This window comes from Hyaena hyaena, unplaced genomic scaffold, assembly GCF_003009895.1.
Source record: "Hyaena hyaena isolate Hyena2069 unplaced genomic scaffold, ASM300989v1 scaffold_1127, whole genome shotgun sequence".
Classification (NCBI taxonomy): Eukaryota; Metazoa; Chordata; class Mammalia; order Carnivora; family Hyaenidae; genus Hyaena; species Hyaena hyaena.
In genome coordinates, this window is record NW_024081762.1 from 286,884 (window position 1) to 516,597 (window position 229,714).

At 43.4% G+C, this 229,714-nt stretch overlaps 3 protein-coding genes and 1 long non-coding RNA gene across 7 annotated transcripts in view; 2 read left to right on the forward strand and 2 right to left on the reverse strand.

The window, feature by feature from the left end:
• Window positions 1-1,007: 1,007 nt before the first annotated feature.
• Window positions 1,008-112,506, reverse strand: ATP6V1H (ATPase H+ transporting V1 subunit H). Of its 2 annotated transcripts, XM_039222445.1 has the most exons (14): window positions 112,265-112,506; window positions 110,825-110,972; window positions 103,141-103,243; window positions 99,829-99,918; window positions 95,307-95,420; window positions 93,611-93,715; window positions 90,558-90,611; window positions 75,348-75,445; window positions 71,769-71,961; window positions 56,861-57,039; window positions 54,081-54,206; window positions 44,689-44,790; window positions 28,148-28,261; window positions 1,008-1,375 (listed from the first exon to the last, which is right to left on the reverse strand). In XM_039222445.1, the coding sequence occupies exons 2-14, from the start codon at window positions 110,935-110,937 to the stop codon at window positions 1,315-1,317; spliced, it is 1,452 nt and encodes a 483-aa protein (XP_039078376.1). In that variant the 5' UTR covers window positions 110,938-110,972; window positions 112,265-112,506; the 3' UTR covers window positions 1,008-1,314. The 2 variants fall into 2 exon arrangements, with proteins under 2 accessions (XP_039078376.1, XP_039078377.1); XM_039222446.1 differs by lacking the exon at window positions 90,558-90,611.
• A 16,150-nt stretch (window positions 112,507-128,656) lies between these two features.
• LOC120224218 lies at window positions 128,657-137,736 on the forward strand. Its single transcript, XR_005526497.1, has 2 exons — window positions 128,657-128,947; window positions 137,627-137,736. It is a non-coding gene; the product is annotated as an uncharacterized LOC120224218 (long non-coding RNA).
• Window positions 137,737-157,428: 19,692 nt separating this feature from the next.
• Window positions 157,429-209,052, forward strand: RGS20 (regulator of G protein signaling 20). Its single transcript, XM_039222441.1, has 5 exons — window positions 157,429-157,979; window positions 189,594-189,742; window positions 202,373-202,459; window positions 204,415-204,649; window positions 208,059-209,052. The coding sequence occupies exons 1-5, from the start codon at window positions 157,911-157,913 to the stop codon at window positions 208,245-208,247; spliced, it is 729 nt and encodes a 242-aa protein (XP_039078372.1). The 5' UTR covers window positions 157,429-157,910; the 3' UTR covers window positions 208,248-209,052.
• A 10,739-nt stretch (window positions 209,053-219,791) lies between these two features.
• TCEA1 (transcription elongation factor A1) overlaps window positions 219,792-229,714 on the reverse strand; it is a 43,225-nt gene continuing 33,302 nt past the window's right edge. For all 3 annotated transcript variants that reach the window (XM_039222442.1, XM_039222444.1, XM_039222443.1), the window contains exons 9-10: window positions 223,306-223,377; window positions 219,792-221,374 (exon numbers count right to left, since the gene is read on the reverse strand). In XM_039222442.1, the coding sequence (XP_039078373.1) occupies window positions 221,366-221,374; window positions 223,306-223,377 (81 nt within the window). In that variant the 3' untranslated portion in view covers window positions 219,792-221,365. The remainder of the gene's footprint in view (window positions 221,375-223,305; window positions 223,378-229,714) is intronic.

Sequence of the window (229,714 nt, forward strand, 5' to 3'; positions counted from 1 at the left end):
AAAAAAAAAAAAAAAAAAAAAAACTTTCAGTCAGGAAAAAACTGGTTTGATTCAGACTACCTATTTTCTTGGAAATATGAAGTCACATGAATTCACTAACCAAGAAAATCATCCTATTTTCCCATAGGATCTCTATGCTGAAAATAAAATAATATTCGATCTTTAAACAGGAGATGGATGCTATGAGTATCTTTCTACAAAAGAAAAAACCTACCAAAATAGTTTATTAGCCTTCCCACATTTACCAAACATCCTGGCATTCAGAGAATTGCTAGGAATACACAATGGAAATGAATGAAAAATGAGATGCAGAGAGAGATTTAAAGACAAAGGACCCAGATTTGGGGGAAGGAGGGCTGCTGAAGGTCTGTAGTTTCAGGGTAAAGAGGGTGGGAACAGAAATAAACATCCATTGGCAATATTTAAGCCAAAAATTTTTAAAGGAAAACAGACTTGTGGTACTAAAACCCAAGAATGAAAGTACAATGAAATATTCTAAAGCTAAAATCTAAAAGCTAAAGTTCTTCACAGGCAAATCTTTTGGACCACAGCATTATGTTAAAAATGTATTTAAAATTTTAAAGTTCTTTAAATATTAGTAGAGGATTGCTCCAATGTGTATGTGTGCATGGATGGATGGATGGATGGATGGGTGGATGGATCAACGGAAGGAAGGAAGGAAGGGAGGGAGGGAGGGAGGGAGGGAGGGAGGGAGGGAGGGAGGGGGATGGGTGCATGGATGGATGGACAGATGGGTAGATGGATGGGTGGGTGGATGGATGGACAGACAGATGGGGGATGGATGGATAGGTAGATGGACAGACGCATGATGAATCGGTAGATAGTAGGTAGGTGGATGGATGGATGGATGGATGGATGGGCTGACAGAAACACAAAAAAGTTCAAAACATTTACTTACCATTCACTACTTTACAACATTTCTCACAATTCGGCTGGGGAAATAGGTGATTTTTGTTAAAGTCCAAGTAAGGAACAAGAGAAAAACATTTTTGAAGTGAGAATCTTTCTTTAATAACTATACTCATTTCCAGAGAACAATAAATACAGAAATTACAAGCAGTATAGGTAACAGTAGTCTTTTCCTTAGCTACAGAAAGTACCTAGTTTTATACAACTTAGTGGGCAAACATGTTTAACGAAAATCAGCACTGGGGAAAAGCTACACAACAGAGGAAAATCACGAGAAAAATGAAAAATCATTTGTTCCTGACCCTAACGACTGAGCTTCGTACAGCAGGGGCTCTGTCCCAGGTAAAGCGGGCAGGCTGGAGACTGTGAGGCCAGACGGCGCGCTCAGCTTCGGGCGGCAGCAGTCTGAGGCTGCTCGGACTGGAGCTGTTTACCGAGATATTCCCTACAACAGCAGGAATAAAATAACAAGGTACATTAGAACTTAAATGCAAAGAATCTCTTTCAAAATCAAAGCACAATATTCAATGTCATCTCATTCCTTTAATATCTAAAAATTAGTAAAAGAGCTCCAGAAAACAAATCTTTTCCTAATTTGAAAAGTGCCCATACTGTCTGCTCTCTTTACCGTACACAAGTCATTAGCACACAGACAGGGCTGTGTGCACACTTACAAGGCACTGTCTACCTCCCTGTCTGGGTGAGAGTCTGGCTTACTGCTGTGCCACTTCTGCGATCTACAGAGTTCAAAGTCAACGGAAGGATAACTCCATGGAAGTGTGCTGATGCGTGAACAATTTCTTCATATGAGTGAGTACAAGTATCCACATCTGGGGATGAAAATACCGTCAAGACTCACAACTGTGACAGAGCCACTTTCTCGGCACCAACACAGTCTAGAACCTTCACAGAGACGGTCACGCTGAACCCTCAGAATCACCACAGGAGCAGAGAAGTGGTATTCTCATTTTATGGGGGGGAGGGGCGGGGGGGACTGCTGTGGCTCAGAGCAGTGGTTACTGGATTCTTTAGGTCACACTGTCCTTCAAGAAATGAACTGAACGCGCACCCACAGGAGGCGTGTGGTTAGCTCTTACTTACATACAGGCGTCACTGTTAATTCCAGGACAGAGGACAATTTCTCTCCTACATTCCTGTGAATGATGGGCCCAAGCTGTTGTGCTTGAGGAGAAGACATCTTGTAAAGAAGATTTAAAAGAGTCCCTGCTATGAAAAGGAGAGAGCAGGAGTTCTGGACAGAGACCTGGGCTCATGTTCTGGCTGCACCCCTCAGGGAGGCGCTGGTTCCAGAGGCTGTGGGGTACGGGCACCTGCTGGGCACAAGGCGCAGGCACACACAGGCCCAGTGTCATCTCCTCAACTCCTCGGCTAGCACCCAACCTCCCCTCGTCTAAGCACTTCCAGGAAACGACCTACGGGGCCACCAGCATCTAGCAGCAAACGTGAGCCGGCCGTTGTCCACGGAGGCACAGACGGGGAGGGAGGCGACCCAGGGGTTTTCCTGTGCTGCGTCCACCGTCACGGCCTTAGCCCAAAGCCATTGAAGATGTGAAGCAAGACTGAGCAAAAGCAGCAGCATTTAGCACGTGAGCCAGCGGGAGCTCAGCGGACTGCTGAAGGTGACATGTCAGGGCCCCCAGCGTCTCACGAAGGTGACATGGGATGGAACATACTATGGGGCCGACTGACCTCTCCTATGGCATGAAGATGCTTTATGTGCTTTTCTTCTCCTCACAGGAAAGCTCTTATCACAGACTTATCAACTGTGCGCGTCATACAAGACATGTAATATAGTCTCGTGTCAACTTGGAGCTGCCCTGACACGATGTGGGCAATGGGGGTCTTATTTTCAACCCACCGCAGGCCCACAGTTCTGTCCAAGTCATTCACGCAAGGGAAGACAGGGAAATCACCTATACATTTCCTTATGGTCACTGCCAGTGCCGCCGCTCTGGGGAGGCCTGCGGCCAGGACCATGTGGGGCTGTATGCATTTGCTGTGTTGTGCTGTGGGGGAGGGAGAGGTGAGGGGTACAATATAGTATTTATTACTCAACTTCCTGATCCTCTAGATTTTCCTGCGTATACCTGAGGAACGAAGCCTGAAAGTGGACATGCTTCCTTGGGCCTTCAAATATTCCAGTTTTAAAAGTGAGACTGTTTAGCATAAAGGGTCTGCAGAATATGCCACCCCAACATATGCCACTTTGGTGTCTTGTGGCTTTGAGCTGGAGACACTCGAAAACAGCAAGTGCAGGGAGAGGCTTTCTCTGAATTCCCCTTATGTCCCTAAACACATGCCCTCCAGAAGGAGCTCAACTGCCATAAGTCCCCTCCCCGGGAGTTTCAGCAACCAGGGAGGACCCACTTACGGGAGGACAGAAGTCCACATCACCCCAGACAGACCCCGTCGCAATCCATCATATCTTCCACCTGTTCCTCTCAGGGTCCGTCCGTCTTTCCTGAAAACCACTCATTCTCCCTAAGAGGCTTTCACCCCCACTCCTTTTTCCCTATCAAGATGGAAGTTAGTCCTGGATTTTAAAGCTACACCTTTAAGTTACCCATTTTTCCTGGGTATCTCTCACGTGTGCATGACATGTTAATCAACTGCTCTTCTCGCGGTAATCTGTTACTTATTACAGGGTCTCAGCTAAGAACTCAGAAAGGGAGAAGGGAAATTATTTTCCCTCCCTCTCTGAGAGTGATTCCTTAGAAAACATTTTAAAATATACCTAAAGATGCCAGGCCACCCTTCAATTATAGTAAGCTGTTGTTCCTTCAATAAAGGACCAATGTGAAGGACCACGTTCCAAATGTCAGTTCCAAGAGAAATGACAAGAGAACACAGCAAAGCCTTCCAGTGCCCAGTGCTCCGAACTGCCAAGTGGCCGCAGAGGGTCTGGTTGGCTCTGGTCACAAACAGAGGCCCCTCCCCTTTCAGAGACACGAAGGGTGCTTCATTCCCATCCCAGATTTAACTGACGTTTAGGGGAGAAGAGTGAATACTTGGAGGTGAAAAAGATAATGGATGTCTTCATTAAAAGGACATCACTGAAGTAAGGGTCAACGGAAGAGAGTAAAACAGCAAGAGAGGTTGTTCTGGCAGATAATTTAAAATCATGTCTGGGCACCCGGGTGACTCAGGACGTTGAGTGTCGAAGGTTCGACTTGAGCTCAGGTCACGATCGCATGGTTGGTGGGATGGAGCCCCGCGCTGGGCTCTGCACTGACAGCGTGGAGCCTGCTTGGGGTTCTCGCTCTTGCTCTCTCTCCACCGCTCTCCTGCTCGCACACTTGTGCTCTCTTGCTTTCTCCCAAAAGAAATAAACTAAAAAACTAAGTAAAAATAAGTAAAAGCATTCTCAACCATAGCTTCTTCCCAATGGTCTTCTTAGACCTGGTTTTTCCTGGTCAAGGCCTTTATGATGGATGACATGCTCTCATTTCTGTCACACACAAAGTGGCCCTGAGGCATTCCACCTTGGTGCCTGGAGTGCAGAACACTCAGGGCCTCCCCTGTGTCGCCAGCTAGGATTTATGCAATTTAAGATTTCGACGAAGGACGAGAACACATGAAGAGGTCAGCTGAGAACGTGCACAAGAAGAGCTCAGATGGAACTCGGCAAGCCTGCACTGTAGGTCACAAAATGCCAGAAGTCTAACAGGAGAAGAGCCAGACGGGACCCGTGGAAGGAAGAATTGAATCTCCTCCTCAGGCTTTCTTGAAATTACTGTTTGCAATGGCACACGAGTTGTTAAAATACCAGAGAGAGCTGAACTGAGGCTCAAGTGAAGAAGGTACTAACTGCAGAAAAGGGGGCCGCCTACACAAAGCTTTGGAGAACATCGCTCCTCTGAAGTCGGCGTGTGAAATGACATAGCCTCTTTCCCTGCGTCTAACGGTAACGTGTAGTCAATTAAAATATTCCCAAGACTCACCCAAGCCTGCCTCTGAACCCCCTGGGGCCCCAGCCAGGGAGAGTCCCCGCACCGAGTGCCTGGGGCTGGAAACACAGAACAGGGTGCTAGCCTCCACCCGTGATTCCGAGCCATCAGGGAAACCTGCTTGCTGGCGTGCCCACCCACTATTCTCTAGTCTCATGGCACCCCTGCGACACGCGCGTTATCTCCACTTACGAGGGAGGGAACGGGCCTCCGAAAACTTCCGTTAACATGCTGAGGGGCAAAGTGAGCAAATGCACCGGCCAGGGCTTTGATCCCTTTCTCTTTATACTGTGAAGCTGCCGGACCCCCAACCCAACAAGAGCCCTAAAAAGTACAAAAAGCAGTCACTGTTCCTCATTTTACAGATTAGAAAATAGTATAAGGATATGAATAATTTCTTCAGATTAAGGCACCATTACGGTCAGGCAAAAGGAAAAACAATTATGATTTTACTTCAAGGGACTATAATGTATCTATAACAAAGGATTTGAGAAGAATTATTTTAAATGAATTAATCAAAGCATTAAGTCATTCTATACATGAATATCAAGATAAGAATAAAAATCCAACTTATAATTCACTCAGAAAGTGCCCAATTTGTACAAGAAAGCCACAGGAGTTTGGCAATAAAAGCTTTGCTTTTACTACGTAGGAAGCAAAATCTGAGACGTGTGATTACTTTCTCCTCTTTAACTTCATCCACAACTTAAACCACTTGGGATTCCAAATCTCTGAAACTGAAAAAAAGGATCAGTCTGAAGACCTACTCCCTTTTAAAAAATCCAAGTACAAATTCGCTCACAATTAGAAAGACCAAATTCATTCTCCTGTCGATGGCCATAAAGGATCTACACTTGGGCATCTATCCTAATACTGAAAAAGGGCTTCCCAGTTCCTGAGAAGGCACCAGAGGCTTGAAAGTGGCAGTTTGGAGATGACATTAGGGACCTACATCCCGCTACCAGCAGCCAGTGTGCCAGGGAGCACCCACCTGGCGTGTAGTAACTCCTAGAAGCGAAAGGCCTTCACCATGTTACAACTGGGTGTCACACCTTCACTATATTCAGGGCTGTGTAAGCGGTCAAACATTTTTATTCTTTCTCTAGGACCATAGTTACAAAAAAGAAGGAAAAAACCATACCTGAAGACAACGACTGTGACATTCAACATGCTTTGCCCGTATAATTTAAACACATGGCACCTTCATCTATATAATTTGGTGCCAGAAAAAAAGTGAATTTTCTCCTGACAAACATATTAATCTATGAAACTACAATCTCCCTTATTTCCTTTCTCCCTTGGCTGCCAAAAGCTTAGTCGGAAATCCACTGTTACTGCCATTTTTGTGTTATTTTCTTTAGTCTCCTTTGGTGTATAAATTTTCATAATGAAAATGATAAAGGGCCTAGGATTCTATATATCACATGTTTCTGTAAGTTTATTAGAATAATTATTAAAACTACAACTTAATCATAGTTGTATTTCTCTTAACTTTTGCCGATCCTGTAGGAAAGTGACTGGGTATAACATAAATCCTTCTCTGGATGTATGGAAACAATTTTTTTGAAAATGTAAACTTTATATTGGCTTGCAACACAGATTTCTATTTGGTAAAGAGAAAAAAGTAGAATTTAAATATTCTGTACCAGTGTGTTTTTGTGTTTTTTTTTTAATACCTGTCACTACAGTTATGTTATTCTCCCAGCTTTTATTGCGATCATACACAAAGCAAATTCTGTTTTTATGAACTGATTTTCCTATGTAACTACTGAATTATGTAAAAATCACAGTGCCCTCTGCTATCTGCATCTAACTGACAGAGTTAGAAACAAAGAAACACAGGTAACCTCCAAACTTAAGAACATACAAACTGTTTCCGCAGTGCTTTAAAGATCTCAACGCAGGAATAGTGGTCATCGCAACATGTACCACTTCCTAGTGCCTGCTGTTTACCAATAGGCACTCCACTAACTGCTTGACATAGATTTTATTTATTCTCCACAATAATACTCATGAAAGCTCCAGATAAGCCCCATTTTTACAGAGAAGGAACTGGAGTTTAGCAATGAAAATGACACACTGTAATGTTAGACTGACTAGTTAGTGGCAGGAGGCTATCTGCACACAAGTCTATCTGATTTAAAAACTCGAGTCTTTTTTTTTTTTTTTAGTTTTTTTAATGTTTTATTCATTTTTGAGACAGAGAGACAGCGTGAGCAGGGGAGGGTCAGAGAGAGGGAGATACAGACTCGGAAGACAGGCTCCAGGCTCTGAGCCAGCTGTCAGCACTGAGCCTGACGTGGGGCTCGAACCCACGAACCATGAGATCATGACCTGAGCTGAAGTTGGATGCTTAGCCGACTGAGCCATCCGGGCGCCCCTAAAAACTTGAGTCTTGATCACTACATAATACCGCCTGGTAGTGCACTATTCTACCTCCTACTAGCTGAGGACATATTACTGTGTAGATGTGAGAACAAAAAGCTGAAGAACATCACAATGTGACTCCTCAACTTGTTTCTCAAATATATTTTCATGATCACTAGCCACTTCATTTTCTAATGGCCTCTAATTTCAAAGATTAATAGATTCACAATATCTCTAAAGAGGCCAGTGATTCTAAAAGTAGAACCTATTTATGTGAGTTCTGATCCTAAGAAACAAAAATGTACATTTTAAAAGCAATTGCATTAGAGTCTATTACAAAAGCAATTTAGGCAAAATTTGCAATAACAAAGTTATTTTTCACACAGGAATTCCAACAATTGAATCATCTTAAACTAGCTATAAAATCTAAATAACCAGAGTTTATCTCTAGCTTATTTTCAAGAAGACTCCCTCTTTACCTATTACCAGCACTTTATCATTAGGTCCACAGTGTCTTACGCACTTTCTCATTTTTCTAACGAACGGTCATGAGATGCAACGCATCGAGCTGCTCAAGGCATTGGCGGTGGCAGCAGACACATCTTTCATCTTTTCTTCAAATGCTTATTTATTTTTGAGAATGAGCATACACAGGCGAGCAGGGGAAAGGTAGGGAGAGAAAGGGGCAAAGGATCCTAAGCAAGCTCCATGCTGACAGTAGGGAGAGCCCGATGTGGGCTCGAACTCAAAAACCGTGAGCTCATGACCTGAGCCCAAGTCAGATGCTTAGTTGACTGAGCCACCCAGGCGTCCCCCTTTTATCTTTTTTTTTTTAAGGTTTGTTTTTATAGAACAGTTTTAGGTTCACAACGAAACTAAGAGGAAGGGACAGAGATGTTCTGTACACGCCCAGCCTGGACACATACACAGCCTCCCCCACTATCAACATCCCACGCTGAGCGGTACGTTTGTTATCATGGATGAAACTGCACTGACACATGATAGTCATCCCAAGTCCATTGTTCCCCTTGGGGTTATTCTTGGTGCTGTGCATTCTATGCCTTTCGATGAATGTGTAATGACACTTATCATCATCATCATAATAGTTATTTCACTGCCCTCGAAATCCTCTGTGCTCCAGCTATTAACCCCTCCCTCCTTTCTCACATAACTGATCTTTTTATGATCTCCATAGTTTTTCCTTTTCTAGATATTATAGGGCTGACTTAGACAGTATGTGGCCTTTTCAGACAGGCTTCTTTCACTTAGTAATACACATTTCAGGTTTCCTGAGGCCTTTTCATGGCTTGCAAGCTCATTTCTTTATCTGATAATAATGCATTGTCCGGAGGTACCACAGTTTGTCTATCCGTTCACCTACTGAAGGACACATTGGTAGCTTCCCAATTCGGGCACTTATGAATAAAGCTGCTGTAGCTCTCCCTGTGCAGGGCTCTGTGAGGACGTAAGTCTTCAACCCCCTTGGGGAAATACCAAGGTGTACAACTGCTGGATCATATGGTAAGAATATATTTAGTTTTCTACGAAAACCATCAAACAGTCTTCCAAAGTGGCTGGACTATTTTGCTTTCCTACCAACAACAGATGGGTGTTTGTTACCACACACCCGGGCCTGTGTTTGGTGTTGTCAGTGTTCCAGATTTTGACTAATAGGTGTGTAATGGCATCTCAGTTTTGTTTTAATTTTCACTTCCCTGATGACCTATGATGCACAGCATCTTTTCATATATTTATTTGCCATCAGTGTATTTTCTTTGGTGAGGGGTCTATTAAAGTCTTTGGCTCATTTTTTACTGAGGTTGTTTTCTTATTGTTGAGTTTCAAGAGTTCTTTGTACGTTACAGATAATAGTCTTTAGCAAATGTGCCTTTTGCAAATACTTTCTCCCAGTCTGTGGCTCATCTTCTAATTCTCTTGACGTTGTTTTTCACAGAGCATTAAGTTTTTAACTTAAGTCCAACTTCTCAATTATTTCTTTCACTGTATCTGAAAAGGCATCACCACGCCCAAGGTCATCTAGGTTTTCTCCTATGTTATCTTCAAGGAGTTTTATAGTTTTGCGTTTTACATTTAGGTCTACAATTCATTTTGAGTTAATTTTTGTGAAGGACGTAAGGTCTATGTCAGATTCATTTCTGCATGTGGGTGTCCAGTTGGTCTGGAACCATATGTTGAAGAGACTATCTTTGCTCCACTGTATTGTCTTTGCAATACAATGCCTTTGCAATCAGTTGCCTTTGCAACTGATCTTTGACAAAGATCAGTTGACAATATTTGTGGGGGTCTATTTCTAGATTCCCTATTCTGTTCCATTGCACTATCTGTCTATTCTTTCACCAATACTGCACTATCTTGAATAACGTAGCTTTATAGTTAAGTCTTAAAGTCACTAACATCAATCCTCTAACTTTGTCCTTCTCTTTCAATATGGTATTGGCTATTCTGGGCCTTTTGTTCTGCATATAAACTTTGGTATCCGTTTGTTGATGGCAAAATAACAAAATAACTTGTTAGGATTTTAATTTGGATTGCACTGAATCTATAGATCAAGCTGAATCTATAGATCAATCTACAGATCAAACCTTTTGTAGATGTCCCACAGCCCTTGGTTATTCTGTGGGTTTTTTTTGTTGTTGTTGTTTTTTTCAGTCTCTGTTCTCTTTTCTCTTTATGTTTAGGTTTTGGAGGTTTCTACTGATACTTCTTCGAGCTCAGAGGTTCTCTCCTCAGCCACATCCAGTCTACTAATAAGCCCATCAAAGGCATTCTTCATTTCTATTATAGTGTTTCTCAACTCCAGGATTTCTTTGTGGTTCTTAGGATCCCTGTCTGTCTGCTTACATCGCTCACCTGCTCCTGCATGCTACTTTATCCATTAGAGTCCTTGGCATAGTACTCATAGCTGTTTAAAATTCCCAGTCCAGGGGCGCCCGGGTGGCTTAGTCAGTTAAGCGTCCGACTTTCGCTCAGGTCATGATCTCGCTGTTTGTGGGTTCGAGCCCCACGTCGGGCTCTGTGCTGACTGCCAGCTCAGAGCCTGGAGCCTGTTTCAGTCTGTGACTCCCTCTCTCTCTGACCCTCCCCTGCTCACGCTGTCTCTCTCTCCCAGAAATAAAAACAAAAAAAACATTAAAATTCCCAGTCCAATCATCTCAGCATCACTGCCATGGCTGGTTCTGATGCTTACTTTGTCTCTTCAAACTGTGCCTTTTGCCTTTTGGTATGCCTTGTTGTAATTTCTTGAAAGTTGGACATGACGTACTAGGTGAAAAGAGCGTCTGTAAATAAACCTTTGGTGATGTGGTGGTAAGGTGAAGGAAGGTGAAGCAGTCTATCGTCCTGTGATTAGCTCTCGCTCTTTTAGTGAGCCATGGCCTCTGGACTATGAACTTCACAAGCGTTTCTCAAAGTTTCTTCTATCCCTTTGGGTGGGACAGGATGGCCAGAGTGAGCTACACAGGGTTGGCTACTTCCCTTCCCCAGGCCAGTTAGACTCATAGTATCCCAGCAGGTAAGGCCCTCGTTAGCCAGCTTCCCCTGAGGACGGGCCTTATGAAGAACAGAGTGCTCTGGCATATTTCAAGATGGTTCCCTTTCCTCTGCCCCTGTCAAAAGCTTGAGGGGATTTTTACAGCGGGACATTTTAGAGACAAAGGGGGCTGGTGGGATCCTGGTCTAACTTCCAGAGATTAACCTCAGTGTATGGTAAGGACTCACTATGACTGGGACTCCCTGGGGTTTTTAACTCTCAGACTTGCCCACACTGAGCCTCCTGAAATTCAGCACGGTCCGGGTTTTCCCACCCAGTGCTGATTCTCTCACTGGTTTCTCCTCCGGGTCTGCTCCAGGAGGCCCACGCTCCCGGAACGTGCCTGTGTCTCCAGCCTGGGAGCTGCTGTCAGCCCTTGGTCCTCCTCTCTCCTAAGGATCCGAGAACAGTTGTTGATTTTTCAGTCTGTTCAGCTTTTAACTTGTTTTAGGATGGAGGGGACCTTCTAAGCTCCTCCCATGCAGAACCAGAAATCATCCTAAATGACCACATTAGCTACAAATCTAGTGATGCACCACTTGGTGTGGGAGACATGTCTGTGTTGCTGCAGGGACTTTTAAGAAGAAAGGTTATTTTATATCAGTTATGGAAACAGCATATAAGCAAAGTCCATATTTAAGGATTATAGATTCCTTTTTCTTTAATTATATTTGAAATATTAAGACACTTAAGTGCATGAGAGTAGAGAGAACGTCAATTTACCTTCTTCGAATCTTAGGCCAGTGCTGGCATATTCTAAGATGTCAAGAACTGTTGAATGAAAAGGAGCTGAAGAATCCTACACCACAGCAAAATCAGAACCTGAAAAAGAATGCTTTTTTCTCCTAACAAGGAATGGTCTAGAACACCAGGTGAGATGAAGGGGCCAGCAGTGAAAGCTACCAAACACTTCATAATCTCAACCAGGTAATCACTAGCAGAATGCTCAAAATTTTAAATTATTTTGAATTTCAAATTAGAGTCTGCTTCTAACACAAGAAGGCTCAACTAAATCCGCAGTGAAGAAACATTTCAGAAGGCAAATTCAACGTTTTAATGTTATGTAGTGGAAAGTATGTTAAATTAGCTCTATAATTAAGCTTAAAAGATCTCCTAAACTTACAGAATTATACTTCAGAGAACCATTTCTCCATAATATATGCAAAAACTAAAATAAACCAAAACATGGGGGCCAGTTGTTCCTCCAATATGAATTTATAATCACCAGAAATGAATCTTAAAGCTATTTAGAGAATAAAGTAGATGATGCAAATCTGGAATTCAACATGCAAGGAGATACGAGGTTTTTGGTTCGCTTATCTGATTCTGTTCCGCACTAAGACGATCAACTCTAAACCCTGGGGGTCACTGGCCTCCTCCCTCTTATCTTCCCCTCACATCCAACTTATCACCAGGTTTTACAGATTCTATTCTCCCTAACCCCTGACATCCTCATGGTCTACCGACTGGTCTGCAGTCTCCTTACTGGTGTTTTTCCCTCCAACCTCCACATCCACCAGCCCCCATTGTCTCTAAAGGACACTGATTATTTTCACTAACCTCTGTAGTTTTCTACAGTCTTCAGGAAGGAGTTCAAAGGTAGCATAGCGAAGATGGCTTGTCATGACCTGGCCACTACCTATGTCTCCAACCACATTTCAGCTTCATAGCCAGACTCTGGGTGTCTGGAGCCACTGGTGACTCCCCCAGTGGGTCAGGATCTCTCTGACCTCAACCTATGTGCATACACGACTCTCCAACTGGAATCTTCCCACCCCCCCTCCTCCTCTCCCCCTCTCCCTTTACTAGTTACTGCCTCCTAATCTGCCAAGAGCTCCTATATCCCTTCTACCCAGGACCTTCCCAGACCCGGACTGGGCCCGCTCTCCACAGGGCCATACAGCCCCTCCCCACAGTGTTACAATGAAGCATGTACTTGTCACACCCTGCTACCAATCGTCATCATCAAACTTCTCTGTCAAAAACTAGTTTCCAAATTACAATGAATTTCATTTAAATAAATTGTATAACTGGCTACTTTTTGGGCCAATAAATCAGTAATAGTACTACTTCAATGGTTTTAATTCATAAACATTTCAAACATCAAAACATAAAAAGCACTGGCATGTGTATACCCTAAGAATGACCAAATATTAACTTTCAAGGAGTTACCGATAATTTTTCTGAAACTCTTAAGAGTGAAGAAGGGATTTTAAAAGAACATGAACCCCAAACATAATCACAGCCTCCTCAATGATCTATGCCAGTGGCGGTAAGTCATATGGGTCCCAAAACAACAATCAAAATCAAAGCGGATATTGATAATTTTAATATACAAGATTAGAGAGCAGATTTAACTTCTGGAAGAGAAACTTCAAATCGTTCTCCAGTATCCTTTTTCTCTCCTTCTTCCTCAATAACAGAACCGCTGAACTTTAGGAAGACGTGTGATTTTCGTAAAACCTTCATTTTCCAGTTCCTCTGTAGCCACATAACTGAGTACTGGTCAATAGGTGTATGGAGAAGTGTTGTGGGGGGGAGGTTCCAGGTGGCTTTTAGTTGCCTGGCCCGCCCACCACCACCCAGGACCACGAGGGCGAGAGCCACACTGCAGGAATGGCGAATGGCCGCATCGTGGGCTGGGTCCCTGTGTGCTCACAGTTCGGCACTGCCCAGCCCCGTCCTTTTGTGACAGACCGTTTAGAACAAACACCTGTTGTGTCTCAGGTACTGTTATTTTGGGTCTCTGTTACATCATTAGCTGAACTTATCCTTCCCATTGTTTCTCCTCTTGAATAAAAACCTGAGAATGTACGCTAGATACTAGATATACGCTGGCTTTACCATAAGGGTATGTGACTCGGGCAGTTAATCCGGCAGCTAAAATCTGCTAACAGCTAACCTACAAACTTAAATAAATCCAGACAGATGGCAGAACTCAGATCTTCTCCAAATATTGAAATTCTGAAACCCTCCTCAAGGTCCTGCTCCAACAGGTGGCAGCCTCTGACACCACTGCCACCGGACAGCCCAGCATGTGTGTACCGCCTTCCTCATTCTCACCCACGCGGAGATGAGCAGAAAGGCTGACTGAGACGTCAAGCCAGAACTCACAAAATAAGGTTTAACCACCAGCAAGATAGAACACCTCGAGCACCTGAGAAAAGAGCAAACTGTGACCTTGTAATGCTATTATCTATCCCACACGAGAAACTAGCACATGTTCAAGCCTAGGGAAGCAAAGAGACAGGAGAGTAGAAAACAAAAACAGCTGGGGGGGTTATAAAAAAAAAAAAAAAAGCCAGAATGTGATGACTTGCTTTTATTTTACCCTTTGTTAAGAGTTCTATGTTTCATGCTGAATGTTAATGATGCTTCTGAAAACAGTATTAGGAGCAAAGTGGTCTGAAGAGCATTAACTGCTGATAAATCATTTAGCAGAGAAAACACAAAGTGAAATTTTTCATTAGCAAACTGTAGAGCAAATCAAAATTCTGTTTTAAACATCACAGACCACAGCTTCTACTCAAAACTATGTCAAAAATCATTCTAGTAAATCATTCAGGTAAAAAAAACAGCAATGCACGGACCACCTGGGGGACTGAGTTGATTAAGCATCTGGCTTCGGCTCAGGTCGTGATCTCACAGTTCGTGGGTTCGAGCCCTGCGTCAGACTCTGTGCTGACAGCTCAGAGCCTGGATCCTGTTTCAGATTCTGTGTCTCCCTCTCTTTGACCCTCCCCTGCTCATACTGTCTCTCTCTCTCTCTCTCTCCCTCTCAGAAATACATAAAACATTAAAAAAATTTTTTTTAATAAATAAATTAAAAAACCCAGCAGTGCTCGCCAAGCTGCCTCTACATTACTGTTATGCTGCAAACGCGAACACTTCCGATAGTGAATATTCTGTTCTACAGGCAGACCTATACATTTGCTTTTTATATTTAATAATCAACCTATATGCCTAGAATTTATCATATTTGCTCTAATTTCACATGATAATAAGGTCAAATAATTTCTCCTAGTTATTTCCTCCAATTTGGGAGCACTGTGTTTTTGTTCTGAAGCTTCAACTTGAAAATTCATTTCAGGAAACTAATGGGTCTCTATTTGTCACAATATAAAAAGTCTATTCTTACGGCCCCCAATTTTTAAAGTATATATTTATTATCTTAAATCCAAGGTACTTAAATTTTTTTTATTTCTACAGAGATAACAAATCAACAAGATTATAGTAAGCCATGACTACCAAATTGTGAATACATACTATTCTACCATGGTATCTAGAGGAACCTCAGACTACTCTTGAGAGAACAAAGGTCCAAACAACTAACATATTCCGCTACCATGCAACAAATAACTGCTGTCTACTTGTTGGATATAGACAGCATCCAACTTGAAATCCTAAAGCATCCAAATAACAAGAGAAGTATGAGAAAACATTACTTCAAAGAGACTATAAATGGGGGGAAAAAAGGTGTTTTAAAAATGTATGCTGATAAATTATATAACACAAAACCTATATAGGTACTTGGGGGGAAGGAAAAACAGGCCTTGAAATGGCCAGGTTTTAAAAAGGACTACTTGTAAAAATACTTTTAAAAATTATTTTTATTTTTTTTAACTTTTTAAAAAAAATTTATTTCTGAGAGAGAGAGACAGTGTGAGCAGGGGAGGGTCAGAGAGAGAGAGACACACAGAATCCAAAACGGGCTCAAGGCTCTGAGCTGTCAGCACAGAGCCCGACGCAGGGCTCGAACCCATGAACCGTGAGATCATGACCTGAGCCGAAGTCGGATGCTTAACCGACTGAGCCACCCAGGCATCCCTTAAATTTTTTTTAACGTTTACTATTTATTTTTGAGAGAGGGAGAGCATGCAGGCAGGAGAGGACCAGAAAGTGGGAGACGGGACCCCAAGCAGGCTCTGCAAAGTGAGTACACAGCCCAACGCAGGGATCGAACTCAGGAACTGTGAGATCATCACCCAAGCTGAAATTAGGAGTCAGACGCTTAACTGGGTCACTCAAGCACCCCAACTACTTGTAAAAAACCTTTAATGGACATTTAATATAGGTTTTTAAATGACTCTATTTAATACGTTATACAATTCATTTTCTTGACTTTGCCATTAAACGGGCATAACAAATAAAATGATTAGCCAAAAGAGGAATCACCCACATGACTTCAGAGCCTAGATACCCCCAAGAGAAGCCAGAAGTGTTAACTTAATCTTTAAAGTTTGAAGGCTGTGATCAGAGCCATCTTTATTAAAATATTTATAACCCATATTCAGTCTACTGCTACAAAGATTTGGGAAGACACCCTTCCAGCAGCGACAGAATCATCGCCCTAAGCTTCCATCGAGTCGGGAAGTGAGGATAGAAATGCATCTCTTTCACCAACAAAGGGCCAGAAGCAGAAGACAGTGAGCAAATAAAGCAAAAGGAAAGGAAGGCCAGGCAGTCAAGCTCCTGGGGGCTGACCCACGAGTTCTGGCGAGTAGGAAAGGAGCATCTGACTGCTGGGCGAGAGGACCCACACCCCGCCAACCTTCCTGCACAGCAGGCAGCGAGTGGCAGGAACACGAGGAAAGACCGCTCTAATTACACGGGTCAGCAAGCAGACCTCGTCCCCAAAGCACTGAAATAATGGAGACAAAAAGGCCAGGGCCTGGAGAGGAGGGAAGTACTCCTTACTGACCGTGTTGACGGTCACTGACGCGGACAACGAGGAGGCAGAGAGGCGACAGAAGGGGGCTAGCGGTACAGCAACGTCATCGGAACACCAGGGCAAGGCGCTGTCAAATGTCTGGGTGCGAAGCGTGTGGTGGGCGGGGCGACGCACTCACTAGGCCCCCACGGACGCTCCACCCAGTAGCAGATGGAGTGACAACAAACTCGGAATCTGCAGTTACACAGACGCGTGTTCGAATCTAACTCCCGTAAATGGGAAAGTTGGGCAATCACGCAGCCATCCTTATGCACTGGACCTCATGTCTATAAAAGTGAGAACAGTGACGTCCATCTTGCAGAGAGATGTGTGAAGATTTGAGGACATATATGTATGTCCCTGGCTTCTGCCTCAAAAATGCCAATTCTCCACCATCTGTTATCTATACAGCACACCCAATAGCTGATAACAGTGCGGATACTCCAAACACTTTTAAAGAATTGTGTTGCTTCCGAGGGGCGCCTGGGTGGCTCAGCTGGTTGAGCCTCTGACTTTTGGTTTAGGCTCAGGTCACAGTCCAGGGTCATGGAATGGAACCACATGTCAGGCTCCGTGCTGAGCGTGAAGCCAGCTTGAGATTCTCTCTCTCTCACAGGGCGCCTGGCTGGCTCAGTCAGTGAAGCATCTGACTTTGGCTCAGGTCATGATCTCACGGTTTGGGAGGCTGAGCCCCACCACAAGCACTCTGCTGCCGGCACAGAGCAGGCTTTAAATCCTCCGTCCTCCCCTCTCCGCGCCTCCCCCATATGCATGCTCACTCGCACTCTCATAAAAAAACACTCTCTCTGTCTCTAAAATAAGAAATAAAAAGAATGGTGTTGCTTCCTAACCAGCACCTCACCCCACCCTCAAATTAAAAAGTCTGGAACATAAGTTAAATTTTTAGCTATGAGGAAAACACGTATTTGGCATAAACTGGATACCTACCCGCCCCAATTTACCAATTCAATAAACATTTATTTGCTAAACTGGTTCAGACAAGAGTTTTAATCTCAAGAAAGGGATACTGGCGGGGAGGTCTGACAATCCCGACCGAATTACCTTTCCAAGCACCAACTCCACCGGCCTCTTCAGGGCCTTCTATTCTTCCCTTTCTCCCGCTCTAACTGCCTCCCTGCATTTAAACCATTTTTACACCGAAACCAATGATGGTAACGAACAGTCAGGGTCTACCCCACTAAGCACTGTCCTCCCGCCTCCTCTCCTAAAGAAGCCTCTAGAAGGACAACCACGGTGACTTTCTTTTCTTCACCACCATCCCTGGGGCAATCTGCTCTTTGGAGGCCACCGAGGGCCCCAGTCCAGAGCCCAGTGGTGGACCCGCTGTCACATCCAAGGCAACCCTTCCTTCCTTCTCTTCCTGGGCCCCTCGCCACTCGTATTACACTGTCCACCACTGACTCAGTCCTGCTTGAAATACGCTCTCTTCAATCTGCTTCCCTAACAACATAGGTTCCTGGTTTTCTCCCAATGTTGTAGCCGTTTCTGCTGAGGATCTGTCCTTCACCCAGGCCCACCCTCCTTGTGTAAGATTCTACTCCTCTTCTGTCCATCCCTTATTTTGTCTCATTCTTTGACAGTGGTTCTTAACCTCCTTTTTATCACAGACCTCTTTGTGAATCTGACAAAAAGTATGGACTCTTCCCCCCAAAAATATCTGTAAACACAGTTGCAGAGAGCTAACGGAAACACCTCCTCGGTGAGGAGGCCCCACTCTACACGTGCTTTTTCTGAGTAATGTCACCAACTGCCATGACTCAGTCCCTTCACTACTGATTACTGAGCTCTATCACTCTCGCTCACATCTTGCTCTGGACTCCACAGCTGCACTTCTATCTTTTGGATTTCTCCTTGGATATAATGCAAAGACACTGAATTCACAGATCAAAAAAAAAAAATGCTTATTTATTTTTGAGAGACACAGACAGAGAGCACATGAGCTGGGCAGGGGCAGAGAGAGAGAGGGAGACACAGAATCGGAAGCAGGCTCCAGGCTCTGAGCTGTCAGCACAGAGCCTGATGCGGGTCTCGAACTCACAAATTATGAGATCATGACCTGAGATGAAGTCGGACACTTAACCGACTGAGCCCCCCAAGATTATTTTATCTAATAGCTTTACGATGCTATCATAGAAACGCTCTAGAAGAGATCAGAGATATGTCATTTTCAGAAAATAATAACTAACATAGGAAGCAGATATCAAGTCACAATTCTCTCAGGATCACCACCTGAAAAGAAACTTAGTGAACAGTACTTCGCTGCTAGAAGGCAGGGAGCACTGGATAGAAGACAAACCCCTCCTGGCTCAGGAGCTCTGGCATGTCGAGAGCTGGGCCGTCCTTCCTCCTCCAGAGTCCAGCGCAGCCCAAGAGAGATCCTCCACTGATTGCTGTATTATTTATTTCTTCTCCAGATTCAGTTTCCTACGCACTGATGGATACAGACTGCTGCCCTCAAAGGCATTGCACTGTAAAAAAATAAAACCCCACAGACTCCAGGGGGCTCGCTCGGTGGAATGTCCAGCTTCGGCTCAGGTCATCATCTCGTGTTCTGTGGAGTTCGAGGCCCCTCAATGGGCTCTGTGCTGACAGCATGGAGCCTAGAGCCTGATCTGGGATCTGTCTCCCTCTCTTTCTGCCCTTCCTCTGCTCATGCTCTCTCTCTCAAAAAAAAAAATTAAAAAAATAAAGTAAAATTCCAAAAGATACTCTGCAATTGTTTACAGCAATAATTGATTCTTGCAAGAAACACCAATGGATGCTAAAAAAGGAGTGAAAGTCTGGTGGTAAACACAACCAGTTATTTACGGCCTCCAAGCACCTCTGCACAGATTACTCATTATAAAGGGGGAAGAAGTTCATTGCAATAGAGAATACCACTTTAGGTACAAGTTAACACCACTAATGATAGGGCAAACATACTCAAGAGCTGCCTGATAAAAACACTAAGAAGGACGTGACATCATCTTCTTGGTGATGTTCCTGCCAAAATGCATACCCTGAAGCTAATCAGAAAGCAAGCAAGACAAACCAAAATTGAGGAACATTCTACAAAGCAAGTGGCCTGAGGGAAATCTTGCCATGTGTAGCAATGTGGATGAAACTCGAGGGTGTTATGCTGAGTGAAATAAGTCAGGCAGAGAAGGACAGGCACCGTATGTTTGCACGTATGGGAGAATTAGGAGGAATTTAACGGAGGACCATGCGGGAGGAGAAGGAGAAAAATAGTTGGGGAAAGGGAAGGAGGCAAACCATGAGAGACTCTTGAATGCTGAGAACAAACTGAGGACTGATGGATGGGGGGGAGGGGGGAGATGGGCATGGAGGAGGGCACTTGTGGGGATGAGCACTGGGTGTTATATGGAAACCAACTTGACAATAAACTATTTAAGAAAAAAATAAAAATAAAAACTAAAAACATTGTTGCTAAAAAAGACAAAGAAACACCAAAGAACTGTTCTAGATAAATGAGAGGAAAGAAACACAGTAACAAGATGCAGCACACGACCCTGGGCTGGACGCAACAGTATAAACAACAGACAAGGTAGTGTGAACATGAGTTACGTGATCGCAGTGCTCCACCGTGCTAAGGGCATGGAAGAAACCCAGTTCCTGGGAGTCGGGTGAAGTGTTTAGGCGAAGGGGTCATAATGTCACTTACTCTCAAATAGTTCAGAGAGACAGAGAGACAGAGAGAGAGAGAGAGAGAGAGAGAAAACATACAAACGCAGCCAAATGTCAACAAGAGGCAAAACTAGGTGAAACATATGTTATTTACACTGTTCCTGCAACATGTCAATAAATTCTTTCCAATTAAAAAGTTTAAAAGGAAAGAAAGGAAACGTGTTTTTCTTTCTTTCCCTACCTCCCTTCTCCTCTGCAACAGGAGGGTGAAAACTACATCCTAAAGACCGGGAGCAGGAGGCCGAACGAGGCCGGCTCTGTTACGACCTCGCTGAGCAGCTGCACCCGTTCCGGACTTCATGAGGATAAAGCCCTATGTGATAAAGAAAATCCTAGAAGGAGGAACACCGGTATTCAGATTACTGTGGTTGTGTTAAAACTCCCTGAAATACTAAACCAGGGCACGCGACTTCAAAGGCAGCCTTTCGGCGATCGGTCAGCCAGCCCCAGGCTCCAGGTTTCCGTGTGGTGCCACCGCTGGGCTCCCGGGGACCGCGCGCCGCCACAGCGCCCCGTGACATGCCCTCCCTACACTCCAGCCACAGCTCCAGCGACCAACCCCTTCTCCACCCTCCCGCCTCGGGACCACCTCCCCTCTGAAGGCCCACTTCCCCAGCTCCTCTGCCACCTACTCCTGCTTCCGTCACAGCCCTCAGGACATGCCCAGAACTGGGTGCCGTGCCAACATTTTCTGCTCCATGTCTGTTTCTGCACATATTCACTCATCTAAGAAGTATCTGTGTCCACGCCTAAATCAGAGACCAGGGTAACAATTACAGGGATAACCGTAAACACACCCTCAGCTGGAGAAGTAACTGGATACAAATAGAATAGCACAGTTTAACCAAATGCTAAGATGTTTCCCCATAAGATATTTCTGGGCTGTATAGCAAGGCAGGGAAAGCTGTCATCCAACACACTATTTTTATTCAGGAATCTGCACGCACCTGCCCTTGAGGAAAGTGGGGCAAGAAGCCTCTGAAGGTACAGAGAAGTCCAGGGAAATGTGCTAGAGCTCTGATAGTGTGCAGTTGTAAGAAAACTGATCTTTTAGGATCACCTCTGACCCCTGTACTAATAATGCTTTGGTAGCTTTTTCCTGAATTCACTTTTTTATTTTATTTTTATTTTATTTTTTTACAAATAGTTTATTGTCAAATTAGTTTCCACATAACACCCAGTGCTCATCCCCACAAGTGCCCTCCTCCATGCCCATCCCCCCCCCCCCCCCCCCCCCCCATCAGTCTTCAGTTTGTTTTCAGCATTCAAGAGTCTCTCATGGTTTGCCTCTCTCCCTTTCCCCCACCATTTCCCCCCTTCTTCTCCCCCTTGTTCCTCAGTTAAGTTCCTCCTAATCCTCCTATACGTGCAAACATATGGTAGCTGTCCTTCTCTGCCTGGCTTATTTCGCTCAGCATAACACCCTCAAGGTCCATCCATGTTGCTACACATGGCCAGATTTCATTGTTTCTCATTGCCATGTAGTATTCCATGGTATAGATAAACCACATCTTATTGATCCATTCATCCGTTGATGGACACTTAGGCTCTTTCCATGTTTTAGCTATTGTTGAGAGTGCTGCTATGAACATTGGGGTACATGTGCTCCTATACATCAGCATTTCTGTAACCTTTGGGTAAATTCCTGAATTCACTTTTAAATGTGCAAGTCAGGGTTGGTGATGAACATTATCTATATTCATGTGAGGGTAACATACATAGTAGGTACCTAATGCATCACTGCATAACTGTCTTAAAACATAAATTTAATAAAATGTAATTAAAGGATATTTACATGAAAATCTGTCATTGTTAAGATGACAAGCTTATCACCGTTTTTAAAGTCAATTCCTCAAAACTTCAATGGTGAGAAAACCCATCAATTCATTTCTGTTATCCATGAGATTCCGCCCCCACCATCAAAATGCAACATCTGGATGACATACTTAAAAGGAAACTAAGAAAATAATTCAAAAATTTAAACTTAGATAAATTTGCTTAAGCTTTAATTTTTTTATGTTTTATCTATGATTTTTGAGAGAGAGAAAGAGACAGAGGGTGAGCAGGAAACGGGCAGAGAGAGAAGGAGGCACAGAATCTGAAACAGGCTCCAGGCTCTGAGCTGTCAGCACAGAGCCCAATGCGGGGCTTGAGCCCATGAACTGTGAGATCATGATCTAAGACAAGTCAGATACTTAATCGACTGAGTCACCCAGGCGCCCCTATTATTAAATTAGTTTTTAGCATAATGTATTCTGTTTAGCTTTATTTGATTATTTCACATACACACACACAGCCCTTGAAATGACATGGTCATGTGACCACAAAAGTAACTGCCCCACACAGTGAAAGAGAGAGGAGAAAAAGCATTTACAAGCAAAGCAAGTTGGTGCATTTCTCTCTGCCTTCCCTTCTTAGACAAGACTTTTCTTTTGTCCGTGCTCAACTGACCCTTCAAACCCCAATCAGCTGTTTGCCTAAAAAGCTAATCCTAATCAAGCAAAACCACAATGTGAATTTGATCCACAGATACTTATACTAGTCTCATGCACTCATGTGTGAAACCTGCCTTTGATTTTAGACTTAATTATCAAGTACACCGACTCCACTCTCATTTTCAGTGGTTTTCTATTCTTTATTGTGTAAATACTTATTACTGACCTTTCCAAATGTGTATTTAGGCTGGTACTTTGCCACAACTTCAGATTTATGTCATGCTGGCATCTCCAAATCAATTGTCATTAAGCGGTACGCAGCGTCCGGATAAATGACTACAGCCTCAAAACAGCTCTATCTAACTAGCAAAGTAGAAGCAACTTCAGCTGGGAGACTGGAGCTGTTCTATTTAATGGTGAGACAATTGGCCATAGAAAATTCCTCTTTTCTCGGAACTGGTTTTGATATATTTTTTTACTTGAGTTCTACTTCTCTTCAAAAAATACACAAAACATATGATACAAAAGACATTTTCAAAGGTTCTTCCACCAAAACTGTTGTAAGAATGATATGGAAAATTCCAGCCACCCAAAGAGTGACGACAATTTTCTAATATTAGACCTGGAAAATATTAAATCTGGAAATGCTGTATGTTTATTAAAAATCACATGGAATATTTTGGTAACATGATAATTAATGCTAAAAGGCTAATGCACATAGGGGTTTTTTCCTTCAGTGCAGTTCACAAGTAGCTATTTTAATCACCGTATTTATGGCTATGTACTTACAGAATAACTAAAATATTCTATGCAGACATAAACAGCAGAGAATAAAGTAGTATGAGTCATGCACTTGGCTCGGCGAGTCCTCCGTTACGCTATTTACCTACACGTAAAATATCTAGGGAGAACACCACTCATAACTTATTATTCTGCTTTAAAAAGATTGAAAAATAATCCAGAAACAAATAGAAAATTCTACGCAAGATCCTCTACCTACAAAAGTCAGTGCTCCTATCCTGAGGTCCTGAGCTGCCCATATGCACATACTGTTGTGTCTTAATTAGAGACTGATTACATTTAAGATCATTCTGTAGGAGAAAAATGATATTTTATGATGTTAAGTTATAAAGTAGAACCTGAGGGTATATATACAAGTTCTACAGAGTGTGTTGTCACTGTTCATATACATTATGACAACTTTGTTAACATATGAATCCAGAGCTGCTCAAGGAACCCAGGGTGCACCAACAAATACACAGCGGATGCCGGAAGATCAGAGGGCGCACACCATTTAGGAGCAGGCTGGACGTGGGGCTGGCCCACTCAGGGGCCCCGGAACTGGGGGGACACAGTGTGCGCCAACCGTCCCGCTCCGCTCCAGCCCCCCTCTGCTCCCCATCCACATCAGTGAGGGCTTTTCGTAACCCATCATTCCATGTGAATGGAGGCGTCAAGGAGAAGGGGAGGAACATCAGCTATTCTGAGACCTGCAAAATTCATGATATAACTGTGAAATCAACCATAAAATTGTGAAAGAGAATTCAGTATTTTCATCCGATAGACAACTCTATACTCCCTAGTTACATAAACCTCAAATCCACCCCTACGTTATCAAAAACTTAATATGTAACTGACTCCCTAAAACAGAAGCAAAATCAAGACCTATAGACAGCCCAGTTCTACCATTTCACAAGTATCCAACTTATACTTAAATGTAACTTTAAACTTATGTTTCAGAAAAAAAAAATTCCCTGTAGCAAAAAATAAATATTACCTTTATTATATCTGAAATTACGACAGACTCATAAACAGAAGCTTTAGGAATAATGCAGTATTTAAAAAATCTAAAAATCATTTAGGGTAGAAAAGTACAAGAAGATCCAGAATGTGCTGGAAATCTCAGAGCGTGGTAAAACAGGCAGTCCAGAGAAGCCTACGAAAATGGCATGAGAGCCGCTGCCGCTGTCATTCAGCCAGACTTTTATTCTATTTTTATCTATGATTATATCTGAAATATTTTCAGCTCGTTTATTTCACTGTATAGTACTAACATAAATCATTTACAAAAACTCATTGAAATTAAATAAGATGCGAAGAGGAAACAGCCAACTGTTTTCCTGTTTGTCTTGGATGTGAAAATAAGCAATTCTGAGAAAATTTTGAATGATTCAATCAACAAACATCCTTAGCACACCAGTACCATATTTTTTGGGGGGAAAACACATCTACTTTAGGCAAGTTTCAGGCAGTCTCTACCAGCATGACTGAATAAAGACAAACTGAATCCCCACATAAAGATACAGATTCAAAATCCTTTCCACATTGGGAGACACACTTTGCAGCAGATTTACTTTCCGAACTGCATTCTATTTGATCTCATGTTAATCTGACATTCCAATAAACTGCTATATACTTGAGCAATTTTCATTCTGTAGCACAAAGAGCCATGGAAATATACATGTCACAACAAAATTTCTCTTCATCTGGCAAGTTCTTTAAAAAGAAAGTGTATGAAAGTATTGACATTAAGCTTCTCCATTAGAGGAGATTTACCATAATTAAAACAAAGCTAAAAGAGCTTAGCACATAATTAGGGGGAAAGGATATTCGCGCCTCAGCTAGTCCGAGATAGAGAGAGAATAAACCAGTTTCTAGCTACAAAAATGTTTACTTTTTCTCTTGTAATCATGCATTGGAAAATGTAACGAGAAACTAAATCAAGTTCCTAAACTTAAGGAAAATATTCCAGTTGCAAATGAGCCGTCATCAATGCATGAGCACTCAAAGAACAAAAATTCTCAACCAAAACATTTCCTTACCCTGGCAAAGAAAAAAGGTCTTCTTATCCCACACCCCTCTTTTCTTCAACATCAGAAATATTTATGAAATATTTATTGTTGGGTTTAGCTTTTTTTTTTTTTTTTTTTTTTTTTTACTAAGAACTATTAAAATGAAATTTCTTTAGGGGCGCCTTGGTGGCTCAGTCGGTTGAGCATCCGACTTCAGCTCAGATCATGATCTCAGTCTGTGAGTTCGAGCCCCGCATCAGGCTCTGTGCTGACAGCTCAGAGCCTAGAGCCTGCTTCTGATTCTGTGTCTCCCTCCCTTTCTGCCCCTCCCCCACTGCACTGTTTCTCTTTGTCTCTCAAAAATGAATAAACGCTAAAAAAGTTGTTTTTCTAATGAAATTTTTTTTATTAACAACACAGGAATTATACTTCGGCAACCCTAATACCAACAAAAAGGGAAAATAAAACTGTGTTTCACAGAAGACTAATGTGCTGGCTGCAGCAGCCTCGAACTCCACTAAATGCCAACATTCTTTAAACTAATTTCAAGAAAGAAGCACAAACCAAGAGATACAAAATTACTCAATAATTCATTTGTGTTGAAAACAGGGCTGTGAAATGAGGAGAGAAAACCAGACTGATATTCTGTTCTTCACTGACAGACTTGAAGTTTTTTCCTCCTGCTGAATATTAGATAAAAACCATTTCTTTTTTTTTTTTTTTAATGTTTTATTTATTTCTAGGAGAGAGAGACAGCGTGAGCAGGGGAGGGTCAGAGACAGATGGAGTCACAGACTGAAACAGACTCCAGGCTCCCAGCTGGCAGTCAGCACAGAGCCCGACGCGGGGCTCGAACCAACCGCGAGATCGTGACCTAAGCGAAAGTCGGAAAGTCGGACGCTTAACCGACTAAGCCACCCAGGCACCCCTAGATAAAAATCATTTCTGAGTGCCCTCTGCTCTGATCCCTTTCTTAGTGCACTGATGATACGAAGACAAGAATGCTTCCAGTCCATCAAGTGCCTTAGCACCAGCTCTGAAATCTATCCAAGGTCACGTACTACTTGTTTCTCAGTGTTCTGATCCCAGCCACTAGCCAGCTCTACTCTCAACCACAGCGAGAACCACTAAAACGGTTCTTTGCCTTCACACTTAACCCTCCACAATCCATTCACTAGAGAGTAGCCTCAGAGGTCTTTTTAAATCAAATCTTGTCATTCCCCCATTTAAAAACCTTTCCATGGCTTTCAACTCATAAGAGTCAAACGGTCACCTACAAGACCCTACATGACTGTTCCCTGGCGACCCCTCCTTGCCCATGGCTCTCCATGCTGGCTCTCCTACCACTCCCAAATGAGGGTCTCTGAGCTGGGCACGACCGACACCTCGGGCAGGATGCTTCTTGGTTGTGGGGGGCTGTCCGTGCCCTGCAAGGATGCTGAGCAGCACCCCGACCTCTACCAACTTGGTACCAGTAGCATCTGCACCCTCACTGTTTCCAGACAACCAAGTGTCTCCAGACCCTGCTTTTAGAGAAGCCACGGCCCCGTTCCCTCTCTTTCCCTCTACGCGAAATGCTTACCCCTAACACTTGGGCTGTATGGCTGCTTCCTCATCATTATGGGGTCAGCTGAGCTGTTTGGGCCTCTACGTAGAGAGGCCTTTTCTGCACATCCTGTGTAAAGCTGCACCTACTTCCATCATAGGTACAGCCCAGCATTTCACGTAAGAGGGAACAAAGTAGGGGCTCAAAAGAACCGTTGAAAGAATGCATACATGTCAGTATTTGTGAGAAAAGTACTTCAGCGGCAAGATCGTAATATTTAATATATGATCCCACAGCAGCTCCCTGATACTGTTTGTCTGCGACTCTCGAATGCACACCCACCAATGTACCATTGATTCTTGCCTCAGAACGTGCTGGTAGCATTACTGTCAGTAACAGGGAATGTGTACGTGTTCACAGCACCTTAACAGTCCAACACCAGAGCATCCTTCCAAATGCGGTGAACAGAGAGGTCCGTGAACTGCTCAGGAGAGCACTGGAAGCTCTAACACCCAACCCATAGCTCAACTTAGCCATGGCGAAGGGAACGGACAGGAAAGGCTCGCCGTTATATCTTAACAGTCACTCTTCAATTTATCTTAAGTGGGTACAAAAAGGTCAATAATTTTTATTTGAAAAATAAAAACAAATGAGGGAAACACATGACTTTGGTTACTCAAAGGCAAAAGGCTATAATGAATGAAAGGTGAGAGCCGAATCTTAGTTATCAACTGGCTTTTAGTGTTTTCACGTGCACTGGTGAAACTGTTCCGGTTAATCATATTCTAAATAGTTAAACCGTGTAAAATTGTAAAGTGTCTGATCAGTAATCCAACTGTATTCCCTTCAACTCCAAAAAAGACTGATTTGCTGAAGCCACAAATGTCCCTGTCATTGTTTCTGGAATCGTTTTTGTATTGATACCTTGAATACACGCTTTGATAACATCAACGCAGTTGCTCTTTTTAAAATGACGTCATTGCTCCCAATTACTGAAATAGATGTCTAGGTATTTCATCAAAGTTGCTGCCTTAAACAACTATCACTCATGAGAGGACGGACAGGAGAACGCTGGGGAGGGCAAGCGCAATCTCGCGGCCTGGTGCGCGGAGGGGAGGGGTGGGGAGGAAACGCCAGCACCTACCAGTTGTGCACCATGAGTTTCTGCACGGCCAGAAGCGCGTTGTAGCGAACCTGCTGGTCCTCATGGTGCATGTGGTTCATCACCAGCTGCTTCCCGCCAAGCTGTTCGATAACCCTGCGGAACAGAAGCCACTTGGTGAAGATGTGCAGTGACTAGTTTTTTTTTTTTAATGTTTTACTTATTTCTGAGAGAGAGAGAGAGAGAGGGAGGGAGGGAGGGAGGGAGGGAGGGAGGGAGATACAGAATCTGAAACAGGCTCCAGGCTCCAAGCTGTCAGCACAGAGCCTGACACGGGGCTCGAACCCATGAACTCTGAGATCATGACCTGAGCCGAAGTCGGATGCTTAACCGACTGAGCCCTCCAGGCGCCCCAGCAGTGACTAGTTCTAACTCATGCTGTTGGCCAGGAGAAGGCCCACATACCAGAGTGCCAAGGGAGCTTAAAGGGAAAAGTTACAATATGGTAAGTAAACCAACATGTATCTTTTTTTTTTAGTTTGTTTTCTGAATCACAGATTTAACATATTCAAAGATACTCTCTTTTAAATTCCCCCTGGTAGATTAGCTGTTCCTCTCATTTCCCGATCCAGGCACATATCTACCTGGTATCTTGGACTGCTGTATTCTCAGTTGCTGAGTGTTAAACTTCTTTCTGACCAGTATTTCTGGCTTGCTTAAAATCAGCATACTAAACGCCACCTAATGTCTGTAACAACATCAGATCACTCTCAGGTCCCCCGGCTGCCGTGCTGGAAGACAGGCTCAGATGCGGACGCAGGGAACACGGGGTTAAAAAACGCCTGGTAGAAGCCATGTTAATTTCCTGAGAAAGATTTGATTTTTAAGATATCTGCCCTTTCTTATAATGATGTGATATGCCACATGATCTCCTGGCCAGTGAAACAGGGGAGAAAATTCCTACCCTCAAGGGCACCGTGATGACTGACAACTGGCACTGCTTCCTGTCACTGTGTCCCCTAAGACCACGAAAACTCCAGTCACTACAGATGCAAAAGTGAAGTGAAAACGGCAATTTGCTTCATGAACGAAAGAGGTTCTCTGTTCTGCCGCAAGGGTACAAGGGTGTGGCTGTGGGGGGCGCTGTGGGGGCTCCCAGGCCCAGCGGGGGCGGGGCGGGGGGAGGGAGGAGACAGCAGCGCCACCACCACAGAGTCAGCCATAGCGCAGTAGGAACTCTGGCGACACAAGAGTCTTGAGGATCAGTGGATCAAGGTCAAGGGTGAGAGAGAGGCTTTTATCTGTATACCTTTTTATACTTTATTTTTAAAACATCTTTTTTGAAAAATAAATTGAAATGGGGGGGGGGAGAGTACAGTATAATTATAACCAAACATTAATTGAGTGCTTACCATGCGTCAGGTACTGGGCTTTTAAAACCTTACTTTATCTAACATCAGCTCTGCTCTTTCTCAGATTTGTTAACATTAAGTCATTTAATCTCGTAAATGCCTTCCTGGAAAACAAAGGGAACAAGGGTACCTCCTTTATGGTATGGTATTAAGCCCAAAGGCCACAAAGCCCCAGTCCCTGCAATATGGGGGACCCATGTCTGCTGCTATGATGATGATAACAGTGTTTGACAGTGAGGGTGATGGGGGCACAGGGCCGGCTCCCCTCAACCTATTCTCGCTGTAGTCAAAGTGATCTTCCCCAGTCTGAATCGTCACTTTCCCTGAAAAACAATAGTCAACTGGGCCTTCACAGTCTGAGCTGGAATTCCTGTCTGAGGGCCTCACAGAGTACAGTCACATATCTGTGCTCTCTGCACACTGACTCCCTTGACCTTCTTTCAGCTCCTTCAGCCACAGGGCCTTAGCACATGCTGTTTTCTCTCCCAGAAGCTTTCCCACTTCAGTAACACATAACTTCTACTCATCTTTCAGATCTTGCCTCAAGTGCCAGAGAAGCCTTCTCCCTCCCCACACAATCCCCCAAATACGCCCTCTACATGGTACTTTGTATCCTTCTTTCATTGTATTCATCTGAGTTGCAATTTTATACCTGAATGACTTTTTAAAATATTACATTTGTCTTCCTCATTATACAAGATCCATGAAAGCCTAAATACGCAGGGTTTTGCTTACCCTATATTCCCAAGGACTCAACACAGAATGCCCTCATGCCCTCATGAAATACCTATTAGCTATATTATTACATTTATTAATATGTACTACAATAATAACAATGTCTGTTACCACCTAGTTTATTTTTCTCCAAATGGCATCATTAAAGGACAAGGAAGCCTTCAAAAAACACAGGCTTTATTACAGCAAACTGCCTGGAGATGACCCTCCCTCCACTGCTCTGGCACCCTATTGCTAGAATTCCAAGTAACTGTAACAGCACTTACTATCGGCCAGCTATTCATCTCTGCACTTTCCATCATTCACTCTTCCGAGAGCTGTGAAGAGTCTAGGATGGCCAGCGGGATAAGCAATAGAGAACAAAAATGTAAAAGAAAAATACACAAGTCGAGAGGAACACTGAAGGAAAAGAGAGTCACGGTCCAGTGTGCCTCCTTCTCACATACGCTCAGACTTCTCCGCTGCCGCTACAAAATACGCGCCTGCCTATGCTGATGAGCTAACTAGACATCAGTTTACCTAACATCTTTGTAACCGTGTACATTTTTTGGAACTGCTGAAATGGATACGTACCCATGTATAATGTGATGATAGTAATACCAACTCCTTCTGCCTCGGCACCAACTGAGATGCCGAATCCACAGATACCAGACACTAAAGTGAAACTAAACTGTGAGACGACCTCACACACAGAATTTCCAAAGAACCCTAATGATTTTTAATCCCCTTAGGGATGAAATGCTATTTCTAACATGAAAGGAGCCAAGGAGGGGAAGGTTGACGTCTGAGTGTTCTGTGGAACGTGACGGGCCCCGAGGTAGGTCCCCGTCCTGCAGGAAAGAAAAAGGTGCTGATGGCTTCCAACCCCATGGCACGGACACCACACAGAGGCAGCCATATGTTCCCTGCGGTCCAGAGGACAATGGCCTGAGCCTGAGGGGCTGCAGTAACCCACAGCAGCAGGGAAGAGGACCGTGTCAGGACCGGCTGACATCCCCAGAGCCGGGGGTGCCGAGAAGCCTGAGCCGCGCCGTGAGCCCGATGAAGCACACAGTGGCTCGGCCCCGTCTACAGGAGCTGTGGGGGGTGGCCCAGAAAAGGTGCCTCCAATGAACCCAAAAAGTGCTCCCACGAGAAATGGTCAGCTTCAGACGCCCACCAGGGTGGGAGAAGAGAAAGCGGCCATCTGTCATAGCAAGTAAGAACAACGCTGCTTCTCCCCATCGCCTCCGCCTTCCCCATTCACCAGCCTCAGGAAGATGGAGGCAACACAGGCAAGCTTGGGGAAGCAGAGCCAGGAAGAGGAAGGACTGTGGGCCTGCACCCGCTGAGGGCATCACAGAGAAAAGAGAGACGCCCTCCTTGTGCATGAGTAGGGAGAAGAGCTGCTAAATGTCTTCAACCAAACCCTTTCTGTGATTTAAAATGATCACAGGGCTGTTATCTAGGCATGAGGGGAAAAGTACTGCAAGCCACCTAGGTTTTCATCCAAAGGCATGAAAAGATTATCATCACTGAATACATTTTAAAGGGGTTTTGGGACTAAATCTAAAGTTGTTCTTAGCGACAAACTGCCTATCCAGCTGTCCAATCTGCATCAGCACATATGAGCTCCTCTTGGGGGTTGTCAGGGCCGGCTTCTTTCTCCTGCTATTTAACGCTCACCCCTGTCTCCACCTGCCCTTGCCTACTCCTCTGAGGGGACTTCTGTGCTTGGTGAGTTTGGAAGCAGGACTCCAAGACACACTTGTCCACTGTCTCTTTTCTCTTCTGCTCTGGGCCAGTGCCCCTTGGGGTTAATGGGTTCAGTAACGGAAAGACACACCACAGTCTCCAAAACGGACTTTACCAGTGAATATTCTATTTTGGCCTCTATCTGTTACCTCCTTTGTCAAGTATCTCAAATAGTTTGGAATTCAGGCAAGCAGGATAGGAATTATTTATTGGGCCCCATCTGGACACCTCCAGCATGTAGAAAATACAGTCGACTCTCATTATTTATGGTAGCTGTGTTCTAGTAAAGTCACCATGAACACAGATTTAGTGAAATCTGGGGACTCCTGGGGAAATACAGGATTACGTTCCCGCCAGCCTCTGGTCACAACATTCTTATCAACTTATCGATACAAAGCCGTGTTTTACATGTTTCTATTTGAAGACAACTTATTTAACCGATGTTGTTGATTCATTAACATTGAACTCACAGCCAACAGCATTATAGCTCATGCCCGAATGAAGCTTATCTAATGTATGCACTTCCTCTGTGAGGCACATCACAGCCTTCCTCTACTCAGGAACACTGGAGAGAACCTCAGCACTGTGCTCGGGGGCCATTTTACACAGTGAAATCACCAACAAAAAGCACAAAAATGCAAAGTAAATGACACTAAACAAATCCCAAAAAAAGACACCGGCTTATAGCCCAAGAACTAAGATGACAAGGCAGAGTATAACCTTGTTTGAGTAGCTGTGTGTCCAGCAATTCAAATGTCCCTCTGCCCTGCACATGTCCACAAGTGATCTCGAAATCATGAGTATTAATTTGGGGACTATAAATAAATCTTAACAAATAGGCAAATTCACAAACATAGAATCTGTGAAAAATAAGGGTCAACTGTATATGAGTAAATATAATCTCAGAAAGCTGCCATATTATGTATAAAATATGATGGATTTAAAACAGAGATAACATACCATTTTTATACATGTCAGTCAGATTGCTAATACCTCACAGTTTGTACCTCATGTAATCCCACAACAAATGTGCTGCCTACCCCTCTACAAAGTGGTTGTTTGACATTTTAAACCCTTGCCCGTCTATACTATCTTCTCCTATTACCAGCAGCAAGTTTTGAAAACTTTTGCTTTTAATAATCTACATTTTTTATTGTTTATAGTATTCATATTATATAATATATAATATATTATATTAATTTTCAAACTATAAAGGTGACTGCCCTCCACTCCAGAAATTCCAACAGATCTCACAGAGGGATGGACAATCTCCACTCTACTGACCCTCACTGCTATAAAATACACATTTTTCTGTCTTCTGAATTTAATTGAAAAAAGACAGCGTACTTAAATGATTTGATTTAGAACTAGATCCAAGCACTCTGTTCATAAGCTATTGTCTAATAGGGAAAAACTTGCTAACTGTATTTCAAAACAAGTTGAGTCAACAGCATGTTAGGCTTTAAAGATTGAGAATACTATAATACGCGATTAACAAGCTCAGTGCTGGTTAAGAACTTTTAAGGAATGTACCAGCTGGTGGAACACAGAAATGTAACTGTAGAGTAATCTTTAAATATCCTAAAAAGTACAGCACTATTTTTGTGTGTTGTAAAGGTCTTTTTCCTCTTAATGTAGATCTGTAATATGTAATTCAGGCTTCCAGCAGCAGCGTGTGAGAACAGTGTCTTAGTCACATAAAATACCGATGAGGATTCTATTGCTTAATATTCAATTCACGGCTGATGAAATCATATCACATTACAACACATTATAACGTATTATAATCCCACAACATATTGCTAAAAATGGTTAAGTTACATGTATGATCCCGTTGACACACAAGTAGGCACTACCATGTCCATGTAACAACACACCCTCTAGAGTCTACAAGGTTAATAGCACAGAAATCATTGTTCTGTTCACTATTCTGTATTATTCTATTTTGTTCCCCTTAAGATTTTTAAAAACAAAAATAAGTCAGGAAAATATTTACCAGACTTCTAAATGGGCAAGCTCTTTCTAAGCATAAAAGTAGTGAAAGAAACCACAAAGGTTTTCACGGGATGTAAGCTCCATGACGCAATAATCAAAACAGTGCCCAGAGCAGACCAGATGGTCAATCAAACATTAATGCCGGGGCGCCCGGGTGGCTCAGTCGGTTAAACGTCTGACTTCAGCTCAGGTCGTGATCTCACAGTCTGTGGGTTCGAGCCCCATGTAGGGCTCTGTGCTGACAGTTCAGAGCCTGGAGCCTGCTTCTGATTCTGTGTCTCCCTCTCTCTCTCTAAAGAGCCCTCCTCCACTCGCACTCTTTCTGTCTCTCAAAAATAACCATTAAAAATTTAAAACAAAAAACATTAGTGCTTAGTGAATTAATGAATTTCAATATATGTTAACTGAAACATACATGATAAAAATCTTACAAACAATAATGTAAACAGCAAACTTTAAAAATCTCTGTCTTAAATGTAGCAACTAAATTCCCCGTAAATCACGTAAGTAATCAAAATACAAAGTGAAAAGCACCAGGTACCAGTCTCCCTGTGAGACTGTAAAGAGAAATGAATACATTCATTGCTGCTGGGAGGGCGGTAAAGACGCTATTCTCACATGCTGCTGCCCTACATTTAATAATGTTTTTAAAATCTCAGAAGTACTTATATACCTTCTCTCACGGGATGGATTTAAGGGGCCAGAACAAAGAAAATAATCAGAAAGGTTTACAAAGATGTTCACTGTGTTTTTACAATAATGGAAATCTGGGAACATATCAAATAGCCACTAGTAAGATTTGAGCAAACTGGAATACATTTATCTATAGGTAGCACTAATTTATATTTTTAAAAATTTGCAGATGAGAAATACTCAAAAAATGAATAAAAATAGGACATAAGAGATATTATAATCAACATTTTGGAAGAAAAAATGTATGCATAGAGGGGGAAAAAAACCCAAAAATAAATAAACCATTATTTTTACCTCAGAGCTGCAGTACTGTTTTTTCTTTATTACTCTTTTCCATATTTTTCAAGTTTTCTATAGTAAGAATGTTCCTATTCATGATGACTCTCATTTAAAAAAGATAAATTAATTGGGTTTTACCGATGAAAAGTTAATGGCACCATCAAAATAAGCTACTAAGTTTTATTTGTAAGAGCTACACTAGGCTCTGTACAAAAGGAAACAAAGACATGTACCTCATAAAAGGTGCGCATTTTAAAAGAATAAGGAATATTTTTGATAGTTCTTTCTCTCCACATTTACTATGCCCTACTTTGTGGTCAACAATATGCTTAGACAGACACAGTTCCCTTTTCACAGGTCACAGTCCGGTGGGGCGAGGGGACAGAACAGGTTATCTTCGCAGAAACTGAACCGTGCTTGAGAACAGATATATGTAAAGAAAAGTGGACAGATTTTTGTGTTTTAAAGGCAGTGCACTGGTTCTCCAGAAAAAAAAAGAGAAGAATTTTTCCATCAGTCAGTATTTTTACTTGAAAAGACAGAAACCTGACTGCCTGATTAGCACAGTGTGAGCATTTCCTGAAAGGCGACTGCAGCTTGGAAGTCTGGGGGCCACGCGTGAAGGCTTGTCCGGACTGAAACACAATCGAGCTGCCCGGCTAGTCAGCGGTCCGCCAAGGGCGTGGCTTGGCCAAGTGCACCAGGGGCTGCGGCGCAGCGCCGTAAGTTTCTTCTGCGAACACCCAGACACCGGGCGCTCCTGCCTCCCCTCCCCATGGGGCTTGGCCACCAACCCCCACACAGTTAAAAATCCACATATCATTTTTGATACCCCATAATTTAACTATTCTTAGCCTATGGTTGACTGGAAGTCTTACTAAATAACAAACAGATTTTCAAATTTAGCAGCAATAAAAACAAGAAAAGAAAGTGGGTAGACAAAGTGTGTATGATTCAAGCATTCTGTTATCAATACCTTGGTAAAAAGCCCACAGACAAAATCATTTCTGTAACTGACACCAGAGTTATCAGTAATTTAAACGTGAATTAGATTTTTTGAGTATTGATTTTTTTAATATTTATTTCAAATTGTGGGTGTGTAAACCCACTGACAATCTATTTATTACACTTGAGAAACACACCCATGTAGGAAGATGGGGGGATGACTTCACAGAGAGAAAATGCTACAATTTTTCAAGCAGATTCAAAGAGAATGAGAGTCTTCAAGGAACTATGTGATAAGAAGAAAATAATTTGAAAATATATCTCAAAGAAGGAGCAGAAGATTATATAGAAATGAAGTTACTCTGAGAGATACTGGTGAGGGGCTTCAAAAAAAGAATAAATATGCTAGCCCATGGGTCCATGTAAGCCACCGGAAGGAAAGAGAGAAACAGTAGCGTGCCAGAGTGTCAGGCAAAACAAAAACAAAAACAAGTGCTTCGGCACTGAGGACTGACACAGAGGATGACAGCAGCGATGTAGCCTGGACAAGGGGAAGCCTGGAGTGTGAGACAACCCTTCATCAGGGGAGAAAGTAGGGAAGGGAGAAAAGATGGGACGCGGCAGAACTGGATTATGTGAAGGCATCACAGGCTTCTGCTTAGCAGCAGATGTGATATAAAACAGTGTATCCATTAGACACATTTGAAACACTAGCTGATGATAACAACTCAGTACTGTAAGAAGGTAAGTTCCTAAATAAGCTTTTCACCACCGTTATGATTCTAGAATGAGGATATTTTATATACACAATGGACTACTACTTGGCAATGAGAATGAATGAAATCCTGCCATTGTAGCAACGTGGAGGAACTGAAGGGTGTTATGCTGAGTGAAATAAGTCAGGCAGAGAAAGACAGATACCATGTGTTTTCACTCATAGATGGATTTTGAGAAACGTAACAGAAGACCATGGGGGAAGGGAAGGGGGAAAAAAGTTACAGAGAGGGACTGTGGCAAACCATAAGAGACTCTTGGATACAATGAACGAACTAAGGGTTGGTGGGGGTGAAGGAGAGGGGAAAGTGGGTGATGGGCACTGAGGAGGCCACTTGTTGGGATGAGCACTGGGGTGTTGTATAGAATTCAATAAGACAATAAATTACAAGCAGCATATCAAAAGAATCATCCACCAAGATCAAGTGAGATTCATTCCTGGGTTACAGGGCTGGTTCAACTTCGCAAATCAATCAATGTGATACATCATATCAATAAAAGAAAAGATAAAAACCATATGATCCTGTCAATAGATGCAGAAAAAGCATCTGACAAAATACAGCATCCCTTCTTAATAAAGACTCTAGAGAAAGTTGGGATAGAAGGAACCTACTTAAACATCATCAAAGCCATCTATGAGAAGCCTTCAGCTAACATCATCCTCAACGGGGAAAAACGGAGAGCTTTCCCCCTGAGAACAGGAACACGACAGGGATGTCCACTCTCACCACTGTTGTTTAACATAGTGCTGGAAGTCCTAGCATCAGCCATCAGACAACAAAAGGAAATCAAAGGCATCAGAATTGGCAAAGAGGAAGTCAAACTTTCACTCTTCGCAGATGACATGATACTCTACATAGAAAACCCGACAGACTCCACCAGAAGCCTACTAGAACTGATCCAAGAATTCAGCCAAGTTGCAGGGTACAAAATCAACGTACAGAAATCGGTTGCATTTTTATACACCAATAATGAAGCAACAGAAAGAGAAATCAAGAAACTGATCCCATTCACAATTGCACAAAAAACCATAAAATACCTCGGAATAAACCTAACCAAGGATACAAGAGATCTGTATGATGAAAACTATAGAAAACTTATGAAGGAAATTGAAGAAGACACAAAGAAATGGAAAAACATTCCATGCTCATGGATAGGAAGAATAAATATAGTTAAGATGTCATTACTACCTAAAGCACTCTACACATTCAATGCAATTCCAATCAAAATTGCACCAGCATACTTCTCAAAACTAGAACAAACTATCCAAAAATTTGTATGGAACCACAAAAGACCCCGAATAGCCAAAGTAATACTGAAAAATAAAACCAAAACGGGAGGTATCACCATCCCAGACTTCAGCCTCTACTACAAAGCTGTCATCCTCAAGACAGTATGGTATTGGCACAAAAACAGACCCATAGACCAATGGAACAGAATTGAGAACTCAGAAGTGGACCCAAAAGTATACAGCCAACTGATCTTTGACAAAGCAGGAAAGAATATCCAATGGAAAAAAGACAGCCTTTTTAACAGATGGTGTTGGGAGAACTGGACAGCAACATGCAGAAGAATGAAACTAGATCATTTTCTCACACCATGCACAAAAATCAACTCAAAATGGATAAAGGACCTGAACGTGAGACAGGAAACTATCAACACCCTAGAGGAGAAAGCAGGAAACAACCTCCTTGACCTCCACCGCAGCAACTTCTTACTTGACACATCCCCAAAAGCAAGGGAATCAAGAGCAAAAATAAACTGTTGGGACCTCATCAAGATTAAAAGCTTCTGCACAGCCAAGGAAACAACCCAGAAAATTAATAGGCAACCAACGGAATGGGAAAAGATAGTTGCAAATGACATATCAGATAAAGGGTTAATATCCAGAATCTATAAGGAACTCACCAAACTACACGCCCGAAAAACAAACAACCCAGTGAAGAAATGGGCAGAAGACATGAACAGACACTTCTCCAAAGAGGACATCCAGATGGCCAACAGACACATGAAACGATGCTCAGCATCCCTCCTCATCAGGGAAATACAAATCAAAACCACACTGAGATACCACCTCACGCCAGTCAGAGTGGCTAAAATGAGCAAATCAGAGAACTCTAGATGCTGGCGAGGATGTGGAGAAACGGGCACCCTCCTACACTGTTGGTGGGAATGTAAACTGGTACAGCCCCTCTGGAAAACAGTGTGGAGGTTCCTCAGGAAACTAACAATAGAACTCCCTTATGACCCAGCAATAGCACTGCTAGGAATTTACCCAAGGGATACAGAAATGCTGAGGCATAGGAGCACATGTACCCCAATGTTCATAGCAGCACTCTCCACAATAGCTAAAACATGGAAAGAGCCTAAGTGTCCATCAACAGATGAATGGATCAAGAAGATGTGGTTTATCTATACCATGGAATACTACATGGCAATGAGAAACAATGAAATCTGGCCATGTGTAGCAACATGGATGGACCTTGAGGGTGTTATGCTGAGCGAAATAAGTCAGGCAGAGAAGGACAAATATCATATGTTTGCACGTATAGGAGGATTAGGAGGAACTTGACGGAGGAACAAGGGGGAGAAGAAGGGCGGAAATGGTGGGGGAAAGGGAGAGAGGCAAACCATGAGAGACTCTTGAATGCTGACAAAAACTGAGGACTGATGGATGTGGGGGGGAGGGGGGATGGGCATGGAGGAGGACACTTGTGGGGATGAGCACTGAGTGTTATGTGGAAACTAATTTGACAATAAACTATTTGTAAAAAAAAAAAAAAAGACAATAAATTACATTAAAAAAAGAACTTTCAGAATAAAAAGAAAATAATAATAATAATAAAAATAAAAAATAGAATGAGGCTATCTTATCTAGATTTGCTTTTTAGCTTCCCTTTCCAAAAGTACTATAAATAAGTCCAGTTACATATCTAGGAAAGATCCATCTATCATCTATTTTTCATGTTAAATATATCTTAGATGGGCTAGGGACCTTGGCTATTAGCTATATTTACATAAAAGTAAAATCTGTCTTTATTTTTATCTAAAGATCTTCAATTTTTTTCGTAATAAAATAGGCTATTTTAAAATGGTATTAATGTTAGATGGTTCTTAATGTCACAGTGTCAAGAACCACGAAAGATCTTGGCTTTTATCCCACTTGGCAAGCAAGTAAAGCTGCCACAGTTTCATAAATGCCGGTAGAGGACATGAGATCCCTGGGTCAGAGACTGATAGGTTGTCATTCAAGGTAAAGAGGTAGGAGGAATATAAGCACTTTGTGCTGCCTCCCCAAGCCACAATTTCCATAGGAAAACACGAAGAGAGCTAAATGAGCCCTGCACGCAGTGTAAAGAAGAGGAACTTTGAACTTAAGGAACCTAAACCTCTCATAATAGACAGTAAGCACCCTGCCCTTTGTTTGCAGGTATACATCTATTTGAAAAGGGCATTCAGTGCCTCAGTATGCAAGAAGGGCAAAAAGATGAGAGAAATGTTTCCCTACATATACCCTTATTTCTACATTCTCTTGCTTTCTGGCAAGTTTACCTGAATATGCCACTCCACGGGTCCCTGTGAATAATCTGGCTGCTGCAAGCGGAGATTAAATACATAGCACCAGAATAAAGTGACCTTGTAGTATTGATCTTATCCATGTCCCCCAAGGTCCTAGACCTAACCAACTGAAAATATACCATAAAACATCAGGGTCAACTTAAAATCCAATGGCTTTCCCCTTAAGTTTCTGTACTGACCTTCATAGTTGGCATTAATCAGGCACAAATGGATATATAAAGAATGTGCAGATTCTTCCTTGGCTCAAGAAGGAAGTCTCCAGGAATTCTGCCACCTAACTTGGCCAGTGAGTTGAAGCTAACTTGAGTGTCTTCCAGAGTTAGGGCGTATGGTATCACTGATCACTTCTTTTTGGGAAACTCCACTGAATCAGCAAAGGTAGCTCCTTTTAATAGAGATCTCCACATTCCTATGAGGACCACATGATCGACTGGTAGCGTTTCCTTAAATACTCAAAGGCTCCTTAGGACTACGCCTCATGTGTAAGCTTTGGGGAGGGAAGCAAGTTAATGCCTGGCCTTCACACAGGAAGTATAATACCAGAGGTATACTCATGGCCTCTGCAAAGAAAGTGTTTACATTTACAGTTGTTGGGCCCCCACGTGAGATCTTCATCCGTGGTGGTGGTGGTGAGGCAGGGCTGGGTGAGGGCAGACAAGCTGACAGCGCCCTCAGTGTGGCTTCCCAGATGGATGGTAAACCTGAGGCATCTCAGTTCAAGTCGAATAACTGAGTCCACACCTGGTTTCAGGAAAGACTGACCTACTTATCTATGGCACCAGATGGGTGATATTTATCTGCCCCTTGGAATGGCTGAGGGAGGCTTAGGGATAGACATGAAGAGCTACTGACAGGTATTTTGCCTGAGAGCTACAAAAGCTGTTATTGTCCCTTTGGTTTCCAATAGATTTCTCAGTAAGGTTAAGGGAATGGCCACCACATTGTGGCGATGCTCTCTGGAGGTAGATGGCAGATCGGCAGTCAATTAGACATAGAGTGTGCAACAGTTCACAGATCTTCATGAGGAGAGCTCTAGGGAAACCCCACTGACAAAGATTAATATTCTCCCTCCCCTGTATCTCTGGGGAATGAGATATTTTTCTGTTTGCAGGGGCTAAAGCTGTTACCCTTCCACTGCTACTCAATGTGTCCCAATCCAGCAGCTATAACTTCACCAATTTCCAGTCAGTGACTAAATGCATGCGAACCTCCGGTCTAGAAGGCTCAAGTGACAAGTAGGATGAGAGCATAGCTATAAAACTTGCAGAGACGGGCTATAGGAATGATGTCTGCAAGGAGGCTGGATAACACATCCTTCAAGCGTGTCTCCCCTCTTCAACAGCAATAACGTGGCATCCATCCATGGAAAAAGTGCCTTCATGGGAACTCTGGGATCCAGGTAGGGGCTGGGAAACCCTGCTGCACTCTCCAACTCAGGAAAGACACTTGGAGAAGGCGGGCTCACACCCAGACAGCTCACTCACTGGCTGTGGTCCTAGCTACAGACCCGGAAACGGCTCTGTACGCTGAGAATTCTGCTACAGTCCAGAAGGCTTCGGTTCTACCATCAACAAACTTTGCCAAGGGGCCTTGGAGGGGTCACACGTATGCATCCATCAGCTAACAGGCACGCCAACCTCAGTCCCGCTTGTGTGGATCTGAAATAGCCCTTAAACAGGCTTCAGGCCCTCTCTGCTGAGGTCTGGGAGCCGCGAGAAGGTAAGCCCAACAAACTGTCAGATTTTGAAAGGGCACTGTGACTGGTCTCCAGCCCACCCGGGCCAGTCCACAAACATTCGTGAGGGCACAGAGACCCAGCAGGAGACTGCAGGCTGCACCTTGTAAGTGGCTCTAACCCTACTACAAGGAGTCTGCCAGCAGGCCAGCCAGTCTCTGGCAGCCGGCAGGAGACATCTGGCAACGCTCCCAGGGATCCTGCAAAGGGCCCTATACTCAGCCCCAGCCCTCCCCAGCCAGTGCGTGAGCAGCACTGCTGGTCCAGCAAACCAGTGGGAGACACTCCCACCTGCACCCCAGAGATCCTGAGAGGGTCCTACACTAGGGTCGATTCCCTCCAAGCTGCAGTCACAAGCAGTCTTGCAGACACAGGGACCTGGTGGGGGGACACTCACACCGGTGTCTCGGGAGATGCTGACATGGTCCTAGACTCGGCGCCACGTCCTCCAGCCGAAGTCAGGGAGCGGTCCCACCCACCCGAGGGACCCTGGGGCGCAGATGCCCTTCTGTGTCTCCAAAGCCAAGTATGCATACTTCGGCCCCAACCAGGAATCCTGAAATAGTCCTGGAGCTCGGTGCCAGCCCCTCTCGGCCACGGCCCTGGGCCCATCCTGCCCACCCAGGGATCCTCAGTGACCAGGCGGCAGTCCTCCCTGGGGCTCGGCAGGAGGCACGCCCGTCCACACACCCAGTGAGAGGACAGCTGACGCAGGATGCAGCTGCGGAGGCTGAAACGGACCCTGTCCCGGCACTACCCTACTAAACAAGGTCCTGGACACACTCCCAGCCACCTGAAGACCAGACAGGAAACCAGGAACAAACCTGCCAACCATGGACCCCGCTGCAGACCCATCCCCCTGCATAACCCCCTCCAAGCCAGCACGAACATGCTTCCACAGGTAATCTCATCCATCAGCTCGGACGACAGAGAGGAGGCCATTATCTGCTGAAAATGGTCTTTAAAGTCTGGAAGAGGCATTAGCTCCTTCAAATGCACAAACATCAACGCAAGGCTACACAAACCATAAAGAATTAGGTAAATCTAACACTACTGAAGGCAACCAATAGTTTCAATCCCACAGAAATATGTATCTAAAATCTGCCTAACAAAGGATCAATACAATCATCTTACAGAAGCTTAATGAAGTGAAAGAGAACACAGACAGACCACTGAACAACATTAGAAAAATGACACATGGACAAATGACAACAAAGACATAGAAATTATAAACAGAAGCAAACAGCAGACCCGGAACCGAAGAATACAATGACAGAGCTGAAAACTACAACAGAGAGCTTTCCCACACAGACTTATGCACCTGCTGTCCGTAGGCCATCTGCTTCTGAAGTCCGCCGGAAATACAGTTCTATGTAAGACCAGGAGCAAGGGTTTGCTGGGCCAGAATGAGAACGTTCTGCAGCTCAAACACTTGAGTAATTCAGGAGCTACACTAAATAATTTTCTACTTTCCCTACAGTAGGTACCAATACCCGGAGTAGTTTCCTTATGCCACGTGCCTAATGTTCTTCTCTCATTCATCCTCCAGAAGAGCTTGGGGGTCTCTCCCCCTCCGCCGCCCCACTCTGTCTCTCCCAAAACATACAAATACACTTAAAAAATTTTTTTAGAAAAAAAAAAAAGACAAATATTTATGCACTACAAGAAAAAAGAGGGAGTTATGAAGTTAATTGTGGAATGTTAAAGGATGCAAATCACATCTCTGGTTCTTGTCAATTTTTGCTCACTTTGTAAGATGTTTTGGGCTTCAGGACACTGTTTTGTGATAAATAAGATAAATATGGTTATATGTCTCCTTATAGACAGCTTTGCTGACTACAAAATATTAACATTAACAGCAATGAAAGTAGCTAGTACTTACTGAGTACTTACCAGGTACCTAACAGTACTACTCTCATCACTGTACTGGGTTAGCTCATTCAGTCCTCACATCCGCCTCATGAGAAAGGAGTAGGACTCCATCCCAATTTGATAGATCAGGAAACCGATTCACAAGCAAAACAGCACTAATTCAAACCAAGGCTCAACACATCTCTGCTTTTCCAAATAGCATCAAACAGCCCTTGTTTACCATTAATGTTTTCTCCCTTGATATAATATTGGTACCTTACTTTCTTGCTTTCCCCCAAAATGCCTATCTTTTCTTTGTTACTGTATTTAAATGATTTTAAGTTATGTAGCCAGCACCATCTCCTCTGTAGAGCCTTATCTGTCTCATCCCACATGAATTCCTCTCTTTTCAATACTCTGAAATACAAAATTCTATTACCAAACATCTATTACAACTTTTCTTCACAGGTATAAATTTTCTTCAATACTGTGAATCTGCTAAGTTCAATATAATGTCTCATCATCTCTGCAACTACTGGTAGTAGTAGAAAAATAACCACCACACACAAAAGGGCCACTGAATTAAAATTACACAAACCAAAGAAGATCCTGAAGGTAAAATTTCTAACGTGAGCCCTGCTGGCCACGGCACAGTAGTATCATAGCTGTACGGATACTTTGATACTACCCATCTTTAACTCGGTTCATCAGAATTCCCCATATTATGGACATCTTGACCTCACTTACTCCATTAGCTCCTCTGCTAAACTAGTCTGTTACAAGGCAAGTACATTAGTTAGGATTTTATGTTGAGAGTTTCAGGAAACACGAGTTACTGGCTTTTCCCTTACCGTTTGCCCCGTGGATAATGCCGCACGTATTCTCCAACATCATGAGCAGCAACAGCTAAGACTTGTGGATCATCTGACACTTCCAGAAGTTTTGTCAAAATCCTGAAATAAAGTTAATCCAGAGAGATTGATTTCCAGTTCTCCCGTAGAGCACAACAGAGCACAGGTATAATGCAAGTGTCTCCGGAAAATAGGCATTTATAAATATAACGGTAATTTCTACAGATCTTACTATTATCTGTAACACATTACACATAAGAAGCTACATGTAAATTAACAGTTTTCCAGCTTTCATACATATGTAAAAGGTTACTTTCAGATTCACAATATATACTATACCTCACACCACTCCCAAATAATCAGGAACTCCCTCTCCTGCTCTCTCAAGAAAGACAACTAAAATGAGTTAATGGGATTTTAATACACAACTACCACTAAATTCTTGCCAATTATATTTTGAAAATTAAACACCTGTAAGCCTTTTGTTAGTATTAAGAAGTTACTTGAAGCCGTAATCAAGACGGAGCGTGCGCCCTGAGCACACATATCCTCCCTCTCTCCCTCCAAGTCTCACAAAGGACCTGAACTTGAACTTCACCAAACGGCCCAAATTCACAATCCTGGCTCCCTCGCTGTCCTACTACTTCCCGCACAGCAGCCACACAGGCCGAGTGACACCACCGCCAGAGCCTAACTGTGCTTGTGACAACGGGAGCCAACAGGACACAGAGAAGGCTCCCCTCTGCTGGGAGCTGGGGCCTTGACCTTGACTGCATAGTTCTGCCTCCTCCAGGACCTGGCCCGCATGTGTCCTCCTGACTGAAGGCAGACAGGATGCACCGCCCAGAATCCAATCCACTGGGAGATGCGGCCCATCTCACTTCAGAGTGAACTGAGGGGAGATCATTCAAGGCATCGATTATTTGAGCAATTGAAACTGCTCAAGGGCACAGAAACAAAAAGACAACTTCTCAACTCACCCCACAAATAGAGCATAAATGGGACAACCAATCAGAAGGAGTAATTTTTTAAGTCTTATTTATTTATTCTGAGACAGAGAGAGAGAGAGAGAGGGCCACAGAACTGTGAGATCATAACCTGAGCCTAAATCAAAGTCAGACACTCAAACGACTGAGCCAGACAGGTGCCCCAGAATGAGTAATTTTTTTAATGGGTAGGCAGAAGACGAACATATTTTTAAAAACTGCTTTTTGTTTTAAGATTGTACTTTTAAGTAATCGCTACATCCTGTTGGATGTAATACTAACAAGGCTAGAACTCATGGCCCTGAGATCAAGAGGCGCATGCTCTACCGACTGAGCCAGCCAGGCGCCCCCAAAACACTGCTTTCTAATATGCCAGCAATAGTCACTCACTTAGACAAAGATATATGAAAACCTTAAAGAATTAGTTAACTGAACCAGCAAAATACTGAAAAAATTATCTTTTCCGTTCTCAGCTCAAATATCACCCCTTGCTTAAGAGCCTCTGATCCCTTTAAGATAGTGTCCATCCCAGGGCACTATATATATATATATATATACATATATATATATATATATATAGTACCTTCCTCATCACCATCATTTTGTATCCCCGCTTCCCGATTCATTTTTCTTCACAAGACTCACCAGCCATGATATCATGCAGTTACCTGACTATTTGTTCAGTCCTTCTCTCTCGAATACAAGGGAAGCTTAAGGACAATAGGAACGTACTCTTATTTGCCACTGCATCTGCAACACCTACAACAGTAATGACGGTACAACGGGTGCTCCACAAACTCTTGCTGGGAAATGAATACATTTAAGTATGAAATGGTGATGCTGCCAATTGGGAAAGACAATTTGACAACTCCTAATGGCATTTAAAATACACGGAACCTTTGAGCCAGTAATTCTATTTCTAGGGCCCTAAGCCTCAGTAATATCACGTTTCCCTAAAAATGTCTCTGTACGCTAGAATAGAAACCGTCTAAGAGAAAGGGCCAGAGGGCAGAGGCCTCGTGCAAGAGTTAGGTTTTCCCTCCATTCCTTCCTCCACGCTGGCGGCTCTGTCCTCTGTAACGCTGGCTCCTTCGTGTACGAGCAGCTTCACATTCACCATTTTGTCTGATCCCTACAACAAGGGTCACTGGGTCTTCCTAAGTCACAGAGAGGTGAAAAACCAAGGCTCAGTGAAATAAAGTGCACCAATTAAAAAAAAAATAGAATTAAAATGCTTAAAAATAAGTCTTTTAGTAGACCTCAAGCCACAATAAGTGAAAAAGACAAGTCACAGACTAACATATACAAATAACTTTCTATAGAAAGATGCACTACGGGAAGTCCATGAACAAAAGAACATTCAGAGTGGGTCACCTGCTGACTGGTTACCACTGGGGAGGAACGTGAGATAGAACTGCAGTGAAGAAGCATTTCCACTTTACTTCTGCCTGCCCAGGCTGCTTGATGTGACTTAGAATTCAAAATTCAGAAAACACACACATTAAAAAAAAAGTTCCTAGGGCGCCTGGGTGGCTTAGTCGGTTAAGCGTCCGACTTTCGCTCAGGTCATGATCTCGCGGTTCGTGGGTTCGGGCCCCGCGTCGGGCTCTGTGCTGACTGCCAGCTCAGAGCCTGGAGCCTGTTTCAGTCTGTGACTCCCTCTCTCTCTGACCCTTCCCTGCTCACGCTGTCTCTCTCTCTCCTAGAAATAAATAAAAATATTTAAAAAAAAAATAATAAAAAATAAAAAAAATAAAAATAAAAAAAAAGTTCCTTTACTAAGATGTTACAGTCCCTTAGAATTGCTCATTTTAAAGTTGAAAATGTAAGTTGAGAATACTTAAGCCTAAAAAAGTTTTGATACCATTTAACTGTCTCTTTTGCAAACAAACTGCTTACAAAATACAAACCTTATTTCTTAAGATCTGTACTAGAAAACAACTTGAATCACAACTATCTTTGCTCATATCATTTGCAGTAAAACAAATACTCTACTTTGTTCAAAATCCGTACAAGTCTATGATGCTTGCATACTTTTTAAAAATTTTTATTTTTGACAGAGAGAGCGAGGGGGGAGGGGGAGGGAGCAGAAAGAGAGGAAGACACAGAATTGAAAGCAGGCTCCAGGTTCAGAGCTGTCAGCACAGAGCCCAACGTGGGGATCGAACCCATGAACTGTGAGATCATGACCTGAGAGGAAATCAGATGCCCAACTGACAGAGCCACCCAGGTGCCCCTAGAGCTTGCATACTTTAGTTTCTGGAATGCGTTTATTTGGTAATGTCTCCTAAGAGTGTGGCTCAACATTTCTATGCCTACCTTTTTCTATCATCATCTCAGCCTGTCAAATATCTAATTCTATGAGCAACAGGAAACACTAATAAAGAACCTCATTGTCAATCAGGGGATTATTTCATTAGGAAATAATTGCAGTCTTTTATCTTTCAAACTAAGATATCTGCATTTCCAAGTAATATAAGAGAAAGGATGAGCATTTATTTATTATACACATACATGTTCCAAACTCGGTGTAAGTGCACCCTCACAACAACCCATAAACGAGGGATGAGACCCGGAGAAGTTACAGAACCTGCCTCAGGACACGATCTATGTTGAAGCAGACCTGGACCACTACCTGTGACCTCAGTCCACACTGAGTACAACTGGACCCGACGCCAGGTCATTCAACTCAAGCACGTAGAAACCCACGAAGACATATACTCAATTTCCCATACATTTATTTTTTAATTTCAAGCTATGCCAACTTGCAAGGTATTCTAAAGTTAAGTTTCATTTAACTGAAACGTTTTAACAATTTCAAAATATGAGTGCTTTGATGTTAATCGTTTTTAAGTTTCATTATATTATTTTATAAAATAAGAAAATATTAACATAAGATTCCTTAAAGGCACAACAGAATATCTGTTCTGAATACTTGAACCAGAAGCTAGCACATTCCACCTGAAGTCCAAACCCAGCAGCTACGTTTTTGTTTATAAAGTTTTATTGGCACACAGTCCCTCTCCATGTAGCTGAGACATGCAGCTTAATACTCAAGCAGGGTCTGCAAACCAGCAACATCAGTATCAAACTTAGAAAGGCCTACAAAGACCCAACCCTGGGCCTGCTGGGTTAGAATACATATTTTAAAAAGATCTCCATTAACATTTGAAAACCACAGTTTCAGACTCAAAAAATGTTAGAAGGAATCAGAAACTTTCTAATCAAGTCTAGAAAGCATAAAAATGAATGTAATGGCTGTCCCTTAGAGTCATGCGGCCCACTGAAAATCTTCAGCAACAATGAAAATATCTCTAAATACTTCTAAATTGACGAAGTATGCTTTTCATTTCTATATTCAAGTCATCGATAAAACTTTTCAACAGAACAGGTCCAAACACAGAGGTTCTGTGGTAATCTAAGAGAGCTCCGCCAACTCCTCTCAGAATAGTGTTGTTAAGTCGGCAATAGATTCATCGTCAAGAGCCGAATCCACCTCCACATGAACCACAGGCAGGCGTCCTGCGAGACACTGCACTGGGCTCGAGAGGGCAACACATTACAGCTTTGGAGCTAGACCAAAGGTGAATTCTGGCTGACATATGCTAGAAATGGAATCTTGGAAAGCATCTGTTCAAATCCAGTGCAGAATTTACATTATTATTGTAACTGATCGCTCCACAAATTCACTCTTGTTCTCCTTCACAATGTTCTTCCTCAGTTTTAAAAACTTGTTTGCTCCCTTGGCTTTTTAATTAGCCTCCCTTCTTTGCTCCCTCCCTGTTTGCTCCCTTTGTTTTCAATTACCATCTGTGCAGTTTCTTGCATTTCAGAATATTTCCTTATTCAAAATACACACTTATTTCAAAATTATACCATAGAGATTCCAAAGTATTTTCTGTGTACCATTATACTCAAAACTGACAGAGAAAAAATGAACTTACATCGTATACTTGCTAAATTTGGAATTACCTGAAAAAATAGGTCAAAGCCTGATATATGTACAATTCTCCAGAGATAAAAGGAAGCCTAGTATTCACTGTGCTTTTCATTTTATTTTTTTAATGTTTATTTATTTTTGAGAGAGAAAGAGAGATACAGAGACAGAGCACAAGTAAGTGAGGAACAGAAAGGGAGGAAGACACAGAATCCGAAGCAGGCTCCAGGCTCCGAGCTGTCAGCACAGAGCCCGACGCAGGGCTGGAACCCACAAACTGTGAGATCATGACCTGAGCAAAGGTCGGACGCTAAACTGACTGAGCCCCCACCGTGCTTTTTAAATAATGGAATAGAGAATTCTTCTGTGTCCACGCCTCTCCTTGCCGAGCCTCCCCATGCAGAGAATTTAGAAAGATGAAAGCCAAAGCCAAACAATGGCTTCAAATTTCTCTAAAACTAAAGTACTACCTGTCATTGTTTCTGGTTATTCAGAAAAATCACGAAGGGTCATTAAAAGGTAAAGAGTAATTTGAAGGAAGCATAAAAATTAAAACCTCATTACAGAAAACAGAACGTGCGCTTCAAAAGGCTCTTTAAGTGTATCATCATAAAGATACATGTAATGCTTTAGTAATAATTTGTAAAAAGCTCCCCTCCATTATATTCAAGTTTTCCAAAAACCAGGTTTAAAAGACATTATTCAACCCCTTTTGTTGTTGTTAAAAACTTCAAAGTAGCACATCAAAGGCGAAAAGATAATCTACTTTCCCCCTATCTATTCTCAATCAGTCCTCCAACATCTATCAACCACTCGCTTTGCTTTGCCAAATGCTTAAATAAGCATTTTCAGTAATATATGGAAAATAAGTATAAACAACAGAGACAGGTGTGCCTAAAAATGCTCATTGGACACATGTATTTACCTCTCCTCCTTCTACATACCCCATTAAAATGAGAGTAAAAGAATTTTTTTTTCAAGCTTTTAAATTCCAGTTATTCCATATACAAGGTAGTATTAGTTTCAGGCGTAGAATTTAGAGATTCATCACTTAACATACAATGCGCAGTGCTTGTCACAAGTGCCCTCCTTAGTACCCGGCCCCCATTTAACCCATCCTCCCACCCATGGCCCCTCTGAAAGCCATCAGTTTGTTCTCTATAGTTCAGAGTATGTTTCTCGGTTTGCCTCTCTTATTTTTCCCCTATGTTCATTAAATTCCACAGGAATGAAATCCTATGGTATGTGTCTTTCTCTGACTGACTTATTTCACTTAGCATGATACTCTCTAGCTCCATCCACGTCATTACAAATGGCAAGATTTCAGTCTTTTTGATGGCTGAGTAATGGCCCACTGTGCGTGTGTATAAATACATTATACAAATATCATATCATCAGGATGGACATTTGGGCTCTTTACATAATTTGGCTCATGTAGTTGCTGCTGCTCTAGACATCAGGGTGCATGTATCCCCTCAAATTATTTTTGTATTCTTTGGGTAAATACCTAGTAGTGCAATTGCTGGATGGTAACGTAGTCCAAAACTTAAATGTAGGCAAGCTTGGTATGGCAGTGACTTTTTAGATACAACAACAAAGCACAATTTGTGAAAGGAAACACTGACAGGTTGGACTGCATCACGATTAAAAGCTCTTGCTCTGTGAGGCACAGTGATGAGCATGGAGAGACAAGCCAGAGATGGGGAGAAAATATTCGCAAAGCACGTATCTGATAAACGACTTCTATCCAAAATACATAAAGCGCTCTTAAAATTCAACAATAATAAAACTCAACTTAAAAATGGTTAAAAGATCCGAACAGACATCTCATCAAAGAAAACGGACAGATGGCAAGTAAGTAGACAAAAAGACGAGCAACACCACACGTCACTGGAAAGCACTGGAAAGTACTTGACTCTTAAGACGGCAGCGCCCTGGACGCTGACACCACCAGGTGCCAGCGGCGATGTGCAGTGCCCGCTGCTCTGATTCATTGTTCACGGGAGTGCAAACAAGCACAGCTGTCCTGAGACACGGTTTGGCACCTTCTTCTAAAACTAAACCTGAGTCTTAGCGAACAACCCAGCAATCACGCTCCCTTCAGATTTACCCAAGTGAGCTGAAAGCTCATGTCCACATAAAATCCTGTATGTGGATGTTTAGAGCGACTTTATCTACAGTAACGGCCAAAGCTGGGAAGCAAGCAAGGTGTCCTTCAACGCGGGAGCTGGGGTACAGCTGTACAATGTGATATTCAGCAGTAAAAAGAAAAGAGAAAGTAAAAAGAAATGGGCTACCCAGCCACACAAGAAACCACAAAGGAAGTTTAAAGGTGTAAATGTGCCAAGGAAAGCAGCCAGTCTGAAAAGGTTATATACTATTTAATTCCAACTCTATGACGCTGTGGAAAAGGCAAACTACAGGACAGAAACAGGTGGTTGCCAGAGGTTCAGGGAGAGGGGGAAGGGCAGAGTGAGCAGGTGGGACACGGGAAATTTTTAGGGCAGTGAGACTATTCTGCATGACACGGTAATAGGGGATATGGGGTATTGGTCAGAACTCACGGAACATACCACACAGAGCGAACTATACAACAGAAAAAGGGAACCCTGATGTAACATATAGACTTCAGTTAAAAATAATGTATAAATATTGGTTTGTCAGTTATGACAAATGTACCACACTAATGCAAGAGGTTAATAACGGGAAGAGAGAACATATGAAAACTCTCTGTACACTCCCCTCAATTTTTCTGTAAATCTAACATTATTCTAAAAATTAAAATCTATGGTGTGTGTGTGTGTGTGTGTGTGTGTGTGTGCATGCGCGCGCGTGCAGAGGGGAGAGAGAGAAATTCTTGCATTGTTTATAATAGCAAAATCTGGCAATAGTATTAAATATCCATAAGTGGGAGACTGATTCAATAAGATACAGGAATAAAAAAGAATAAAGTAGAAGACTCACATTTCTTCATTTCAAAACGTACTATAAAGTAAAAGTAATCATGACAGTGTGATACTCATATCAGGATTGTCATATAGATCAACAAAAGTGAATGTCCAAAAATAAACCCTTATGTCTACAGGTCAACTGAATTTCAATAAGGATATCAAGACAATTCAATAGGGAAAAATAGCCTTCTCAACAGATGTTACTGGGATAACTGGATAGCTATATGCAAAAGAATGAAGTTGGACCCTTACCTCACATTGTGTACAATAAAATTTGAAAGGATCAAAGACTTAGATGTGGGGCGCCTGGGTGGCTCCATCAATTAAGCATCCAACTTGGGCTCAAGTCATGATCTCACGGTTTGTGAGTTCGAGCCCCGAACTGAGCTCTCTGCTGACAGTTCAGGGCCTGAGGCTGCTTCAGATTCTGGGTCTCCCTCTCCCTCTCCCTCTCTCTCTCTCTTTCTCTCTCTCTGCCCCTCGCCCACTCACACTCTATCTCTCAAACATAAAAAAAAATTTTAAGACTTAAATGTAAGTGCTAAAACCATAAAAATATTACAGAATACACAGGAGTAAATATTCAGAACACTAGTTCTGGCAATGGATTCTTAGGCATGACACCAAAAGCATGAGAAACAAAATAAATAAATAAATTGGACTTTATCAAAATTTTAAAATGTGCTTCAAAGGACTCTATTAAGAAAGTGATAAGATAACCCAAAAAATGGGGCGCCGGGGTGGCTTAGTAGGTTGAGTGTCTGACTCTGGATTTCGGCTCAGGTCATGATCCTAGTGTCGGGGGTTTGAGCTCCAAGTTGGGCTCTGTGCTGACAGCTCAGGGCCTGGAGCTGCTTCAGATTCTGTGTGTGTCTCTCTCTCTGCCTCTCCCCCGCTCATGCTCTGTCTCTGTCAAAAATAAATAAACATTAAAAATGGTGTTGGTTCAATTAGATATCCACGTAATGAAAACAACTGTATCTTGATCCCTACTTTATACCTTACCCAAAACCAATTCTAGATGGAATAGAGATCTAGCTGTGAAAGGTTAAACAGTAAATCTTCCAGCAGATGACCTGGAAACACATCTTCATGACCCCATATAGGCAAAAACTTCTTAACCAGGACACTAAAAATAACACTAGCCATAAAGGAAAAAATTAATCCAATTGAGCTACATTAAAACTAAGAGTGAGATGGTAATGTGACTGAGTAGAAGAAAACAGGTGTGATGAACAGATAGAAGAACTCTTGTTCAGAATATGTATAGAGCCCCTATTTAAAAACACTTTTTTAAAGGCTTGAACAACCAGTTCTGAAAAAACAGATAGCCAAATGACAGATGAGAATATGAAAAGGTATTCAACCACATAAGGAAGGAAGGAGATACAAATTAAAATCATGAAATAACTAAAACTTTTTTATGATTTTTAAAAACTTCTTATCGTGAGTGATGAAGATAAGTTGGCAAGGACGTGGGACAGCCGGTGTGAAGAGCATGTAGTGAAATTGACTCACTTTAAAAGCTCGTAGTTCTTCTCGTTTAGCCGCACAGCGTTCTCCCTCCAGAATTTCTCAGACTTGTGCACAGGGCTCCACTCCAGTCTTCCAGACTTCAGTTCTGAGCTGTACTCATCAAAGGAGCTACAAAGCAAATGTTAAGGAACTCAAAGTTTAGAAACATCGAAGAGCTACTCCAAATTAAGCAATGCAAAACATTTTTACCATTTCAATTATACCTCAATAGGGAAAAAAAAAATTCTTCACTGATGACTGAACTGCAAAGCCTGGCAATCCTTTGTGCATTAACGACCTACCACTAAACAAAGTTCAAACAGCTTAAATGATCTTTAATAAGTCATGTGAAATTTATTCAAGGTCCTAATGTCCAAGACTCCTATCAAGTTGGAGTGCTCAAAATGAAATTAAAAGGAGCACTTGCTTGCAAAATCTTTATCCTAATAAATAAAGTATAATCGGTATAATATCTGATGATCTAGCAGTCTCCACCGTGCCACTTAAAATACTATATTTGCCACACCACTAGATGCACTCATGTGAATTTATATGAAAGTATGTTACTTAAATATAAAATAAAATAGCAAATTCTAATACTATAAATGTCACAAATCACTATATTGTATTATGCAACTAAAAATACACATATGGGCATGATATTGCACAATGTGATTACAATCACTGTGAAGGTAATCCTCTGATTAAATTAACACATTCTAGAATAATTAAAAACAAAAACCTCCATGCATATAGCAAACTGCGATGCAATCAAATTAAAAAATCCTTCTCTGTGTATCAAGTAACTTAATGATTCAAGGCTTCGTTCTATAAAAAAATGTTTAATGTTGTCAGCCAGCGGACAAACAGTAACAGGACATGGTTGGACATTCTTTCAAGTGAAATCTTAACAAAGATTCAGCCATTTAAATACTGATTGGTAATTAGTATATAACCAATATAAACAGAATTTTACTGGTTAAGTTGAACAGAGTGTCCTACTAAAGAAAGTAATCATTTAACATGAGGCCAATCTGTGTAAGAAGTAAACTAATACTGTTTAACATTAATTTCCTAAACCTTTAACAGCAAAAACAGACACAACGCTCTTTCACCTGTACTCATCACCCTACTGGCTTTCATGTAAATAGCAAAGCTTTTCAATTACCAAATTCAACCTGAAAAATCAAAAATAATAATAATTGGCTAATGTGGATTAAATAATTTAGAAAGCTAAGTATCATTACACTTACTCATTTTCTTAAATTTTTTTTAATGTTTTATTTATTTCTGAGAGAGAGGGAGAGACTGCGTGAGCAGGGGAGGGTCCGAGAGAGAGGGAGACACAGAATCCGAGCAGACTCCAGGCTCTGAGCTGCCAGCACAGAGCCCGATGTGGGGCTCAAACCCACGAACCGTAAGATCATGACCTGAGCCGGAGTCAGACGCTTAACCGACTGAGCCACCCAGGTGCCCCAACACTTACTCATTTTTAAAAGAGATCTTAAATCATGATTACAGAAGAACTGATAATAAATTTGTAAAAATGAACTTAATAAAATTTATAAGAACTGCCAAGTCTACTGCTGGCCAGACAACTTTATTACAATCCAGTTACTCATATTTGGAATTACAGAAAGACAAAACTCATTTGCCTCCCTCCACAAACTCCATTATAGACCACTGACATGGGTGATATATCCTCTCTCTCCAGAGGCACGTGGGCCTTGGGATTAAAAGCTGCACTGAATTATCTGGTAAATACATTTCTGGAACACATACACCATACAGAAGGCATTTGCTGGACACCTGAAACCTCACAATAAATCCTCCAAGGTTAGAATTATTATTGCTCTTTTATCAAAAGGAGAACAGAGACTTTGCAAAGTCAAGAAGCTTGTCAAGGCCACGTGTGGAGCAAGTAGCCAAACAATTCCAAGTGGGTTCAGCCTGGCTCCCAAACCCACACCACCCACACAGAAAGATCTACTTCTACGGCAGTAAGTCCCTCTTAAAAGTGTACCAATAGTTTAGAAACAAAGAATACATCGGTTAACGGGAAAGATCATCAATACATTATTCAACAAAAAAGAACAAGGTCCAGAAGCATATGCAGACCCCATCTGTGTATGCGTGTGTGTGTGTGTGCGCGCGCACGCATGTGTATGCGTGTGTGCGTGCACACATGTGCCAGGGGAGCAGGGCTAGGAGGGTTTTTTTGGAAGCAAACACAAAAAATGGGGGTGGGGACGACTGCGTGGAAGAGGTATAGAGTCCCTTCTAGAACTAAGTAAGGATTCTTTTTTTCCCCCCACTGGATTGTACGTCATTTGCATAATTTTTAATATCAAAAGTAAATAATACCAACAGGAACTTCAAAAAAGCATGGGGAAAAATATCCTCTTTCCATTTATGGCCAAACCTCCTCCACAAATTAAAAACAAGTAACTGCTTAAAAAGATTCTAAACCAGGGGGAGATTCTTAAGGGTTCCACAGTGACACAAGCACCCTGTGGGAGTGCAGCCAGTCAGATCTCAGCCAAGAGAACGCTAGGAACCTCCCATAAGAGAAGAGGTAACACACAGCTCTAACCAACTGTTACCATGGTGATGAGCCAGTTGTCCCCCGCCCCCCATACCCCAATTCTTAACAGAAGACATCATGCTTTAGTGAAATCCTTTGAGTTTATAGTTAGTAATAAATTTAGACTTTCTTAAAATACTAGTAAAGTCAAACAAGGCCCCATATACCCACCCTGTGAGAATTTTTTAAAATAACATACCTAAGGTCTTGGACGCTCTCACCAAGTTTTTCCAAAAGAAATTTTATATCTTCGCTGATATCTTCATCATCGTACTTCTGCTGTTCCAAGTTCTCCAACTGTTTCAGAACTTTGCACTGAATCATAGCCAGGGCATATTCTTGACGGGTTTCTCTTTCGGTCGATTTTTCCAGAAAGTTCTGAGTTAGACAAACACATGAGAAAACTGTGTAAGTCCCTATATGTGATACTCTTAGACCCCTGTGCCTCCTCTTGCGTGCTCTCTCCGCCTCTGCTCTCAGGTTAAGCGAAGGCTGTGTCACAAATCCTTACCTCTTGCCTGAGCACCTGTCGGCATCAAAAGCGTCCTTCTTACTCCTCGCTTCCTTCTTGGCTCAACTACACATTTAAAATGACTGAACCAGATGAGCTTCAAAACACTGATTTAATTTACAATTAAATCAATCACATCCTTTCTCACAGCCCTGCTCCTGAGCACACCCCTGTGAACTTGCCATCTGTTAGCACTGAGGGATAAGTTAGAGTACTTAGGGATACTAGGAAAGAATGTTTCTTCAAGTTTCTCTAGAGCTTCTCAGTCACTCTTCTTCCCCTTTCATCAACCTACACATGCACAAAGAGCAGTAATAAAAAAAAAATCTCTTGCTACTTATGAGAATACTTATGAAAAAAGCAAAGGAATCCTAAATATGCTCGATCCTTCAGCAATATGGGTTTGAACTGTGCAGGTCCACTCTTTCGCAGATTTTGTCAAGAATTATAGTACAGAACTGGAAGTATATTTTTATTCCTTATGATTTCCTTAATATTTTCTTTTTTCTAGCTTTCTTTATTGTAAGACTACAGTATATATAATATATATAACATACAAAGTGTGTGTTAACCGGCTGTTTGGTTTATCAGTAAGGCTATAGTCAACAGTATGCTATTCATAATGAAGTACTGGAGGAGTCCAAAGATATGCATGGATTTTCTGCACCACAGTGGGGTCAGCACCCTAACTCCTACACTGTTCAACTACATTTATAAAAATAAACTCTTCATTGGATTAACCAGTATTTCTAAGCAAAGACGATGTTCAGGCTTAGGGGCAGAAACAAACAAGCTCTCAAGAAAGCCACCTACACCAAAATGGTAAAGAATCTGTCAAATGCCTTCCCTACACACACACACACACACACACACACACACACACACACACACACAATACTGTAATGATAATTCCAAATCAACTATACCAAACTATGAGATTTTTGAATTTATTTTTGCAAGCAAATTATATTCCTATCATTATGCTAAATAAAGACATTAAGAGATTTAGCTTAGCATATAGAAATTAGAGAGCAATCCCTATCAAAATTCCAATGGCATTTATCAAACAAACAGAAAAAATAACCCTAAAATCTGTAGGGACCCATAAAAGACCCTGAATCACCAAAGCAATCTTGATAAAAAAAAGAACACAGCTGGAGGCATCACACTTCCTCTGTAACTGAACTACAAAGCTTTATTTATCAAAACAGCATGGCACCAGCATAAAACAGACACACAAACCAATGGAACAGAATAGAGAGCCCAGATATAAAAGCCCACATATATAGTCAACTAATATTTAACAAAGGAGCCAAGAATACTCAATGCAGGGGGCGCCTGCGTGGCTCAGTCAGTTAAGTGTCCAACTCTTGATTTCAGCTCAGGTCATAATCTGACAGTTTGTGAGATCAACCCCCATGTGGGGCTCCTCACTGACAGTGGGGGAGCCTGCTTAGGATTCTCTCTCTTCCCTGCCCCTCCCCTGCTCATGCATGTGTGCTCACTCTCTTTCTCTCAAAAATACATACATACATACATACATAAAAGAATACTCCATGCAGAAAGGACAGTCTTTTCAATAGATGGTGTTAAGAAACTGGATAACCACAAGTAGAAAAATGAGAATGAAGCCCTATCTTACACCACTCACAAAACTTAACTCAAAATGGATTAAAGACTTACACATACTAAAGTTGTCGAACTCCAAAAAAAAAAAAAAAAATTATATATATATATATAAGGAAAAAGTTCCCTGACCTTGGTCTTGGCAATGATCTTTTGTACATGACACCAAAGCATAGAGAAGAAAAGCAAAAGTTAGCAAGGGAGGGGTGACATCAAACTCAAAAGCTTCTTTCTGCACAGTAAAAATTAAATGAAATTATATTAAAACTCAAAAAAAAATTTTTAAATGAACAAAATAAAAAGTATCCTGTTGGTTGAGAGAAAATATTTGCAAAGTATGTATCTGATAAGGGATCAATATCCAAAATATATGAATATATGAGAATATATGAAGAACTCCTACAACTCAATAACCACCACAACCAAACCAAAAATGGGCAGAGGATCTGAACAGACATTTCTCCAAAGACATACAAATGACCAGCAGGTACATAAAAATACCAGTACGCATCAGAGAAATACAAATCAAAATCACAATGAAATATCACCTCCAAAAACAAAAGATAATAAGTGTTTTCAAGGTTATGGAGAGAAGAGCACACTTGTTCACTGTTGATGAGAATGTAAACTGGGGCAGCCGCGATGGAAAACACTATGAAGGTTCCTCAAAAAACTTGAAAATAGGGGCGCCTGGGTGGCTCAGTCAGTTAAGTGTCCAACTTCAGCTCACGTCATCATCTTGCAGTTCGTGAGTTTGAACCCCACATGGGCTCTGTGCTGACAGCTCGGAGCCTGGAGCCTGCTTTGGATTCTGTGTCACCCTCTCTCTCTGCCCCTCCCCTGCTTGCACTCTCTCTGTCTTTCAAAATATAAACATTAAAAAACATTAAAAAAAACAACAACTTGAAAATAGAACTATCATATGATTCAGCCATTCCACTGCTAGGTATTTATCCAAAGGAAATGAAAACAGAGTATCAGAGAGATTATGTGCACTCCCATGTTTACTGCAGCATTATTCACAACAGCCGTGACAGGAATATTCTAAGTGTTCAACAATGGACACCTGGATACGGCAAATGGGGTACACACACAATGGAATATTATTCAGCCAAAAGGAAAAGAAATCCTGCCATTTGTGTCAACATGGATAGACTTTCGGGGCATTATGCTAAGTGAAACGTCAGAGAAACACAAATGCTGCATGAACTCATTTACATGTGGAACCTTAAAAAAAACTAAAATAAAAAAACCCTCATAAATACAGAGAACAGATTGGTGGCTGCCAGATGCAGTGGAGGAGGCGTCGGCACAATGGGTGAAAGGGATCAAAAGGTGCAAATTTCCAGGTATAAAATAAATAAATCCTAAGAGCATGATGACTATAGTTAATAATACTCTATGCATATCTGAAAGGTGCTAGCAAAGTAGATCTTAAAAGTTCTAATCACAAGACAAAATTTGTAACTATGTGTGGTATGACGTTAATTAGACTTATTGAGGAGATCATTCACAATATATACAAATATTGAAGCATTATGTTGTACACCTAAAACTAGTAAAATGTTATATGTCAATTATATCTCGATTTTTTAAAAATAAAGGTAAACAAACAATGATCAGATACTGAAATTAATTAGTCACCAGCAGGCCTGTGGCAGAAGACACGCTAAAGCATGGGTGGGCAAACTTTCTAAAAAGGCCAAATAATAAATATTTCAGGCTTTGAGGGCTCCATCATAGCTATTCAATTCTGCCCTTATAATGCAAAAGCTGGCATACAAAAAACAAAAATCAAGCACAGCAGTGTTCCAACAAAGCTTTATTTACAAGAACCACTGGTCATAATTCGCCCATGAGCGACTACAGATTGCTGAGCCCTGAGCTGAAGGGAATTCTGCAGGTGACAGAAAGTGATTCTGCCAAATGGAAAGCTGAATCTTCAGGAGAGAAGGAAGAACGGCAGATAGGGTAAATAGTTGAACAAATACAAAAGACTATTTTTCCCTCTTTACTTCTATAATCCAAACAAGACTGTTTAAAGGAAAAGTTAGAACACTGTAATTTAGGGTTTTTTACATACGTAAATATATTTATATGTCAACTATAGAATAAAAAAGAGGGAATAGACCTGTATGACTGCAAGTTGTTACATTTCATATAACAGAGTGCAATGTTAACTTTAATGGGAAAAGTTAAGGATGTATATACTGTGATACCAAATCAAGCTCTAAGCAATAAACACTACAGGGGCGTCTGGGTGGCTCAGTCGCTTGACTGTCTGACTTCGGCTCAGGTCATGATCTCACGGTTTGTGGTTTTGAGCCCCGAGTCGGGCTCTATGCTGACAGCTCAGAGCCTGGAGCCTGCTTCAGATTCTGTGTCTCCCTCTCTCTCTGACCCTCCCCTACTCACACTCTTTCTCTCTCAGAAATAAATTTAAAAAAAAAAAAAAAAGAAAGAAAGAAACACTACAAAGAACAGTTAAAAGGTCAACAGAAAAATTAAAATGAAATTCTAAAGAGGATCCAATTAACTCAAGAGAAGGCAAGAATGAAAGAAAGAAGAACAAAAAACAGATAAGACAAACAGAAACAGTACAATGGTAGACCTAAATTCAACTATACCAATAATTATTTTAAACGCAAGTGAGCTGAGTACTCCAGTTAAGAGGCAGAGACTATTAAGATTAAAATTCAAGACCCAAGTACATGTGGTCTAAAAGAGACAGACTTTAAATACAAGACAGAGATAGGCCGAAACTAAAAGATGGAAAACCAGAAGCATAAGAAAGCTGGCGTGTCAAAAAGGGAGAAAAGAAACTAAAAGAAAAGACAAGAAAGCTGGCATGACTATATTAATCTCAAATAAAGTAGGTATCAAGACAAAAAGCATCACCAATAATAAAGGACATTTCACAATGATTCAAGGAAAATTTCCCATTATGTCGAGAAAATGTAACACATATAAATGTATGAATATCAGGGCTTCAAAATACATAAAGCAAAAATTGGCAAAACTAAGGGGAAAAATAGACAAATCCATAAATAACTGCTGAAGATTTTAACAACACCCACTCTTGGCAATTGGTAGAACCACTAAACAAAACATCAGTGCACAGAGGAACTACACTATTAACCACCCTGCTTTAATTTATATTTTACTGGCTGAAGCTCGAGAAGGGGAAAAACAGTTGGCGAGAGGGAGGGAGGCAAGCCATGAGAGACTCCTGAATGCTGAGAACAAACTGAGGGCAGATGGGGTGGGGGAGAGGGGAAGAGGGGTGACGGGCATGAAGGAGGGCACTTGTGGGGATGAGCATTGGGTGTTATATGGAAACCAACTTGACAATAAACTATTTAAGGAAAAAAATTTACATTTTACAGAACACTATACATCTGCAAAATATACATTCTTTTAAACCACACATGGCACATTCACTACGACACAAGTCTTATTTAAAACAAGTCTCAAATTTCAAAGAACTGAAACTTATTAGAATATGGTCCCTGACCACAGTGAAAACCAGTTAAAGACCTTAAGCTGGGGGCAGCCCTACATTCTGATAACCTCTTCCTTTATGATACTCCCCTTCTTCCTTTGCTTTTTTAAGACGTTACCTATTATTTCCCTAAGTTTTCTGTTACCTTTTCTAGTTATTTTTTGTACTACTATCTCTTCTAATTTTAGAAACATATTGAAACACGGGACTCAGTCAGTTAAGCATCCAACTTCGGCTCAGGTCATGATCTCGTGGTCCGTGAGTTCAAGCCCCGTGTCGGGCTCCCCGTGGTGAGCTCTGAGCCCCCTTCGGATTCTCTGTCTCCGTCTCTCTCCGCTCCTTCCTCACTCATGTTCACTCTCTCGCTCTCTCAAAAATAAAAATAAACATTAAAAATAATTTTAAAAAAGAAACATATGAAAACACATTTGTTCATATGATCCTTTGTAATTTTCACTATACATTTGCTGACTAAAGAATTAAACTTCATAATTAAGGTACTATCATAACCAGTGAGTTCAACTGTAACTTCAACAGAGTCAATATAATAACTTAGGACAGCACTCCTGTGTTCTTCAAACACCACCTCTCCCTCAATTCTCCAAGATAATAGAACTTTGGAACTTAGTCACACTTGATTCTCCCCTTTTCTTCACTCCTGTGTCAAATCAATGAGCCTTATTATTTTCCCTTCAAAACATTTTAATTTCATTTCCATTTCATTATAAAGAATGAAAGCGAATGAACGGATCATGAAATAAGAAACTGAATTTGCGGGACGCCTCAGTGGCTCAGCCAGTTAAGCGTCCAGCTCTTGATTTCAGCTTGGGTCACGGTCTGAACCCCATGTTGTGCTCTACACCGACAGCGAGGAGCCTGGTTGGGATTCTCTCTCTCCCTCTCCTTCTGCCCCTCCCTGGCTCATGTTCTCGCTATCTCTCAAAATAAATTAACATTAAAAAAAAAGGAAAGAAACTGAATTTGCCCAAACAAACCTACACAATCAGGCATCAGTGTACCCTTCAAAAGCCCTAAAACTCAGGGCACCTGGGGGGCTCAGTCAGTTGGCCAGCCGACTCTAGATTTCAGCTCAGGTCATGGTCACACAGTTGTGAGACTGAGCCCCGCGTCAGGGATTCTCTCCTTCTCCCTCAAGCATGCACGAATGTGCATGCTCTCTCTTTCTCAAAATAAACAAACATTTTTTTAAAAAAGCCCTAAAACCCAAGGGCATCTTCACCTCCACAAAATCAAAAGTGTAAATATCATCTTCACCATTGTCCAAGTAACAGTGGAGAGGTCTTGACTTCACTAAGAGCACGGTGGAGTTACGTGACAGTTCAGCTCTTTCCTTCACCAGAATTGCTGGCCTTGTGAAATTCTGTGTTCATGCAGTGCTTCTCAAACCATTGGTGAAGGCCAGTTATGTTGGTTTCTAACTTCCAGTCATGAACAAATACTTTTGTAAAATACAAAATTGAATTTCCAGAAAAATGAATTTTAAAAAAACATGTAAAATATAATCTCAAATTCTATATCATGAAATTTCCAGCCATGCAACTATTCTGTCCAGTTACTATACGCTTCTAAGTGCTTATTCTTCCATTCTATGCTTCCCTGTCACAGGCTGCTAACCACCAGTCCACAGCACTGTACTGACTCGCACACCACATTGGGAGTATCGCTGTATAAGGATGCACCCCAAGATTTAAAAATGCCTCGGGGCGCCTGGGTGGCTCAGTCGGTTGAACATCTGACTTCGGCTCAGGTCACGATCTCATAGCTCATGGGTTCAAGCCCTGCGTCGGGCTCTGTGCTGACCCCTCAAAGCCTAGAACCTGCTTTGGATTCTGTGTCTCCTTCTCTCCCTGCCCCTCCCCCACTCATGCTGTCTCTCTCTCTCTCTCTCTCAAAAATAAACATAAAAAAAAAATTTTTTAACACCTCAATCTTACTATATCTCATCAAACCTGGTATCTAATGAGTAACACGTAAGTTCCTGAGACAGGGAATGAGGTACGGACTTAGGAATACAATTTTTTGGTAGCAATACCTCCACGCCAAAGCTGTGGGTGGGACGGCACCCACACACTCAACCCAGGGTGGGCCTCACTGAAAGGGTCACAGCTCTAAACTGCCTGCACAGGAAGATAAGTAAAAATACAACTTATCTTATTATCTGACATGTTACGCAGACTATTGACTAAGCAGAGCCAAAAAGAGAAATAAAACTCACAACATATGTAAAACTCCAGGCAACAAATAAGATCTTCAGTGTCTTTCTCAGCTATTGCTCAAAACATACTCATTTATTTTAGGAACTAAAGATTGACAAATCAATTTAACCAATAGAATGACATTTGCAGAGCCCTCAAGTCCAGCACTTACTATGAATAAGTGAGATTGACATTTTCAAAAATAAAATTCACCAAGCCAAATGGAAAAAAAAAATAATTAGCAGCTGCTAGACTTTTTCAGCTCACAGCAGCTCAGCGAGCCTCTGAAAGTCTTCAGCACAAAAATGTCCTTCCTGAGTTTCAAGATGTGGGAAAAAATACAAGACTAGATCATCCTTGACCTCATCAGTGAATCTTTTTTAAAGGTTTTATGAATTTGAGAATGATAAAGAGAAAAGGACACATTAGTTTTTTACCTACTGATGGTCTAGGTCCAATGGCTTTACTATGTCATTTCTAATGACTTACTTTTAACTCAGTTGTGTACAGGAAAGTTGTGGATATCTAAAGATGTTCTTCTGATTTTTAGCCCTCCATATATTCCCCTAATGATGGTACTATCCCAAATTTAGCACAGCAGGATCTAAAAATCTAATACTTCAGCCAATAGATTGGGTCTATTTTACATAATCTGAAATCAAAATTAGACAACAGAAGCCCTGAAATTACCCTAGTAATTAGTTCCATGAGCTGTGGGTACAAAATTGACACTGTAAATATACTTCAAATAAGATTTTTTACATCTTGTTACATGTCAATAAAATACTCATGCTGCTTTTTAAATTTTTTTTTTTAATGTTTATTTTTTGAGAGAGACAGAGGCAGAGCATGAGCAGGGGAGGGGCAGAGAGAGAGGGAGACACAGAATCTAAAGCAGGCTCCAGGCTCTGAGCTGTCAGCACAGAGCCCTAGGCAGGACTCAAATTCATGAACTGTGACATCGTGACCTGAGCCGAAGTCGGACAGTTAACAGACTGAGCTCCCCAGGCGCCCCCATGCCGCTTCTTCTAAATCAAACAGGTCAGCACTGGATCTGTGCCCATGTTCAACACTAACTTAGCAAGAATGCAATTTACAGAGTTAGGGGATTTAAACAGGCAAACTGCTATCATTCTATGTTTTTCTAAACAGAAAAGGCAGGGAAATAAATACAACTTGTATATTTACCACTGCCAGGCTCCTGTGATCTCACTGAATCCTTACCTAATCTTGAAGAGAGTTAAGTATTACTACATTTCACACATGGAGAAATTTGCTCTAAGAGTTCAAGCCACTCTGCTGACAACCTAGTGCCAAATTCACACCTACATCCGTCCACTCCAGAGCATACCCTTTCTAATACACCATACTGAAAGGAAAATCAGCAAAAGAGCTACACTATTTTCCTTCTCTAATTTCCATAAAAAGCAGATAATTAACCTAGAGAACTCCCACACTAGGTTAAAATACACACACACACAAACAAGACAAAAAAAAAACAAAACAAAAAACGCTGAGAACCTCATTATGGCTCTTTAGTTCTTTGGGACTTTTTGAGCTTTTTGTGTTGTAAATATTCTTCATTGTGACTTCATGAAGTCACTCTGTAAAGATGAGCATTTAAATACAAAACGAAATCATGAGAAAAGGTATCTTATCTTATTCATCCTTCTATATACTCCATAACTTGTTAGTTGCCTATTAAATCACTGTTTTTAGTAAACATTTGATAGGTGAATAGATACTCCAGGAAAGAGACAGGGGAGTGGATTGGAGGAGAGGGAGGATCTTAAAGGCAGGATTCAACTAATGTCAACTAACATGTCTCTTCCATGACACAACAATATTAAAGATACCTGCTTCCAATGACACTTTTATTTTATACAATAATGATCTAAAATGAAAATACAGAGATCTATTCTACGAAACAACAGAACAGCTAAAATAAGACCCTGACTTAGAGCAGCTCTCTCTCCCACACCTATATTTTACCTTAAAGAAATGTTACCTTATTTAATTATCAGAAGAAATAATTCATGATAAATGTTTACAATCATCAACATTTGAAACAATAAATATTTTAACTAAAAAATGTAACATATAAAAAAGGATAGGCAGACATAAACTGAAAAATACTACTCACTTTCATGTTACTTAGACAACTGTTGACCCATTTCAGAGAAAAGAAAGTCATACAAAGAAAAATAATAATAATAACCCAAGACACCTTTCTGACACTGTAATTGCAAAGACATTGAGTCAAGGGTAGCTAGCTTTCCTAACAATTTAGCAATGCCAAATATATCTTATTTTCTAAAATGAGCTTTTCCATGACAAGTTCAGGGACAGCTTTCAATTTAGAAAAAAGTCCATGTACTATCAGAAAACTGGGACTCTCTCCCTGCGGTCTTGCTTTCCACAGTAAGTTCTGTTACATGGATTATTTTAATAAAATCCTAATACAATCAGTAATCTTAACATGCTCATGAAAACTAAATGTAGGACATCTTGGGGGAGTTCATTCTCAATGCAGAATTAGTTGCAAGCAGATATTTTCTCACAGAATTTTATTATCACACTTTTATGGGAGCAAGCAAAGCAGTCAAAAACTTTAAAAGGAATTTCTCAGTCCATAAAGAAACCCATAAAAAGATGAGTAAATTGAATACTACTATTCTACTCCTAGAGAAGGTTTTTCTACTTCTACTTTGGTGTTTTTGTTCGGTCCCTCATACAGTCACGAATACTTATTGACGGCCTAGTCCTTAGCCCACGTTTATTTTTCCAAAGGGCATTACCATATGAGCACGAAGCCTAGTGAGAGACGTGAGACAGATGGTGTTACTCTCACCAGACACACAGACAAAGCTGAAGCATGGAGAGGCTAAGCGAACTTCCCAAAGGCAGAGAGGCCGGCCCAAGAGCCCAGCAAACTTGACCTCCACGGTGCATGCGGGGCACACACACTACACCAACCTGAGTGTACCCACTCTTTATAGAAACTGAGGCCAAGTATCATCCGCCCAAAGTGTGAAGAGATGGTGCTCAGGACCCCTCCAGCCATTCAGGCGTCCGTGCCCACTGCAATCCATCCCGAGCTGCTTCCCCATGGAGGAAGGGAACAAACATCACAAGTTACAGGTATTTAAATAACCACAGGCTTCCAGATCTGAGAGTGAAACTATGTTGAATTTACTTTTTTTCTTAATATTTTTCCATAGCATCTTTCTTAACCATAAGACCGTATTGTTTTTTTAATGTTTTATTTATTTCTGAGAGAGAGAAAGAGAGAGAGAGAGAGACAGCATGAGCAGGGGAGGGTCAGAGAGAGAGGGAGACACAGAATCGGAAGCAGGCTCCAGGCTATGAGCTAGCCGTCAGCACAGAGCCCGACGCGGGGCTTGAACCCACGAACCGTGAGATCATGACCTGAGCTGAAGTCGGACGGTTAACCGACTGAGCCACCCAGGCGCCCCAAGACCGTATTATTTTTATAAACAGGGAAAAGATCACATTGTTTCCATTTGCCCTACAGGGCAGGTGCTTAATTTGGAATAGGGAGATTTCATAAAATAAAGATTCCTGTAACTACAGCAGACCTAGAGGAAGGAAATACAAGGAAGAAAATCAAAACAAAGACAAATCAAATAGGAGGAGCTTGAAGTCTTCCAAAAAAAATAAATATATTGAGTTGAAAAGATGTAATCCATATTCAACCAAAAAAACGAATAGGATTTAAAAGAGCAGTGAGCCCTGCCTCGCGTCCCTCAGAGCAGGCCCAGCACACGGTAAAGCGGCCCGAGCAGATCTGAGAGCCCTGTCCAGAGGCCCTGGGCTTCGGGACACCCCGGGGTACGAACACACGGCAGGGTGACTCAGAGCCAGGACAGCCAAAGGATGTGCTCTGGCCCCTGCAGTCCAGGGCCCAGGAGGGAACACAGAGCAGCAAAGCAAATGCTTCATTTTACAGAGGTCTGTTCCCTCGGAGAGCCCACGGCTGCACGTCAGGGCTGTATGTCCAAGAGCCAGACTCCGGGAGCCTGGGTGCCTCGGGTGGTCAAGCGACCGACTCTTGCTCTCGGCTCAGGACACCATCTCACTCACGGCTGTGAGATCGAGCCCAGTGTGGGGCTCCACACTGGGCACGGAGTCTCCTTAAGCGGTTTTCTCTCTCTCTCTGCCCCTCCTCTCCTTAAGCACACACACACTCTCTCTCTCACAGAAAAGAAAAAAAGAAGAAAAAAAGAGCCAGATTTATGTATTCCATTTATTAACATTCACTTCAGGGTGGGGGCAGGGGGCCATAAGTAATCTACAAGAACAAATTACTGGGGCACCTGGGTGGCTCTGTCAGTTAAGCATCTGACTTTGGTTCAGGTCATGATCTCACGGTTCGGGGGTTCGAGTCCCGCATCGGGCTCTGTGCTGACAGCTCAGAGCCTGGAGCCTGCTTCAGATTCTGTGTCTCCCTCTCTCTCTGACCCTCCCCTGCTCACACTGTCTCTCTCTCAGAAATAAAACATTAAAAAAAAAAAAAAAGAATTACTGACAAATCCAGAAGTCAGTTTCATTACATGCTAACATTTATCAAACTCTTTCCAACCTTGTACTAAAACACTCCTAGGCATCCTTCCAAAATCTTGTCAAGCCTTCTCCTCTCTGCAGCTTCTCCTAAAATTCCCTATTCTTACCCTCTACCTCTTTTATCTATTTTTTGAAAGGAGACTGTTGGAAGATCCTAATTCTCGAATTTTTCATCTTTACTAAGTAAATAAGAATACGATAATGAAACACTCAAGCAAAAGAAAAGGTACATTCAATTGAGCTACTAAAATACTTCAAAGTAGAGTCTCATTAACACAACCTACTCTGACTGGAGAACTGATTATTACCCTATCTGGACGAGACGGAAATCTCCCTTGACCGCTCACCTAAACAGTTTGCTAGAAAACCTAACGGCACAGCCTGTACGGGGAGGTGCCACACTAGCCTATTTCTTCTCAGAGTAGACTTCTCAGGGGCCACACAACAGTCTCAACATTAAAAATAATGCATCTTCAAACAGGGAATCAGAATTCCTCTCGCACATGACCAGTTCTCCTTTTCATGGATTCCCTTTCTTTTAATGCTAAAGATTCCCTAGAAAATGCACCCAGAAAGAAACACAGGAGACGACAAAGCAATTAAGGGGGTGGCTCTGGCCCCAGACGACACTCCCTGAAATGCCAATCCTGCTGCTTTCTAACTGAGGAACTAATGGCCATGTCCTGATTCCCTCATGTATAAGATAAAAATCATCATCGGGCCTATTGGATAACCATGAAGATTACATACAGCAACGCACGCCAATCACCCAATAAGCTGTAACATTTATTATCCTCAGCATCAAAGACAGGTGAGCAGGAGGGCTAAGGGCCCGAGTCATACTGCCTGAGGCCGACGTCCTGCTCTGCTCGGTCCTAGCTATTCCAGCAAAGTGCTTAACCACTTGTGGCCTAACGCCCACTGCATAGAGTTCCTGGGAGATTAAATGAGCGACACATTTAAAGCAATTCGAGGAGCCTGGGTGGCTCAGTCGGTTAAGCATCTGACTTCGACTCAGGTCATGATCTCACGGTTCATGGGTTCGAGCCCCGTGTAGGGCTCTGTGCTGACAGCTCAGAGCCTGGAGCCTGCTTTGGATTCTGTGTCTCCCTCTCTCTCTGACCCTCCCCTGCTCACGCTGTCTCTCTCAGAAATAAGGGCACTAAAAAAAATTCTTTTAAATAAACAAACAGTAAAACAAAACAAAACAAAACAAAACAAAAAGAACTATACCCAACAGAAATGTTCATCCAGTGGACAGACACGCAAAAGAAACTGGCCCATCCATGGGACACTGGTTAAAGAAACCACTTTACATCAACAGAGTAGAATATAGACATTAAAAAAATTACTGAAGAACTGCGTATGTGAAAATGAACACATATTCATTATACGTTGTCAAGAATAAAGCCATGGAACAGTATTTGTAATACGATGCCATTTTCTTTTTAAATACAAAACAAAATTACACACCTAATTATATATTTACCTCTATGTGCTTAGAAAAATCTGAAAGATGTTAGTAACTATGTTCGGCAAATGTAACATCTATGCTGTTTTTGAATGTTTGTAATACATCTGTACTGCTTTTTATTTCTGAGTTGTTGTGGTTTATTTAAAGAAAACAAAAGAGCAAATACTAGTTAAAAGCAGACTGTGAGCCAGTTAACTTGGATTTGCATGTCTAGCAGCAATGTGCCTTCTCTGTCTCACTATCCCCATTTGTGAAATGAGAAGACCAAAACTAATATGAATGATACCAATCTACTAACAGTAACAATGATCACCATGTTATAGGGCAGCAGGAAGCATTAAATGAGTTAACAGATGGAAAACCTTAGAAGGATGCATGGCACAGAGTAAGCTTGCTCTGAATGCCCATTATTACAACTCTTCAGTAGCATCCTTAGAAGACACTAGGGTTGGCCAACCTATCCCTCAGAAGCCCAATTAAACCCTAAGGCGACCGACAAGATAGTCCACACACAAGTACGGTAGCAAATGCACTGGGTCTGGGCCACCAGCCAATAACACTTTATTTCAGGGTGACAACTGCCTGGCAGCCTGAAGACCTGGGATTCAAATGCCAGCTCAGCTCTCCACCTTGTTCTCAACTCCCTCATCTGTTCGAGGGAGGGAGCTGACTTAAAAAACTGCCCAAATTCTAATATCCTAATAGGATAATTTTACTATACAAAACAGTAGACCTTTAGAGTTGCCTCAGACTTACTATACTGTTGGTCAACAGATCCAGAATCTGAACTACAACTCTATGGTGAAAATAAGGGCCCTTTAAGAGAGAAACTTTGTAACAATCTCTTGGAACACACCTCAACCAAAAAGGATTTCGTCAACATGAACATAATACAAGTAGATTTCCTACAGGCTTTTTATAACTCATACATTTTATCCATTTACGTGGTTTCTCCCTAATCCCAGCCTATTATACGGCGTTGCCTTAATCCCACAACATATATACACTGGTGGGATTTGCTTCTATGTTCACCAAGACCCAGTGGTTTCATAACTACATGGAGAATAATCAATTTTTTCCCACCAGCTAAAAGCCCTGAAATATACTCCATGGGGAAAATGCTTCACACGTACACACACACACACGCACGCACACACCAAAACAAAAACAACAACAACGTCATAAAACACTTACACGGAATGCTGCAAGAATGATTCTTGTCACCTTCTCTTTGACAGACTCTTGAAGGATGTCGGACAAGACAGGAATGATATTATAGCGTCGCAGGTGTTCACACATTTGAGGACTGAATGCCAGGAGCCATATTGAAAAAATCATTTGATACTGGAGTTGAAAGCCACACTTGCTACTCAAAACTCCCATTATGCTGAAAAGGGACACACATTAAGAAAACATTTACTACAATAGCACAACAACAAAGGAGAAATAATCGACTATTCTCTTTTTGCACTAATGGAACGAGCCTCTCCAAATTACGTCATTCTCTTTTCCACCAAAAAGAACAAGCAAGTTAGGTCCCTACTTACAGAGGGCCATTTCCAGCACAGCCTCACTTCGGTCTTTCCCTAAGGTCACAAGACTTCTGGACACCTGAGTGGCTTAGTCAGTGGTGTCCAGCTCCTGATACGGGCTTAGGGAACAATTGCAGGGTTGCAGGATCATGCCCCCCATCAGGCTCCATGCTGGGCATGGATCCTGCTTGGGATTCTCTCTCTCTCTCTCTCTCTCTCTCTCTCTCTCTCTCCCCCCCACCCGCCCCCATCTCCCCCACTCACACATGCTCACTCTCTCTCTCTAAAATTTAAAAAAAAATTTTTTAAAGATATCAGCATTCAGCAGCACTTGCTGCTGGGAAGCAGTAAGAAAGAAAACATAAATTTGCAATAATACAGCAGAGGAAATGGTAAGACAGACACAGGAAAGAAGCTAAAATCAAAAGGACTTGGTAACACAAATGGCTGTACATCTTGGTGAAGTTGGAAGGTATACCAAGATTTTGAATCTGAATAACCAAGAGGTTCGTTTATACCTTTTAAAATATTTAGGAAACTCATACAGAGAAAAGAGGATGATTTTGGAAAAAACCTGTCACGAGCCTGAACTGGACACATCCAATCTTTGAGTTGGGAGTAAAACCTCAGAAGCTTCTTTCATACTTATTTATTTATTTTGAGAGAGAGTGCGTGTGAGCAGGGGAGGGGTGGAGAGACAAGGAGAGAGAGGGAATCCCAAGCAGGCTCCACACTGTCAACCACAGAGGCCGAGGAACGGCTCAAACTCACAAACTGTGAGATCATGACCTGAGCTGAAATCAAAAGTCAGACAAGCTTAACCAACTGAGCCATCCAGGCGCCCCAAACCTCAGAAGCTTCTAATTCAGCCTCCTATTTTACTTATAAGAAAATTGGGAAAGCTATATGGAAATGAAAGACATTACATCAAGGAAAAGAACTAAGGAAACTTCCCCAGGAAATGCCTACATTTAAACAAGAAAGAAGAGAAACTATCAAATTAGATCATTAAAAAGTGACCAGAGGGGTTAAGGGGTTAAAACCCACAGAACATACAGCACAAAGACTGAACCCTTGGGCGTGATGCCAAGGACACACGGCCCAAGATAAACCTGAATACGGTACTTTAACAACCATTTGTTAAAAATCGATGTGGCAGATACAGTGTAGGAAAGGGACACATAATGGGGGGGACATTCTCGCTGCCGGGGCAAAAGGGCGCCGTGTGACCCCCACGGTAGGGAGAGAGCATGAGGAAGCCTAACATGGATTCCTCCAGACTCGGCCTGACCCACCGTGTCCCTAAAAATAAATCCCAGCCAGGACGACGACTACATGCGGGTCCCTCGAGTCCTTCTGCTGAGTCTCCTAAGGCTGTGTGAACACCAGAAATTCAAAGCATTCAGAATGTTTTACTTTCCATCCATAATGGCAATTACCTGAGGAAGGAGTTTCCTAATTATTAGACGAATCAGATGTTGAAACCACAGACAGACAGAATTCTATTCTGACGGTGATGGTAAAATGGGTCACATACGTGAAACCCCAAACTGTCAGTCTTCAAATGATTGCATCATAAATGCATTTGCTCAAACTGAAGAATCAGTAAGTGAAAATATATTTCTAAGGACAAAGACAGGAAATAGGGTATTCTCACTTATTTAGCTGCTCAACGTGAAAGGCTCCAATAGTACTTTGCAATAAGAGGCTGCACCATTCCATTTTGCTAAAAGGATGTGTGATAGTTTTCTTTCATCGTCTGGATGTTTGTGCACCAAAATTCACTTACTACGAAAAGATTTACCATGAAAAAATTCTTACAGAATTTCTAATGGTTGTTTTTCACTATTGCTTTACTCATCATTCTATTAACTTTCCATAAAATAACCAAATATATATTTTCAAAAACGTCCACGTGGCAGATTGTGATGACTACTTTTCCTGACATATTGAAGGTCAAATAAGTATAAAAAGACCAAAATTTTACATGTTAAAATAAGATTACTGACTTGTTAAGTGTCCCCCTCTTGATGTCCCCTCAGGTCAGATCTCGCAGTTCATGAGACTGAGCCCTGCATGGGGCTCCATGTGGAGAATGGAGCCTGCTTGGGATTCTCTCTCTCTCTCTGCCCCATCCAGACTGTGCTCCGTCTCCCCAAAAATAAATAAAAATTTTTTAAAAGAGATTACTAATTTATTGAGTCAATGGTAATTGAGTAGTTCATGACAATTCTACGCAACTCGTAAGGAAAGCCAGTTGAGGAAGCAGCCCGGCTAAGGGAGCCGCAAACACTGGCTGGGAAGGTCCCTTTGGCAGGCACATCCCTGCATGCAGATGAAGGCACCGGCCTAGGAGAGAATGATGACACAGTCAGGATGTCATTCAGTCAACTCTTCTTGCTCATCAACTAACCTTCTGTTGACAAACTAGCTTCCTGTATAGGTTTTCCAACAGATAAACAACATCTTCATCAACCAAAAAGAGTATTTAGTTTAAGAGCATGAGATTTTGGGGCGCCTGGGTGGCTCAGTCGGTTGAGCGTCCAACTTCGGCTCAGGTCGTGATCTCACAGTTCGTGGGTTCGAGCCCCATGCTGAGCTCTGTGCTGACAGCGTGGAGCCTGGATTCAGCTTTGGATTCTGTCTCCCTCCCTCTCTCTGCCCCTCACCCGCTCATGCGTGCTTTCCCTCTCTCTCTCAACAATAAACATTAAAAAGAGCATGAGATCTCTCATAATGAATAAATAAGTTGACTTTCTGGTAGTAAAAGAGAATTTTGTTTTGGTGTTGGGGGCAGTTCTCATATAAGTTATTTGCTAACCTGAGGGGGCTGCCCCTCAAAGTTTCTGAACCTGCCAATCAGGACCCCATGGAGAGCGGGCTAAGAATGGGTCATATTCATTTTTCTAGATACGACCTTTTCTTGTTGACTCTTGCCTGCATTTACCACAAGGTACTTTTATCATTGTTTTTCCTATTCTGAGTACATAGAATTTGTCCCGCCAAGCAGGAGGCTTTTAAGAGTCCCTAACCCCTTATGACAGCACAGACCAAGTGAGGGGAAGGGGGAGCCTTTCACTGAGTAGTTATTGACTTTCATGAGAGTTAGTATAATCCATTGTTGAACAGACATGAAAAAAAAATACTTCTTTTAGATGATTAAATGTATTAATTTCTTTGCAAATGTCAAGGAGAGACGCTTTCACATGCTGTTGTACGTTATGGGCGAAAGGGCACTCACCAGTTCACCCCGTCTGCCTCCACCCAGGCGAAGCGGTACTCGTTGACCCGGAGCATCAGCTGCAGACAGCCAGCGACGCACTGCACGTACTGAGAACTCTACGCAGAAGAAGCACATGGTTTCCAAGTTGAAAAGCATTTAAAGAGAAGAGATCATGCATATACAGAAAGTCGGGAGTTTTTGTTTTTGTTTTTTACTGGTTTCTTATCATTAGAAAATCCCAAAGTCCCTAGTATTTTTTCAAAATTCAGCCTTCAGTTCTGCTTTTCTCTCTGCCTCTCAGAAAACGCAGGTGATTTCCTCTGCCAAGTTAAACCTATATAGCTCAAGACTACTTAACACACAGGGAAGTCAAGGAACAAAGTCACTATATCCTTGATATGGCTTGATAGGTACTATCTTGCAATGTTTCATTCAGCCCTGAATGGAGGCATTATAGAGAAGTGACAGTACCGCTCTTCATAACTGTAGAAACATCAAAGAACAATAATAAAACTAAAAAGACAAAACTGTATGCTTTGAGATGGCGCTATATTTAAATGGCCGTGGGTGAGTCACTGAACCTTTCCAATACTCAATTTCTTTGTCCTTAATAAGGAAGACACCCCAAGCATCCCGAAGGGGTTCTGTTAGGATTAAGTAAAGTAATTCGTTTAGCATACAGCCAGGCATTGCAAAGAAACACAATAAATCGGAACTTAAAAAAAAAAAAAATTGGGTGCCTGGGTGGCTCAGTCAGTTAAGCATTCAACTTTGGCTCAGGTCATGATCTCATAGTTTGTGAGTTCAAGCCCCATATCAGGCTCCATGCTGCCAGCTCAGAGCCTAGAGCAGGCTTCAGATTCTGTCTCCCTCTCTCTCTCTTCCCATCTCCCATTCTCTCTCTCAAAAAGAAACAAAAACTTAAAAAAAAAAAACTATACAGCACAATAAGCAGTCTAAACATTTGAAAAAGGTGCTCTATAATTTTTAACAGCTATCAGTTCGATAGCACTGTTCTAGAGAAACTGTGGTTAAATATGGAACTTGAAATAAACAGGAATAACAGCCACAGAATAATGCAGGTACCTGCATTTTAGTAAAGCTAAGAGCAACACCTAGCCTGGGCTCTTCTCTAAATATTTACCTCCCGCCTCCTGCTTCCATCTATAAGAGAAAGCTTCTACAAGAGGAAGCTTCTGACTCTGTCCTTAAAGAACATGAATAAAGAACATGATAAAAAAGAAAGAAAAAAAGCTAAAAAGAAAAAGGAAAGAATCACGGATGTTATAGAAATTCACAAAGCCTAATACTAGGTGCTACTAGGCTCTGTGTTTTAATTCAAACAAAGTTCATTAGAACCTAACACTTCAAAGAAACTCCAGGCATTTGATTACAAAAACACATAAGTGCGTTTGGTGGAATTATCCAAAGTTATCAAGAAAAGGTTACCTTAGATTTTAAAAGTAGTGAACATAATTTCCCCAAAGCACAATATATCCATTCATATGATTTGCCTGAAAACTCAAAACATTAGCAGAAATGACCAAAAAAAAGAAACATGAATTTTCAGTTCTAAAAGAACCCTCCATAACGGGGGGAAAAAATGTCATTTTTCCAATTAAGTCAGCAGGTAGTAATCCTTTTTGAAAGAGGGATTCCATTTGTCTTGTCTAGAGAGCAAGCCTGAGCAAGGTTTCCACATATAATGAATAAAAATGCAACCCAGGGCAGTCTCCCCTTCCATTTATCATCAATTTTCTCTCAACACAAAAATTTCTTGGTTCACAGTAAGCTTTTTCTTCTGTCCTTTTTACTGTACCATGTTGAAATACATGATACATTTCAAATATGGATTCTTCACTGTCATACATCTTCCAGATTCACAGTGTAAATGTGCATAATTAAAGATCCTGGCTCTAAACTGTACTCACGCCTATTACACATAATGAGGGAGTCCAAATACCATCCCAGATGGGGCAAAGGCAATCCTAATAGGAAAGTACATTGCACTCCAGGCCTATTTCAAGAAATTAGAAAAAGCGCAAGTACAAAATCTAACAGCACACCTAAAGGACCTAGAGGCAGAGCAACAAGACCACCCTAAACCCAGTAGGAGAAGAGAAATAGTAAAAATCAGGGCAGAAAGAAACAAAATAGAAACCAAAATAAACAGTTAAACAGATCAATGAATCAGAGTTGGTTTTTTGAAAAAATAAACAAAACTGACAAACCTCTAGCCAGGCTTCTCAAAAAGAAAAGAGAGGGCACTCAAATACACAAAATCATGACTAAAAATGGACTTATTACAACCAACCCCTCAGAAATACAAGCAATTATCAGGGAATACTCTGAAAAATTATATGCCAACAAACTGGACAATTTGGAAGCAGCTCAGAGCCTGGAGCCTGTTTCGGTTTGTGACTCCCTCTCTCTCTGACCCTCCCCTGCTCATGCTGTCTCTCTCTCTCTCTCTCCTAGAAATAAAAAATAAATAAATAAATAAAAATTAAAAAAAAGAAATGGACAAATTCCTAAACACACACTCACTACCAAAATTCACACAGAAGAGATAGAAAATCTGAACAGACCCATATATAACTAGTGAAGAAACTGAATAAGTTATCAAAAATCTCCCAACAAATAAGAGCCCTGGGCCAGATGGCTTCCCTGGGGAATTCTACCAGACATTTAAAACAGAATTAATACCCATTCTTCTCAAGCTATTCCAAAAAATAGAAATCGAAGGAAAACTTCCAAACTCATTCTACAAAGCCAGCGTCACTTTGATTCGCAAGCCAGGCAGAGATACCGCAAAAAAAGAAAACTACAGGCCAATATCCTTGATGAATACAGATGCATAAATCCTCCACAAGATACTTGCAAATTGGATTCAACAGCACATAAGAAGAATTATCCACCATGATCAAGTGGGATTCATTCCTGGGTTACAGGGCTGGTTCAATATTTGCAAATCAATCGATGTGATATATCACATCAACAAAAGAAAAGATAAAAACCATATGATCCTGTCAATAGATGCAGAAAAAGTATTTGACAAAATACAGCATTCCTTTTTAATAAAGACCCTCGAGAAAGTCGGGATAGAAGGAACTTACTTAAATATCATAAAAGCCATCTATGACAAGCCGTCAGCTAACATCATCCTGAATGGGGAAAAACTGAGAGCTTTCCCCGAGATCAGGAACACGAGAGGGATGTCCACTCTCACTACTGTTGTTTAACATAGTGCCGGAAGTCCTAGCATCAGCCATCAGATGACAAAAAGAAATAAAAGGCATCAGAATTGGCAAAGAAGAAGTTAGACTCTTACCTTTCATAGACGACATGATACTCTACATAGGAAACCCAAGAGACTCCACCAGAAACCTACTAGAGCTGCTCCATGAATTCAGCAAAGTTGCAGGATCCAAAATCAATGTACAGAAATCGGTTGCATTTTTATACACCAACAATGAAGCAACAGAAAGAGAAATCAAGAAACTGATCCCATTCACAATTGCACAAAAAAAACATAAAATACCTAGGAATACACCTAACCAAAGATATAGGAGATCTGCAGGATGAAAACTATAGAAAACTTATGAAGGAAATTAAAGAAGACACAAAGAAATGGAAAAACATTCCATGCTCATGGATCGGAAGAATAAATACAGTTAAAATGTCATTACTACCCAAAGCCATCTACACAAGCAATGCAATCCCAATCAAAATTGCACCAGCATATTTCTCAAAACTAGAACTATCCTCAAATTTGTATGGAACCACAAAAGACCCCGAACAGCTGAAGTAATATTGAAGAAGAAAACCAAACAGGAGACATCACAATCCCAGACTTTAGCCTCTACTACAAAGCTGTCATCATCAAGACAGTATGGTATTGGCACAAAAACAGACACATAGACCAATGGAATAGAATACTCAGAATTGGACCCACAAATGTATGGCTAACTAATCTTTGACAAAGCAAGAAAGAGTATGGAAAACAGACAGCCTCTTTAACAGATGGTGCTGGGAGAACTGGACAGCAACATGCAGAAGAATGAAACTGGATCATGTCTCACACCATACACAAAAATAAAGTCAAAATGGATAAAGGACCTGAATGTGAGACAGGAAATCATCAAAACCCTAGAGGAGAAAGCAGGAAACAACCTCCTTGACCTCAGCCGCGGCAATTTCTTACTTGACACATCCCAAAGGCAAGAGAATCAAGAGCAAAAATGAACTATTGTGTTTTCATCAAGATTAAAAGCTTCTGCACGGCAAAGCTTCTGCATATAAAGAATAGGCAACTGATGGAATGGGAAAGATAGTTGCAAATGACATATCAGATAAAGGGCTAGTATCCAAAATATATGAGGAACTCACCAAACTCCATACCTGAAAAACAAATAATCATGTGAAGAAATGGACAGAAGACATGAACAGACACTTCTCCAAAGAGGACATCCAGATGGCCAACAGACACATGAAACGATGCTCAGGGTCCCTCCTCATCAGGGAAATACAAATCAAAACCACACTGAGATACCACCTCATGCCAGTCAGAGTGGCTAAAATCAGCAAATGAGAAGACTATAGATCCTGGCGAGGAAGTGGAGAAACGGGCACCCTCCTACACTGTCGGTGGGAATGTAAACTGGTCAACCCCTCGGGAAAACAGTGTGGAGGTTCCTAAAAAAATTAACAATAGAACTCCCCTATGACCCAGCAATACTACTGCTAGGAATTTACCCAAGGGATACAGGAGTGCTGATGCATAGCGGCACATGTACCCCAATGTTCATAGCAGCACTCTCAACAATAGCCAAATCATGGAAAGAGTCTAAATATCCATCAACTGACGAATGGATCAAGAAGATGTGGTTTATCTATACGATGGAATACTACACGGCAATGAGAGAGAATGAAATCTGGCCATGAGTAGCAAGATGGATGGAACTTGAGGATGTTATGCTGAGCGAAATAAGTCAGGCAGAGAAGGACAGATACCATATTTTTGCACGTATAGGTGGATTAGAAGGAACTTAACGGAGGTCCATGAGGGAGAAGAAGGGGGAAAATAGTGGGGGAGAGGGAGGGAAGCAAACCATGAGAGATTCTTGAATGCTGAGAACAAACTGAGTGGTGATGGAGGGTGGGGGAGAGGGGAAGGGGGTGATGGGCAGGGAGGAGAGCACTTGTGGGGATGAGCACTGGGTATAATATGGAAACCAACTTGACAATAAACTATTTTAAAAAACAAGTAAGTACCATCCCAGAAATCACTTTCAAAGTATATAGTAAAGGCAACACTGGCAAGTAATTGAATTATTGCCTTCAATTAAACAAAGTAAATTATATCACTTCCTTACATTTCACTTACATTGTCCTATTATGCACATGCATAAAAATTAGTCAACCATTTTTTGTAAATAAGCTTTCGATCAAGCCAATAAGTCACCATCTCTAATCCCAGACAAAGGTAATTCAATACTGCTAAAGAAAATCATACAATCCTGCAAAGCCACCATGCAATTCTAGGCTGTTCTCTCTGCCATGCACCAGTCACTCACACACTCACCACCACCCTGTCCTATGGTCTTCCATCACTCTCGGCAGTACGAGGAAATATATGGACCATCAGTGAGAGATTCACCAGCTGCCAACATCTCACCCCCCCAAATTGAACCACACTTAGAGCCATTCTTGCCTCGCTCTCACCTAGGAGATGGAAAGACTTCCTGTCCACGACCTTCAGCCCCAGCATCTGCATCCCACTATGCCCACACGATGCTTCGTCCAGCAGACCCCTCTCCTGCATCTTCCATCTCTCTGACTGGTGTCCTCTCTTCAGCCTCTAAATACACCCAATCCTTTCCCCCCTCAAAGTCCCTAAATCTTATACCAATCTCTGGATCCTTCTTCCTCCCCATACATAAAGGCTTCCTGAAAGAAGTACCACCAAATTTTTACTTCTTTTGTATCTTAGCACCCCACTAATAATGCCACATGCTAGGATTCCCAGTGACCTTAAAAGTTTCAACAGTTAGGGGCGCCTGGGTGGCTTAGTCAGTTAAGCGTATGACTTTCGCTTAGGTCATGATCTCGCGGTTCGCGGGTTCGGGCCCCGCGTTGGGCTCTGTGCTGACTGCCAGCTCAGAGCCTGGAGCCTGTTTCAGTCTGTGACTCCCTCTCTCTCTGACCCTCCCCTGCTCACGCTGTCTCTCTCTCTCTCTCTCTCTCTCCTAGAAATAAATAAAACATTTAAAAAAAAAAAAAAAGTTTCAACAGTTACTTTCACCTGACAACCAGACCTCTGCCTCCAACCACTGACTGAACAGCTCTCTTCCCACTCTCTTCTCTGTCTGAACCGACTTGTGTGACTATTAGGTGTCTGTGTGACACTGCAGACAGTTTCTGGGCATTGTAAGTTCTTTTTTGAAAAGAAAAATACAAATACGATAATACTTTAACTTTCACTTGTAATTTTCTCTTTCCATTTAATATTGTACTTAGAGATCTACTGCATTCTTAACCATTGATACAAAGATTTTAACCCCCCTGTGTTCTTTCAACTTGGAGGAAGTACTTGTTAATTCAACAATGTTTATTTGGTTGCTTATATTATCTGACAGACAGAAGGGACTCCACTTTATTTTCACATATGTTCACATTCTAAGTATTTGGACTTAGAATCCAACCAAAGATGAAGCCGCCCGTTTGCCCTTGAAGTTGTCGGAAACCACCTGACAGCTACCACCTCAGCTGCCTGCAGTCAGCAACGGGTAAGGGACTCAAGGCTGCCATCATTCTAAGTTCCCAACTACTCCCCCGAAATGCTCCACAAGTCTCTACCCAATATTCACTCAACAAATATTTACTGAGTGCCTTCTATGTTCCTGCACTGGATACACGACCATGAACAAGCAGACCGCAGTCCCTTCTATCAGGCAGCTTACAGTCTAATGCAGAAAGAGGAAACGTACAAACAGATACACACACACACACACACACAATTGTAGAGTGTACTGGAATCTGACAAATTCAAATACGACAAAAATACTGTTAAGAAAAGGAGATAGGAAATGAGAGAGGGAGACATCGGAATTCTCATACTTTGTTGATGGGTCTGTGTATTGACTTAGGACACCGACTGGCAGTACCTACAAAGTTCACACGCACCTTACAACCCAGCAGTTCCATTCTGTTAAACGGGATCTTTGGAGAGGGACTCGATGCTGAGACCAGGGGTGAACCCCAGGAAAGTAAAATAGCCAGGCATGCAGCAATGGGGGGAAGATCCAGTACATGGGACATGGTCCACAGACCACCCCCCTTCCCACGGCTGCCCTGTGCCACGTGACCCCCCTTCATATCCTTCAATGGCCTTCCCCCCACCATGGACAAGTTCTAAAGTGAACTTTGTTAGCTATGCGATCCCGAAGGCCCCGAGTGCCCCGGACCCGCCCTCCTTTTCCCCCCATTCTCCCCATCTCTCCTACCACACCATCAGCTCTCCCTCCCCTGCAATGTTCTCCACATGCTTCCCTACGCTGGGGGCCCGGGCCCAGCCCCCTGCTTCCTCAGGAGACCTGAGTAAACTGGCCCCAGATGAGATGACCCCCCCGCCCCTCCGTAACACTCTCCAAGGGCCTGTGCTCCTCTCTCACAAGCACTGCCACAGGCGCCTATGCAGCTTGTCTAGTGCTGTACTCCAGGGATAAAGGAGCCCTAGGGAGCCAGGAGTCCTGACCCAGCTGTTCGGTGCCACGCTTTTGGCACCACACACTCTACCTGGAGGCGCTCAATACGGGTTTCCTGATCTTTTTTTTAATTTATTTATTTTGAGAGAGAAAGAGAGAGAGAGCAGGGGAGAGGCAGAGAGAGAGGAAGATGGAGGATCCCAAGCAGGCTCCACACTGTCAGCACAGAGCCTGACATGGGGCTCAAGCTCACAAACCAGATCATGACCAGAGCCGAAGTCAAGTCAGATGCCTGACCGACCTAGCCACCCAGCTGCCCCAGTACAGATTTCTTGACTGAATGGACAAACAAGAAATACAAAGAGATGTCATATCTTACACAGACTCCAAAGGAACGTGGCTCTAACAGAGATGGCTCAGTAACTAAAAGTGTGGCCAAAATCTTATGCTGGTAAAAATCAATACTGCAGAAATATATACAACGTGGCACTATTATTCCATTTCTTTTTGGAGCCAAGACTGCATCTGTTTGGTAGTATGGATCTTATGTAATTGTCTACGATTTTCTTTAAATTTATCTCAATTTGAGAATTAATATAAATTTCTAGTCAATTCTGGCTGCACCTTATAAATGATCCTATTTTACTAGGAAATATTTATGGTAAAAGAGCGCACTTAGCCACATAATCGTTTCCATTTAAATTGCTAAAGTAGGGGTAGCTGGGTGGCTTAGTCAGTTAAGTTTGATTTTGGCTCAGGTCATGATCTCACAGTTAGTGGGATCAGGCCCACGTCGGGTTCTGCTTGGGGCTCTTTCTCTCCCTCTTTCACTAACCATCTGCTGTGTTCACTCTCTCTCTCAAAATAAACTCTAAAAAAACTGTCAAAAAAGAAATGGAGAATTTTTTTATATAAAGTTTATTAACACATGTATTTTTCAAAGCACTTTCAAACAAATTTAAAAAGGGCAATATTATGATACCAATTTTTCAGATGAGGCTTAAAAAGGTGATATAATTTGTTGAAATTAAAACAGTGAGTTAACCCTGGATGGGCACTGGGGGGCCACTCTCTTCACGCTTCGGCTAAAGTTCTCTGTGCTCCGGACATCCCGGGCTGAGAGCCGGCCACCACACACCCTCGCCCCACAGCAAACCTCACTGCAAGAGGAAAACTACGCTTACTTTGCAACACATTTAACAGAATATCACTTCCGTAAATTTTCCAGTGTCGCCGAGACGCAAATTTTCCTACACTGTGGGGGAATAATTACATCATAGGGAAAACAGCAACTGATGAAGTTCACCTTCGCGGCAAATATGCTCTCAGAGACCCATATTCTGCAGAACTACAAAGTAATTTGACAACTGAGGAATTACAAAGTAAACAGGCAACAAAAGATAAACATAAAAACTACAGTGATATTGTACCAAGTAAAACTAATGTTATAAAAATGCTTATTGATAAATTTTCTTTTTTTAAACTATTTCTTAAAATGTTTTATTTATTTCTGAGAGAGAGAGACAGCGTGAGCAGAGGAGGGTCAGAGAGAGAGGGAGATAAAGAATCTGAAGTAGGCTCCAGGCTCTGAGCTGGCTGTCAGCGCAGAGCTCGACGCGGGGCTCGGACCCACGAACCGTGAGATCATGACCTGAGCCGAAGTCAGACACTTAACCGACTGAGCCACCCAGGTGCCCCGATAAATTTTCAATATTCATCCTCGTAATGCTGGGATTTAAGTACAAACAAAATGAGAAAGAGCAAAGATAATATTCACTTAAATTCTGGAATCATGGACCCTTGAAACAACACATCTGTATTGCAGGAAAAAGCATCTGTCCCACAGATAGTAAAATGCACAATACAGCAGAACTGGTGAAGCACCACGCTGAACTTTCCGGACACATAATTGACTGAAATAAATTCCAGAACCCAGTTTTACATGAAATGGAGGACTGCTGATTTCAACAGTCCCAGAGGTACTTAATGTTCCATAAAAATCACATGAATCTTTTCTCATAGAACTAAAAAAATAAGTATGTGCACCTATGTGTGTGATTTTTTTTATTCCACCACAGACATTCGCTTCAAAAAAAAATTTAAAAACGCAAGACAATGTCAAATGAGGAAATGGAGCAACTGGAATTCTCATACTTTGTTGACAGATATGTAAACTGACTTAGAACACTGACTAGCAACATCTACTAAATTTACATACACTTTGCAACCCTGCAATTCCATTCTAGAATTAAGTATTCCAGACATAAGCAATTACATCTATCAAAAGACACGTACAAGAACGTTCACAGCAAGATTATTCACAATAGCCCAAAACTAGAAGTAACCCAAATATCCATTAACAAGAGAATAGAAAATATCCATTTAATAGATTCCTACATAGCAATAAAAAGAAGGAATTACTGCTAGGGGCACCTGGGTGGCTCAATCTGCTAAGCGTCCAACTCTTGATTTCAGGTTAGATACTGATTTCAGGGTCATGGGATCGAGCCCCACCACGGGCCCAGCACAGAGCCTGCTTGGGATTCTCTCTCTCTCTCTCTCTCTCTTTCTCTGCCCCTTCTCCACTCATTCGCTCTCTTCCTCTCCCTCTCTCAAAATAAGTAAACTTAAAAAAAAGAGAATGAATCACTGCTAAATGCAATATGAATGAGTTTCATTGGCACAATATTGGCAAGAGAATTCAGATACGGAAGAGTTCATACTGTATACAATCCCATTACAACAGAGTTCAAGATTAGGCAGAACTAGTCTATGGGAATAGGTTCCATGATAACCATAACCTTGGTAAGAGTTGAGCCAAAGGGAAGTATTGAGTATGCAGGCATGTGACACAGAAATTCATTTAGCTGAACATTTAAAATCTATGCATTTTACTTTGTGTAAGTTAAGACATAATTTAAAAAATAAAGAAAAAAAAGAAAAGAAAAAAAAACACAAAGGAAGGAAGGGAGAGGGGAGAGGCTTTGCCTATCAAGAGTTTTGCCAAATTATCTTTCGCAAATCACTTAAACTCTTCAAAACTGCTTTATCATCAATAAAGGGAAATACTAGCCCTAACAAATTAAAAGTGAAAAATCTGCTACTCAAATCTGAACTCAAGTCAGTTCTGACAAAACAACCGTAAGGTATATTTTTATTATCTCATATGCAGGAACTAAAATATATAAGCCCAAAAATTCTTTTGAAGTTGGCTTACTCAAAAAGATCTTCTAGTCAATACTCGCAAAATACCTAGATTAAATGCCTAAATTGAAATAATTTAGTCTTAGACTTCAGAGTTACCAAAAAAAGTAATTCACTATTAATTTATAAACTTCTCAATCTTCCTCAAGCTAATTTGCTTAGTCATCCAAGAGATTCCTTACTATGCAGAAAAATCATTATGAACTTGAGAAAATATTACTTTATAAATTACTGCCTTGTATACAACTTCCAAGAACGCATCTCATGTACAATATTAGATTACTTATTATTATCATTGCTATGCTTTGACAATGATTTGTAAAATAAAGTCCTGTACTGAAATACCTAACCACTTAATTTTCTTTTGTATTGCCAGAATATACTTCTGGATAATCCTTCCAAAAATACGATAAAAAAAAACAAAACTCACAGATTCTTATCTTTCCTCCGTAACGTTCGTTCTGTGCACATATTTTAATGATCCTCAATGTTTAAAATGTATTAATTTTGTGGCAAGAAGATAAAAGGCTATTGAACAATGAAAATCCTCCAAGAACTGCTTTAGGTGAAACTTACAGTTGACATCCTGTAATCCCTTGTGAATTACTCTGGGGCCTCACAGACTTGGGCTCACCAGCTACAGCAGACCAGGGTTCAGCAAGGGGCCTGACCTGTATGAATTACTGACACAGCCCACTCATTTCTGCTACATAGGAAGTACTTCTGATATACTTAACAACAAAGCAGGAAAGCACTAAACGAAGTACTCTACCTCTAGCATAAGACTAAAAAGTATCACGTGGGCACAGCATGAAGTTACAACAGTAAAGCCAATACATGAATATATGAATAATAAGGACATTAGAACTGCCACAGAAGACACTTTAAGAAATTTGGCCAGGGGCGCCTGGGTGGCTCAGTCAGTTAAGCGTCCGACTTCGGCTCAGGTCATGATCTCACGGTTCGTGGGTTCTAGCCTCATGTCGGGCTCTGTGCTGACTGCTAGCTCAGAGCCTGAAGCCTGCTTCAGATTCTATATCTCCCTCTCTCTCTGACCCTCCCCTGCTCACACTGTCCCTATCTCTCAGAAATAAATAAAACATTAAAAATTTTTTTTTAAAAATTTAGCCAAAAGCCAAAAAAAATCCCTAAATTTCATTTCTCTCATCCTAAAATACTGTAAATACGTGCTAAAACATACACAAATCTTGAAAACATTACACTAAGTGAAAGAAGCCAGTGACAGATACCCACATGCTATACACTTTCATTTTATAAAATGGCCAGAAGAGGCAGAAAGAGAGAGGCAGAAGGCAGACTGGTGGTTGCTAGAGGTGGGAGTGGGGAACCGGAATGAAGAATGACTGTTAAAGTACAGGGTTTCTTTCTGAGGTTTTACAAAGGTTATAAGATTAGATTGTGTTAATGGCTGCACAACTTTGTAAAGATACGAAAACCTACTGAACTGCGCAAATGGATGGATTTTATGGTAAGTGATATATATTTGGATAAAAAAATTCTAAAACCTTAATAAAATTGAAAATGCACTTTCTTACTTGTACTCGTCACATTTCGAGGGCTCAACAGCCACATGGTAGCCACCACAGTGGACAGTTCATCATCACTGAAAGTTCTGGTGGACAGAATGGACCCGGAACATTAAAAGGCAAGATGAATAGAAAATAAGGAGAACGTGTCCACTTCCTGAAGTTACTACTATCAATGAAACAACGTTCATCCAGCAATAACTAATGCTAACCTGGATCCACAGCAAAACAGCCAGAGATCAGGACACAAACGGGAAGTCACTTTGCTCCCTCACACACGGTGCAAGTGCAGGCACACAGAGGGAAAAGAAAACGAGCAAGCAAACACGAAATTCTCAGATTCTTTCTAGATCATGCAGTTCGGGACAGATCACAGCATATGTCTTTTTATCAGGGCATCAGCACAAATCAACTTCCACAGGCTGGACGGCTTCCTCAGAAGGACAGAAGACTGAGCACTCACTTCCAAGAACCAGTAAAGAAGTGAACAGTTTAAGGTAAGTACGTAAGATCTGATGTTGTTTATTATTCCCATATTCAGGCAAAAACAACATAATGCATTCTAAGGAATGCCATTTATGTAATGCCATTTAAATAAAACTGTTTGTAATAATCCACTTATAACTCAGCGTGATGCTTCCGTGGCCATTTAAAGAGAGAAGACTGAGATCATTCCTAGTTCATGGTTTCCAGTGTACACTTCTGTTTTATACTGACATCAAGTGGCAGGATCATGTAATGCAATTTCCCAAACTTTTTCTAGGCTCTGGGAAAACCTAAAAGGATTGTAAGATCCACTACCGATATTTTTACAAGTCCGAGCAGGCCCTGCAATGTGGAGAATGCCCCCAAACCCAATTCCCCTTCCACTGCCTCAAAAGGAATTCTCTCAGCAAGAAATTCCCTCCTCTGGGATTTCTGCCACTAAGTAGCTGGGTGACTTTGGGCAACATGCTTCTGCCATGCTGTGCAGCCTCACCATCCATACCTGCAAGGTGTGGCTCACAGCAAGGACACGGGAGATGTAAAATGAACAAAGCAGTACTGAACACACAGCTCAACAAACACTAGTTACCAATTCAGATTCCCCTATTGAGATGCCAGCAGCGGAGGAAAGCTTAACACCTTATGCTCCACTTACTAGTCTGCCTTCCAAGTTGATAGCCATCTGAAAAAGCAGGAACTTTCAGGAAGAGACAGCAAGTATGTTCAAGTGTGAAGGGTACAAAAGGGGAAAAAGGTCAAAATCAAGGGCCATCTTTTCCTCACTCACAACCACCCCGATGCTAACTGTGTGGGAGGCGTGTGTAGGAGCCTACCGCGTACACTGCTTCGACCAATGTGCTGCCAACTCAGGTAATTAGTTGTTCCCCCCGATACACTGGACAGAAAGGAACAAAATGAGAATGTCATGTCACTAGAGCTTGTCACTCACTACACAAGCTTTAACAACTCACAAACATGTTAACAACCACATAAGTTTGTAAGATCTACGATTCTGAAAACACCTCTTCTAAAAAAAAATACCAGTAAGTCTAACACATGAATTAAATAACTTTTCAAAAGTTCAAACTAGTAAAAATTCAGGTCACAAGCCTCTCGACGTAAACATGCGCTTACGGCTGAATATCTAGACTCATAACCTGGCACCTCCTTACCCCGCTCTGACCACGAGACTGCTCCTTGTGTTCTGATCATTCCAGAAGGCTCATAGCTATTTTCTGGCCTAACATGCTAGCTGTCAGATCCTTCAAGCCACGCCCCAAGAGAAGCCCTGCTCTTGGCTTTGAAACGGCTTCCACGGCCATCTCCAGGCTCAGAGCACACAAACACACAGGTTGCGTGCAGGTTACAACAGCGCAGCTCATTAGCGGGAACCTTGCACGGCTGCTACAGAGCCCCATGGAGGGACTGCAGGCAGGCTGCACACCCTGTCCTCCACCCGTGTTTCCCATTTCCCAGATTACTTCCAACAGATGAAGACAGATGCACCTCACCTACATCTCTAAGTTTCTTCTTCCCTTTCTCTCAACTCGCTCTAATCATGCCCACCCTTTCTCATCCACACTCACTACCTGTTCTTGAGCTATTCTGAGCGCCACCAAGATAAACTCTTCCCGAATGGGGAAGATAATTCTAATCCAGAAGGAAGCTTGGCGAGACAGGATTCATTTTAACCTTGAACCTTTTGGCTCTACAAAAATGTGGGGAGGGTTTGGCCAACAGAAACGGGGGGGGGGCAGGCGGGGGTTCCAGCCACCACGTAAGCCTACATAAAGCCTTGAGAAACACAGTGCAAGTAACGAGTTTTAACATCGTCAGTCTTAATGCCGTAACTGGACTGTTTTCAACTGCTTGACACACTGTTCTCGTATCTGTTAGACAGACATTGGATACGTTATCAGACAACTGAAGCTTGAAGAGAGTAACTTTACAATAATTCACTCCGGTTGAGCATCTGAATTCAGACTCTTGCTTTCATTCCCGGGTCTGGAATAAAGTAACCCAAAAAGAAGAGAAAGAGAGAAGAACAAGCCTCCAGTCTCCCAAGAGACCACAAATATTTATAACGGTGTGTGTGTGTGTGTGTGTGTGTGTACACACACACACACATATGGTTTTTACAACACTATAAATCTGATTGGAGGCGATATCGAATCCACAGACTGACATTTGCGGAACTAGAAGACATCTTTACATTTTTAAATAACTCAGAGTAACTTATGTCCCCGGTGTTAGGAGGCCAGTGAATGAAGAAGGAAAATACTTACATCACTTGAAGGCACTGTTCCTGTTTCACCAGCGACACCGCTACCACGCAGTTTCTATTATGAAATAAATAACTTATTACTTAGTTTTGTTTTTCATTTCTATCCTCATGTATTAGCTTATAAAAGGGGGCTAAGCAAATTTATCATTTTTTTTCTTAATCCTACTTAATGGAATATCGTCAACTAATAAAAAGCATGGGGATGCCATGAAATAGTCTAAATACTACACCCTCCCAAATAACTTAATAAATTAAAAATGGAACAACAATAAACTGAATAATACTGAGCACTAAGCTCCAACTAAATTTTGTAAGTGAAGCTGGTGCGAATTTCCAAGTCTCGGGACTTAATTACTGAACTGCTTTTCAGGTAAGATGACTGTCTTGAGCTGAACTGCCTACACTCTATTCTGTGGCAATGCTTTCAGAACAGGGGCCTAATAATGGGCAGGTACTGCACAGAACGTAAAATCAGAGTATCCACAGCAATGCCAGCAAGTTTATAATGACAATCAGAATTTCACATGTTATATAAGGTCTAAACGACTTACAGAAATGACTAAAGAAAAGAAAGAAAGTCAAAGGCTACAGGTGCAAGAGAAAAGGAGTAATGGATTTCTGAAAGGATATTTTTATTTAGTTTTATTCGCACTGATTTTATTTATTATGTACTAAGCGCCAGGCATGAGGCCCCCAACCCGTAGACAATGCTTAAACTACCAAAAAAGGAAAAGTTCCTAAATGTCACTAGAAAGTCAACCAAATACCCAAACTCGCAACTATTTTGGACTTTTGAAAATATATTTCTATTAAAATTATGACACTGTGGTCCTTTTTATGAGCAAGAAAACACTAACGATAGAGAAAAAGAGACCGTCCAGATACAGCACCATCACATGACATTCAAGCAAAGTAGCAAACAGAATCCCAAATAACCCTGTTTCGTTCTTTAAGCAAGTCAGTAATTTGATCCTGGTAGAAGGCTGTGGAAGAAGTGTCTGCCCCTGGCAAGAGAGACCACGCAGTTCAGACCCCAGCAGAAGCAGTGGCCAGGCTCGGAGAAGCAAAGCCAGATGGAGCCTGGGTTCTCTGAGGAGGTACCTCACAGCAGGACTTGCAAAGCAGAAATGCCATCCCGTAACCAAAGAAAGCCAAAGACTGGGTGATAAAAAAGATTGCACCAGAAAGATCAAGAAAAGCATTTATCTAATACCAAGAAGCTTAGTTCTAATGAAAACTGTTCTAGACACGGAAATATTTTGCTTCCACTAGCACATGATAAGGATGTTTCTTCAGTTCCTGGACACAGTTATACCCGTAATTGTTCCAGAAGCGACAAATCAGCTGTGAGGCACAATATAAATGTTACTTCTGTGAGGAAAAATCTCAGCTGAAGCAGCCCAAAATGTTAGTGGCAAACTGCTGTACACATGCTTTCCTACCAATTTTCATTTTCTGAATCCAGTTACAACAAAGCCTCACTGCCATTACTTACCATAAGGCTAACGCTAAAATGAATGAAGTATGTTCAAAGAAATAATTCCAAAAAAGAAAAAAAAAGGGGAGGAGGGGTGAGAGGAAGCTTAAGCATTCTGATCCCAAACGATACACACCTAGAAGATTTAAAACCTCATCTTCGCACACCTATTTTTCATGTTCTAAGTATGTGTTTGAAATACCTCACAAATTGGGTAAAATCTGCAAACTTGTGGCTCTTAGAAAAACACTTTTAAAAATTAATCCAAAACGACTAAAAATTTATGCTATTAATATAAAAAAGACTTAATCGTGTTTAAGACGCTCCAAAATATCCCCACCCAAATACAAAAGGCAATGAGACTTCCCCAAAAAGGCAAGCAACGATAAGACAAAAAATAAACCCAAGTAAAACGTCACAGTGTCTCTCTCTTCTGCCCCAAATTAGAATCTGTTAAAATATCACCTGAAATCTAAATTACAACTTTCCAAAACTTTTTTTCAGACAGACCCTTGTTTGTAACACTGCCGACACACTACCGGCATTACTTTCCTGGCCCCGTCCCTCACGGAAGGCGTCCCCACACCAGAATCGCCTTCTCTTCCCCCCTTTCTGCCCCACAGGACGCCTCCCCCTTCACTTCACTCCTCTTCTGAGGACCTTCCCAGTCTCGCTTGTCCCACTGACATTAGTCACCGGGAGCCTAAAGGAAAGAACCACTGACCCACAAGTGTCCTCTCGTTTGCCTGTTCTAGGGAACCAGGAAGACAAAACCAGAAAACCTGCATTTTCCCTGACATTCAAACAGCGAGCTACTTTCCTCCGTGGAGAAGCAGAGCTAGACAGATCCGAGAGCGACCAAGATAAGCAGGCTTCACATCTAACCTTAGGCCCACGGTGACACGGTAAATGTGGGAGGGTGCCGCAGTAATGGTCACCTCGCATCTTCCCCGGGGGCACCCAGAAGTCTGGTATGGACTCTTGGGCGAGACCAGGCGACTGGCTGGGCCCAAACCCAGCGCCACTTTGCTTATCGGTGTGACTGGCTGACAGCCTGGCCTGCCATGGTGCCCAGGACAACAGACACGATCCCAGCTACCAACTACCGAAGAGCTCTGCCCAGATCCAAGATGTCCCGCACAAATCGTGGAGGTCCGGGGTCCCAGGGCAGAAGCGGGCGCTGCACTGAAGGCTCTGGGCCCTGGAGCCCGCCTGCAGTCGGACTCCTGCGACCCTGTCCCTTGTCCCTCCTCACGAGCCTTACATGAGCAGCTCTCTGCAGCTGTGCCAGTCCTTTCGGGTTCCCCCGCCTGTGTGATCGTGGTGCCCCCCAGAAGGAAGGTCCCCCTCACCCACTGAAAAGCATGGATGGAAAGTCCCAAGTGGCAGCAATGACAGCAAGGTTTGAGCTGAAGCTGGTCAAAGAAAGAAAAAGGAAGGCAGACTACCACACCTGGGAGTAGTTGAAAATGACATTGTCTTAGTATAACTTTATTTACCGCTTACATAATGACGATAACAAGCTTTACACAGGTGTCACGTTCCTTTCAAAGATACTAAAAAAAAGCTTCTTTTACCTGTGAACTCAGCTGAGTTTTTATCCAATTGAAATAGTAATTTAAGTCACTGCCTTCCATCAGTTCTTTCCCCCAAGCCGCCAACTTTGCGATAATTCTCGCTGCCTGAAAAATAAGAAATGTTTCTGAATGCTATGTCGATTCTAAAAATCACATCACATACCTTAAAAAGCAGGACTCTTATAACCATTTCGCTACAAGATTTTTTTTTTAATACTCACCTCCTCCAAAATAAGTTTGTATTATAAAAATATATTTTGTGAGGGGCGCCTGGGTGGCTCAGTTGGTTAAGCGTCCGACTTCGGCTCAGGTCATGATCTCACAGTTCATGGGTTCGAGCCCCATGTCGGGCTCTGTGCTGACAGCCACCTCAGAGCCTGGAGCCTGCTTCGGATTCTGTGTTTCCCTCTCTCTCTGACCCTCCCCTGCTCATGCTGTCTCTATCTCTCTCTCAAAAATAAACAAAATTTATATAAAAATAAATAAATAAAACATTAAAAATATATACATATTTAATATATATATATTTAATATATATATATATATTTTGTGGGGCACCTGGATGGCTCAGTCAGTTGAGCATACAGCTCTTGGTTTCACCCAGGGTCCTGGGATCGAGCCCCTCGTCAGGCTCCATGCTGAGCATGGAGCGTGCTTAAGATTCTCCCCCGCTCCCCACCCCCCGCCTCTCTTCACCCCTTATACTCTCTGTAAACTAAAAAAAAAAACACAAAATGTTTTAACATATATATATTGCAATATAGTCAAAATATATTTTTAAATAGCTCCCTTAAGGTGAAATAGAATTAGTTGTGTTTTAAGAATTTCATGATGTTCCTTGTATTGAGTTTCAGAAAGAAAGTAAAAAAAAAAAGAAAAAGAAAATCGAGATTCATTATAGACCTGCAAAAATCAAAAGAATCTTTTTCTTTATTATTATTTTTTGAGACACTGAATAAATACTTGTAATGAATTTGTAGATGTTGATATTCAAAACTCTGCAAACTTTCAGCAAATCACTTGCCAGAGTTCCGAGCAATGTCTACAACAGACTGTCAGCTGCTATCTTCCTCATTCCAAGTCCTTTGTGAGTCCTCACACTTAAAAATCTGTATCTTGGGTATTAAAGATACCCTCAGGGCTCCTGGGTGGCTCAATCAGTTAAGTGTCTGCCTTCAGCTCAGGTCATGATCTCATTGTTTGTGAGTTCAAGCCCTGTATCAGAATCTATGCAGACAGCTCAGAGCCTGGAGCCTGCTTCCGATTCTGTGTCTCCCTCTCTCTGCCCCGCCACCATTCATGCTCTGTCTCTCTCTCTGTCTCAAAAATAAATTTAAAAAATAAACATTAAAAAAAAACAACTAAACAAAATTTAACTTCTATAGTAAAATACAGTTAATCCTATCACAATCAAAAGCTCTTTGCACATGCAATTACCAAAGGCTTTCAAGCTAACCAGCTCAACAAATACTCTACAAAACTGTAACTGTATCAGAGCCACCCCATCGCCTCTGTCTTCCCGACATCCCCAGATTCTAAACCTCTATAAGGAAACTTATGTTTTGTTTATGTTGCTTTGAAAACTCAACATCGCGGCCATTACCGCTCTCCTCAGGGAACTGGGAGGTTACGAAGTCATAAATAGTCCAAGTGTGTTTCTTCCCCAAATCAGAAATTTGATCAATTTAAAAGTTACCATATGAACAGTAAAGAGATCCTGGCGGTTCAGCATTGGCAGAAAGTAGGACCAGGCAGTGTTCTTGCTGCGTTTAGCATAGTCAAAGAAAATGCTGACCCGCTGGTGATTTTCCTGAAAACAGAGAAGAAAGGATATCACTAATCAGAATGCACCCTTCATTCTGTGTCCCATCAGTCAGTGTGTCTTCCCTGCCAGTTGCTATGAGGGGCCAGGGCTGGTGATGGGGCAGGCATAGACACTCTAACATCACCTTTAATTATCATCAGCACCCTGGAGTCAAGTGAGCCAAGCCAGCAGACCGCAGCCATGCCGGGAGAAGTGATCTAAGTGACGCTTCTTCTGAGCCTGCACCTTGGACCTGTGGTTCTCAATGTTGTCTCCACACTAATAAAATCAGGTTAGAGTATCATGACAGAAAAATCAGGGCACATAAAGAGAGCAAAAACAGCCTGGAACACTAGCAGACAGACACTGGATTTGAGGAACAATTAATTCTTAGCAAACTCTACCTCTCACCTAAGTCTTCTGTACATTTCACTGGCTGAAATACCCTTTCTGAGTCTGTGGTGCACAAAACACCACAAACAATTTTTAGACCACTTAATTCTTTTTATATACACTGGTTTTCATTTTGGTCTGTACGAATAGTTAACTATTTGAGGAACAGATGAGTATCTCCTTAAGTAACGAATCATTAGAGTTTAGAATACCAACTTCAAGATATGATGATGATTTTATCAAAGGACTCAAAATTTGGGTAAGTCATTAATTACTCCTTTAGTGGACTATTTCTCAAGTTAAAACTGTAATTATCACTGACACACAAATAAACAAAGTACCCTACATACCAAAAGAAGAGAAACTATTTTTTAAATTTTAAGTAAGTTTAAAACCCATCTTCCTTGACTAGTCCTTTGGGGTTTCAATTCCTGCTTTAAAAGGTATCTACCATTCATCACTGTTTCAGATAGTCAAGTTACAAACTTTTAAGAGAATATGGATAAAGCTCTTCTCAAAAGCATTTAAAAATTCCTGTTGATATCTGAGCACAAAAAAATCTTCATCTTCAAAATTATGTACCCAAAACTAAACATATGAGAAAAAACAAGCAATTCTGTCCAAAAGTATTCTATCTAGAAGTATTAAAAATGAAGTGACTGGTTAAAAATTGGATAACATTTATAATTACAGTATTTATTAAGCAGCCCAAGAATGATAAAGGTATGTGCAAATTTCTCAATGTTACTAAAATGCTACCAACAAATTTATAAAATATCTTTAATCAACCAGCCGAGGATAATGTCAGCTACCTAAGCCTGAGTCCGTCCACATATAACTTCATAAAAACAGGTCAACAAGAAATAAAACTATTCAAATGAAGATGTTCAACTTTAGATCCACCGTGATGCAAAAATGTGCAAGTCTGACACTGCCTCCTGTCGGCCAGGCTGTAGAGACACAGGTGTTCTCGTATATAGGGGGGACTTCAGAAGGGAATTACGTGGCAATATCTTAACACAACTACATGTGTAGTTCTTTCACCCAGCAATCCTATTTCTGGGCATTTACCATGATGTACATTCCTGACCACATGAAAATACATTTGCATAAGGTTATTTGTGGCTTCATTATTCCTAATTAAAAAATATTGTACAAAATGCTGGAACCACTTTAGCAAGGCTGCTTGGCGAGCTCTGTGACACCCCCCACGAACAATGAGCAGAAGAAAGAGACCAGAAAGCTGGCCAAGAAAAACAAAGGCCCGGTGAACAAATCTGAAGGCAGAGCCAAAAAGAAGTGGTCCAAAGGCAAGTTCGGGACATGCTCCAGAACCTTGTCTTGTCTGACATGTGACAGACCCTAAAGAAGCCCTAAGCTAAAAAGGTTACAACCCTGGTTGCTGCCTGAGACCGAAATCTGTGGTTCCCTGGCCAGGGAAGTCCGTCAAAGGCTCTTCATAAAGGACTTATTCACTGGTTTCAAAACAGAGCCCAAGTAATTTACACCAGAAACACCAAAGTCAGAGATGTCCCAGCTGCCTGACTCATGAGCAGGCCCAATACAATGTTTATTTTGAAAACTAAAACTTTAGGGGTGCCTGGGTGGCTCAGTCGAGCATCTGATTCTTGATTTTGGTTCAGGTCATGATCCCAGGGTTGTGGGATCAAGCTCTGCATCAGGCTTCACACTGAGAGTGGAGCCTGCTTGGGATTCTCTCTCTCCCTTTGTCTGTCTCCCACACTCTGCCCGTCTCCCCCACTCACTCGCTCTTTCTTAAAAAAATAAAAATGAATAAAATAATAAAAACTTAATTAAACCAAAATAAATATGTGTATGAGCCAACCTCAATGTCCATCACATCAGAGATGAAGTAAACCATAGTGCATCCACTCAAAGAGTACTATGATGCAGGGCACCTGGCTGGCTGTCAGAGGAGCGTGTGACTCTTGATCTTGAGGTTGAAAGTTTGAGCCACACTGGGTGTGGAGTTTACTTAAAAATAAAATCTTAAAAGAAAAAACAGCACTCTGTTGCTATCAAAAAAGAAAATGAGAAATATCTACGAGCTGACATGGAATGATTTCTGGCATATTCTGTTAGGTAAGATAAGCAAAATACAAGAGATTATATTTACTACATGTTTTCTATAACAGAGAGAAGCAACTATGGGATGCCTGTGGCTCAGTCAGTTAGGTGTCCAACTTTGGCTCAGGTCATAATCTTAATGGTTCATGGGTTCGAGCCCCACGTCAGGCTCTGTGCTGACAGCTCAGAGCCTAGAGCCTGCTTTGGATTCTTTGTCTTCTTCTCTCTCTCTCTCTCTCTCTCTGCCCCTCCCCCATGCTCATGCTCTCTCTCTCAAAAACAAACATTGAAAAAAAAAAGAAAGAGAAGGAAATAAAAATATATTACATGTATCTGACTATTTCTGCAGGCGGAAAAAACCCCAGGAAGGATAAACCAGAAATCTATGATGCTGGTTACCTAACGAGAGATAGGCGGGAATGCAGGGATGGGGGGTAAGGGTTCGGTGACATTTCTCTGATTATATCTTTTCCGTACAGTTTTGACTTCCAGAAACATGTTGGAATCATCAGAAATAATAAAAATCAATAAGAATGAGAAAAAAATAAGTACAATACCAAAAACCACAAGTGAATCTAACTGTATTTCAAGAAAAATAATGTAAGTACTTGAATACAACACTCTGAGTACACACTCTCGGCTGAAAGAAAAAGGATGCCAACACCGAACTCTAGGGAAAGGGCTCATTTTGCACAGCCGTATGGGTCAGCAATTCGGACACTCCTTTCCTTGTGCCATCGGGTGGAACAGACAAGTAAATACACAAAGGATAAGAGGAGCTCACAGGAGAGAGTTACGAGCATGGAAAGGGGAGGCTAGAATGAACTCTGGTGTTGACCCGAAATGAACCTGAAGAGAGTGTGAACTCCTGGTTTCCAGTTTACAGATGTCCGTACACAAAATGAGGTTATCTGTGTGCACACGCGTGTGTGCTGTGTACACGTATATACATATAAATAAAATCAAAGTGCACGCCAACTCAAGCCGCTCATTCTAGGTGCAACCCTATACAGTAACCAGGATAACAAAGGCAGACCCCGACGTTCCCCATTTTCCTGAACTTTACAGAAGGAAAAAGCGCTGAGAGAAACCGAGATCATTCTCAGCCCAGGATGGATGCTGACCCTCACCCGCGTTATAAAGTCAGTGCATTCCTATGGAGACATGAGGGCGCCTGGGTAGATAGCACCATTCTTCTTAACCTTCTTTCCTCCAGTAACAGTTAGTGCAGTGGCTGGCACATAGTCGGCCGTCAGTAAGTGTTTTTCTTTGTACACTGACAGAACAGAGGTCCGCACAAGCTGCCAGGCTGGCGCCACTCTTCCATCCTGAAGAAGGGGTCAGGCGCTGGATTCAGCGGCCCAGGCTGCCTGTCTCAAAAAGAACTGCTCTGTACACTGACAATTCCAATCCAGATTCGACTCCAGTGTAAGACACAAAAGTATGAATAATGGAGGCCCCTCCGTGTTCAGGGACCATAAAAACCCTAAACAGAAACTTTATGCAACTGGAAAAGTCTCAGATGATAGGCAAAATGTTCTGCAAAGAGACAAAATCTTTGAGGGGAAACACCTTGCCTACATTCAGGCCAAACCCCCAGTGCTTGGCACCGGCCGCGAACATGGCAGGGCCACTGAGATCTGTTCAGTGACTGAAAGAGAAGAAGCCACACTGCCGGGAAGTACGCTGAGCGTCTAGAAAGCCTCCAGTGATTTACCCACCATCGCTGGTGTTTAACAAAGGACTCAGGTATTATGAAAAAAATACAAAGTAATTACTGGACATCCTGAAAAACACCAACAATAGCCTGTGTGGGGGCATTCCCATCTTTAACACTATTAGCAAGTCCAACTTAGAAGAAATCCATTGTTGCTACTGTGCAGAATACAAGACAATGAAGTCACCAAATGGATGAAATGAAGACCATACACACCTGCAGCATATCATCCACCATAGTGAGTATATACTGAACCGTCTGCTCTTTGGAGATGTGAGTCATCAAATTTATAAATGTTTTGGCACACTGGAAAAGAAAAATGAAAGTAACATCAACTACTTTTTTCAACTACAAACACCACATTTTCATGGCATTTCAGGAAAATACTTCTCTTGCACAAATGATAATACAAAGACTATTAACTACAAAATTTCAACTATAGGAAATGTATACATTTTACAAATACTATGATAAAGTAGGGGAGGAACATACTATGACTTGCATCAGATTCCTGATCATTTTTAGTGAAAAATTGCAAAATGTTTAGTACGTTTAAATAGACCTAGCAACTCTAACTCTTGACGGCCCGTGATAACATAAAGATTAAGTTATGAAGACAACAAAAACTTATTTATTTTTGTTCTGTTTTTGCATTTACTGAGAAGCAAAACACTACAGCAACAAGAGTACTAGGGATTAAAATCAGAAGGCTATGACCTGTCTCCATCCTACATCTCACCATTATGTGACAATCTCTGGAATTCAACAAAAACTAGAGCCAAAAGTATGTTTCCTCACAGATTCCCCAGGATTGTTGTGAGAATCAGGCTGAGATGTGTACGAGCTCCTTGAGACCATCAGTACCCTCCCCCCCAATATCAGAAAATCTGATGGGCAGCAGAATTGCATCATATTCTAGTGAGAATACAAATTGGAAAAAATTTTCTGAAAAAAAATGTTAAGCAACTTTAAAAACAATATTTACTTTGAAACTTAATTTTCCTTCTAGGAATCTATTCTAAAAAATTTTTCAGAAATGCAGAAAAAGTCTGAAATAGAATTTAAAACCACAATTGTGGGAGCCTGGGTGGCTCAGTCAGTTAAGCATCTGACTTTGGCTCAGGTCATGATCTCACAGTTCCTGAGTTCTAGTCCCACATCAGGTAAGCTCGAGCCTCACTTCAGAGAGTCCTGCTTCTTTCTCTCTCTCTGCCCCTCACTCACTGGTGCCCTCTCTCTCAAAAAAATAAAAGTAAATTAAAATTAAAGCCCCAATAGCTGGGGTTGAAAAAAATAGAAGACACCAGAGAATCCCTTTTTACAGAGATAAAAGCACTAAAATCTAGCCAGGCTGAAATTTAAAATGCTATAACAGAGATGCAATCTCAAATGAATGCCATGATGGGGAGGATGGATGAGGCAGAGCAGCGAATGAATGACACAGAAGACAAAATTATAAAAAATAGTGAAGCTGAAAAGAGGAGGGATACAGAAGCCAAAGATCACGATACAACACTTAGAGAACTCAGTGACTTATTAAAGAGGAATAACATTTGTATCATAGGAATCTTAGAAGATGAAGAGAGAGACAAAGGGGCAGAATGTTTGTGTGAGCAAAACTTCCCTAATCTGGGGAAGGACACAGACATCAAAATCCAAGCAGCACAGAGAACTCCCGATTAAATTCAACAAGTTGACCACGGCCAAGATATAACAAATCCATATAACACATAGACAAGGAAAAAGTCCTGAAAGCAACAAGGGAAAAAGTCCTTAACCTACAAAGGAAGACAGATCAGGTTTGCAGCAAATCTGTCCACGGAAGCTTGGCAGGACAGAAGGGAGTATCAGGATATATTCAACGTGATGAATGGGAAAAAGGTGCAGCCAAGAATCGTTTAACCAGCAAGGCTGTCATTCAGAATAGAAGGAGAAATAAAGAGTTTCCCGGACAAAGAAAAACTAAAGAAGTCTGTGACCACTAAACCAGCTCTGCAAGAAATTTTAAGGGGGACTCTTTGAGTGGAGAAAACAAAACAAAACAAAACAAAACAAAAAAGACCAAAAGCAACAAAGACGAGAAATGAACAGACAACAAACATCACCAAACACCAACTCTACAGGCAATGCAATGGCTCTAAATTCAAAGTTTCCAATAATCACTCTGAATTTTAATGAACTCCTCCAATCAAACCACATAGGTTTGAAGAGATTAAAGTATTAGAAGAGATTAAAAAAAAAACCCAAGACCCATTGATAGGCTGCCTACAAGACACTCATTTTCGACCTAAAGACCCCTGTAGATTGACAGTGAAGGGACAGAGAACCATCTAGCATGCTAAGGGCCATCAAAAGAAACCAGATTAGCCATATTTGTATCAGACAAACAAGACTTTAAACAAAGACTGTTAACAAGAGATGATGAAGAAAGATGTTATATCATAATTAAGGGATCTATCAAGAAGATCGAACAATTGTAAATATTTACGCCCTCCAACTTGAGGGCACCTAAATATACAAATCAGTTAATCACAAACTTATAGAAACTCATTATTAATAACACAATACTAGTACGACTCTTTAACACCCTTATAGGACTTGGTGTAACACCCTCACATAATTTACAGCAATGGGCAGATCATCTAAGCAGAAAAATCGACAAGGAAACAATGGCTTTGAATGACACACTGGACCAGATGGACTTAACAGACATACTCAAAACATTTCATCCTAAAGCAACAGAATACACATTCTTCCCAAGTGCATATGGAACATTCTTTTTTTTTAATTTTTAAAAATATTTATTTAATTTTGAGAGAGAGACAGAGCATGAGCGAGGGAGAAGCAGAAAAAGAGGGAGACACAGAATGTGAAGGCTCTTAGCTGTCAGGCTCTTAGCTGTCAACACAGAGCATGATGCGGGGGTCAAACTCCCGAACCATGAGACCATGACCCAAGCCAAAGTCCGACGCTTAACCAACTAAGCCACCCAGGCGCCCCTGGAACATTCTTGAGAATAGATCACACGCTACGTTGCAAATCAGCCCTCAACAGTACAAAAAGACTGAGCTCCTATCATGCATATTTTCGGATCACAACACTATGTAACCTGAAATCAACCACAAGAAAAAATTTGGAAAGCCCTCAAATACAAAGAGGTTAAAGAACATCCTACTAAAGAATGAATGGGTTAACCAGGAAATTAAAGAAGAAATTAAAAAATACATGGAAGCCAATGAAAATGAAAACACCACACTCCAAACCCTTTCAAATGCTGCAAAGGCAGTTGTCAAAGGAAAGTGTATTGCAATTCAGGCCTATCTCAAGAAGCAGAATCCATCCCAACTACATAACCTAGCCTTGTACCTAAAGGAGCTAGAAAACTGGAAATTTCAATGTCTTCCACTTAAAAAGGATTTTTAGATAAATTATGACGCACACCTACAAGGAAATATCACAGTCATTAACATGGTTTCTAGAATCTTTAATGGCACAGGAAGGTGTTCATGGTATGTGTGTAGCCATCACCTGACTGCCTTCGGTTTGGAGCATCTCTTGCTTCTCTTCAGGACTCCTTTTCATCTCAAACCGCTGAATGAACTCACAGTCTTCAGCAGAAATCATCTGCCCCCTGAAAGTAAGAATAAGTTGGGTTTTTTCAGCAAGAGTTGGATCGACACAGTGAGGACGGGACACAGGACCTCCCCGTCCCTCTCCTCTCTCCTTGGCAGTTAAGCACCGGGGTCGGCGCACAGGCCCCGGCGTCAGCCGGGCTTGGTGCGAGCGTAGCTCCAGCAGCTATTGCCGTTACGGGCTGACATGAGGCTGAAATGAAATAATGCACGTGAGGGGGCGAAAGCAATACCTGCCGCAGGAAGCACTGGGTAAATGACCCCTCCTAGCACTGACCCAAGTCTCACCGCACCCCCTCCCAGCCCAACAGTTCACCTGGCTTTCTACTCCATCAAGTCCAAAGCCGCTGTACAGAAACTTCCAGAATCACTGCCTCCAGCACAGTCTCATATTCCCTCCAGACCCAGAACCCGGGGTCCCTGCTCCCTGAGAAAACCACCTGCGCGTTCCAACACGCTGTCCCACCAGCAGTCACCCCACCCCATCCTGTGCTCCTCCTGCTGCCTTCAGGGCTTCCCTCAATGGCCCCTGCACCATAAGGCTCCTCTCCGAGCTCAGCCCTCGGAATCTTCCTTTTCTCTCCCAAGTTCGTTCCTTCAGTGACATTCCAATCCAGAGGGTCCGGTCTTCTCTCTGCCAAGCCATCCCCGACGATGCTCCACCCCTTAGCTGTTTCACATGTGCAGTGTCACCACCACGGAGCCTTCCCCTCCGAGCGGCCCGGCCTCGCAGCGAACCTGCTCCCCTCGTCAGCGAGGCCCCGACCGGCCCCTCCTCGGGAGAAGGCCTGTCAGCCAGGCGGCCGTGCTCGTCTGCAACACTGGGCACTTGGGGACGCACGCCGACCTCTTCGGCCCATCAGTGTGGTGGGGAGAGTGTGGGATTTGTGTCCTCTGAGGAGGAGCTCCAACTCCAGCTGTGACCCTCGGGGAGGCCATGGTCCCCTGACCAGTGTTTGCTGCACCAGTAAAAGGGCAATCACAATCATGCCCGCCGCCTGCACCGAGTGGTTACGAAGAAATACAAGAAAAGCACCTCATGTGTATAAGCATGAAATAAACGCACATTTAGAATAAAAAATGTCATGGAAACCAACTTGACAATAAACTATGAGAGGAAAAAAATAAAACAAAAACAAAATAATTAAATTAAAATTAAATTAAATTAAATTAAAATAAAACAAAATAAAGTAAGAAATGTCTTGTAATATGCTTTGACCTTCATGGGGCGCCTGGGTGGCTCAGTCGGTTAGGCTTCCAACTTCAGCTCAGGTCATGATCTCACAGTTCATGGGTTCAAGCCCTGCATTGGGCTCTGTGCTGACGGCTCAGAGCCCGGAGCCTGCGTCTGATTCTGTGTCTCCTTCTCTCTCTGCCCCTCCCCTTCTCATGCTATCTCTCTCAAAGATAAGTAAACATTAAAATTTTTCTTAAAATGCTTTGACTTTCAAATAGCATACATAATACATATCAAAATATATAAATATATATATTTTTTAACTCCGTGGTTGAAACCCTGCCCTCTCCCACCCCCACCCCAGAGCACGCTGGGAGACAAGGGTCCCACAGAAGCCCAGCCAGGAGAACACTGAATCTGAGGCAGGTCTCCCCATTCGCATAGTTACAGACATGGAGCCCTTTTTCGGATGTCTCGGGCCAGGTTCCCGGTGACAGGCCTTGACGTGGAGACTGGTGTGCAGGAGATTAACGGTGGTGGTGCTCCCGGGAAAGACCAGGGATGGATGGGGGCACCGGACATGAAAGGCAGAGAGCCCAGCCCAGATTTGGGCAAAGTCCTGAGGACAACGGGCCTCTGAGCACCGAGGAGCGCCTGGGAAGGTCAGGTCCTCAGAGCTGTGCCCTCCCATGGACAAGGGAGCGGAACATCCAGCCTTCCTGACACCCCTACCCACGCCCGGACTCTCCTCCAAAGATCCTCACTTCTGAGTACTCCAAATCTCAGCGTCTTACTTCACCCCTTTTGGGTTTTATATTACTCAACACTATTTTATATACTTTAACTTGCTGCTGGATTTTGTAATCTGCTGTCATTCTTGGATCAGTTCTGTAGGTTTAAGTGCTGTAACTTTGTTTTCACATGTGCTCTGTGTGTGTGTGTGTGTGTGAACTATTCCCACACACGGCATTTTTCTAGCAATCCCTTCCTTACCAGCCCAGAGGGGAATTTGCAGTCCTTATCTTTCTAGATCTCTGGGGCAAGTGGCAATGTGGCCACTTCTCGGCCCTCTCTTCCTGTGCTTCTGGATTCTTCTCGCCCTCCTCAGGCTGCTTCTCATTAGTGCTCTTCACAGATTCCTGGTCTCCCACCCTGAGCCTCGAGCACCGTGGGGGGGCTCTCTTCCTATGCACTCCCTGAACCCTCCCCAAGCGATCCCCACTAGCCTCTGCGCTGCTCGGCTCCGGCCCAGGCCAACCTCCTACAGTCCCCACTCACACACGGGGCCTCTCCTCCCACCGAGCAGGCACACAGCACTCCAGACCCCGCAGGGGCAGGGCCGAGATTGCTAACATATAGCCCTACGCACATTCCATCCCAGAGAATGAAAGCCCAAAAAAGAAAAAAACAAACAAACAAAAAAAAACAAGACACTTTGCCCGGCCTCCTCTGTGGCTAAGTACTCATATACCAGGCCGGGGAAAAGGCCCTCCATACCCTGGGAGGCCCAGTCCTGGCCCCAAAATACAGTCCGTCTTTTTCATAAGCCTGAACTTTCTAGCTAACACAGTTTCACTCCCAGTTTGCTACGCTGATGTGTGAAAGCGCATTGTAACCTTTGAAGATAGGATAATTGTGTGGCAGAGTTGTGGTTTTTCTACCACGACAGGAACGGTGCAATGAAGGTTACTTTTGGTAACCTCCTCGTTTCACAGCTTTCTTCCCCATTTAAATAATCATGGTTTTATTCAGTAAGCCAGCTCTTCTAAAGTCTGAATTTCCTCTAGTTTTTTGTAAGTAACCTTTCTCTTTTCTTGCTGAAATCCTTTTGTCTCTGAATCTTCTTCTGACGTTCCCTGTGAGGAACCTGGTCTCTTTTCTAATGACCTACAACCACTCAGGCACCAGCGTCACAATCCTCCCTCCCAACCTCTCTGCCTCTGGCATAGCTCCGCCTTAAGGTAACAACCCACCAGAGGCCTCCCTGCTTCCCATCCGCCCTCCTCCCCATCCCTCTTACCTAACGCCAGCCTCCTCGAGCACACAGCAGCCACTGTGAATGTGAATGGCAGTGCTACCTATGACCAACGTAGAGGCCTTCAAGAATAATCGTTGTAGGGGCTCCTGGGTGGCTCCGTCGGTTGAGCACCCAACTCTTGATTTCATCTCAGGTCAAGATCCGAGGGTTGTGGGATTAAGCTCTGCACTGGGCTCCTCAGTGAGTGTGGAACCTGCTTAAGATTCTCTCTCTGTCTCTCTCTCTCTCTCTCTCTCTCTCTGTCTCTCCCTCTGTCTCTCTCCCTATGCCCCTCTCCTGCTCACACTCTCTCTCCCAAAAAAAAGAAAGAAAACTCATTTTAACAACTAATAAAACCTGTTTCAGTGTATACGTATTATTAACCCATCTGAACAGCTATCTACTCCTCCTTAAGAGAAGGAGAGAAGAACGTAGGTCATGGTGCTGCTGTGAAAGTAAGACAACACGGTGCGGTGCGTGGCTGAACCTAGAATGTTGCTCCCTCCCCACACACCTGTCTCCCTTGCTGCTGCCGACAACCACCCTACTCATTCATGATCTAATCAGCCAAGATCAACAGGCACCCTGCTGTGTGTCTGGCACCTTTAAGAACAGGTGACACGGCAGTGAATTACACATCCCTCTTTGAGCCTGCATTGCAGTGGGGAAAACAAAAAACACAAACACAGAGAGAAGTAATTTTTAACACACACACACACACACACACACACACACCCTAATGCCAAGACACTAAATGCTATGAAAAAAACTGAAGCTGGGTAAAAAGTTAGAATTCTAGTGACAACAGAGAAAAGGATAGATTTTTGGTAGATTGCAGTGAAGTCCTCTCTGAGGCCACCAGTGCAGACGCCCACAGGAAGTGAGTTAATGAGCCAAGTGATCCAGGGAGGACCTTCCAGACGGAAGGGTAAGTCCAAGGGCAGTCGGGCAGCAGGAGTTTGAAAGAGCAAGAACAGCAGAGCCGCGGGAGGGATGGGAGCGGGTGGCGTGGCCTGAGCTGTATTTTCAAAATGACTGTCACAGCTCTGTAGATAAGTGCTCAAGTCTGCTTCTGGCTATTTATCTGAGGAAAACGAACATTAATTCAGAAAGATACGAGCACTCCAGTGTTTACTGCAGCATTATTTACAGTAAGCAAGATACGGAGGCAGCCGGCGGAGTATCGTATAAAAAGGGATGAGATCCTGCCATGTGGGACAACATGGATGGACCCCGGGGATAACACACTAAGGGAAATAAGAGAGACCGAATGCTGCATGATTTCACCGAAGTGTGGGATCTAAAAACCAACCAACAAACAAACAAACAAAACAGACCAATTCACAGATACAGACAGATCATGGAGGCTGGTGGTGATTACGGGAGGGAGGGGATGAGCAAACGAGGTGAAGGGGATGAAGACGTACAAACTCCCGGCATGAAATAAATAAGACCCGATGGTGGGAAGTACAGCATGGGGAAAATATCCGGTCATATTTTTGTAATAACTTTGGTGACAGAGGGTAACTAGACCCACTGAGGTGATCATTTCATAAGGTATAAAAATATCGAACTGCTACGTTGTACACCTGAAACTAACGTAATATTGTATGTCAATTAAGTCAGTTTTTTAAATAAAAAAGAAAACAACGGAGTTGCTCCTCTGGGGGACAGCAGAAGCAGGGACAGCAGGTAAGGGGCCACAAGGGGACAGCGTGTGGGAGCCGGTGACACGGCTCATGCAGGCTGGTGGCGCTGGAGCTGGAGCAGAGTGGTCGGACCCACCATGTGTTCCGGGAGCAGAACTACAAGAATCCGTCTGGATGTGGACGGGAAGGGAAGTGTCAGGACGGCTGTGGGGCTGGGCCCACAACGCCTGCCAACAAGGTGTGCGAAGCGGAAGCCAAACGACCCAGAGCTCCCCGGGGCCGCAGGTTCTTCTACTTCTCAGCCCCACCCCCCGAGCCTCCTACACCGCAGCCCCAAGTCCTCCGAGTGTCTTCATGGGCTCTGTGAAGTCAGTCCCAATGCTCCCAGACAATTATTCGCTCCCTGCTTTTGTTATCTGAGAACACCTCGTCTCCATGCTTCCCGCCATTTATCACCTAATTTTTTATTTGAAGGTCTGTTTCCTCGTTAGGTCGTAAAATTCAAGAGGAAGCATGCAATTTTATGATTCTTGTCTCCTCCGGATACGGTTTTACCAGATTCCAGCCACGCCCGTTCATTTACATGCTGTCTTGTTCCGTTAGTAAGAAAAAGTTTAGTCAAATATCCGTACGTTTTCATAACACTGTGTTTTCATAATAACATGCTAATTCGTGAGGGATAGAGCACATTGGCCTTTGGACGCTGGGGGACTCTTCACGGGTTTTATTTGATCAGGGTAAGTCATGATAGAAGCTTCCTGAGAATTCATGTGTCACCATCAGCCCCCAGCGACTTGTGAGCTCCTCCAGGGGAAGTACACGTTACACTAGAGCTGGGTCAACGGCAGGCACACAGTTAACACCTGGTGAACATCTGTGCACCGACATACAGGGTAGAAGGAAAGAAGGGCATGAGATGGACAACAGAATAAAGGAGAGGAGGAGGAATGAGCGAGGCTACAACTTAGTACAGAGGCCTTTGAAAAGGAGGAACAGAAGAGAAAGCAATTAAATATCCCCTTGGAACTAAAAATGTTCCAGATGCCAACACTAGGGAACTTCCACCAGTCGGCCAGTGCTTTGTGATGAATGATAATATCATTCTATTTAGGTTATCAACAGAGGCAAGCTTCATAAACATGAAACTCCTTGCCCTCTAGTCTAACCACACTCGGGACTAAAATTAGGAAACAGAGCTCAAAATCCTAATTTCACAGGGGATTTAAATTAAATTTAAATTATACAGATACAGATGAACAGAGAAAATATCAGGAAGTCCCTCCTCCTCCGGCCCCACGATAATCTAGGCCCTTAACGTAGGAATCCAGAATCATCCTAGATTCTTTTTAGCCCTCGTATATTAAATCGATCACGAAGACTTTCTCAAATCTATCCAATTCCATCCCTTTCAACAACCTAGATATAGCCACAGCTCTGGCCTGGCTCTAGGTTTCCACAAATCCGCCCTCTACGCTATCAGAAGGATCCAACCAAAAGGCAGTCTGACGTCCAACCCCCACTTACAAACATTGGTGGTTCCCAATCCCTGCAACAGGGATCTTAAAACTGTGCTCCTTTGGGAGCCTTCACAATTGGCTCCTGGCTGCCTCTCCGGCCTCAGCCCACCCCACTGCCTGCCCCCAGAACATGTATTATTCCCCACCAGGCGTGCTGCTTTTAACTCCCTACCTTTGAACATTCCCTCCAGGAAAGCTTCCTGAAGTTAGGATGAGCTGTCCTTTTTCTGTGCACTCGGCATTCCCTGTGCACCTTTCTATCACCTCCGTTAACATACTGAATTTAGATGATCTGTTTATATAACTGACTTCCCCTCCGGACTGGAAGTTTACCTTTTTGAAGCCTCAAAGCCTCGAAATAGGGTGACAGTAAATGTTTGATGAGTGACTACAATAACAGAAATAAGCGCATCATCTTTGTACACGGCATGTCCCTCTTACAGCAAAATCCTAAATATAAAACTAAAGATGCCTCTATTTGTTTTTCAAAACGTATCTGAAAATCTTAACTGAATTTCTTTAATACATCACTGTTATAAATATACCGAAATAAACAGATATGAAGTCAATACGATAAAATACAGTCAAGAAGAAATGGCCCCTTACATTAAACACAGAACACCAGCATGCTAAATCTTAATACATGTAAGAAAGAAGGGGAAACAACTAAAATTTATGGAGCGTATTCAACATACTAATGCATATATCCAACTGGGCGAATACTTTAAATATACTATTTCAGCAACAGCTCTGGGAGATACGTGTTCCCCATTTCATTTACTTCAATGAAACTCAGAAAAGTTAAAAGATTCGCCTGAGATTACCCAACTGGTAGACAGAAGAACCAGAGGTCAAACCCAGGTCTTGGAATTCAAACACCTACACCTTTCACTGGTTGTATGAGCCACGCTGCAACACCATCTGTGCTCACACTGATCACCAAGGCACCAGGAGCCAGTCTGGCAGGCTTTGCCCACCACCCATCCCCTTCCCCCTCCAAATCCCACAAACACACTGCCCACATTTCCCACTCACTCAAAAAATACAACTTCCCAGACACAGATCAAAACTGCTCGGGCAGGTAAGACTTCTAAGGAGGAAGTGTCATCTTCCATATCGAGTAGTATTTTTCCAGCATTTCTCTCATAGAAGCATGACCATGAGAAAGTCTGCGGCCAAAGCACATGATGATCCCTGATTCACAGCAAATCGGTACTTACTGAAGATACGACTGCCAGTTCACTTTGTTGGCACGAACTTCTGCAGCCTTGGCGGCAATGATGTTCGTTGGAACTGCAGCGTCAACGGCACCTCGGATATCCATTTTGGTCATCTAAACGTTTCGATCTCGGTTGTTTCTCAACAGAGCTGCCATTGTGATGCAAGGTAAAACAAGAATGCTGGGTGTTACCATCTTTTAACAACTACTACTATCATTATTATTGTTATCAATACCATCATTGTCACCTTATCCTCCCCATTCAATGCAAACATTAAATCTATTAAATATCCTGAATATGAAAGTCATTCTACTTCAAAACCTGCCCAATTATGCTCTGCTCCATAAAAGTGTTCTCTAAAGATTTTCACTTTTCCAGGAAAAGTTCTAATTACTGGCACTAATGTTGCAGTATGATTTTTCAAAGTAACTCTTTAAGATACTGACATCAGAAATCTGGCTTAAATAAAACAGGCATACAGTTTAAAAGTATACGACTGGGATCAACTTTCTTCTGACACACAAAAAAATAAGAACCCTACAGTAGAGATAAGACCAATTATTTTATTTACATTTACTAAGCATCATTTTGCAGCGTCATTATTTTTTAAAACAAAACAAAACTACAAGGGGTTTCTAAACTTACTCATTCAAATTAAAAACCCCATGGTGGGAATGTAATTTCTTCAAAGGCGGAGCTTGCTTTCTTCAACCAAGTTGACAGTATTTTCAAAATCAATTTTGGGAGGAAGTTTTGGAACAAATACCCAACGGGAGTCTGACCGGAGGACAAGCTACAATAATGGGCTCTCGTGTTAATTCTCACTTCTAAATTTACGGGTAAATGCTTACGCCTGATACTATCTCAATACAAAATACAGGTTCTGGTTCACAAAACAGAAGGCCACGGCCACAAAGAAGCTAAAACCATACCCCAAATTCTACTCTGCGATCCCAATGACCTCAGTCAGTTTGGAACTTAATCTCTACATCTGAGGGTCTGCTGCCCAAACAACTAAAGCAATACAGAGCGGGAGCGCAGAGGGAAAACCGGCTCCGTCCGGAACCCTGAACGCCGAGCCGACTCGGGCCCAGCGGCCTCCCCCGGGGTAGGTGAAGGTGCCCCCGGATGGTCATCTGGGTCCCTGAACAACTCGAACCTTCAGCAGGCCAGGGCCGGGGCCTGATCCCGGGGAAAGTGTACTTTATACCTGTCCTCCTCCGCTCCCCGCCCCCACTCCTGCCCCTTTGGGGGAAGGAGCTCCAGTTCCGTAAACCTAGCCGAGGCCTGGAAGGAGAGAAATCTGGAAACGCGGGGCCGCAAGAGGGCTGGACGGGCCTGCGCTGCAAGAAACCAGCAGGCACCGGGGAAGCCGGGAAACGGCGGGCTCGCCTCCCTCCGGCCGGGGCGAGGGACGACACGGCGCGACTACGGGCTTACTTCGCGAATCCAAGGGACCCGACACCGCACCCGCGGGCGGCACGGAGGACGCGGCGGTCTGGGCCGTCGGGGGGCACCGCCCGGCTGGGGCGCCGAGTCAGGGCCGGGGGCCGTCTCCTGCCCGGTGCAGAGGCCTGCGCGGCCGCGGGACCCCGAGCGCCGGCAAGGGCACACGTCCCCACACCCAGGAGACGTTGAGGGCGGCACAGGCAGAAAGGAGCTGCAGCCGCAGCGGAATGACAGAAGGGCCGGTCACGTGAGCACAGGCACCTGACCGCCCGGAAGCCGGAAGCCGGAAGCCGGGAGCGTCCAAAACAGTTCAGGGAGCCCTGTTGCGCTTCGGGGGAGTCTTGCTCACAGTGGGGCGGTAGAGGCCGCGCGACCGGCGACTTAGACCCCTGAGGGACGCTTAGTTTGCGCCCAGGCTAGCCCCTCAAGAGGGAGGGGAGCGGGGTGGGCACGGAGGACCCACCACCCGAAAACTCCGGGCCCCCTACGGTGGCGGTCCCCAGCCCAAGGCAGAGAATCGGGCCAAAACTTACCTAAACCGCCATTTTAAAAAAATATATTTGATTTAATGCTTTTAAGTAGATTGACTTCAACGTGGATATAACAGCTCAAGGAAGCAGACCATCTCATTCGGATTTTAAAGATGAAATTGATGTTGAGACGTGGGTCACAAAAGCTATCTTCCCCTCAGGTTGCAGACTGAGGAAATCATATTTCATGGAGCATTTGCAATTATACTAAAAACTTTTGTGTTTACTGAACATGCAAACTTAACAATCCTGACTTGAGCGAGATTGTCCCAGTCCAGGCCTCAACTACCGTGTTTGTCTTAAGATAATGAGTAATACTACTCCATACTGCAAGTGGTCAGTTACACGTAATTAATCAGCACTCAGAGGATGTGTACCCAACACATTTTACTAAAAAATGTTAAAACGTAGGCCAAGTTTTAAAACGCTGTGAATAAACACATAGTAACAGGGTATAATGTATTTTTTTTCTATTGCTGCTCTAAGGAATTACCACAAGTTTGCTGGCTTAAACCAACACAGATTTTTTTCTTTTACAGTTCTCTAGGTCAGAAGCCTGACAGGGGTCTCCATCCGTTTCCCTATCGTATCCGGTTTCTAGAATTCGCCTGCATTTCTTGGCTCATGTCTTCCTCCTTCCACCTTCAAAGTCAGCAACATCACAGCCCCTATGACTCTCAACACACCTGAGAAAGGCTCTCGGATTTTATGGGTTCCTGTGATTGGATTGGCCCATGCGATTGGATTGGGCCCACCTGGCTAATGCAAGTAACCCTCCCCTTCTCAAGGTCCTGAACCTTAATCACACATATAACCTTGTTTCCCTTTTGCCATGTAAGCTAATATATTGACAGGTCCCAGAGATTTGAAAGTACAATCTTCAGGGGGCCATTATTCTGCCTATCATAAATATAGAGGAAAGGATACACATTAGTATAGCTGGTGAAGTAAACACAGAGGGGCCCTACTTCATGTTATATTTCTAAAGTAAAATATGTTTACAATTTTTTTTATTTTGAGAGAGAGAGCAGGGGAAGGGCAGAGAGAGAAGGTGAGAGAGAATCCCAAGCAGGCTCCATGCTGTCAGCACAGAGCCAGACATAGAGCTCAAACCCATGCACCATGAAATCATGGCCTGAGCTGAGACCAAGAGTCAGATAGTCAAACAAATGAGCCACCCAGGAGTCCCTGAAGATTTTTTAAAAAAATTCTACCTAATCCTGCAAAGTGGTAAACTGTTTAAATCTGAATAATGTGCATGGATATTCCTTATGTTGTTCTTTTTATTTGAAATTTTCTTTTAATAAATTTGATGCTATGGATCGAGTCCATTTATATGTGAGATTCTAACCTAAATTAATGAAGGATTGCTTATAAGAGAATTGTGGAATTAGAATCAAAGATTGCAGATACTAACCACAATGATGGCCACAACCACCACTAACCACAATAATAGAAAAAACTTTTCATTAGTAACAAAGCTGTAAGACACAAACTCTTTATGATATTTCTTTTTACTTTTTGAAAATATTTATGTAAATTTTAGTTAACATACAGTGCAGTATTCATCTCAGGAGTACAAGTCAGTGATTCATCACTTACATACAACATTAATTATAATATTTTAAATTTGATACATGTTTCAGAGTTTCTGGGAGTGGGGGAAGGAACCCCCTCAGGGATCTTTGAAACTGCTTGGGACTTTTGTGCCTACTGCAATGGCTAGGGACAGAGTGCTTCTGGCATTTGGTGCCCAGGGACTCGGGATGAGTGCTGGGGAGGCTTCCCAGCCCAGTACCACACACAAGGCATTTTCTACCCAAATATGTCAGTAGTGCGCCTATGAAGAAAACAGAAGGATGACTACCCGTATCTGATCGATCTGTCGTTCCAAATATTGAAGGCACATTCTAGGCTACGGTGGGAATACTTGGCCTTACCATTGCAGAATGACGTCAATGTGGCACATGGGAACACAAAAGAGGCACTTCCAGAAAGAACAGCCTAAATATCTACTCCAAGGTTACGTGTGCAGGCGCCGTAAACAAGCCAGCGAACTTCCGGGAATGTCTGTTGTGACACTATCAGCATGAGTGTGTAAAAATAAATGTGCCAGGAGTTTTGGTGCAATATTTTTTTTATAATAGCAAAAAAAAAAAAACAAACCCCAGAAAACTCTTATTTGTCAGTCAGGTTGCCATGACAAAATACAACAGACCCAGTGGCTTAAACAACAGGGCTTTATTTCTCACCATTCTGAAGGCTGGAAGTGCAAGAGCACGTGCTGGCCGTTCAGTTAGCGGTGAGGTGTCTCCTTCTGGCTTGTAGATGGCCACCTTCCCACGCTGTCCACACATGGTGTAGGAAGAGAGAGAGAGAGTGCACACACTTATAAGTTTTGGTTATTTTTTATTGAATGCCAGAATGGGTGGATTTTACCTACGTGGGTGCCAGGATATTTTTTTTATTTCCATAATTATTCTTGAGTTTGGTTCAGGACACACTTACATTATCTGTGGTTTCATCCTTTTGGATCTTGCTTTTAAGCTTTGTTAGGCAGAACCAAAGCAACGTTGTCGTCTAGGATTCATTTTCCCCAATATTGAGGCCAAACCCTCTGTGTTCCGAATACCCAGCATCTTGAGAGTTGTTAAGTGCCCCCACCCTGGCCTTTGAGAACAGGTGCTAACCCCAGCCTTTTGTAAGCTCCAAGGGCTGTTTGTTCTAATCCTTTGGGTGGTTCTTTCCCCAGCGTCCACTAGTCTCCTTACATGAGTACACTCATCAGTACTCAGCTGAACACTCAAGAGGAACCCTCTGAAGATCCTCAAATTCTCATTCTACGTGGCTCTTCCTCTCCAGCACTCAGCCCTGGAAACTCCACCTGCCGTGGGCTCTCCAAGCCCCCTGCTTCATCTCCTCACCTCAGGGATGACCACCATCATCTACCTGAGTTTCCATCCCTGAGCCAGAGCCTGAAAACTTCCTCAAAGCAGTAAGCCAGGACATCCCTAGTGCCCACATCATTTGTTTCCCGTCTCTTGGGCATTGGTGCCCTTCATTGCTGACGTCCAATGTCTTCAGTACTATTTATTCATTCTTAGTTTCTTAGTGGCTTTGGTTGGAAGGGTAAATTCATCCAGTCATTCTGCCTTGGCCAGGAGCAGAAGTCTGGGTATTTCCCTTTGAAAGCAAATATGAGAGAAAAAGAAGCTTTCACAGAAAGAGGAGAAGCATAAAGTAATCGTGTACTAATACATTTCCAAAAGCTGATACAGAGGTAATGTTATTTTCTTAAATCAGCAAAATACTTCCTGCTTTCCTTCCAGCCCAAGAGGTAAATGATAAATTAAGCTTTTATCAAAACGTATTCAGTTCCTTTCTTCTCAAAATGGCCCTCCTTTGAAAAGCATTTGAGCACTGGGTGTTATATGGAAACCAACTTGACAATAAACTATTTGTAAAAAGAAAGAAAGGAAGGAAGGAAGGAAGAAAGAAATGTGTGTGTATGTGTACACACTCATATATAATTAATGTTAAAAAAAAAAAAAAGAAAAGCATTTGAAAAGTACAACATCCATTCATAATAAAAGCCCTAACAAAGTAGGTTTAGAGGAAACGTAGCTCAACATAATAGAGGCCACATATGAAAAACCCACAGCAAACAATGTGCTCAATGGGAGACAGCTGAGAGTTTTCCCGCTAAGGTCAGAAACAAGACAAGGAGGTCCACTAGTCACCGTCATTCAACATAGTACTCAAGTCCTGGCCACAGCAGTCAGACAACAAAAAGAAATGAAAGGCATCCAAACTGGTAAGGAAGAGTAAAACTTTTTTCTCTATCCGCTGATGACATACTCTATGTAGAAAACCCAAAGACTCCACCAGAAAACTGCTAGAACGGATTAATGAATTCAGTAAAGTTGCAAGATACAGAATCAATATGCAGAAATCGGTTGTGTTTCTATACACTAACAATGAAGCAGCAGAAAGAGAAATTAAGAAAAAAATCCCATTTACAATTGCTCTCAAAGTAGTTACGATACCTAGGAATAAACCGAACCAAAGAGGTGAAAGACCTGTACTCTGAAAACTATAAAACATTGATAAAAGAATTGAAGATAACACACAGAAATGCTCATGTATTGGAAGAACAAATGCTGTTAAAATGTCAAAGCAATCTACACATTTAATGCAATCCGTATCAAAATACCAACAGTGACTCTCACAGATTGAGAATGTAAAATCCTAAAACTTATATGGAACCATGGAACCTCAAAAAACCCAAGCAATCTTGAAAAAGAAAAGCTGAAGCTATCACAATTCCAGACTTCAAGTTCTATCACAAAGCTGTAGTAATCAAAACAGCAGGGTACTGGCCCAAAAACAGACAAATAGATCTATGGAACAAAATAGAAAACCCAGAAATAAACCCACAATTATATGGTCAGTTAATCTTTGACAAAGTAGGAAAGAATACCCAATGAGAAAAAGACAAACTCATCACCAAATGGTGCTGGAAAAGCTGATTGGCTACGTGCAAAAGAACGAAACTGGGCCACTTTCTTACAATCTGCACAAAAATAGTCTCAAAACACATTAAAGTCCGAAATGTGAGACCTGAAATCATAAAAATCTTAGAAGAGAACACAGGTAGTGAGGTCTCTGACATCAGCTGTAGCAACATTTTTCTAGCCATATCTCCTGAGGCAAGGGAAGTAAAAGCAAAAATAAACTATAGAGACTCTCAAAATAAAATGCTTCTGCACAGTGAAGGAAACAATCAACAACACTAAAAGGCAACCTATGGAATGGGAGAAGATATTTGAATATTACCTACCTGATAAAGGTTTAGCATCCAAAATATATAAAGAGCTCAACACCAAAAAGCAGATAATCCAATTTAAAAATGGGTGGAAGACATGAATAGACATTTCTCCAAAGACATACAGATGGCCAAGAGACACATGAAAAGGTGCTCAACATCACTCATCGTTAGGGAAATGCAAATCAAAACTACAATGAGATCTAACTTCACACCTATCAGAATGACTAAAATCAACAACTCAAGAAACAATAAATGTTGGTGAAGATGTAAAGAAAGCATAACCCTTGTACACTATTGGTGGGAATGCAAACCGGTGCAGCCACTATGGAAAACAGTATGGAGTTTCCTCAAAAAGTTAAAAATAGAATTATCCTACAATTCAGCAATCACACTACTGGGTATTTACCAAAAAACAAAACAAAACAAAACAAAACACCACAAGAACACTATCTCAAAGGGATACTTTCACCTCAATGTTTATAGCAGAATTATTTTAAATGGCCAAGATATAGAAGTAACCCAAGTGTCTATCAATAGATGAATGGATGGAGATACGGTACCATATACAATGGAATATTATTCAGCCATTAAAAAAATAAAATCTTGCCATTTGCAACATGGATAGAGCTAGAGAATATAAAGCTAATCAGAATAAGTCAGTCAGAAAAAGGCAAATACCACATGATTTCACTCACATATGGAATTTAAGAAACAAAACAAATAAGCAAGGCAGAGAGAGAGAGAGAGACAGAGAGAGAGAGAAACCTAGACACAGGCTCTTAACTTTAGAGAACTGAGGGTCACCAGAGGTGGGTGGGAGTGGGTGGGAGGATGCATGAAATAGGTGATGGGGATGAAGGAGTGCATTGTTGTGAGCACTACATGATGTATGGATTGTTGACTCACTATATTGTACACCTGAAACTAATATAACCCTGTATGCTACCTATATGGGAATTTAAGATGAGATGAGATGAGATGAGATGAGATGAGATGAGATGAGATGAGACAGAAAAAATTTTAATACAAATTTTTAAATTTAAAAAATAGCCCTCCCTGTGCTGACAGCTCTGAGCCTGGAGGCTGCTTCAGATTCAGTCTCTCTCTTTGTCTGTCCCTCCCCCCCACCGCTTATCCCCCTCCTCCGCTCACGCTCTGTCTCTCAATCTCTCAAAAACAAACATTTAAAAAATTTGTTTAATAAAAAAATAAAAAATGGCCCTCCAATATCCTAAATTTCCTCATATCATTATTTTTATTCCCCACTTACAGGGAAACTGGTTTCCACTATCGAGATACAAAATATAAATCTCAGTGCCTCTGATATTGGAAGAAATCCTCGCAAGAATCCTTGCGATTCATGTCATGGTGGGTGCCTTGAGGACAAACATTGGGTGCAGAATTCTGGAATGTAAGCAATATCATATATCACGAGAGGTCAAGAATTTCTGAGAAAAACAAGGATCCAAACTATACATCTGAAAAAACGAATATTAAAATCCTCCCTTCTTATCATTTTTCTTAATATCTTAGTTATGGGATGTGGGTTGCCATGTGAATAAAGATGAAATGGGGAAGAAATGGAATGTATTCTATACTGTGCTCTGAGTTTCATATATAATGTCCATGTAACGTTTCTTCCTGGAAGTCAGTTTGAAAGCAGGCTATAACCTATTCTGTCTTGATGCCTACCAGTATCAAGATTTTAGCAAAATATATTGGAGCAGAACTGAGCTCTATTTTCTGATGGCAGTTGTGGAAGTCTAGACACAATGGACCTGTTGATGCCAGTCACATGGGCGTGTGGAGTTTGAAATTCATGTGGAATACCAGCTGGGAATGTCAAGGAATCAGTTAAACCGATCTTTCTAGAGTTTGGCGTGGAGGCTGGACTGGAGATCTGATGTGGGTGTCCTCCACGTGGGACACAAAGGCCAGTCCTGAGAACTGATGCCGTTGGCCAACAGTACGAAGTGAAGGAGGCTGAGGGCAGAATCCCAGGGACATACTACTTATGGATTAGGAAGAGGAAAATGAATAATGAAAGGAAGTTTCCAGATAGGTAGTTGGAAAAATCTATGGAGAGCTGACAACACTAAGGGGCAGAAAGTTTCAAAGCAGAGGGCCCGGCTTACCGTGTCAGATGCTACAGCTAGGTCACGTGAAGGAAGAGAGAAAAGGGCCCCAAATATTCTGTGAGTAAGAGGTGACTCCTAGCCTTGATGATGGAAGTTTCAGGGCAGGCTGAAGGATGATTACAGTTTTATGGAGATTTTCAAAGGCTGAAGTTAACAATGGTCTTTATACGTGGCCAAAGAACCACTCATTTAACCTGTTTGGTAGGACTAAATTCCAACACCCAATCTTTTAACTTCTCTTTTATTTATTTTTTTAATTGTTTATTTATTTTGAGAGAGAGAGAGAGAATGAGCAGAGGAGGGGCAGAGACAGACCGAGACAGAATCTGAAGCAGGCTCCAGGCTCTGAGCTGTCAGCACATAGCCCAACCTGGGACTGGAACCCACGAGCCATGAGATCATGACCTGAGCTGAAGTTGGATCCTTAACCAACTGAGCCACCCAGGTGCCCCTAAACTTCTCTTTTATGTCTCAAAGAGCTAATATCTGGACTATAACCTCCCTAAAATAAGTAGTAAGTAGTAAGGATGACTTCTTACTGCCATCAGGTAAATGTGTTTATTCACTGGCCAGGTTTCAAAGTAAACCAAGTGGAGAAATCAAGAAATTTTTCACTTTATTCATGCAGAATTTTTTTCCTGAGGCACTCAGAGAAACAGGGCTTTCACTGACCCACACCAACACACATCTCATTATCCTACTAGGTCTGATAGTGAAAAGGGGTCTGGGGCTTCATCTTCAAGATATTTTTTGAATATCATACTTTATCATAAAAATGAATGCTTAATGTCATGCTACAGAAAGGAAGCGAACGTCGTTGGTAGATCTAGAAATTATTCAAACTGAAGCATATACTGTATGTATACTTTTGGTCAGAGTAGAGAAAATAATAAACCAGAACAGGTGAGAGTTCCATGGATAATTTATATTTCGATGAATTAAACAAAAATTAAACTTGATAAAGCTCAAGGAATTCAATTTCAGTTCTTTTGATTATAATAAAATACCTTTGATACCATATTTAAACAAAGGATATATTAAGCTGCCATTTTTACAAATAGTTAAAAACACTAGTTTTATTCATTATGAAGCTTAGAGAAAAGAGGAAGAAATTAAAAAAAAATTTTTTAATGTTTTATTTATTTCTAGGAGAGAGAGAGAGAGACAGCGTGAGCAGGGGAGGGTCAGAGAGAGAGGGAATCACAGACTGAAACAGGCTCCAGGCTCTGAGCTGGCAGTCAGCACAGAGCCCGACGCGGGGCTCGAACCCACAAACCACGAGATCATGACCTAAGCGAAAGTCGGACGCTTAACCGACTAAGCCACCCAGGCGCCCCAGAAGAAATTTTATTCTACTGTCACTTTCTTATATGTTGAGTCTGAAAATATCTGAGTTTTGTATCAATGTGTCAAGAGTACAGATACTGAGAGGAAGAAAATGAAAATATTAAAAGATTGAATTTATACTTATTCTTAGGGGAATATATTAAAAACTCACACATAAGAAGTTAAACCACTGGCATAAAATTGATTTATATAACTATTGCTCTGGGCCGAATTGTGTCTTTCCCCCCAAAATTCCTATGATGAAGTCCCAATCCCCAGTACCTCAGAATGTGACTTGGAGGTAAGGTCTTTAAAAAGGTGATTAAAAGTTAAAATGAGGTCCTTAGGGTGGGCCCTAATCCAACATAACTGGTGTCCTTATAAAAACAAGAGATTAGGGGGCGCCTGGGTGGCTCAGTCAGTTGAGCGTCCGACTTCAGCTCAGGTCATGATCTCACGGTTCACGGGTTCAAGCCCCTCGGCGGCCTCTGTGCTGACAGCTAAACTCAGAGCCTGGAGCCTGTTTCAGATTCTGTGTCTCCCTCTCTCTCTCTGACCCTCCCCTGCTCATGCTCTCTCTCTCTCAGAAATAAATAAAACATTAAAAAAAGTTTTTTTTAAAAAAGAAGAGATTAGGACATAAACATTGAGGAAGAATATGTACTCCCTACCTATTGCCCATGTAACAAAATCCAGACTTCCTGGCCTAGCATTCAATGCTCCCTGCAATATGGACCCAACGCTGTTCCTTCCCTTGGGCTCTAGTCCATTTGTTATCACAAGCTGAAGAGACCTGACGGGTTCCGTGTCTCTCCTTCACTCCACCTCTCACCTTATACGAGGAAGGTCCTCTTGACCCTCCTCCGCTACTCATCCCCAGCCATCAACCAAGCCCCAGCCCAGAACCTACTTAGCACTTACTATCTCTATATCATTCAGTTGCTGCTTCATCTAAACTTAAACACTTCTCTATATTCTTATATTCTACTGCTATCAAAGTTCTTATATTCTACTGCTATCAAAGTTCATTTGCAATATAATGTTCTTTTTGGGGCATCTGGTTAGCTCAGTCGGTTAAGCATCCGACTTCGGCTCAGGTCACAATCTCCCAGTTCATGGGTTCAAGCCCCGTGTCGGGCTCTGTGCTGACAGCTCAGAGCCTGGAGCCTGCTTCGGTTTCTGGTCTCTTTCTCTCTCTCTCTCTGCCCCTCCCCAGCTCACACTCTGTCTCTCAAAAATAAATAAACATTAAATATGTAACATATATATATATATAACACATTCTTTTTAATAACTTTTATTCTCAGGAAACTTTTGTAAGTTGACCAAAAGGTTGCAAACTGACTTTTTATAGCTTTTTCTCCAAATAGACCTTTCTTAAAATAAAAGATTAGTTGGCCTAAATTTCCACTGATTTCTGTCTACATGGTCAATGCTTCCTTCTCCAGTAATTTTCTCCTTTTTACTCATTTCCTATATTTTTAGAGCTTGTACATTCAATGGAAACTGGGGAGATAATATTGTGGCAAAATGGTTCTTGAAGTTGAGAAAACCATAGACATTACAGTGATCTGTGACCCATAATGACTCAACCCTATCTGCCAACATTTTTAGTATTTAGCTTCTTTTGTTAGGGAGAAACTAAATTCACTTTAAATTTTGGCTTGATTTTTTTTTTTCTCTCTCTTGGATTGGGCAAAAATGAGGAAACCATAGAGAAGCACTGCTTCAGACTAAGAAAAGGACTTCTGGAGTACCTGGGTGGCTCAGTCAGTTAAGCGTCCAACTTCGGCTCAGGTCATGATCTCACGATTCGTGGGTTCGAGCCCTGTGTCGGGCTCTGTGCTGACAACTCAGAGCCTGGAGCCTGTTTCAGATTCTATGTCTCCCTCTCTCTCTGCCCCTCCCCACTCATGCTCTGTCTCTCTCTATCTCAAAAATAAATAAACCGTAAAAAAAAAAGAAAGAAAGAAAAGGACTTCTGACTGTATTAGTTTCTTAGGACCACTGTATCAAATTGTTACAAATTTGGAGGCTAAAAAAACCCCAGAGGTTCCAGATATGTATTCTTTCCCCGTTCTGGAGGCCAGAAATCTAAAATCAAGGTGTCAGCGAGACTATGCTCCTGCCCAAGGCTCTGGGGTACAATCTAGTCCCTGCCTCTTCTAGCTTCTGGTGGCTGCAGTATTCCAAACTCTACCTCCATGGTCACAATCCTCCTCCCACCTCTATGCTTTATGAGCACCTTGTCATTGGATTTAGGGCCCACCTGGATAACTGAAGATGATCTCCTCGTCTCAAAATCCTTAACTTAATAACATCTGCAAAGACCCTTTTCCGAATAAGGAAACATTCACAGACTCCGAGGATCTGATGTGGACCTATCTTTTAGGGACCACCATTTAGTCCCCACCTTTAGAAACACAGATCCTAATTAGAAGGAGGCAAAGGGCAGGAAACAGAGCATGGCCAAGCGTTGCCTGGACGCTGTCTGACCCCCTGATTTGTTTCGAGCGTGTGTCAGCGTGTGTCAGCCGGCTGGTCCTCAATAGACCCAGATGGCCATCAGGCGTCGGGAGCCTACGTAAGCAAACCAAAACCTAAGCCAGATCAATTCCCATGGAGGCACTTGCATCCTTCCAGAAGACAAAATTTAAGAGCCACGAATCAAAACAGCCAACTAGGTTTCCTGAACTGAGGCCACTGCTTAAGCTGTGGCCACGTGACTAGTCCCTTGCTTCGCCTCTGCTTCTGCTCTGTAAAAGCCTTTCGCCCAACTCCTGTTCACAGGGTGCTCCAAGCCATGTTCGGTTCAGCACTGCCTGATTGGAATCTATGTCTACTCGGACAAACCCTTCAAAATGTCATCATGCCTCAGTTTGTCTTTTAAAAGTTCTGGTGTCAGAAACAAGATCCAAAGGAGACCCTGATGGCCCTCAGGGAGCACTCAGGCATAGGTACCTGCGGAGTCCACTGTGACTACTTCTGTCTTTGAGGGCACAGAAAGTTCCTGTCTGATCTGAGCTCTGCCGCTTTTGCACGGTGAGCCCTCCAGCTTGCTCTGAGCCTTTCTTTTTCCAGACTTGGTCCAAAGCTGCCTCCGTCGTGAGGCCTCCCGCAGGTAAAATTCTGTTTTAATGAAAAAAAGAGAGAGAGCAAAATGAAATGCGTTCCTCCAAGCCCAAAGAGCTGGGACTCCTCCATCTAGGACTCTGGCTGAGAATATGGAGAAAAATTATAAGCCCAGAACCTAGGTATGTCTGAATGAGCGGATGAACTTGACCAAAGATAATCTTAAATTACAGTGGCCATAGTGGGGAACTTCTAACCTAGATAACCTTATCAGTTTATAAGGTGCCCTAGAGAAAAAGGATACTTCCCTCCAATAATGGGTATGCAGAAGTCTCCTAAGACACTAAATGAGTTAAAAATTGCCCCTTCAAAAATTTCTTTACAAAAAGCAAATGAAAATATCATAAGTCTATCACAAATACTAGTAAGAAGCTTTAGTCATCAGAGCAAGTAATCTTGATTTACTGCAACTGCCAGAAACACAATTTGGATCCAACAGTTCTTTTAGAAACTAGTGAGTTTGTATTATTAGATTTGTTTCATGGCTAAAATTTAAAAAGTATCTGCTATATGTTTATATTTATACACACACACAGACACACACACATATATATGTCTACTCGGACAAATCCTTCAATATATTACACACACACACATTTATACACGTGTGTATGTGTGTGTGTTATAAATGTATGATTTTTCTATCTCCAGATGGTATTGGCAAAATTAGTTTGTAATGACACTCTATTTAATTGACTTAAAGAAAAATAAATTAAGTATTTACATAAATTAAGTATTCTCTCAGAAATCTAGAAACTAACCCAAATGTTTTTCAAGTTCACATGAGCTGGGATCATCTTTGGTATACAAAAGCTAGTCCAAGTTGGGTTGGCTTAATGAAAACATTCATGTCTTCAGAGTTATCAACATTAAATACAACGCAGACATAGAACTTTAGTTCTACTTAGGTTTACTAGTCAAATAAGTTCATATTATGGCTGTTACAAAATATTTCAACAAGAGAAATAACTTGAGATTGTGGATAGCTGTTTAATATCTTGGGAATTTTTCAGGAATAATCTGAACATAATTGTTAAGAGCAAGTGCAACAAGGGGTGCCTGGCTGGCTCAATTGGTAGAGCATGCCACTCTTGATCTCAGGGTTGAGCTTCTCTCTGTCTCTATCTCTTCTGCCCCTCCCCTGCTCATGTGTGCCCAGGCTTCTTTCTCTCTCTAATTGAGGTAGATAGATGATGGGCAGAGAGAGAGAGAGATAAATAAAATGTATTTACTCATTCTAAAGGAACAACCCAGAATCTTTTCCAGTTATTGAATCTGGCTGAAAGTCAAGGATCACTTAGTGATTTGCACACCTTTCCATCTGGCCCACGTGTGGGTCTTTAAGGCTATCAATCCAGGATTAAGTGACCCTACTACCGCTCTTCTACCACTTTCAACACCCAGTAATGGAGGAAAACCAAGGTAACCATTTGGATCCACGACACCCGGCAAAGATTGCCTATCCTGTCAGTAGAGCAAATGCCGTGACCCACGGCCAACTGGGCAGTCTTGGGAAGTTCCCTGGTCTTGGTCTTCCAGCACTGTCTGAAACTGGAGATGGACCCTGTAAGGATGTCCCTCCCTGGCTCTGCGTATCGTCAGTCTCATCGGCATGAGGGAAGAGTGTTGGCTGGCCTCCTCCAGGCTGACAGTTTGTCTGTTCCTCTTCATTACCATTTACTCAACTGGCTGTCAACCCACCAGCTTTCTGCCTCTCTGAGGAGCTAACACCCAAGTCAGAGTCGTATAGATTAGGAATCCACTAACCTCTCTCTTCACAGCACTCTCTCAGCTGTTTGTGCCTCCCACACACAGGTCTGTCAGTTACACTGACCCTTGAAGAGATGTCCTGTTTCTTGAGGTAATGAAAAATAAATACATATTTGCCAATAAGTACTTTACTCAACTCTGGCAGATGGTAAAATTCGTTCTTCCTGCAAATTCCTCCTACTTCCATCTCCAGCAAACTTGGTTTTTTACACAGAATGCCAGGGAAGGCCAATCGATGCCGCTGTGTGCCCCTAGACGCACATACCCCCTGAATACGAAACAATAATGTTTACCAGGATCTCTCAAGAACTGAGCGTGCAATGTTTTATTAGCAGACATAGATAAAATTGTTGACAAATCTGATTTAAGATGAAATAATTTTCATAGAAACAGAAAGCAGTTTCCAAAAACGAGAATTTTTACAAGTATGGGGAAAATGCTAAGGAGAACTTAACAAATGTTTGAAAGAAATGTTTCCTCCAAGGTCTGACCCCAAAAATAGAGTGTGCAAAAACAAAAGTCAGAGCAAGAGGAAAACGCTGGTGGGCCGAAATGACATCACTGAGGAAAAAGAGAAACATGAATGATTTGGTTTGCAGAGTGGCTCAGGACGATGTGCCCTGGCCCTAGGATGTGGACACGGTGGGGAGGGGGGGGAGTCCCAACTGTAGTACTACCTGGACACACCACCTAATATCCCGGGCAGGTTTCCCCAGGCACAAAATGCACCAAGAAAAATGAGTAGGAGGAAAAAATAATCTTCCAGCCCAAAGGCTGCCCACGTCAAGTTGAGATTATTAATACCACGTATACCATTTTCATTCTGAGTCCAGAACCAGGTCCCGGGACCCTCAGACCAGTGATATAGTTCGACCATATCTTCACTCAACTGACCCCAGGGAACAGAACTGTCAAGGTATGTACCCACTGCGCCGCGCTGAAACATTTGGTCACTTGAAGAAGTTGCCTCTCTTTTTATAAAAGGTTTAACAGCATTACTGAGATCGAATTCACATACCATATAATTCACCCATTTAACGTATACAATTTAAGGGTTTTTAGTGTATTCACTGGGTTGTGAAACCATCACCAAAATCAGTTTTACGACATTTACGTCACCCCAAAAAAGAAACTTCTTATTCATTGAAGTTTCCCCAAACCCCCTGCCCTAGGCAACCACTAATCTACTTTCTAGATTTGCCTACTCCAGACATTTTCTTATAAATGGAATCACACACCATGTGGTCTTTTGTGACTGGCTTCTCTCGGCATGTTTTTAAGGTTTATCCATGTTACAGCCTGTGTCCGAACTTCATCCTTTTCTGTTGTATGGATATACTTCACTTTGGTTATCAGTGGATGGGCATATGGATTCCAGTTACTAGACATTTGTATGCAAGCCTTCATGTGAACACACGTTTCACTTCTCTGGCTTCAGTAGACATGTAGGAGGAAACTGCTGGGTCTTATGGTAACTATGTTGAACACTTTGAGGAACTGCCAAACTGTTTTTCCAAAGTGGTTGTGACATTTTATGTTTCCACGGGCAATGCATGAGAGTACTATTTTCTCCACATACTAACATTTGTCGTTGTCTGTCTTTTGATTAAAACCAACCTATTACATGTAAAATCATTGTACTTTTGACTTGCGTTTCCCTAATGGTTAATGACGTTGAGCATCTTTTCATGGGCTTATTGGCCATTTGTATATCTTCTTTAGAGAAATGTCTATTTAGATACATTACCCATTTTAAGCTAACTTTTATTGTTTTATTTTTTGAAAATTTATTTTTGAGAGAGAGAGAGAGCATGAACAGGAGAGAGGCTGAGAGAGAGGAAGACAAAGAATCCAAAGCAGGCTCTGCATGACAGCAGCGAGCTTTATGCTGGGCTCGAACTCACAAACCACAGGTCATGACCTGAGCCGAATTTGGACACTCAACCGACTGAGCCACCCAGGTGCTCCTAAAGGAAACTTCTTCAGTTCATAATCTCCAGGATACACACCTGGGGCCTTTATCTCCATGCACCCCAGACCCACCAGGGGCTCGTTGAGCACGAGACACCTCTCAAGGTATTATGTCCTGCCCTTTTGCACTCTGTTGAATAATCTTTATTTATAAGGCACTTTACAAAGATGAAGTATGATGTGCAAAGCCAACTCTTGGCTTAGTCATTAGATGACCAGTTACCTCCTAAGAAAAATCACTTTCATCCTACATGACATCAATCAAGAAGTGTAATAATCCTTGGGCTTAATTTTGGGTATGAGTTGAGCATACATTTCTAGCCACATTTCTGACTGCTGCTAACATGACCTTTGAAGAAACCTAAACGGCTTAGGTGGACCGCCCGTCTCTCGACTGCACAGCCCAAGATTATCAGGCCCTAGTCCCTGCCTCGCACAACTAATGCAGAATATTGCGAAGCAATCTATTTTATCATTCTATCCTAAGCAAATAGATCACTTAAATCATTTCTTTCCATTTGAGGATTAAATTTGAATTAGTAGTACATTTCTGCCAGTAGGGGGCAGTCATAACACACCTAGACAATCAAAATAGAAGGCTCTACCCAGAATAGAACACTAAAGAACGGTGGATAAGCTGCTGATCCACCAAACAGATAATCCTTTTACTTAAAATAGTGTAACTTTCCAGAGAGGTCCCTAGCTGACTGACAGATGGTCCAGCATTGGCCAATTGAAGAGAAATAGAGTGGACCCTGGGCTAATGTTGTTAAAAGCAGGCTGCAGGACTCATTTGGACCTTCCCTGTAAAAACATGCCCAGTCCTTCCCCAGACAAGCCAGAATGCCTCCAGAAACATTTCTCCAGGCCATGTCTGTGGAAGCAATTTCTGCCCCTGCCTCGGGCTGAGGGATATAATGCCAGTATTCTCCAAGCCATGGAAAATGAAGGAAGCCCCAAGACTGTGCGTGACGTCAAGGTAAGATGATCTCCACCTTCCATGATCCTTTCTTGACAAGGAAAAGGTTTATCTGGAAAGAATATGAAACCATAAGCAAGCTTTGGCTCAGGGAGCTACTGCTCACTCTATCCTATTGACAATTTGTCAAAATGTTTTCAAGCCGACCCCCAGAGAAAAACTAGAACCTTGATAATAATTACCTGCTCTGTCCAGTTTCCTCTGATCTAAACAGCTTCCCTTTACTAAGACAAATGCTTACTTTTTATTGTTTTTTTGCTTGTTTCAGGAGGTGATGTTTTAAACAAGCAGAAAACTTAGCCATAGATTTTTATGACTATTGATGCTCTGTGGCTACTGTGGCTTAGATGTTTTTCTCCAAAATAAAAATTATATCCCGTGTAGTAATGAAAGAAAAATTACAGACCACGTTCTACCGAAATTGCTTGAGAAAAAACTGATAAGACAATACAGGAACATGAGAACATTAAGAAGCTAAGGGATGCTTTTTCTGAAATACATAGCTTCTTAAGGTGAATTTTCTAAGCATGGATTCTATCAATGGGTAACATTATTTCCCCAAAGAGTGACAATTTACCTGCTCAGTGTTGTGTGTATCTTTGTAGTTTAAGTCTGTAAATCCTCTTCACTATTAATAGAATCATCTCTCAAGAGGTTATTTGGAGTGGAGGGGATGAGCATGTGCTACTGGCTTCCAATAATCAGAGCTGAGAATTAAATGCTGCAATCATACCGCAGCAAACCTACCCAAATACCTTAACACCGAAACATTTATCGTTCCTTGTGTGATGGCTCATACCCTGAGAATAATCATGATTTCGTGCCAGTCATGTTATTTTAACCAGTTGGGACAAGAAGGAAAGTGTTGTGTGTTTTTGTTTGTTTTTATAAATGCTTATTTATTTATTTTTGAGACAGAGAGAGAAAAACAAACACAAGTGGGGGAGAGGCAGAGAGAACGAGGGAGACACAGAATCTGAGGCAGGCTCCAGGCTCTGAGCTGTCACTGCAGAGCCTGACCTGGGGCTTGAACCCACAATCTATGAGATCATGACCTGAACCAAAGTCAGATGCTTAACCGACTAAGCCACCCAGGCACCCCAAGTGTTGGGTTTTTCACTAAGTCATTAAAAAGATTTTTCTGTAGAAATGTACTGACCTTCACTTTTGAGCTTTCGGACAGACATGAACAAATAATATGTGAAACCCCACTGCCCTCGTTATCACCTGAGTACTAGGTCTTTAGGAAACTAAAATGAAATGGATATATTGGCCAGAAGTCCTTCATTAATGGGTGTCTAAGCCTAAATGCAAAAGAGATTTCTGAAGAAACAGCAACAACAACATACGTATGTTTTGTGTGTGTGCACATATATATATTATGCACCTATACATATAATATGTAATATATGTGTGTGTGTACACACATATAATTTCAAAGTTCTAAGTGTTTTAGGGGGAACGCTTTAAGCAGAACCATAGACAAATGAATTGGGGAAGTATTTATGAATCAGCAGTACATCTTCCCACGGCATCCTGAAATCAAATGTACCGCCAGCCCCACGCAATCCTAGCTGCCATCCTGACTTCGGAATAGGTCAGCCTGTAAAGCCAAGGTATGAGCAGTCAGGAGTGAGCCCGTTGGGATGCTACTGGCCTCTCCAATCAGTTCTGCCTCTTCAAAAAAATCGTTTTTGTTGCATCTGAATACAGATACTCATATAGGTGAATGTGTCCCTCTTCTAGCATATATAAGGACGGTAGAACTTGATTCACTTTAATTCTACAAATATAACCGTATCCATGTTATCTGCAACACCTGGGCCAGCTTTTGAGAAGGATATGCTCCTTCCTCTCGACAGGCTTACAGTATATTGGGAAAGACAAACATTATCAACATATGATCATATTCTCGGCATGACTTATGTCAGTGGGAGATGATAGCCATATAAGTACAATCTTTCGATCATTAAGGAAATAAGAAGCTAGGATGGTATATGAGGAATATGAAATGAGCAACTGAAAGTGGCCTAATGAAAGAGTGAAAGAGATGAAATGTAAGGTAGGAAAGTGAAATAATGTCTAGAAAGGTAGAAAAGTAGACAGGGAGACAGACATGGGCCAGAATGTGTCTAGATGTCTAGAGGCCGATGATGGAAACATTTAAAATCTTAGACTGAAGCCTCACGTCTTATACAGAAATTAACTCAAACTGCATCACGGACTTTAAAAAGTACAACCATAAGTAAAATAAAACTTCTTGGAAAAAAAAGGTTTCTGTAAACCTTTGACTGACCTAAGGCTAAGAAGAGTTCTTAGACGTCCGAATACAGTCCCTAAAGAAAAAAATAGTAAGTTGAACCTCAAAATATCAAAAATAAACCTTTGCTCTGCCAAAACCCCTATTAAGAGGATAAAAAGACAACCCACAGACTTTGAGGAAATATTCGAGAATCCTGTATCTGACAAAGGCCTCGTATTTAGACTATATAAAGAACTCTCAAAACTCTGGAATAAAATAACAAAAAAATCCAACTAGAATAGCAGCCTTTTATCAAAGAGTATATGCATATGGCAAATAAACACATGGAAAGATAGTTAACATCATAGCCACAAGGAAAACTCAAACTAAAAACACAATAAAATATTACTACATCCCTATCAGAATGGCTAAAATGAGAAAACAATGGAAAAAAAACCAAGTGCTGGCAAGGATGTAGAAGAACTAGATCACCCAAGTGTTCCTGGTAAGAACCCACAGTGGCTCAGCCAGTCTGGAAAACCATCTGGCAGTTTCTTTCCGAACCAAACATGCAACAATCACATGGCCCACCTATTTCACTATTGGCCACTTACCCCGGGGAGAAATGAAAACACTCATTTACACAAAATCTGTATGCTAACGCTCACAGCAGCTTCACGGAGAAGAGCCAAAACCTAGAAACATCCCAAAAGTCCTTCAAACGTCTAACGAAGGACTGTGGTATGTCCATGCTACGGAATACTAATGAAGCAACAATAAAAGAATCAACTGTTGATACGCAAAAGGAATGAACTGTTCCTTTTCTCGAAATAAAATTATAGAGTTCGAGAACAGATTCGTGGTTGCCAACGATTGGGGGAACTTTGGGGAGGTGGGACAGTTCTTTATCTTGATTTCGGTGGTGGTGACACACACCTCCAGGTGTGATAAGACTTTTTAGGAGTACACACACACACACACACACACACACACACGAGTGCTCGGGAAGACATGGGAAAACTGAAAAAGCTCTATGAATGGCACAAAGTCAGTTTCCCCGATTTTGATATCGTACAACAGTCACGCATTTTCCTTTGGGGAAGCTGAGTGACAGACGCCTGGGACTGCTGCACATCCTCTCTTGGAACTTAACCATGAATCCATCATTATTTCAAAATAGAAAGTTAAAAGAAAACAAACCTCCAAAGGTAGGTGGCCTGCGGACACCAGCACCATACTTCCTGCGTGTGTCGTTGTGGCTCTTCCGGCTCATGTGGATCATTTTTTTTTTTTAATGTTTTATTTATTTCTGAGAGAGAGAGAGAGAGACAGCGTGAGCAGGGGAGGGTCAGAGAGAGAAGGAGACACAGAATCCGAAGCAGGCTCCAGGCTCTGAGCTGTCAGCACAGAGCCCGATGCGGGGCTCGAACCCATGAACCATGAGATCATGACCTGAGCTGAAGTCGGACGCTTAACCGCCTGAGCCACCCAAGTGCCCCTCGGCTCATGTGGATTCTTAACCAATGTCACTGGGTGGGTAGCACTGGGGTCATTAGACCTGTTTTAGAGATGAGAATGCCAGTTTAGAAACACTGGATGGTTACATTGTGTGAAGTCAGCTCCATGGTGATTTGAACCCAGGTTTTTGGTTGTTGTCTTTTTTTTTTTTTTTTGGTGCTGATTTCATTACTAATTCAATGTCTTCTGACTGTGATTTACAAAGTAAACTATAATTTCACGGGCCTGAAGTCAGATTTCTTAATAGAGTTTTCTTTGTGCATTCAACCTAAAGTACTCCTACGTGGGCCACTAGTTTGCTACAAAATAAATTCATACCCCCACACATATAATCACGCACCTGTCTTCCTCAGAATATTTTTCTCCATTGGGATTTTTGCTTCCTTTCTTTCACTCAGGATGAGGAGTGCAAATGGAATGCCGAGTGTCCCCTGGGCTAATCACTCCCTAACTGAAAGACAAGAGAAAGAGAGAAAGCATAAAGCCACACTGGCAAGAAGTCAAATCCACCTATCGATACAGATTTATATGTGGATATGTGTATGCGCCCCTCTTCAGTAATAAAAACGGCCCGAGCTTCGACAAGAAAGTCCCTTCCACCAAATTATTTTTTTAACCTGGAGATCAAGAGTCACATGCTTTCCAGACCGAGCCAGCCAGGGAACCCTCCACGAAATTATTTTTCATATCGTTCCAACATCAATGCGTCTCTAAGAGCACAGGCTTCTAAGTGCCCTCCTGTTCCAGCCATGTGATCCCTTGAGCAGCTGATCAAAGCACTTGTTTGGGGATGTTACAGACCAAAAGGACAAAATTAAATGTCGAGGCCCCAAAGTGTAGCTACAAAGACAGTGCTGCTTTGTGTGATGAAAAGGATGCAGAAGAGAAGAAAAAAAATATCCTAGTTAAAAAGGAATTATGTTTCTAGTATCCAATACCTTAACATAAATGTACTCAGAAGACAAAATTATTTTGTCCTGCTTTCATGTGAGAAAGAGTAAGCTCAGTAAGGATAAAATTGGGGGTTTTTTTTGAAGGCCCTCTGAAAAGAATTCTGTAGTAATTAGTTTAACACTTAAGATGTTCACAAACCTCTTGAGAAAAAGGTTCATTTGGAAGTATGTCGTGATTAGATCTTCTATAGTTCGCATGCAAATGTTAATTGGCAATTCTCCAGTACCTATTACGGCAGATTTCTAGCTGAGGTTGCTAATAATAATAGCAAAGTATTAGTATTAGTATTATTAGTATTATTATTGAGGTATAGTTGACATACAATGTTATAGTAGTTTCAGGTGTACCACATAGTGATTCAACAATTCCTTATTTTTTCTTTTTTTTTTTAATGTTTTATTTATTTCTAGGAGAGAGAGAGAGAGAGAAAGAGAGAGCGTGAGCAGGGGAGGGTCAGAGAGAGAGGGAGTCACAGACTGAAACAGGCTCCAGGCTCTGAGCTGGCAATCAGCACCCCGTGGCACTAAGCCACCCAGGCACCCTGTGATTCAACAATTCTATAGGCACCTGGGTGGCTCAGTCGGTTAAGCGTCCGACTTCGGCTCACGTCATGATCACACAGTTCGTGAGTTCAAGCCCCACGTCAGGCTCTGTGCTGACAGCTAGCTCAGAGCCTGGAGCCTGCTTCAGATTCTGTCTCCCTCTCTCTGACCCTCCCCTGCTCACACTATCTCTCTCTCTCTCAGAAATAAATAAAACATTTAAAAAAAAACCCAGTTCTACACATTATGCTATGATCACCAGCAGCATGGCTGTCTTTAACTCAGAGGCAGGACAGCCCAACGAGACTCCAGATTCAGGGCTTTCAGTGAGCCCTCTGTATATCGCCTTCCTTTGATGAGGACATTAAGGAAGCCTGTTATAGTCTTTGCAAAGGTGGAAAAAGTTCCTCAATTATTCCGTCTGTAGCTCATAGAACCCAGGACAATTGTGTCACATTAAAAGCAAAACAAAAATGAAGTCAAATAATATTTCAGCTTATCATAAAGGGTATGGTTATTGTCCCAGAGTTGTGCTTGTATAGCTCATTTGGATTCTCTCTTACCTTCATGAAGATCTAGGTTGCCAGCTCATGCCTTCCAAAGTAAGAAAGGAAACAGTGATCAGTTCCAAAGTGAATGGTGAAAAGTAACTGCAAAAATCCTTCATATGATTTTCATAAAATTTAAGAAATGTTTTCATGAATAACAAATAAATGTTTCCTCTTGGCTGACAAAAACACCAGACACCAAATATTAGATCTTTACTGCAAACAGCCCAACTCAGACGACTCCTCTATATCAGTCAGATAGGCCGGCTCATGCTGCAGTAATAAACAGGGCCCCTAAATCTCACTGCCTTACAACAAAAGCATATTTTTCAGTCATGCCAATTTGAGGTAGGTCAGACTCTACCCAGTGACTGGTTCCATCTTGGTGGCTATGCCACGTAGTGGATCCAAAGTCACCCTACAGGCATATTTAGGAAAAGAAGAGTGGGGAAAGGAAGCTTAACTCCCTGTGGGGGAGGCAAATGTCATCACTTCCATTCATGTTCACCCTGATCAGAGCTGAGCACCTGGCCAATGTAATTGCAAAGGAGACTGGGAAACATAGAAATGACCTAAGTACTGAGAGGCCTCACCATGCCCACCATACCTCCCACTCGACTCTATTTTTTTTTAATATTTTTTATTTATTTCTAGGAGAGAGAGAGAGAGAGACAGCGTGAGCAGGGGAGGGTCAGAGAGAGAGGGAGATACAGACTCTGAAACAGGCTCCAGGCTCTGAGCTGGCAGTCAGCACAGAGCCCGATGCGGGGCTCGAACCCACGAACGGCGAGATCATGACCTAAGCGAAAGTCGGATGCTTAACCCACTAAGCCACCCAGGCGCCCCTCGACTCTATTTTTAATAGAACACTCAGATGGCTACCAAAAGGAGTAAAGCATTCTTTATACTTCAGAAAAAAATGTATATTTTTAAAAATATATACATATGCATACCTACATGAAAGAATGTATAATATGTATCTGTGCTTCTCAATTGATTTTAAGAAGTCAATCCTCTGAAGTTAAGAATCAGCCATTCATTACTTTTCATGAATTATCTTAAAGGAGGCTTCTGAGAAAATACCACTCTTCCCTCCAGCAGGAATATCAAAATAAAAGCCAAGTGCTTACTTCCTAAAACCCAAAGGTTCATTTCCCACCCTGGAACTAAAGATCTTTCTACTCTGAAAATAACACTGTACGTAAAAAATCCACAAGTCCTATTCTTCAAAGTTTGAGATAAAAATCTTTCAATACAAGGTTTGGTCATGTTTGCCGTGTTTTAGACATTTAAATCATTGTCTTTGAGGGGTTTACATTAAAAATTAGTTTTTTGGGAGCGCCCGGGTGGCTCAGTCAGTTGAGCGTCTCCCTTTCTCTCTGACCCTCCCTTGCTCACACTGTCTCTCTCTCTCTCAAAAATAAATAAAAACATTTAAAAAATGTTTTTAAATTAGGTTTTTGCCATTGGATTATATTTTCAGAGGCCAACATCTCCACTGGTGCTATGAAGTGATTTGTTTCAGCAAAGAGAAATCATATTTTAAGGTATTTCTTTTCTCTTCTGAAGTTTTTCTGAATGAGAATGGGTTCAAGGATATCTGGCATCATGTAGTTTCCTAATGTGGCCCAAGTTTGCTTTTGTTCTTGAGAATGAAAACCTAGAGTTTCCGAAACACAAATGAAGGCAGGGATTCTAAAACTGATGCCTCTGTGTGGCTCTCTGGGGGTTCTGATTCACACAACGCTCAGCGTACAGTGATAAGTCCTATTCCTTAGCAGTGTCCCAGAATTCTCAAACACTTCTTTTCTTTCTAAGTTTTTATTTCAACTCCAGTGAGTTAACATACAGTGTAATATTAGCGTCAGGTGCACAATATCGTGACTCAACGCTTCCAGACATCACCCGGTGCTCCTCATGACCAGTGCGTTCCTTAATCCCCACCCCACCTTCCCTCTGGTGACCCTAGTTTATTCTCTATAGTTAAGAGTCTGTTTCTTGGTTTACCTCTCTCTCTCTTTTTCTTTGCATATTTGTTTTTTTTTTCTTAAATTCCAGATATGAGTGAAGTCATATGGTAGCTTTATTTCTCTCACTTATTTCACATAGCAGAAAAGTTCTTAACTTACAGGGTACTGTAGGGGCGTCTGGGTGGCTCAGTTGGTTGAGAATCCAACTTTGGCTTGGGTCATGATCCTGCAGTTTGTGAGTTCGAGCCCTGTGTCGGGCTCTATGCTGACAGCTTGGAGCCTGGAGCTTGTCTTCGGATTCTGTGTCTCCCTCTCTCTCTGCCCCTCTCCCATTTGTGCTCTGTCTCTCAAAATAAATAAATAAATGTAAAAACAAAATTTAAAAAAATGTACAGGGTACTGTAGCATGCCACAGAGCCCTAATTATGCAAGGGCAGAACGTTACCCCTTCAGTGGAAAACCCCACACAGTGTTTCTCTTCTCACCTTATAAATCTCTGAAGCACTAAATAACTGAAGACAAACTGATTTACAGCAAGAGAGCTTCGAAGAAAAAAACCCGATGTCCCAAGAATTATTCATAAGCAAGTATCATTCATGCCCTCACTCAAGAAAAGCATTTTAAGGTATGCAAGTATATGGATGATGACACAGCCACACTTCCTGTATAAATCACATGAAAACATGGTTCATAGTAATGACAAATGAAGGCAAAATAAGAATTCAAATATGAGGAAGTCATGGTTGGGAAGGATTGATGGTGATTATTGAAAACAGTCACTCAGGGGGAGGTATTAGATGTAAAAAGTGACTGCACAATGTGATTATCGTTTATAAGTTTGGGTCTGTTATAAAAAGGAGAAACAAATGAGGGAGGAGGCTTACAATTCCATATTAAATTCACAGACACAAAGAGAGGAAGGGAGAAGATGAGAAACGGCGGATCCTACTCCTCACGTCCAGTAAAAGGAAGTCAGAAGAGACTGTGGTCATGTTTAAAAAAAAAAAATCCTTAAGAGGCAAGCGGAAATGTTTTCAGAAGAAAGACATGTGACCTTGAACTTCCTTTAAAAGAACAGGGGGAGTGGGGAGTAAGGGGGTTCAGGGTATGAGATGAACTAGAATTGGCATAATGCTGATACTGAGTGACAGACATGAGAATCCCGGAGTCTTTTTTTATTTGAAAATTAACGGAATAAAAAGATTTAATCTCAAGGACTGGAGTTTGGAATTTACCCTTTGAAATTAAGCAACAAATAGACTCATAAATACATAACTACAACTTTCCATGTATGTATTTACACCACAGCGGTAGCTGTTACTAGCACACACTTCAGACATTCACTGCACAGCACAGCTGATCTTCACCTTTCAGAAAAATCTGTAAAAATGGCAAAAGATCCTGTCTGGAAGTCTAAAACACATACTATCCTGGTTGGCCTCATACTGTTTGGGCTTTTTTTTCACCCATAAATCCCATAATGCTCAGATTTTAAATTAATGGTTAGGAAAAATATATCTAAGTCTCACTTTCCCTATTCAAAAGATCTCATAAAATCATGTTGCTGGCTTTCCCGTCAAAATCAAGCCTGGCTCAGTTGAAGAGCATGTGACTCCTGATCTCAGGGTTGTGAGTTCAAGCCCCACATGGGGTGTAGAGACTACTAAAAAAGAAATAAACTTAAAAGAAAACCAAGCCAGCCTTCACAAAACCATAATATCATTGTGAATATCTTAGGAAATTTACATTACAGTTTTGCCTTCTTGTAAGGTAGAGATGTAGGTGAACTTACTGGGAACATTTGATAGTAAATTTGTTGTTATAGGTTCTGTCTGAACCATGTATTTCTATCCTGTGGGTAAAAGCAATTCAGATTAGGTTTGTGTCTTTTGGCTCTTTATTTAGAAACTTTCGTGAAATGGTTTCATACTTACTGCAATTAAAATGACTGAGAAAAGGATTTTTTTTTTTAATGTTTATTTATTATTGAGACAGACAGAAACAGAGCATGAGTGGGGGAGGAGCAGAGAGAGAGGGACACACAGAATCCAAAGCAGGCTCCAGGCCCTGAGCTGTCAGCACAGAGCCGACACGGGGCTCGAAGCCACGTACCGTGAGATCATGACCTGAGCCAGAGTCAGATGTTCAACCGACTGAGCCACCCAGGCACCCCTGAGAAAAGGAATTTAAAAAAAAAAAAAAAAAGCAAATATGCTCACAGACAATATTCAGTTTAAACCATGCAGTGACTATTGAAATAGATTCCAAATATTCAGTAATAAAACCCAAATTGCAGAGTCCGTCACTAATTGAATCTGACATCAATTATGTAACCAAATATGATTCTTCATACGAATATATTTCGCTTATAGAATTTTGAAAATCAGCACTAAAAATTGTAAGGCTTCATTTTCAACTGATAGACCATCCCAAGGACTTTTATTTGACCTAATACCACAGATGAACTAAAGCATCATGGGTACAGTCTCAACGCATTTTGGCAACTGCTTTTTCAGACTGTGTACGGCCAGAAGAAACAGCAGGCAGGAAACAGCAGGCAGGCAGGAGCCCGGCAGCTCAGGAACCTGAGCCTACGAGTCTGTGGAAAGTGCTAGAAAGACAGGTCAGCTTCAGAAAGCAGACTCCCATCATCGCATCTCCATGTTCTCACTGCCAAGTCCCAGGAGCGGGAATCTGGCCCAGTAGGGGTCTAGTGTCTACCCCCCGGACCAGTCAGCCCTGGCCATTCTGTAGGTTGTGACAATCTGAAAGGAGCTGACCAACATGATTTGAGGGACTGCAATGCTGAATTGGTGTACGGCCTCCCCAAATAACCATGATACTAGACGGAAACAGTGCTAATATGGAGATTTTGACTTCTGGCATTTTTAGAGCTATCACTTACAAGCTTTATAACCACATTTCAGAGACAGATCTGCCCATCTCCTCCGTTTAGCCCCTACTGAGCAAAGATCTGTGGGTGGGCCCCTTATCAACTGGAGTCTAAAGTCACCAGCCAAACCCTTCCCCCCACCAGACATGGCGGACTGTGAGGTTCACATGACCCTCTGAGCTCCCTTGAGTCAGGCCAGATTGACCCAGTGCAGGCCCAATGCGTCTGGTAACCCAGACACGCTGCTATATGAATAATTTTACCTATAAATCATCATTAAAGGTTGCTCGAGGTTATGTAAGAATGGTGGAGCAGAAAGGACCAAACGGAATGAATAATACATTACTAAAAAGAAAGGATCAAAGCATTTGAGATTACCAATTTCACACCACATTTCTCCATTCTGTAATGAATCTGCTCTCTCTGCCTCTGCAAGTCGGACCGAGCCCCATTTATTTAAGACTTTCATCTGTGGCCATGTGCCCAGAATGTCACATGTTCTGAAGGGCATATTATTTTAAGTTTTCGGTCAAGGAGAGAGCTTTACTACCAGCAGCATCGCCCAAGGAGGACATGCACTGAATTGTAGAGGGACCTTTGTTACAGAGAAAGTTTGCAGGATTGAACACTACGCATATGATTAGCAAATAAAAGCCACATGCTGTAGCTTCCTTCTTTCTATGTTTGTCTTTTTTTTTAAAATAGCTGCAAATGGACTATTTTTAACAGGCTACTGGTGCCATTAAGGTCGGTGAGCTTCCCTCTCCCAGAGCTGCAATTTTGGAACAGGAAGCCAACATTTTCCATCTTTTGTTGGCCCCGAGGTTTTGGCGAACCAGTCATCATGTTAGGTGCACTCTTTACAACACTTGAATTGTCAGGGTGAAGTCGCGGAGGGTATGAGAGACAGGAAGCAAAGGAAGTCCTCCCAGGCACCGTGCCCATCAGCCTGGGCCAGACAGGGAGATCACAGAAGTTTGCCACCCTCGCTCTCCACACCCCCCCTTAGACCCTTCTCGAACATTTCCAGGCACACCAGAGGCAATTCATTTTCTCAGCACGGCCTGGTTTCTCCCATTAGACAAAACATAAAGTTCAAATTCATTTGCACTTCGATATAAATACATTTAAGAGATCATTCCTTCTCATGAAACCTGTAAGGTTAAGATTAGAGCCACGGGCAATGAGAAAGAGTGAAATCTGGCCATTTGTAGCAACATGGATGGAACTCGAGGGTGTTATGCTGAGCGAAATAAGTCAGGCAGAGAAGGACCATGTTTTCACTCAGATGTGGATCAGGAGAAACTTAACAGAGGACCATGGGGGAGGGGAAGGGGAAAAGATAGTTAAGGAGAGGGAGGGAGGCAAACCATAAGAGACGCTTAAAAACTGAGAACAAACTGAGGACTGATGGGAGGGCAAGGGGGGTGATGGGCATGGGGGAGGGCACTTGTGGGGATGAGCACTGAGTGTCTATGGAAACCAACTTGACAATAAACTATAAACGGAAAAAAAAAGATTAGAGCCACAGGATGAACTTGCAGGGGTGGGATCTGAGGCACAGAGAAGCTGAGCAGAAGAGAAACCTTGGTGTTTGGGGCTATTTCTGACCCCTCGTCAGAAGCCACACTCCAGCCTGGTCCACATCCCAGCTGCCCCTGGCACCGGTAGCATTCCGGCATCCTCTGGAAACTTCAAGAGCCTCCTCTTTCTCTGCGCAGCCTTGGCCAAAGGCCAGGTAATAACTGTTTGGCTCATCCATCGGAAACGGGCTGGTTTTCGGGCGCCTGCGGGGCTCAGTCAGTTAAGCCTTGGACTCTTGATTTCAGTTCAGGTCAAGATCCCAAGGTCATGGGATTGAGCCCCACATCAGGCTCCACACTGCCTGCTTGGGATTCTCTCTCCCTCCCTCTCCCCAACTCACACAGCATGCACTCACTCTCTCAAAATAAATAGACACCTTTTAAAAAGAAGAAATGACTTGGGTTTTAGAAACAGGAAATGGCAAAAGGGAGGAGAAAAAAAAATGAACGCCTTTGGATTTTAGAAAATCAGGGCAGCAGAGGGCTCATGACCATTTCAAATGCCTTCTCACTGAATCGAGACGCCGTGCTCAGCTGCACCCTCTTGCACACAGCTCTGCACCTCATGCCCAGATGCAATAGCCATTCTGGGGACCCAAGCGCAAGACAGGCTCCATGTCCTAACACTTTGTAAAAGCAAGACCCGGGAGAGCCAAAGAATGGTGAATGCTGACATCTGCTGGACGTGACCGCACTGCAGGATCTCCATCTAGTAAAACCCGCAGCTGCGGCAGAACCGAAGGAAGTCTGGTTACTTGAAGACGTCCTTTCTCCCAACTGCAAAAGTTCAGCTACGCGCATCTTTTTGGCATTCGCAGGCACAAACCAGGCAGTACGACGACATAAAAGCAATGTCTTCGTAATGGCCAAGAACTGGTTTTGAATTCAGGTCCAAATCGGGTTTAATTCTCTGAGTCTTAGTTTTCATCTGTAAAATCAAGACAATAATACCTCTCACACATGTTATTAGGTTTTTTTAATGAGATACTTTGAGTTGTAAAATGCAATCTGTACCCACTGGTCCAGGCTTCCCATTGGTCCCATGCCGCTGTCCTGAGGAAGCCCTGGAACTTACATGCGTGATTTCTACCCCGTTTCCCTCACAGCAGTTGTTGACTTCATTATTCCATCCACAGGCACAGCCTCACACATGATTGGCACATGAGAAGAGCCCAGTCAACGCTGGTCTGCTGACTGATTAGTACACAGAAATGTGTTATTTTGCTTCTCCGTTCCCACCACATGGGTGAAATACTGAGTTTTCTCTACCTCTGTAAGCTAAGGCCATCGTTAGAATCTCATCTGCTGTGAAGGAAACTCATGATAGTTATGGATCCTGAATGGTTTCCAACTCTGTAATTTCAAGTCAGGGCCAACGTCCAGCCTCCTCAAGAAAAACACCCCTTTTCAAATGCAGAGCAAAGCGATCCAATGCAGTGGTGTCTCAAAGAAATCAATGCAGGCTAACAAGTTCTCCAGGCAGCCAGGCCAGCAGAGAGGGAGAGAGAGAGAGAGAGAGAGAGAGAGAGCGCCTTGGGGCGGGGCCCTGTGCAGCCTTGGTGAGACTCGCACAAAGCCTGGTATATTAGGAGCCAGCAGAAGAGCTACAAGGCCCAGGCACAAATGTCCACTTTGGGGGGATCAATGTCTTCCCTTGTTCTTGCCATGTTGGTTTTTGCACTCCATCGGCATGAAATCGGTGGGTCTGGCTGGGGACCGTAGGGACACACAGAGGCCAAGCTCCTCGAGGAAGGCCTGCCCGTGTTCGGTTTTGCATCACACCTTCTCGGAGCACCCATTTTAGTAAGCCCCGTGCCCTGGAGGCTAGTGCATGGGATGGTGGTAGCTTCTATCCTGCCGCTTCTTGTCTATTGCAATTTAAGATTTGAGATGTTGTTTAGAAGTTAAAGATCATCAAGGGTGCCTGGGTGGCTCATTGGTTAAGTGTATGACTTGGACTCAAGCCATGATCTCATGGTGTGTGAGTTCGAGTCCTACGTCGGGCTCTGTGCTGACAGCTCAGCCTGGAGCCTGCTTCAGATTCTCTGTCTCCCTCCCTCTCTCACTCATGCTCTGTCTCTCTCTTTCAAAAATAAACATTAGGGCGCCTGGGTGGCTAAGTCGGTTAAGCGTCCGAATTCGGCTCAGGTTATGATCTCATGGTTCGTGAGTTCGAGCCCCGCACCGGGCTCTGTGCTGACAGCTCAGAGCCTGCAGCCTGTTTCAGATTCTGTGTCTCCTTCTCTCTCTGATCCTCTCCTACTCCTGCTCTCTCTCTCTCTCTCTCTCAGAAATAAATAAAAACATTAAAAAAATTTTTAATAAACATTTAAAAAAGTTAAAAATCATGTCTTTAAAAAAATCTTTTTATTATAGCAAATGCCAAATATGCATAAAAGCAGAGAAAACAGCACAGTAAATAATAGCGTCACAAAACCCTATGTACCCATTACCCAGCTGCCACAATTACCAGCTCCAGAACGTGTCATTTCTAAGTTCATTCGTTTAACAAATACTGATTGAATACCCATGATGTCTAAGTACCGCTTTCAGTTTTTTTGAGACACAGGCCTGAATAAGGCAAAGTCCTGACCCTCAGACTATCACAATTCAGTGCAGGAAATGCTGCGACAAGAGAAAGCACATGGGCAGCTAACCCAACCTGGAAGAGCTTCCTGGAGGAAATGGCACCTAAGCTGAGATTTGAAGGCTAAGTAGGAGACTGCCTGGGGAAGAAGATGAGAAGCGGAATGGGAATGGGCAAAGATTCAGCAGAAGGAGAATTTATACCAGGAATGAGAATGAACAAGGGGATCTTAGGAACTGAGGAACTTTAAAATGATTGGAGCTTTGAGTACAACGTAATAGTGAAAAGACAAGTGGGTAAGTAAACAGAGTATGGATCAAATCACAAAAGGTCTACATGCCACGTTAGGACCTATAGAGAAATGAGGAGCCATTGAATGGTTAGAGGGAGGGGAGTAACATGATCACACATGCCTTTTAGAAAGAACACTCCTTCTGCAGGGTGGGGGGCAGGTTGAGGCGGAAACTCTTTAGGAGGCTGCTGTAATTTAATTAAGCAAGCAAGCTGGGGAGTCCCCATGGGGACGTGAAAAATGTTCCCTTGGGGAGGCATGCTGGCTCCAGAACCCCCTCTGGATTCTGCTCTGCTTCTCTGCTCTAAGGTACAGGGATGGGTGTGTGTGTGTGTGTGTGTGTGTGTGTGTACACATTTATGTGTGTGGGGAAGGCGTCCCAAGAGAAGACAATGGAAAGTGATTATGTGTCAGAAAAGGGGACACACACTGAACACAGAAATCCGCTGTTAGAAGCCCTACAGACCATTTGCACTAACCCTCTCTGTGCAGAAAAAGAAACTACGACCCAGGTGAGAGCAGACTCTCCAAAGTCGCAGGGACAGAGCTGGGAGGACCTCCCTCTGTGGACTCTGCAGCTCCAACTAGTAAGGCCTTTCCCCTGCCCTGGGCTTTTACCAACCTCCTCCCTTCTTTCCACTAAGCACCTTAGGGGAGCTACAGAGCCCAGGGGAAGTGTTTGGCAGTGTTGGAAACTTTCACATACTGACAACTTAAGGAAAAGACGACTTTCGGGGCGCCTGCGTGGCTCAGTCGGTTAAGCGTCCAACGTCAACTCAGGTCACGATCTCGCAGTTCGTGGGTTCGAGCCCCGCGTTGGGTTCTGTGCTGACAGCTCAGAGCCTGGAGCCTGCTTCAGAGTCTGTGTCTCCCTCTCTCTCTGCCCCTCCCCTGCTTGCACTCTCTCTCTCTCAAAAAAAAAAAAAAAAAAAAGACGTTCAACTATGCAAGCAGCCCTGTCCCCTGCAACTCTCACACTTGCATATTTCAAGCTTCTTTGCTTCCACTAGCTCATAGGGTTTTCATTTCTCATAGCTGCTGACATCAATCCTTGCAAAGCCTTAGGATGAACTATTACAATATGAACCTTAGTTAACCTGCTCTATAGCTTCTGAAGAGAAACTGCATTCGAAGTGGAAAAATTAAATGTATGATTTACAAGTATATTAGACTCTGTCAGCCACTGTGGAAAGCTTGGCTGCATGGCAATCACAAGCTTTCTTGAAAAAAAATAAAGAGAAAATCTTATAAATTATACAGGGTTTCAACTGTATCCTATTTCATTTCAGAATAACAATATCCTGTACTCCATGGATTTAACTTAGTAAAGGTGTCTGACACTCTGTGAGGCAGAGTCTCCTAAAGGCTTTGCTTTGGTGTGTATTCTCTACTGTCTAAAATGTTACGGCTTCTCTGTTAGGATGTAAAATGCTGTTCTGCAGTTTTAGGTGAATCAGGCTATTACAAAAGCTCTATTGTCCTTTTAGGACCTCAGCAAACTAAGTGTTTTACTAGGAAAGCAGAGAATCAACAGCCATGTGATTGACTGACCCAGTGCCTGGAGAGTCAGTAATTCAATCTCCAACGGCAGCTTGGATGCACGAAGTCATGGACTTCTCATTCCTTGCTGGGTGTGAGAAGGAGGGGAAATTGGAATTTTGGTCCAAGAAGAATAATGTCGCTAAAAGCATTTAACTACAATTAGCCACACTGTCAGGGGCATTCATGGATATGGAGCAACAGAATCGCTGCCATCAATTACTGTCTTTGTCAATTATCATGACCGACATCAGTAAATAATGACCATGTCTCCTGGATGTGGGTCAAGAAGCATGGCAGTCAGGAGGCGTTGGTCAGTGGCCCAGTTCTGCTTCCCACCGGTCCTAACAGACCATCTGAGCTCACTGGTCTGTAGTTTCCTCATCCAATAGCTGCAAGGACGGGACGTGGGGAGTAGTGAGATGCACGTATGAGAACATTTTGTAAGTGTTTGTACATCGGGGTAAAACACGGCAATTTATGATAAAAATAAGTAAGCAAAATATAATGGGGATTTTCTTAGAATACTGCTTACTATTCCCCAGGAATAGCTTGCTTGGGTGGATATGTGTGTATACATATATACAGATATTATATATAAACATATATGTGTATATATACATAGACATATATTTTCATATATGTAATTTTTATATAATGTTACAAAATTACATAATTATCTACAAATTATACCATTTTTAAATTAGAACCATCCATGAGTTTTTAAAATATAGTAAGTTGGACAAATGAAATTTTTATAGAGCTGAAGATCCCAAAAAACATCACTTAACCGACTGAGCCATCCAGGTGCCCCTGATCCCATAAAACATCACTAAAGCTTCAAAACTTCATTTGGAATTTTTCTTTTCAACTTTCTGAGAGTTTACATAATAATAATCCCCTTCCTGATCTCTGGAGATATAGAAGAGTACAGGTTTTAGTTTAGTTTAGTGTTTATCTTGTCCTTTTCAGTTTTTTTTTAACGAGCTAACAAATAAGAAAGATGGAGGAGAAGGCCCACGTAGATCTTAAAATCTTCAGACTTTGGTACAGGGACCTTTTTTATTCTCACCTTTTAAAAATGTTTTAGTTAGAGGTGCCTGGGTGGCTCAGCCGGTTTAGCGTCCAACTTCGGCTCAGGTCATGATCTCACGGTTTGTGGGTTCGAGCTCCGAGTCGGGCTCTGTGCTGACAGCTCAGAGCCTGGAGCCTGCTTCAGATTCTGTGTCTCCCTCTCTCTCTGACCCTCCCCTGCTCGCACTGTCACTCTTTGTCTCTCAGAAATAAATTTAAAAACATTTAAAATTTTTTTTAATACATAAATAAAAAATTTTTAGTTAACTTATACTTTTGAATTAGAAAATTCAGAATTAGACTAGTCCAGCCTTACAGTTGTGAATGAACACAGTTGCTGTGGTCACCTCTCCACAAGCAGAATGGGCTGTCCCCTCAACGCACACCCCAAAGAGAAGAAGGAGAGAGGCTTGGGATTTTATGGTAAGGCTGGAATTGAGGGCTCTCCTCTGCAAGAGCCAGCGCTTGCACGGCCTGAACATCCTGCAGGGGCCAAAGGAGAAAGCGTCTAGGCTGTGCTATCAGGTTGCCCGGATGTGGGGCAAAAGGGAAAGAAGAGTAAGAGAACTGAAAGCTGTCAGCAATCAATTAAGCATCTTAAAAAGGGGTGGAGCCAAACCCCTTATTATTGCAGACTTTACTACAATCATACAGAGCGTAAACGTGTATATGACATAATAAGTGTCCCTCTGGCTAGTGGCCAACCTCAACTCCCCGATCCACCAGTGACAAAAACTCTTCAGTCTTACCAGCTGCTTTGCAGCCTCCCAGAGATCGGCTGTGTGTATACACATGCATGTATGCAAGAGCATGCGCACACACGGTTTGTCCCTTCTGCTGAAGATCAAAGCGCAGTAACCAGATACTCCAACGTTTGCTTAAATTCCTTAAAACTTCTGGGGCGCCTGGGTGGTTCAGTTGGTTAGGCGGCTCAGGTTTGTGGGTTCGAGCCCCGCGTCAGGCTCTGTGCTGACAGCTCAGAGCCTGGAACCTGCTTCAGATTCTGTGTCTCCCTCTCTCTCTCTGCCCCTCCCCTGCTCATGTTGTCTCTCTCTCTCTCTCTCTCTCCCAGAAATAAATTAAAAACATTTTAAAAAAAACTTTTTTAGTGTTTATTTAAATTAAAAACATTTTAAAAAATTTTTTACTGTTTATTTTTGAGAAAGAGAGAGAGACAGCGTGAGCAGGAGAGGGACAGAGAGAGAGACAGAATCTGAAGCAGGCTCCAGGCTCTGAGCTGTCAGCACACAGCCCGATGCGGGGCTCGAACCCACCAACCGTGAGATCGTGACCTGAGCCGAAGTCGAACGCTTAACCGACTAAACCACCCAGGCACCCCCCCCAAAAAATTTTTTTTATTCCTTCAGATTTCTGTTGTTTTCTAGATAAGTGTCTTGGGCCAAGTTATTTCACCTGAGTCTCAATACAGTTTTCTGTAAAATGGAGATGAGACCACTACCTGCTTGCGGGGTTATGGAAAGAAATAACCAGGGTCTGGAACATAACAGATGATGTCCCTTTTGCCTTGTTTCCTTCTTCTTCAGTGGCTGCCATCTTTGAGGCTAATTTGCAAAATTCCTCTCCTTTTATCGACTGAAATTTTGGAAGTTCCCTAGGTTTTCATCCTTGGCCCTTTTCTCTCCTCACTGGACTCCTCATCCCTGGCGGCCAGTCAAAGGGTCTGCAGCAGCTTCTGGACTGATGAGTCTACTCAGCTCTGTCTCCTGCAGCTCTCACGTGAATTTACAAAAGTCTACTGACCATCTAGACTTATGTGTCTAATAGGTACTTCAAAATTAGCACGATGTCTTTACTTTCCCCAAACTCTTCCCCTGAGTTCTCTATCACAGTAAAATGAGACCTCATCCACCTGGTTTTGAACTGAAGTCTGGAGGCATAACCTTGCCATTGCTCTCATTTCACACCTCTAATCAATCCCTAGGTTTTGTTCACACTATTCAAAAGGATCTCTTGGGCTCCATCCCATTTAATGCTTGTCCAGGTCATCTCCCCAAAAATTATTTCAACAGCATTTTCCCTGGTCCCTCTTTCCAATCAATCATGTCTGCTTCTAAATCACACCAGAGGACAGATAGAGCCTTCTAAAATACAAAGCTGACCCTGTGAACACCCTAAGTTTTGTCAATGGCTCCCTACCCATTTCCATCTGGACACGGTTCAAATTCCTTAAATTGACTCAATCTTGTTCTATCTTTTCATCTCTTTCTAGGAATCCTACCCAATTCCAATAGCTTTAAATACCATATTATGCCAATCACTCCTAAATTTACATCTCCTAGACTCCCACCCAGACCTCTACGCTGAGCCCAAGTCTCTTTTACAACAGCCTGCTTAACATCTCCATTTGAATGACTCATAGGCATCTAACAAATGTGTTTACCAGGATTCTTGATTTCCCTCCCCATCTTCCTCATTTCGGCAAGCCACCCAACTGCTCAACTCAGAAAACCTGGGTATTATCTTTAATTCCCTTTTTCTCAGCCTGCACTTCCAGTCCACCTGATGTGCCATTAATTCTCTCTGAAACATTTCAGTCTATCCGTTTCTCTGTATGTTATTCCCACGACTGTCTAAGTCATCATCTTCTCTCACTTGGACCATTGCCAAGCCTCCTGTTTGACTATTCCCATGTCCCTTTCCAATTCACTCCAATACAAAGCACCAAAGGAGTCTTTTAAAAATATAAATCAGCTCATGTCACTCTCTTGCTTAAAACCTTTCAGCGACTTACCACCACTTTTAAAATAAAATCCAAAATCCTTGCCGTGACTTACTTGCCTACACAGGGTAAGTCTATATGGATTCTTACTACCCTCTCATTCACCACACTGTAAGAGCAGGTCGTTTTCTTCCTCACTCACTTTGAATGCAGAGCATCGAGGACAGTGCTTGGTACTTGAGAGACACGTGATCAAAGTTGAAATAAATACATGAGTGGCTTACGCTCATTTTCTTGGACCCTGCTTTAGCTATTCTCTTTTTACTTCTACATATCACAACGTATGCCCCACTACATTCTAGAATAGAATGAGAGTTGGCAATACCTAGGTTTGCAAACACTTTTAGCTGGTGGCAGCAGAAATCAAAGCGAGAGAACCCCAAGAGAAGGGTGAACACTCTGGAAGAACCAGAATGATTAACTCAGCCATTTTTCCCCAATGGGTGGACATTCTCAGGCTCCTCTGAGCTCGCATCTTTAAGAGTTTTTAACTTTTTTTTAAACTGTGGTAAAATAGAAATAACGAAATAATTTACCACTTTAATCATTTGAAGTACGTAATTTAGTGACGTTAAATACACTCACGAGGTTGTGGAATCACTGTCTACTACCAGAACTCCTCCCAACCCAAACACTCTGCATCCATTATACAGTGACTCTCCACTGTCCTCTCCACCTAGCCCCTGGTAACCGCCATGCTACTTTCTAGCTGCATGAATTTGCCTATTTTTAGTACCTCATATAAGTGGAATCATATAATATTTGTCCTTTGGTGTCCAGCTTCTTTCACTTAGCATAATGTTCTCAAGGTTCATCCATGTTGTAGCGAGTGTCAGACTTCCATTCCTCTTTGTGAGTGATTCATACTTGAGTTTGTGTTTTCATTCATTGGCCCAGCAAATACTTACTGAGCACTTTGGTAAGGGCCAAGCAGTGTTCTAGATGCTATTGATACAGCAATGAACAAAAAAGAAAAAGTTACTACGTTCATCACACAAATACAGAAGTAAATATATAGTACATCAAATAGTAAGAAGTGCTATGGAAAACCAATATGGCAAGAATAGCTGCATTGGGGGGTGCCTGGGTGGCTCAGTCGGTTGAGTGTCTGACTTTGGCTCAAGTCATGATCTCACGGTTCGTGGGTTTGAGCCCCTCATCAGGCTCTGTGCTGACAGCTAGCTCAGAACCTGGAGCCTGCTTCAGATTCTGCGTCTCCCTCTCTCTCTGACCCTCCCCTGCTCACGCCATCTCTCTCTCTCTCAGAAATAAATAAAACATTAAAAATAATTTAAAAAGAATAGCTGTATAGGAAGAGGAAGCCTTTGTGGTCAGATGGGACTGTTCATGTTCTGCCTTGAGGGCTAGTGTAAGGTCTTTGGATGTGAATCTGACATAAGAAGTTGATACAAAGTGTGGAGTTGCAGAGTGACATAAACTGCCCTACATTTTAAAGGAAAATCCTGGCTTCAGTATTAAGGGAATAGGAGGCAAAATGAGGGAAATGAGGGGGAAATGAGACAAAGGGGAAACAGAAATACCAGCTAGGAAGATAACCCAATAGTCCAGGTGAATGATGCTAAGAGCTGCACGAGAGAGTACTAGTCAAGATTCTCCAGAGAACCAGAAACTCTAGGACATAGACGTGATGGGTAGATTATGAGACAGACAGAGAGAGAGAGAGAGAGAGAAGGGGGGAGGGGAGGGAGGAGAAGGGGAGGGGAAGCGGGAGAGGTAGGGGGAGAAGGAGGAGGAGAGGGAGAGGGAGATTTATCTTAGGAACCGACTCATTCCATTCAGTTGTGTTGGCTGGCAAGTCTGAAATCCGCAGGGCAGGCCAACAGGCTGGAAACTGAAGAAGGCTTTCCGTGTTTCAGTCTTGTGGCCAGATTTCTTCTGAGAATCTGTTCCATGCCTCTTCCTGGTTTCTGATGGTTTGCTGGCAATCTCTGGCATTCCTTGGCTTGTAGATGCATCACCCTGATCTCTACTTTCATTTTTTCTTTTTTTTTTAATTTTTTTTAATCTTTTTTAAAAAATGTTTTATTTATTTCTAGGAGAGAGAGAGAGAGAGAGACAGCGTGAGCAGGGGAGGGTCAGAGAGAGAGGGAGTCACAGACTGAAACAGGCTCCAGGCTCTGAGCTGGCTGTCAGCACAGAGCCCGACACGGGGCCCGAACCCACGAACCGCGAGATCATGACCTAAGCGAAAGTCGGACGCTTAACCGACTAAGCCACCCAGGCGCCCCTCTCTACTTTCATTTTCACATGGCAGTTTCCCTGTGTGGGTACCTGTGTCCAAATTTCTCCTTTTTGTTTTACACCAATCATACTGCGTTAGGGCCTACACTATTCTAACGTGACTCATCTCAACTAATTATATCTGCTACCATCCTATTTTTAAATAAGGTCATATTCTGAGGATACTGGGGATTCATAGAACTTCATACGATTCAGGGGCGGGGGGGATCCAATTCAGCCTATAACACAGAGTAATAGCTGTGAATATATGAAGCAGTTGGAGTTTCCTGAAGTGTATGAAAGAAAGAGAGAAGTCAGGGATACTCCAATGTTTTTGACCTGAACAAAAATGATCAAGTAGCCATTCACGGAGATGGAGAAGAAAGTCTGGAGGGGAAAATCAAGAGTTCAGTTTTGCATATAATTCAAATAAATATATGGATATACCGTATATTCCAATAAAGACCCACCTCCTATCCTAAGCTCCTCATGTGGTTAACAACACCGGCAGGGAGGCAGAGGGCCCATTATTTCAGAAAGAACTAAGCAGACAGAACCTGCAGGGATTCCCTTCCCCAGACATCCATGTCACCTAAATGGCCCTCATTTCTGGTCCCCTCCACTTCTATTTCTAGCCCGACCTTCCTCACTATCAATGTTCCATTATACAACATTTACTTATAACACCTCCATAGAGGTGGGTCTATGCTTAGCCCGAAGCATAGGGATTAAAAAGTTATTAAATAAATGTATGAAGTCAGAGCTAATTACGAGCTACAGAGATGTTCTTTTTAACAGTTGTACTTTCACTAGGAACTCTGAGATTTGAAGTGAACCCTAATAGAAACATGCTATTAACAGTTTGGTTGGCCTCAAATTAATAGTAACCTGTGACTTTAATATCCATGATCTGTCTGTCTTATATCTTACTATTTTCCAAACTGCATGGTTTGTTCTCAGCACAAGCAAACACTTGCATTATAGCTTTAAGTCACTGTGAACTAGGTTCTTAGATCCAAGTGGAGGAAATGGTTCTCCAAATAGTGTAAAATAAAAGTGTCTAAGAGGGTCACACCACAGCGAAACAGAATTCTCGGAAAAAAGAATCCAGGTGGAAAATAGGTCATCTCAAAAAATTAAATCAATTTCAAATTCCATTCTAACTGTGATTTTTATTCTAAAGGCTCTCAGAAAATTTTGGTTAGAAGTAGTTTAATCCTGGGATGCCTGGGTGGCTCAGTCAGTTAGGCGTCTGACTTTGGCTCAGGTCATGATCTCACAGTTCGTGGGTTTGAGCCCCATGTTGGGGTCTGTGCTGACAGCCAGCTCAGAGCCTGGAGCCTGTTTCAGATTCTGTGTCTCCCTCTCTCTCTGACCCTCCTCTGCTCACACTGTCTCTCTCTCTCAGAAATGAATAAAACATTTAAAAGAAAAATTTTTTTAAAAGATGTAATTTAATCCTGCCATGGATGTTTCTTTTATGAAATGATGCTATTTAGGGGCGAATGAAATTTTTCAATGTGGCTTTTAAAGGGAAGAAACTTTGCGTATATTGATTTGGATGTGGTGACGTTTTCCTCGGCATGGTTCAATACTCAATATGATAACTTAAGGAAGTGGACATTCGATCTTCATAAAGTATTCCCCAAGTCTTCTGGATCCCTAAGGAGCTGTGCTTTCAGAAATACAGATTCCAAGATGATTCCGTTTTGGGGCTATCAGTGAAACCCTCCAACTGTCATCTGGAGTCTGGCCTAACAGGAAGACAGGGATCTCTGAAGTACTGCGGGCAGTTGAAGGTCTTTCCTCAGATAACTTGTCTCAGATCGAATTTTGTGGCTACACTGATACTCCCAGAGCTCTGTCCTTGCCAGGAGGGCCAGAGGAAGTCAGATTTCAGCACCCTACACCCAGGATGCTTCAGGATGCTTCACATCTCTGCTTGTTAGAGAAGCCAGCGGTCCCTCCCCAGACTCGCTGTGACTGCAGAGTGTGTCTAGACACCAGGCAGCATGGGAGGGCAGGCTGCTGATCCAGAGAGAAAAGACCAGTGCAGGGAAGGGTAAAAGCTGAATGTCTCCAAAGGACCAACGGAGCCAGGCTTTGTGTTTCTGGGGCTGATTCTCAGACTTTTATTCTGCCTGAACATTTCCACTATTTTCACTCACAAGCATCTCTGTCTTGAAGCAAAGGACCGAAGCAAAATGCCTAATGAAGCGAAGGTGGGGGGCGGGGGGGACATGCAAATGACCTGGGAAGGACTTGGAAGGCAAGAAGAGAGAAGGGTCAGGTTACAGGTTCACACATTCTCACAAAACCATTTGAAAATATGAGCTGGAGACACAAATTCTGGGACCCATGGATGTCCCAAGAAGCTTCCTTCGGGCCCCTAGGAGTGGGGCAGGTGTCACAGAAGTGTGCCTGCTGCTCATTCTCAGCAGTTTAAGCTTTGTTCAAGCCCTCCAATGAAGGTTGGTCAGGAAAGGTTGTGGGTGGGCTTAGTCAAGTTCTGGGTCGCCAGGGACTGACCTGGTTCTTTCTGGACTTCCTTTGCATGGGGTCCTTCAGGCCCCGGGGCCCTCCTCCGCTTAGGTCTCTGCTGCCATCCAGCTGCGCGCTGGAGGCATACACTGCCACGGCTGCTGGCCAGCCACCACTGGCAGGTGCGAGCGAAGTTAGCCAAGACCCTCCCAGGCCCGGCTGGCAGCAGCGTAGGAGCTCGCTTGGCACTGACTGAGCCCCTACCCCATCCCCCATCCCCAGACCAAGGGGTTCGTCCCCTGCCCTCCTCCCTGGAGAGATGGAAGCTGAGTGCCAAGGCCAGCTCTGAGCGTTTTCCAAATCTCTCATTTCCCCCAGCCTCGAGTGAACTGTTGGCGCTGCTCCAGAAGCCTCTGGGGCTCTCCAACCCCTAAAATAACCGCTTGATGCCAGAAAGCGGTAGATGAGAGAGAAGCATCGAACGGGGAGAATGAAAGTACTAGGAGAAAGACCTCATTCTCCAGGAAAAAGTAATGAGGGGAAGCGAAACAGTGTGAACTTACTCGGAAATGCAAACCAAGCTCCGCTCTCTTCCCGAGCACATACAAACAACCAAAGACCAATCAGCCAACCAGCTCAGCGGCTTCCAAGAAAGGGCCTCATGAATGAGAATAGGTTGCTAGGTTTCCTCCCTCCCTCCCGGCAATCGCTTCCCACAAGACTTCCACCGCCCAAAGAAAACATGCCAGGGCCCGGAGACTGCAAAGTTGGGGGGCGGGGGTGGTATGCTCGCCAAGCCCCCGGGCCGCCCTTGGACGCTCCCGCCTTCAGGACCCTGGAGAGCGGCCGCCGCGCCCTTGGGACACCCTTCCCGCTCCCCGCGCGCCTAGTCCTGCTGCTCGCCACCCAGTCACCTTTATTCGCTGCTTCCCGCCTCCGCCTTCAATTTTCTTGGCAACCACCACTCTTATTTTTCACAAACAGATTAGATTGTCTTTCTGTTTTGCTTGAGGGGGCTGTTTGGATTGGCTGCATTGGGTTCTGGATTGTAACTTCACTAAGTGTTCGGGGACACGGAAGCTCTCCGAGCTCAAAAATGAGAGTCTGACTAGGCAGGTGACCTCAAAAAACCACGGACTTCTATCCCTTTACTTCATAAGCGAAGTAGATAAATTCAAAGAATAAAGACACTTTCCCAAGGTTAGCCGTGGAGTCAGTTCAAGGCTGAGTGTAGAACCCTGGGCTTCTGACTTCTAAATTAATGCTTCCCTCTACTTTCAAAGAAAATAATCACTTTGCCTTCACAGTGGTCATGTAGATTTCCTAAGCAACAAGTGGAAGGTGGAAAGGCCTGCGTTCCTGAGAATAAGGTGGATACACAGAGAGCAGAAAGGGGCCCTGCATACTGTGTACACTCATGAGCCCCGAAACAGTCCCGGTGTCCAGGCCTCTCCAACCAGCACAACCAAAGTCAAATGAGCCAGTCCCTTCTTCCACTCGGCCTGGGTCTGGCACTGTTGAGCCTTCGGCCACCGTCCAAGCCTCCCCCAGACACTTCTCACAACGGAACCTAGTAACCAACCAGGTCCGACTTCTGTACCTCCAGCAGGGAGAGCTCTAGGCACTTTGCGAGGTGGGAAAGGGGAGAGGGGAAGAGAGAAAAGAGCAACGGTTGCAAAAGTGAACTAGAATTTCATTCACAGAACATTCTCAAGAACCAAGAGGGAGGAACACAGATGCGTCTCATATTTACGCTGCATTGGAACCTCCTGGGAATGTTAACATGCAGATTCCAAGGCAGTATCTGGGATAGGGGCCCAGAGTCTGTATTTCTGAGAAGCTCCAGGTTGTTATTGAAGCTGCTGGTCCCAGAACCACACTGGGTAGCAGAGGGAGAAAGGGGGGAGGAGGGAGGGAGGGAGGGGAGGAAGGAAGGAAGAAAGGAAGGAAGGAAGGGAAGAAGGCGTAAAGGAGAGAAAGGGGAAGGCCCTTCCTTTTGCTCTCTCCGACCTTCTCTTGCACCCCAAAAGTGCCGCCTCCAAATGCTGTAGAAATGGCACTGAAAGCACATTTCCTGCGTCTGTAGCCGGCCCTGCCGCCGGCCCCGCGCAGCTCCCAGACTCGCCAGCTGCCCCGAAGCGGCTCAGCCTTCTTTTCAGCACGCTCTCCGGCCTCGCGCGGCTCTTCTCTCACCTTCTCCGGCGACCCCCTTCTGGGGCTCCCCAGCGGCGCCCGCACTTCTCCCTCCGGCTTCCCGCTCGCGCCCGGCCAGAGGCTGGGTCCCCTCTCGCTCCGGCGCGGGGCGGCTGCGGCACCGCCTAGCCCCCCAGGGGGCCCCCGCCCGGGACAGAGGATGCCTGCGCGGGGCCGAGCGTGCCCGGGCGCGTGAGTACCCCGGCCTCACCCGGTCCCCCGCTCCCTCCCGACCACCGCTTGACCCACTCACGCCGGGCCAGCACGGGGCGCGGGGAGGCGCCGGGGGCGGCGGAGGGTTCTGGCGGGAAGGTCGAGAGGTCTGAGCACGCTTAAGGAAAAGGCGCCCGCGCCTCGCCTGACACCCCCTTTCCGCAGGAGACCCTCGAAGCTACTTTTCCCTGGGTCATTTCTTTCCCGGATTAATGAGCGAGGGAGGGAGCCCTGGCCCTTGCAGAGGCTGCTTCTCAAGCTCGCGCTCTCGGCGTGTCGCCCAGCCCCCCTCCTCCAAGCCGGCCCGAGACGCGCCCCCGCCCCCTCCTCGCGCTCCCACTCCCCTGCCCTCTCGGCGCCCGCGAGCTCCGGAGGCCGCGGAGGAAATGACGTGATGTTATTTTTGTGTCAGGTCAGCTTCCAGCTTCAGTTGAGCCCTCCGAGCTCCGGCTCAGGGCGCCGCGTCCGTCTGCGCCTCGCTCCCGGGGGCACGCGGCGGGGTGTGGAGGGGCCCTCGGCGCTCTCCGCCCGCAGACTGGGCGGCAACACCCCCCCCAGGGCTCTCTCTATTCCCGGACTTTGGAGCCCCTGGAGACGCAAGGCGGCTGCCTGGGGTCCCAGCGGGATCCGGAATCCGGAGTTAGCCACCCCCGCCCCCATCCCCGCCCCCACCTCGGCGCCGGCCACCGCGGCAGGAAGAGGGCGTGGAACCCCTTTCCAGAGAGGGACCAGCAGGGGCTGAAACTGCGCGGGGGGTGGGGGGGCAGAGCTCGGAGAAGCACCCAGGGCAGGGGAGAAGGTAGGGGGCAGGCCTCCAGGGCGGGGTCATCCACGGCGTGGACTCCCCAGGGACGGGGCGCCCCCTCGGCTGGGGGCGCGCCCGCAGCACACTCGCACTCGCTCCTCCCTCCTTCATTCACAAGACCTGAGCACGCGTCCCCGCACAGCCGAGTCTCGCCCGGCCCCCGCGCGCCGGGGCGGAGGGCGCGCAGAGGGGCTTTGCAGACGCCCTCCGCGCTCGCGGGGCGACGCGCCCACACTCCGGATTCTGCCTGATCCCGGGCTCGGAGGAGGGGCTACAGTCCCGCCGCGGACTGCGTCCGGCCTGGAGCCCGGGGCGACCCCCGGCCCCCGCCGCAGTGGAGCGCGCCGCCGCAAGAGGGAGGCGAGACCCGGATAGCCCGGCCCGCGAGCGGAGGTGGGGGGGCGGCCGAGCAGAGGGAGCGTGAGCGAGGGAGAGACGGCGGGAGGAAAGACCGAGCCGGAGGAAGAGAAAAACCGGGAAGGGCGACCGCGGACGTAGTAGAGCCACCAGTTGGTATTGTAATAAAAAATAAGGCACCCGCGGGACGCATGCGCACGGCCGACGGAGGCGAGCGGGCCGGAGCTTCCCCTCGGGCTCGCCCGGCGGACGGTGGAACCGTGAGTACCCCGCACCCCCAACCCCCTGCCTCCTCTCGGACTCCCCCTAAGGCCTCGGGGTGGGAAGTGGCCGGGACCGGGCGGGGCGCGCGCTCAGGACCTGGACCCTCGCTGTCGCCGCGGTGGCGGGAGCGGGTGCGGGTCGGTCGCCTCCTCGGCCGGTCCAGCCGCGTAGGTTAGTCACTGCGCATTGTGGGGGTGCATGGGCTTAGGGTGTGACTGGGCCTCCAGGGGGGCGTCCTGCCTCCGGGATCAGTTTCTGCCGGGTCCATCCGGGCGTCCGCACGATTCCGCCTTTGTGGCCTGAGGTCAGTGAGTGGGTAGAGGGCGCGGGAGTGTAGCTGACCCCCGAAGCACGTGTGGGGAGCTCGGGCGGTGGGCGCGTCGGCACTGTCACCAGGTAGGGAGAAGGGCGAGGAAGCGGCGGGGCGCTGGAGGCCGGCAGTTGGGACGCAGGTGAGAAGGCAGAGCAGACACTCCCCGACTCGCAGAACCTCCCCTTAGGAAAAGCGCAACTCAGGTGGGGGACGCAGGAAGTGGGCGCGGGAACACGCACCCCGGAGGGTCGGGCTCGGTGTCGGCCTTTAAGCTCTGGAGAACAGATATGGCCTGAACTGTCCCCCAGCCTTGGCCGAGGCGGTTAAGGGGCCGGCGCCGCGGGCATTTTTCTTGAGCGAAGCCCGGCCAGTGAGTCTTCCGCGCTCGCCGAGCAGCGCGCGGTAAGTTGGGACGAGTCGGGGCGCCCGGGCTGCGGAGACTGGAAGGGGGCGTGGGCGCGCCGGGGACCCAGGAGGGGCCTCGCGGCCGGCGGGAAGGGATGGGGAGACGAGCGGAGGGTGGTCAGTGTTGCTGGGCCGCTCCCCTCCCCCTGCTGTGGGGAGGGGGCGGTGAGCGGGCGGGCGTTTTGGGGCGGGGTCTGCGTCGCCGCGTCCGGGGGGCGGGGGCGGGAAACGGCGGGCACTGGGCGGGGGTCTGTGCGCCGCCACCTGCCCGCCGCGCGTGGGGGGTGAGTGGGCGGGGAAGCGCCCAGGTGTAGGCGGTGCTCCGAGACCATAGTGGGTTTTCCGGCCTCGCCAGTTTCGGAGGAAAATCCCGGCGAGCGGCCAGGGCCTGCGCGCGCCCCGAGCAGCGGGCGGGACGCGGCGGTGGATGGTGCTGGAAGCCGGCGCGGGGGCGCGGGCCGGGAGCCCGGCGCGCTGCTGCTGCTGCTGCACCCGCGCCGTCCGCGCAGGACAGGTTAGAACCGTGAACGTGAGCGCAGTTTCCGTCCCGGAGGAGGAGAGCCCTGTACTCTGTCCTTCCTTCCTTTGCTTCTCCGAATCCCGCGGGGCCCATCGCTCCTTTGCACCCCAGCGATCCCAGCCTGGCGGACTGGCTGGAGTTGGCCGGGCGTCCCCACCGCGGCCGGCGCCTTCGGGGCGGTGCTCCCGTCCGTAGCCCGGCCGAAGCAGCCACCCGCCCTCTTGGCCCAGTATTGCCTGGCGTGTGGGGGAGCCGGGAGCCCCTGCACCAATCCCCATTCACCCCACTTGGGTCTTTTCCCTTTCTCCGGGCAACGGGCCCCTGCGTGGCTTGGCTTCATTTTACTTCTAGTGGTTCCAGATTATGGAATTGACTATACAAGGGTCCCGAGTTCAAGTCCCAGACTTGGCAAGTTCATTTTAATACAGTGACTCTATTTGGAAATTCTGGGTTTTGCTCGTTACCTTTGTTTATAATCTCTACAGTGTCTCATCGTGACTTCTCATTAAATGGCATCATTTGTATCGCGTATCAGTATCGCATATGAGAGGCAGTGTTGCCTGATAGATCAGAGTCCTGGGCTCTGAAACTGTCGAATTCAAATCCCAGCCTAGGTGTGTGACCTCAGGCAAGTTACTTTACGTTTAGTGACTTTGTTCTGTCATCTGCACTATGAGGATTAGAAAAAAGCTCTACTTGATAGGGTAGCTGCCAGCATTCCGTAAATTAATATAGCAGAGCTCTGTCACATACCAAATAAAAGCTGTTATTACTATTACTGTGTATGCTAAATTGGCTAAGTTGCCTTCAGGATACTATATAAAAAGATGAGGAACAAAATGCATTTTATTGGTGAGCTATAAAGAGTGTATGTAATGAAATAGAAGATGTCCATCACCAAAATTAGAAAACCAGTAAATATTTTCCGTGTTGGTATGTACATTTTAAATACAATGCATTTCTACATCATCTGAACCCTTTCAAATAATAATGAGATATTTGCATACACATTTCAAACAGCATTTTAAGAAAATTATCTCTAACCTTCAAAATATTCACTTTGTAAAACATATTAAAAGTACACACTAGGTCATAGTATATACAGAAAAGCTAATATCTGCCTTAAAATATTGCATCAGGTCAATTATGTATAAGAGGATCTGGAAACTTCTATTGGGAGCTAGAAATGCTGACTTCTCGAAGATGATTATAAGCAGTTTAGCCAAAATATGCTTAATATCAAGAATATAGAAAAATTGGGGCACCTGGCTGGTTCAGTCCCTAGAGTGTGCAACTCTTGATCTTTGGGTTGGGAGTTTGGGCCCCAAATTGGTCACAGAGATCACTTTAAGAAGAAAGAAAGAGGGACGCCTGGGTGGCTCAGTTGGTTAAGCATCCGACTTCGGCTCAGGTCATGATCTCACAGTTCGAGGGTTTGAGCCCCGCGTTGGGCTCTGTGCTGACAGCCAGCTCAGAGCCTGGAGCCTGTTTCAGATTCTGTATCTCCCTCCCTCTCTCTGACCCTCCCGTGTTCATACTGTCTCTCTCTCTCTCCCAGAAATAAATAAAACATTAAAAAAAATTTTTTTTAATAATTTAAAAAAAGAAATAAAAAATACACAGAATGTTAAAAGTCCGATTCCTTCACTTTACAGCTGAGGAAACATTCAGAGAGGATGGAGTTCTCTACTGAAGATCTCCACTGAAAGAGGGCCCCAGATAGAATTCAAATTAGGCCTTCTGACCTGCTCCCTTGGGCTCCTAGATAACCACACTGATGTTCACCTGTTTACAGATTGTTGAACCTTTAACAGATAGGAAACTGGAAGCCATGTGTTATATACAACATAAGAAAGACCAGGCAGTAATTTGGCTGCTGCTGTCCCATAGCTTGATGGAGGTGTCTCACAGTAGGAGGTACGACCTCATAACTTACCTAAGGTAAGCTAAGGTCACAGATTAAGCTACAGCATTGGAATTCAAGGTCTCACTGAAGGCTGCATTTGGTTGCATATTCTATTAATCCCTTGGAGCAGTTTTACCTTAGAAATCACTTTTGAGCTTTTTATAAATTCTTAAAATCTCCGTCTTAAGAGAACTTAAGGCCTTCAAAGTTACATAGGAAGGAGATTTTATTATTCCAGATTTTGTGGACAAGCAAGCGTGAAAGAGAAAATAAGCCTTCTGATTTTAATGCAGTCGCTTTTAAATGGTTCCCATATGGGGCGCCTGGGTGGCTCAGTTGGTTGGGTTGAGCGTCCGACTTCAGCTCAGGTCATGATCTCACACTCCGTGGGTTCCAGCTCCACGTCAGGCTCTGTGCTGACAGCTCAGAGCCTGGAGCCTGTCTTCGGATTCTATGTCTCCCTCTTTCTCTGACCCTCCCCTGCTCTCTCTCGCTCGCTCTCTCAAAAATAAATAAAGCATTAAAAAAATTTTTTTAAATAAATAAATAAATGGTTTCCATTCCAGGCACTTGAATATCAATCCTAAAATCCCACAGTTCTTTCATTTCTACAAGTGGCAGTCTAATGACTAATGACATTCACCTTCCACGGACAGATGGAGCTGGTAGCCTCAAGGTCCAGCCCTCACAGCAGTTTAGGAATTCTAGGGCAGAACCTTTCAAGTAAGCATCTGGCCTTGCACAGTCGTTTAAGTTTGTAAGAATGATGCGTCTTCCACAGAAGGCATTTCTGGGACCTGTGCTTGCATCCTTGAAGAAGGAAACCATGGTTCTCTCCAGAGCGTGACCTGAGTAGCTTACCCTTGACTTTGCACCTCTATGCACCTCCCCTACCATGTGTTCTTAGACAGAAATACAGGGCACTGAGTAGGGAATGACTTTGTAGCAGTCTCCCAAGGCCATTCAGCAGAACTGAGTTTTGAAATCACATGTGTCAAGTCCCAATCTGATTATAATGTGAATCGCTGTCCAATTGGGAATATTTCAAATCGGTGTTCAGTGTACCACCAGGTGACTCACAACGTGACCTTCTTCTGTTCAGTGACTTACAGTGTCAGTCAGCAACCAACAGGGTTCACTCTGAGTCAGAGCTTAGCATTTAGTACAATAAGTGTGAGTCACTGACTCCCTGGCCCTCTCTGAGATGGTCCCTGAATTTTACCTTGAGCAGAGTTTAGACAAGCCTGCATGGGTGAGTCAGTTCGTAGTGCATACAATTGCATAAGCTGTTGTAACAGCCATTCACACTGAAGTTTGATGTGAGCGAAAGCGCAAGGTAATATGATAGGATTATGAATTCATAGAAGAAATCACCCTGACTCTAATCCAGCTGATTGGATTCGTGCTCTGTGCGTGGGGAATCATTCGTGAAACAGTACTGTGCCCTCTCGCCCACCAGTGATGTTTTACTTCAGTTATTTCGGTGGTGTTTTAAGCCAGTGAACTGATCTGGTTTGGAAGTGCTCAGTTTCTACTAATTTAATTCTACTCTAGACTGTAACGTCCTTTTAGAAAACATATTCATGTTTGGATTTTAGACAACGGCATCTCGTGCAGTTACTCAGCAGTTTGACTCCCTGGGGTAGAGGAGGGCCCGCTGTTCTCTGGTTTATCTCTGATTGTGCCTGTCACCTCTAAGGCTCACTGAGCAGTATTTGCTGACGAGCCAGAACACAGGCTTGTGGTGCTGTTTCTAAGGCTGCCACACCTAGCACTTCTCTCCTGTCTAGGGCTGTCTGGCCAGATCAGCGTAAACTTAGAGAGCTGTTGCATTTACGGCTAGACAGTGGAAAGCGTGGATACAATGTTATGCCTTACGCCACCTTCACAAGTGAATTTTCCATCTCAGGGTGGACTAAGAATGGGATTTAAGGTACCAGTAGATTTCTTGATTTGTTGATAATTGGTGATAAAAAGTTATTACCTTTGGAGCCAAGCTTAGACTACTGCTGAAGAGTGCATGTATATTTTTCTGTATCTTGCGACGGCTCCTAGAAAATCCCAAACTTTACCATATACAGTCAAACCTTGGTTTGCGAGCATAATGCATTCCAGAAACATGCTTGTAATGCAAACCACTTGTATATCAAAAAGGATTTCCCCATAAGAAATAACGGAAACTCAGATGATTCACTCCCCAACCCAGAAATATTTGTATAAAAATGATTACAATACTATAATATAATACAAAATAATAAAGGAAATACAAAGAAAAGTAAATTTAACCTGCACTTACCTTTGAAAATCTTTGTGGCTGGTGTGAGGGAGACAGGAGGGAGGAGAGTTATCGTGTAGGATGACTTTTACTGTCACTAATGGAATTACTGCTAGCTATTGGCTCAATGGAATCTTTTTCTTTTCCTGAAATTTTTACAAGGAACCTATCCAGTGACACTTGCTTTTGCCTCCTTTGAGGATTTGGTGGAAATGTGACATCACATTGACACCACTCTCAATCCCACAGTGAAAGAGAGAGAGGGAGAGAGAGAAAAACCATTGGCTCAGTTGTAATCATGTGACATTCAGCATCACGTACGACTCACATTGTAAGACCTTTATCAACCTAAAATTTATTAGAAATGTTTGCTCGCCCTGCGGAACACTCACAGAACAAGTTACTCCCAGTCCAAGATTTTAACTGTACCTTTATTGTGTTTCTACAAATATCCATTCCTAGCAATAACCCAGATACTAATTCATACGTCCTCTTCTATATAGGAAAGTATAGATGCTTCTGGGCATTTAATGGGAATGGTACATAAAGAGTTCCGTTCTTCTTCCTGACTGAATGTAATTCTTGGGAAATGCAGGTCTTGTAGATGCTAATGAATTAGACAATTTATAACACTGAGACAAAGTTTCTGCAGAAGTTTGCTAAAGTTCAATGAGGAGCTAAACGTACTTTTGTGACTTTCATTATCACTCTTTTTTTTTTATTTCTAGGAGAGAGAGAGACAGCGTGAGCAGGGGAGGGTCAGAGAGAGAGGGAATCACAGACTCTGAAACAGGCTCCAGGCTCTGAGCTGGCAGTCAGCACAGAGCCCGACGCGGGGCTCGAACCCACGAACCGCGAAATCATGACCTAAGCAAAAGTCGGACGCTTAACCGACTGAGCCACCCAGGCGCCCCCTTCATTATCACTTTTACCTTTGTTTATTTAAGTTATAACTTACAGTAAAGTGTACACATCTTAAATGTACAACTTGGTAAACCTTACATGAGTATACCCCCCGTGTAACTACATATCTAGAACAGCATTTCTCAACCTCGGCGTCACTGACATTTTGGACTGAATATCCCCGTTTTGGGGGCTGTCCCGTGCATTGTAGGGTATTGAGCGACATCCCTGCCATCTCCCCCTAGATGCCAAGAGCACCCTTCCCTAGATGTGACCATGAAAAACGTCTCCAGACACTGCCAAACGTTTTCTGGGGGGCAAGACTGCTCACCACTGCTTTAGATCAAGATATAGGATAATTTCAGCTCCTGTCCGTAAGGCTTCTCTTGCTTTCTCCCAGGCTTTACTCCCAGAGGTAACCAACCGCTCTTTTAAGTTCTCAAACCGTATACAGTTGACCCCCTGAGCAAGTGGTTTGAACTGCTTAAGTCAATTTATACATGGATTTTTTTTTGACACAGGATAGATAGTACTCTGAAGGTATTTTCTCTTATGATGTTCTGAATAACATTATTTTTCCTCTAGCTTATTACTCTATTGTAAGAATACAGTATTTAGTACATATAACATACAGAATATGTGCATCAACGACTGTTGATGCTATTGGTGAGGCAAGCAGTCAACAGTAGGCTGCTAAGTTTGGAGAGAGTCAAAAATTATAGGTGGATTTTCAACCATATGGGGGCGGTCAGCACCCCAACCCATATCTTGTTCAAGGGTCAACTGTTTTCACTGAGCCTTTTTTTGAACTTTGTATGGCATTATCTAGTACATATTCTTTGCATCTGGTTCTCTAGTTGAGCATTATTTTTTTGAGACTCACTCCTTGTTGCGTGTTGTCACTCATGATTTTTCAACACTGCCCCGTGTTCCTTTGTGTTAACACAACATGGTTCATTGATCTGTTTCACTTTTGAAGGACATTTGAGTTATTTTCTAGTGTGGGACTATTAAGAATAATGCTAATATTAGTATTCTTATTCCCGTCTTTTGACAAACATAAGCCCTGTTTCCATTGGATGCCCGGGAGTGAGACCGCCGGATAATGGAACCAGTATCTTTTTAGATACTAGATACTAGATACTGTCAGTTTTTCAAACTGTTTTTAAACCCCAACCCAGTTTACGTCCCTACCAGCAGTCTATTGCTTCACACCCTCACCAGCAGCAATACGAAGCGTATTGTCCACCCCTGTAATTTACTCTGGTGGCAGTGTGGTCGCATCTCACTGGGGTTTTAGTTAGTATTTCCCTGATTACTAATGATGTTGACCATCTTTTTGTCAGCTATTCGTATATCTTCTATTGTAAATGCCCTCTGCAAGTCTTTGACCCATTTTTCCATTGTGTCGTCTGTCTTCTTTTTGATGCATAACAGTTCTTTATATATTCTGGGGCACCTGGGTGGCTTAGTCGGCTAAGCATGTGACTCTTGATCTCAGCTCAGGTCTTGATCTCAGGGTCGTGGGTTCAAGCTCTGCGTTGGGCTCCGCCCTGGGCATGAAGCCTACTTTTTAAAAAAAAGAGAGAGAGAGAGAGATCTTTATATATTCTGGATACAAGTCAAAAATGTGCGTGTGTCTATCTAGGACACATCCCAGGCTGTGCCTTGCCTTTACGATCTCAAATCACTGTCTGTTGTCTTCTGTAGTTTTTATTGAAAAGTCCTGCTTCTCTGAAGGTAACATGACTTTTTTCTCTGGCTGACTTACAGTTTTTCCCTTTGGTTTTGGCTTGCCACAGTTAGAATAAAGGCGGTATGGTTTTATATTTACCTTGCCTTCAACTCCCTCACTTCTTATATCTGTAGATTGGTATCTTTCATCAATGTGGGAAAATTTTCACTCCCCATCTTTCAGATATTGCTTCTTACCTGTTTTCTCTCCTGCTTCTGGGACTCAAATCGTAGATGTTAGACTTTTCCCTTTCTTCCCTTGTGTCTCTTATTTGATACTGTTTCATCCTTTTTTCCCCCCATCTCTCTCTCTCTCTCTCTCTTTTTCCTTCAATTTGAATCCTTTCTTTTGACCTTGTTTTAGTTTACTGAACCTGTCTTCTGCTGGGCCCAATCTTCTGTCAAACCATTTGGGAGTTGTTAATTTTGGGAAGTGTTTTGTTCTCAAAGTAGTGCATCCAGTTGACTCTTTTTATTGCACTTAAGTTCTCTAATGAAATCCTCCATCTTTTCACCAGTTTTGCCCATCTAATTCTTGCCTATTCAATCCAATATTGATAGTGTTTGTGAGCCTGTATCTGTTATTTGCGTCTTTTGTCACATTTTTCTGTCTTTTCACATACCTTCTAGTTTTTACTGCAGATGCACGTTATATATTAAGAGACTGTGTAGGTTCAGATCATATCGTCCACCAGCAAGGAATCTCCCTCGGAGCGAATTCTTCTGCGAGAATGAGGGGCTTCACCTCGTCACTACTAACAGGTATTGGAATGAGTTGGGGACAGATGCAGTTTCAGTAAGACGTAGGTAACCTCTGGCTTTTTCTAATTTCTCAAGTATTTCCTTCTGGTCTTCCGAGTTAGAGCCTAGAGGGTTTCTATCTCCTCAGTCTTGAAAGACTGAGGCATTCAGTGCTCCCTGCAGAGGTTTTGAGCTTGCTTTCTGGCCCCACCTTCCCCAGGTGACTTGCACGTCTGACAAATGTGTCGAGAATGCCAGCCATGTGTTTGAGGAGGCCTTGTTACAGATGGAGGCTGGTTCTCTCGCTTGAGACCATGAAGTCTCTGTATAGTCCCATCCTGTGTCCTCGGGGAAGAAAACACCTGGTGACAGACACTCACTTGTGAAGAGCTCTCCCTCTCAACAGTTTTAGTTAATTGAATCTTTCTGCTTCCATAGCTCTCTGATGACTTTAGAAAAATGTAATTCTAGTTACTATGTGACTATTTTAGTTGGTGCAGAGGAATTAGTGTTCTGCCCTGACCTGTTGCCTTTTATCTTGAAAATATTTTTCCTAAACTAAATTTCTTTTCCGTCCTTTTTTCTTCTCTCTTTCCTTTTTTTTTTTTTTTTTTTTTTATTTCTTTCATTTTCTTCTTTCTACCTTTGGATCACATTTTTATCTTTCTATTACATCATTTGTTTCCAATGTAATTCAGAAAATGAACGTTAAAAATCTTGCCCTTCACAACTCTAAAGTGTCCTCTATGTTTTATGAGTTTAATGTCATAAAAACATATGTCAGAAGGAAAAGAAATATGTTAGAATCCTTGTGACTCTTAATGTTTTATACTGTAGGTATGTAATATAAAACACATGAGCATTGGGATGAAGGAAAACAGTTTGAATTTTGACTTTACTCAGTTTTCTGAACCTCTAATTCTGAATATATATGGTAGGGATAATTACACTTACTTGCTGGTAAGAAATGTACAGTGGAACATTTAAGAGAGTATTCAGTAAATGGAACCTGTTATCATTATTCCCCTAATATTTATCCATCATTATTTTAGGCCCCTAAAGATGGATAATTTGATTTTACTCATTTTTTAAAAGGTTTGTTCAATTTTGAGAGGGGGGGCCGCACCTGGGTGGCTCAGTCGGTTAAGCATCTGACTTCTGCTCAGGGCATGATCTCATGGTTCGTGGGTTCGAGCCCCATGTCGGGCTCTGTGCTGACAGCTAGCTCAGAGCCTGGAGCCTGCCTCGGATTCTGTGTCTCCCTCTCTCTCTCTGACCCTCCCCTGCTCACGCTGCTTCTCTCTCTCTTTCTCTCTCTTCCTCTCTCTTCCTCTCTCTCTCTCTCTCTCTCTCTCTATCACTCACTCTCTCTTTCTCTCAGAAATAAATAAAACATGAAAAAATAAATAAAACAGAGAGGGAGGGGGAGGGCAGAGAGAGAGGAAGACAAAGGATCTGAAGTGGGCTCTGTACTGACAGCAGAGAGCCTGTTGTGGGGCTCCAACTCATGAACCATGAGATCATAAGCTGAGCCACCAACCGAGTCACCCAGATACCCCTGGATAATTTGATTTTAAACACTCATATTTTGTTATATCTCATACAGATTCTAAGATTTTTACCATTCAAACAAGGTTCTGAAAAGTTTTTTAATATAAAAGGTCTATGCCTTTATATTTATATGACTTAAGATCTGTGAAAATATTACTAAATAAGCTTATGAATTCATATTCTGCCAAAATTTTTGTCTTTTGTAGACTACAAAATAAACAAATAAAATTAAGTAACAAAGAACTCTATACAAAGTAAAATCTCTCCATAAAATCCACATCTAACTACTTAGTGTCATATCCAGCAGGGTTTATTATAAGATGTTGCCAATAAGAAAACAATATTAAGAAATACTTTAAAAAGTCTGCCAGTATTCTCTGGAAAGGACAGCCAGTTCATTTTTGCAGAGGAGAGCCTGTGTGGGGGCTAGGAGTCATTTTAACATTATCCTTAAGAATGATTTAAATATAATTAATCTTATTAAATTTTCTGTTAATGAGCTGCACTTTTATTTTGACTTCTGCATCTGTTTATTTTTTAAAAATACTCTACTAGTATATGGAAACAATTAGATTCTGTCCTAAATAGAAGATGTGGGGCGCCTGGGTGGCTCAGTCGGTTACGCATCTGACTTCAGCTCAGGTCATGATCTCATGGTTTGTGGGTTCGAGCCCCGCATCATACTCCTGCTGACAGCTTTGCTTCAGATTCTGTGTCTTCCTCACTCTCTGCCCCTCCCCCACTTAAGCTCTGTGTGTGTCTCTTTCTCTCCCTCCTTCCCTCTCTCTCTCAAAATAAATAAACGTTTAAAAAAATTAATCTTCAAATAGAAGATGGAAATAGTATTCCCTGAGGCAGATGGGTGCTTCTGGGATACACAGGCCTCTCCTGGCCTGAGCAGGTAGGGTGGCACCTCAGGGCTCTGTCCCCGAGGCTGCAGACCTGTCTCAGTCTTTAGTTCCTTAGTGCAGTGAAAGTGGGCTTTGCCGGTCTGGCCTCTGTATTGAAGAGACTGCACTCCTTACAGCGTGAAGGCAGATGTAAGTCAAGGCATAAGATGTGTGGGAACTAGTTACACAACAGACTGGAATTTATCCAATTCCTACTAGACTAAGGCTTTGCTAATGAAGTTAAGTCATGGGGTGCCTGGGTGGCTCGGTTGGTTAAGTGTCCAGCTTCGGCTCAGGCCATGATCTCACAGCTTATGGGTTCAAGCCCCACATAAGGCTTTGCGCTGACCTCTCGGAGCCTGGAGCCTGCTTTGGATTCTCTGTCTCCCCCTCTCTGTGCCCCTCCCCCACTAATGTGGGTGCGTGCACACAGTATCTCTCTTTTTCTCTCAAAAATAAACGTTTTAAAAAATTGTTTAGGGATGCCTGGGTGGTTTAGTGGTTGAGCATCCAACTTCAGCTCAGGTCGTGATCTCATGATTTGTGAGTTCAAGCCCCTCATTGAGCTCTGTGCTGACAGCTCAGGGCCAGGAACCTCCTTCAGATGCTGTGTCTCCTTCTCTCTCTGCCCCTCCCCTGCTCACACTCTGTCTCTCTCTCTCTCAAAAATAAATAAAAGCATTTTTTAAAAATTGCTTAGAAAGAAGTTAAGTCACTTCTGGCCCATTAGGTGACTTGTTAGACTGTGCTATTCATTTGGTGAAATGAAGTACTTAGTAACAAACATCTGGATATCTTGACCAGACCATATTGAATAAATTCAGGTTAAAGTTAGGTGGATGAAAGGGTACAAAGAAGTAAAAGAGATAAAAAGCTAATATTCTGCAAAATCTAATAAAGTGAAATACTCACTTGAGCATGTTAAACAAATGTCATAAACAAAAGACTTTCTTTTCCGTATCTTTCAGTGACATGTTCTAAATCATGAACGTATTAAAACTATAAATACTAATTTACATAGAGCATATATTTGTTTAAAATATATGTATTTTGTGGATAAAGAAGACGTGGCATATATACACAATGGAGTATTACTCGGCCATCAAAAAGAATGAAATCTTGCCATTTGCAACTACGTGGATGGAACTAGCCGGTATTATGCTAAGCGAAATTAGAGAAAGACAAATATATGACCTCACTCACTCATATGAGGACTTTAAGATACTAAACAGATGAACATAAGGGAAGGGAAGCAAAAATAATGTGAAAACAAGGAGGGGGACAAAACCTAAGAGGCTTAAATATGGAGAATAAACAGGGTGGCTGGAGGGGTTGTGGGAGGGGAGGGGCTCCATGGGCGAGGGGCGTTATGGAATCTACTCCTGAAATCATTGCTGCACTCTATGCTAACTAACTTAGATGTAAGTTAAAAATTAATTAATTAAGAATAAAAAAAGTCCCACCCCTGAAAAAAATACATATGTGTATATCTATTATATACGTATATGTATATAATATATCTGTATTCTGACACGGTGCCTGGGTGGCTCAGTCAGTTAAATATCGGTCTCTCTTCCAAAAATAAACATTTAAAAAACATGTTTTATAAAATAAAATATATGTATTCTGAGAATCAGGAGATACAAATGGATTTTATTTCCATAATGGAGATGGTCTTCTAGGAGTCTTTTTTATGTATTTCTTACGATGCGGGTTTCATTTCTGGATCCCTGCATCTAAGTGCCTTATATTGTCTCACAAAAAGATTATCAAATTAACTATGGTATCTACAGATAGGCCAACATGCATCACTATGAAATATTTTATTTCTTTGAAATTTTTTCGGTTTTAGAGGTTTGCTCAATATATCTAGCTATTTATCACTTCATGCCCAGGAGGGATGGGAACCTAAAATTCAGTAGATATTTTGGCACAAGTTGTAAAAAAACAGAACCTTGAGGAACAGAGATTCTCCCCCACCCACCCCAGGAACAACAGACAAAAACCTCCGTCCGCTCAGCCCCCAGAGACTGCCTTGGGCACACTGAGGGAGTGTGGAGCCCAGGGAGCACGCTGGGGTTTCCATTCCAGTCAGAAGCAGCCCTGCTGAAGAAATGACTCCAGAAGCATTGACTCCAAAAATAACCCGAATCTGTCTAGCGCTGGCCCTGGCACTGCTGTGGTGTGAAGAGCAAGGTCCTGGGGCGGGGGAAGGGGAGATGGATCCGAGCCTAGAGCCGAATGATCTAGATTCAGGTCTCTTCAGGGCTGACTCAGGAAGTTGGGCACATCACACGAGCTCTCTAAGTCTGTGTTTCCCCGTTGATAAAATGGGATCTTGAAATCTGTTCCACGGAATCATTTCACAAGTGACATGTAAGGTGTGATTACTATTCCATTTGCTCAGATAGACAAACTGGAAACTCTGGCTTCGCTGGAAGCCATAAATGGAAAAAGTAGGCTCTGGTAAAGCATTTAGATTTTCTTCTAGTGTGGTAGATGGCCACTGAAGGCCATGGGAGGGGACACACAAAATGTGGGTTCTGTTGGAATCAGCAGATAGTTTAGACATTGTAGACCATATGGCCTCTATTGCTCTTGCCACCGTAGTGGAAAATCGGAGGGGAGGGGTTAGTAGAAAGGGGTTGATTGGGGGTCATTGTAGTGGCCCACCGCGGCCGGGTGGGCAGTGGAATTGGAGAAGTGAGTGTACCCAAGGTCTACTCTGGAGATCTCGCAAGCTGGCCATTGAGTGAGCAGCAGAGAGACGAATCGAGGTGCTTCCTGGGACCTGGGTGAATAGGGGTACCGTCTATGGACTTGGAGAAGGGGGGAGAGGAAACGGGGGGCAGGAGAGGAGACACGAGAGTCCATTTTAGACCCCAAAGCCTGAGGTGTCTACAGAGCTCCAGCGTGGTAGCAAGGAGGCGTTTGGATTAATGTGTTTTGAAGTGAAGGGATTGGCCTGGGCCAGAGGCCCAAGTGTGAGTTCGTTACGCTCTTCATGACACGGAGCTCGCTGTCCTGCAGCGTACGCGGTTCTCAGAAGGCAATGGTGGGGAGTTCTTGGCATCATCAGCGGGATGTCACTGCCCTAGAATCCGTCTGCACTTTCTTTTCTAAAACTGTAAGCAATCGACCAAGAGTTTCAGTATGTTTACGACAGAGGTCAGCAGACTAAGGCACGTGGGCCAAATCCTGCCTGCTGCCTGCTTTTCTATGGCCGTCACACTAAGTACGGTTTTTACACTTAAGAAAATCATTTATTAAAAAAAAAGAAAAGAAAATCATTTATTTATTCTGGGGCGCCTGGGTGGCTCAGGCGGTTAAGCATCTGACCTAGGCTCAGGTCATGATCTTGTGGTGCCTGGGTTCGAGCCCTGCATCCAGCTCTGTGCTGACGGCTCAGCCTGGAGCCTGCTTCAGATTCTGTGTCCCCCTCTCTCTGCCCTTCCCCCACTTGTGCGTTCTCTCTCTCTCTCTCTCTCTCTCAAAAATAAACTTTGAAAATAAAATAACAGCATTAAAAAACCGTTTTAATTGGAGTGTAGTTGACACAAGCTAATGCTCCATTGCCTTCAGGTGACAGACTGTATAAAGTAACAGCATTTTAACAACATTTCATTGGGATATAATGTGTTAAGTAGCACCTACTAGTTTTCAGAGACCTCTCTATCCATTCTCTCAGTTACTGCTTTCAATAAATCTCCAGGCAGCTGATGCACGGATGAGGAGGTGGGGGCCTGGGAGGAAGAAGTACTTTGGTCCAGGCCACACCAGCAGCAGAGGTCAGAAGAGATTGAGCCTTGGACCTGAAACCCCCTGATCTCTCCGCTGCATGGTGCGGGCCACCACCCACTTGTGGGAATTCTGCATCCGTTTTTCGTTGTTTTTCAATGATTTCTTTTTTTTTTTAGTTATTTATTTTGAGAGAGGGAGAGAGCACAGGCGAGGGAGGAGCAGAGAGGAGGAGAGAAAGGATCCCACGCAGGCTCTGCGCCATCAGCCCAGAGCCTGATGGGGGCCTCGAACGCACACACTGTGAGATCATGACCTGAGCCATAACCCAAAGCTGGCTGCTCAGCCACCTGGCCACCCAGGTGCCCCCAGCAATCACTCTTTAAGCACCAGCCCAAGACTTGCAGGACTTCCCCAAATAAACGTGGAACTCCCACTGGGCTTCCGCTCCTGGTCACCTGGTCACTGCCAAGGTGCCAACTTTGTGACCCGGCTTCATCGGACCTGCCGTCCACTCTGGAACTCAGTGTCTCATCAGCAGAATGGCCCAGCTTCACAAGTGTCCCAGCGTCCCTTGCCTTCCATCTCTCCCCGAAATCTGGCTCCTTTCTCGGAGGACAGTGCATTTCCCCCCACCGTGGCCCTGGGAATTGCAGTCATTTCTCTGCTGCAATTCTACCGCTTGCTTCTATCCTTAGACGTAAGGTAGAGATCTCTGCGGCCACTTCCACAACACTCTTCCCTCAGATCCCTACGTCTTGAGTTCCGACACGCGCTGCAACGTAGCTGAACCTTGAAGACCTAACGCCCAGTGAAACAAGCCGGACACCAAAGCACAGATAGTGGATGCTTCTGCGTATTGGAGGAAACTAGATGGCTCGAAACTAGTCAGAAAGTGGAGTGGTGGCTGCTGGGGGTGGGGGGTGGGGAGGTGCTGGAGGCAGGTGGGGATGGGGAGTTAGTGTTCAGTGAATTCAGAGCTTCAGCTGGAGATGAGAAAGTTCTCGAGACAGATGGTTGGACCACAGCGTGACTGTACTTAGCGCCACTGAACTGTACCCTTAAAAATGGTTTAAAAAATAAATTTTATGTAGGGGCGCCCGGGTGGCTTAGTCGGTTGAGCGTCCGACTTTCGCTCAGGTCATGATCTCGCGGTTCGTGGGTTCGAGCCCCGCGTCGGGCTCTGTGCTGACTGCCAGCTCAGAGCCTGGAGCCTGTTTCAGTCTGTGACTCCCTCTCTCTCTGACNGTGCTATGTGAGTCCACTCATACATAGATTGTTTTTCAGTAAATAACGTACAGAACTGTGTGTATTTTCTCTTCCTTATAATCTTCTTAATAAGTTTCTTTTTCCTAGCTTACTTTAAGAATACAATACAAGGGGGGCACCTGGGTGGCTTAGTCGGTTAAGCATCCGACTTTCGCTTAGGTCATGATCTCACGGTTCCGTGGGTTCGAGCCCCGCGTCGGGCTCTGTGCTGACTGCCAGCTCAGAGCCTGGAGCCTGTTTCAGTCTGTGACTCCCTCTCTCTCTGACCCTCCCCTGCTCACGCTGTCTCTCTCTCTCCTAGAAATAAAACATTAAAAAATTTTAAAAAAAAATTAAAAAAAAAGATAAATTTTATGTAAATGTAGCACAATTTTAAAAAAAATAGATACTTCTTTCGAAGGCGTATTCTTTCCTTAGAGCCTGCTTCTGCCCCCATCACCCTCTGGTCCCTGCTCTCTGTAGAGAGAGCACATGGGCGTCATTTCCTCTCCAGCTCTGGCCCCATCTCTTCACCATCCCTGTAAATGGCCTGTACTACCCTCAGGCCTCTCAGCTCCTTTGCTCTGTTCCAGAAGTCTCTTCCCCTCCCACACCTCAGCCCTCACTGATGTGACCATCCCTAGAGTCAGCCGACCCCCGCCGCACCTCCTCGGAAACCCCGTCCTGCAGCCCACGCCTGGGGCCCGTTCGCACCTGGGGCTTCCGTCCAGCAGTTCTCTCGGGGCCTCCGAGGTCTCCGGCCTCCGAGCTCCTTCTCGTCTCTCCCGCATGCAGCGTCCTTCCTGCGCGTTCCAGGGACGTGCCAGAGCCTCGTATTTGCAGCCCCTTCGTAGACGGAGCCCCCGACACCTGTGTGCGCCCACCTCCATGCGGCCGGTCTCCCCTGAGTGCCCCTCGTCAGATACCCCCCCCCCCCCGTCATGCTATGGGCACCAGCCGTTTCAGCATCCTCGTAGCACGTCTCAGGCCCGAAGTCGTCTCGCCTGCTTGTTGTCGTGGTTGTGTTTCCTTGCCTACGACGTGAGCCGCGGCAGGGGGGCAGGGACGGTCAGGCCCGGGCCCCACCCGCCCCCACGGCCGCTTCAGGGGCCGCTCAGTAAGCGTGCGACCTGCTCGGCAGGAAAACCCTTGAAAGCAAGTGACCTGGTCCTGTTTTTAACCTCCGCACCCTTTCTTTGCCTGATCCCCCCATGGAGTCGTCAGAGACGCGGCGCAGTTTTCCGCCGCTGAGACGCCGTGGAACAAAGCGGCCAGGGAGGGTGTCGGGAAGCCATCCCGCCCCCTTTTGGCACGGTGTCTTGGGGGACAGCGCCCCGGGGTGCTGCGGCCCCCAGCAGCCGCGTACGGGGCGGCGACTGCCGGGAACTGTGGAGGGTTCCCGTGTCAAACGGACACCATCTCACTCGCTCGTACACGGTTTCAAAGTTCCTCCTCCTAACGCCTTCTGGTTCTTTGACACCTGGGTCAAAAAACATTGAAAGCACGGGGTAAACCCCTCGCAGGGACGCTTCCCTGGGCGAGGGGGGCTGACGTGCTCCCTCCTCGCGCCGGGCCGGGCTCCCTGGCCGGGCTCCCTGTTCGAGCCGACCCCCGGCAGGTGGCAGACGTCCCCTCCTCGCACTGCCGCGTCCGCCCGGCTGGCCCGGGCTCACGCCCGCTGTAACGCCGTGTCAAAGAGAACAGCGCGGTGTGGGTGATGCGCCCTCACCCCTGCACTCACCCCTGCAGCCCGCGCCGGGATCGGGGCAGCGCCGGCCGGGGCTGGTGTTCTGCGCTCAAGCCCGCAGGGGGCGGCGTCGTTCCCTCCGGCCTCTCTGCTCCACCTTGTGGCTGAGAGTCTCCACCCGCCGTTCTCCCGGCTGAGTCCTGTTCCGTTGGAGGAGTCTCCCACAACGGAGCCATCCTGCTGTTGACGAACGTTCGGGTCGTTTCAGGCTACTGTGTATAGTCCATCCAATCAGAACCTAATCGTGCGGGCTTTCCGGGCGGCGCACACTAGGCACTGCGGCGGCCGGTCCGCCGTGGTGGGTTCTGTGTGTCCCAAAGGGGTCGGGCCGGCGTGCTCTCCCAGCAGCAGTGGAGGCTGCTCCACGCGGCCGCCTCACTTGGTAAGCCTTCGTGACGTCACTTGGGATGCCTTCATGACGTCGCTTGGGATGCCTTCATGATGTCACTTGGTATTCCCTCGTGACGTCACTTGGCATGCGCCTTCATGATGTCGCTTGGTATGCCTTCATGATGTCACTTGGTATGCCTTCATGACGTCACTTGGCATGCCTTCATGACGTCACTTGGTATTCCTCCGTGACGTCAGCTGTTCCGGGCTGTGTGCACAGGTACCATTCCCGTTTCAGTAGCTGCCGTGGCTGCGTGGAATCGTTACACCAACTGTTGGCTTAGGGGTCTTGCTATGAAAATGAAGAAGCAGCTAAGCTTTTAAATGTAAAAACAAAAAGGACTGATTTTTTAAAAGTTTATTTTGAGTGAGAGCGAGAGAGCAAGTAGGGGAGGGGCAGAGACAGAGAGAGAGAGAGAGAGAGAGAGAGAGAGAATCCCAAGCAGGCTCCACGCAGTGAGCAGAGCCTGACTCGGGGCTCAAACTCCCAAACCGGCAGATCATGACCTGCGCCGAAACCAAGAGTCAGAGGCTTAATCAATGGATCCACCCAAGCAACCCCCCCCAAATGACTGATTTTCATATTTTTCAAATGTTTTCATTTTTATTTTTGAGAGAGGGAGGAGGACAGTGGATCCAGAAGGAGGCTTTGTTCTCAGAGCAGAGAGCCCAGTGCGGGGCTTGAACTCATGTACCATGAGATCGTGACCTGAGCCCAAGTTGGACACTATAACTGACTGAGCCACCTAAGCGCCCCTGATTTTAATACTTTTGACAGAGGGATGAGGTGGGATTTGTTCATGCATTGGCAATTATTTTCCTTTAATGAAAACGGGCAGGTTAATTTATTGAGTCCTTGTGCTATCCATACTGTGCTTATATGTGTGTGCATGTATGTTCTACAGCTATGTCCGTATATAAATACGTGTATCTGTATTATCTCTAGTGCCTCGTATATGCTAGGCCCTGCTATTCTACCATCATGAAAGAATCACTATATTGATGTCTTGATGTAGGTTTCTTTTTACAATGTTTGGGTGTGGTGAACAGATGAGACGCCAACTACTGTTACAGGAAAAGAAATGTCAGTTTAGGAAAGTGTCAAATTTGACTAATGTGCAATGCTAGTTACATAGCCCCAAAAGAATGTTCACTTCTCTTGACCACATCTGCCCTCCAGCTTTCCACCTTCCACAGCAGTTAGGTCCCCGAGACATAACACCAGGAAAATCCGAGAAGCAGACCTCAGTCCTGCCCAGTTTCTGCCCTTGGTCTTTGCCAGATCTCTAACCCTGATGACCTGGCACGGCCCATGCTGCTTCCCTCGCGGTTCTTCAGAGCCGTAGCGGGAGTGACATCAGAAAACCTGGGGGGCTCAGTCGTTTCAGCGTCTGACTTCCGCTCAGATCATGATCTCATAGTTCGTGAGTTCGAGCCCTGCGTGGGGCTCTGCACCAACAGCATGGAGCCTGGTGCCTTCTTCAGATTCTGTGTCTCCCTCTCTGTCTGCCCTTCTCCTTTGTGCTCTTTCTCTCTTAAAAATAAACAAACGTTTTTAAAAAAAGAAAACTTGTTCTTTTTTTTTTTAATCTCTATGCCCAACGTGGAGCTCAAACTCACGACCCTGAGATCAAGAGTTCACACGCTCTTCTGACTAAACCACCCAGGTGCCCCCAATAGCCTGTGCTTCTCTCCCCGTCCCCCCTTACGTTCCCAGCTACCCAAAATGAAGACGTATCTCCCAGGCAAAAGCACACTCATCCCAAAGTCAACCCCTTCCCTACCAAGTACCACCTAAAACGGTATCTCAGAAGGAGTTAAAAAGAGAGACCATAGAGGGAGGAAGGGCAATGATAACTCTCTCATAGCTCCTTCCAGAATCTTACCCTTATTCTAGTGAGCAGAGGCCAGAATGGAGGGCAGAGACTTCCTTCATAACCCAAGGCTGGAGATGTTAACTAAGGCATGTGGAGAAAGAGCAGGGGATGGACGTGAAAGGCATCCTGGGAACAGACTTCATGTGCTTTGCCATGAGTTGGAAGCAGAGGGCGGCTTCAAGCCTATCGTGGACAACTGAATAGACCGCAGCGCTGCTACTGATATAGGAAGATGGAGATGATGAGTAGGTGTGTCCATTGAAGGAAGTCTGAATTTAGGCGTTAATTTTTCCATGTTGCAAATATGCTGTCCTTTTTTTTTTTTTCTGTAATTTGCAGTGATTAGTCATAAATTTTTCTTGGAGGGCCCATTCCTTGCTGAGAAGCACTAAAAAGCTGGCATAAATTCTCGTGTACACCATTAATGACTGACTGACACATTCTTTAATGATGTGAAGATTTCCCAAAGCAGCCCCACAAACATTCTAATTCACGTTTAGTTCTTTGAGAGGTGCTTCAGGGCCATATTATCAAGGAGAATACACCCATCTACAATCTCCTTGAGAAATTCCCATGGGTCTCCTAGGATAAGAAAAGCCCAGGAGGAAGATTTCAATCAGTACTTGCAAAATGTTCTCTAATTGTTGGTTGGTATTAAGAAAGGATGACTTAAAACATGCATAATTGATTAATTTCCTTCAGATCATACTCTTATTATTTGTAATATTTCCCAAAAGCAATTATAAAAGTTGAGTTATACAATATGTTCATTTAGTAACAGCAGAAGAGAAAGACATCACTATTATAGTCTTAAACTTGGCCGCAGCTACTTAAACAGAAGAGTAAAGATTTCCATTCAAAGTCCCTGCGAAGCAGATGGTAACGTGCTTAAGTACTTTAAGAGGTGAGGACATGTGTGTGCATCCGTCTGGAAGTAGTTATAATTCTAAAATGTCTATTGTTATTAGTAAGCTTTCAGTTGACTTCCCCTCCTAGAACAATGAGCCGGTTTTGTCTTAAAATAGCCCCCACATTATTCAGACCATAAAACCAAGACAAAAAGTTTTGAAAGCTCACAGTTTCACCCAGAGAAAGAGTTAAGACCTCCCACCAAAACCCACGAGCTCCTAAACACTGTTAGCTCTCTGGGTCATATAAAGTGGAAGACACAGCTCTGACTGGGGTGTTGGTCCATTTGACCATGTCGAAGTCAGTGCAAGTCACTTCCAGCTCTTGGTTGACATTTCATGAGCTGGACTTCTCTCTGGCGATGAGTATACCGCAGGGCAATGGACCGGCATTCCCTCAGACTTGCAATTGGTTGATTCTGAAATCAATCCAGCTAAAGAAAATAGAAACATCACTGTTGACCTGAGTTCATCTTCTTTCCCAGAAGCTAATAATAATAATAACAATGGGTAGAAGCCTTAAACAGGCAGTGGGCTTGGCTGTGACTTACTTAGCATCAGGTGATCCGGTGTTAAGCTTGGACAAGGCGACTCAGGGAAAGCCGTGTTCACCTGTTGCTGTTTTCAGACCAAGTAGCCGACCCCAGGGAGAGCTGAGTAGTAAAATGGACCCATCTGACTTTAGTTGGCCTGTTTTTCAAACTTCGTGGTGTAGATTCTTTTGGCTCTTTTTTTAAAGTTTCTTTATTTACCTTGAGAGACCGAACCTGAGCAGGGGAGAGGCAGTGAGAGGGAGACCACGAATCCCAAGCAGGGGAGAGGCACAGAGAGGGAGACCACGAATCCCAAGCAGGCTTCCACAAGGCGAGCCCAGAGCCTGAGGAGGGGCTTGAAACTCACAAAACCCGAGATCCTGACCTGAGGCGAAAGCGAGAGTCTGAGCCACCCAGGCACCACGCCCCGCCCCCCAAGGTACAGATTCTTGAATGAGAGAGACTTCCTGTGGGTTAACCCCTGCTCAAAGCCAAACACCCTCAGAAACCGCCCCCTTCAGGTCCTGGAAGCCCGCTGCTCATCACACCAGAGGTGCACCTCCCTCCGACACGTGTAAGGACTTTGAACCGTCAGTCCCCTTTCCCCAGCCGTTCACTTGAGTCCTTCTAGTTCTTCAGAAGTTAGGCGTCATCTGAGAGGGACCTGGATCCTAGTTTCCTCCACCACCCGCACCCCAAGGTGAGCACCCGACTTGAAGAACACGCATTTGCAGAACAGGCGTGAGGCTCACACTCACCCCCTGCCACACTGCTGTGGAGCATGCCCGGGATATGCTTGCCCCGTGGCAGCGTCGGGGTGTAGAACACATCAAAGTAAGGGTGGTATCTGTGGAAAGTCTTCCTGCATCCAGGGCAAAATCATGTTAGAAACAGCTTTTCCAGACTGGGGGAAAGCTGAAGACCAAGAGAAAGGTAAATTTAGGAGCAGCTTCTGCTTAATGCTCAGAAATGTTACTGCAGAAAACAAGGAAATGAGAGTCTTTCTTAAGGCCTGCAGCATAGAGGGGTGCCTGGGTGGCTTAGTTAAGTGTCTGATTTGGGCTCAGGTCATGATCTCATGGTTGGGGAGTTCAAGCCCCACATTGGGCTCTGTGCTGACAGCTCAGAGCCTGGAGCCTGCTTTGGATTCTGTCTCTCTCTCTCCCTCCCCTGCTCATTCTCTGTCTCTCAAAAATAAATAAAAACATTTTTAAAAATTTTTTTAAAAGGCTGCAGCACAGAGAATACTCTTGGGAGTATCACCACCTTTTGATGCATCTGGGCGCCACTGTCAGTGGGAGCTCAGCGAGCCATGGAAGATAAATGACCAGAAGTGGCCCATGAGGAAGGGAGCTTTGTTCCAATCATTTGAACAGGCTCAAGAAATATATATATCGGGGAAGGGAAGCACAGGGTACGACAGGAAGGAAGGTACAGCTGGCATGAGCCGGTGTGCTTAGCGCAGACGGGGTCGCACGCTTCCGTGTAGTCGACCTCGTCGAGTTGCTATACCTGGAAGTATGGAAGCTATAAAGCACCAGATACCATTCTCTGCCTTCTCCTCCCTCCCCGATTTGACTTCATTAGGAACTTCAGTGTGAAAGCAGAGAAAAGGCAAAACTCCAATCCGTTACTTCTGCAGTAGAGGCTCACGAGAGGGCGGCGGGACCGATGGAGTTGTTAGTAGCGGGGAGGGGTGTCCATTGCTGGGTCCACCTGTTCCCACCGTCCTCATCTCAGGTAGGGGAGCTGCACACAGTCCCTCATGCTTATAGATCAGCTTTCTTGAAGTATCTGATTGTGAAACATCATTGGGTTGACAGCCTTCTTACATCTATTATGATTTAAAGAATCTTTCTAGAGGCTCCTGGGTGGCTCAGTCGGAGAAGCATCTTGATTTCTGCTCAGGTCGTGATCTCAGTTTCTGGGACTGAGCCCCACGACAGGCTCTGTGCTGACAGTACAGAGCCTGCTTGGGATTATCTCTCTCCCTCTGCCCCTTGCTCAGTCTCTCTCTCTCTTTCTCTCTCTGTCTCTCTCACACACACACACTCTCTCTCTCTCTCTCTCTCTCTCTCTCTGTCTCTTAAAAATAAAAAAAAAAAGGGAATCTTTCCAAAATATGTAAAGAATTAGAGAGACACCATTGGTTTGGGAGGTAGTGATTCTGCTCTGAGGCAAGTGACCACACTAATAGGTTCTTGCTTCCAATGACATTATGATCCCAGAAAATGAATGGAAAATTCTAGAGGTGGCTGCATACTGTGTCATTTCATTTATATGACATTCTGAAAAATGCAAAACTATAGCTAAGTAAAGCTACATCTTTTTAAACCTTGAAGAAGGTTATCCCAAAATCTCAATATAGTCAAAAGTGGTAAATACAAGCTACATTTTCTAATCCCTATAAAAATATATAGAAGCTAATGACAGGCTAGTCAAGACATTTAAAAATAAACTTCTAAAAATTTTTAATGTCTTTTTTAATGTTTTATTTATTTTTGAGAGAGAGAGAGAGAGGGCAAGCAGGGGAGGGTCAGAGAGAGAGGGAGATACAGAATCTGAAGACAGGTTCCAGGCTCTGAGCTGTTAGCACAGACCCCGACGTGGGGCTTGAACGCACGGACTGTGAGATCATGACCTGAGCCAAAGTCCGACATTTAACTGACTGAGCCACCCAGGCGCCCCTAATGTTTGTTTATTTTTATTTTTTGAGAGGGGGGAGGGGGAGAGTGCAAGCAGGGGAGGGGCAGAGGAAGAGGGAGACAGAATCCCAGGCAGGCTCCAGGCTGAGTTGTCAGCACAGAGCCGATGCAGGGCTCCAACTCACAGACTGTGAGATCTTGAACCTGAACCGAAGTCAGACGCCTAACTGAGCCACCCAGGCCCCCCTTAAGAATAAACTTCTGAAAAACCTAGGATAAAAAGAAAGTTGAAATTAGATTTGAGCTGTTTGTAATTAAACACTGGTGCCACATATCAAAACTCCTAGCTATGATCAAAGCATGATTGGATAAAAATGTGTAGCCCAAAATGCATTAATTAGAAAACAGCAATGACAGAAAGTAAATGAACTGAGAATTTGCCAGAGGCGAGGAGAAATAGTTTTCAAGCAAGTAGATGAAGAAAAATGGAAATGAAAACAGAAATTAAGGAAATTTACAATGATAAAAATAAAGGCTTCTTTTACCAGCAAAAAACAAGTTTATTAGAGAATTGCAGTTCAGGACAGGCAAACCCCATAGGCTAGTCGAACAAAGGAGAGTAAGGTTATTTTATAGAGAAGGAGGAAGTTGGGGGAGGGGTTGTTTGAAACAATATCCATTTGAGAAAAGCAAGAGTTCGGGGTGATGATGGTTTCTCATTGGCTGAGTTGCTGGGGTAGTCAGTTTCTTGTAGGAGATGCAGTGTGTCTCTTTTCCTGTTGTGGCCTGTAATTGATGATTCTTTCCTGTTAAGGAGTCTTCTGTTGGGGAATGTAACTGGCAGTTCTTCCTGTAATTGACATTGAGTGTAAGGGGTGAGAGCTCCCCCTTCTAGTCTCCCAACTCGATTTTAGTGAGGTTTCTCTTTATTAATTTTCACAAACTTGAGATCTACAGAGGAGTACTTGCCCAGAGGGAGGATACTTCAAGAGCCAAGGTTTGTTAAAGAAAACGGAACTCAGAGGCTGTATAGATGGATTTAGGATTGGAGTTGCCTTCATGGGAATTTATCCTCTCATGTTTCCTTGTTTAACTCTTTCTGGCCCCTGAACTGTCCCCCGATGGTATGATCGTCTTCTAAGAATTGCTGAGGATGGCTTTGAATTTGGGTCCCTTAAGGTACTTGGTTCTCGATCATTGGGATATTGTCTGTGAGTCTGTACCCTTGTCCACGATTCTGTTTTTTTTTTAAGGTTTGTTTATTTTTGAGAGAGAAGAAGTGTGAGTGGGGGAAGGGCAGAGAGAGAAGGAGACAACAGAATCTGAAGCAGGGTTCAGGCGCTGAGCTGTCAGCACAGAGTAGGGAGATCGTGACCTGAGCCAAAGTCAGGTGCTCAACCAACTGAGCCACCCAGGCCGCCCCCACCCTTGTCCATGATTGTAACAGGAGCTTAGTTCTTAGGCCGTAGAGATCAGATTTTTTTCATGTAATACTTGACGTGTCAGCATATTCCCACGTGCAATTCAAGAAATGGCTTCAGAGGTTGGGAACTATAATGAAAATAAACAAACTATTAATGGAATCCAACCACCAGGTTCAACTTTACCAGAAAGTAAGCAATAACTTTCCTGAGCTAATTATGGGTAGGTTAATTTTTTTTTCTAAGATAACTTTTGGAGCGCCTGGGTGGCTCAGTCGGTTAAGCATCCAACTTCGGCTCAGGTCATGATCTCATAGTTCGTGGGTTCGAGCCCCACGTCGGGCTCTGTTTTGACAGCCAGCTCAGAGCCTGGAGCCTGCTTCTGATTCTGTGTCTCCCTCTCTCTCTGACCCTCCCCTGCTCGCGCACACACACACACTCTCTCTCTCTCAGAAATAAATAAAACATTTTAAAAAATTTAAGATAACTTTTTTATTACAAATTACTAAAAAACCATGATCAAGATTAAGAGTTTGCCTTGGCTTTTACTTGAACTTTGAAAGAATTCTCTTAAATGCCAGGTTCCTGGGAATTTGGAAAAGCCATTTGAGTAGGATTATCTTTTCATTAAGATCTAAATATTTAATAAATTGCCAACCTATAGTACTCTCATCTCCTTGGGCTGCTTTTTAAATGCCATAAATTATAGAATAAAGCATCTGAGGTCACTGCCATTGGTTTTGCATTCAAAGAATTTCTCAAGCAAAGGCAGCCAGCTACCGGGGCGTTAGGCACGTGACCTGCTCGAGTCTTCCAAACAGACACTGACATGATGCCCAGTAGGACTGTATCAGACATTTACCAAAAGAGGAAGAGAGTAGCAGTGATGAAGAAACACTGATTCCGTGTTATTTAGAAAGAATAAATGGAAATGAAATTTGTACAGATTTTTGCCACAAATATGATGAAGGCAAAAGAAGAAAGATCCATGAAGCTAGTTTGGCTGATCGGATCATATGTTCTCATATGCCATTGTCTGAAAGACTAGCTGAGCCCATACATACCAGTGGCATATTTTAAAAATCTTGCAAATAGGGGCTCCGTTGGTTAGGCATCTGACACCAGCCCTGGTCATGATCTCACAGTTTGAGTTCGAGCCCTGTGTTGGGCTCTGTGCTGACAGCTCAGAGCTAGGAGCCTGCTTTGGATTCTGTGTCTCCCTCTCTCTCTCTGCCCCTCCCTAGCTCGTGCTCTCTCTTTCTCTCTCTCTCTATCTGTCAAAAATAAATTTTAAAAAAACTTCTTAAAAAATCTCATAAATAGGTAGAATTCATTTAATTCATGTTTTTAGGCTTCATATTAATTAGCCATAACACTGAAAAACAAAGTCTCTAAGGAGATTTAGTGACACAAACTATGGGACTCTCCCAATAAGCGACTACACATATGTCTTTTAAACAAACAGGCAGTAATTTAAAGCATCTCATTCTGACAATTATAAGATGACTAATAATAATGAGTTTCAGTAAAAATTCATAAGCTAGATGAAATGGATGGATTTTTTTAAAGAAAATTTAAAATACCATAATGACTCAAAGAAAGAAACTGAAAAAGAACAGAAGTCAAAGAAAAAATTAAAAGCATAGTCAACAAGGCACTCTTAAAAGATTCCAGTAATTTTACGGGAAAATTCTGATGAATTCAGGATGAAAATAATTTCCTAATACAGATAGACAGACAGATAGGTTTTTAAATCCCTTATAAAATATTACCTAAACCATTTCAACAGTATAATAAAAGAATAACCATCTTTTAGCCCCAAGAAGAGTTTACTTAGTAAGGGAAAGGTGATTCAAAACTAAGAAATTCACTAATTTACTTCATTAACTATTCAGAGCAGGAAATTCATGTTCTTAATAGATTCATATTCTCAATACAGTTGTGTGGTACAACTCAACAGTTTAAATTTGAATAATTGCTTTATTAAGGAAAACTTTCAAGCATAACAGAAATGTCGAGAGGAAGGTCTCACACAGTTCATGTGTTAATGACACAGCTTCGAGAATTATCAGCATGTTGCTGATCTTTAATATTCAGCCCTGTTTGCTTTTCCTCACGCTCTCGTATTCCAGCCTGGTTTAGCCAGGGCATAAATTCTCAAGGCTAACAGCTCCCTCCACCCAACGCCCCAGCATCTAGTAATCGAGTGAAAACCATAGCTATTCATCTAGAAATTTTGGAGCTGAAAGGGGATAGGTTGTTTGTACACTTTACAGGACTAGCATATATTTCTTGTTTAGCCAAAGCTTTAAGTGATTCAAGATGTCAAAATTACTGAACCACATGTCATGTTTCCAGGAAACCATACCAGAAATCCTAATGTTAAACAGAGGAAAAATTAAATATATTATGAGACCAAGTTGAAGCTACAAAGATGAATTGAAACATGGAACACTGAGAAGAGAAAGGAATTCTAAGTTAGGGAAACGGTTATCCAGCATGACTAGGCCAATAGAAATACTAAAAAAGAACTAATCATCAAGCATTACTCAATATGGGAGACCAGAGTAGAAACACGTTATAACTGTACACTGTGCTGTAAATTTTAATATAATCTCAGCAACATGTACCCCTCATCTTGTCTGATGAAAGACTTCTATGTTCAAAAGAAGACAACATCTTCGGGCGCCTGGGTGGCTCAGGTGGTTGAGCGTCCCACTTTGGCTCAGGTCATGATCTCACAGTGCATGAGTTTGAGCCCCACGCCAGGCTCTGTGCTGACAGCTCAGAGCCTGGAGCCTGCCTCTGATCTGTGTCTTCCTGTCTGTCTGCCCTCCCCTTCCCCCCAAAAAACAAAATAATAAGTACTAAAAATATTTTTTAAAAAGAAGACAATGTCTCATATATATATATACACATATATGTATGTATATATTATATATATAATCCTTTTAGGAACTGTCAAAAGTCCAGAGTAGATACATGGATAAGCAAATTGTACATCTAGACAATGAAATACCGCTCAGAAATTTTTTAAAAAGGAATGAATGATACACATAACCATCACAAAACAGTTACACTAAGAAAGAAACCGGACAAAAAATATTCCATTTGCATGAAATTCTTTAAAGATGCCAATTGGCATATGGTGGGAGAGATGAGTGATGGTCAGGAGCAGGAGGGAGGGACGCCCAGGGGGTGTGAGGAAGGTTGCAGCTGATAACATGGGCTTGACTGGTGGTGGTTTTGCGGGTATGTACTTGCCAAAACTTCCCAAATTCTTCCCTTTAAACCCGTGTAAACTGTATGTCTGTTACACGTCAATAAAGCTGTTTTCAAAAACATTTAACAGATTTTGATGACATTTGCCTTTGATTTCTAAAGGCTATATTTCACCATGGGCAACCATACAATGTACTCTCAGAGTGTGCTCACTAAATCATTAAAAGCCTTCCAGAAATTTACAAAAAAATGAGGCGTGTACAAACAAATGAAACATGCTAACTAATAAGATAGGCAGGCACAACGTGTTTTGTACTATGTAAGTAACAGAAGGAACTTTGCTTCAATCCTTGACGTTCTCCTCTCCCACAGACCTCCAGCACACATCACACATGGGGACACAGTGCTATCATTAAAAAAGACAAAGGTGCCTAATAATACTGCTACTTTCAACAATTATGGAACTTCCTGGCCAGTGAAATAAGACCAGTAAGAGAGGAAGGGTGCTTGTACTTGGAAAGGTCCAGAAAGTAAACAGACAAGTGTGACTATAGGCAGTATAATCATCCAACTAGAAAACCCAAGAGAACCCGTAGAAAGACTACTAGAACTCATAAGAGAATTCAGCACAAGGCAGGCAGAGACCACTTTGCCTTCCTACACACCAAAATAACTAGAAGCATGCTCTTTACAACAGCAGCAAAAACTAATCTATAGCATACTCAAAATGAACCTCTCAAAAATCTGCAAGACCTTTTGGAGGAAGGCCTTTAAAATACACAGAAGAGAGGATCTAAATGAACAAATATTTCAGGTACTGATTGGGAAGACCCAGTGTGGCAGAGATGTTGGAAATTCAGTCCCTAAAAACCTGTTGACATTACCGTGTCATAAGCTTTCCTTCTGGGAAGCTACTGGGATTTCTTTCCTTTTTTTTTTTTTTTTTTTTTTTTAAACGAGGCAAGTTGTATCAGTATCTCTTAGAAAACAACAATTACCAGGCCGCCTGGGGGGCTCCTTCGGTAGAGCGACCAACTCTTGACCAAACTCCTGAGCTCTTGATCTCAGCTCAGGTCTTGACTTCAGGGTTGGGAGTTCAAGCCCTCCGAGTTTGGCTCTGCCCTGGGCGCGGAGCCTAATTTAAAAAAGGAAAAGAGAAAGGGAGGGAGGAAGGGAGAAAGAAAAAAGAAAAGAAAAGAAGACAAAAGAAAATAATTACCTGGGCATCTCCTGCTCAAACTATCTCAGTGTCCTAAATGAAGTGAAATCAGCATCAGTCTGTCTCCAATGCAGTGCTGCAGACATGGTAAAATGGGATGCCTGGGGGAGCCCAGGGTTCCCCTGAGGGGCATTAGAGGGGGCCTGTCTACCAGTGGCGCCCGTACAATGTGGCTTTGAGCTGGGTAGATGGCTCTGTGTCTGCCCTCTGAACAAGTGAGCCACCTCAGCACGGGCATCGCCGACTGCTCGGATGGGTCCCTGTGGACAGGAGTCCACACATTCAGTGTGGTCCTGACCAAAATCCCAACAGGGTATTTCTGGACCTTGAAAAGCTGATTCCAAAATTGAACTGGATGAAAAGACAGACATGAGTAGCCAGAAACAATTCTTTAGTAATTCATGAAGAGAACTTTACCTACCCAATATAAAACATAGACTAAAACTGTAAGAATTAAAACAAAATCCAATAGAATATAAGAATAGGAAGTAGTAGGAAGAGATAAATCTAGTGTTGGGACAAATAACACAGCCAGAATTTAACCCCGAAGTCCTATTTAAGGTTCTTTAAAGTGGCTTCAGTATTTTTTTGCTTTTATTTCACCGACAATCGAATGATAGTATGAAATGTAAAAGTGCCCTCAGCAGTTCCTCATTCTTCCACTGCTTTTTGGTTTGTGTCCTTCAGCCATTCTTGTGGGGCCTCGGGAAGAGGAGAGGTTGAGGGGCAATGGCCTTGCTCGCAATGGCTCCGTCTCCACCGAGGTGGGCCAAGGTGGCTGTCCCCGTGGACGCCGGCCTGGGTCAGAGCAGGCCACAGGCCACCGCCCTCCCTTGCTTCCTGGGAATCGTGAGCAGCGCTCATTAGCACGCAGGGTCCAAGTGCTTTGCGCACACCCGCGGCGGGTAACTCCTTTAGGGTTTCGCAGCAGGTTTAGACTTGAACCTGTCAGTGGGTCTCAGGGCAGGGCGGCCTCCCCGGACTTCTGGCTCCCTCTTGGGACATCTGCTCCCCCTGCCGTGGTGGCACCTGACGTTCTGGCCTGGCGCACTCCCCCCTCCGTGTCCTGGCCTCGCGGGCACCCGCGCCCCCGCCGTCCAGCCCGACGGAACGCCCCGGCTGAGCCGTGCGCTCCTCGTCCTCCCCGCGACGCCGTCATGCGGGTGGCGGGAGTGTTCGCCCGGCCGGCCTGGGGGCCTCGGGGCGGGGACCCTCATTCATCATCCTGTTCGCAGCGCCTGGCGCCCGGTGGACTTGGAATGAGTCTCGGCTGTATTCGCGGACCGGCGCTGCCAGAGGAGCAGACGCGACGCGCGCAGGGTCGCACTGCGCCCCCCCCGCGGTCCCCGCCGCGGTCCAGACGGCGGACTCGGGGCCGTGCGTGGTGGTAACTGCACCCCCCCACCCCCCTTGCGCTGTTACAGCCCATGGGATCCGAGCGGATGGAGATGCGGAAGCGGCAGACGCCCGCGGCCCAGGACACCGCCGGCCCGACGCCAGGCCAGCCCGCGCCCGGGACCCGCGGCTCCAACGCCTGCTGCTTCTGCTGGTGCTGCTGCTGCAGCTGCTCCTGGTGAGCCCCGGGCCGGGAGGGGGCGCCCCTGAGCAGGGCCAGCCTGTGACCCCTGTGCGCGCTGCGTTCGGACGGCAAGCCTGAGGCTGGTGTGGGATCCGTGAAGGACAGCGCGCGCGCGCACACACACACACACACACACACACACACACCTACATATACATACACATACACACAGAGAAACATGTGCACACACGCATGCACACAGACACATAGCCATACACAGACAGGCGCACACAGACACATACACACACACACACATACACATATACATACACGTACACACATACACACGTATACACACACACATACACGCACACACACATATATACACATACACACGAAGGGGCTACGTATTCTAGCTTTTAAGGGACTTCTATTCAAATCCATGAAATCAGGTTAGCGTGTTAAACTAAAGAATAGTCTAAGGCAGTTGTAATAAAATATTAATTCAGGGGCAGAAACAGTAACTCAGTGGTTAGAAAGAATGAACTCAGGGCACTCTACTTGGTGATAAAGGCTTGGTAGAAGTGTTAGAAGTCAAGGCGGGTCTAAAGGTTAAGGTTGAGCAGAGCATGGATTTTTATCTTCTACTGCTTCTCTCTCTTTTTTTTTTTTTTTACTGTTTTATTTATTTCTGAGAGAGAGAGAGAGACAGCGTGAGCAGGGGAGGGTCAGAGAGAGAGGGAGGCACAGAATCTAAAGCAGCTCCAGGCTCTGAGCTGTCAGCACAGAGCCCAATGCGGGACTAAAACCCACGAATCGTGAGATCATGACCTGAGCGGAAGTCGGATGCTTAACTGACTGAGGCACCCAGGCACCGCATGCTCCTTCTCTTTATCAACTTTAATTTTTAATAAAGAGAAATGTCGAAATCTATGCTTAACACAGAGAATATTTTAAAATACAGGCTAACTTACTGGTACAGGAAGATAGAGTGTCTTTGCTTAAAAAGAAAGAAACAGAACTTGACTGTAAAATATCCTTGATCACTTGAGTCCCTGTTAAACTTCTGGAGAAGTGTATGCAATTTACACCTAGAAATCATAGGAACATTAGGTGGCATTTCTGAAATCATGACAATGAAAAGTGCTTAGTGGCCACCAAATGCATGCCTGACTTCAGGCAATTAAATTACTGTAAATTAAGGTATTGTAAATTTTTGTTGGACCAAGACCTCACTCCGCAGTGGAGAAGACCAGGTGATAGAGTAGCTGATCAGGAACAGTGACGGGACCGTTAAAATTGGGGTGAAGGCAGTGGAGGATCCAGTGTCCAGGAAAGTTGGATCCCTTGCCGGAATTGGGCTGGCGATAACCTCCAGGAAGTTCCAATCTGGTGGATGGGAGCCAGCAACACAACCATCCAGGGACAGATGGAACCACAGTGGTGGGTGGGTGGTTTGTAGACCAGGTGGGAATGTAGGGGGGAGGGGCTGGCAGGAGCCAAGCAGTCTGGCATTCAAGGCAAAGCTTTTGCCCCGAGGGGAATCTAGACTCGGCTGGAAACCAGAGAGGCATGCATTGGCACACCCTCGACATGTGGGTATCCAGGACTCACCCAAGACAGGGCGGATGCCACCCACCAATGGTGAAGGGACCACGTTGAGGCCCCCCTTCCAGCCTTTCGCTCTGCTAATCAGTTTCAGTGAGCTAATTAGAGCTGATCGGGCGAGAGATGTGCAGACATAGCCTGGTGCGGGTGACACTCCCATTTACCCCGTCACCCCTCCCTTCTCTGCTGCCTTTGAGGGACATGGAAGGCTGAGACCGTGGCCTGAACAGTATAAGGACTGATGGAGTAAAGGCAGCAGGTGCTTCTACTAGCAGCAGCCACGGCAAATAAATCATAAAGCTGTACGTAGACATCATCGTCCTAGCCAACGCTTCTGTGGCACGTACTGTAGCACACAGCAGACAACAGAGCAATGGGGAACAGTGTTGAATTGTCAGTTGTACACCTGAAACTAATATAACACAGTATGTTAATTATAACTTTGATTTTATTTTATTTTTTTTAATTTTTTTTAATGTTTTATTTATTTCTAGGAGAGAGAGAGAGACAGCCTGAGCAGGGGAGGGTCAGAGAGAGAGGGAGTCACAGACTGAAACAGGCTCCAGGCTCTGAGCTGGCAGTCAGCACAGAGCCCGACGCGGGGCTCAAGCCCACGAACCATGAGATCATGACCTAAGCGAAAGTCGGACGCTTAACCGACTAAGCCACCCAGGCGCCCCAATTATAACTTTGATTTTAAAAAACAGAATAGAGCAATGTCTTCAAAGAACGGGAGAAAACTAATGGAAAACTTAGTCAAACTGTAATTGAAGAGTGTGAGTAACAAAGACATTTTCAGATATACAAAGGCCGAGAGAGCTAACTACCTTCAGACCTTCCCTAAAAGAAATAAGAAAGGGTATACTTCAGGAAGAAAAGGGGAACCCAGAGGGTAGTCAGGGGAAACAAATAACAATGATGGACACAAGACTGATCAAATACAGCTATAAAATGTCATACTTCACTGTGTGTTTAACAAACATAAATACAGGGGCGCCTGGGTGGCTCAGTCGGTTAAGCGTCCGACTCTTCAATTTCAGCTCAGGTCATGATCTCACGGTTTGTGAGTTTCAGCACCACGTCAGGCTCTGTGCCGATAGTGCGGAGCCTGCTGGGGATTCCCTCTCTCCCTCCTCTCTGCCCGTGTCCTGCTCGTACTCTCTCTCCCCCGAAATAAATAAGTAAGCATTAAAAAGTGTAAATCCAGGGCTGTAAACAAATAATCTCATGTTCATAATAGACAAACCAAATAACTTGGACAAAAGTTACATTTTCTTCCCAAATGAATGGTATCCTTGATTAGTCAGAAATAGAACATATAGTTTCCACACCAAGGGAAGACAATAAAAGAAATACAGGAAACTGGCAACATATGACAAACGTGGTTTTAAACGAGAGAATGAACTATTCGGTAAATGCCAAGATACTTGGTATTGGGGTGACTGGCTTATCCCAGCTCCCTGGGATCTCTTGGTTCTAGCTTTGAAAAGTCCTATAGGGGCACCTGGGGGGCTCAGTCGGTTAAGCATCTGTCTTCGGCTCAAGTCATGAACTCATGGCCTGTGGGTTCGAGCCCCGCGTCGGGATCTGTGCTGACAGCTCAGAGCCTGGAGCCTGCTTCAGATTCTGCATCTCCCTCGCTCTCTGCCCCTCCCCCACTCCTACTCTCTCTGTCTCTCTCTCAAAATAAAATGAAGACCTAAAAAAAAAATTTTTTAAGAAAGCTTTAAAAAAAAAGTCCTATGTCCCAGAAAACGAGACCCAGGCAAACGAGGAGAGTTGGTCACTCTACCTGGTATCCAAATCCACAAAAATAGATGTATATTCCTATACTGCATCACGTACAAAATCAGACTCTCCCTAACCCCCTCCCCAAAAAAACCTCAAAAATCAAAAAACAAGATCAACTCATCCAAATGGTTTAAAGGCCTTAAGGTGAGTAACCAAGATAAAATATAGGATAATATCTTTCTTTTTTTTTTTAAATTTTTTACAAATAGTTTATTGTCAACTTGGTTTCCATATAACACCCAGTGCTCATCCCCACAAGTGCCCTCCTCCATGCACATCTCCCCCCTCCCCCCCCCCCCCAGTCCTCAGTTTGTTCTCAGCATTCAAGAGTCTCTCATGGTTTCCCTCTCTCCCTCTCCCCCACTAATTCCCCCCTTCTTCTCCCCCATGGTCCTCCGGTAAGTTCCTCCTAATCCTCCTATACGTGCAAACATATGATATTTGTCCTTCTCTGCCTGACTTATTTCGCTCAGCATCACACCCTCAAGGTCCATCCATGTTGCTACACATAGCCAGATTTCATTCTTTCTCATTGCCATGTAGTAGTCCATCATATAGATCAACCACATCTTCTTGATCCATTCGTCCGTTGATGGATACTTAGGCTCTTTCCATGTGTTGACTATTGTTGAGAGTGCTGCTATGAACATTGGGGTGCATGTGCCCCTATGCATCACCACTCCTGTATCCCTTGGGTCAATTCCTAGCAGTGCTATTGCTGGGTCATAGGGGAGTTCTATTGTTATTTTCCTGAGGAAACTCCACACTGTTTTCCAGAGGGGCTGTACCAGTTTACATTCCCACCAACAGTGTAGGAGGGTGCCCGTTTCTCCACATCCTCGCCAGCATCTAGAGTCCTCTGATTTGCTCATTTTAGCCACTCTGACTGTCGTGAGGTGGTATCTCAGTGTGGTTTTGATTTGTATTTCCCTGATGAGGAGGGATGCTGAGCATCGTTTCATGTGTCTGTCAGCCATCTGGATGTCCTCTTTGGAGAAGTGTCTGTTCATGTCTTCTGCCCATTTCTTCGCTGGGTTGTTTGTTTTTCGAGTGTGGAGTTTGGTGAGTTCCTTATAGATTTTGGATATTAACCCTTTATCTGATATGTCATTTGCAACTATCTTTTCCCATTTCATTGGTTGCCTATTAGTTTTATGGATTGTTTCCTTTGCCGTCCAGAAGCTTTTAATCTTGATGAGGTCCCAACAGTTTATTTTTGCTCTTGCTTCTTTTGCTTTTGGGAATGTGTCAAGAAATTGCTGCAGTGGAGGTCAAGGAGGTTGTTTCCTGCTTTCTCCTCTAGGGTTTTGATGGTTTCCTGTCTCACGTTCAAGTCCTTTATCCATTTTGAGTTTATTTTTGTGTATGGTGTGAGAAATTGATCTAGTTTCATTCTTCTGCATGTTGCTGCCCAGTTCTCCCAGCACCATCTATTAAAGAGACTGTCTTTTTTCCATTAGATACTCTTTCCTGCTTTGTCAAAGATTAGTTGGCTGTACACTTTTGGGTCCACTTTTGAGTTCTCAATTCTGTTCCATTGGTCTATGTGTCTGTTTTTGTGCCAATACCATACTGTCTTGATGATGACAGCTTTGTAGTCTGGGATGGTGATACCTCCCATTTTGGTTTTATTCTTTAGTATTACTTTGGCTATTCGGGGTCTTCTGTGGTTCCATACAAATTTGAGGATGGTTTGTTCTAGTTTTGAGAAGTACGCTGGTGCAATTTTTATTGGGATTGCATTGAATGTGTAGATTGCTTTGGGTAGTAATAACATTTTAACTATATTCATTCTTCCGATCCATGAGAATGGAATGTTTTTCCATTTCTTTGTGTCCTCTTCAATTTCCTTCATAAGTTTTCTATAGTTTTCATCATACAGATCTTTTATATCCTTGGTTAGGTTTATTCCTAGGTGCTTTATGGTTTTTCTGTGCAATTGTGAATGGGATCCGTTTCTTGATTTCTCTTTCTGTTGCTTCATTGTTGGTGTATAAAAATGCAACTGATTTCTGTACGTTGATTTTGTACCCTGGAACTTTGCTGAATTCTTGGATCAGTTCTAGTAGGCTTCTGGTGGGGTCTATCGGGTTTTCTATGTAGAGTATCATGTCATCTGCGAAAAGTGAGAGTTTGACTTCTTTGCCGATTTTGATGCCTTTGATTTCCTTTTGTTGTCTGATGGCTGATGCTAGGACTTCCAGCACTATGTTAAACAGCAGTGGTGAGAGTGGACATCCCTGTCGTGTTCCTGATCTCAGGGGGAAAGCTCTCAGTTTTTCCTCATTGAGGATGATGTTAGCTGAGGGCTTCCCATAGATGGCTTTTATGATGTTTAAGTAAGTTCCTTCCAACCCGACTTTCTCAAGGGTCTTTATTAAGAAGGGATGTTGTATTTTGTCAGATGCTTTTTCTGTATCTGTTGACAGGATCATATGGTTTTTATCTTTTCTTTTGTTGATGTGATGTATCACATTGATTGATTTGCGAATGTTGAACCAGCCCTGTAACCCAGGAATGAATCCTACTTGATCTTGGTGGATAATTCTTTTTATGTGTTGTTGGATTCGATTTGCAAGTATCTTGTTGAGGATTTTTGCATCCATATTCATCAAGGATATTGGCCTGTAGTTCTCTTCTTTTGCTGGATCTCTGTCTGGCTTGGGAATCAGAGTGATGCTGGCTTCATAGAATGAGTCTGGAAGTTTTCCTTCAATTTCTGTTTTTTGGAATAGCTTGAGAAGAATGGGTATTAATTCCGTTTTAAATGTCTGTTAGAACTCCCCTGGGAAGCCATCAGGTCCAGGGCTTTTATTTGTTGGGAGATTTTTGATAACTGATTTGATTTCTTCACTAGTTATGGGTCTGTTCAGATTTTCTATTTCTTCCCGTGTGAATTTTGGTAGTGAGTGTGTGTTTAGGAATTTGCCCATTTCTTCTAATTTGAAGAAATTCAAATTAGAATCTTCAAATTCTGTCCAGTTTGTTGGCATATAATTTTTCATAGTATTCCCTGATAATTGCTTGTATTTCTGAGGGGTTGGTTGTAATAAGTCCATTTTCATTCATGATTTTGTCTATCTGAGTGCTCTCTCTTTTCTTTTTTAGAAGTCTGGCTAGGGGCACCTGGGTGGCTTAGTCGGTTAAGCGTCCGACTTTCGCTTAGGTCATGATCTCGCGGTTCGTGGGTTCGAGCCCCGCGTTGGGCTCTGTGCTGACTGCCAGCTCAGAGCCTGGAGTCTGTGACTTCCTCTCTCTCTGACCCTCCCCTGCTCACGCTGTCTCTCTTTCTCTCTCCTAGAAATAAATAAAACATTAAAAAAAATAAAAAGATAAGTCCGGCTAGAGGTTTGTCAATTTTGTTTATTTTTTCAAAGAACCAACTCTTGGTTTCATGGATCTGTTCAATTATTTTTTTGGTCTCTATGTTGTTTATTTCTGTCCTGATTTTTACTGTTTCTCTTCTCCTACTGGGTTTGGGGCGCTCTTGTTGCTCTGCCTCAAGTTCCTTTAGGCGAGTTGTTAGATTTTGCACTTGCACTTTCTCTAATTTCTTGAAATAGGCCTGGAGTGCAATGTACTTTCCTCTTAGGACTGCCTTTGCTGCATAGGATAATATCTTTCTGATCTTGGCACTGGGAAGACTGACTTTTTTAAAAGATTCGTAAACTTGGTGACATTAAAATATTAAAATGTGCCTAACAAGAGAAATATATTCCACACAAAGGCTTGTACACGAATATGTATAGCAGGGTGATTAATACTAGCCCCAAACCAGAAGCAACCTAAATGTCCACCAACTAATGAATAGATAAACAAAACATGGTGTATCCATACAGGGGAATATGATTTGACCATAAAAGGAATGAAGTACTAAAACTGCTGAAATGTGGATAAACTTTGTAAAGATTATGCGAAGTAAAAGGAGCCAGATACCAAAGACCACATACTGTATGATTCCATTTATGAGAAATGTCCAGAACAGGTAAATTCATAGAGACAGAAGGCACCCAGGCACCCCAAAATACATAGTCTTCTAAATACAACACTCTACCCTAAAAAAAACCTCTTGTACACATGCAGAAGGAGACCTTTATGAGAGGACTCGGGAGCATGGATCTGACTGACAGAAAATGGAAATGTCCCTGAGGTTTGTGAACAGGAAAATGGATAAAGAGTAGTTAGAATGCAATACCGCACCGCATTTAAATTCACGTGCTGGAGAAAATCATGAATTTCATGAACAAAATGAAATTCATTCATGCCGCCCAGTGTTTACAGCAGCACTATGGACAAGAGCCAAAGTATAGAAAGAGCCCAAAAGTCCATCAATGGATGAATGGATAAAGAAGATGTAGTATGTATATATATATACACAGTGGAAGATTCCTTGGCAATCAAAAAAGGATGAAATCTTGCCACTTGCAGGTACTTGGATGGAACTAGAGGAACTAGAGGAACTAGAGGAACTGCTAGGCGAAATTAGTCAAAGACAACTATCACGTGACTTCACCCATCTGAGGACTTCAAGAGATGAAACAGATGAACGTAGGAGAAGGGAAGCAAAAATAATGTAAAAACGGAGGGGGACAAAACATCAGAGGCTCTTAAATACGGAGAACAAACAGAGAGTTACTGGAGGGGTTTTGGGGAGGAGATGGTCTAAATGGGCGAGGGGCGGGTGTTAAGGAATCTAGTCCTGAAATCATTGTTGCGCTATATGCTAACTAACTTGGATGTAAGTTTTTAAAAAAAGTAAATTTTTAAAAGACTAAAATAAAATAAAATTTATTTAATTGGAGTACAAATAAATAAATTCACGTGCTGGAGAAAAAATCTTTTTAAAAATTTGTAAAGCAATGCGTGTTGTATCATAATACCTTTACAAATTCGAAATATGTTTTTGTATTTATATGTTTCTACATGGAGTAGCGTAGCTATGAATGGAGTGAGAACAAATTCAGGATAGTAATTCTCTCTGGAGTAGACACGGGTGAAATGGGGTAGAAGAAAGTACACAGCAAACGTTAACTGTTTCAATATTTAATCTCCTTGATTTTTTTTTTCCTCAACATGCCTTTGTGATTCATCCGTGTTGATAAAACATAGTAGCATCAATTTTTAAAAAAATTTTTTTTACATTTATTTATTTTTGAGAGAGTGAGACAGAGCGTGAGCGGAGGAGGGGCAGAGAGAGGAGACACAGGATCTGAAGGAGCTCCAGGCTCTGAGCTGTCAGCACAGAGCCCGATATGGGGCTCAAACCCCTGAACCACCGTGAGATCATGACCTGAGCCGAAGTCCGATACTTAACCGACTGAGCCTCGCTGGCGCCCCAGTAGCATCGATTTTTAAGAAGAGTAAATGTCAGTATGTTTCATAAGCCTGTGTTGTTACCTTCCTCAAAATTCTGCTTCATGCCCTTATGGGATTTCGTTTTATCAACGAAGTCATGCAGATGCTTGATTTCTAAAAACAAACTTTTTTTTTCTTTCTAGAAGACTCAAGAATTTCTTCCTCTTTAGAACCAAAACATTTACCAAAACATAACTAGCCATGGGACTTCTTTCACTGACTAGTTCTTAAACATAGTGAGCAGCTATTTTAGCTTCCAGCAACATTTTCTTCTTGTTCTACCGTGATAGTAACAATAAACTCCGGTTTAAAAATTGATGCAAGGGGCGCCTGGGTGGCTCAGTCGGTTAAGCAACTGACTTCGGCTCAGGTCGTGATATCACGGTTAGTGGGTTCGAGCTCCGCATCAGGCTCTGTGCTGACGGCTAGCTCATAGCCTGGAGCCTGCTTCGGATTCTGTGTCTCCCTCTCTCTCTGACCCTCCCCTGCTCACGCTGTCTCTCTCTAAATAAATAAATAAAACATTTAAAAAATAAATAAATAAAAAATAAAAATTGGCACAAAATACACCTTTCACTTTTTAAAGAACACATTATTTCGTGAAGAAATATTCCTACTTCTAAAATAATGAGACAGGGAAAACATGTCAAAGCTTAAATAAAGACTGTGTTATTTAACTCACAGTATAACTTCCAGGCCTCTTAGAAATCTCGTGTCGAATTCATCCTTTTTTTCCTCTTCGATTTTTCATACCCACTGTGTACTAATGTTTTCTGCTTAACAAAAGATGCCTAAGAAGTCCAGCGGTATTAATGCTCTCACAGCGAGCACGCCGTCCACATGCCTCGGAAGTGTGCTTTTGTTTTCAGAAACCATTATTTACCGAAACTGGCATCGTGGAAGCCACAAAGTGGAGGCTTCCTGCATGTCTCCTGACTTCGCATCAAAGAAAAACAGAGCTGCACACCCACCCCACCCTCCATTACTGAAAATCCATAAAACAAATGTGCTGTTAATAGGCCAAATTACTTATCTAAAATGGTAGAAAGAGTGGAAAGGAAAGCCATATAATAAAAAGGATAGGAAAGATGGTACAGTGGCAATAGCCAGATAACGCAAACTTAATATCTTTTTGAAAAACTTTTTTAAAGATTTTTTTTTTATGTTGATTTATTTTTGAGAGAAAGAGGCAGACACACGGAATGCGAGCAGGGGAGGCGCAGAGAGAGAAGGAGACACAGAATCCGAAGCAGGCTCCAGGCTACAGCTGTCAGCACAGAGCCCGATGGGGGACTTGAACTCATGAACCGTGAGATCATGACCTGAGCTGAGGTCGGACGTTTAACGTACTGAGCCACCCAGGCGCCCAAGATTTTATTTTGAAGTAATCTCTACATCAATGTGGGGCTTGAATGTATAGCCCCGAGATCAAGAGTCACAGACTCCTGAGCCAGCCAAGTGCCCCCATTTTGAAATTAATAAGGAACTAAAAGCCTTCCTGCTTTAAAAGCAAGAACACAGCAAGGATGTCTGTTCTCCCCCCAGTTTAACATTGGATGTTAGGTATCAGGTGATGATGCAGTTGGACAAGGGGAAACAACCAGAGGCCTAAGAATCCGAAGAGAAGTGGTAAGACTCGCCATCTGCAGAAGATAAGAGAGTACACCCGGAAATGCCAACAGAATGACTGTGAAGCTAATGCAAACACAGAAGAATTCAAATCCTAGAAAAATAAAGAATTAGTGTAAAAAAGAATAGCCTTCAGATGTAAAAGAACTCTTATGATACCAAAATAAAAAAACAAACCAATTTAGGGGCGCCTGGGTGGCTCAGTCGGTTAAGCGTTGGACTTCAGCTCAAGTCATGATCTCACAGTTCATGGGTTCAAGCCCCGCATCGGGCTCTGTGCTGACAGCTCGGAGCCTGGAGCCTGTTTCAGATTCTGTGTCTCCCTCTCTGTCTGACCCTCCCCTGCTCACACTGTCTCTCTCTCTCTCTCAATCTCTCTCTCTCTCTCTCAGAAATAAATTTTTTAAAAAAATTATAGGGGTCCTGGGTGGCTCAGTCGGTTGGGCGTCCAACTTCAGCTCAGGTCATGATCACACGGTTTGTGGGTTCGAGCCCCGTGTCGGGTTCTGTGCTGACAGAATCTGGAGCCTGATTCAGATTCTGTATCTCCCTCTCTCTCTGACCCTCTGCTGCTCATGCTGGCTCTCTTCCTCTCTCAGAAATAAATAAAACATTTAAAAAAATTTTTAATTAAAAAATAAAAAACCAATTTATTTTTTTAAGTTTATCTTGAGAGAGAGAGAGAGAACAGTCGGGGAGGGGCAGAAAGAAACGCGGACAGAAGATCCAAAGCAGGCTCTGCTGACAGCAGGGAGCCCAATGTGGGGCTCAAACTCACGAACCGGGAGATCATGACCTGAGGAAGTCAGACGCTTAACCGACTGAGCCACCCAGGCGCCCTTAAAAAACAAACCAAGTTAAAAGCAGGCAAAAGATCTCAGTAGATAGGTCTCTAAAGAATATGTACAAATAGCTAATAAATACATGAAAAAATACTCAAGTGTCGTTAGCCGCTAGCAAAATGCAAATCAAAGCCACAGTGAGCTACCACTTCATACCCCCTGAACTGGCAAGAATAAAAAGGACAGACAGGTGTTGGCAAGGATGTGGGGAAACCTCCCAACATTGCCGGTAGGAATGTCAAATGGTGCGGCTACTTTGGGAGACAGTTTGGGACCTCTTCAGAATGTTAAAAATAGAGTTAACGTATGAGAGCCTTTCCGTTTGTAAGTATCTACGCAAGAGAAATAAAAACAGACGTGCACAGAATGTGCACAGTGGGATTATTTATAACAGCCAAGAAGTGCAACTAACCTAGGTGGTCATCGATTGACGGATAACAAATGGCCCTATGTCCCCGTTCAATGGGCCGTTATTAAGCTGCAGAAAGGATTGAAGTGTTGATACTGACTACGACCTGAATGAGCCTCACAGACATCATGCCCGGTGAGAGAAGGCAGTCACCAAAGAACACATGCTGTATCGTTCAGAAGAGGTGTATCCACAGAGACAGGACCTAGGTGGGTGAGCACACGTCTAGGGCTGGAGGGTGTGGGATATGGGGGGTAAGGAGGGCTTCCTCTTACAGTGATCCAGACATTCTGAAGTTAGTAGTGACCATTGTACAACCTGATTATGCTGCAAACCACTGGATCGTTCGCTTTAAGCAGGTGACTTCATGATGTATCAGTGATGGTTCAGTGAAGCTATTAAGAAAGTAATAGCCTCGGGAAGCCTGGGTGGCTCAGTCAGTTAAAGTGTCTGACTTTAGCTCAGGTCATGATCTTGCAGTTCATGAGTTCGAGCCCCACGTTGGGCTCTGTGCTGACAGCTGGGAGCCTGGAGCCTGCTTCAGATTCTGTGTCTCCCTCTCTCTCTGACCCTCCCCCACTCACACTCTGTCTCTCTCTTTCAAAAATAAATAAACATTTTTTTAAAATGTTCAATATATTCGGGGTGCCTGGGTGGCTTAGTCGGTTAAGCGTCCGACTTTCGCTTAGGTCATGATCTTGCGGTTCGTGGGTTCGAGCCCCGTGTCGGGCTCTGTGCTGACTGCCAGCTCAGAGCCTGGAGCCTGTTTCAGTCTGTGTCTCCCTCTCTCTCTGACCCTCCCCTGCTCACGCTGTCTCTCTCTCTCTCTCTCCTAGAAATAAATTAACAAAAAAAAAACCATTAAAAAAAATGTTCAATATATTCTTTGCTACATCTGACTGGCTCAGTCTATAGAGCATGCAACTCAATCTTGGGGTTGTGGGTTCGAGCCCCACACTGGGTATAGAGATTACTGAAAAATAATATCTTTAAAATATTCCTTGATACAGAATGATCTCAAATGACATTTAAATGTCATGTTTCATGCAGTCTCACTGTTAGAAACCAAGAAGAACAGAGACCCAGGAGGGCCTCCCATGAACTCGTACGAGAAGACCTTCCAACCTGTGAAGAAAGGTAACGTCTCATTGTTTAGCTTACTAAACTGACAGAAATGCTAGCCTTCTTATTTTTATTTTTTTTGCATTGGAACACAGTTTCTCTTACTGCAATTTAATAACAAATCATAATGTGGCACCACATCTTCTCTCTGCAGAATTCATTATGTGACAGAAAAATTAGTTCCATTATTAACCGCATCCCTGCTAATCACAAATATAAATCGATGCTTCTTGACTAAACATGACATTATCCTATTTTCACATGGTAGACTTTTAAAAAGACCATGGTGAGGGTCGCCTGGGCGGCTCAGTCGGTTAAGCGTCTGACTCTGGCTCAGGTCATGATCTTGTGGTTCGTGAGTTTGAGCCCTGCATCAGGCTCTGAGCTGTCAGCACAGAGCCTGGAGCCTACTTCAGGTTCTGTGTCTCCCTCTCTCTCTCTCTCTCTGCCTCTTCCCTGTTCATTCTCTGTCTCTCTGTCTCTCAAAAAAAGAAAGAATAAACATTTTTTAAAAACTTTTTTAAGTGTTTCATTTATTTTTGAGACAGAGCATGAGTGGTGGAGGGGCAGAAGTGGTTTTTTTCTGCATTCTTTATCTTATTTATCCTTACCCAGACTTTTCAAAGTCTGGGAAGCATATTAAAATCTTCCACAATTTGGGGCACTTGGCACGCTCAGTTGGAAGGGTTTGAGGCTCTTGATCTCAGGGTCGTGAATTTGAGCCCCACATTGGATGTGGAGATTACTGAAGAAATAAATAAAAACTTAAAAAAAAATCTTAACACAGTTTATGAGTTTAAAAAATTTTTTTAATGTTTTATTTATTTCTGAGAGAGAGAGAGAGAGAGACAGTGTGAGCAGGGGAGGGTCAGAGAGAGTGAGACACAGAATCTGAAGCAGGCTCCAGGCTCTGAGCTGTCAGCCCAGAGCCCCATGTGGGGCTTAAACTCATGAACCATGAGACCATGACCTGAGCCGAAGTCGGACGCTTAACCGACTGAGCCACCCAGGCGCCCCAAGAAGGATCATTGTTAACTGATCTCAATATATTTAAAATATAAGTAAACATAAACTAAAACAGGGAGTCCAAAATTAAGAATAGCAGGTCCCCTCGTGGAGGAGGGCGCCAGGCCAGCAGCGTGTGGGCAGGACGCCAAGGCAGGTGTGGCTGTTGAGGGTGCTGTTCACTCTCAAGGTGAATGCTGAACTCACAGTGGGTGTTTGTCACCCTTTGTAACTTGCAGTTATAGAGCATATTCTTTTCTCTCTTTAAAATTCTCTTTCCAATGTAAATCTTTTCTTAATGCTTATTTTGAGAGAGAGACAGAGAGTATGAGCAGGGGAGGGGTGGAGAGGGAGGGAGACACAGAATCAGAAGCAGGCTCCAGGCTCTAAGCTGTCAGCACAGAGCCCAATGCAGGGCTTGAACCCACAAACCTTGAGATCACGACCTGAGCTGAAGTCCGACGCTCAAGCAACTGAGCCACCCAGGCGCCCCGTCTCTTTCCAGTTTTAAAAACCACTAAAGAGACACAGTCCCGTTGCTGTTCTGGAAGGCGGTGTGCTGAGGTCTGACTTAGCCCTGTCACAGGGGACTGGAGAGTTCTGGTCAGATGCTTCTAGAATTTTTCTTCACTGTTACAAGTTTAAAGCTTTGCCAGGACTCCTCTAGGTGCAAACCCGTGTGTTCTGAGCAGTTATTCTAGCGCTTGGTTTGCAAGCACTTTGGCCGTGGCCATGCCCTCCAGCTAAGCAATTTGAAAGCCGTGCACTCCAGCAAAAACAGTTCCGTAGTCACGGCTGTTTGCTAAAGGCTTCAGGAAATGAGAACAGCGCTCTCTTCCCAAAAGGGCCTGGGCACACGCTTCCATTCTCAGATGGGGCGAAAGCTGTGTTTCTAGCGATGAATTTCAAAGGGATCACCAGTAACATGGGTCCATCCTGCCCCTTGCTTTCTGTCCCCACTGAAGCCCCAGCCCCACTCTGGAAGAAGTGAACGCGTGGGCACAGTCATTTGACAAGGTGGTGCTCACTCCGGCGGGGAGGAACGCCTTCCGGGAATTCCTCCGAACGGAGTTCAGTGAGGAAAATATGCTCTTCTGGATGGCGTGTGAGGAACTGAAGAAAGAAGCTAACAAGACCATTATTGAAGAGAAGGCCAGGATCATCTATGAAGACTACATTTCTATTCTTTCTCCTAAAGAGGTAGGTACCCACCAAAGCTTTCCTCCCAGGGGGCCGTGGCTCAAATGATCCCCCTCACTGTTGGGTCACCTGAGATGGTGGAGAAAACACCCATAGTGTCCGGGTGCCTTTGACTGTGGCCTCACAGGCGGGCTTTGAGTGCCCCGCTACACTCTCTGAAAGACTTCGTGCATTTTTCTGGAAAAATAGCATTCGTGACTTTCATCAGATTCTCCAGAAGGGGGAGTCTATGCATTTTATTGTAAATACTGTTTAAAAATTATTCTACCCTGTAAGCATTAAACAAAAGTATCCTTTTCTTCTGAGCAAAATCTTTTTTACAGCTATTTTTATTTTAGGTGAAATAGCATCGCTGATGTGATACGGAGGCTGCGTAGGTTTTCCCTACGGCGTCCTTTCCTGTGTCAGAGAAACTACCAGATGGGTGAAATCAATCAAGTTTCCATCGCCCGCTTTTTGTTCCTTCAAAGGCAGAATCTGAGGGGTCAAGTTGATCTCAAAACCTAGTGTCTTGTAGCTCCGATTGTGAAATCACCCATTATTTCACACTCTGTGCTTCTAACAATATAAAGTCAATAAGCTTCGGTCAAGGGGGCAGACAGACGTGGAGCCCCTGGTGTGTGACATGGGCTGGGGGAGTGCACTGTCAATGGGGGAGGAGGGAAGGGAATGAGGCAGAGGTCCTAGAAGAGACCATGGACGGACTAAGGACATGGGGCGGAAACTACCAGAAACACGACGGGTGGACTAGGTGTGCCAAGGACAGAAGCGGGCCATCGGGTGACCTGGAAGACTGTCGTGTGGCTTGCAGAGTGTGGCATGTTCACCAAACCGTGAGCGCCTGCACACGGTGGAGGCAGGAAGAGTGTGTAGAAAAGGGGGTGGTCCCAGAACATCGAGGGGCTTGGGGGCCATGCTGGGGTTTCCTGACTGTTATCTCAGGAAGCCCTTTGAGTTTAGCCTGGCAACGTCATCGAATTGGGGTCTTCGAGAGACCAGTATGGCCGCAGAATGGAGTAGGAGGAGAAGACGAGAGGCAGCGGGGGTTGGCAGGCTTATTCACTAGTGTAGACGGGACCCGAGGAGCCGGATTGGGGTCAGCCTAAGGGAAACCAGAGAGGTGGGGTTTGATTTGAGGTGAGTCCCAGCCTCTGGACGATTCCCACGTGTCCGGGCAGACTGGACGGTGGCACAGCTCGTGGAAATTGGGTAGAGGGGCTGGGATCGTGCCCGGGAGAAAGACCACCGGGCCAACTTCGCTTACTTACGTCTGTGTGTTTAAGTTGGACATACTCCGGTGATAGATGTGTGAAGGTGGAGTTCAGAAAGTCCTTTCCATTTTGGATGAATAGAGGCAAGAGAACTCTTATACTTCAATTTATGGCTTCTACATATTATTTTGTCATGATTTTTCCTTATTTTTTCTGAGCTACGATTTTCATCGCTTTTTTTTTTTAAGTTTTTTATTTATTTCTGAAAGAGAGAAAGACAGTGTGCGCAGGAGGGGGTCAGAGAGAGAGGGAGACACAGAATCCGAAGCAGGCTCCAGACTCTGAGCCAGCCGTCAGTACAGAGCCCGATGTGGGGCTTGAACCCACAAACCGTGAGATCATGACCTGAGCCAAAGTCGGATGCTTAACCGACTGAGCCACCCAGGCGCCCCCATTGCTGACTTTTAAAGCATCATATAACCAAAACACTCAATATCAAATGTGTGAAGCAAAAAGGATATACAAAGATGACCCTTTCTTCCCAACTGGAAGTGTCCATTACTTGAAATAGAAAAGCATGACATATTTTTAATAGCTTAGATTCTGGGGTGGGATTCACATGAGTCTGAACCCTGGTTCTCTCATTTAATGGCTCTATAACCTTTGGTATATTTCGGCACCTCTCTGGACGTCTGTTTCCTCATCTGTACACAGGAGGCATCACCAGTTTCCCGCTCGTCTGGGAGGGTTCCAAGGGAGGATGGACGCAAAGCCCCGGCATGGCCCCGAGCACCGTCGTCACACCCTGGATGGCCTCTTCGTGAAGCTACCTCCCTTCATTCCATTGTCCCGAGCAGACACCCCCCAGCCCGTCTTCGTGCGGAGCGGTAGCTGTAGCCATTCCGTGCGTGCCCTGCTCCGTGTGAACCAAATGGTCCTCAGTGGTTTCTGCACCACATCCGTTTACTTCTCCAACAAGAGCAGGCGATTTCTTCCTCAGCCAATGACATGTATCAGGCCCCTCCTTCGGCAGGAGCTGTGTCCCTGGGCACCCGGCCCTGACTCTCAAGAAGCTTCTACCTGAGGATTGCCTAGTGCTGAGGGCCGCTGTGGGAATGAGCTCGGGGGCAAGGGGCCGACAAAGGTTCTTGACCCAGAAGGGAAGGATGTGTGAGTTCAGTTCATGGGGAAGGTGTGAGCCCAGCAGCCTGCCCTGGTCTAGGAGACGGCCTTTCCTAGGATGCGTGAAACATCAGAGAACGAAGAGCCAGCATCTCCTGGGGACTTGCTGAATTCCAAGCGCTGTAAATAAAAATTCTCGTTAAATCCCCACCAACTACCATCACCATCATCCCCTTTACGGAGGAGTTTGCTAGGGCACAGTTTCCTTTGCCGAAGTCCCCACGGCTAGGCGGTGACATAGCTGGGATTTAACAGCCGCGCTGTGAACCCTTCCACGGTGCTCTAGTTTAGCTTCCAGTCCCCAGCCGGCCTGACCCTCATTCCCAGAAATCAGTGACTGTATTCTTAGCCAGTTACAGCCTGGGACCTCAAGGTTTTAGCCCACGTGGTAGTAAGAAATTAGCAAGGTCTAAGTCTGTGCATGCCGTCATTTTTCTTCAAAGGACATTGCACAGTCATTTTAAAGAAGGAAAACGGGGTACCTGGGTGGCGCGGTTGGTTAAGCATCTGACTCTTGATCTCCGCTCAGGTCATGATGTCACAGTGTCTGGGTTTGAGCCCCTTGGGATTCTGTCTCTTCTTCTCTCTTCCCCTCCACAGCTTGTGCTCGCTCACTCTCTCAAAATAAATAGATTTTAAAAACTTTTTTAATAAATAAAGAAGGAAAACAATGTTGTGGTTTCCTAAAGCACCACGATCCCCACCAGCATTACTTGTGGGAAATTCACATTGTCCACCTTCCCCAGACCCACCCGAGTCCAAAACTCTGCAGGTGGAGCCCAGCAAGCTGCGTACCAAGCCTTCCGGGGGCTTCTGATGCCACTGAAGTGAGAGAACAACCACCACCACCCCACCCCCCGTTCATTATGTGTTCAGTTTCTCTCTCAGCAATTTAGATTCGTGGATGACCTTGTTTGGTGTGGGACTTTTAAAAAACCAAACAAGCCACGGGAGACTTGTAGGGATTTCCAAAGAGAGCTGTATGTAATACACCTCTTACTTGTTTTGATTGACAGGTCAGCTTGGACTCCCGAGTAAGAGAGGTCATCAACAGGAACATGGTGGAACCCTCTCAACACATATTTGATGATGCGCAACTCCAGATCTACACCTTAATGCACAGAGACTCATACCCCAGATTCATGAACTCTGCCCTCTATAAAGATCTGCTTCAGTCCTTATCTGAGAAATCAGCTGAAGCCTAGGATGTTCTCAAATATATTTATTATTAATAAAATAATAAAAGAACTCATGGACTATGTCTAGTACAGGGAACTTAGAGATAGTAGCATCTCCTGCTAGAGTAATACTCGGGCTATTTTAATAACAGATGCTTCCTTCCCCGGGAGGCTGTATATTCACAACGTAAATCACAGCCACCTTTTGGAGAACAATGGGGTCGGCTGTCTTAGATAAAGATAGTATGTTTACATTTACAGTAACTAGCATGTCGCGAATGGCAAAGAACACACTGGAAGACTATACTGCCTGGGGCGTGTACGCCCACAGGAGCAAACAGGACTGCTTTTGTTTTGCATGAGTCCAGTATCTGAAGACTCTCCTCCCAAAGAAAAGGCATTCAAGTGTTTCTTAGCTACTCCTGCCTTCCATCAAGCTGTTCTATTTTGCCTCTCAGCGCCATTACTGGACCCAAATCCCTGTTTTATAAAGATGCGTCACCACTACTTATAAAACGGTATTCCACGCTCAGAATACGTGTATGCGGGTACATATAGGTGCGTGTGTATCTATACTAGTTAATGTAAAGTACTGCGCTCGTAAGCGGATCGGTCTCCTGTGTGGTAAGGAAAGCAGTGTTGAGACAGTTTTGTTGAAAAGTCACCATTGTTTTATTATCAGAATCTGCCAGCCTAAAGAATGAATTTTTAATCCACAGCGTAGTCGTGTTCATAACAAAACTTTCAAATAAGCGTATTTCCGTTTTTTATTATTCAGAGAAATATGGGCATTTTCACTCTAAAAAAATAAAGCACAAGAGTTTTATCTCCATTTTTTTTTCACATGTGAATATTTGAGAATGTAAGATTAAGTAAGTAGAGTTGGTTACGTGCAAGGTACTGTTTCTTGGCTGGACTAGGACTCTATTTTTATTGTTGGCAAATGGGGTAATAGCTTACGGGTACAGCTAGTGATTTGTATACTTGAACCATCCTGGAGAAAAACCCTTCGCTGCAGTGAATGGGAAGGACCTCCAAAATCTGGAATGGCTTGAGTAGCAGGTTGGAAATTAATGTGCAAGGGAGCGCTGGGGTGGCTCAGTCGGTTAAGTATCTGACTCTTGATCTCGGCTCAGGTCATGATCTCGCAGTTCATGAGTTCAAGCCCCAAATTGGACTTTTCGCTGACAACACAGAGACTGCTTGGGATTCTCTACCTCCCTCTCTGTCTACTTCTCTCTCTCTCTAAAATAAACAAACATAGAAGAAGAGGAGAGGAGCAAAGAAAAAAGAAAAGGAAAGAAAGTAAGGTGCCAGGGGCCCACAGCAGGCTTCACCCCACAGGGGAGGGCTTTCCTCGTGGTCATCCACATGGCCCTTCGGCCTGACAGCGTCTTCATTACTTTCTTCGAGCCCCAGACTAAGGCCCTTGGCCACCTTACCTCTTAGTTTCCTGTGAGTACATGTCCCTGACCCTGTCGTCTTCCTGTGTAACCTACAAATATGTCCGGAAGGGCATCTCCCCTCTGTCTTGTCCTGAGAAATGATGTACCCTTTCCTCCTTGTTTCTAAATTTATTCTGAGAAAGTGAGCAGGGGAGGGGCAGAGAGGGACTCCCAAGCAAGTTGCTTGCTGTGGGCACAGAGCCCGACCCGGGGCTTGATCTCCCGACTATGAGATCGTGACCCGAACCGAAATCAAGAGTTGGACAGTCAACCGACTGGGCCACCCAGACGCCCCTCTTTCCTCCTTTTCAAGGGATCAACCCCTTACATGTGGTTTTGATTCCGCAGTCGACGGTCTCATGTTCTCACTAGACAGGGGATCCGACTGTGAGTGAAGATGAGCCCTCTCTCTCCTCTACACACTGAGGATGACCCGGGTCCTCGGCCACTACCTCACACTGTGGAGACAGGGAGGAACTTGGGCTAGAGAAGGCCTGCGGGGCGACAGAAGATTCGGGCAGAGGGGACGCCAAAGCTACAACACACAGGGGTGTGTGAGAGTGAGTGTGTGTGTGTGTGTTTGTGTGAGTGTGTGTGTGAGTGTGGCGGGGCAGAGGTTTAGGGAAGGTATTTGTAACGGAACAACCCAAAAGCGCCCTGTCGCGGACCTGCGGACATGAAGTGACGGAAGATGCAAAGACCCCAGTCGGATGGGGTCCCGGGTGCTGGGATTTTACGTGGAGGATTTGGGAATTTTCAACGCATCTGAGTCCGGCTGGCCGAGGAGCTCGAGCGTGGAAACAGCCGGCGGTAAGTCCTCGCAAGGACGGACGGAGAGCGAGCCCCGGGACGCGGCAGCAGGGACGGCCGGCCCCGCACTCGGCACCCCCCCCCCCCCGCCCGGGGCTCCGGCCATCGTCACCCTCGCCCTCCCGGACCGCGTGCGTCCCGGGCTCCCCAGACCCGCTGACCCTCCTTCCTCATCACACTTCGCACTCCTGCTGTGTCGGTCTCGGCACCTCCACGCCCGCTCCGTGAACGCCTGCAGGGCCCCCACCTGCCAGGCCTGACACAGTGTTGGGGGGGGGCTCCCTGACCCGGGGGGGGGCACAACCCTCCTGGGCCTGGGGCCTGGGGCCTCGGCTATGAAAACAGGGACGATGATGGGGCGCCTGGGTGGCTCAGTCGGTTAACTACGACTTCAGCTCAGGTCATGAGCCCACGGATTGTGGGTTCGAGCCCCGCGTCGGGCTCTGTGCTGACAGCTCAGAGCCTGGAGCCTGCTTCGGATTCTGTGTCTCCCTTTCTCTCTGCCCCTCCCTCATTCATGCTCTGTCTCTCTCCGTCTCAAAAATAAATAAACTATTAAAAAAAAAGAAAGCAGGGACGATGAGGGCCTCTTCCCCTGGCACTGCCGTGCAAATCCTAACCAGTCGACGGCTGGCTCGCTCGGTAGAGCAGGCGACTCTCCATCTCAGGGTTGACGTGGAGCCTCACGTTGGATGTAGAGACGATTTAAAAACAAAATCTTAAAGGGGGCACCCGGTGGCTCAGTTGGTTAAGCGTCCGACTCTTGATTTTGGCTCAGGTCCTGATCTCACAGTTCGTGAGATCGAGCCCTGCATCAGGCTCTGCGTTAACAGTGCGGAGCCTGGTTGGGATTCCCTCCCTGCCCCTACCCCGTTTGTGCTCTCTTTCTCAAAATAAAGAAACTCTAAAAATAAAATCTTAAAAAAAACGAATCCATATAAAGATTTATATGATTTACTATAAATTTACATTTACTACGCGTGAGTTCTTGCCATTATTACTCAAACCGTGAGATCATGACCTGAGCGGTCGTCGGACACCTAACCGGCCGAGCCCCCCAGGCGCCCCTGACGCCCTTGGTTCTTCGATCCCCTCCCCATTGTTTAAATTACTGCCCACGGGCTCACAGCTCCCAAATCAGGACCTGGTAGACCTCCTCCGTGCATCCCAATCAGCTGCCTGGGGACATCTCCCCTTGCGAATCCCACAGAGGAGCGAAACTCATCTAAATTCTGACGTAGCGCCCCCCTGCCTCCAAGCCCCACCCCAGCCACCCGGCCAGTCCCCTAAGCTCTCATCCAGGTGCTGACTTCTCCCTGCTGTCTCCTCGCAAACAAAACCACCGAGCCCTGCTGGTCTTTCCTTCCAAATATTTCTCATGGCTTTCTTCTCCTTCCTCCTTCCCACCCCCATCATCTCACACCTGCCACTGTCATTGCCAAGAGCCTCCTGGCTGATCTCCCTGCCCTGATCTCTCAGCCTTTCAAATCCACCTTTCAGGGGCGCCTGGGTGGCCTAGTCAGTTAAGCCTCCGACTTTCTCGCTCAGGTCATGATCTCGCGGTTCGTGGGTTCGAGCCCCGCGTCGGGCTCTGTGCTGCCTGCCAGCTCAGAGCCTGGAGCCTGTTTCAGTCTGTGACTCCCTCTCTCTCTGACCCTCCCCTGCTCACGCTGTCTCTCTCTCTCCTAGAAATAAATAAAATAAAATAAAATAAAATAAAACAAATCCACCTTTCAAAATGCCTCAAGGCAATCTTTCTCACATGCAAATCCGCCCAACACCCTCCCTCTGTCCCTTAGAATGTTTAGTAGCTCCCAACTGCCCATAGGACAAATACCAAATTCTTAGTCTGGTGTACAAGCAAGGACCTCTATACTCAGGATATGGCCCCCTAGCCAAGCCCACACACGGTTTAGATTCTAGAATATATACTTATAGACAAGGCGCTTCTTACTTTCATAACTGCTCATCTGTTCAGACTTTGTTAATCATTCCCCTCTCTACAATGCCACCCTTCAGTCAGCTAGCTCCAGTCATTCCTTAAGATTTACCCACACGTTACTGCCTCCAAGAAGCCTTACCTGACCTCCACGTCCATACTTCCATTGTGTTGGGCGCCATTCTTGAGGATTCCAGGGTTTTCCTATACACATACTTACCTGAGTTTACAAATCATGTTCACATATCTATCTGTCTCTCCCCTGAGACAGTAAGCTCCAGAGGCATTGGAAATAGACCTTATCCCTCATTATAGTATAATCTAGTTAAGAACAGTATTCAATAACTGTTTGTAGAACTGGAGAGCTACAGCATGAAAATGGAATTTCTGTAGTGAAAAAACAAAAATTCCATTCCAAATGTGTTTCTCAATGTGTCACATCTCAGAGAGAGTTCATCACGGCCCATGTGGCTACAGAACTCACTACCACTACCAACTAATCCAGGGACTCAATCGGTAGTGACATCTGTGTGTAGGAAAGAATCCAGAGGCCACCCCAAATGTATCCTACAAAGTCAATGCAATTCCAAGGTTTTTGAAAATTCCTAAGTAAACTTTGAAGTTTTTTTTGTTGGGGTGGATGGTGCTTCATGTGGAAAAAAATGGGTATATAAACAAATATAAATTCCAAAAGAGCTTAAAGATCGAAAAGCTTTTTAAAATAAGAACATTATAAGAATATTAGAAAAAAATGTAGACAATATTTTTATAACTTCAGATGGGAAAGGTCTTTTTTTTTTTTTCAGGTTTAATCACTTATTTTGAGAGAGAGAGAGAGAGAGAGAGAGAATCCCAACCAGGCTCCGCACTGCCAGCACAACGCCCAATGCAGGGCTCAAACCCACAAACCAATGAGATCATGACCAGAGCCGATATCAAGAGTCAGATGCTTAACTGACTGAGCCACCAAGATGCCCAGGGAAAGGTCTTCCTAAGCAAAACATAAAACCCAGAAACCATAAAATACTAATAGATTGGATTTGATGAAAAAAACTTAAATTTTGTGCCATAAAGACAACACAAAAAGTTTAGAAAACACACTAAAGAGCACTATGCAGAGTGCATTAGCAGTACCTACAGATGAGTAAGACAACTCTATAGACGAAAAAGGAAAGACAGAATACATTAGAATTAACAGAAGAAATCAATGGGCTATAAAGATGAGCAGAGGGGCACCTGGGTGGCTCAGTCGGGTGAGCATCCAACTCTTGATTTCAGCTCAGGTCATGATCTCGCAGTTCATGGGATTGGGCCTGCGTCCGGCTCTGCAGTGACAGCACAGAGCCTGCTTGGGAGTCTCTCTCTCCCTCTCTCTCTCAAAATAAATAAATAAACATAAAAACAAAAAGATGAGCTGGAGGCACCTGGCTAGCTCAGTTGGTTAAGCAACCAACTTCAGCTCAGGTCATGATCTCATGGTTGGTGAGTTCAATCCCCACATTGGGTCTGTACTGACAGCTCAGAGCCTGGAGCCTGCTTTGGATTCAGTATCTCCCTCTCTCTCTGCCTCTCCCTCACTCACACTTTGTCTCTTTCTCTCTCAATAATAAATAAACATTAAAAATTTTTTTAATTTAAAAAAGATGAGCATAATATATACAAAAAGATAGTCATTCGAATTCAAATTAAAACGAGAGAAAAGTGGTTACTATTTCCCCCTGGACTTGCCAAAACCAAGGGTTTGCAATTATCCAGTATTAGCAAAGGTGTCAGGAAAGGGGCCTTTCTATCCTATTGACAGGTAGGTAAACTAGTTTGACTTTCTGGAAAGCCATCTGGCAATATCTATCATTCTGAAGGTGCATATCCGTTAGCTGGGCAGTTTGACTTTTAAGAATCTATCCTAAAGAGGCGCCTGGGTAGCTCAGTTGGTTGAGCATCTGACTCTTGATACCAACTCAGGTCACGATCCCAGGATTGTGGGATCGAGCCGTCATCGGGCTCCTGAGCACGGAGCCTGCTTGGGGTTCTCTCTCCCTCTCTCTCTCTTCCCCCTCCCCCACTCATACTCTTTTGCCCTTAAAAAAAAAAAAATCTATCCTACAAAATATCAAAAGCTACCCACAAGGGAAGAGTCTTAGTCTGTAAAGGAAATGCTGTATGTGCCCACAGACAGCTCTGTGGTGAAAACAAAATCCAGGCATCCACATGTACCAACAGGAAGTGTTCTAAGGTCAACTTTTAAATGAAACAAAAAACAATTTGTAGGATATGTATGTGTGCCTATTTATGCTAATAATGGCCTAAAAAAAAAGGAAAAAAATCCTCCCCCCATGACTGAGCTGGGTACTGCTTTTTATTTTTTTAATTTTTTTTTGGTTTTATTTTTGAGACAGAGAGAGACAGAGCACGAGTGGTAGAGGGGCAGAGAGAGAGGGAGACACAGAATCTGAAACAGGCTCCAGGCTCTGAGCTGTCAGCACGGAACCCAATGCGGGGCTCAAACTCACAAACCATGTGATCATGACCTGAGCCGAAGTCAGACGCTTAACCAACTGAGCCACCTAGGCGCCCCTGGGTACTCTTTCAAGGTCTTTACCAATTATTGTTTAGCCCTCACCACACTTCCATAAGGTAGGATGCTGTTCTGCTCTACAGAGGTGAAGTTCCTTGGTCAAAGTCTCATAGCTAGTAAGCAGTAGTCGGATATGAACCTGAGATCCAAAGCCTGTGCTTTTTTTTAATGTTTTTTAATTTTTTATTTATTTCTGAGAGAGAGAGAGAGAGACAGAGAGAGAGAGCGTGAGCAGGGGAGGGGAGAGAGAGAGGGAGACACAGAATCCGAAACAGGCTCCAGGCTCTGAGCAGTCAGCACAGAGCCCGACAGGGGGCTCGAACCCATGAACCGTGAGATCATGACCTGAGCCGAAGTTGGATGCTTAACTGACTGAGCCACCCAGGTGCCCCCAAAAGCCTGTGCTATTAACCATTATGCAATGCCAATTTCCTAGGAAAGGACTAGAAAGCCCAGGTGAGCAAGTACACACAAACACAGAGACGTAAAGTAGAGAAAACCATGGAGTCAAGGAAATAATTTTCACTAGTTCATGATTTGGATTTAAAAGACAAAGGTAATAAAACAAGTTTCATAGGTGGTAGTTAAAAATAGCCTTACCTGGGGTGCCTGGGTGGCTCAGTTGGTTGAGCGTCCGACTTTGGCTCAGGTCATGATTTCATGGTTGAGTTCAAGCCCCGCATGGGGCTCTGACAGGTCAGAGCCTGGAACCTGCTTCAGATTCTGTGTCTCCCTCTCTCTCTGCCCCTCCCCCGCTCGTGTTCTCTCTCTCTCAAAAATAAACAAACATTAAAAAAGAAAATTAAAAAAAATAGCCTTGAACCAGGGCACCTGGGTGGTTTAGTCGGCTAAGTGTCCAACTCCGGATTTCGTCTCAGGTCATGATCTCATGGTTCCTGAGTTCGAGCCCCACATTGGGCTCTGTGCTGACAATGCAGAGCCTGTTTGGGATTCTCTCTTTCTCTCTGCCCCTCCCCCACGCACATGCATGCTCTCTTAAAAATAAACCCCAAATAGCTTTGAACCAATCCTCTCTGCCCTCAGAACTCACTTAAAATCAGGTAGCCAGTAACGTGGCAAACATTTATTAAAAATCAGCCTTCATGTATAAAAATACTACTACTGTATTAGATGAGTCATTTTTTTCCCCCACCAGCGACTGAATTTGGAGCTAAACCATCTAAACTCTTTCCTGGCATGTTTGTAAGCAAAAACTTCTATTTTCAGTTTACCTCAAGTACAGCAGTCACCAAACGGGGTTTTTCCTGAGTAATGCCAACTTAATCTCAGGGAGGATAAAGTTGTGCATTATAAACTACCCACTTGAATCAACTGTCCCAGTGGAATACACTGGAAAGGCAAATAAGTAATCAAAACATTAAGAAAACTAGAAGTTACAACTTGATCAGCCTAAGAAAAGGAAATCTGAGTTAAAAAATAATTATCTACTTAAATATCTACTGAGTTAAAAAATAATTATCTACTTAAATAAAAGCTTTAAAAATTAATGCTATGGTAACTACCACTAACAATGCTACATTGTATATTTGGAAGTCATGAAGAAAGATCTTAACAGGCCTCAGCACAAGAAAACAACATAACTGTGGTGAGGGATGTTCACTAGACTTATTGTGACAATCATTTTGCAAAAAATACATGTATTAAATCATTACACAGTAAGCCTAAAATTAATACGTCATGTATCCACTGTATCTCAATTCTTAAAGTTTTTAATGGGGAGAGGATTTATGAGCATTGGGTCTCATGGGCATATTTTGATGAATTTTAAAACAGGATCAGCATAGCAATCATTAAGAGGGGGAACAATATGGGACAGATCAATGACAGAGTCCTGAGATACATGACCCTGATAATGACCTGTGATGGTAACTGCCCATTCCAGATGGTTCCTACTTCTGCAATTACCTGGGAATCTTAGGAGTACTCTCAAAGCTTTTGATATTCTGATATCAGAATTTTATTCAGGACCATTATACATTTACTCAATTCAAATATTCATCCAAAACAATTGAGGGTTCAAAAAATTTTTTTAATTTCTTAAGTTTATTTATTCTGAGAGAGAGCAGGAGACAGAGAGCACTGTAGAGAATCCCAAGCAGGCTCTGCACTGACAGTGCATAGCCCAATCCAGGGCTCAAACTCAGGAACCTATGAGATCATGACCTGAGCTGAAATCAAGAGTCAGACACTTAACCGACTGAGCCACCCAGGCGTTCAAAAAATTTTTTTCAGTTGCTCATTACAGAAACATGTATCCAGGGGCACCTGGGTGGCTTAGTCGGTTAAGCATCCGACTTTCGCTTAGGTCATGATCTCGCGGTTCGTGGGTTCGGGCCCCACGTCGGGCTCTGTTCTCTCTCTGACCCTCCCCTGCTCACGCTGTCTCTCTCTCTCTTCTAGAAATAAAACATTAAAAAAAAAAAAAAAGAAATGTGTATCAAAGTAGCTAAAGCACAAAGGGAACTGAATGGCTTTCCCAAGCAGAAGTGCAGGGCAGTTCTAGCAGGATCGGATTCAGACACGCAGTGTTACCCACGCCGTCTCCTCATCTGAACTTCCCTCGGCTTCATCACACATTCTGCATATTGTAGGCAAAATGGGACAGCAAAGCCCCAGATGCAGCTTCCAGTAGAAACAGTGCTTCTCTCATCTTCCAGACGTGACCTCGGGGAAGGAGTATGGCGGGGAGTGGCACCCTGAGAGACCCCCAGGGTCCCACAGAAGTAAGAAGGCTTCATGGCTCCGACAGATTTGGGAACTAGCGCCAGAAAGATGAAAGGCGTAGGTGGGGCGTTCTACTCCAGGGCTTCTATGGTTTCTGCTTTTTATTTTACATCACCTGTACTTGCAAATGGCATTGTTACAAGAATGATTTGGAGGTATACCGTAAACCACATTTAAGGATAAAAAAAAAAACAAAAAAAAAACCTTTTTATTTCAAAGTAGCTCAGTCCTCCAATTTTGGAAACACTTGGGCTAATTTGGCTGGACCATATGACAGATCACATATCACATGTCGCTATCTTTGCAGTCCTGGCCATTAAGAGGGAAAAAATAATAATAATTAGCTGTCTTTTTATAGCACCCAGGGAGAGGAATCAGAGCAAGTCATCTGAGGTAGTCACCTGTGCCTTCATTTTCCATCCACCAGTTGGGTAAACAAGTATAAGAGTACACAAGCCAATTGGAAAAAAACTTGTTTCCATTAATAATAAAACTGTTGCATCACTTTGCAGAATTTAAGGTACCAAAGAGATCTCTCAAGACTCTAACTCATTACATTTCTTCCTTTAAAGCTGGGAGCCTAGGGGCGCCTGGGGGCTCAGTCGGTTAAGCATCTGACTTCAGCTCAGGTCATGATCTTGGAGTTCACTGTCAGGCTCACAGCTGTCAGCACAGAGCCGGCTTCAGATCCTCAGTCTCCCTCTCTGCCCCTCCCCCGTGTGCTCTCGCAATAAATGGATAAATAAATGAATAAGTCAGTCAGTCAGTAAGGAGTCTAAAACACTGCCAACTGGTGGTCATCTAACTGGCTTCCACAGTCCTCATCATGTGGAACATACTTTACACCTCAGCTCCTATATGATCAAGAACAAATGTAATACAGACACAAACATAACTGGGAAAAATGGTTTCATGAGCATCTACTATGTGACAAGCATTCTTCTAGATGTTAAAGATGCAGCAGTGAACAAGTTTCTCATAAAAACTCCCCCACTGCATCTTACTACGTGACAGCCACTGGAACACACAGCTCTTAGATTCCTTTTGACCGACTTCAATTTACCTAACCTCTCTACAACAGAATTCTTCCATTACTACCTAGGAACTTGTCAATCAGTAACTCTGTTGTTTTCTTTTAAAATGTTTATTTATTTATTTTTGAGAGAGGGCGCGGGGCCGGGAAAAAGTGAGACCCGGATTCTGAAGCAGGCTCCAGGCCCCGGGCTGTCAGCACAGAGTCCGACTGTTCACTGGGAAACAGCATCCTCAATGTGGGTACTTTTCCTGTTTTTGAAACTGACAACAATATGTGGATTTTTATGTCAGTGAACATTCACATCACAGTTCCCAGTGGGATAGAACTCTTCTTAACTGGCCAATTTTCTCCAGCTAAATGTGTCAGGGGGCGGGGGGGGGAAGGAGGGGCGAGGAGGGAGGAGAGTTAACTGTTGATTAAAATTCTTTAAAGCCCAACACTTTTACCTGTAGTTTGTATTCTGAGAAGAACACACCCGAATTACACTGTGAACTCTAAGGACAATCGCTGTGTATAGCCTGTTATTTCTTTCGATAGCTTAATACTTTAAATTTGTTTTTCCATTTTTAAGGTAACGGATTTCAACGTCTGGCTGTACAGAAGCACTTCGGAACTCAGGGCGGTTCTTCGTGAGTTCCTACTGCGCGGGTCTAATTTAAATCTCCTGCGCATTCATTTCACACTTACTGGGTCCTGGAAATAAAATGACCGAGTCCTGCCTGTGAGAGCAACCCCTCCCCAGGTCTCGACACCGGGCTGGTGTTTCTCACTGGCCTCGGCCTCCCTGATCACGCTCGGCGCACACGCGGCAGGTGCTCATGCTCCCGCCTCCCGCCCCAGGGGTCTGGGAAGAGAAGAGAAAACCATGCTCTGCACTGCACTAACCCCAGTTTTTACTTGAAACCAGGCAGGTGTCACTTAATTAAAACCAGCCTTTAAGAACCCCTTAGGGATCGGGAGAGAAATCTTGAAACAAAAGGTAGAGCAAGTGTCAATGTCTAAATAAAATGACAAGATGGGATGCGTGTTTAATAACAAGAAACTTTATTGGATTACAAATTTAAAAATGGATCACTTAATTTAAAAGTGGTACTATTTTAGTTTTATTCTTCCAAAACTCATTCTTCCAAAAATGCGCTTTATTTTTCAAGTGATAAAGGTTAATCTGAGGACTGACAAAGTAGAGGCAGGATGGGACAGGGGGTCAGTGCTCGTACATGGGGCCCTGGCACAGACCTGTAACGCTGTCTTCTGTGTTACGTCAAATTGATTTGCGTTTAAAAAGTGGGAAAAGGGAGCAAAGGGGAGTGCAAAGCATGTACTGAAGTCTTTCTACAGGAGTCTGATAGAATACGGACTGAGCACGATAAAAATGTGGGCTTTGTAAAGGCGGCCTCTATGATGGGCTAGAACAAGTGTACCCTAGGGAATCGAAAAAATCATTTTTTTTTTACTCCTAACAAAACAAATCGTACGCACTTAAAAAAAAATTAACTAGAAGGTCTGTACTGTAAAACCAACTGCAATACGGCCCATATAATCAGTTTGTTTAAGAACCTCATTCATTGTGTAACAGAAAAAGAGCCAGCAAATTGGATTCGGGACCAAAATGTTTTCTATCAACCTCCATATGGAAAGACCACAGCTTTAATGATTCATATAGTCCTTAAACCTAATCCTTGGTCAGTAGAGATTTCCAAACCAAAATCAAGTCATTAACTGTTGACAGTAACTATACTGCACTAAAACAGTAACATTTTCTTTGCAGGTGTGTCTTCCGAAGACGAGAAAAATGGTCAGAAGCTTTCATTCTTCGCCTATGCTGGGATTTACGGAAAACCTACTCAACTACAACAGTGTTCCACAAAACCAAAATGCACCACAAAGTCAAACAGGTAAGTAAACAACAAAACCAAACTGATTCCAACAAAGTCATGTTTCCAAAAGTAAAATCTATGAAGAACGAGTCAAAAACATGTACAAGAAATTACAGGAAATGATTATCATGGTTAGTTACAAATGCAAAATAATATCTAATCATCCCAGACTTGTGAACATAATAATTAATTCAATCTCATAGGCTAGTTCAAATATTATGTACAATTTAGATAAGCTGGTCAAGTATTATCTGAATACACACCACATTTGACAAACTTATAATACCTCTTCTCCTCGTTTACTACTTGCAGCTACGTGCCAATATGGGGGAAAATGTAATTTCCATTTATGTATTAACTGAGAAGAGTAACATTTCTACTGTATATGTTTTGGACTGTAAAAAAGTTAAGGTACGTTTTCCTTTGAAAAGAAAAAAAAAGGTAAAAATAAACTGCCAAAAGTTTAATATCAACTTACTATAAAATTGAAAAAAAAAGTTTTGAAACAGATACCATATAATTATTATGTGGTCTCCCTAACGATCTGAAACTAGAGAAGGCATTTAAGGAAGGAATGCTATGTCAAAAACCAACACTAACCCAAGGGATGTATGTTACTTTAAAAATCTGATTTGCAAGAAAACTAGATGGCCTAGTTTTAAAGCTAATTACAAAATCCATTTTTTAATGGTCCAGACATTTTGCCGTTTCTTCCAACTCAACAGAACTGTCAAGAAAAAAAAAGAGAGAAATATTTCATAAGACGTTTAAATACACACAATGGAGTGTACCCCGCCCCCATTTAAACACAGTACACACCATACACTGCTGAAGAGGCATTTTTTAAAAAGACGCTCTATTTCTCAGACATGAATAGTCACCTATCCTATGTGTTTGACTTTTCCAACTTAAAATCAGTAGGAGTCTATAACTGAAGAAATAGTACAAAATTGTTTTTGACAGTACACTTCTTAATGTTTTTAGGTTAAAAAAATCAATTCCAAAAAAAAATTAATTTCAAACTTAAAACTTAAGCCACCCTATGCATTGTCTTTCTACATTAAATTGAACTTTCCTAAACTCTAACAGGTACTACTGTCAGAACTATGCTGCACAAACTATATTCAAAACAAACTGCAATATGCCTAATAATAATCGTAATAATCATCATCCATTATACAACGCAAACTGAAGCGCTATCTGGAAAAACCAGTCTTGCTCAACAGGACTAAAAATAATTAATGAACGTCCCTCTCTTCAACCATGTAGAAAACTTCTACCAACTCAGAAGACAGAAGGTTTCAAATCATGATGACTCTCACTACCAGTAGCTAAATCTTTGTATATAATAAAATGGGCACTGGTCTCAACCCCTAAAATCAAGTCTAGGGGCAAAGTCCCGTACCATTCTCCATATTTGTGGAGAATATTTCCCCATTATCTAGTTTTAATGCACCTCTGAATTTCAGAAAATGCGTTAACTTATGTGAATCATTCAAAATAAGCATTAGAGTAGAAGGCCTAAAGCTAAGTACAGCTTAAAAAAAAAAAAAAAGAAGCACACAAGGTTTCTCAAAATCTAATAAAAACAACCAGCATTTCTGGAATACCAACAATTATCAGGCAGTTTAAATATATTATCTGCACTCCTCACCACAGCCCGTGATGTAGACATTTTTTACACTTCACATAATGTAAAATTACAATGCACTGAAAAGATCAGCAACAACGCAATTCATAACCTGCTTGGCTCTAAGACCCTACACCCCTACCAGGGGAGCTCTCCAACCACCCACACCCAACGTCCTTCTCTCTGTGAATGATAAAAATGGTCTCAGAAGTGATGTGTAAATCTTCTCCCAAGTTTAAGTTAGATTTTTGTGGCTCACAAAAATCACTCAAGGGATCCCTGGGGGCGCCTGGGCGGCTCAGTCAGTTGAGCATCCAACTTCGGCTCAGGTCATGATCTCACAGTTCATGAGTTCGAGCCCCACGTCGGGCTCCATGCTGAAAGCTCAGAGCCTGGGGCCTGCTTTAGATTCTGTGTCTCCCCCTCTCTCTCTGCCCCTCCCATGATCATGCTCTGCCTCTCTCTGTCAATGATAAATAAATGTTAAAAAAAAATTTTTTTTTAAAAAAGAAGGGATCCCTCAAGTAACTAACATGCCCGTGTGGGGCTAATTCAAGAGAAGAGCGGTTCCAGTGAGAAAGCTCAGTGAAAAGCCTAATGAAACCAGGGCAGTGCTCATCTGTTAATTCCTAAAATAAACACTAACACCATTGGGCTGGATTTCAACAAGATAATCTTTCCAGATCAAAACCCACAAGGACAGGTAACACACGTGTACAGACTTTCTGGAAGTGCAAATGTGGAAGCAACGAATGAATATAGTAGATTCTGGACTATGACACAGTAACTACACATTAAAGATCCAATCCTGTTATTCCTGCACCAAAACAATATGAAGGGAGGAACATGAATATTCTTCATTTCTAAGAGTAGAGTATATTCCTTTACAGACAGTCCGTCATGGACTTGCGTAATACTGGACAGCACGAGCATTCACTTACACATCTAGATAACTAGGTAGTCTAATAAAACGATGTGAAGAAATCTATTACAAATGGGTAAAATACGAACGTAAGAAAGTGCCATACCTTCCATCGATTTCCACATTCATTGCAGACAACAAATGTTGTCATTGGTTCATCAGCACTACGAGTTTGTACCTACAGCAAAATGAAGCGAAAAGTATGACTTTTAACAACACTGTAAGAAGTCCAATCTCAGTGAGAACGCTCTGTATGGGGAGGTACAGTAGCCACAACAGCACCACAATAAAATGTGTCAGGGCCTGAAACAAGTTCAAGTAAGCCAAATAATGCCAAAAGGACACATATTTCAAAACTTCCTTTTCTAAGGCATTCTGTTTGTCTTTTCATGTTTAGTTTATCCCAGATAAGTGGAAATCATCCGTCACACATTTTATTTTTCATAAATGTCTAATAAATATAGAAAAATTTCATCATCCCTTAAAAGATACATCAGTTTCCTCTTACAAATTAGCAGAGATGTAAAAATTATAAATGTTTCATTTTAAAAAATATAAACTGCCCTCACCTTTCTAAAAGTGAGGCAGCAACAGCTAAGAGCCTTAAATATCCATTCTCTGTGACCCAAGAACTTGGTATCTGATCTAAGATGGTAATCAGAAACACAAAGACCTGTGTACAGATCAATGTCACTAATCATTAGGGAAATGCAATTTAACACCACAAGGATATATCACTTTGTATCACTGCACACCTGTCAGAATGGCTAGTATGAAAAAGACCAGAGGGGCGCCTGGGTGGCTCAGTCGGTTAAGCGTCCGACTTCGGCTCAGGTCATGATCTCACGGTTCGTGGGTTCCGGCCCTGCGTTGGGCTCTGCATTGACGGCTAGCTCAGAGCCTGGAGCCTGCTTCAGATTCTGTGTCTCCCTCCCTCTCTGACCACCCCCCGCTCATGCTGTCTCTCTCTCTCCCAGAAATAAATAAAATATTTAAAAAAAAATTTTTTTAAATGAAAAAGACCAGAGACAACAAATGGTGCTGAGGATGTGGAGAAAAGGGAGCCCTGTGGGTAGGAATGTAAACTAGTATAACAATTACAGAAAACGAGATGGCAGTTCCTCAAAATATTACAACTTCAACTCCTGTAGGGGTATCTGGCTGGCTCCATTGGTAGAGCATGCAGTTCTTGATCTCAGGGTTGTGAGATCGAGCCCCATGCTGGGAGTAGACTTTATTTTAAAAAAAAAAAACAAAAAACCTACCGCATGATCTGGGAATCCCAGTCCACGTATATCTCCAAAGGAAATTAAATACGGACCTCAAAGAGGTGTCTGCACCCCCATGATCCCTGCAGCAATATCCACAATAGCCAAGATATGAAAACAACCCAAATGTCCTTCAATGGAAGAATGGATAAATAAAAGTGGCTTCTATATACACAATGGAGTATTATTCAGCCATAAAAAAGAAGGAAATCCTGCCATTTGAGACAACATAGATGGACCTGGAAGGCATGCTAAATAAAATACACCAAACCGAGAAAGACAAATACTGTATGGTATCATGTCGGAGGCCGTGCTGGCTCCGACAGGTCCAGGGGTCCCTGAAGGATGGACGGTGTCAGCGAAAGAGAATGAGAGAGCCCCGAGATTCTTTCTGATCACCAGACAGGCATCTCTGTCCTGTCGGTTTTTTGTGTCTTTATTTAAAGGTTCAGCAACAACATGAAGTCAGAGAAAGGAATTTCTACAATGGGAGGCCTTTTGCGATAACAAGTTTTTGATATTTTGCAGAATTATCTCAGTCATAGTGAATTTACAACCAAGGATTAACAGGATGCTCTTAGTGAAAAACAGGATAATATATAGGTTAAGTTGTATATAGATAAGCTAGGAGTCATTCTGTCTGGCTCTCAAGAGGATGAATGTTTATGAAATGGTTTATATGTGGAAACAAACATGGGGGCCCTAAATGTGTCCGTCTTTGCACCTGGGTTTATGTTTTAGCTACTCTTATCTATCCTCATCCCAGGTGCCAGTGTAAGGGAGGGTGTTTGTGGAATGTAGGCCTTGAGGAAGGGACTGCCATACATCACCAATTAGCAAGTTATGTTCTGTACTTATCAGTACATAAACTATAAATAAGGCTCTTCTGATATGGGACCAGGCTCAATAGTAACTCTTGTGTTCTTAACCCCCTTTATTATCTAAGTCTTGGATCTGCAAGGCCCATAGGAAGAGCCTTTTGACAATCACCCATAGAGCTTTCATCTAAAGTCTCTTTTATAAAGACAGGAATATGCTTTTCCTTATGAGGTATCTGTATTCAGAATATGGGTCTGATATGGAATATTGGGAGGCCTAGTCAATACCAGCAGGCTTATTTCCAACATGAGTCAGTAGTAGTAGAAGGAGATACTAGTCTTCATTTCTCATGGCAGAAGCTGTGCAAACAATGCCATTTCCTTGCTGTGACTGCCATCTAGAGAGGCCGGTGCGGCTCCCAGCAGTATCACTTCTATGTGACTTCTTAAATAAAAAAATTAAATTTTAAAAAAGCTGATTTCATAGAAACAGAGAATGAATGGTGGTTGCCAGGGGCTGGGATAAGAGGGAAATGGAGAGATACAGGTCAAAGGATATAAACTTTGTTATAAAAAGTAAGTTTCTGAGGATCTAATTAATGTATAGCATGGTGACTATAGTTAGAGTAGATCTTAAGCATTCTCATGGGGAGGGAGAGAGGGAGGGAGGGAGGAAGAAAAGAGTGAACTATGTTAGATAATGAATATGTTAATTATCCTGATCTTGGTAATTTATTCCACACTGTATATGTGTATCAAACCATCACACTGTACACTTTAAATACATACAATTATATGCTAATTATTCCTCATAAGTTGGAGGGTGGGAACTTTGTGTACAGGGATGTTTGCAGAGTGTAATTTTGCAACAGCACAAACACTGGAAACAAATATCCAACAGGGAAGTAATGAAATAAGACATACCCCTCAGATGGAATATTATACAGCTATTAATATGTTTACACAGGTTTGTTTGTTTTTTTTTTAATTTATTTTTGAGAGACAGAGAGACAGAGAGAGGCAGAGCACAAGTGGGGGAGGGGCAGAGAGAGGGAGACAGAGTCCACAGCAGGCCCTAGGCTCTGAGCTGTCAGCACAAAGCCCGACGCGGGGCTCAAACCCACAAACTGTGAGACCATGACCTGAGCCTAAGTCAGACGCTTAACTGACTGAGACACCCAGGCGCCCCTGTATTTTCTTTTTAATAATTAAAGGAAAATCCTTATGTTTTATAGTAGCTATGTAAAATGAAGTACAGTTCGCCCTTAAACAATGTGGGGGTTAAGGCTGCCGACTCCTCGTGCAGTTGAAATCCACGTCTAACTCCCCCCAAAACATAACTGCTAATAACCTACTGCTGACTGGAAGCCTTACCAATAACACAAACTGTCAATTGACACATATTTTATATGTTTACATACTATATCCTAAATTATTTTTTTAATGTTTATTTTCAGAGAGAGCGAGGATACGTGAGTTCACATGTGGGGGAGAGCAGGAGAGAGAGAATCCCAAGCAGGCTCCACACTGTCAGCCCAGAGCCCAGAGGGGGCTTTATCTCACAAACCACGAGATCATGACCTGAGCCAAAATCAAAGAGTCAAATACAACTGAGCCCCCTACATGCTAAATTCTTAAAGCAAACTACAGAAAAGAAAAGGTGACTAAAAATCAGAAGGAAAATACATTTCCAGTACTGGATATATATTTACTGAAAAAACTTTTGTGTACAGGTGCACTCACGCGGTTCAAACCTGTGTTGTTCAAGGGTCAACTGTGTATAAAATGATTCGCTGCCACTAGATTAGAAAAGATTCACAAAATACTGCAGGTTCCAGAATACTGACCACTGTTCTCTCTGAGCACAGATTAATGGGTGATTTTAAATTTCTTGCTCATATTCTCCTGTACTTTCCAATCTTTCTATGAATAGGTACTTTACATTGCTCTAAAAGGCTAAGATGACCGTAAAAATCCAGAAATCTCACTCCTAAGACACTCTGAAGAATGGAAAGCAGGGTCTCAAAGAGATATTTGTGTAACAGCAGTTCATCACAGCATTCCTCACAAACAGCCTGCAAGGCCGAAGCTGATGTCCGCGAGCAGATGAACGGATAAACAAAGTGTGACATATACATACCATGGGCTATTACTCAGCTTTTAAAAGGAAGGGATTTCTGATACATGCTATAGTACAGATGACCATTTATGAACATTGTGTGGTTTTAACTTGCCTTTCCGTGACGATTAGTGATGTTGTCTGTACAAAGATCTTTATTTGTGTTCCTAATTACTATCTTAGAGCAGATCAGATATCAGAAATAAGCCAGAGACAGAAAAGAACAAATACTGTTGTATGATTCCATTTCTTCCTTTGACAACCTAGAGACTGGTGGTTGTCACGAGTTAGGGAAATGTGCAGTTATTCTTTAATGGATACGGAGTTTCAGTTTTGCAAAAGAAAAGGAATTTTGGAGACTGGCACAATATTACGAATGCACGACTACTCAACTGTATACTTAACAATGGTTAAGATGGTAAATGTTAGGTTATGTGTATTTTACCACAACTAAAAATTTTAAATTAAAAAGAGAGTTCAGGAAAAAAATAGAAATAAGCTAGTATGATTTTTTTAAATTTTATCAACATAGCAGACTTCTGAAGTTCTCCACTTAAGAGAATTCCTGAAACCAACGTTCCAAAGACAGAATATTATCTCTTTCAAGTACACATTCCTGAGTGAGGCTGACAACACATTACTAAAGTCAGAAGTTATTCTTAGGTGGGGCGCCTGGGTGGCTCAGCCCATTAAGCGTCCAACCTCGGCTCAGGTTATGGTCTCATGGTCTGTGAGTTCGAGCCCCGAGTCAGGCTTTGTGCTGCTTCAGATTCTGTGTCTCCGTCTCTTTCTGCCCCACCCCTACTCACAATGTCTCGCTTGCTCTCAAAAATAAATGAACATTAAAAAGCAAAAAAACAAAAACAAAAAAAACCTTATTCTTAGGTTTAAATGTAAGGGAGGTAAGGAAGATAGATGAAAGCAAGAATCTAAATGCCAACAATATTGTATTCTGAATAAGGTATATTTAAATTGAATGTGGGGTAATGAAATTAGGATATTACCCCTTCAGAGATGAGAAGCTCACAATACCTGTAAACTATCAACATGATTTTTAAGTCAAAAGCCCAAAGGAAGATACAGAAGAAGCATTCCCAAAAGAATGGCGTTCTGCTTACTTAAGGCCTTCAGATAAAAATGCTTTGAAAACTCCTGAAGTAGTCTCATGTATTTATACCTATATACTTGCTAAAACTAGGGCCCTCAAAGTAAGAGGAACTTCTTGCTTTCTGGAAAAAATCTGATCTCCTGGTAGATACATGTTAACCCAAGAGCCAAGTCTCATACCTGTTATTTTGCCAACTTTGGAAGTTTTAGATCTACTGAATTTTTTTTTATTCTACTTTAAATACCTTTCTATTTATACTTAATACTTCCTACTATGTGGCATTTTCAGGACAAAATTTCATTGCTGAGATTTTTCCACCTGATAAAAAGAAAACATCCTAATTCAAACTCAGGAATTTCTGAAGTCATTTTCATTTGTTAATATATTTTAGTGACTATCAATAGTAATACTTCCACAGAATACTGAAATATCAGATATATAACTATGATTAATGAAAGACTTCAAAAAGGTAGAGGACTTCAGCTTGGTTAAGTAGAGCAAATCTGAAAGTAGAGTGTTATGTGCCTTTAAAAACTAAAAGAGACAGAAGTTTATGTAATGTGCTACCGCATTTTTAGGAACTGGGAAAACAGGAGCGCCTGTACAGCCCAGTCAGAAGAGCATATGTCTCTCAATCTCCAGGTCATGAGCTAGAGCCCTGTGCTGGGTGTGTAGGTTACAAACTAAAACTAAACCAAACACACACACACACACACACACACACACACACACACACACACACAGATTACAAACTAAACCACACACACACACACACACACAATTACAAACTAAACCAAACACACACACACACACACACACAAACACACAGAAAATAAAATGGAAAACAAAAATATATTCATATTTGCGTATGCGTGCATAAAACACACAGAGAAGTCCACACAACAATCGAGTAATCCCAGGGAGGTGGGACCAAGTAGCTGCAGGCCAAAGTGGGAAGGGACCTTTCTACTCTTAATCTTTTGTACCTTTTGAATTTTTAACCTTGAGAACAGAATACTCTCTAAAAGTTATTTTAAAAAAAAAAAAAAACAAAAACAAAAGGTTCATTTCTACAACTTACAGAGTTTAGTCATATTACTTTCTTTCTTTCTTTTTTTTTAATATTTTATTTATTTCTAGGAGAGAGAGAGAGAGAGACAGCATAAGCAGGGGAGGGTCAGAGAGAGAGGGAGTCACAGACT

What these genes read in the sequence shown, in the direction of transcription:
- RGS20 (XM_039222441.1), top strand. Translation starts at nt 157,911, where the DNA reads ATGCGCACGGCCGACGGAGGCGAGCGGGCCGGAGCTTCCCCTCGGGCT. An exon ending in TGCTGCTGCAGCTGCTCCTG is followed by an intron (nt 189,743 to 202,372) that starts GTGAGCCCCGGG and finishes TGTTTCATGCAG; the next exon opens with TCTCACTGTTAGAAACCAAG. An exon ending in CTTCCAACCTGTGAAGAAAG is followed by an intron (nt 202,460 to 204,414) that starts GTAACGTCTCAT and finishes TCCCCACTGAAG; the next exon opens with CCCCAGCCCCACTCTGGAAG.
- ATP6V1H (XM_039222445.1), bottom strand. Translation starts at nt 110,937, where the DNA reads ATGACCAAAATGGATATCCGAGGTGCCGTTGACGCTGCAGTTCCAACG. An exon ending in AACTGGCAGTCGTATCTTCA is followed by an intron (nt 103,244 to 110,824) that starts GTAAGTACCGAT and finishes TCTTACTTTCAG; the next exon opens with GGGGCAGATGATTTCTGCTG. An exon ending in GAACAGTGCCTTCAAGTGAT is followed by an intron (nt 75,446 to 90,557) that starts GTAAGTATTTTC and finishes TCTTCTGCGTAG; the next exon opens with AGTTCTCAGTACGTGCAGTG.